This window comes from Nothobranchius furzeri, chromosome 6 (genome assembly GCF_043380555.1).
Source record: "Nothobranchius furzeri strain GRZ-AD chromosome 6, NfurGRZ-RIMD1, whole genome shotgun sequence".
In the NCBI taxonomy this organism is placed as follows: domain Eukaryota; kingdom Metazoa; phylum Chordata; class Actinopteri; order Cyprinodontiformes; family Nothobranchiidae; genus Nothobranchius; species Nothobranchius furzeri.
This window is the reverse complement of record NC_091746.1, coordinates 43,276,750-43,563,073: the sequence shown is the minus strand read 5'-3', so window position 1 is coordinate 43,563,073 and position 286,324 is coordinate 43,276,750. Positions and strand designations below refer to the sequence as shown.

Here is a 286,324-nt window from a genome sequence, read left to right as displayed (position 1 = left end):
AAGATAACAAAAAATAAATATAACATGCATGAGCTGCACACAGCTCTTAACCACACAGTAAAACCCCATTATGTTTCAACCACAAAGAACATCCATGTCATACGGTTAAAAGTCAAAACACTCTCTTTAGCTCTAAACCACAGGACAGTGCACTTTAGGCTGAAGCTTTACTGTTAACCACAGTTATTAAAGCACTTTACCCACTTACCGCAGTTTGTTTATGTTTGTGTCTGGCCTGTAGTGTGTCATGGTGGTTCTCTGTATGTGCATTTTAACATTTACTAAGTATGTGGGTGTGATCTGCTTCCTGGATGTGTGTCTTTGTGTTTGTGCGTGCGTGAATGTACATGTAACGTGAAACTAATAAAAGGAAGAGAGACAAGGATGAAAGAGCTAGAAGCACAAAAAGGGAGAGAGGAATGTTGAACAAAGTAAAAAAAAAAAACTGTACTATGAAGAGATGGCATCTAGATATTCTCAAACCACAGTCAAATGTATGGAAACCCATTCCTGCCACTATGATTAAGAAAATTTGAATTAAACTTTAAGAAATGTCTCAACTATCTCATAATGATAAGATATAATTATGAGAGCTCATCATTATGAGATACTGTAGCTAAGTCATAATAATGAGAAACAACATTTTTTGTCAGAGTGGCAGGAATGGGCTTCCACACACATGAGCTGGACAAGGCAAAAATCAGAGGAAAACTACTACCAGGCGGCAGCAGTACATCTTGATCAACAGATGACTGATCATATCAGTGCCGGCCATCTTTCACCAGCCGCCGCTTGACGACACCACATGACCCCCTCATACACACACACACACAAACACACACATTCATTTACCCCGACATACCCTGAGGCAGGAGCATCAATAACGAATGGCCTGGCCAGGGGCCTCCACTCACGTGCTCACTCTCTCTCTCTCACACACACACATGCACACACACATAAATACACATGTGTGGGCACAAAAAGCACCCCCATATGTGACACGTTCACATATTCATGCATGCATTCAAACACAAGCACAGACACACACAAGATGGGAAGGTTAGTGGTGAATAAAAGAAGACAATGGACACACACACACATACACACACACACACACAGATACAATGTGGCTCTGTGCCCTCGGGCCTGAGGTCTTACCCCCTACTCCGTAGCTCGCTCTCTGCTGCCCTGCTACAGCTCCTCTGTGTTTACTCACGGCAAAAAGAAAAAATGAGAAAAAATATAAATAAAGCTAAATAAAATAATTGGAAATAAAAAAAGTTTGGAGAAAAAAGTATTTTATAAAAAGTTAAAATATGAAATAAAGGGCAAATAAAGCATTTTTTTTTTTTGTTTAAAAATTGTCTATAAGTCTGTTGGCTCTAATAAACGTCGAGGAGCTAATACACAGTTCTGGAATTTCTAAATCGATATCTATATCTTATCTATAAACAAAAATCTATTTTTAATTAGTGTGAATTCTACTTAACACATAAACAGTAAATAAAATAAAAGCTTCATAAACATCTGTCAGTAAATTTTAGATTCGATTTTATTCAAATGGCCCATCTCAAATATTCCATCCGTGGTTCACGAATAAGTTTTGGTTATAAGGACGGGCTGCAGTGTGTGTGTGTGTGTGTGTGTGTGTGTGTGTGTGTGTGTGTGTGTGTGTGTGTGTGTGTGTGTGTGTGTGTGTGTGTGTGTGTGTGCATATGCATGGTGGTGGGGGGTATTAAAAACAGAACAAAAGAACTTCTTGAAGGAGCATAAAATGAGATGAGAAGAGGAGAGGTCACGCGGTGGAGAGGCGGTGGCATTGTGTTTCCAGTCTTCTGCCTGACAACTCCTGAGTGTAATGGGGGTGTCCTTTAACACCTGAGTCCACCACATGCAGGGACACACACGTCCATGTGAGTCTTTCTGGGTTCTTCAGCTCTCTTTCATCTTTTAGTTGCATCAAAGACTTTGTCGTCTTAGTTTAGTTCTTTTCATTATTTGGACATTATTAAACAAACACACCTGGTGTCTGATTACTAGAGGCTTCACACGGCTCAGGTTCAAACACAGAAGCAATCTTCAGTCCTTCACAGTGTGGTCCAGTTATCTTTTACCTCCGTCCTATTCCATCTGAAGCCCTCTTCACTGCTAGCTACTGACACTGTGATTTAGATTGAGAACAAATGTTAAGAAAAAGGCAGAAAATTCAAAAAAACACTGAAAACTGTGTTCACTCAAAAACGGATTTTCAAAAAAGTACATTTTAGGTTCATGTCTAGTTTTAAGAACTCAAGCAACTTTTGCGTATTGTTTTACTCAAAACAAGACAATTTGATCTTATTTAAGATAATGTACCTTGATTCAAGCCATTTGGTTTGTTGCATAGTTTGAAAATCTTTGACTAAAATAAGACAAGGCTTTTTTACTTTCCTAAAAAATCACTTTTTGCAGTATAAAGGTAACAAATGTATTATTTTCTGCTGATTTTACAGAAAATGTTGGTTATAAAGGTGTTACACCAACAATGAGCTAACCTCTGATATTTAATAGCCACTCATCTTTAAACATATTTACCAAGTTTCTGAATAGATAATATTCACTTTCCTCTTAAATGATGGGCCTGGCGTTGCTTATGTCATAGAAAAAAAGGAACTCGCTGTGCATGAAGTTGTCTCTGCTCCCTGATTGAACTTTTTACTTATTCCTGTAAATGTTAAATAATGTCACAGAGGTTTAAAGCCTCATTAACACACAAAGATACACACACACACACACACACACACACACACACACACACACACACACACACACACACAACGAGGGTAATTATCACAAACGCTCGTAGTGTCTGGTATTTTTTTCAAAGTGTGCTCTTTTTGTTTTTATTAACTAAAATAATAGTCAATACACTTTAAATTAGCTCAGCTTAAAATAATAATTTTGATGTGTGTGCGCGCGAGTGTGTGTGTGTGTGTGTGTGTGTGTGTGTGTGTGTGTGAGAGAGAGAGAGAGAGAGAGAGAGAGAGAGAGAGAGAGAGAGAGAGAGAGAGAGAGAGAGAGAGAACAGAGGGAGAGACAGAGAGGTGGAGAGGTGGAGAAACAGAATGGTGGGAGTAGATGTGTGTTAATAATTAGCAGGCAGTAAAGCAGCTGTGTTAATTGCATTTAGTATCCTGCTTGGGGAGAGGAAGAGAGCAGAAGAGAGAGAGGGAAAGAGAGGAAGAGCAAGAGCAGGAGAGCGAGAGAGCAAAAAAAATTAAGCAACTATTTCCCACCCCTTGTTCCTGAAATAGAGAATTCCCATGTATTACCGGATATAAAATGGAGCATGGAGCCCCAGGAGCAGGAATGTGCTCACACGCAGGCCACTGCTCTTTTCCTCTCTCGCGCGCTCCCTCTCTCACTCACACGCACACACCCTTATTCCACTCTCACACACATGCACAGCGCCTGGGAGGATGGCGCTAACCTTAATTAGCCTAACACTGTGTTGAAATTGATTGAAATGCAGAACATCAATTATTAAGCCTAACTGTTTTCATAACCCCACACACACCCCAGCATGTCGCACATGAAGGGGGAGGGAGGAGAGGCCTCTCAGAGGGGTAGATAGAGGTGTGTGTGATGAGAAGAAAACTCCAAATAGATATGTGTTTTCACATGAAAACACAGCTGTCAAAGTGGAAGCACATAAAAAAAATCTGAGAAGGACAACGAACCTGTGAAGCTTAGAACAAGCAGATAAGTTTATGTCTAAATTAGGAGAAGGGAGAAAAGAACAAACAGATGTACAAAATGAGCTGAGAATGAAAGAACAAAAAAATTTACAAAATTTTTTTTTTCTGAGGAAAAGTTGCTGATAAACGGTATTTTTAAAAGCCGTTATTTACAGCAGCAGATTCCAACATCTGAGACGTAAATGTTAGTAAGCCAAGGTCCAGTAAAACCATCATCCGTTCTCACGGGGCTGAACGGCTTTTACACACATGCCTTTCATATCAAACAAATAATAATTAGTGTCACCAGGTAATGATACAGAGTAGAATCTGTTATGGATTCTAGCATCGATCTGAAGCCGACTCACCGGTGCCTGGGTTTTACATTATAGTGGCTCTGCTCAATAATATGGACCCTTGTTTTCACAGCAGATTTTTGCATTTCATTCTCCAAGCATAATTAATGCCTACGTGTTTAGGCCCGCTGACACTAACAGGGACAACGCGGAGTTTCCACTGTAGAGGGAAAACAAACCTTGACATGGAAATAAATACATGTAACACATAAATGTCTCCCTGTCTGAGCAAACTGGCAAAAAATGAGATTAAATATTTAAAAGATAATAAATATGTCTAATAGAGTCACGTGAACATTGTGGTGGTGCGGTGACCTTTTGAACCCAGTAAGCTTCTAAACCACAAGTGCACTTGTTACAGGTTCAGCCGAATAGTTGAATCCTTGAGGGTTAATGTGGAGCTCACTGGTGGCTTGTAACATTTAAAAATACAAATAAGAATCAGTTTCCTTCAGTGGTTCTTTCAAATAGATATTTTGGTAACACTTTACTACAAGGGCCCCTTTATTAACATTACTTAATGCATTATTAAGCATTAATAACAAAGGGTCACTTTTTGACATTACAGTTATTATTAACTATTGAGTGTCCTTAAGGTTAGGACGAAGGGTTATGGGGTGTCTGCTTAGTAATGCACTAATTAATATGGTTAAGAAGTTGTTGATACTTTATTTAAAAGTTTAATACTGCTTAATAATGCTCTAAGTAATGTTAATAAAGGGACTGTTGTTGTAAAGTGTTACTGTCCTTTTTAGGCTTGATTTTTATTTGAGGGTCAGGGTTCATCTTGTTATTTTCAGTGGTTGGTTGGAAGTTTTTCTCTACTTTAGAAGATAAACACATGAAGTTTCATTCAGGTGATTTGTAATGGCCATTTTTAGGAGGAAAACCAGATCCCTGACCGAAGCTGACAGCATTCATGGGTATACCCTTGTCTTGCTGTGACCATTTCGTGCCCGATCCGACTCGATGACTGCCTAACCTTCAGTCTATCTTTGCCCCAGCGCTGCCACGACCCAGTGAGTCAGTGGAAAACTCATTTAAACCTAATTACATGGGCCAGCCTTCTACTTCTCTCTTACTTTCTTTCACTGAAGAGCTACTTTCTTTCTTACACCCCGTCTCTATTCTCCTTTGCTCTCTAGCCATCCTTTTCTCTTTGCTCTCTCGTTTCTCCTCTCCTTGCGCTCCAGTTACTGGATCAAGGCAGCCCTGCACTACCAGTCAGCTAAAACACACACAAACACACACAGGATATCCAACACTCTAGCGTGGTCAAGAGGCCTCAGTTACAAAAGCTTTTAGATGCTGCATTGTTATATCCCCAGGGTCAGCAATAGGTTAGGAGGCAGTCTTAATTAGCTGACATAACTTATACTCTTCTTCAGTCCTTGAAGCCTTAAAACACACACACACACACACACACACACACACACACAAGCGTCAGGTGTCGTGAGTACGGTTTAAAACTAAAGGGTAAAGCAGGTAAATGCAAGGAGACCTGGGGGGAACCTTACCCCGTCAGAGGGCAAAAACACAGCGTCAGACACACAAGTCATTTTAATGATAGATGACGGTCTAGGGTCAGTGCACAGGCTGGATGTCACGACTCGCATCATCATGTATAAAGATGGTGCACAAAGAGTGCTGCATGTGATGGATTTAATAAAAAATAAACTTTTTAGCAAGTTTTATAAGCTACGAGTTTTTCAGTCATTTACAGATCTAAATTAGAAGTGTTTAGCTCTTCAGGATAAGTCAGGATAAAGCAGCTGTTGCAGTTACACTATTCTATTTGAGAAAAGAAAAAAAGAAACGGAAAGCCTTTTTGCAACCACAACAGCTTAAAAGCGACTCTCACCATTACCAGTCTATATTACTCTTCCAGAAAGTTTAGGTACACTCAGGATACGGTATTAATTTGTTTGGGAAATGCTTACTTCTCTGTGTGGTAATAGGACACAGGGGGCTGGATAAACTCCAAGGCCAAACCATAAGGAAGGAGGGCGAGCATCAACAAATGCCTAATGATGCTCTGGTAATGGAGTGGGTCAGATAGAAGGAACACTCACTCTGGTTCATAAAAAAGAAAAAAATAGGAATTTATGCAGGCATCATATAAAACAGTATGTTTGTTAATGCACAAAGACAATAATAAAAGCAGATAAAAATTGAAAATACATTTTTTGTACCAAGATTACAATAATAAGGTGGTAATTACCACCAGTGTTTCAGATGGATGACTAGGATCGTAGCTGTTTAAAGGTATTACTTATCATTTATAATGAAAAAAATTAAACTGTGAATATATATAGGATTATTTTAATTTTCCCTCATTAAAAAAATATATTTATATATAAATAAATACATTTTTCTTAGGTGAAGGTTCATAAGTATCTGGTTGAGATTCAGAGTCAACCCTGACTGTGATGTAAAACAATTGCAAACCAAGGGTTTAATTGTGTTCATAACATTCCCAAATCGCTCAGACACTAATAAAGATGAATAAAGATGATCTGAGTTAGAATTTTATTGCAGAACATCAACTCAACTTTCATTTGCTTGCCTTTAGCGCCCTCTACCGGCCAAACAATAATTATCATCTAACGCCAAACACGCTCTTCAGCTGTTTTAAAAACTTTTAGATAATTAAATTAGATCAAAACTAAACTTGTAAAAATCTCCTACTATGTTCCATTTTGTTTATTTTGAACATTTGTGTGTAAATGAAGTTTAAGGCAACGTACGAGTATGTTCATGTTAGAAAAGACAAGTTTTACATTTAGAAATAAACTAAATAAAAACACATTTTTAAGACACAATGGAAAAATACTTTAACTTTACAAAAACAAAATAACAAACAAGTTGAAATATACAGGTCTATTGCATCTAGTGTTGATTATATAATTATTTCTATACTTTTTCAAATTTATTCTGATCCAACAGACCAAGTCGGTAACAAGATGGCGCCTGTGCTTGGCTTAGCCGCAGTCACCGGCCACTTTTTCAAACTTTTCTCCATTAACCTCCTCTTTTCCACCTTGCTCCTGTCTGCGATCTTCTTCAGTAGAGTCCCTGCTACCATCTCCTATGATCGCCAGACTCTTTTGTCCTTCCGTTCGTTCACGATCGCCCAAGATGCACCGAGGACGTACCTCCCTTTGTTTATCTGAGTGGCGCACTGGCCCCCAGCGCGCCTCCAGCGATGTTTATCCGATCCCGGGAAAACGTCGGAGGAAAAGAGGTAAACGAGCAGGAATCCAGGTGAGAATAAGACTTCTCTTAAAACATGGTTTATCTAGTAAACATTGGCGTGATCTTCTAGCTTCTTGTCCTTTGTTTGGTGATTTGAGCGCCACTTCCGCATTCCCGCCAGGCCGCGTTGCGGCGTGGTTTCTCCATCCAAGTTTTTTAAGGTCGGTTTATCCTCATTCCTCAGTGGTTTCTCCTCCTGTTCCCTCCATAAGCGGTTTTTATAAACACTGTGGATCTAACCCTGCTATTTTACGTCCACTAACTCCAGCTCTTTCTGTAGTTTCTGATTCCTCCACCTCACTCAGCATGGCTCTATTAAATACCTGCTCTGTTAACAATAAGTCTTTCCTGCTCAATGATTTAATTCTCTCTAAAAACTTGGATTTTCTGTTTCTGACTGAAGTTTGGCAGCAAACATCTGATTATTCTGGTCTGATTGAACTCTGCCCGAGTGGTTATTCTTTTCTTAGCCAGCCCCGGGGTTCTGGTCATGGTGGAGGCCTAGCTGTTGTTTTCAGAGACCATCTTCCATGTAGCTCTACAACCTCTGGTCACTTTGCTTCCTTTGAACTGCAGTTGATTAAAGTCAGGCGTAAGCAAGGGCGGAAATCCCATTTCAATTTGGGGGGGGGGGGGGGGGGGGGGGCAATAAACAGTAAAACTTCAGAGAGTAATTTTTTGGGGGGACATGAAAAAAATGCTCTCTTCATACAACACTGTATATCCTTATAATAGACTGACCTGAGACTCTGTGCCTGTGTCTGACAGGCTTTGGCTGCCTGTGCTCAAGTGACTGGACTTTGCCTAATGAAACCATTTAGAAACAATTTCATAGGCATTTCATTTCTTTCTTATAGATGTCTTTATCAAAATGCAAGTTTCTACTTACTTGACATTCTGGAGCATTAAAAAACGACCTGATGTCTGCCGTTTTTCGTTTCTCTGCCATTTCAACTGACCTGGTCTGCTGACAGTTGGACAGCAACACACACACACAGATGGGATGTTGTCATTAGAACGGAGCTGGAGGATATTGATCAACAATAATATCTTGCCAATTTTATACATCTCCATAAGCATCCTTTCTTTTTGTTTTCATTTCAATAACAAGACTGTGGCCTAAAACGGAATAAGCAATGCAGAATAAAGATTTAAAAGTAGATCGTTAATAGTTGAAGCAACATGTCCTGAGATGACATGGCTATTAGCTGACCAGCAGCTACACGTGTGGACGGATGCAAAGCATTAATTTTAAGTACTAAAACACATCTAACTTTTTCACAACAAAGAGAGAGAACATAAATGTCAAATTAAAATTTTATTAAATCACATAACATGAAAGCTACTAAAATCCAAATAGTTCCATATTGATTTTAATATATTTGAAATTTTCCTTCTAAATATGGCTAGAAAAAATAACAAACTTCAAATCAGCTTTCACAAGTCAAGTATCAAAATGTCTGAAAACTCTTTAATAAATCATAGAAATGTTTGTAGGCTATTAGAGAATAACTCTGTAATATTTAATAACTTTATCTAAGTCCTACTGAACAAAAAGATACACCAAATCTAAAAATATATTCTTGAAATATTTGTTTCATTTTAAAAATAAAAATTAAAAACATTTACTTTACAAATACAGTAAACATATACATACTCTATACTTTATCTTTCAGATTAATCGATCTCTCACTTTTCTCAGTTTTCATAGTGTTTTTGGGTCTGTGGCCAACGGGATCTTTGGCTCTATGTTTTACACTGAGAGCTTTGAGCAACGTGCCTCCACCACACATTTGCTGCAACCAGTTCATCCCTAAGCTGCACGGTGCACATGCACTTTGACATATTGTAAACAACTGCAGAGCCTGGGGAAGACGGGATAAGAGCGGTTAAACGCTGTGGTTTTCCATACATCGGACCAGTTAGTTTTGATTCTACCATATTCATCTGCTAAATAGGATGAAACACGGACATTTTCATCGATCTATAAATGCTCCGCAGGTTCCAGGGGCACACAGTGAAAGCGTACGTGTCCGGAAAAAGGAACTTTTGATCACCTTAGTGAATGGAATAATAGCGGAATAATCCAGGAATGATCAGAGAACATGAAGTGACAACTTTTTATTACTGTGGTGGTGGTGGTCTGTCATAAAGGGATCTCCGACCGGTGATCAAAATGTAAAGATAATCGGTGTCTATGTTCGACATTTATGACCACATTTGACATACATATCTAAGTTTGTAGAACAAGCGTGTGATTATTTTACTTACTGCTGGAAACTGCTGGCTTTTTGATTCCCGCTTCCTGTGAGCCTGCGGGCTGCTGTGAAGCTGTGAGCGAAGCAGAGCCGGCAGCCCCGCCCATTGGAAACAGTGCGTGTGGAGACCGACCGTACCAACTTGAGGAATTGGGGGGCGGGTGGGGGGGGGGGGGGGGAACTATAATTTCTCAACAATTAAAAACACATTGTTTTGTATTTGCAGACTAACTCTTACGTTGTGGTTTTAGAAGACAATATAGGTTTACTGATAGCATTTATGTGTTTATGGGGGGGGGGGACACAACAACATTGTGTGAGGGGGGGACGCGTCCCCCTCGTCCCCCCGGGATCTCCGCCTATGGGCGTAAGGACCCGTTCTACTGTGCTGTGGTCTATCGTCCACCTGGTCCAGACAGTTCTTTCCTTCAGGAGTTTAGTGACTTTCTATCCTCCACTGTGAAGCTGTCCAGACTGGTGATTATTGGTGACTTTAACATCCACGTTGATGATCCCTCTGATCACTTTGCCATGAATTTCTCCAGCCTTATGGACTCCTTCAGCTTCACCCAGCATGTTTCTGGCCCACACACACCAGGGGGCACACTCTAGACCTTGTTTTTACTCTGAGTCTAAATGCTGACAGTGTTTGTCCTGAGGACATTTATGTTTCTGATCACCATTGCATTTTCTTTAACTTGTCAGTTTCTGCGTCCCCACCTCCTGCTCGCCGTGTGGTTAGTTCTTGTTTTCTTGATGAGGGCACAGCTAGCAATGTTTCTGCTGCTTTTGATCCACCCTGTTCTTCTGATAACGACCCAGACTCCTTAACTTCTCAGTTTAACAAGCACTGCCTCTCCATTCTGGACAACATCTGTCCTGTCAGAACCAGATCAGTTCCTGCAGTGAACCCTACTCCCTGGTTTAATGACAGCCTTCGCAGCCTAAAGCGCCAATGCAGAAAAAATTAAGCGCTTGTGGAAGAAAACCCATCTCCACGTCCATCTGCTGCACCTAAAGGATCTTCTGACCTCCTTTAACTCTGCAGTCAGAGATGTTAGGGTTTCCTGTTTTTCCAACCTGGTGCCCCAGAGCAGAGGGAACCCCCAAGGTGCTGTTTAACACCATCAGCAGCATCGTGTCTCCTGCCTCTCCTACAGTCTCCATCCAGTCCGTTGCAGACTGTGAGAACGTTCTGTCTTTCTTTGTGGACAAAGTCAATAAGGTTAGATCTAGCATCTCTCCTTCAGCCTTATCGCCGCCTCTCCCGACTCCAACCAGGCCCATCATCCTAGATAGCTTTGCTCCTGTTTCTTTGCCTGAGTTAACCAAACGAGTTAACTCTATGAAGACCTCTGCATGCCCCCTCGACATCTTACCCTCATCTTTGTTTAAAAGTGCTTTTCAGTCCATCGGCCCCAGCGTGATCTCTATAATTAATGCTTCTCTGGTTTCTGGTCAGGTCCCTGCTTACTTTAAGAATGCTGTAATCCACCCGCTTCTTAAAAAACCGAGTCTTGCCCCCTCTCTCCATAGCAGCTTCAGACCCATCTCTAAACTTCCGTTCATCTCCAAGATCTTGGAAAAGAATGTGGCTAAACAACTCACAGCTGCTCTTGATGAACATAACATCTATGATTGCTTACAGTCAGGTTTTTGTAGGGCTCATTCTACTGAAACAGCTCTTCTTAGGGTCTCTAATGACCTTCTGACTCAGTGATGCAGGGGACTGTTATGTTCTGGTCCTGCTGGACCTGACTGCAGCCTTTGACACTGTTGATCATCACCTGCTACTGGAGAGGTTGAGAGACTGGGTAGGCCTATCAGGATCTGGTCTGGAGTGGTTCTTCTCTTATCTTTCTGAGCGCTCTTTTTCTGTGGCCGTCTCCAAGTTTAGGTACTCCACCACCTCCCTTTCCCATGGTGTCCCACATGGTTCTGTGCTGAGGCCTCTGCTCTTTCTCCTCTATCTGCTTCCTCTTCAGCACATCCTGAGCTACTTCAAAGGAATCTCCTGCCATCTTTATGCAGATGACATCCAACTGTACATCTCCTGCAGAAAAGGCTAAATTTGACAGCCAAATTCTAACTCACACCAATGAGGGTAATAAAAATCTAACCTACTGTGTAAAGACCTAGTTTGGACATCCTACAGAAGTTGTCTGGACCGACAGACTCAATATAGACATGATCTGCACATCCATGCGACGATTGTTTGCAGGGAATTTGAGGTCATTGACCTTTGATAAAACTAAAGATCTGGCTTTAAAAGTCAATGCTTTACCTTAAATAATTGTCAACTAAAAACTATTTTGTTTTTATAATGATAATATTGAGCCAGTCGTCAAAATGAACATCGCTGCATTAACACATCCTATTTTTTAAAACGAGCATGAAAGTGAAAAAAGAGCAATGAACAAACAAAAAAAATAATACACTCCAGCTGAAGTAAAACAGCTTTATTAGTGTACACTGTAAGAGGCCGCAAATGTAGGACATCTCATGAAGATCAGTGTTGGAAGGATACATAGATCCCAACAAGCTGTGTTCTAGTGAAAATGCTCTGTCCACAGCAGAAAGAACATGTATGCAGGAAATAAAAAGTATAACTACATAACATCATCACAAGTGACATGTAAGGAACTTCACTTTCTCCAAAAAGCCTCTTTCATGGTGCTTCATCAGAAAGGGTTTTTTTTTTTCATTTTGGAATGCATAATTGTCATCACAATAAGAAGAAACACAGCATGGTCTGCAGGAATGTGGATTTCAGAAAGCGTCCTTCACAAAAACATCATTTGGAGGGGATATTGGCTTTATTGTACTAGAATCTAAGGAAGCTCTTATTTTGAAGAAAAATAAAACGCAATCCTGGCAATGTGCACAAAATAGTTTAGCAGTGAGCAAAGACTATGTTAATGCAATTTAAATTATTTGATGTCAATGCATAGAACAAACATGATGGCCGTCGACAACCTTACAAAAGACAAACATGCTTCAGCTCAACAAAAACAACGGCTGAACACAAGAAAAGAGGAAAACATCAGTAATGGAATGCTTTCAGGTCAGAAGTCACTTCATCCAGTTTTTAAGAGAAGTACGCTACTGATAATCAACCCGGATCAAACAAAAGTTAATTGTTTTCATCCCAAACAGGAAAATGTCATCAAACCGCACAACCTAGAGATTGTGGACCCTTCTTTTCACAGGAATGGGCTTCCATGTAAACATCACTGCAGCAACAGGTGATGTTTACATCACGTGGGCGTTTGCAGACATATTTAATGTACATTGTCTTTGCAATTAACAAAAGAGTAAAGGTGAATCGGTTTACATGCGCAGAGACAATTAGGTTTAGTTTTAAAAAGTGAAACTACAGTTGAGACACGAAATACTGCGCCAAAAATGTTCTAAAGATCTTTTGTTTGTACTTTCACTGAATGAAATATTTCACAGAAAAGAAAGTGTGCATGTAAACAACTCACAATAAGTTTACAGTGTACAATGATTAAAAACAGCTGTAGTTCCGAACTGGTAACAGCTTTTCTACTGCAAACGAGTATAAAGACATTTGTATGTATGAAGTAAAACTGAACTCAAACCAACCCTCCAGTGTCAGGGTACGCATTGATTACTTTAACCAACTGTTGGAACACAAACATCACAGTATTGCTGAGCTGCTATGTTCTCACCTAAGCATAGATAAAAACAAATCAGTCACCTAAAACTGCGAAGGGAAACTAATACAGTGTGCAGTCCTTCATTTAAGCAAAAAAAATAATAACATGCTTTATCTTTGGTCACATCTCTGTGTTCTCTCTCTCTCTCGCTCTGTTTTCTGTTTTGATTTTCTTTAAACATACCAATGAAAATGTCCTCGTTGCCTCTATAATTTAAGAAGTCAGACTGTGTTTAGAAGTTATTCCAGCTCTTCAGTCATAGCCTGTACAGCTCTAGATGTTTCCAGGGGTGGACTCTAGGAAACAGTTCATGACTACGCTACGTATAAATCATTTCTATCAGATGAACAAGCAATACTGATATCTAAATAAAAGAAAAAAACTTGAAGATTTAAATACATTTATAGTTAAAAAAATACAAAAATGTAACTAAAACTTTTTAGTAAAGAAAATAAATGTAGTAAAACCTGCTTGTTGAGCACTTAAAACTTGAAGTTTTATATTAAAAAAAACCAGCTGGTGTTAGATCGCAAGTCTCAGTAAGACCAAAACAAAACAACTTAATGAGTTGACTGAGATGATAAAGGTTTACAGTGAATTGGGGGGGGGGGGGGGGGGGTCCCTCATTCCCATCTTCATAATTCATATTGTTCTTGAAGGCAACTTTCTTAGAGGTGCATATTCAGGACAGTGCAAGTATTTTATAGGAACTTTTATAATTAAAGTCCCACACTGTAGGACTTCTTCTAGAGAAATTTCAATAATTGGAAAACTGCATCAGTTTGAGGTTCTTGTGCATCTTGGGCAAACGGGAAAAATCTGAGATAAATATTCCATCATCTACCAGACGAGAGGAGGCGAGGCTGAAAGTGGCTGGCTCTGAGGAGGCGCATTTGGCATGCTCCAGCTTAACATTAAAATTTCACAATTTATCCATCAGTTTGTGCTGATGAGTCAGGTTTTAAACAGAGTAAAAGAAATTGGAGTTTTCTTCTATTGTGATGCACAACAGAAACAGGACTGAAGAACCAGCATCGCCAGGGAAAGTATTTGATCAAATGTGTAATTGTGTATCTGTAACCATTACAACAATGACTATTTGGGTTTATTATAGCTGAAGACCGTGGTGGTCTCTAATCAGTAAAACAGAAGAACTTTGTGCCCAGGTGGAACGTAGACTTTGGTTCAACATAAAGCTGGAGTGGCAGTAGTCAGTCGACCTCATGTAAACCAAACCAGAGCTGTGCTGTGTTGGTATGTAGTGAAGAGTCGAGCTGAACTGCTGGATGGACAGTCGGTTTCTATAATTACAAGGTGGATCCCCAAAAGTACTGTGGTGTTCCTGAGGATGCTGCAGGTTCTTGAGAAAAGTCCAGATGTGGCCTGGTCCATTATTACATCATTCTTCTGATATGAATAATCAATTATTCTGCTGATGAGAACTAAAAGTTCAGCCCGATGTTGAACAAACAGAACCGGCGGGTTTTCAACTCCACTGATTCTACTCCCCTCATCTCTGATGAGGTCCGTTTTCTTTCCTCTTGTTTTTAGAATGTAGTAAATATTTTGATTAAGACTGCATGGTGGTCTCCTTTAGAACAAACCATTGGAATGCTGAGAAATGTCAGCCTGACTTTGAGTCCAACTCTAGCCTAGGACATGCTGGTGCAGCGCACTGTAGGAGAACCCATTTGGGTCAGCACTTTATCCAGCCACTGGAGGGGGCCGTTGAGGTGCAGCTCAATCCAGCATGGGGTACTGGTGACAGTCTGGCGTCTGCAGGAATAAAACAACAAAGGTGAAATTAAAAACTCTGCTTTGTAGCAGTGGCGGCTCCAGAAATTATTTTCTGCAGGTGCTATGAAGGAGCTAGTCTTTTTATTGAGGGTGCCATGAAGGAAGTGGTCATGCGTACCTACTGTTCTCTAAAACACCTTCAACACTAGCAGATGCACGTGTGCACAACACCTCAACAACACCTGGAACAATCATTAATACACATCATAAACATATGATCAATCGCTGACCTTTCCATGAAATCATAAACACATACAGCCACACAGAAAACCATCTATAGTGTTGCAAGGTTAGCTAACGTTAGTGTTAGCATTTCCAGCAGCAAAACCCTCGACTGCTGCGGCGGTTGAGGGTTGACTCTTTTCATCCAGATCCGTAGGTTTTTGTGGGTCTGAGATCACTTCCAAAGATTCATTCGTTTCTGACTGAACCCGTGGAAATATGGGCAACAAAAAGCGATCCATTTTACCACTAGCTCTACCTTTCACTCTTTCACAGGTGGAAAATGAGGTCACAGGTTAACATAAATTTCCTGTTTCGGTTTGTTTTTACTATCTATATGATAATTTACTGATTATTTTTGTTTTGTATGTTAAATATTATCACAATCACACGTTAAATTAAAATTAAATTGTAAAAAAAAAAAAAATAATAAAAAAAATTCTAATATTTACTTGGGGGTGCAATGACTAATCCAGGGGTAGCTATAGTGCCCCCCATGGCGCGCCACTGCTTTGTAGATTAAAAAACTGCTAAATATGACATCACAAAAGACTGACTCACAATGTATTTGAAGCTCTATAACAACAACAACAACAATAATAATAATGTTTAAAAGTATTTTTATATAAACAACAAAATAAACAAGTGGAAGTTTGTAAAACTGAGGTTTACCAAAGGATCAAACACAATGCCTGGCTCAGCGGTCTACTCCTGACTGGCCTGGGCTCCGGAGACAAGTAGAAACTGCTAATCTGTCTTGCAACACAGCTGTGTAACCCTGGCCACTGATAACCAGCCAAAACATTCCCACAAACACTTCTTTCTGTCTGGCTGGCAAAGTGTAAAGAAAAGCTGTGAGCACAAAATAAGTGTGTTGGATGAAAAAGTTCCACATGTCTAAATATTACTCGATTCCACCGACAAGCTTCAGACGCATGCCAACTCTGATTCTGTGCTATAAAAATACATTTGAATGAATTAGCAATTCAAAGCTGTGAGGAAATTCCTGATGTTTTGAATGGAATTTGCTTGTTGTTTGTTTACTAAATGAAATGTAAACATAAGGTAGGCTTTGTTTGTGTGTGTTTTATCTTCCAAAGGCATCTCAATGTCAAAAATGACCTTGTAGCCAAATAAGAGTAACCGTCTTTTTCAGAGTTTACAGCAATTGTTTACTTTCACAGGAACACACACCGGTGGATTTCAGGACAAGAAGTAAAAGCCTATTTGTTTTGGATAACAGAACAAGAACATGATGTGTAACACACCGGTACTCTGCTCCCCAGCCCTTGACGAAGCTCATTCTGATTGTGCACATTCTGGTGAGCTGATACACCGCCTCGAACCCCTGATTCACCGACTGGGCCAGCAAAGCAGCAAACTCCTGGTTGTTAAAAATCTTCAGATTACAGCCTAAAAAACAAAAAACAAATAAATCAACCCACCGAAGACGACGAGTAAGCAAATGCAAGCTTTTGTCTATGAAGCACCGCCTCCTTTTGAATTGTTGTGTTCACTTTAAACAAACATACTTAAAGCAGCTGCTTTGTGATGAGTGGGTGTGCCATCATCAGTCATCCTGCAGAAGGCTTACGAGGACTAACCATTACCTTCATCAAGAGCCTCGTGTTTAGTTTCTGTGCAGCTCTGAAGCTCAGTAATGATCATCTGCACACGGCCCATTTGGTCGGGCGTCCAATGTTCAAACGAACATGGGTACAGATGAGTCAGTGTGTGGGTGAATGTGTGATAAACACTGTCACAACGTGGAGGCTCGCTGTGGCTTTCAACAAGCTTTTACTTCATTTGCAGCTGCAGGAGCAAACCTATTTGGATGGTGAGAAAATATGTGGAGTTTTGCTTATTAGTGGTGATTTTGAATTCATTTACGGATGAAAGCTTTAAATCCAGACCCCAAAAATTAAGTGACTTTTATCAACTGTAAAGAACACTGTGCATCATTAAAAGAACTGGCATGTTTGTGTATAAACCTGGTGGTATCTTGCAGACGGTGGCTGGGTGCCAGCCGTATCGCTGGTTGCAGTTGGGGCTCTGAACAAAGATGGCACTGTCGCTGAGGCACTCGGCGAAGACTTCCCCTCCGATGTAATACAACCTGACGCCACGACCTACACAGTTACAAACAAACAAGGTCAATGACGCTGAAATCCAATTGAAAAAAAAAATCACTATTCACATAATTTTACCTATATGTCTTCTTGTCATTTCGACAGTTGCGTTTCTGTTGACGTTGCTGAGCAGCCCTAAACAGAAGCGTTCTGAGTTGGACGGGTCGGTGAAGCCGTCAACGGTCAGAGACGGCTGGGAGGCATGAAACGTCTCTCCCACCCGCTGGTTCAGCTCATAATAGGCTATGGAACACCAGAAAGCCGGTTCGCTGTAGGTGACGGGCTGCAGGTCTGAAAAGGAATCAAAGCGGACTTATTCATGTCTATAATGCAGAACCGTACCGGTCTCCTGATTTTACTCATGCAAATCTCTGACATGAATGATCACAATTATAATCATCCAGTTCTAATTTTCTTAAAGCTAACAACTATTTAAATTGTACTCTGTTTTAGTCAGGCCTGTAGAGCAAAATGAACGAATGACGTAAACGTAGAAAAAACAACTAAGTCCTACCAAGGCCATGGCTGGTGGGTGACAGGGCGCTCGGGGACATCTCAGCAGGAGAACCTTACAGGTGTAAACATTTCAGATATTATGGCCTTTAGAAAATGGTTAAAATATTTTGTCTGAAGAAATTACGTTTGAGATTAGTTTACAGATAGTAAACAACATTTTGAGCTGAAGGAATTAAATGTCTTTATCCTTAGATTTTACTTCCAAACAAACAAGAATAACTCAAAAAGTTGCATTTAAGGTCTCAAAGCTGATCTGACGACATTTGCTTTGAGAAATGAGACCTAGAGCTGCTCCTACCTACAAGAGTGAGCTAAACTACCTGATTCCATACTTTGATTCATTTGTGGGTCGCTGGTCTCCCCATCTTCACTCATGTAGCCGGGAGGAGGAGTGTCTGGAAACAAATAAGTGATTAAGAATGTTTTTAAGACAAGCCACCGATCCTATAAAAAGGAAAAACTAAATAAAAGAGGTGTGTTTATTATGATAATCACCACGAAAAGCAGTTTTCTTTCTTGTTACAAAGTGCTAATAAAGTTACAGGGTGTAACAATTAGGGCAATTTTATTTTTAGGGTGAAAAGAACATTTGTGGGTTTCTTTTTTTATTGTAAAAGGTTTAAATGTTTATACAAACCTGGTATATAGTTATTAGGTGGATCTATGCCTGCAGGGAAGTTGGTGTTTTCAGGGATAGAGTTTGTAAAGTCATCTAGAGGTGGAAGCTCTGCCAGAACCTCTGTGTGGCGTGGCACCAACACTGGAGGCAGCACTGAGGAGAGAAGTAACAACCAACAAGGCTAACGTTTTAATGACAATTAAAACTGTATAATCAGAGAAAATAAGGAATGGAAATACTGTAAACCACTGAGCCTAATTTCTATTTCTATTAATCTAGACCAGCAGCCAGGTCACAGTAATCGTAACTTATTTCCACTCGGTTGATAGACTTGCCAAAGGAATAATCAACAACTCAAAAGCAAAATTAGGTTCCATCAAAGAAACTAAATATGAAAACATGATTGTTTTAACGATTATTACCAGGCGTCTCAACTCTCTGGTAGTGGTAGGGGTTGACACACACTTCATCCTTCTTGAGGTTGAATGCAAACTGGCATGCATCAATGGCCCTGAGCTCATGGTGGCTGTGAAGATCCGGCCATCGCCACAATCGGCAGTAAATGACATGAGGAAGCCCCTTTCGGTGGGACACCTGAAGACGTCCATCGAGTGACCTGAGACGATTAGGAAAGAGATGATAGCGATAGGAAGAAGTCTAAAAAGAGGCGATGAAAACTTATTTTAGCTGTTTGTGCCTCTATCTAATGTGATGGTGTAAAGCAAGCTGGGTGAAAGGTGCTACTCTGCTGAGAAAACCCACTTCCTGACACTTCAAAGAAAGCTGTACTAGTCCTTTTAAGTACAACTCAGTATTAGTAATGGTATTATGTTTTCAGATTAATGTAGTGCATATACACGACACACTGCTGCCAATAACTCATTATCAGTTTCTGCGAGAGTTGTAGGATGGTGCATTTGAGTGTATTCACCTGCTGTGGTCAGGGTATCCGTACATGCCAGCAGAGTCCCACTGCTCTATCGTATGGCCTGAGCCTAGACCCCAAAGGTCTGAGCAATTGCTACACACACAAACACACACATGTACACACACACACACACGCGCACACACGCACGCACAAGACAAATGCAAAAGTAGAATGATCAAAATAAAAGGAAACAGATGGTAAACACGAGATGCTTTCACTTATGATGATGTCACAGATGTGTACAGTTGGTCTCACAATGACATGAAATGCAGAAATGAAAAAAAAAAAAACATTATCTGCTTTAAAGTAAGAGATCAAAAAATGACATGAAAAAGTGACAAACGCAAACCAGACAGTGATTTGATGCAATCTGGTGAAACGTAAGACTAATTACTTTGAGCCCTTTACAGGGCCAATGTCTATATTTAGACACTTCGACTCACATCATAAATGATGTTGTGTGCCTTTTCACGAACTCTGAGAATTAAAACATTTTACCCAAACAATCATCAGGAATCAAGCTAGTCATAGTTTGTGCCATTCCACCAATCAGTGCGGGGTTATGACGCGCCAAATATTCTTGTGTCTGCAGAGCCAGAAAACTGCTCGGTCTCCTCTCGTTTACGGTCAGATCTCTAAAACTAACAGTGCTAGGATTATGAAACTCATATCACAAGGTTGACTAGTTGTGCCAAATAAGGATATATGTGTTGTAAATGTTAAACCCAATAAAGTTGGTGAAATTACAGCATGAAAATTAAATCTGCCAAATTTGAACATACGCCCTGAAAAAATAAAATTATGAATATTTTTAGGTAAAATTTGTTGTTTTTTAGACATAATCTTCATAAACATGGTAACAGTAATATAACCATAACAATATTGAACATATTTGCAGGTATAAACTAAGATCTATAAAGAAAATGGAGGACAGTTACTGTGCCAGCCAAACTCACCATCAGTGATGATGATGAAGAGGAGGAAGATTATAAGTGTCTTATAATTATATATACTTTAAAAATTAATGGGTTTTTTTTTACTTGTTCGTGTATTTTATTTAGGGATTTATTTTACCAGAACAGGGCCACCTTCCATATTTGATCACTTTGTTTTCTCATAATTCTTGCATGGTAATAACTATTTTAGAAAATTGTAACAAAAGAATACTTTTGTTATATTCTATAAAAACATTCTGGGGTTGACATTTTTAATTTTAAGCTACTTCAATGAGTGACCTGTAAAGGGTTCAACATGTTGAATGATTTATTGTACAAATATGTATCTTCTTAAATCTCTGTTAGTACCGTTGGTGCCAACTATCCTAGTGGGTCCCCGACATAGACAACATGTTCCGGAACTGTGCTGCTCTGGGTGGCTGCATGTTGGAGTAGCTCTGTTGACTATATGTAAGTTTTGCCTTTTCTTGGACATATTTTCTTCTAGTTTTTCTCAAGAAAAACTGTATTTTTTTGAACATTTTACTTTTCTGTTTCTGGTGCTGTGAAGCTTGGAGGATTTTTACTGCTATTTTTTTCACTTTTTGAGCATTTGTTATGATGCGTAACCATGGCAACAAGCTGGTTTACAATCGGGGCAGCTGATTAACATTGGGAAGGCTGACATAATACCTCAACTGAAGCCACAAATCCCAAATGAGCTAAAACGCAAGAAGCGTGGATGCAGAGCGGGAGCAAAACGGAGACAGAGAAAGAGGACATTCAAACCAGTCTTCAGTCAGAGGCTTCTTCAGTTTCGCTGCAACATTGACCGCTACTGGAGATCCTTCCTGCCAACAGCCATTGTAATATACAATAACTCTTTGATGACTTGATTATTATTATTATTCTGAGCTACTACAGCAATCAATTTCCCTCTGGGATTAATAAAGTATTTTTGAATTGAATTGAACTGAATGTCTACAGTATTGGTCACATGACTCAAGGAGTGAGTTTCGGTTTAATTTCCTGAGGAGACAAGTTAAGGCTGTACTGTAGGTGTTGAAAGGATGAAACCTGAGTTTACCTCCTCTGTTCAAAGTTGGTTTTCCATGTTTCACATGTATGTGAAACCAGAAGGCCTGAGACTTATATGACCTTGATGGCCTCGTTAGTCATTAGTAACAAAAATGGCCTTATTAGTGGCTTCTATTGTGTTTGTTTCTAACTTATAAGCCTCTTAAATAGTAATGGCTTGTATCTGATATAGCACCTTCTGGTCCTGGAGCCTCCGCTTTACAACATTATCAGTCATTCACCCATTCACACACAGCCATCTGGTGGGGATGAGCTACATCATAGCCACAGCTGCCCTGGAGCGCACTGACAGAGGCGAGTCTGCCATACACAGGCGCTACCGGTCCCTCCGACCACCACCAGCAGGTAAGGGGGGTTAAGTGTCTTGCCCAAGGACACAACGACAGCAACAGACTGAGTGGGGCTTGAATCTGCAACCTAGGGCAGGGGGTAAACGATTATTTTTAAAACGATTATTCTGACGATTATTTTATCGAACAGTCGACTATTCTAATGACTATTTATACAATTAATCTAATGATTATTTTTCTATTGCACAGTTAATAAAAACCAAAAAATCTCTAATAAATTCCTCCAAAAAATTGATTAATTGTTACTGTAAGAGAATAAACACTACAGGCCTCCCATTTTGTATAACACTGCTTTTATTGTGTTGGTTGGTTATGTTCTGGTGACGTGTAGAACTTGGGAGTGCAGGCTGCTGCCTGAGAGGTGGTTGGAGACGGAGTGTCTCCATGCTGCTTTGTTTTGGTCACTTATGTGCGTGAGGTGAGTGGTGTTACGACTCTTCCTGGGGAGTTTGACTCGTGTGCAAAAAGGAAGGGACAGTAATGTGGGATTTAAAAGTTAAAATGATGATCAGGTTTATTTACAACTACAAAAAAAAAAAATCTTTCCATCCACAGGTTGGGAGTAATAAAACTAATTCTGCCTGTGGGGAATTAAAACAAAAGTACAAATAAGTAGGGGTGTCCCGCTGGGCAAAGATTACAGGGTTTTGGACCAAAATAAGAATCTCCAAAGTTCCAGACTCTAAACTGGGCGGTTAAACCAAACTCAGGTGATATTTTAAACTAAACCGAAAACCCACAACACTCTAAATGTAATAAAAGGGAGATCTGCACCACAAAAAAGATGAACTCTAAACCAAAACGTAACAGCTTATCCCAACGCAAGAAGCTGTTTTCGAAGATGCTAACAGTATCTTTACCAACGTTAAGTTCAAGTTACCAAGTTTAAATAAACCAAAAACACCCAGCAGCAAACAGACCAGCACGGAGGAGAGACTGCTACCACCAAAACAGCTCTCCTAATGTCTGAAAGAAGCTCCTTAATGAAGGGAGAAACGCTCCCGGTGATTTTCTACATCTGCGATAGAGACAGAGCAGCGCATTTGACCCCGGAAGTTGTTGTTCGTTGCCGGGAGACGAAGACGGGCAAAACACGAAAGGAACCTAGTAGCGGACGGACGTTGTTCCGGGTCTTTGGTATTTGGCGGAGATGTTAGTGAAGGCGGAGAAGAGGGCGAACTAGAGGAAAAACAGGCAGATTCCACCTCTATTTACAAACTCCTGGGGATGCAACAAGTGGGCGCGGTGCGTCGACTACCGGATCTGACGTCGACGAATTTTTAGAATCGAGCCCTCGACGTCATCGAGGCTTCGCTACAGCCCTACTGCAACCTTCCAATTACGCTGCGAGCACTTAGCTCCTGTGCCACCGTCGCCTCTTACTCCCAATCTAAGTTTTAGAACTGAAGACGTTTCTCGGATGAGAGCCAAAACATCTTTTGAGCTCACCAGAAACGTCCACCTGTTTTTAATTAAACTCTCAATTTCACATTTATGGGCGTTAGTAGGAAAAGAGAAGTGTGACAGGAAAATGCTCACACACAGATCAGACTAAACAATGATGGGTCCATGAGGATGAAAAGAAATTGACACAAATGAACTTTTTCTAAATTGAATCCCTATGTTAGAACAAAGAAAGGGATTCTGTTGCCTGATCTAAGTATTGTTCATGCCTGCCTGTACAACAGTCTCTAATCTCAACACCCATCAACTTACTCGTTGATCTTTGCTGTTACAAGCAGCAAGCATAGTTCCAATAAATAGGAATGATGGTTTGCCAACTATAGCATTTTTTATGGTGCCTTCTAGGGTTCTACAACTCCCCAAGGTGCTATACAACACAATCTTATTCACCCCTGCACACACACATTCAAACACTGGTGGCGAAGAGCTACAATGTAGCTACAGCTGCCCTGGAGTAGTGACAAACATAAGGCTGCTGAGGAGTGGCACCGGTCCCACCGACCACCACCAGCTGGCAAGGTGGGTTAAATACTACCATTGCAGGGGAGTTAAGTGGACTTGAATGGCAGCTCTCATGGCCTGCCTGCATCTGTTTTGTTCTACATGTTTTATGTGTGTAACCTTGGTCAGGCTGTACTGCAGAGACAAATTTCTATGCTTCAGGACGCTAGGGCACTAACAGTAAAGTTGATTCTGAATAGCCCTTCTGTAAAGAGCCTTTAATGTGAGCTGCTTGTTTGTGATTAAAGCTAAAAAAAGTGAACTCCACATATTTATCTAAGTAAAACTGGATTTTTTGCACAGCAAAACAATGAAAATTACAATTTTTGAAGACATTCAACATTGAAGCTTAAACTTACTCTTGTGAAGTTCTGCACCATTTCAGTCTCAATTGACACATTTCCTACCTCTGCTCAAACAGAAATCTATACACCTGCTATCACCTCACAATTCTTCAGATACCCTGTACATTCTCCACCCAACCTCCACCCACCAAAGAAGACAACTACAAAACCAGAGCCAGGTTATTTATCTTGGTCTTTATCAGGCAAACTTCCTTGAGTTCAAAGGGAAGTCAACTATGCATCAAGAGCCCAGAGGGCAGAAAACGGCTGTGCCTTTTTAAACACTTGCACCTCAGTCTCTACCAGGTTTGTAGAGTCAACATCTAGCCAGAAACCATGTCTGCAGTTAGAACCAAGTTTAGAATTCAAATGTGGACAGGAAAACCAAATACAGATAAGAACAAACTCAAAAACAAGCCACATGACTAGTATGGACGAATAGCACCAGTAATAACTGGCCCTGAAAACACTTTCACTTGCGATCAGATACCCAAGTAATAAAACTACAGGAAATAAAACTAATATTTCTCAACAATTCTACTTTCCATTGACCTTCAATTACTTTTTAACCATTTATGTTAAAGTTTGCAATAGCTTCCTTCACAGTAGATATCAATGTACTACAATGATGTACTGAAAAGTTAAATCAACAAAGATATGAATGATCCGCCGTTTTCCCAATCAAAATTGTGATTTCAAACAAAGCGATCACCTGACCATTGAAGCTGTAGTTTTTTATAACACTCCTGACTGATCCAGGATCTTCTTAGTAAGGCATTACATAACATGGTTAAGCAGATGTTAATACTCTAATAGTTTATTCATGCTTAATGATGCATTAACTGACATTAATAAAGAGACCCTTATTGTAAAGTGTTACCATAAAACTTTACATTATTTAAAAAAAAAGTCTTCCTGTTGACAAGATAAAGATCAGTAGAAACATGGTATCACATTGGGTAAGCACAGATATGCAAATTCACTTAACAAAGGTGTCATTTTCCCCTAAAACCAAACTCCAAAGTAATAAGTGATCTGAAGAGTCATTGTTAGAATAAAGTTTATATTCCTTATTTTGAAGGTCACTGCCGCTCACGTTTTAACAGCCAAGAGTTCATCCACTCACATTTATTATGAGAGAGATGCGTTTGCATGATTTCTTGTTGGATCCCCACTATAACAGAGGCCAAATAGCGCTGATTTTAACAACAAAATGGGACACTGAATTAGTGTCAGCATTGGGGTGGTTTGCCAACTACAGAGCTTGAGCTTAACACAATGTAATAATTCAAATGATGCACGTGTTGTTGTGATGAGGCAATCAAATGAATGTCTCAACAGCTCAGTGTTGATAACTTTTTTCCCTTAAAACAACAGATGTTGGTGACACAGAAGGCTTAGAAGGTGATTACTCTAAAAATTGTCATTGGATTAAATTATTCAGATGTTAGTAAAACCAAAGTAAACAACACCTCTCCAGCCAAGTCTGATACACTTCTCTGATTAACATAGTTTGAGGTTGGCCTAGATGTTGCTAAATTAATTCCTGATTTGAGACCCAAAAGCCAGCTGATTTCTGTAGACATTGTTTAAGGAGCATCTGTTTCCTCAAATCAGGTTTCACTTCTGTTGCTTTAAGTTGCAAACCTATGGCACAGAACGACGGGGAAATGGATCTGCTGTTGCACAACAGCGACTTCACTTCCTGCGACCATTCGTGTGCACATGACTGGTTATTTGAAACTTTCCTTTGTTTGTGAACTCCACACTCTTTTTCAAAATATGTTCCATCTTAGCAGACCAGTGCATGCAAACTGCAAATGGGATTTTGTATCAGCTGTACACCATGCTTGGGATTCTCAGTTGTTGGAAGTCTACACGACTATATATCAAAGAAAAGTGATCAAAAGCAGACCTATCACCCTAAATATTTTCAGACGTGGTGTTGTGACAGTCACCATTGTGACGTGTTTGCCAGCATTAATGTATAAAAATCAACAGTATTAACATTTTATTTAAACAGGTGAAAACTCACTGAAATATCAGATCTTATTTACAATAGTTACCTGGTCCAGAGCCATGCAGAGAATACATAAACAATGTGCATTTCCTGTTCTCACCTGGGTATCGTCACACACTTGGTGTTGCTGTTCTGTGTGCTGATGGCTTTCTCCAGCTCATCCAGCTGACCGGTCTTCTTAAGCTTCTTCACCAGACTTTTCACTGCCTTTTCACACCATTTCTCTTCTTGCCCTCCTCCATTCTGCTCCCCGACACCTCCTATGCCTCCTCCTGCTCCTGCACTCCCTGTTGGAGTCTTCTTCCATCCCAGGAGGCGTTTCACAACAGGAGGAGTGAATGGAAGGATCGAGGACATGATGGCTTGTGTATGGTTTGTTGACTTAGCCTACGAAGAAAAGAACAAGCTCATTCTCAACCTGAAGTAAAAGAAAAGTGCAACAGAAGCTTTATTTGATAAAAACTCTTAAGAAAGCAGGCCTGAGCCACAGCACCCTCACACGGGCCTACAGAGGACTGGTAAAGAGCGTTCTCTCCACAAGCATCTCAGTGTGGCACAAAGCAATGCTTTACCAAATATGGTTATATATTGAGAAAATAATATCTATATTTAATTTAAAAAGTGATTTACATAATTATTGAACAGTCAAAAGTATAGAAAATCGTTATCGATTCGTAGGTACCGGGAATTGGTACTGTATCGTTTCAAATGTCAAAGGTACCCATCCCTAGTGTATCTGCTCTTTTCTACTCAATTCTGATCATTTGAAAATCATGTGATTGAAGCATCCCTAGTCTAATTTCTACTAGAGCTGCAAAATATATCGAAAAATTATCGTCATCGCGATAAAAGGATGTGCGATAGGCCCATCGCAAAACACGGCAAAAACAGCGATAAATGTTTGGTTCAAACATTTCCATCCGTGTCATACATCAGCTTTTTGTAAACCAGCTCTGTTTTTTACGCGGAAGTATTATTTGACCAATGAAATGTAGTCCTTCTGATATGCGGCCAATCAGATGGTTCCATTCACGTAATACGCCCGCCCCCTACATAGACCCTTTTGGAAAGCAACACCCGAACAGAGTTTGCGACGCTGTTCCCTTGTTCGTCATGCTGGCTCAGAGCAACAAAACGCACTTTGTGCTGATGTTTCTGGATTCAGCGCTGCTTTCAAACATGAACGTGACTCCGCTCAGTGTCGTTAATCATTTTTACCGCGCTGACTCCGACATGTGCCAGTGAACTAACCCACCTTCATGTCGCTAGTGTTAGCCCCAGGCTCCAGTTAGCTTCCAGCTAAAAGGCTACAGCACTCTCCTCCCAGTCCCACCCTGCTAAAGAGGGCCTGGAAAAGTTCCCCCACACATCAAAGTGATTTTTCATTCATGAGCTTTTATAACCTTGTTAATCAGGATAGTTGATTTGCTGCTGCACATAAACTGTCAGTCAGAACCTCTGCTAGCCGGTTATCTTAGTTCAATTCAGGGATGTGTATTTTTTAAATTCTGGCGATACGATACATATCACGGTACAGAGGAGACCATACGATATATCACGATATCTTGCAATACATTCAGTCAGATGTTACAAGCATTTTTTTTTACTGAATTTATTGTAAGAATGTTCAATAAAGTTCAAACTGATATGTAACATGTTTAACATGAGGTATCTGAACCATGATGGAGGGATTTACAGTTCATTGGTGGAAATAAAACCTGTTTCACAATGCTGCCAACTAGCGGGTGGCGATTGAATTGCACAAAACGAAAAGAAAATACACAAAAGTTTGCATGTAAATTCTGTCAAGAATTAGATACACGGCTTTTGAATATCGATGTAATAATCACAGGAAAAAATAGCACGATATATTGCCATATCGATATTTCTGATACACAGTTTTTGAATATCGATATAATATTGCTGGGGAAAAATATCACGATATATTGCCATATCGATATTTTCTTACATCCCTAGTTCAATTTGTTAGCTTGTTATCACATTCATAGTTGCAGTTTCATCATCTGAGCTGCTTTTTAAGATCTAGCTAAACTTGTTCAATTTGGGGTTAAAAACAAACGTTTTCACATATTTTCCATGTAGTTTTTTACCAGTTCCTCTTCTGAAAGGTAGACAGTTGTTTTTCTCTTTCCCTCAAAAAATCTTAATTTTCTCCTAGTTTGGCCCAGCACAGTTCACTTCCCAATTACAGCAACAGCCTTCTATCATAACCACATAAGTGGAGAAAATGTTCAGTAGCAATGAGAGAATTTGCTGTTGCATTTAAGTGATGTTAACTATTATTTAACATTTAAAGTAATTTTCTGATTTTTTTTTTTTATTTATTCAAAAAACCCTGGTAAGGGATGTTTTTCTGTATTTGGAGCATCAGAAAAAGTTTTACGGTGGAGGGGATGTTTTAAAGTCACTGAGAAACTGCATGCATGCAGTTTGTTGTTTTGCTGCTAATACAGTAGCAGGTGCAGCTGCATATTTTTGCAATAAAAATGTTATGTTGTAATGGAATTCATGTATTAGTTTTTGTTTGCTTTAAACCCAGAGCAGCCATCACACGCCAGATGACATCAACACTGCATACTTAAGTATTTGTTCATTTATCGCGAGTAATATCGATATCGCAATATTAAGCACGGTTATCGAATATCGCAGGTTCTCCTAATATCGTGCAGCCCTAATTTGATCTATTAATTTAACTTGGACAAACTCAATTTGATTTCTTATAACCTATTAACGCAATTAATTGAAGTTGGATCACCGATTCCCTTTTACAATGTGAGGCAAGTGAATGGAAACCACAGACTGACCTTTGTACTCGACCTTTAGCCGATCGACAGGTGCACCCCTAGTTGTTTAAAAACTGAGCTTTCTACCTTTGAGAGCTGGTAAATTTTTACTTAGAGGTGGAATAGCCCTTTAACCAGAATTATAACCAAAGCACAACATAATCAGCATTTTACCGGTCACTTGATGGTCATATCAGACAACCATGTGACATTTACAAAACACTTCAAAGTTATTATATTATAAGCAAACTTTCCATGTCGCTGTTTCACACTCAAGTCAGAGAAATTTTATTTTTGACGCATAAAACTTCTTCGTGTTGTCATGTTCTTATGTCTAATTTTTTTGTTTGCTCTGACATTTGGATTTACTAACAGGCATTGTTGGTCTTCCATCAGGCAGTCATCTCAACAGCAGCAGCAAGAGGCCACAGAAACCACCACCAGACGGAGAACGGCCTTGGGAGAGGACAAGAAGCAGAGGCTGTGGGAGAAGATCTGCAACACCATCCTGACTCACACCAGAGAGAGGTTCTCCTTCACCAACCACCTGGTCAGTGCCACACTGCTACAAGCAAAAATGTTTGAGCAGCACTGCCACACATTTCCCACGGGTGCTCTGAATGCCACGGTGGAGGCATACCCCATGCTCAACAAGAACAAACTGAAGACAGAACTATCTCTGGTCTATGAGAACCCTGAGTTCAGGAGCTGCTGCGGTGCGCTGGCGCTGTTTCAGCTTCTCATGAGATACAACCTCCAGGACACGTTTTCTGAGACTGTCGCTTTGATGAGCATCCTCATCACAACCCCAATGACGACAGCTGAGGCTGAGAGGTGCTTCTCAACTCTCAAAAGAATTAAGACATTTCTGAGAAATTCAATGGGCCAGGAACGCCTTGATGCGCTGGCCATGCTGTCCATAGAGAGGGAGCTAGTCTGGTCCATGCCTGACTTCAATGAGAAGGTCATCGATCACTTTGCTGCTTTGAAAGACAGACGAGCAAAGTTTCATTACAAATGAACACGTTCCATAATCTTTGCTTGTGGCATAAACTACTCGCTGTGAAACTTTTATTTCTTTTACTCAAAATGCAACAAACCAGATTGTGAAAACTTAATAGATTGATGAAACAATTCACAGAACCCTATTTTCTTTTGTAAAAATGTACAGATATCTGATTTATTGCTGATTGTTTTTTAAATATACTTTCTCTATTCTGTTTGTTGTGTTCAACTTGTTCATTGATCATACATTTTATACTTACAGGCCTGTATTCATGATAAATTGTAGATTAGTTTTCACATTTAATCTAAATATGACTATTGCATCACAGCATTAAACAAATATATATATATATATATATATATATATATATATATATATATATATATATATATTTTTTTTTTTTACCTTGAATTTGGTTGCTGTTTTGGGTATCACCTGCCCCACCAGAGGTGAAAGGACACTGGACCACTGCTACACTACGGTCAAGGACGGCTACAAGGCACAAACTCGCCCTCCGTTTGGCAAATCCGATCATGCTGCCATCTTTCTCATGCCAAAATACAAACAACGGCTGAAATAGGAAGTTCCGGTTCAGAGGAAAGTCACGCATTGGACGGACCAATCAGTGGCTGCATTACAGAACGCACTTGACGACGCAGACTGGGACATGTTCAGAAACAGCTCCAATAATGACGTCAACGTGTTTACGGAAGCGGTTGTGGGATTCATCGGGAAACTAGCGGATGATACCGTGGAGACAAGGACTATCACTACGTATCCCAACCAGAAGCCGTGGGTGGATAAACCATCCGCAAAGCTCTGAGATCCCGCACCGCTGCCTACAACATGGGACTCGCAACGGGGAACATGAACCCGTACAAAGCCGCGTCATATGACGTGCGGAAGGCGGTGAAAGAGGCGAAGCAGTGCTACGGAGGGAAACTAGAGTCACAACTCCAACAGAGTGACTCTAGGAGCCTGTGGCGGGGACTGAGGACAATAACGGATTATAAAGCACCAACAACCGGTATGACGAACGCGGACGCGACTCTGGCAGACGAGCTGAACACTTTCTATGCTCGCTGGACTCCAACTATGCTAGCGCCGCTAACGGCTGCTGACAGGAAGATACTGCCTGCACCGGAAACGTGCTCGTCATCGAGCATGACGTGAGGAGAGCCTTCAAGAGAGTGAACACCAGGAAAGCAGCAGGACCAGACGACATCCCAGGTCGTCTCCTCAGAGAATGCGCATACCAGCTAGCTCCTGTGTTCACTGAGATATTCAACATCTCTTTATCTCAGTCGGTGATCCCCACATGCTTCAAGGAGTCCATCATTGTTCCTGTCCCGAAGAAACCCCACCCTGCTTCTCTCAATGACTTTTGCCCCGTAGCCCTCACCTCAGTAGTGATGAAGTGTTTTGAACGCCTGGTCAGAGACTTCATCATTTCTTCACCACCAGACACACTACAATTCGCTTACCGTCCAAATCGTTCTACAGACGATGCCATCTGTCATCTCCTCCACACATCACTCACTCACTTGGACACTAGAAGGGGGAATTATGTTCAAATGCTCTTCATCGACTACAGTTCTGCATTTAATACCATAATTCCCTCCACACTCACCACCAAACTGGAGAACCTGGGACTGAGCTCATCTATGTGTCAGTGGATCTCCAACTTCCTAACTGGCAGACCACAGGCAGTAAGGATGTGCGGACATGTCTCAGCCTCCACCACTCTCAGCACTGGAGCCCCCCAGGGGTGTGTTCTAAGCCCCCTGCTGTACTCTTTGTACACATATGACTGTGTGGCCAGTACCAGCTCCACCACCATCATTAAGTTTGCCGACGATGCCGTCGTGGTGGGCCTGATCTCTGACAACAACGAGGCGGCCTACTTGAAGGAGGTTAGGAATCTGGAGACCTGGTGCCAGAGGAACAACCTCCTTCTAAACGTCAGTAAAACGAAGGAGTTGATGGTGGACTTCAGTACTAAGCAGGAGAGGAACTACCAGATCCCTGTCATCAACGAGTGCCCAGTGGAGAGAGTGGGCAGCTTCAAATAACTCGGTGTTCACATCACACAGGACCTGTCATGGTCCTTTCACATCAACACTGTGATGAAAAAGGCCAGACAGCATCTCTACTACCTCAGATGCTTGAGAGACTTCAGACTGCCCCCCAGGGTGCTCAGGAATAGGGCTGCACGATATTAGGAAAACCTGCGATATTCGATAACAGTGCTTAATATTGCGATATCGATATTACTCACGATAAATGAACAAATACTAAAGTATGCAGTGTTGATGTCGTCTGGCGTGTGACGTCTGCTCTGGGTTCAAAGCAAACAAAAACTAATGCATGAATTCCATTACAACATACCATTTTTATTGAAAAAATATGCAGCTGCACCTGCTACTGTATTAGTAGCAAAACAACAAACTGCATGCATGCAGTTTCTCAGTGACTTTAAAACATCACTGCCACCATAAAACTTTTTCTGATGCTCCAAATACAGAAAAACATCCCTTACCAGGGTTTTTTGAAGAAATAAAAAAAATCTGAAAGTAAGTTTAAATGTTAAATAATAGTTAACATCACTTAAATGCAACAACAATTTCTCTCATTGCTACTGAACATTTTCTCCACTTATGTGGTTATGATATAAGGCTATTGCTGTAATTGGGAAGTGAACTGTGCTAGGCCAAACTAGGAGAAAATAAAGATTTTTTGAGGGAAAGAGAAAAACAATTGTCTACCTTTCAGAAGAGGAACTGGCAAAAAAAAACTACATGGAAAATATTTGAAAACGTTTGTTTTTAACACCAAATTGAACAAGTTTAGCTAGATCTTAAAAAGCAGCTCAGATGATGAAACTGCAACTATGATTGTGATAACAAGCTAACAAATTGAACTAGCTCCTCTAAGACAACCGGCTAGCAGAGCTTCTGACTGACAGTTTATGTGCAGCAGCAAATCAACTATCCTGAATGACAAGGTTATAAAAGCTCATAAATGAAAAATCACTTTGATGTGTGGGGGAACTTTTTCAGGCCCTCTTTAGCAGGGTGGGACTGGGAGGAGAGTGCTGTAGCCTTTTAGCTGGAAGCTAACCGGAGCCTGGGGCTAACGTCACCACCCGGTGGAACACTAGCGACATGGAGGTAGGTGGGTTGGTTCACCGGCACGTATCGGAGTCAGCCCGGTTATTATCAGCTGCTTAACGACACCGAGCGGACTCACGTTCACGTTTGAAAGCAGCGCTGATTCCAGAAACCTCAGCACAAAGTGTGTTCGTTGCTCTGAGCCAGCATGACGAACAAGGGAAGCGAGCAGCAGTGGAAAGCGGGGGCGGAGAGGAGATAGTGGAATTTTGGGGTAAGGGTCTACGTAGGGGCGGGCGTATTACGTGAATGGAACCATCTGATTGGCCGCATATCAGAAGGACTACATTTGATTGGTCAAATAATACTTCCGCGTAAAAAACAGAGCTGGTTTACAAAAAGCTGATATATGACACGGATGGAAATGTTTGAACCAAACATTTATCGCCGTTTTTTACGTGCTTTGCGATGGGCCTATCGCACGTCCTGTTATCGCGATGACGATAATTTTTCGATATACTGTGCAGCCCTACTCAGGAACTTTTACTCGTGCACCATAGAGAGCATCCTGACGGGGAACATCGTAACCTGGTTCGGGAACAGCACCATTTAGGACAGACGAGCTCTGCAGAGGGTTGTACAATCAGCTGAGCGCACCATCCGCTCCGAGCTCCCTGACCTGCACTCAGTCTACAGCAGGCGGTGCTGGACCAAGGCCAGGAAGATCGTGAAGGACCTCAGCCATCCCAACAACAGACGGTTCTCTCTGTTGAGGTCAGGAAACAATTCCGCTCCCTGAAGACCAACACAGAGAGGCTGAGGAGGAGTTTCTTCCCGCAGGCGATACGGTCTTTAAATCACAACACCAAATAGTAAGTGGCCTCACATATGGTTCTCACACACTCTGGACAGTCTGGACTTTGCTTAAGCATAGTTGCACTGCAGAAGTCACTTACAATGTGGTTTGCACAACTCTGGACATTATATTTTTTCATTTCCATTTAATACTTGTTCAGCTGCTGTTATTGTATAGGTATTTTTTTTTCTTCATACATTCTTATACATTTCCATACTGTGTTTTTTGTTGTACAGTTACTTTATTCTCAACTTCAACTTATATATATTTTATCTTATTCTTTCCCAGCTAAATTTACCTTTTATTCTAATTTGTATTGTATTGTGTATTTTGTTGTACAGCTATTCTATTATTCAACTTTAATTCAGATATATTTTACCTTACTCTTTCCCAGTTAAATTTACCCTTCATTCTAATTCGTGGTGTACAGTTATTTTATTTTCAACTCTTAGGTCACGAGCAGTTGTGTAAGGCATTTCACTACATTTCGTACTGTGTATGACTGTGTGTGACAAATAAAATTTGAATTTGTTTTACACTTAAGGTAATAGTTTCTGATTTACTTACTTTACTGTAATATTTGAGTATTAACTTGCTGAAGGGCCAAAAGAATCACATTGCTTAGAAAAACTATCGGCTGACTTAGATAATAGGTTTGTAGAGCCATATGAGGAAATTAAAATTTAGTTAAACAGGTAGACTTTAGGGGAAAAAAGGGTAGACTTTGTCGTCATGCATTGCCCCCTCTGCATTAGACTGATTTGTGATTTTTTTTCCACTGTAAAATTCTTCCTTATTGGACTTTTAAGTTAATTTAGTCTCAACCGAACTAAGATGGTAAACACGTTTTTTCCTTTATGAGACATTAGACTGTTGCCAAAGCATATGTTGGACTTTTTGCTAGGTTGAAGCAGTGTTGATGTGATGAAGAATCTTTCAGTTCAACAGGAAGACATGAAAGATTTGATGGGTTGTGTGTATTACATACAAGCTGTTTCTTAGAAAAAAAATAATCTTTTTATACTATTATTATTCCAACTGATATATCTTACTAGCCTGGCAAGCCAGACTAAATAAATGTATTATTTTAACTTTGCAAAGCAAGAATTTGGTCTAGTTCACTAGGCTAGTATCTTACAGGTTTACAACAATTTCTAAACAGCTAATCTAGCTTAGCCCTTGGAATGGTTAGAAATACAAACAAACAAATAGAAGTGTCTGGATCTACTAGATGAAAAACACCATAGATCAAGATAGAGTGCATTAGCTTCTCCATTGCTTTCATACAAGAAAGTTAACCACTTCAGCTAATGACTGATTGTTGAAAAGGCAGCTGGAAATAACAGGGGAAAACGTTAAAAGCGGAAAGCTTCAGTAAACAAAGTCACGATGCAAGTCAGAGAAACATGAGGAAAAGAAACGTGATGCGTCTACAACACATCTCCACATTCTGGTGCAGCTATCAGAGTATTGTGGATAACCCGAGCACCGTTATTTTGTAAGCAGCGTCTGGTTTTAGTGTGAGAAACTGTGTGTTTGGGTTACGTCCTCCACAAAAACACACACGAAGGGAAGAATAAGCTAACGCTATTACCGGGGGTTCAAAACAAGCCGTCAGTGTTGACTGATTTAATTCACATATAATCGAAGCCACGTCTTTGTTGAATGTTCTTTGAGTATGTGTACGGTTAAATCACCAAAGTTTATTTTGTCTAAAACGACTGAAACCCCACAGCTCCTTCTCCCCTTCGCCACCAAAAGAGTATGAAAAAAATATGCTAGCAAGCTTGCTACTTAGTGCCCAGAGACCAATAAACAGGTTTGTTTCATGTTATGTTGCTAAAAAAAATCTAATCACTTTCAAGGTTAGAAAGAGTACTTACCCAACAGCAATGTGAAATAAGGTTGAACGGTCATTCAGGTACCTGTTAGGAAAACGTCGTTCAATTTAAAAACGTGCGTAGGGACAATTTCCACCTATGATTCGCCGGAACGATAGCCCCTCACTCATTCCTCACTCAACCAAACGTGTTTCTCCTCTCGCAAGACATGAACGTTAAGCGGTACCACTACATCCCGCCCATTTTCTATTTCTATTGGCTAAAAGCAGGAAACTAACAAATCGTCAATACCGTTCTGGATTTCTATTAGCTTAATGGTACGTCTGTCATATATTGTTCTACACAAAGGCATTTTTGTAACGTTTTTTAGTAATCAGATAGATAGATAGATAGATAGATAGATAGATAGATAGATAGATAGATAGATAGATAGATAGATAGATAGATAGATAGATAGATAGATAGATAGATAGATAGAAAATTATATGTAAAATAACATTTATAATAATGACATGTGGTTGGGTCGACTCTGGCAATATCATGCAAATTTCACCTGCCGAACGTGGATGCAAATCATAATCTATGTCGGAGGATTTACAGAGTTAAATGTGGTCAAGCCCGCCATCCCTGTATTTTTCCCCTCAATTAAGATCCAAAGAGCGCATGCGCACAGGTTTCTTAACCTGGCACTTGTTACACAGCTTCTGCTGATACAGAGCATCGTGAAACGCCGTCTGTTATGGATAGAAATTATGGTGGACAGAAGTGCTTTCGGGTATCCAGTTAAAAACGGATGAAAACAATACCAGAATGAATACTATCGATTAATGCATATCATCTTTCCTGATCGTGAGTAAGTTTGAGGCTTACCTTCTATTATTTTCCTGAATATTAGTTTTGTAAACACTAACGAGTGGCAAAAAATAGACTATGTTACGAGTATGTGGGAATAAGTTGGGATGTTGAATTAGCCTGCTAGTTTATTTGAGTGAGAGAAAAAACATCATGGAGGAGGGAATTGTTTGATATCACATTTTCTGTAGAATGGTCTGTGTTTCTACAAACAAGCATCCAGCTTCACAGGTTGATGCTGTGGCTGTGTGAACAAGTACAGCTAATAACCCCCACTGGATCATCACCAAGGAGACATAAACTCCTGAGTGTTTGCTGGGGTTTATCACATTGCTGTTGCAACTGATGTGAGAACAGAGCCTAATAAAATCCAGTTTTGATCACTGAAAAACATTAATACTGTATTTTTCTTTGCATAGGTGTGTCTGACTTGTTTATGTCTAGAAATGGGAAGATGCTGCAAGTGCAACGGGAGACTGTTGTGCATGTGTCTGCTGCCCTGTATGATGACTGGTCACCTTGTGATTTATATCATGGTGTCCATATTTGTTACCATCTCTCACTTTCCTCCAAAAATAACTATTCACTACATTGCTCCTGGGATTTCAACAAACTCTGCTGCTTTAGCCCCTCATCCAGTAAGCCCTTTCTGGAGCCTTCGCTTGGAGGACAGTGCAATATGGAACCAGTTGCAGCATGCTTGGGACCGTCAATACAATCCCATTTTGAGAGGAAACACATCTGGAATGATGAGCAAATCAAAGGCTCGGCTTTCAACAGAAATCGAGGATGAATGTCTTTCCAACTGCATGTCACGCAAGTGTACAGTTCCTCGTGTGCATGATGAAGACAATCTACCTGAGCAAATCAGGGAATTTATTGGGTCAATGCACTGCAGAGAGTACCCACTCCTTATCAATCAGCCCAATCTCTGCAGGAACAACTTCAGAATAGAGTCCCCGATGCTTTTCATGGCAATCAAATCTCAAGTCGGAAACTTTGAAAACCGACAAGCTATACGTGAAACTTGGGGTCATAGCGGTCTGGTAAAAGGGGAATCAAGTAAAAAGTGGGGACTAGTGCGCACAGTTTTTCTGCTTGGAAGACAGGACTCGAGCACAGGTCCTCACCCAGATCTTCAAAACCTCCTGGATCTTGAAAACCAGAAGTATGGAGATATTCTTCAATGGGATTTCAGAGACACGTTCTTCAATTTAACCCTGAAGGACTTGTTGCTTTGGCGATGGCTCCAGCAGTACTGCCCAACACCATTCTTTATCTTCAAAGGCGATGATGATGTCTTTGTTCGAACAGATGCTCTTCTGGATTACCTGCACAAGGTGAGGGAGGAACATGTTCTGTGGAGAGCCTACACTAATGAAACAGACTTGAATTTGTTTGTAGGGGATTTGATCAGTAATGCAATGCCAAACCGTGAGCCATCTGCTAAATATTACATACCAGAAAGTTTCTACAAAGGTGCCTATCCACCTTATACTGGAGGGGGAGGGGTGGTGTATTCTGGCTCACTAGCATTACGTTTGACAGAGGTGTCTGAGAGGGTCCGTCTTTTCCCAATTGATGACGTGTATCTTGGCATGTGCCTGCACAGACTAGGGATCACTCCGAGCCATCACCCGGGGTTTTTAACTTTTGATCTCTCTTTTACAGACAAGGACAATCCCTGTGCATATAAATCAGTTCTGCTTGTTCACAGACGAAGTCCGAAAGAGATGTTATTACTGTGGAAGCAGCTTCAGAATCTGCACAGTCAATGCTGAAAGTTATTTGCTAACCAAATAGGATTCACTATAAATGACTTATCTCACCACACTCATTTGAAAAAAGGTGACACTGTCAAAACACCATCAAGGATGATGCAAGATGGCAGTACCATGTTAAGGTCACAGTTAATGAGCCTTTTTTCCCCTGAATAGTCATTTAACTTGAAGGAAACTGCTCTACCTCAAAGGGTACTTTGTAAGACCTTTACAGAACACATGGTACTTTTTGTTCGTTCTGGTATGAATCTTTCTACTAGTGACTGTCTTGTGCAGACATTAAAATGTTCATTTTACCGTGTTTTTGTAAAAACAAATGTTGATTGTTTGCCGGTGCATGCTTTTCTTTAATTTGCCATTCACTATAGATTATTTAGACTATTTATTTTAAAAAAAAATTATTTAATAATTTATTTGTATATGTACTGTAGTGAAAGCTATTGTTTTTTCCAGTGTCCAACTTTAAAATGGAAATAGAACAGAAAGAATCAGAAAATACATTGTCACTAAGGTTTGACAAGTAATTGTAATATGTACAGTAAACTCATGCAACTCAAGATGATGGTTTCATCCTAATTCCAAAGTGAGTTTACTTGTGTTTGAACATCGAAAGCGTTCCTTTCTTCTTCAGATGCTACATACATGTACAATATAATCCTAAGTAAATAATATCTTTATATAATTTAAATAAATTTATCAATTACAAAACCGTGGTTATAAAGTCTTGTTTCTTTGAATAATGTTAATTAATAATCTGTGCAATTAAAACATTTTCCATAATTTTTCTATTCTATTCTATTCTGAAGAAACTACCCCATGTCATCTTTCTAAGAGGGCTGCAAGGCTGAAAACCACCAGAGAAGCGCTCCACTCTCCTCAATATTACATTGCATACATGTCTAGCCTTAATTATTGATCTTGCAACAGACACTGGCTTTGAAGTAATGCATGTGTAGCAGATACGTCCATCTGACAACCACTGGAGGACCATTAAACAGTCAGCAGGAAACTGAGAAGAAGAAGCCAGGAACTCTGAAATGGTCTACTATTACACTGGTGTTATGGTTTGACTCCTTCCTGTTGAGCTACTTCACGATTCACATGTAAACGAAATAAAGAAGAATGAACAACATTAAGGTTGTAAGACATTAAAAGAGTAAGCAGCTAAATCATTTCTGTGTCTCATATTAGGTTTGAGCATGTTAAAGTCATGCAAATGCAAGAGTTCCAGAAGGATCCGGTATAATCTGGAAAAGTCAATTGTTGGGACCACAACGCCACAAAGTGGACATTTGGGATAACACAAATTTACCATCTGCTTGTGTGGCATTTAACTGCTAGGATTTATCATTCTTGACTTCGGATGTAATACTGCATTGAAGTTTTAAAAATAAAATGAAGAAATTGATCTGGTGTCCAGTCCAAGTCCTTGAAGGCCACAGAGAAGTTGCTTCCCTGATTCAAGACACCTGATTCAGTGGTTGCCTTACCTGTACAAAAGATTACAGAAGGCTGTTAATGTTTAATCAGTTAAAATCAGGTGTGTTTGAACAGAGGCACATTTTTTATAAAAACTTTTAGATGGTGGCCTTTTATGAGGATCGATTTGTTGTTCCAGACTTACTTTCTGTTTGTCTTGAGATAAAAGAAATGTAATTTTGTAACTAACTGCATTTACTTAAGTAAGCTGACCTGATTCTGGAGCTGGTTTGATTTGGGGCATTGCATATTGTTTTGAAATAGCACGCAGCAGAAAACATCTGGAAGAAAAACAAACGTTTGTAAATAGAATGGTTAGAAACGTCATGAACTATTGTGAAACAGCGCCACTTGCTGGACATGTCTAGTAATGGCCAGAACCTTCCTGAAGACTCTGGACCTCCCCCTGTTAGAATATAAAGCTGACACAATCCCACTGCTGAGACAGAAAGTTAAACAGAAGAGAACCAAGAGCTGAACAAGGATTATTCTCACCAGAAGACTAAGCAACCATGATGGTTTCTAATGCATTGAGATCTGCACTCAGGCCAATGATGGACTTCTACTGGCCTGTTCGCAGTCTGTGGCCAGAGGTCAGACCTTTGTTCAACCAGCAGGATGTCCTCCAGAGAACCCTACAGGAGATGCGCAACAGCCTGGAGCTGATGGACAGATTTCAACACCAGATCCTGGAGGACACAAAGCCTTTCAGGAGCACACTGGTCCACAAACCAGTCTCCTACCAGCTGGACAAAGAGGGACAAGACTTTGGCCTGACACTGGACACTCAAGGCTTTTCTCCAGAGGAGCTTTCAGTTCAGCAGGTGGGCAGGAAGCTGAGAGTCCGTGGAAGGACAGAGAAGAAGCAAGAGGACGGGAAAGGCTCCTACTCTTACAGACTCCAGGAGTTCAGACAGGAGTTTGATCTGCCTGAAGGGGTGAACCATGAAGCTGTCAGCTGCTCCCTTTCTCCAGATGGAAAGCTCCACATCCAGGCAGCCAAAGTTCCAAGTGTTGAACAGGCTGAGCGAGAGCTGCCTATCAAGAGGAGCTCGGAGGAGGAAACACAGCAGAGTGTGGGTTCACAGGCAGAAGACAGCCAACCAGAGACATCCAGCAGGTCCTAGAGCTCCAGCCTGGATCATGGACCAATGGACGTGTTGGTGAACCAATGACACGTGGTTCTATTTGTTAATTATTAATGTTTCTATCACATCTTAATGACTTTGTCTTTTCTTATTGTACCTGGTGAATATTGATGAATAAATAATCTGAACAATATATGTGCTAGTTTTTGTCTTTATGTAAAGCTCACTTCTGAACAGGAAATCAAACATTTTAAACAAATCTGACATTCTTGTGTGGAAAGCTTTAAAAGATGAAAATTATTTCATCTAAGAAATAGGTGAAAATATAGAACATTAGTTCCACCCAAAGGCTTGCACTCACTTTAGACCCAGTTGTGTTTATTATTTTTTTCTGAGGTCAAATTAGACATCATCATCATATTCATCAGAATAAATGTAATCAGAACGTATTTGTGCTTTCATTTGAGAGATACCTGATTTCACACGTAACGACTCCACACACACACACAGCAAAGGTGTCAAGTAACAAAAAGAAAGCTGTCATGTAACAAAAAATACTTAGTTACTTTACTTTAGAAATGTGGAATATCTTTACTTCCCTGGAGTAATTATCTAATGGTTGACTTTGTCCTTCTATTCAGGACATTTTAAAAACAACTGCATGACTATCATTTCATTTCAGCTTGTTACTGATAGAGAAATCACAAAGACAGACAATCAGATAAAGAAATCCATCCAGATAGAGTCAGTCTGATTGAGTTTGGTTAATACGATACTGAGATTGCCATTCCAGAATGTTCTACTTGTACCTCTGCATGAATACCTTAGTAAGTGTTGAGCATTGTTTAGGGTTGTTGACCTGTTGAAAGATCCAGCCCCAGAGCAGCTTCAGCTTTGTCACTGATTCCTCCTGGACATTGGTCTCAAAAATCTGCTGATACTGAGTAGAATCCATGGGTCCCTCAACTTTAACAAGATTCCCAGCCCCTGCACTGGCAACACAGCTCCACAGCATGATGGAACCACCACCATGTTTTCTGTAGGCAGCAGGTGTTTATCTTGGAATGCTGTGATCTTTTTCCTCCATGCATAACACCCTTGTTATGCACAAATAACTCAGTTTTAGTTTCATCAGTCCACCTTATTCCAGAATGAAGCTTGCTTGTCCAAATGTGCTTTAGCATACCTCAAGTGGCTCTGGTTGTACAACATCTCCTTGTGTAAAGTGCACTATACAGTTGAACGATGCACAGTGACTCCAAAAGGAACAAGGCTGCCCAAACTTTTGCATCCCACTGTAATTTCACACATCCACCATTCTGAAGCCCAATTGGTTTATGTGTGATCTATCACACACTACACCTGATATAAACCACATCACATTTCAGTCAGGACATTCATTCCTTTTTGGCATCACTAATGTATACTGTACAATGAAAACAACACAAGTCCAATAGAATAGAACAGACTTTATTAATCTCACAGTGGGGAAATTCACTTCATACAGCAGCATATCCACTTAGAGAAAAGGAAGATGAAAAATAATAGCAAGATTACAGGTAAACACACAAAGGCAATAAGATATTATTGTAAACTTCAACCACCAAAACAACAAATAAAAAAGCAAACTTGGGTTTCCAGAACTATGCCACATAAAGGACACAGATATACTATTGTATGTAAATCTGGTATTGCACAAGTATTGAACACATACTTAATATTGCATTGATGTTATTGTGTACCAGGATAATGCCAGTACCAGCTAAAATGAGGAGTTATACACTCACACTGCAGAGGAGATGAATGACTTACGGCAGCATTCTGTTTTACATCTGGGATGTCTCAGACTGCCTCTGAAGGTGCTGTCCATGGTCTCCACACTGCAATGCAGTGGGTGGGTAGGATTTCTCTGGAAGTCAATCACAATTTGCTTTGTCTTACTGGTGTTCAAACAACGGTGATTACGCTCACACCAGTCAGCAAAGTTCATGTACTCCAGGTCATTCCCTTCAGACACAAAACGGACAAAGGCTGAGTCATCAGTAAATTCTGGAGGTGACAGCTGCTGGTGATGTTATAGGTGTAGTCTGCTCATTGTCAGCTGTGTGTCTGAGGGGAATGACCTGGAGTATAGATCTGTCATCATGGATTTTGTGAGCGTAACCACCTTCGCTTAAACTAATTGAACTAAGGTGCTTTATCGCCTGTTGCCTTCACAGATTCTTGCAACTGCTGGATCTACATATTTACATTCCAATAAAGATTATTGAAAGTGTAACTGCTAGTACTGTGGAATGGCTAAAGCTTTTGTTTCTATTGGCCTTTTTGATTTTTTTAATGTTACTTTTACTTTTGTACTTTAAATAGTTTTGAAACCAATACATCTTTACTTTTACTCGAGGCTGGAAATAATACTTCAACTTCTGCAATGGTGACAGAAGAGCGAAGTGCACATCCAGTAACTGGAGGATTGCAGGTTCAAGCCCCACCTGTTGAAGTCGTTGTGTCCTTGGGCAAGACACTTAACCTGCCTTGCCTGCTGATGGTGGGCGGAGAGACTGGTGGCACTTGTGTTCAGCGGCCTTGCCCCTCTCGGTGATCTCCAGGGCAGCAGTGGCTACATCGTACTTTATCACCACCAATGTGTGAATGTGTGTGTGTGTGGGTGAATACCTATGGGTTGTAAGGTGCCTTGGGGGGTTGTAAAAGCTTTGAAGGTGCTATATTAAAAACAGGCCACTTGCCATTTCTACAGAAGTCTTCTACTAAACAACTTCTGTTGAAATGTATTTTCAATTTTCAAACAAACCATCATTAGCTATTCTACACTACACAAGAATGTCAGTTTTGTTTAAAATGTTTTATTTCCTGTACAGAAGTGAGTTCCAGCTTTACATAAAGACAAAAACTAGCACAGATGTTGTTCAGATTATTTATTCATCAATATTCACCAGGTACAATAAGAAAAGACAAAGTCATTATGATGTGATAGAAACATTAATAATTAACAAAGAATAGAACCACTTGTCATCGGTTCACCAACACGTTCATGGGTCCATGATCCAGGCTGGAGCTCTAGGACCTAATGGATGTCTCTGGGCGGCTGCCTTCTGCCTGTGAACACACACTCTGCTGTGTTTCCTCATCCGAGCTCCTCTTGATAGGCAGCTCTCGCTCAGCCTGTTCAACACTTGGAACTTTGGCTGCCTGGATGTGGAGCTTTCCATCTGGAGAAAGGGAGCAGCTGACAGCTTCATGGTTCACCCCTTCAGGCAGATCAAACTCCTGTCTGAACTCCTGGAGTCTGTAAGAGTAGGAGCCTTTCCCGTCCTCTTGCTTCTTCTCTGTCCTTCCACAGACTCTCAGCTTCCTGCCCACCTGCTTGACTGAAAGCTCCTCTGGAGAAAAGCCTTGAGTGTCCAGTGTCAGGCCAAAGTCTTGTCCCTCTTTGTCCAGCTGGTAGGAGACTGGTTTGTGGACCAGTGTGCTCCTCCTGAAAGGCTCTGTGTCCTCCAGGATCTGGTGTTGAAATCTGTCCATCAGCTCCAGGCTGCTGCACAGCTCCTGTAGGGTTCTCTGGAGGACATCCTGCTGGAAGAACAAAGGTTTGACCTCTGGCCACAGACTGCGAACAGGCCAGTAGAGGTCCATCATCGGCCTGAGAGCAGATCTCTCTGCATGAGAAGACATCGTGGTGTTGAGTTTAGTCTTCTGATGCGAATAACCCTTGATCAGCTCTAGATTCTCTTCTGTTTAGCTTTCTGTTCCAGCAGTGGGAGTGTCTCAGCTTTATATTCTAACAGGAGGAGGTCCACAGTCTTCAGGAAGGTTCTGGTCATTACTAGACATGTCCAGCAGGTGGTGCTGTTTCATAATAAGGTTCAATGAGTCTGTTAATCACAATTACGTCCAACGAAACTGCTTTAAAATATTTTACTTTTAATTCGTACTTTAAGTATAATACAACACAATGATAACTTTTGTTTCTAGTTTTCACAGGTGTCTGAGCTTGGTCTGCATTGCTGGCAGAAAGTTGAGATCATTTCTGGTGAGGGTTGGACTCCATCAAGGCTGCCCTGTGTCACCGATTCTGTTCATAACTTTTATGTACAGGATTTCTAGGTGCAGCCAAGGAGTTGAGGAGATCTGTTTTGGTGGCCTAAGGATTGAGTCTCTCTGCTTTTTGCAGATGATGGGTCCTGTTAGCTTCATCAGAACGTGTTCTACAGCTTTTGCTGGAGCTATTCACAGTGAGTGTGAAGCAGCTGGGATGAGAATCAGCTCCTCTAAATCCGAGGCCACGGTTTTGAGTCTGAATACTGTAGAATGCCTTCTCCAGGACAGAGATGAGGTCCTGCCCAAGTGGAGGAGTTTATATAATATGGGGTCTTGCTCATGAGTGAGGGAAAGATGGAGCGTGAGCTCAACAGGCAGATTGGTGCTGCATCTGCAGTGATGCAGGCGCTTTACCGCTCTCAATTTACTGGGTGATCTACATTACACACCCTGCAATACACTCATTTGGGTAGTGACTGAAAGAATGAGATCACGGATACAAGCGGACGAAATTAGTTCTCTCTGTAGGGTGGCTGAGCTCTCCCTTAGAGATAGGTTGATAAGCTCGATCATCTGGGAGGGACTCGGAGTATACCACTGCTCCTCCACATCGAGAGGAGCCAGTTAAAGAGGTGTATTAGATTTTTTCCCCCCTCACAAATCCTTTAATGCAGGCCATCCCCACATACTCTTTTAAACAAGGATTAGGATTGCTGTTGAAGAATTCTCCTCAGTAGTTTTGGTTAGTATGAAAATGTTTTATCGAACGCTTGTTGTTTTCTCTGAAATTATCACTCTTTGGATTGATGTTTGGTTTTCATAGTTACATGTTTTTGGGAGTTTTATTTATATATTTGCTTAATTGTGATGAACATTTAGAACATTATTCTGGTCAGTATCACAGAAAGTCCAATCAAATTTTGGTTATTTGACTTTTCATTTTTTCATCTTTGTAAAAACTAAAGAAAAAGTCTGTAGTTCTTTATTTTGAAGGACATTTATGATAAAATATATTTGCTCCCTAATTTATTGTTCATTCATGTATTTTATCTAAGACATCAGATTTGATTCATTCTAAATGAATCAACACAAATTCTTGTGTGTGGAGTAAAGGTGTTAAAAGTATTGACAGTTATTACTCAAGTAGAAGTATAGATACTAGGGTTTAAAAACACCTCTGTTACAGTTGAAGTATTCATTCCAGTCTTCAGTAAAAATAAAAACAAAAAACAAAAATAAGGTAAAGAAATTATCATTTTTGCTGCACCACAGTACTACCACACCTGTTCCTAAGGCTATGATTGCTATAATGTTGTGTAAAACTTTTAATGTTGAAATATGTGTGATAGGCCTCATTTTTCAGGTGCTAATATGACATTTAAAATGAGATTTGTTTTTGTCTGTGCAATGCAAACACATTAAAGAACAACACATGGACTACGTGTGTCATAATGGAAGATATGATGTTGTATCGGTCCTAAACAAGGTGTGAGTTTAGCAACTTCATCACACAACTCTATTAATGGGCTATGTTTGTCAAAGTGAAGTTAGCGTGGTTTTGAATGCATCATAAACTATGATGAAGTACAGAAAATTTACCAAACAAATCTGACTACAACTCCCACAATGCACCAGCCAAAGAAGCACACAGGGGTAGCTTCTCAGGGCAATTTACCTGTGTGCACAGTAACATGGAGGCAGTTTACAGATGAGCAGAGTACTTTGCAGACAAAATGAAAATGTATCACAAGATTGTTCTAATTTCTGTATTATGGAAAATAAAACATCTTATATTCTGTTAAAACAAATTAGTAAATGCACATTTCCTGATTCTTCGATTCTTCTTCTTTTCATTTCTAAAATGTTTGTATAGACCAATAAAATGAACAAACACACACCAACCAGAACAATTGTGATGTTTTTTTAACTGAAAAATTTAGACCAACTTTATGAATGACCGTTGGATATATTTTCTTGCCTGTTAATTGTTTCTAAATTAAACTGCTCTGCGTGCAAAATACATTTTGAATCTGACATGAAAAACTGGAGACATGTTTTAAAATGTTGCATTAATTTAAAAGTAAAATATTTTCAACTGTTATCCACGGAAATAATGATAATTAACAGAATGGTTGAACGTTATTGTGAAACAGCACCATCTGCTGGACATGTCTAGTATCGACCAGAACCTTCCTGAAGACTGTGGACCTCCTCCTGTTCGAATATAAAGCTGAGACACTCCCACTGCTGGGACAGAAAGCTGTATAGAAGAGAATTAAGAGCTGAACAAGGATTATTATCACCAGAAGACTAAACTCAACAACCATGATGTCTTCTCATGCAGAGAGATCTGCTTTCAGACCGATGATGGACTTACTGGCCCGTTCGCAGTCTGTGGCCAGAGGTCAGACCTTTGTTCTACCCACAAGATGTTCTCCAGAGAACCCTACAGGAGCTGCACAGCAGCCTGGAACTGATGGACAGATTTCAACACCAGATCCTGGAGGACACAGAGCCTTTCAGGAGCACACTGGTCCACAAACCAGTCTCCTACCAGCTGGACAAAGAGGGACAAGACTTTGGCCTGACACTGGACACTCAAGGCTTTTCTCCAGAGGAGCTTTCAGTCAAGCAGGTGGGCAGGAAGCTGAGAGTCTGTGGAAGGACAGAGAAGAAGCAAGAGGACGGGAAAGGCTCCTACTCTTACAGACTCCAGGAGTTCAGACAGGAGTTTGATCTGCCTGAAGGGGTGAACCATGAAGCTGTCAGCTGCTCCCTTTCTCCAGATGGAAAGCTCCACATCCAGGCAGCCAAAGTTCCAAGTGTTGAACAGGCTGAGAGAGAGCTGCCTATCAAGAGGAGCTCGGAGGAGGAAACACAGCAGAGTGTGTGTTCACAGGCAGAAGACAGCCGCCCAGAGACATCCAGCAGGTCTTAGAGCTCCAGCCTGGGTCATGGACCCATGAACGTGTTGGTGAACCGATGACAAGTGGTTCTATTCTTTGTTAATTATTAATGTTTCTATCACATCATAATGACTTTGTCTTTTCTTATTGTACCTGGTGAATATTGATGAATAAATAATCTGAACAACATCTGTGCTAGTTTTTGTCTTTATGTAAAGCTGGAGCTCACTTCTGTACAGGAAATAAAACATTTTAAACAAATCTGACATTCTTGTGTGGAAAGCTTTAAAAGATGAAAATTTATTTCATCAAAGCCCTTAATTAAATAGGTGAAAATATAGAACTACACTAGTTCCACACAGCAATCACTTTAGACCTGTTTATTATTTTTTTCTGAGGTCATTGGTTTCCAAGTGGCTCCTCAGATTTTCTGTTGCGTAAAGTATATTTATTACCAAAAATAATGCAAAACTATATGTAAAATGATTTACTAATGTAAAAAATGCAATAAATCAAATATGTATCATTTATATGGATTTATTTACCGAACACTTTAAGAAATCTCAACTTTCCGACTGCTGTCGCTCATTTTCTCACCTTCTTCGTCGCACTTTCTCTCTCTCGCTTGCCTTTTTCCTCCTCCTCATTCCCCCTCCGCCCGCATGTGCTCTGTGCGTGGGACACGCAGTTACACATGTTGACCAATCACCTGTGGCTTTCACCAAAGCAAGAGGGGGAGGGTGATGGCTCCCAATGACGAGCCAGCTCCCATCATTCACTCTTAGAGCCAGTTCGTTCGTGACCGACCCATCACTATTGTACCTCTGCATAATACCTTAGTAAGTGTTGAGCATTGTTTAGGGTTGTTGACCTGTTGAAAGATCCAGCCCCAGAGCAGCTTCAGCTTTGTCACTGATTCCTGGACATTGGTCTTGAGAATCTGCTGATACTGAGTAGAATCCATGGGTCCTTCAACTTTAACAAGATTCCCAGTCCCTGCACTGGCCACGCAGCCCCACAGCATGATGGAACCACCACCATGTTTTATTGTAGGCAGCAGGTGTTTTTCATGGAATGCTGTGTTCTTTTTCCTCCATGCATAACACCCCTTGTTATGCACAAATAACTCAGTTTTAGTTTCATCAGTCCACCTTATTCCAGAATGAAGCTTGCTTGTCCAAATGTGCTTTAGCATACCTCAAGTGGCTCTGGTTGAGCTGTGGGTCAAGGAAAGGCTTCCTCTGCATCACTCTCACATGCAACATCTCCTTGTGTAAAGTGCACTAAACAGTTGAACGATGCACAGTGACTCCATCTGTAGCAAGAAGATGTTGTAGTTCTTTGGTGCTAGTCTGTGGGTTGACTCTGACTGTTCCCACCATCCGTGTCTTCTGTTTATCTTAGATTGTGAACTGTGCCTAAACTTTCTGAGACAGCTTTCTGCATCCTTCCGCTTAGGGGCAACGGTGGCACAGAAGTTAAGTGCTTGCAGACGCAGGTTCGAGCAACGCTCAGTCTGTCGCTGTCATTATGTCTTTGGGCAAGACACTTAACCAACCTTGCCTGCTGGTAGTGTTCGGAGGGAACAGTGGTGCCTGCGTACAGCAGACTCGCCTCTGTCAGTGTGCCCTAGGGCAGCTGTGGCTACAGTGTAGCTCATCACCACCAGGGTGTGAATGGGTGAATGACTGATTGTGTTGTAAAGTACCTTGGGTAGTTCCAGAACTCTAGAAGATGTTATATCAAATACAGGCCATTTACCATTTAACCATTTAAACCATGATGGTGATCCATCTTTGTTTTCAGGTCATGTGAGAGTTGTTTTGAAGACCCCCATGTTGCTACTCTTCAGAGAATATTCAGAGAGGAGGGAAACTTATACAATATACCTCATTAAATACCCTTTCTCATAATTGAAATCACCTGTGTACGAGGTCACCATACCAATTTTGAGTCCAAATAATTAGTTCTAAAGGTTTTGGAATCAAGAAAATGACAAATGTATACACCTGCCTTATATTGTTTGAACAATTATTGCACACTTTCTATAAATCCTATAAAATGTGTTTCACCCCTCGTGTGTGTGTGTGTGTGTGTGTGTGTGTGTGTGTGTGTGTGTGTGTGTGTGTGTGTGTGTGTTCTCAAAACCCCAGTGAGCAGCAGCCATCTGATTCAAGTTCTGTTGGGTTTCTTCCTGTTAGAAGATTTTCCTCTCCACTGTCGCTACATGCTTGCTTAATATGGGGATTGCTGTAGTCTCTGCTGGGCTCCTTATATAGGAAACGTTTAACTAATTGGCATAGTGAACTAAACTCAATTGGAATGTTTACTTAGGGAAGTGCCTTGAGATGATGCTTCTCATGATTTTGCACTATATAAATAAACTGAACTCAATAAAATTAATCATGTCAATCTACAGAAAATCAAAAGTAAAGTAAAATTTTAAACTGCTGAATAGAAAAGCTAATTTTTAATCAGGGAAGTTTGCGAGCTCATCTTTTCCAATATTCCCTCCGCTGAGGATGCACACAACATTCTTCCCCTCCAGGTCCTATATCATATATTTAACTGAAATCTTTTATCATAACTACCAGTGATTTATATAGGAAAATTAGGAAAATTAACAAGGCTGCCCAAATGTTGGCATTCCACTGTAATTTCACACATCCACCATTCTGAAGCCCTATTGGTTTATGTGTGATCTATCACACACTACACCTGATATAAACCACATCACATTTCAGTCAGGACGTTCATTCCTTTTTGGCATCACTAATGTATACTGTACAATGAAAACAACACAAGTCCAATAGAATAGAACAGACTTTATTAATCTCACAGTGGGGAAATTCACTTCATACAGCAGCATATCCACTTAGAGAAAAGGAAGATGAAAAATAATAGCAAGATTACAGGTAAACACACAAAGGCAATAAGATATTATTGTAAACTTCAACCACCAAAACAACAAATAAAAAAGCAAACTTGGGTTTCCAGAACTATGCCGCATAAAGGAAACAGATATACTATTGTATGTAAATCTGGTATTGCACAAGTATTGAACACATACTTAATATTGCATTGATGTTATTGTGTACCAGGATAATGCCAGTACCAGTTAAACTGAGGAGTTATACACTCACACTGCAGAGGAGATGAATGACTTACGGCAGCATTCTGTTTTACATCTGGGATGTCTCAGACTGCCTCTGAAGGTGCTGTCCATGGTCTCCACACTGCAATGCAGTGGGTGGGTAGGATTTCTCTGGAAGTCAATCACAATTTGCTTTGTCTTACTGGTGTTAAAACAACGGTGATTATGCTCACACCAGTCAGCAAAGTCCACGTACTCCAGGTCATTCCCTTCAGACACAAAACGGACAAAGGCTGAGTCATCAGTAAATTCTGGAGGTGACAGCTGCTGGTGATGTTATAGGTGTAGTCTGGCCATTGTCAGCTGTGTGTCTGAGGGGAATGACCTGGAGTATAGATCTGTCATCATGGATTTTGTGAGCGTAACCACCTTCGCTTAAACTAATTGAACTAAGGTGCTTTATCGCCTGTTGCCTTCACAGATTCTTGCAACTGCTGGATCTACATATTTACATTCCAATAAAGATTATTGAAAGTGTAACTGCTAGTGCTGTGGAATGGCTAAAGCTTTTGTTTCTATTGGCCTCTTGCAACTGCTGGATCTACATATTTACATTCCAATAAAGATTATTGAAAGTGTAACTGCTAGTACTGTGGAATGGCTAAAGCTTTTGTTTCTATTGGCCTATTTGATTTTTTTTATGTTACTTTTACTTTTGTACTTTAAATAGTTTTGAAACCAGTACTTTTTTACTTTTACTCGAGGCTGGAAATAATACTTCAACTTTTGCTATGGTGACAGAAGAGCTAAGTGCACATCCAGTAACTGGAGGATTGCTGGTTCAAGCCCCATCTGTTGAAGTTGTTGTGTCCTTGGGCAAGGCACTTAACCTGCCTTGCCTGCTGATGGTGGGCGGAGAGACTGGTGGCACTTGTGTTCAGCAGCCTTGCCCCTCTCAGTGATCCCCAGGGCAGCTGTGGCTACATCGTACTTTATCACCACCATTGTCTGAATGTGTATGTGTGTGTGGGTAAATACCTATGGGGTAAATGACTGTTTGTGTTGTAAGGTGCCTTGGGGGGTTGTAAAAGCCTTGAAGGTGCTATTTCAAAAACAGGCCACTTACCATTTCTACAGAAGTCTTTTACTAAACAACTTCTGTTGAAATGGATTTTCATTTTTTAAACCATCATTAGCTATTCTACACTACAGAAGAATGTCAGTTTTGTTTAAAATGTTTTATTTCCTGTACAGAAGTGAGTTCCAGCTTTACATAAAGACAAAAACTGGCAAAGATGTCGTTCAGATTATTTATTCATCAATATTCACCAGGTATGTGATAGAAACATTAATAATTAACAAAGAATAGAACCACGTGTCATCGGTTCACCAACATGTTCATGGGTCCATGATCCAGGCTGGAGCTTTAGGACCTGCTGGATGTCTCTGGGCAGTTGTCTTCTGCCTGTGAACACACACACTGCTGTGTTTCCTCCTCCGAGCTCCTCTTGATAGGCAGCTCTCGCTCAGCCTGTCCAGCACTTGGAACTTTGGCTGCCTGGATGTGGAGCTTTCCATCTGGAGAAAGGGAGCAGCTGACAGCTTCATGGTTCACCCCTTCAGGCAGATCAAACTCCTGTCTGAACTCCTGGAGTCTGTAAGAGTAGGAGCCTTTCCCGTCCTCTTGCTTCTTCTCTGTCCTTCCACAGACTCTCAGCTTCCTGCCCACCTGCTTGACTGAAAGCTCCTCTGGAGAAAAGCCTTGAGTGTCCAGTGTCAGGCCAAAGTCTTGTCCCTCTTTGTCCAGCTGGTAGGAGACTGGTTTGTGGACCAGTGTGCTCCTGAAAGGTTCTGTGTCCTCCAGGATCTGGTGTTGAAATCTGTCCATCAGCTCCAGGCTGCTGCGCAGCTCCTGTAGGGTTCTCTGGAGGACATCTTGCGGGTAGAACAAAGGTCTGACCTCTGGCCACAGACTGCGAACGGGCCAGTAGAGGTCCATCATCGGCCTGAGAGCAGATCTCTCTGCATGAGAAGACATGTGGTTGTTGAGTTTAGTCTTCTGGTGAGAATAATCCTCGTTCAGCTCTTGGTTCTCTTCTGTTTAGCTTTCTATCCCAGCAGTGGGAGTGTCTCAGCTTTATATTCTAACAGGAGGAGGTCCACAGTCTTCAGGAAGGTTCTGGTCAATACTAGACATGTCCAGCAGGTGGTGCTGTTTCATAACAAGGTTCAATGAGTTTGTTAATCACAATTACGTCCAGCGAAACTGCTTTAAAATATTATACTTTTAATTGGTACTTTAAGTATAATACATGTGTGATGGATGGATGGATGGATGGATGGATGGATGGAAGGAAGGTGAGCTCATATTTATGTATTAGATTTTTTCCCCCCTCACAAATCCTTTAATGCAGGCCATGCCCACATACTCTTTTAAACAAGGATTATGATTGCTGTTGAAGAATTCTCCTCAGTAGTTTTGGTTAGTATGAAAATGTTTTATCGAACGCTTGTTGTTTTCTCTGAAATTATGACTCTTTGGATTAATGTTTGGTTTTCATAGTTACATGTTTTTGGGAGTTTTATTTATTTGCTTAATTGTGATGAACATTTAGAACATTATTCTGGTCAGAATCACAGAAAGTCCGATCAAATTTTGTTTATTTGACTTTTCATTTTTCATCTTTATAAAAACTAAAGAGAAAATCTGTAGTTCTTTATTTTGAAGGACATTTATGATAAAATATATTTGCTCCTTATTTTTGTTCATTCATGTATGTTATCAAGTAAGACATCAGATGTGATTCATTCTAAATGAATCCGAAAACAAATTCTTGTGTGTGTAGCAAAGGTGTTAAAAGTATTAATTTAAAAGTAAAATATTTTCAATTGTTATCCATGGAAATAATTATGATTAACAGACTAATTGAACCTTATTGTGAAACAGCACCACCTGGTGGACATGTATAGTAATTACCAGAACCTTCCTGAAGACTGTGGACCTCCTCCTGTTAGAATATAAAGCTGAGACACTCCCAGTGCTGGGACAGAAAGCTAAACAGAAGAGAACCAACAGCTGAGCAAGGGTTATTCTCACCAGAAGACTAAACAACCATGATGTCTTCTCATGCTGAGAGATCTGCTCTCAAGCCAATGATGGACCTCTACTGGCCTGTTCGCAGTCTGTGGCCAGAGGTCAGACCTTTGTTCTACCCGCAAGATGTCCTCCAGAGAACCCTACAGGAGCTGCGCAGCAGCCTGGAGCTGATGGACAGATTTCAACACCAGATCCTGGAGGACACAGATCCTTTCAGGAGCACACTGGTCCACAAACCAGTCTCCTACCAGCTGGACAAAGAGGGACAAGACTTTGGCCTGACACTGGACACTCAAGGCTTTTCTCCAGAGGAGCTTTCAGTCAAGCAGGTGGGCAGGAAGCTGAGAGTCCGTGGAAGGACAGAGAAGAAGCAAGAGGACGGGAAAGGCTCCTACTCTTACAGACTCCAGGAGTTCAGACAGGAGTTTGATCTGCCTGAAGGGGTGAACCATGAAGCTGTCAGCTGCTCCCTTTCTCCAGATGGAAAGCTCCACATCCAGGCAGCCAAAGTTCCAAGTGTTGAACAGGCTGAGCGAGAGCTGCCTATCAAGAGGAGCTCGGAGGAGGAAACACAGCAGAGTGTGTGTTCTTAGGTCGACCAGCCGACCAGAGACTTCCAGCAGGTCCTAAAGCTCCAGCCTGGATCATGGACCCATGAACTGTTGGTGAACCACGTGGTTTATTCTTTGTTAATTATTAATGTTTCTATCACATCAATGACTTTGTCATTTCTTATTGTACCTGGTGAATATTGATGAATAAATAATCTACTTTCCTGGAGTAATTATCTAATGGTTGACTTTGCCCTATTCAGGACATTTTAAAAACATCTGCATGATTATCATTTCATTTCAGCTTGTTACTGATAGAGAAAACACAAAGACAGACAATCAAATAAATCCATCCACATAGAGTCAGTCTGATTGCTCTGTGGTCACGTGGGTCTGAGGCGGCGGTCACGTGGGTCTGATGCTCATTAATTATACAGAATTGAAGGCATTTAATACACTTAAACAGAAGAGTGAGAAAAAAATTCGCCCCCCTCAGAGTTGTCATGAGTGTAAACTATATAATTTAAACCAAAAACATGTTTTGGTACCAGGCTGTAAACATGTTTATTTCTGCTGTGAAATTGGTATTTTTAACATGCGAGTCAATGAGGATTTGCTCGTTTCTGACACCAGCCCCCAGCGGATGAGGGTGGAACTGCAATTTATTTCACTTCCGTGTTTGCCTCATTTTTGACTGCATTGCGGGGGCTTGGTCGTGTCACAGTGGTTATGATGCAGAGGGACAAAATTGTTTAATTTCAGGGTTTGTCATTTTTAAGATTTGAAAATATGACAATCTTTAAATGTACAATTGGCATACAGATAAAAAATGAATGCATGCAGTAAAATATTTGACTCAAGCTCATCAAGCTCCAGGCCTTTATTGGAAGGAGGACCAGAATTAGAGGCAGGCCTCAATTTCTATTTGAGCAAAATGAACTAATGGCTCGCTGGAGTTTTTGACAATTAAAATTGCGCCCACATTTTCAAAGTTAAAAACATTTCTTTTAACAACGGTAGTTTCTGCTTCAGCCCTCCCCCCTCCCCCTGCGCAGCGGCCGCAAACTCACTGATGCGCCTGCAGCCTCTCGGAGTTCCTGCTGCTCTAAACATTAAAATAATTATTTCATTTTCTGTTCCTCACTTCTGATTACCTTCAATGGTGTCTGTTTGTTGCAACCACCAGGTACAAAAACTAACTTGTTTTTCTTTAACTATTTTTCTGTCCTGCCTGTTTATTATCTTCCTGCATCTCAATCGTAAAGAAAAACTGCTACCTGGGTTCATATATATTCACCTTATGAGTTACCTTTGAACTGCAGTTCTAAAAGATCTACCGACTGCAAAATCAGCGGAGTGCTTGCCGGCCACATCAGTTAGGTGCGTCACCGAGGACAAAACAGGTGATGCGCCCCGATCCACAGCAGCGAATCGCATCAGGCACAGATAAAAGAATAAAAGACAGAAAATATAAAAGGAAATGAGCCAACATGAACGATCGCGTGTTAAATTTGTTTTGATGTGGCAACACCTGATTTAAAAATGTTACTGTGGCCGTGCTCAGGACACAGATGTCTGGAGGGCGTCAACAATCAGAGCTTTGCATGCGCAAGCTGGTTAAGGTTAGGATGGGGGTGAGGAGAAGGTTAAATTGCAAGAGGGTAAACGTCACAATTTGGTTAAATTGTCTAGGGTGTCAGTACTGACGCTCTGGCACAGTGCGTTGCCTCCCGACGCGCAGGAGCTTGTCACCTGCTGACAGCAGGCTGCTGTCTTTTCCGTGGACTGCATCTTGCCGGTCATTATCACGTGACAGCGACTAGTCGATGACAGGCATAAAATGTCACTACAGAGCGGTGAAGTCGACTAGTGACTAGTTCATACAACCCCTACTGCTCCCCAGAGTGTTCTGCAGCATAATCAGCACGTTCTCTTTGAACTTGATTTCAAATTTTCGCCTCCTCATCGTCTCCACACGGTTAAAGTTACCCTCGCGGTCTATCACTGGCAAATCAAAAGTGAGACGGATGACACAACCGCCCCCGTACTTGCTTGTTACCACATTCCACCCGGCCATAATAATAAAAAACGGCCATTATTCACCTCCGCCGACTCTAGCCAAAATATGATACCGGGCAGTTAATTAAATACAGGCTAATATTGGATTACGGTAAAATACATTTTTATTAAATAGTCATTGTACAAGCACTGAGCCACACTGAGATGGATGAAAGAGCTTTTAAAGTGTTTCCAAATTTTGTTTTCAAAGTTTTGATGCTCCTTTTGTTCCATGACTTCCATCTCGTTGCCTTTTGCATATATAAAAAAAAATCCACTTAGTTCTTTGTTATAATTTATGTTGTCCTAATAAGCAGACTCAAAAACATGAACTGTTCCACCACTATTTTAAAAAGAAAAAAATGTCAGTGTATAAAATAGATAGTTTTCCTTTAAAATCACATGAGTGGTAGTTACATGGACAGAGCAGCAAACTAGGTTTGAGGGATTGTTTTGCACTGTGGGCAACCGACTTTGACTCAAGTGAATTAAAAAGTTTTTGGTGAGTCAATTCAGTAAAAAGACTCAAGTCAACATCAAGGTATTAGTCAAGTTCACAGAAGTGGAAAATCATTGTGATTAGGTACATGAAATGAGTGATGCACTAAAGTACAAGAGACCCAAATTATAAACAAAAAATTACAAAAAATACAATTAAAAATCATGAAAAAGACAGTTACACCAGTGTTTTCAGTCCACTTTAACAATAAATTGCACTGACATAGGTACTAGTTGGTTTTAAAACACAGCTTCAGGATTTTCAGCTACAATCAATTAATAACCACTTGACAAAGTACTGAAAGGACACTACTTTAATTCCAGTCAAACTTGAATTTACAGGGTTAGGGTTGGCGTTTGAATGCGATACCAGGATTATTTCTCTTTAGAAAATGTGGGTGGCTCTTAAAAGAGCCTTTGAGTTTGAGACGTTAACCAGGAATTTACTTGGAGCTGGTATACTTGGTAACAGCCTTGGTGCCCTCAGAAACGGCGTGTTTAGCCAGCTCACCGGGCAGCAGGAGGCGGACAGCGGTCTGAATCTCCCTGGAGGTGATGGTGGAGCGCTTGTTGTAGTGTGCCAGACGAGAAGCCTCAGAAGCGATGCGTTCAAAGATGTCGTTAACGAACGAGTTCATGATGCTCATGGCCTTGGACGAGATGCCAGTGTCGGGGTGGACCTGCTTCAGCACCTTGTACACGTAGATGGCATAGCTCTCCTTCCTGGTCCTCTTCCTCTTCTTTCCTCCCTTGCCAGCGGTTTTGGTCACCGCTTTCTTGGAGCCCTTCTTGGGCGCAGACTTGGCAGGTTCAGGCATTTCGTTTACGAATGCAGAATAGACGACAGTACCGCTGAACGCTAGGGAGACTTCTTTATACAAATTTCAGGCTAATTTGCCTGCTCCATCTCCCGCCTCTGATTGGTTGAATACATCAGCTGGGCAAAGGAGGCGGGATTTGTTTAATCTAAACAGCGGTTCCTGATGACATGGTCATTTTTTGTAGAAAGGTTCAGAAATATAACATTTTAAACACACATAAATCGCTAATATGTTTCTGTTCAGTCCCAGACCCTACCTGAAATCTATGCAGCAATGCCAGTTTTTCCGTAGTGTTCAGAAATTAGATCATAAATGAAAAAATACTTCCAAAAACTATTGACATTTAAGGAGCATTTCCTTTAAACAGCATTATATATTATATATACTTTAAAGTAATTGTTCTGTTCTGTTATGATTAATTTCCCAAACAATGAAACAAAAATTCTCATAAAATGAATAAAGCTGAAGATAGTTTAAATGAAATACAAATTATTTTTGATGACAAAATAAAAAATTTAAACAGGTCGAACTGAAGTAAAAATTTTTACAAACAGAATACAATCTGCATTTAATTTTTGAAACCCTGCCACGTGTCTCAGCCAGCGCGGACCTCCCTGTCCCGGTATCGACCGAAGTGGGCTAAAGAAGTCTCGTCTTTTCAGCTGCACAAAACACCCTCAAGCATGAAGATAGAGGCATTATTTCTCTTATTTGGAAACCCGTGGACTCGATGTACAGACAGGCTGGAGTTTGTACAGCCTTCAAAAACAATGGTTTATCAAAATGAACACGATCCAAAACTAGTACACACACACTGACTCGGTAACACAAACTCTCTACCCTAAAACTACACACTCTCTACAATGAGCTGAGGCAGCTGCCTAGCTTCTTTGGTTACGTCAGTGGTTAAGATTTAGTAAAACAGAGCATTTTTAGAAGCTTTGCTGAGAAAGGACACTTTTTACTTGAAAAACTGTAATGTTATGCATTTTAAAATGAAATATGAATTAGAAAAAAAAATTGACCTGCAATTTGCTCTTTGACATCTGTCCCACCCATGATGAATTTTTAATGAATATTTTCATATAATGAATTGACAAAACTTCTTTATTGTGACTTTAATGAATTAATGTACAGTTAAATTGTTTGACTGCATGTATAGTCAAGAAGCTTTAATAAACAAAAATTCTACAATTTGTGATAAGAGTGTAACGTAATAAAGCACTTTAAAATTACAATATTAAGGTTCTAAGTGTGGTCCATTAAAAACCCTGCACCACAAGTGCACCTTAAAGTAATTGGTCAGAGGCAAACATTTTTTGAATGTCATGTGTAAAACAGTAATAAAATCTCAGCTGAAAAAGGTTTTGGGATTTTCTAGAAAATCCAATGTCTTTAAATAGCGCTCTCAAAACAAGGGATAGTTTCCACTGGAGCTTTTGATAAGTGATTAAAAATTGTGCCCATATTTTTAAAGCCAATACAAGTTTCTTTTAACAATGGTAGTTTTTGTGTCTTTTCTGTTCCCCTGCTTTAGCCTTCTCCCCCTCCCCCTGTGCAGCAGCCTCAAACTCAATGGTGCGCCTGTAGGCTCTCAGAGTTCCCCGCTGCTCTAAACATTGAAAGAATAATTTAATTTGAATGCTGAAAAGCATTCAAACTATTGTTTTCCTGTTTCTCTTTATTCTTCCATATTCTGCTTCCGTACACTTTTTGAACCTCTTCTTCTCCTTCAAATTTGGAGCTATTTCAACCATTTTATATCAAAACGTTCAGCTCGTTAAGCTCTTTCCGGCTATTACTTTTGGCATTGATATTGTTCAAATTTTTCGAGTTATTAAGCTTTTTCTGCGAAAAATTTCCCATTGAAATGAATGGGATTGGTCAATTTTCAGCAAATTCCTATCACTTTTTTGACCTCAAACTCTATAGGGTTCCTTTTAATTTAGAGACTTCATTCAAAGTTTATCAAACTCACAAGACTTTCCTGTTTAACATATTAAAGAGGCTTTTTGATATCTTTTACGTTTTTTCTAAAATCGCAGGTAGAAGTTGAGGTACGACTTGAAATTTTCAGAAAAATTCACACAAGTTATAATGGAGAAAGATAGGAGCAGTGACCCTCCCTTGCTCCATTTCCGGCGTTGTCCCGAGAGAACCGTAGGTCCGATTGAAATGAGACACACGCTGGCTTACAGCTAACGAATATACCTTCGTTTTGAGCTTTAATTCATGACTGTACTCCAAACATTGTGGTCGTACGGTTCATTTGTTTGAGAAAATTCAAATTTAAAAAAAGGTTTCTGCTCACTCACTTGAAAATTCACCCCCTCTATGTTTTGAACTTCACATCTTCTGTGAACAACTGTTCACTACGCCCAGACCGTTTGGACTACCGTAACAAATTATACCTCAAAACGTAGGAATTTTTGTCAGCTTTTCAGAATGGATTTCAATTTATCTGTAAGTGTTACCGTTCTTTTGCTACAAGCCTCAGAAGGAGGAGAGACCCAGCTTTTCTCTCATTGAAACCCATGTTAAAGGATCAGAGATTTTCTCCTCAAAACGGCTTCAGACAGCTAAAAGTTTATCGTCATAGCTTCTAGACAATTCATGGTAGGCACATACAAATCGGAACAGATGATCATCAAAGTCTTCTGCCACTCACGCTTTTTGAATTTTTCAAATCGGTGCAGTACTTTTCGAATGGTGATGAAAAGTTTGACAGGTCCAATTTCACTTCTGATGGACAGATTTCAAGGGTTCTCTGTTAACAGGAGCATAGGCGGAGATCCCAGGGGGGACGGGGGGGAAGCGTCCCCCCCCCCCTCACACAAAGTTGTCCCCCCCACAAAAGTTATTGTAAATGTATAAATGCTATCAGTAAACCTGTATTGTCTTCTAAAACCACAACGTAAAAGTTAGTCTGCAAATACAAAACAATGTGTTTTTAATTGTTGAGAAATTATAGTCCACCCCCCCACCCCCCCAATTCCTCAAGTTGGTACGGTCGGTCCAAACACGCTGTTTCCAATGGGCGGGGCTGCCGGCTTTGCCTTGCTCACAGCTTCACAGCAGCCCGCAGGCTCACAGGAAGCGGGAATCAAAAAGCCAGCAGTTTCCAGCAGTAAGTCAATTATCTCACGCTTGTTCTACAAACTTAAATATGTATGTCAGATGTGGTCATAAATGATGCAGGAAGATGACAGACACAGGACAGGAAAATAGTTCAATAAAAACAAGAAAACAAAACAAAGTGTTGAAAAGTAAAATGTAGGTAGATTTATCTCCACTACACACATGTAATATTTATACATTTGATACAATTCAGATCACCTTCAAAACTCAGTCACACACCCAGGGCCGTTTCAAGACATTTTGGGGGCCAAGGCAAAATGACCCCCCCCCCCCCACACACACACACACACACACCCACACCCACCCACAAAATAACATACAAGAGAATTAAAGAGAATTTAAGGTGAAGCGCTTGCACATACTGTGTTATTGTGTGGTTTGTTCTGTGTGTAGAAACACGTTCAATTTGATTGACCGTCAGAAGGTGGGAAAGTGCCCCGCTCCCACCCAGCCCCCTGATTGGTTGAGAGAGGCCAATCATCTTCTGGCTAAATGGAATTACACACCCACACATGTGAGACATCAAATCGATCGGCTAGGCCTAAGGAATCCATCCATCCATCCATCCAACCAACCAACACACCAAACAACCATCCATCCATCCATCCATCCAACCAACCAACCAACCAACACACCAACCAACCAACCAAACAACCAGCTCTATACACTTAAAACTCTGTACACTTAAAACTAGCAGCATAGCTGACATTTTAACACTAATCAGAAGGCAGGAACAACCCCCTCCTCCTTCATTGCTCTCTCATTGGCTGAGAGTTTTCAATCGTCTTCTGCCTAAAAGGAAAAGTGCACCCACACGTATGGTACATCAATTCAACCTGCTTGGTCCCAGGAGTCTTGTATTAACTTGATATTGTGCTCTGCGTTACCATGGCAACGTGCTTAGCAACAACATTTAACAACATTTTAGACACAACTGTATCAACATACTTTAATATAGAAATTTTATTCAAAGTTTAAATGAGTCATGTGTTATTGTACATAGCTTTATTAATGCAGACTTCTGTCATCTGTTACCATGGCAACACAAGGAACTACAAATCACTTTGACCAAGTCTCATAGGAATGAATATAAAAAGCAGAATATTGAGCCATTAACAGACTCCTGTTTTTGAATTGTTTGTACTTAAAACTAAAAATAGATTCATTTTGATTGACCGTCAGAAGGTGGGAAAGTGCCCCGCTCCCTCCCAGCTCCCTTATTGGTTGAGAGAGGTCAATCATCTTCTGGCTAGATGGAATTACACACCCACGCATGTGAGACATCAAATTGATCGGCTTGGCCTAAGGAATCCATCCGTCTACATATAAATCCATACATGCTTCTATCTATCCATCCATCCAATAAACCATCTAACATCCATCCAAAAATCCATCCGTTATTTCATTCGTCCTACTCTTCATCAATCCCATATCAAATCTGAACATATGTTCAGATATCAGCAAATATTTCTAAATTCACAGTCCAGCCAACTGTAAAAATGTACCAGTTATAGTATTCTCATACAAATGCCAGCTGTTTAACGTTTCAAATTTCCAGTTTTTGATAAATGTTCAAAAATTACATTTGTCTGCTGTTTAGCATTTTGATCCATTCTTCGCCTATATTCTGAACTACATTACGCTTGTTGGTGATTTTTGCTTCTACATCTTTAAATACATTCAGCTCATTTTGACAGTTCTGCTTTGTTTCAGCTTCAGCTCAGCTGTTCGGCGGCTTCAGCTTACAGTTTCGGCTGTACAGCATTCAAACAGCATTTGTGCAACAAATGCAATTTTTCTAGTTTAATTTTCTGTTCATCACTTCTGTGGCAATGATTACCTTCAATGGTGTCTGTTGCAACCACCAGGTACAAAAAAACTTTTTTTATTTGACTATTTTTCTGTCCTGTCTCTGTCTATTATCCTGCATCTCCTCTCAATCCTAAAGAAAAACTGCTACCTGTGCCCTTTGACTTTCAAATAAATCAGCAAGAGAGTTTTGACGGCTGCAGACCTTTTATTAATTTCTCTTTGCTACGTTGTCTCATCATGAACATCATGGGAACAATGAGCACCGGCATCGTTTCTTCACCAATAATCGCAGTATGTCTCGTTTAATCTGCATGACTCTAATATGCATGGGGTTGTCAGAGGAGTTCCTCAGGGTTCCCCTCTGGGGCCATTGCTATTTTCTATTTTTATTAAGCTGCACCCCCTGTTCTGTTCATTTGTATGCCAATGATGCAGTTTCATTTTCCACTAAGCCAAATAATTTAGAATTGCACGAGATCCTGCAAACAAATATTTTAATAATGTGCAGTACTAATTAACTCCAAGTACACTCATCCATAATAAATCTAAAACATAATCAATATTGTTTAGAAGATATTTTTCTACAGTTGGGGCAAGTGGGAATCTGTAACTGCATATTTTGGACCGCTCTGAAGTACTTTCCACTGACAAATTAAAATACTTAGAAGTCTGGATTGAGCCAGATGTATCATTCAAAAATCATGTCCAGGCAGTTTCTCATAAAATTACTAGTTGTTTACGAACACTGTACTGTTCTATCAATTGTTTTGACCTTGCAGTACAACGTATTGCAAATCAGCTTCTGCTTCCTAGTTTTGATTATGCAGATATAATCTATCAGAACTCTTCCTCTACATGCCTTCATTCCTGGATGTTATCTACAACGGTGTTTGTCGTTTTGTTTTACGTTCTGAACCCATCACTGTCAAACGTATGAATGCCTTTCATGATACTCACTGAAAGCTAGACATAAACAACATTGGTTGTTTTCTACTTTTAAATGTACTCAGATTTTCCTTATTTGAAAGTCTTGTTAGTTCCTGTGATTCCTGAGCATCAAACTTGATCTAATAATCATGTCATTTTTTATTACCCAGTTTAGAAAATAAGTGGGGAGACATGCCATTTGTGTTAAGCTCGCTCTGACTGGAAAAAGTCCGAGGTCCATTTCTTCATTTGTCTGTTTAGAAATCATCTTTACCAGCATTTATTAGTGATGTGACGTTGATGAACGAATCAAATGTTTTGAAAGGATTTTCAAAGTGAATGGTGAGATTCGAGTTCCTGCAGAGCCGTTCATCTTAACAAACCTCCCTGGAAGTCGGTCGATGTCACCCCCCGAAACTCCACCCACTGCTGTGACCACAGATGGATTTTTAGAGCTACAATTGTAATTTCCACTTTGTCAACATTAATATTTAATATTAGTATTAAGTCAGACTTGTGAATATTTCTTTAATCTTTATAATACATTGTTTACACCAAAGGCAATTTAATTTTATAAGGGAAATAGACAATTCCTCATTATTCATAAGTTAGTGGCCCTGAAAAGGGCCTTTTTGGGTATGACTCAAAGTTACGTTTTAACCTCCGAAACCGTAAAGAGTGCGTCCCTGCCTCTTCAAAGCGTAAACTACATCCATGGCGGTTACAGTCTTCCTCTTGGCATGCTCGGTGTAGGTGACTGCATCACGGATGACGTTTTCCAGAAACACCTTGAGCACCCCGCGGGTTTCTTCGTAGATGAGACCAGAGATACGTTTGACTCCACCACGGCGAGCCAGACGGCGGATGGCAGGCTTGGTGATACCCTGGATGTTATCACGGAGAACCTTACGATGACGCTTGGCGCCTCCTTTTCCGAGTCCCTTGCCTCCCTTGCCTCTTCCAGACATGACTATGAGAGTTGTGGTTTATCGAATGGTAATGAAGTTGAGGCTCAAGAGCGTTTATGTCACACTACAGGACGTGTTAGAGAACAGAAGCATCTGCTGACTTTTTTCCTGTTTTGTTGTAGCGCCATCAAGTGGTCTTAATAGGATTCATTAACACATTTATGTATGTTGAAACTTTTTTTTCTGTAGATTGGCTAACAACGCAGGGTTTTTGTAGACTATGTTAAACCGTCTATATAACTAACGTAGATCAATGTTTAATTAGTTAGAACAATATTTTTGTAATCTGTAGTTAAGGGATTTCAGAATACTTCCAAAACTGTGCATGTGTCTAGTTTCATTTACAATGTTACTTTGTACTAATAATCATGTAACATATTAATGACTTCCTGTACATTGAAACTTTGTATCTGCTGAACACTACCATGTATTCAGGATTTCAGATCTTCTGTAGTAATCATTCTTCTATCTAAGAATTTATATGTAAGATTTCCTGAAATTTAGGGTATATGCACATTTCTGACCTTCAATCTTCTTATTGGTTTCCAAAAATAGATGAACAATTGACATTATGAATGAATAAATGAGATTGTTTAAACTTGTGTGTTTGTGACTTCAAAAGTTAAACAAAGATCAATGAATCAGGTAATTATACAGAAAAGTCATATTTAGAGCAGAACAAAATAACAATAAAGCTGTTCTGTTCTGTTCCACTCTAATTGTGCTCAAAGCTACTTTACTTTTTTTTAACTGTCAAAAATCAAATACAAGATTCACAAACTCTGTTTTACAGATTCCATTAGTCAAATACTCTGGTCTAGCTTTAGTTAGAGCAGAAATGCTCTAAAAATGCTCAGGGACTGGAAAAAGTGGTTGGAGTAGCCCTTTCAGAATGGGAAACAAAAATGCAACAAACTTCAGCTTTTGTCATGCAAGCTGATGATGTGGAATGACCTTTTTACATTTGTATTGACTGAGAAAATTAACGAATGTAGCTTTAATGGTACTGAGGTGTATTAATAAACATACACAAGTCATGTTTTAGATTAAGTAGAAACATTTAATTGCTGGAATGTTACTAGTGCAACAATGTTTATTTTGTTAGTCAATGTTTGAAACGAACCTACTGAGTTATAATATATTAGCCTGGCAAGCCCTTTGCATAGCAATAATTTGGTCCAGTTCACTAGGCTAATAATATATTACACGTTTTTAATTCTTTTTTACAGAAGTTTCACCTTAAAATGTGAGGTCTGTGTGATCACAGGTATGTTCAATGTTTTAACGACTCTTCTTAATTGTTTGAAAAGTTAGCATTAGGAAATGTATATAATCTGACCTACTTGAGATTGATGGGTAATAATTATTTGTGCCCATGTTTAATTTATTTTTAATTTAAGAATTGTTTCCTTGTAATGAATTAAAATGTGCAAATCATCCATGAATTGAATGTTCAACGTAAGCAGCTAAAGACCAGTTTCCAAGTGTAAAATAATTTTGACAGTTGATAGTTGGCCTTGATGGCTAAGAGTAAATCAGTTAAAGAGCAAGTCACCCCCAAATCGACTTTTTTTTGCCGATAAACTAAATAAACGAGTACCGTAAATCCTCTAATACAGGCCCGGGCCTGTATTTGACTCAAGCTGATCAAGCTCCAGGCCTTTATTGGAAGGAGGGCCAGTATTAGAGGCAGGCCTCTATTTCTATTTGAGCAAAATGAACTAATGGTTCATTGGAGTTTTTGACAATTAAAATTGCGCCCACATTTTCAAAGTTAAACACATTTCTTTTAACAACGGTAGTTTCTGCTTCAGCCATCTCCCCCCTCCCCCTGCTTTAGCCCTCTCCCCCCTCCCCCTGCGCAGCGGCCGCAAACTCACTGATGCGCCTCTCGGAGTTCCTGCTGCTCTAAACATTAAAATAATTATTTCATTTTCTGTTCCTCACTTCTGATGACCTTCAGTGGTGTCTGTTTGTTGCAACAGCAGGTACAAAAACTAACTTGTTTTTATTTGACTATTTTTCTGTCCTGCCTGTTTATTATCTTCCTGCATCTCCTCTTAATCCTAAAGAAAAACTGCTACCTGGGTTCATATATATTCACCTCATGAGTTACCTTTGAACTGCAGTTCTAAAAGATCTACCGACCGCAAAAACAGCGGAGTGCTCGCTGTTTGGCGGCCGTATCAGTGATCAGTGCGTCGGAGGACAAGGTGATGCGCGCAGCGCCCCGCTCCACAGCATGCAGCAAACGCATCAGGCGCCAATAAAAGACAGAAAACATTAAAGGAAATGAACTGACATGAACGATCGCGTGTTAAATTAGTTTTTGAGGTGGCTACACCTGATTGTTACTGTGGCCGTGCTCAGGAGGCAGATCTACCGACCGCGAAAACAGCGAAGCGCTCCCTGCTTGCCGGCCGCATCAGTGATCTGTGCGTCGGAGGACAAGTTGATGCGCCTCGTTCCACAGCAGCGATACACATCAGGCGCAAATAAAAGACAGAAAACATTAAAGGAAATGAACCGACATGAACAATCGCGTGTCAGTACCTACGGTCTGGCACAGAGCGTTTCCCCCCACCCCCACAGCGCAGGAGCTTGTCACCTGCTGACAGAAGGCTGCTGTCTTTTCCGAGGGCTGCATCTTGCCGGTCATTATCACGTGACAGCGACTAGTCGACGACAGGCATAAAAAGTCACTATAGTGAAGTTGACTAGTTCATACACCCCCTACTGCTGCTCTCCAGAGTGTTCTGCAGCATAATCAGCATGTTCTCTTTGAACTTGATAGTGTAATGACCTGGCTGGGGTTGTAAGCCAGGTGCATTCTGGGTATTGTGTTATATGTGTTTCCTATCGTTCTGCTAGTTCCTATGTGCTGATTTGCGTGTTGTGTGAGTGTTATGTAAGCCACAGGGAAGGTGATGTGTGTTCTGTGGAGCGGGTTGAATTAGCATGGTTAACTGACACCGTGACTCTGTGTGGTAGGAGCGTGATAGAGGATCGTGTCTGTAGTGTTACAAAACGTTGAAGAGAAAGCCTAATAAAGGTCTGCGTGAACCTCTACTGCCTCCTGCTGGTTGATTTGGGGGCTATAACCCTGCCGCTGGGACGCTCATACTTGCTTGTTACTACATTCCACCCGGCCGGCTGACTCCGACACCGGCCACAATTGGAGACCCAGCCTTTAATTGAATACCGGCCTGTATAGAGCTCCGGGAGTTGACGTCACTTCTCCCGGCATGCAACAGTTCAAATCGAAACGGCGCCATATGCCATATTGGCATGCAGAAGCCGGCAGCTGGACTATTTACTATTGTCAGAAAACTCAATCAAACGGGAAATATGGTAGATTCCTGTTGTGCCCCAGGATGCAGAACAGACGCGGACGACATAAGGAATGAGCCATCTACAGGATTCCCCAAGATCCGGAGCGCCGCAAACGTTGGATCATTGTAATAAAACACGCTAGTGACCGGGCGAAAATGAAGCTGTGGGATCCCGAGAGTAAAGGTTTTCGCTTATGCAGCGACCACTTCATATCAGGTACTTAAACCAACGTTTCCTAAACTGTGTATGGTATTTATTTTAAATGCTTTTATTATGATTCTTAGTGGGCTTCCTAAACTTATTTTGGCGTGGCTTTTTCTGTCTTATTACTCATAGCAGCAAGTAAACATCACGTAAAACGTTGCCTCGTGAGTTCTGCGTGCTGCCGTTTACGTGTTTTATGATGACAGCAATTAACCGGCTAAGCCATATTTAATTTTTAAGCAATGGTTGATCAGATCACACATAAAAAGCACTTTGGATTGCTATTATCTGTGTCACCGAGACTACTTACATGTAAATCTGTTATTTGTCCGTCCATCCATCCATTTTCATCCGCGTATCCGGAGTCGGGTTGCTGGGGCAGTAGCGTGACTTCCCTCTCCCCAGCCGCCGGAGCCAGCTCCTCCGGGTAAATCCCAAGGGGTTCCCCGGTCAGGTCCGGTGCTGTGCCGGTCCGCTCCGACAGCTTCTGGCGTCGGAGCGGGCAGTAGAGTCGAGAGTTCCAGACCTTCTCCCCAGCTCCTCCGGCCGGGGGAATCCCAAGGGGTTTCCCCGGCCAGGTCCGGTGTTGTGCCGGTAAGAAGTCCGCTACGACTTCTGGCGTTTTAAAAAAGTATCCCAGGGGCACGGTAAGGGTCGGAGATGTTTAGTCTATTTAATTTCTGACTATATAAAACGATTTCGTCTGTTTTAAAGTGTGAAGTAAACTCCGACTAAGTAAAATCCAAGCGGATCCCGTTCATGTTCATGGTTACATCCGTGTTTGTTTACCTTTTTTGCATGCCAAAATGGCATCCACTAACTGAGAGTCACGTGGGGTCCGGAGCTCTATTAGAGGATTTATGGTATCTAATCGTGCTGCAGACACATGTAGTCAATAATTTGGCATTTCAGTGCAATCTTAGTTAAAATTTAAATATTCTACCTAAAACTGTCAGTGTTGTGCCATTGTCAGGTAAAAACTCTGCACTGTATTTTAATTTAAATCTGCCACTGCTACTGGCTAAGAGGTATGCTATGATGTAAACTGGTACATTATAATGTCACAATGCTGTCGTGAGCCTGTGTGTATTTGTTAGCAGCTCCGCCTTCTCGGTCTGCCAGGCAACAGCATTTGTTGCATTTTTCAAACAGGAAGTGAGAGTGGAGTTAGACTCTGGTAGGGCTAGACTTGCTCTTTAAATCCGAAGACAATATTGCAAAAAATGTAAATACATATTCAAAATGTAAAAAACAAAAACCTGTTAATACAGAAAAAGCTCTTTAGATGATATGGTGGCTCTTAAAAGAGCCTTTGTGGAGCTGTGATATTAAGTGAGGAGTTCACTTCTTCTTGGGAGCTGCCTTCTTGGCTTTGGGTTTGGCTGCCTTCTTAGCTGGAGCCTTCTTGGCTGCAGGAGCCTTTTTCACCACCTTCTTGGGGCTCTTGGTGACTTTCCTGGGGCTCTTGGCTGGCTTCTTAGCCGCTGCGGGCTTCTTCACCTTCTTGGGGGACTTCTTAGCAGCTGCGGGCTTCTTGGCTGCTACTGCAGCTTTCTTGGGCTTCTTGGCCGCTGCGGGTTTCTTGGCTGCGGGCTTCTTGGCTTTGGGAGCTACGGCTTTCTTTGCGGGCTTCTTGGCTTTAGTCTCCACCTTTTTGCTCATCTTGAACGACCCGGAGGCACCGACTCCCTTAGTCTGGACCAGCGTGCCTTTAGACACCAGGCTCTTGATGGCGGTCTTGACGCGGGCTTTGTTCTTGTCCACATCGTATCCTCCAGCAGCCAGAGCCTTCTTGAGGGCAGCAGCAGACACACCGCTGCGCTCCTTGGACGCGGCCACAGTTTTCACGATCAGCTCACCGACGCTGGGGCCAGCCTTCTTCGGCTTGGCGCTCTTCTTCTTGGCTGCTTTGGCCGGAGCGGCGGCGGGAGCTGGAGCAATTTCTGCCATTTTCTTCTTTCTCTGTGTTCGTGTAGCAACCAAACTCAAACGAGACTCAGACTAACTGAAACTCCGTGAGCTACAGGCTGTACTTAACCACTCCATGAGAACCGTGAAGACTCAACTCTTGCTGCGGCTCCTGTTGACAACATGGACGTGTTCTGTTTGTGTTTTCTCTTCACCATAAAACTGGATAAATACGAGCGCGTGAGCAGTGCAGCATGCTGTCAGAGTACGAGTCTACAGCGGACTTGTGTCTCTTCATGTTCAGTTCATGCTGGGCTCTGATGCTTTCTGCATTTTGTTGCTGGAGCTTAAAAACTCCACCGATTCGCCTCCGGACTCGGCGCTGATGAGCTACTTTTCCATCTCTTATTTATTCTACAATCACGGTACGCGCAGTAAAACGCGTCATAAAGCAAGTTTACATGTTATTTTATAGACACAGACATAAAACAACCACCTACTGAGAGTACATTTACTAGAAGAGGAAAATTTTGTTGCAACATCAAACACACTTGCTGAGTCAGTCAGAAGCTGTCTGCTGCAGATGATCTCTCTGCTCCAAGTCCCCGATGAAGGCTAAATAAAAAGAAGATTCTTATTTTAAGTCACTGCAACTGTTTTTCTTTCACATATGGAAATTTAGCAATTATTTAGCTAAAACCCTGGCAAAGGCAGAGTTTCATCAGCAGGACTGAATAAATTGAAGCACTGATCAGAACAAGAGATGGATGCTCTCAGAGTTTCTAACAGTTACCTAAACTTTATACTCAATCAACTTTGAATGAATTAAAGCATGTAAAGCTAAACTTTGTTTATTCCAGTGTTTTTGGCTTTTGATTTATTTTTTTCCCTATTACTTAAAAGTAATCTTTATTTGTTTTACTACACAATGAGACTTCAAATCACAATGACATGTTTTATGTATTCTGGAAAGAAAATAAATAATTGTGCAATGCTGCACATGAAAATAGAAACAAATTGGTTGATGAGTAGAATCAGATCATGGTAAATGGCCTGATTTTGTATAGCGGGTTCTACAACGCCCCAAGGCACTTCAAAGCACAGTCAATCACCCATTCACATATAACAATCAGAAAGTGTCGTTCATTTTGTTTTTCCTTCTAAAACAAAATTTCAAATACCAAGAAGCACACTGACTTAAAATGAAGGAACATTTCTGCTAATGCTTAATAACTTGGATTATGACACATGTTTGAATCCACAGTCATGTGTCGGTGTTATATCATACAACCAGATTCTCAGTCTTTAAGGCCCCCTCCCCCCATTTTTTTCATAACTTGATTCAACTTATTTTCCACCTTGAACTGCCATTACATTTTAATTTTAATGTATTTTTTATTTAAAAACAATGAGAGGCGGGCATGTAGATCCTCTGACAGAAAGTGGAAAAAGGATGGCCTACAGGTCTCGCGTGAGTTGTTCAGAGCATCTCTGGTTGCTTATCAGGATGCAGTGAGGGCCGCCAGAATGGCCTATTTTGCAGACATCACTGAGACAAACTCCAATAATCCTAAGATTCTCTTCAAAACGCTAAACTCAGTTCTGGTGTATCAGGAGCCTAGCACCATGTCTCCTACAGCTGCTGGAAACTCTGAAGCTTTTCACAAATTCTTTGTTGATAAAGTATCAGGCATTAGAGCAGTCATTTCTGGTAACTCTGTTGACCCTGTTCCAGTTCATCCATTACCACCCACCCTGAGCTCCCTCAATACAGTTTCATACTCTGAGCTGAGTAAGCTAGTTGCGAGGCAGAAGCCATCTGGCTCTCCACTTGATGTTCTACTGCCTCGTCTCTGGAAGGCTGCCTTTCCGTGTCTTGGCCCATCACTTGGTCAGATTATCAATGGGAGCCTCAGCACAGGTGTGGTCCCAGCTGCTTTGAAAGCAGCAGTTATTCGGCCGACCCTGAAGGGGTCCCGCAGGGGTCGATCCTTGGTCCACTTTTGTTTGCCATTTATCTGCTACCTCTGGGGTCAATCTTTCGTAAACATGGCCTATCATTCCATCTGTATGCTGACGATTGCCAGATTTACTCTCCATTGTGTCAGGAGAAAGGTCACTCTATTCAGTCCTTTGTCTCCTGTGTTAATGAGGTGAAGTCTTGGCTAATGTCCAACTATCTACATCTGAATGAGGGAAAGACAGAGCTGATTGTTTTTCACCCCAACAGCAGGAATGTGGATCGTTATGCTGATCTTGGCCCTCTTTCTCCATACTCAAAACCAGTTGTTACCAGTTTGGGGGTGAAACTTGATGTAGGACTTAAATTTGATGCTCACATCAATTCTGTGATCCGGTCCAGTTTCTTTCACCTGAGACGCCTTGCTAAAATCAAGCATATGCTGTCGAGAGCCCACCTGGAGCGGGTACTGCATGCCTTTGTAATTTCTCGGCTTGACTACTGCAACTCGCTCTACGCAGGGTTGTGTCAGTCATCACTGCGTCGCCTACAGGTTGTGCAGAACAGCGCTGCCAGGTTCCTGATTGGGACCAGGAAACGGGACCACATCAGTCCAGTTCTGGCCTCCCTGCACTGGCTTCCGATTTCCTATCGCTCACAATTCAAAATACTCGTCTTTGTTTATCATTTCTTCCAGGGTGGTGCTCCCCCCTATCTGGCCACACTCCTGAACAGACATTCCCCATCACGCGCTCTGCGCTCCTCTGACCAAGGCCTGCTCGCTGTCCCTCGGTCTAGGTGTCATACCCGTGGGGACCGGGCTTTCTCAGTCCTAGCACCGTTACTCTGGAACCAGTTGCCACCCTCAGTTAGGCTGCCCCCATCTCTGCCAGTCTTTAAGAATCACCTAAAAACACACCTCCTCCGCTTGGCGTTTCCAGAACATGTTTGATTATGGCCCTCTATTATGTTGAATCCATTCCACAGTTTTCATTGGTACACTCAATCCATCCACTCAATCCAATTGTGTTTCACACATTTGTATTTTACCGGACTGTTTCATCTATCTTGTAATTTCCATTTTGTAATTTGTATTTTGTAATTTGAATTTCTTTTATTGTTGATTTATTCAGTATAATTACTTACAACTGTACCATGTTCAGCACTTTGGGCTTCCTGACAGGGTTGTGGAAGGCGCTTTATAAATAAAGCTTTGATTGATTGAGATTTATATCACATTGCAGTCAGAAGAGGCTGATGAAATGTAACTTTGAGTACATCTTATTTAAGTACTGTTACTCAAGTAACGACCTTTTAAAGCACTTATGTTTTTACTTTTATAAACATCTATATTTAAATAATCTGGTACAATTATAAACAGCAATAAAACTCAGCATCAATAAAGATTACCCCACCAATGTGTCTTAAATACTTACTTAAATACTTCAGGGTTCTTACATTTTTACATTTTTCACACTGACAAATGCAAGCCCTTTTCAAGCATTTTCAAGGTAAAATGTCACAATTTTCAAGCACCATTAGCAAAGACAAAACAATACATAAGAACTCAAGAGGATAGTTTCACCTCACATTTATAGGGATGATTGGTGATTGGTTATTGGGAGCGTTGGTGTACTGTAATGCTTATCACTCAACACAGCCACACACTGTTAAAGCAATTTGAAATAAGAGCAATGAGGTTATCAGAAATATTTTTAAATTTAACACGTTTCTTATCAATGTTCTTCCTGAATGATGGTGAGCTGAGCCAAAAGGACCGACTCTCTGAGAAGAGCCGTAATTCCCATAACTACCATACTCCACAGAGCAGGAACGAAATAAATTTAAACTATAAAAGTTGATCTTTTATACAAAGCTTTTTAAGTATTTCCAAGGGCTCAAATCACCCGTAGGACGCCCGCTGCGACATAACCATTGGTCATTTTCAAGTGATAATTGAATACTAGCGCGACTTGTACAAATTTTAACAAGACAATAACAAGCCCTCTGATGAAGCAGTAAGTGGCTCTTAAAAGAGCCGTTGCGGTGATGTTGGAGCTGGAAGACTTTAAGCTCGCTCTCCACGGATGCGGCGGGCCAGCTGGATGTCTTTAGGCATGATGGTGACCCGCTTAGCGTGGATGGCGCACAGGTTGGTGTCCTCGAACAGACCCACCAGGTAAGCCTCGCTGGCCTCCTGCAGAGCCATGACGGCGGAGCTCTGGAAGCGCAGGTCGGTCTTGAAGTCTTGAGCGATTTCTCGGACCAGGCGCTGGAAGGGCAATTTGCGGATGAGCAGCTCGGTGGATTTCTGATAACGACGGATCTCTCGGAGAGCCACGGTACCGGGCCTGTAACGGTGAGGCTTCTTCACACCGCCGGTAGCCGGAGCGCTCTTCCTGGCTGCCTTGGTGGCCAGCTGCTTCCTGGGGGCTTTGCCACCGGTAGATTTGCGAGCGGTCTGCTTGGTTCTAGCCATTATTAATGGTTTATCAGTTTGGGACTGAAGAAAATATAATCTGAACGAGCCGAGAGTCGCTGCTCTTAAAGAGTGAGGGCAGCTGCGGGACGGTGACGTCGCTTCACGGCATCAGCTCGTGATTGGTGGCCGTCTCCTCCTGGAGCTCAGCCCCACCCAGAGCAGCGGTTCCCCGCCTGAATGCTGGCCGCTTATTGGAGATACGCTGTGTTCAAAAAGCTTCTCTCCTCCTCAGCTCTTCTGGTTGGCTGCCACCAGTTTCTCTCCGCTCTGTGCAGAAATATAAGGAGATTTGGGGCTACCTCTCGCCACTATTTCTCGAGTATCTCCATTAGGCAGTAATTTGAACAATGAGTGGCCGTGGTAAAACCGGAGGCAAGGCCAGAGCTAAGGCCAAGACTCGCTCCTCCCGTGCCGGGCTCCAGTTCCCAGTGGGCCGTGTTCACAGGCTGCTGCGTAAAGGTAACTATGCAGAACGTGTCGGTGCAGGCGCCCCTGTCTACCTGGCTGCTGTGCTGGAGTATCTAACGGCCGAGATCCTGGAGCTGGCTGGAAACGCCGCCCGCGACAACAAGAAGACAAGGATCATCCCCCGTCACCTGCAGCTGGCTGTCCGCAACGACGAGGAGCTCAACAAGCTGCTGGGTGGAGTCACCATCGCTCAGGGTGGTGTGCTACCTAACATCCAGGCTGTGCTGCTGCCCAAGAAGACTGAGAAGCCCGCCAAGACTAAGTAAAGCTACTGCTTCTCATCGCTACCAGCCCCAAAACGGCTCTTTTAAGAGCCACACAATCCTCACAAAGAGCTCCATTTCTTGGAGTGGATGGATTGTATTAATGTAATAGTTGGGTTTCAGTCACGTGGTTAAAATGACGCGCGAATTTTGGTTGGAGGGCAGGAAGTAAACAGCAGAGTACAGCTATGGAGGAAACCGCAGAAGATAGTCCTTGTCTTTAGACTCAGTTTCGAAACAAAGGTACACGGATTTAACAAAGGTACACGGATTTAACAATCTAATATGTTGGACGTGATCCGTATTTAATGAAAATTAGTGAGTTTACCCCAGAATTAACGGCTTTGCCGAGAATAGAGTCTGTTATTTCAGACATCGTTATACACTAAACAACAAATGAAAGCATATGAAAGTCTGGAAGCATATAATTTTTTTGTTAGCGGGTGGGTCCACAATCTCGGTACTGAACGGCTCTGTGATGATTATCGTCTGGTATTCGCCAGGGTGAGTTTTTGTCTTTAGATTGATTTATACTAGTGGTGGGCATAGATTAATTTTTTTAATCTAGATTAATCTCACTGTAATCTTGGAATTAAAATAGATTAAAATGTCTCATTCAAATTCTGCCAAAGGCATATGTGTGTGTGCTACCTAGATCATGAATAAAAGCAAGTCTTTGAGAATGGAGGCATATTTCTTGTTTCAATAATGCATCAGACTGATAAAGCTGATAACTGATGATGAAAATAAATAATGATCAATAAGTATTTGTGTTTAATAGCTGTTTATTCAGTTCAACAAATTCTGCCCTGTAGGTCTACAGAATAGGTCATGATTAACTATTTACAGTCAGTAGCATTTGGTCAATCAGTCCAAGCTCTATTTCTCCTTCTTCCACCAGTCACTCAAGCAGACCAGCTTGTTCACATTGTCTGGTGACAAACTAGATCTTCTCTTCTGCACAATATGGCCTGCTAAAGAAAAAAGTCTCACATGGGACAGTTGTGGCAGGAGTCCCCAAATATTTACGGGCAATGTGGGCCATCTTACCATACACAGCAGTGTGTTCCGACCACCACTTCAGTGGACACTGATCTAAATTGGCACTGGGCTCTACCTTGTACCTCTCCACAGTGTTGTCTACTGGTGTCTCCTCATCTGAATCTGAGTCTGATCCCAATAGTAGAAGGGCTCTTTTCTTCTTGGGTGGCTCAGGGTTCTCCTCCCTGAGTGGCTTCAGAGTAGGTTCTTGTCCCTTCACCAACTCACGTAGCTTTACCCACACCGGCTCCCTCTCTGCTCTGGGCAAGCACTTGAGGTCCTTAAATCGTGGATCTAAGGCAGTCGCCACCTTTAATAAATAAAACAAAATAATTATTATTGATGAAAATTTCACTTTCCAAATCTAACCTCCATATTTGTTCATGACTCCTTCATCTATTCATTTGACCAACCTACTAGATGGCTTTCATTTCCACTGCGCAGACCGCAAGAGCGATCACTCTGGCAAAACCAAAAGGTGTAGGTGTCTGTTATACTAACAACAGTTGGTTTGGTGTTCTGATGTGACCATAATCTCCCAGCACTGTTCTCCTGATTTAGAATGCCTACTCTTAAACTGTAACCCTTTGTACTCTCCCCGTGATTTCTCCTCATTTATTCTGGCCACGTCTACATCCTGCCGAGCGCAGACATGCACGCAACGCAGCGTGCACTTGTGGATAAAATTTTGTGCGTGGAGTAACAATATTGTGATTCCAGCATTGTTCCAACACTCATTGTTCCAACACTCACCAGACTCACCAAAACAAACTCCTTCAGGTTACCTTTTTACTGTTTACTTACAGATGACTTAGTGCATCTGACACCTGCATTCTAGAAGTAAAAATGAAAATCACTGCAAAAGTAAATCAAAAATATAAATTTCAAACCCTATCCTGCAGTGAAAAAAAAGTCAATATAAAACAAAGCAATGTCATTTCAATAAAAATGTTCCTCTAAAAAAATCTCAGTTATTGTAGTTTCTTGACGCTCTCCTGCAGGTCTTCCAGTGTTTTCGCTAGGGCTAGTAGCTCTTTTGCGATAAGCATTGGATTTGGACAGTAATATGAAGTCCTGGTTTTTTTTTCTATTTTCATTGCCATTTTGTCTGCCTCTTTCTTCATCATCTCACTGCTTTTCATTATTCTTCTCTGTTTTGCTTTGACATTTTCTATGTCTTGGTGGAGCTTTCTTTTCTTTTCCTCTCATTTGCAGTTTGTTCTTTATTCTTTTTTTCATCCTTGAGGTATTGCACATACCTCATTCTGGCTCCTTTGCAGTGTTGGAGTAGGTCTTTTGGCAGGGCTTCATTAACTGCACGCTCAGCCATTGCATCCTGGACCAGCCACAATGCTATCAGACTCCTCTCTTTCTAGTTTTCCACTAGCATGTCCTTGTTTACGGAGTATCCTCGCTCCACTGCTGCTTGTCCATGAGACAGCGTTAGGAGACATTTCATCATGTCCCACAGTGCTGCATACTCTGCTCTACCACTGATAAATCTCCCAAAAAATTCTTCAAGCCTGCATCTGTATGAAAAATCTTGGAATTCTGCCTTGAGGTTTACACTTGCATGCACTCAGAAAGTTATATACTGAGCAAGGATTTTGTCGCACTCTGAGGCAGTGCACCATCCTGCATTGAGGAGAACCTGTAGGAGTTTCTCAAACATTGCTATTGCACGCTCAGTCTCTGTTACCATGATCACAGGGTCGAGGGAGCTCATGTGCCACACTGCTGGATACACAAGTGGACTTCTCTCCATAATCTTTTTGCATGTCACAGCAAGGAAAGTGACACATTCGTTCATGAACACCTGTATGTTCACTGGATTTTCCTGGAGCTTTTCAGATGCTTTCTGTAAAGCTTGTTTTGTGGCAAATCCAGTGTCCAGTTGTTTGAGTGGCACATGGATTGATTTGTTTTGCACATCAAGTTTCAGCAGCTGGACAGGTGTTTTCATCTTCTCCAATTATTCTCTTTTAATAAAGCATGAGGGCAGGCATCTCAGGATAGACTCAAGCTCTTTTGCAAGGAAAGGCATCATTGGTGCATTTGTCTGGAATTTCAACAACAAATGCAAAAAACTGTAGCTTTGCCTGAAAGAGAGGATCAGCTGTGGCCTCTTTTACTGTACAGTAGGAAGCAGATGATGGTACTTTGCTTTTTGGGAGTTTCTGGTGGCTGCTGATGTACTGTTGCACAGCTGGCCACACTCCCATTGCCCGCTCTGCAACTGCCAAGTCTTCAACCCATCGATGGTGTAGCGTGATGAAGGTTCTCTGATTTGTGCCAAAGGTCACATTTGCCCAGCTGGGTCAAGCTGGGTCAAACAGTACTTTGAATCCACAGATTAAACCCAAGGAGCCACAATGTCTGCTCAAGACCATAACATCATATCTGTTGTTCCGTCCCGGAAGAAGGACACTTCAAGCCACGATGATAATAATTAGATACTAATTAATAAACTCATTGTTTTTTTACTGTTTAATATAATCATTACAACATGATCACTTGGAGGGCTGTGCAGTGGCGTAGTGGTTAGAGCTGTTACCTTGCAGCAAGAAGGTCCTGGGTTCGCTTCCCGGCCTGGGGTCTTTCTGCATGGAGTTTGCATGTTCTCCCTGTGCATGCGTGGGTTCTCTCCCGGTACTCCGGCTTCCTCCCACAGTCCAAAAACATGACTGTTAGGTTGATTGGTCTGTCCAAATTGTCCTTAGGTGTGAGTTTGTGTGTGCATGATTGTTTGTCCTGTGTGTCTCTGTGTTGCCCTGTGATGGACTGGCTCTCTGTCCAGGGGGTACCCCGCCTGATTGCCCGTTGACCGCTGGAGATAGGCACCAGCGCCCCCCCCCCCCGCGACCCTGCGTGGACAAAGCGGGTTCAGAAAATGGATGGATGGATGGATGATCACTTGGTTCAATACAAAGGTATTTTAATTACATGAAATGGATTATTATGCTTTGGGTATAATAATGATTAATTATAATGATTATAAAGATGTGTTCAGCAAAGAAGACCTACACCCTATCCAGCTAACACAGAGTTCAGATAAACAATAACTGCATAACATGTTTTTGACGCATGTTCAAGCTTTCTTCCGGAGAGAGAGGGAGTGGTTCTGAGAGAGTTTGGTAAAACTAACCATAACAGATTTCACGTCCAGTTCTGAACAAGACATCATCCTGAGGAGTCAACAAGAATGGCTAAAGAATGAACAAAACTAACGAACTAATGAAAGACTCTCCCAGAGTCATTGATTTCTGAAGTTAAGTTAAACGAGAACGTTCATCTGCCAAACGCTTCATACACCGAGTGACCCAAGAAGATATCCCAGAACCGATCTGGTCGTGCTAGAGGTTTTTCTACCAACCTCGTGCCTGGAGGAAACCCATCTCCACCTGGACACTTCGGATCCGAACGGGGGTCTTCTGATTGGGTGAGGTAGACCTCGACAGAATGTGTTTGATGCTGTTTCTCTCAAAATAACTCAGTTATCTGCAAAACATCATTTCACCCAGAACGCTTTCAAGCTCTCTGAAAGAAACCTTCTGAGAAATTCATTCACACATCCAAAAACTCATCATTCTCATTTTTAGCTCCATTCAGTCACAGGTTTGCTTTTAAACAAGTTTAATATCAAAGCTGTTGAGGATTGTTATTAAAATTGCCATCCATGAATTGTCATTTTTATAATTGTCATTTCAAATTTTCAGTTTAAAAATTGTTAGTAATAAATTTCTTCATTTTTAAACTTGCCTCATTATTGAAACGAAACACAGAAAAGGGTTGCATTTCCTTTTATCGAATGAAAAGAATCTTACTGAATCTTCTGTTTAATAAATAAAGTTTTGCTATTAATTTAAGTAATTAATTTTCACCCCATTACAATGGGCACAGAACTTGAGAGGAAATGTTGTTTTGGTCACCTCATTGAAGTCAGCACGTCTTGCTGGTGAGTCATGGAACATCTGCCAAAGTGCTCTAAGCACATGTCCCACCTTCCAACCAGTTTCTCTTTCTCCATCTTGAAAACTTCTATGAAGAACATGCAAACCACAGCTTCCCAAATTTATCATCTTTGGTGCATCTGGGTCCTCTCGGCTTTTGTCCTCTTGGAATATCCTCAGGAGCATCCAGTTGACAGCAGGACCATCCATTGAAATCTGCAACAGCTTATTCGGATTTAATGGTGACAGGGCTATCTTGATCCTTTCCAGAAGCTTCTCTGCTTGCGTGCGTCCCATTAACTCTGAATCAAAATAATGCACCACAACCTTCCCTTTGTGTTCGCTCCAGTGTCTCACTACAATATCCAACTGTTCTGTCTGTGTCACTTTCACAGCTTGGCTTGAAAAACATGCTGAGATGACCTGTGTTTCTGAGCCACTTCTCTCTCCACTTGTACTAGGCACTGGTAATGCTGTACTTTCATTACTGGAACATTCATCATGTACACTGGCTGCCAGTAGCCCTCTGTTTGTTGGACAGCTACTTCCCTCTCCTGCATCTGTTGAAGTTTTCCTCATGAAATCTGACATTCTTCTCTCACTGCTTAACTGTCCCGAAATTTTGACATGGCCTTGTCCCTGTGCATGACTCCTGAGTGCTGAGATGCCCATGTTACTGATATCAAAAGACTTTCTACACAGCTTGCAATATGCCCTCCAGATACTTCTCCTAGCCAGTCCCTGAACTGGGTTTTTTCTTTCCACTCAGTTTTGAATTAGCACTGTCTTCCTGACATCACTCACTCCTGCCTACAAAGGACACAAACATATTTTGAAAGATTATTACTGTTTATATTGACTGTTTATTCAATAAATTAGGCCTGCTTTTCAAACCTTAGCTCTTTTATATCTTTCATATTCTATGTATTATACTTACTGTACACACCACATTACACTTTACTGCTTATTTCACGTAGTTGGATGTTAAACTGCATTTTGTTGTTCCAGTATTGGTCATTTTAGGTTAGTCCAGTCATCTGGAAACAAGATTCAGGGTAGATGACTAGGCGAATATCTCTCGCTAACATCACAGACATGTTGAACCTGGAAATTATTTTCTACCTCAGAGATAAGTACTTGTAGTTGTTCGCTACCTTTTTAGTCTGGACTGTACATAGCATTACTATGATAAATATATAGTTGCCACTTAAAATCATTCTAGTTATTAATTTAGAATTCAGTTTAATTACGTTAACAACTTTGTTCAACTTACCATGCCAGTCTTCAGTTCTCACTGCCTCCTGGCTGCGGTCTGTGTAGCTAGCTAAAAACAGGATTAACAGCTGAGGCTCTGCCCTCTGAGCACATACTTAGTATTTTGATTGAACTGAATTCATGACATTTTTCTCATTCACATATTTTTGCTTCTGCTGTCGGACGATAGAACAAGTTTGAATTACTGAGTGGAGCGCGGGTCCAGTAGACTATCTGTTATCCCAACACATTCTCACACCCTAAGCGTCGGAAACAAACGCTTGGTCAGCCACCCTCCACGTCAGACCCCAGATGCCAAAAGTGCCCTTTTTCGTTACTTATGTGCGAAAAGGGGTTTTCCCCTTTTGTAACTGCAGATCCCAATGAAGCGTAAAACCGACGTGATTAGATATCCGCTGATGCGGCACCGAACCAGCTCATTTAACCGCACCTAAACCTTAACGTTTCACTATTTATAACCTTCCCCTCTCCCTTGTCCTAACCTTAACCCTCATTTCACCGATGCAGCACCGAACCAGCTCGTTTAACCGCACCTAAACCTTAAATGCGGCACCAAACCAGCTCATTTAACCGATGCGGCACCGAACCACCTCGTTTAACCGCACCTAAACCTTAACGTTTCGCTATTTATAACCTTCCCCTCTCCCTCATCCTAACCTTAACCCTCTTGCTACCTAAAACGTTACTCTCACTGTGATCAAGTGTTTGTTTCCCCTGCATTCTGACTCTGACAGTCAGAGTCTGACTGTGAATTTTCGTATTTGCCGCCCAAGGGGAACGTTAGAACATACCATCTGGCGAGGGGGAGGTTACACATACCCTCTACTTTTAACCTCCACCTTGGTAGTTGAAACCTCCCCCTCGCGTTGGCTCGGTCCAAACTCGACCAATCACGAGGCGGCTCCCGCCGTTCACTTCATAGAGCCGGCTTTTAGAGTGATCGACGCATCACTAACGTGTTCGCTGGCAAGATTGTTAAGGTTAGGATAGGGGTGAGGGGAAGGTTAAATAAGAGGATAAGGTTAAATAAGAGGATAAGGTTAAGGTGAGGTACAATGAGCTTGTTTGGTGCCAGTGTAACGCTGCATTGGGATGCAACGGTAGCGGACATCCCATCGCTTCGGTTTTACGCTGCATTGGGATCTACAGTCAAATAAGGGAAAACCCCTTTTCGCACATAAATAACGAAAAAGGGCACTTTTGGCGTCAGGGGTCTGACGTGGAGGGTGGCTGACCAAGCATTTGTTTTTGACGCGCTGGGAGTGAGAACGTGTTGGTTATCCGTCGCTATCCTGAAGCTCTCGTCATGTTCGCTCGTTACGTAATCACGTTACGTTGTTAACACGTTGCGTTGCTCCAGGACAAGCTCTCCATGCTCAACGTACCCAACTCCACCTGCAGGTGGATCACTGGCTGTGTCTCAATTCAGGGTCTGCATCCTACCTCGGCCGGATTCGTCGGCCGGTTACGTCACAGCGCCGCGACTCGGCCTGTCCCAATTCGAAGACTCCTTCAAATGCGGTCGACGAATGCGGCCTTCTTTTCGCCTGAATGAAGGATGGGTCCGGTGTATCCTTCAATGGGTAGCATTTCCCAAGATGCCTTGCGGGCCGGCCGGCAGAAAAACTTAAAAACAATGGCGGACAGTGAAGCGGGAGCTGTCGGAGAGGATTGCGCTTATAAATGTAAGTATAAACTTGAAAACTGTCAGTTTAAGGACTTTTTGTGATACATGAACGTTATTTTAGTTAAAAATGTTACAGTAAAAGTGCTTGTATTGCGGTCTCGGCTCGTATGTTCGGCCGCTCGGTGTCGTACTTCTCCCGCTACGTTTCCCCCTGATTTTAATAGAAGTTTGTATTTTAGGACCAAAAGAGAAAACCAGGGAATTTATTAAGCTTAGGGCAGAGATGGACCACTTTTGATCACTGGAGCAAAGTATTCGGCGGCTGTGGCATGGAGGTACAATAACATCTCATATTTTAAAAACTCGTTTGAGTTTATTTTTTTCTGCGAAAACATGAAAGGAATAACCCGTTGTCCTCTTTTCTCTTCCTGTTTCTTTTCTTACATGTTTGTTAAGACTATTCTGGAGAAAATGGGCATCCAGGGGAAGGTGCCAGCGATGACCAGCTTCTGGAGCTGATCAGGGAGGACATGAGGCTGCAGAGGGAGGCAGAGCAGCAGAGGGCCCAGGAGAGAAGGAAGAACTTTGACAGCTTTTTACTTTGCTAGAAAAAAAATGGTTAATAAAGATTAAACATGTACATATAAAAGAAATATCTAAATAAAATCAGTTCTGCATTAAACTCTTGAATTTTATTTTTGTTTACAAATGAGAATTGTTTACTAGAGGGTATCCGCTGGGTCTTAAAGTCTTAAAAGGTGATAAATCGGTTTTGGTCAAATTAAGACCCTTAGAAAGTATTAAAAACTATTATCACATCTTTGCTCAGGCTCAGCTTGTCTAAAGTATTTTCTCTGAATTAGCTCTCCAACAGTCAAGGAAATGATTAACCCCCAGAGACCCACGGTTGTAACATTACAACATCAGATTTAAGTCCACAAAAATAAACCTTCCCCATTTTTTTTCTTTTTAAAACCACATTTACATTGCTAATAGGTCCTATTGTTCAGTTCTGCAACACTATTGGTTGTTAAAATGTGTAAATAGGCCCGTTTATCTGGCCTAGAACAACATGTGAAAGGTTAAAAAAAGATTTTGCAGTTGTTTTCTAAATTTGGGTTTCTGGGGGTTAAAAAGCTAAATAAAACGTCAAGCTCCATCGTTTAAAGTTCCTTCTCCCTTCTGCCCAGCGGTTCCACGGTTGCTAGGCGACGGAACGTTCGCCGAGGGAGTTCATGAAGGCTAGGCCTGTCCAAATTCACAGCCGTTAACATCCGGTCTACCCGGCCGACGGAGGACGCAGCCCACGTCGGCCGGGTGGGCTGGGTCCTTCGAAGGATGCAGACCCTGAATTGAGACACAGCCACTGACTTCCTGACGGACCGAAGGCAGTGCGTGCGGCTGGGGAAGAATGTTTCCACCATTCAGACAATTAGCACAGGATCTCCACAGGGCTGTGTACTTTCTCCTCTGCTCTTCTCCCTGTACACAAACTGCTGCACCTCGAGCTATGACTCCGTTAAACTAATCAAGTTCGCGGACGACACCACCCTCATCGGGCTCATCTCTGACGGTGATGAGTCCGCCTACAGGAGGGAGGTGGAACGGCTGGTGTACTGGTGCAGCAGCAACAACCTGGAGCTCAATGCTCAGAAGACAGTGGAGATGATTGTGGACTTCAGGAAAGTAACAGCCCCATCTCTCCCCCTCGTCCTGACTGACTCCCCCGTCACCACTGTGGACTCCCTCCGCTTCCTCGGAACCACCATCACACATGACCTTAGGTGGGAGCCATCCATCAGCTCCCTGCTCAAAAAGGCCCAGCAGAGGATGTACTTTCTGCGGCAGTTGAAAAAGGCCAAGCTGCCGACCCAGATGATGGTGCAGTTTTACACGGCCATCATTGAGTCCATCCTCACTTCCTCCATCGCTGTGTGGTACGCTGGAGCCACAGTGAGGGACAAACACAGACTGCAGCGCATTGTGCGCTCTGCTGAGAAGGTGATTGGCTGCAGCCTTCCATCTCTCCAGGACCTGTACGTCTCCAGAACTCGTGGGCGTGCAGGTCGGTTAGCAGCTGACCCTTCTCACCCGGGTCACAGACTTTTTGAGCCGCTTCCCTCGGGCAGGAGGTTACGGTCCATCCGGACCAGAACCTCTCGCCATAAGAACAGCTTCTTTCCATCTGCCGTTAGACTTGTGAACAGCTTATAAACACACAACCATGCTCGTCTTCGGTACTTGACATAACGTTACGTTATCGGCCATATTACCTTTACCTGCCATTTTTTATAGCAAAGTTTTATGCTAGTTATTATATTTTATTCTACTTTATTCTACTCTATTCTATTTTTTAATTATATTATTCATGTCATATGTAGCACGTTAGTACCGAAGCAAGTTCCTAGTTTGTGAATCGTTTGTTCACTAACAATGGCAATAAACATTTTCTGATTCTGATTCTGATTCTGGTCCACTGGTGTTATGGCTTGACTTCTTCCTGTTGAGCTACTTCACGATTCACATGTAAACGAAATAAAGAGGAATGAACAACATTAAGGTTGTAAGACATTAAAAGAGTAAGAAGCTAAATAATTTCTGAGTCTCATATTAGGTTTGAGCATGTTAAAGTCATGCAAATGCAAGAGTTCCAGAAGGATCCGGTATAATCTGGAAAAGTCAATTGTTGGGACCACAACACCACAAAGTGGACATTTGTGATAACACAAATTTACCATCTGCTTGTGTGACATTTAACTGCTAGGATTTATCATTCTTGACTTCGGATGTAATACTGCATTGAAGTTTTAAAAATAAAATGGAGAAATTGATCTGGTGTCCAGTCCAAGTCCTTGAAGGCCACAGAGAAGTTGCTTCCCTGATTCAAGACACCTGATTCAGTGGTTGCCTTACCTGTACAAAAGATTTCAGAAGGCTGTTAATGTTTAATCAGTTAAAATCAGGTGTGTTTGAACAGAGGCACATTTTTTACAAAAACTTTTACATGGTGGCCTTTTATGAGGATCGGTTTGTTGTTCCAGACTAAGTATTTATTTACTTTCTGTTTGTCTTGAGATAAAAGAAATGTAATTTTGTAACTAACTGTATTTACTTCAGTAAGCTGACCTGATTCTGGAGCTGGTTTGATTTGGGGCGTTGTATATTGTTTTGAAATAGCACGCAGCAGAAAACATCTGGAAGAAAAAAAACGTTTGTAAATAGAATGGTTAGAAACGTCATGAACTATTGTGAAACAGCGCCACTTGCTGGACATGTCTAGTAATGGCCAGAACCTTCCTGAAGACTGTGGACCTCCTCCTGTTAGAATATAAAGCTGAGACACTCCCACTGCTGGGACAGAAAGCTAAACAAGAGAACCAAGAGCTGAACAAGGATTATTCTCACCAGAAGACTAAGCAACCATGATGGTTTCTAATGCATTGAGATCTGCTCTCAGGCCAATGATGGACTTCTACTGGCCTGTTCGCAGTCTGTGGCCAGAGGTCAGACCTTTGTTCAACCAGCAGGATGTCCTCCAGAGAACCCTACAGGAGCTGCGCAGCAGCCTGGAACTGATGGACAGATTTCAACACCAGATCCTGGAGGACACAAAGCCTTTCAGGAGCACACTGGTCCACAAACCAGTCTCCTACCAGCTGGACAAAGAGGGACAAGACTTTGGCCTGACACTGGACACTCAAGGCTTTTCTCCAGAGGAGCTTTCAGTTCAGCAGGTGGGCAGGAAGCTGAGAGTCCGTGGGAGGACAGAGAAGAAGCAAGAGGACGGGAAAGGCTCCTACTCTTACAGACTCCAGGAGTTCAGACAGGAGTTTGATCTGCCTGAAGGGGTGAACCATGAAGCTGTCAGCTGCTCCCTTTCTCCAGATGGAAAGCTCCACATCCAGGCAGCCAAAGTTCCAAGTGTTGAACAGGCTGAGCGAGAGCTGCCTATCAAGAGGAGCTCGGAGGAGGAAACACAGCAGAGTGTGTGCTCACAGGCAGAAGACAGCCAACCAGAGACATCCAGCAGGTCCTAGAGCTCCAGCCTGGATCATGGACCAATGAACGTGTTGAACACGTGGTTCTATTCTTTGTTCATTATTAATGTGTCTATCACATCATAATGACTTTGTCTTTTCTTATTGTACCTGGTGAATATTGTTGAATAAATAATCTGAACAACAGCTGTGCTAGTTTTTGTCTTTATGTAAAGGTCACCTGTACAGGAAAACATTTTAAACAAAACTGACATTCTTGTGTGGAAATCTTTAAAAGATTAAAATTAATTCATCCAAGAAATAGGTGAAAATATAGAACATTAGTTCCACCCAAAGGCTTGCACTCACTTTAGACCAGGGGTGTCAAACATGCGGCCCGCGGGCCGCATCCGGCCCGCAAACGGGTTAAATCCGGCCCACGAGATGGTTGTGTAAACTTTATTTTCATACTTTACAATGTAGAGTGAAAAATAAACGTATCTTTGTGAGCAAGTTTCCTCTGTAATGAGTATAAATGCAACAAAGCTGCGCTCAAGGCTCACACAAGAACTTGAATCACATCCTGACGTTGGCTGCCACTCAGGATGTGACTTCTAATGTTGATGTGCTGGTAAAAGCTAAAAGATGAAAAGTAAAGTGAGTCAAATATACTTAAGTGCTGATCTAGCCATGTGATCTGCAAGCTCTTTGAATCACTAAGGAATGTTTATTTATTTATTTTATTATTTTTTTTATTTTTATTTTTCAAATTTTCAAGTACACTTCAGGTGTTGTACTTGTACTATTTTGGATACACTGTCCTCAGGCTCCAGCCTTGTTTTATATTGATTGTAATAAAACAAAGAAAACAATCTGAAGTTGTTTTTAATTTACCGGTCCGGCCCACTTGGGACTAGATTTCCCTCAATGTGGCCCCTGAGCTAAAATGAGTTTGACACCCCTGCTTTAGACCCAATTGTGTTTATTATTTTTTTCTGAGGTCAAATTAGACATCATCATCATATTCATCAGAATAAATGTAATCAGAATGTATTTGTGCTTTCAGTTGAGAGATACCTGATTACACACGTAACTACTCCACACACACAGCAAAGGTGTCAAGTAACAAAAAATAAAGCTGTCATGTAACAAAAAATACTTAGTTACTTTACTTTAGAAATGTGGAATATCTTTACTTCCCTGGAGTAATTATCTAATGGTTGACTTTGTCCTTCTATTCAGGACATTTTAAAAACAACCGCATGACTATCATTTCATTTCAGCTTGTTACTGATAGAGAAAACACAAAGACAGACAATCAGATAAAGAAATCCATCCAGATAGAGTCAGTCTGATTGAGTTTGGTTAATACGATACTGAGATTGCCATTCCAGAATGTTCTACTTGTACCTCTGCATGAATACCTTAGTAAGTGTTGAGCATTGTTTAGGGTTGTTGACCTGTTGAAAGATCCAGCCCCAGAGCAGCTTCAGCTTTGTCACTGATTCCTCCTGGACATTGGTCTCAAAAATCTGCTGATACTGAGTAGAATCCATGGGTCCCTCAACTTTAACAAGATTCCCAGCCCCTGCACTGGCCACACAGCCCCACAGCATGATTGAACCATCACCATGTTTTACTGTAGGCAGCAGGTGTTTATCTTGGAATGCTGTGTTCTTTTTCCTCCATACACCTGTTGACACCACAGGGGCGGGACTGTCTTCTACACCTGTTGAGTCTCACTGTGATGATGAAGGATTTATTTTTACCGTTTTTTGGATAATGATTGCAGCCTTTTTATGAACTTCGATTAAAGTTTTAAGTACGCATACAATATGAATTGAATATTTTCATATCATAAGAACGTTAGGTGTGGGTGTAGCAAAATTTCAACTTTGTCCGACACATCGGGCGGGCGGCACCGCCGCGGCCGTGGCGGGGAGTGAGAACTGCCTAAACACAGCATGACATCTTATGGCGTCTCTTTCTTGTTTACGCTGCAGCGTCTTCTATCCAGGCATCACGCAGCAGCAGCACATTTACTGAGCTACAATCTCAACATCTAGAACCAGGTGAGTAAGTTACTTGTTAGGCTATTTGTAATCAGCAGTAGAAACGGACTTTTTCAAATTTAACGGCTTATCACATATATTGATATGCAAAATTAATTTATTTGAATCCACACCAGACACTTGTTTTTGGCACAATCAGTGCAGCAATGATTTAGCATTGAGAATATAAATAATGAGAACATACACGTCTGAAATTGTCTCCTTAAGATGTTATTGTCAATTAGGCTGTAAATTTGTTAAAAAAAAAAAGATGGACATTAGTTTTGTGACATAGTGAGTCATCTTCAAGGCATAAAGGTTCATGCCCTGAAGAAGGTCGTACCGAAACACGTCAGCGTTTCCTTGTTAAATAAATGAAATCCTCAGAGTGCCTCAGATCACCGGATCTTCTTCCTCATATTCTACAATTTATTTGATGCTGAAGAGTACCTGAGAGTGAGACATACGTTTTTTCAAATATTCCCCATGGATGCGCTCACTTCCACCTGTTTTTGATCATTTTATTCGTGTTTTCATAGAACAGATTAAAAAAAGATCAATAAAATAAAAAGTCCAGTAACATTAAAAATAATGAAAAGCATCACTGCACATGACTGAGGAATATTGAATGTGAAAGTGGCACTGTTCTTAAGTAATTCATGCATCAGAAGGTTAAGTTGGTGTGTGTGTGTGTGTGTGTGTGTGTGTGTGTGTGTGTGTGTGTGTGTGTGTGTGTGTGTGTGTGTGTGTGTGTGTGTGTGTGTGTGTGTGTGTGTGTGTGTGTGTGTGTGTGTGTGTGTGTGTGTGTGTGTGTGTGTGTGTGTGTGTGTGTGTGTGTGTAAGTATTTTCTCACAGAAGAACCCAACACCAGCAGACTCAGTGCTCCAATCCAACAGCCTGAAGAGACACCATCATCTGCTTCAACAGATGTCTGTGAACATGTATGAGCTGCTGGCCCCATGGATCCTGCTGACTGGCCACAGCAGTTGAACAAAATGGAAAGTAGAACTTTCTTTATGATGACACTGATATTTGAGTTTTGCGTTTGATTGCACAGTTTAATGCTGCTTTTGTTTTTGCATCCCCCCCAATGACATTTGCACAACATTTTGAGTTGTTGGCTATTGTAATATTCTCAGGACACTTATCTTTCAAGTTTACATTTATTCTTCAGGCTGTTGACTTTAAAGAGTTGCTGTGTGAATATTTAAAATAAAGAAATAATAACTAAGGAATAACTGTGGAGTTGCTTTTTCCAATGTGTGGTGGGTGGGTGGACTTGGGTTTGGGAGAGAGGCGTGCAGGCGGGGTGGGGGGGGGGGCAAATGGGCAGTCTCGCCTTGGGCACCAAATTACCTAGAGCCGGCCCTGCCAGTACCAGTTAAACTGAGGAGTTATACACTCACACTGCAGAGGAGATGAATGACTTACGGCAGCATTCTGTTTTACATCTGGGATATCTCAGACTGCCTCTGAAGGTGCTGTCCATGGTCTCCACACTGCAATGCAGTGGGTGGGTAGGATTTCTCTGGAAGTCAATCACAATTTGCTTTGTCTTACTGGTGTTCAAACAACGGTGATTACGCTCACACCAGTCAGCAAAGTTCATGTACTCCAGGTCATTCCCTTCAGACACAAAACGGACAATGGCTGAGTCATCAGTAAATTCTGGAGGTCACAGCTGCCGGTGATGTTATAGGTGTAGTCTGGCCATTGTCGGCTGTGTGTCTGAGGGGAATGACCTGGAGTATAGATCTGTCATCATGGATTTTGTGAGCGTAACCACCTTCGCTTAAACTAATTGAACTAAGGTGCTTTATCGCCTGTTGCCTTCACAGATTCTTGCAACTGTTGGATCTACATATTTACATTCCAATAAAGATTATTGAAAGTGTAACTGCTAGTGCTGTGGAATGGCTAAAGCTTTTGTTTCTATTGGCCTTTTTGATTTTTTATGTTACTTTTACTTTTTTTACTTTAAATAGTTTTGAAACCAATACATCTTTACTTTTACTCGAGGCTGGAAATAATTCTTGAACTTCTGCAATGGTGACAGAAGAGCTAAGTGCACATCCAGTAACTGGAGGATTGCAGGTTCAAGCCCCACCTGTTGAAGTCGATGTGTCCTTGGGCAAGACACTTAACCTGCCTTGCCTGCTGATGGTGGGCAGAGAGACTGGTGGCACTTGTGTTCAGCAGCCTTGCCCCTCTCGGTGATCTCCAGGGCAGCTGTGGCTACATCGTACTTTATCACCACCATTGTGTGTGTGTGTGTGTGTGTGTGTGTGTGTGTGCGTGCGTGCGTGCGTGCGTGGGTGAATGCCTATGGGGTAAATGACTGTTTGTGTTGTAAGGTGTCTTGGGGGGTTGTAAAAGCTTTGAAGGTGCTATATTAAAAACAGGCCACTAACCATTTCTATTGAAGTCTTCTACTAAACAACTTCTGTTGAAATGGATTTTCAATTTTCAAACAAACCATCATTAGCTATTCCACACAAGAATGTCAGTTTTGTTTAAAATGTTTTATTTCCTGTACAGAAGTGAGCTTTACATAAAGACAAAAACTAGCACAGATGTTGTTCAGATTATTTATTCATCAATATTCACTAGGTACACTAAGAAAAGACAAAGTCATTATGATGTGATAGAAACATTAATAATTAACAAAAAATAGAACCATGTGTCATCGGTTCACCAACACGTTCATTGGTCCATGATCCAGGCTGGAGCTCTAGGACCTGCTGGATGTCTCTGGGCGGCTGTCTTCTGCCTGTGAACACACACTCTGCTGTGTTTCCTCCTCCGAGCTCCTCTTGATAGGCAGCTCTCGCTCAGCCTGTTCAACACTTGGAACTTTGGCTGCCTGGATGTGGAGCTTTCCATCTGGTGAAAGGGAGCAGCTGACAGCTTCATGGTTCACCCCTTCAGGCAGATCAAACTCCTGTCTGAACTCCTGGAGTCTGTAAGAGTAGGAGCCTTTCCCGTCCTCTTGCTTCTTCTCTGTCCTTCCACGGACTCTCAGCTTCCTGCCCACATGCTTGACTGAAAGCTCCTCTGGAGAAAAGCCTTGAGTGTCCAGTGTCAGGCCAAAGTCTTGTCCATCTTTGTCCAGCTGGTAGGAGACTGGTTTGTGGACCAGTGTGTTCCTGAAAGGCTCTGTGTCCTCCAGGATCTGGTGTTGAAATCTGTCCATCAGCTCCAGGCTTCTGCGCAGCTCCTGTAGTGTTCTCTGGAGGACATCCTGCTGGTAGAACAAAGGTCTGACCTCTGGCCACAGACTGCGAACAGGCCAGTAGACGTCCATCATTGGCCTGAGAGCAGATCTCTCTGCATAAGACATCGTGGTTGTAGAGTTTAGTCTTCTGGTGAGAATAATCCTTGTTCAGCTCTTAATTCTCTTCTGTTTAGCTTTCTGTTTCAGCAGTGGGAGTGTCTCAGCTTTATATTCTAACAGGAGGAGGTCCACAGTCTTCAGGAAGGTTCTGGTCAATACTAGACATATCCAGCAGGTGGTGTTGTTTCATAATAAGGTTCAATGAGTCTGTTAATCACAATTACATCCAACGAAACTGCTTTTAAATATTTTACTTTTAATTCGTACTTTAAGTATAATACAACACAATGACAACTTTTGTTTCTAGTTTTCACAGGTGTCTGAGCTTGGTCTGCATTGCTGGCAGAAAGTTGAGCTCATTTCTGGTGAGGGTTGGACTCCATCAAGGCTGCCCTGTGTCACCGATTCTGTTCATAACTTTTATGTACAGGATTTCTAGGTGCAGCCAAGGTGTTGAGGAGATCTGTTTTGGTGGCCTAAGGATTGAGTCTCTCTGCTTTTTGCAGATGATGGGTCCTGTTAGCTTCATCAGAACGTGTTCTACAGCTTTTGCTGGAGCTATTCACAGTGAGTGTGAAGCAGCTGGGATGAGAATCAGCTCCTCTAAATCCGAGGCCACGGTTTTGAGTCTGAATACTGTAGAATGCCTTCTCCGGGACAGAGATGAGGTTCTGCCCAAGTGGAGGAGTTTATATATTATGGGATCTTGCTCATGAGTGAGGGAAAGATGGAGCGTGAGCTCAACAGGCAGATTGGTGCTGCATCTGCAGTGATGCAGGCGCTTCACTGCTCTCAATTTACTGGGTGATCTACATTACACACCCTGCAATACACTCATTTGGGTAGTGACTGAAAGAGTGAGATCGCGGATACAAGCGGACGAAATAAGTTCTCTCCGCAGGGTGGCTGAGCTCTCCCTTAGAGATAGGTTGATAAGCTCGACCATCTGGGAGGGACTCGGAGTATACCACTGCTCCTCCACATCGAGAGGAGCCAGTTGAGGTGGCTCAGGCATCTATGCCTCCTGGACGTCTCCCTGGGGAGGTTTACCGGGCACGTCCAAACGGGAAGAGAACTAAAGGAAGACCCAGGACACACTGGACGGACTATGTCTCTCGGCTGGCCAGGAAACGCCTTGGGATTCCGCCAGAGGAGCTGGTCGAAGTGGCTAGGAAGAGGACATTCTCGGCCTATCAGCTTAGGCTGGTGCCCATGTAACCCAACTCCGGATAAGCAGCGGAAAATGAATGAATGAATGAATGGATGAATGGATGGATGGATGGATGGAGAGATCATATTTATGTATTAGATTTTTTTCCCCCTCACAAATCCTTTAATGCAGGCCATGCCCACATGCTCTTTTAAACAAGGATTATGATTGCTCTTGAAGAATTCTCCTCAGTAGTTTTGGTTAGTATGAAAATGTTTTATCGAACGCTTGTTGTTTTCTCTGAAATTATCACTCTTTGGATTGATGTTTGGTTTTCATAGTTACATGTTTTTGGGAGTTTTATTTATTTATTTGCTTAATTGTGATGAACATTTAGAACATTACTCTGGTCAGAATCACAGAAAGTCCAATCAAATTTTGTTTATTTGACTTTTCATTTTTCAACTTTGTAAAATCTAAAGAGAAAGTCTGTAGTTCTTTATTTTGAAGGACATTTATGATAAAATATATTTGCTCCCTAATTTTTTGTTCATTCATGTATTTTATCTAGTAAGACATCAGATGTGATTCATTCTAAATGAATCTGAACACAAATTTTTGTGTGTAGCAAAGGTGTTAAAAGTATTAATTTAAAAGTAAAATATTTTCAATTGTTATCCATGGAAATAATTATGATTAACAGACTCATTGAACCTTATTGTGAAACAGCACCACCTGGTGGACATGTCTAGTAATTACCAGAACCTTCCTGAAGACTGTGGACCTCCTCCTGTTAGAATATAAAGTTGAGACACTCCCAGTGCTGGGACAGAAAGCTAAACAGAAGAGAACTAAGAGCTGAACAAGGATTATTCTCATCTGAAGACTAACTCAACAACCACGATGTCTTATGCAGAGAGATCTGCTCTCAGGCCGATGATGGACCTCTACTGCCCTGTTCGCAGTCTGTGGCCAGAGGTCAAACCTTTGTTCTACCCGCAAGATGTCCTCCAGAGAACCCTACAGGAGCTGCGCAGCAGCCTGGAGCTGATGGACAGATTTCAACACCAGATCCTGGAGGACACAGATCCTTTCAGGAGCACACTGGTCCACAAACCAGTCTCCTACCAGCTGGACAAAGATGGACAAGACTTTGGCCTGACACTGGACACTCAAGGCTTTTCTCCAGAGGAGCTTTCAGTCAAGCAGGTGGGCAGGAAGCTGAGAGTCCGTGGGAGGACAGAGAAGAAGCAAGAGGACGGGAAAGGCTCCTACTCTTACAGACTCCAGGAGTTCAGACAGGAGTTTGATCTGCCTGAAGGGGTGAACCATGAAGCTGTCAGCTGCTCCCTTTCTCCAGATGGAAAGCTCCACATCCAGGCAGCCAAAGTTCCAAGTGTTGAACAGGCTGAGCGAGAGCTGACTATCAAGAGGAGCTCGGAGGAGGAAACACAGCAGAGTGTGTGTTCATAGGCAGAAGACAGCCAACCAGAGACATCCAGCAGGTCCTAGAGCTCCAGCCTGGATCATGGACCCATGAACGTGTTGGTTAACCGATGACAAGTGGTTCTATTCTTTGTTAATTATTAATGTTTCTATCACATCATATTGACTTTGTCATTTCTTATTGTACCTGGTGGATATTGATGAATAAATAATCTACTTCCCTGGAGTAATTATCTAATGGTTGACTTTGTCCTTCTATTCATGACATTTTAAAAACAACTGCATGACTATCATTTTATTTCAGCTTGTTACTGATAGAGAAAACACAAAGACAGACAATCAGATAAATAAATCCATCCACATAGAGTCAGTCTGATTGCTTTGTGGTCACGTGGGTCTGAGGCGGCGGTCGTGTGGGTCTGATGCTCTTTAATTATACAGAATTGTAGGCATTTAATACACTTAAACAGAAGAATGAGAAAAAAATTCACCCCCCTCAGAGTTGTCATGAGTGTAAACTATATAATTTAAACCAAAAACATGTTTTTGTACCAGCCAGGCTGTAAACATGTTTATTTCTGCTGTGAAATTGGTATTTTTAACATGAGAATCAATGAGAATTTGCTCGTTTCTGACACCAGCCCCCAGCGGATGAGGGTGGAACTGCAATTTATTTCACTTCCGTGTTTGCCTCATTTTTGACCGCATTGCGGGGGCTTGGTCGTGTCACAGTGGTTATGATGCAGAGGGACAAAATTGTTTAATTTCAGGTTTATCATTTTTAAGATTTGAAAATATGACAATCTTTAAATGTACAATTGGCATACAGATAAAAAAAAATGAATGCATGCAGTAAAATACCGTAAATCCTCTAATACAGGCCCGGGCCTGTATTTGACTAAAGCTCATCAAGCTCCAGGCCTTTATTGGAAGGAGGACCAGAATTAGAGGCAGGCCTCAATTTCTATTTGAGCAAAATGAACTAATGGTTCGCTGGAGTTTTTTACAATTAAAATTGCGCCCACATTTTCAAAGTTAAACACATTTCTTTTAACAACGGTAGTTTCTGCTTCAGCCCTCCCCCTGCGCAGCGGCTGCAAACTCACTGATGCGCCTGCAGCCTCTCAGAGTTCCTGCTGCTCTAAACATTAAAATGATTATTTCATTTTCTGTTCCTCACTTCTGATTACCTTCAATGGTGTCTGTTGCAACCACCAGGTACAAAAACTAACTTGTTTTTATTTGACTATTTTTCTGTCCTGCCTGTTTATTATCTTCCTGCATCTCCTCTCAATCCTAAAGAGAAACTGCTACCTGGGTTCATATATATTCACCTTATGAGTTACCTTTGAACTGCAGTTCTAGATGTGCGGAGTGCGAGCCGGCCACATCAGTTAGGTGTGTCACCGAGGACAAAACAGGTGATGCGCCCCGATCCACAGCAGCATCAGGCACAAATAAAAGAATAAAAGACAGAAAACATAAAAGGAAATGAGCCGACATGAACGATTGCGTGTTAAATTATTTTTTGAGGTGGCGAAACCTGATTTGAAAATGTTACTGTGGCCGTGCTCAGGACGCAGATGTCTGGAGCGCGTCAACAATCAGAGCTTTGCATGCGCAAGCTGGTTAAGGTTAGGATGGGGGTGAGGGGAATGTTAAATTGCAAGAGGGTGAACGTCACAATTTGGTTAAATGTCCGTTTTACGGCAGGTGTCAGTACCGACGCTCTGGCACAGCGCGTTGCCTCCCGACGCGCAGGAGCTTGTCACCTGCTGACAGCAGGCTGCTGTCTTTTCCGTGGACTGCATCTTGCCGGTCATTATCACGTGACGGCGACTAGCCGATGACAGGCATAAAGTCACTATAGAGGGGTGATGTTGACTAGTGACTAGTTCATACAACCCCTGCTACTGCTCCCCAGTGTTCTGCGGCATAATCAGCACATTCTCTTTGAACTTGATATCAAATTTTTACCTCCTTTTTGTCTCCGCACGGTTAAAGTTACCCTCGCGGTCTATCACTGGCAAATCAAAAGTGAGACAGATGACACAACCGCCCCCGTACTTGCTTGTTACCACATTCCACCAGACCACAATAAAAAAAACGGCCATTATTCACCTCCGCCGACACCGGCCAAAATATGATACCGGGCAGTTAATTAAATACTGGCCAATATTAGAGGATTACGGTAAAATACATTTTTATTAAATAGTCATTGTACAAGCACTAAGCCGCACTGAGATGGATGAAAGAGCTTTGAACGTGTTTCCAAATTTTGATGCTCCTTTTGTTCCATGACTTCCATCTCGTTGCCTTTTGCATATATTAAAAAAAATCCACTTAGTTCTTTGTTATAATTTATGTTGTCCTAATAAGCAGACTCAAAAACATGAACTGTTCCACCACTATTTTAAAAAGAAAAAAATGTCAGTGTATAAAATGGAGTTTTCCTTTTTTAAAATCACATGAGTGGTAGTTACATGGACAGAGCAGCAAACTAGGTTTGAGGGATACTGTAGATTTTGTTTTGCACTGTGGGCAACCGACTTTGACTCAAATGAATTAAAAAAATGTATTTGGTGAGTCAATTCAGTAAAAAGAATCAAGTCAACATCAAGGATTTAGTCCAATTCACAGAAGTGGAAAATCTTTGTGATTAGGTACATGAAATAGTGATGCACTTAAGTACAAGAGACCCAAATTATAAACAAATACAAAAAATGCAATTAAAAATAATGAAAAAGACAGTTACACCAGTGTTTTCAGTCCACTTCTTTAACATCATATTGCACTGACATAGGTACTAGTTGGTTCTGAAACACAGCTTCAGGATTTTCAGCCACAATCAATAACCACCTGATGGAAGTACGAAAGGACACTTTAACTTTCATTTCACGTCAAACTTGAATCAACAGGGTTAGGGTTGGCGTTTCTATGTGATACTAGGATTATTTCTCTTTAGAAAATGTGGATGGCTCTTAAAAGAGCCTTTGGGTTTGTGACGTTAAGTAAGAGTTTACTTGGAGCTGGTGTACTTGGTAACAGCCTTGGTGCCCTCAGAAACGGCGTGTTTAGCCAGCTCACCGGGCAGCAGGAGGCGGACAGCGGTCTGAATCTCCCTGGAGGTGATGGTGGAGCGCTTGTTGTAGTGCGCCAGACGAGAAGCCTCAGAAGCGATGCGTTCAAAGATGTCGTTAACGAACGAGTTCATGATGCTCATGGCCTTGGACGAGATGCCAGTGTCGGGGTGGACCTGCTTCAGCACCTTGTACACGTAGATGGCATAGCTCTCCTTCCTGGTCCTCTTCCTCTTCTTTCCTCCCTTGCCAGCGGTTTTGGTCACCGCTTTCTTGGAGCCCTTCTTGGGCGCAGACTTGGCAGGTTCAGGCATTTCGTTTACGATTGCAGAACAGACGACAGTACCGCTGAACGCTAGGGAGACTTCTTTATACAAATTTCAGGCTAATTTTCCTGCTCCATCTCCCGTCTCTGATTGGTTGAATACATCAGCTGGGCAAAGGAGGCGGGATTTGTTTAATCTAAACAGCGGTTCCTGGTGACATTGGCATTTTTTGTAGAAATGTTCAGTAATATGACATTTTAAACACACAGAAATCGCTAATATGTTTCTGTTCAGTCCCAGACCCTACCTGAAATCTATGCAGCAATGCCAGATTTTCGTAGCGTACAGAAATTAGATCATAAATGAAAAAATACTTAAAAAATCTATTGACATTTAAGGAGCATTTCCTTTAAACAGCATTATATATTATATATACTTTAAAGTAATTGTTCTGTTCTGTTATGATTAATTTCCCAAACAATGAAACAAAAATTCTCATAAAATGAAAAAAGCTGAAGATAGTTTAAATGAAATACAAATTATTTTTGATGACAAAATAAAAAATTTAAACAGGTCGAACTAAAGTAAAAAAATTTACAAACAGAATCCAATCTGCATTTAATTTTTGAAACCCCGCCACGGGTCTCAGCCAGCGCGGACCTCCCTGTCCCGGTATCGACCGAAGTGGGCTAAAGAAGTCTCGTCTTTTCAGCTGCACAAAACACCCTCAGGCATGAAGATAGAGGCATTGTTTCTCTTATTTGGAAACCCGTGGACTCGATGTACAGACAGGCTGGAGTTTGTACAGCCTTCACAAACAATGGTTTATCAAAATGAACATGATCCAAAACTAGTACACACACACACTGACTCGGTAACACAAACTCTCTACCCTAAAACTACACACTCTCTACAATGTGCTGAGGCAGTGCCTAGCTTCTTTGGTTACGTCAGTGGTTAAGATTTAGAAAAACAGAGCATTTTTAGAAGCTTTGCTGAAAAAGGACACTTTTTACTTGAAAAACTGCAATGCTATGTATTTTAAAATGAAACATGAATTAGAAAAAAAATTGACCTGCAATTTGCTCGTTGACATCTGTCCCACCCATGATGAATTTTTAATGAATATTTTCATATAATGAATTGACAAAACTTCTTTATTGTGACTGTAATGAATTAATGTACAGTTAAATTGTTTGACTGCATGTATAGTCAAGAAGCTTTAATAAACAAAAATTCTACAATTTGTGATAAGAGTGTAACGCAATAAAGCACTTTAAAATTACAATAGCAAGGTTCTAAGTGTGGTCCATTAACAACCCTGCACCATAGGACAAGTGCACCTTAAAGTAATTGGTTAAAGGCAAACATTTTTTGAATGTTATGTGTAAAACAGTAATAAAATCTCAGCTGAAAAAGGTTTTGGGATTTTCTAGAAAATCCAATGTCTTTAAATAGCGCTCTCAAACAAGGGATAGTTTCCACTGGAGCTTTTGACAAGTGATTAAAAATTGTGCCCACATTTTTAAAGCTAATACAAGTTTCTTTTAACAATGGTAGTTTTTGCATCTTTACTGTTCCCCTGCTTCAGCCCTCTCCCCCTCCCCCGTGCAGCAGCCTCAAACTCAGTGGTGCGCCAGTAGGCTCTCAGAGTTCCCCGCTGTTCTAAACATTGAAAGAATAATTTAATTTTCTGTTCATCACTTCTGTGGCAATGATTACCTTCAATGGTGTCTGTTTCAACCACCAGGTACAAAAACAAACAGTTTTTTTATTTGACTATTTTTCTGTCCTATCTCTGTCTATTATCCTGCATCTCCTCTCAATCCTAAAGAAAAACTGCTACCTGTGCCCTTTGACTTTCAAATAAATCAGCAAGAGAGTTTTGACAGGTGCAGACCTTTTATTAATATCTCTTCTTTGCTACTTTGTCTCATCATGAACATCATGGGAACAATGAGCACCGGCATCGTTTCTTCACCAATGATCGCAGTATGTCTCGTTTAATCTGCATGAATCTAATATGCATGGGGTTGTCAGAGGAGTTCCTCAGGGTTCCCCTCTGGGGCCATTGCTATTTTCTATTTTTATTAAGCTGCAACCCCTGTTCTGTTCATTTGTATGCCTATGGTGCAGTTTCATATTCCACTAAGCCAAATAATTTAGAATTGCACGAGATCCTGCAATCAAATATTTTAATAATGTGCAGTACTAATTAACTCAAAGTAAACTCATCCCTAATACATCTAAAACATAATCAATATTGTTTAGAAGATATTTTTCTACAATTGGGGCAATTGGGAATCTGTAACTGCATATTTTGGACCGCTCTGAAGTACTTTCCACTGAGAAATTAAAATACTTAGAAGTTTGGATTGAGCCAGATGTATCATTCAAAAATCATGTCCAGGCAGTTTCTCATAAAATTACTGGTTGTTTACGAACACTGTACTGTTCTATCATTTGTTTTGACCTTTCAGTACAACATATTGCAAATCAGCTTCTGCTTCCTAGTTTTGATTATGCAGATATAATCTATCAGAACTCTTCCTCTACATGCCTTCATTCCTGGATGTTATCTACAACGGTGTTTGTCGTTTTGTTTTACGTTTTCCGTTCAGAACCCATCATTATCAAACGTAAGAACGCCTTTCATGATACTCACTGAAAGCTAGACATAAACAACATTGGTTGTTTTCTACTTTTAAATGTACTCAGATTTTCCTTATTTGAAAGTCTTGTTAGTTCCTGTGATCCATGAGCATCAAACTTGATCTAATAATCATGTCATTTTTTATTACCCAGTTTAGAAAATAAGTGGGGAGACATGCCATTTGTGTTAAGCTCCCTCTGACTGGAATAAGTCCGAGGTCCATTTCTTCAATTTGTCTGTTTAGAAATCATCTTTACCAGCATTTATTAGTGATGTGATGTTGACGAACGAATCAAATGTTTTGAAAGGATTTTCAAAATGAATGATGACATTCGAGTCCCTGCAGAGCCGTTCATCTTAACAAACCTCCCTGGAAGTCGGTCGATGTCACCCCCCTAAACTCCACCCACTGCTGTGACCACAGATGGATTTTTAGAGCTACAATTGTAATTTCCACACTTTGTCAACATTAATATTTAATATTAGTATTAAGTCAGACTTTTGTATATTTTGCTTTAATTTTTATAATACAGTGTTTACGCCAAAAGCAATTTAATTTTTAAAGGGAAATAGACAATTCCTCATCATTCAAAAGGTAGTGGCCCTGAAAAGGGCCTTTTTGGGTATGACTCAAAGTTACGATTTAACCTCCGAAACCGTAAAGAGTGCGTCCTTGCCTCTTCAGAGCGTAAACTACATCCATGGCGGTTACAGTCTTCCTCTTGGCATGCTCGGTGTAGGTGACTGCATCACGGATGACGTTCTCCAGAAACACCTTGAGCACCCCGCGGGTCTCTTCATAGATGAGGCCAGAGATACGTTTGACTCCACCACGGCGAGCCAGACGGCGGATGGCAGGCTTGGTGATACCCTGGATGTTATCACGGAGAACCTTACGATGACGCTTGGCGCCTCCTTTTCCGAGTCCCTTGCCTCCCTTGCCTCTTCCAGACATGACTATGAGAGTTGTGGTTTATTGAATGGTAATGAAGTTGAGGCTCAAGAGCGTTTATGTCACACTACAGGACGTGTTAGAGAACAGAAGCATCTGCTGACTTTTTTCCTGTTTTGTTGTAGCGCCATCAAGTGGTCTTAATAGGATTCATTAACACATTTATGTATGTTGAAACTTTTTTTTCTGTAGATTGGCTAACAACGCAGGGTTTTTGTAGACTGTGTTATACCGTCTATATAAATAACGTAGATCAATGTTTAATTAGTTAGAACAATATTTTTGTAAACTGTAGTTAGGGGATTTCAGAATACTTCCAAAACTGTGCATGTGTCTAGTTTCATTTACAATGTTACTTTGTACTAATAATTATGTAACATATTAATGACTTCCTGTACATTGAAACTTTGTATCTGCTGAACACTACCATGTATTCAGGATTTCAGATCTTCTGTAGTAATCATTCTTCTAAGAATTTATGTGTAAGATTTCCTGAAATTTAGGGTGTATGCACATTTCTGACCTCCACTCTTCTTTATTGGTTTCCAAAAATAGATGAACAATTGACATTATGAATGAATAAATGAGATTGTTTAAACTTGTGTGTTTGTGACTTCAAAAGTTAAACAAAGATCAATGAACCAGGTAATTATACAGAAAAGTCATATTTAGAGCAGAACAAAATAACAATAAAGCTGTTCTGTTCTGTTCCACTCTAATTGTGCTCAGAGCTACTTTATTTTTTTTTTAACTTTCAGAAATCAAATACAAGATTCACAAACTCTATTTTACAGATTCCGTTAGTCGAATACTCTGGTCTAGCTTTAGTTAGAGCAGAAATGCTCTAAAAATGCTCAGGGACTGGAAAAAGTGTTTGGAGTAGCCCTTTCAGAATGGGAAACAAAAATGCAACAAACTTCAGCTTTTGTCATGCAAGCTGATGATGTGGAATGACCTTTTTACATTTTTATTGACTGAGAAAATTAACGAATGTAGCTTTAAAGGTACTGAGGTGTATTAATAAACATACACAAGTCATGTTTTAGATTAAGTAGAAACATAATTGCTGGAATGTTACTAGTGCAACAATGTTTATTTTGTTAAAGTCAATGTTTGAAACGAACCTACTGAGTTATAATATATTAGCCTGGCAAGCCCTTTGCATAACAAGAATTTGGGCTAGTTCACTAGGCTAGTAATATATTATATACGTTTTTAATTCTTTTTTACAGAAGTTTCACCTTAAAATTTGAGGTCTGCGTCATGGACGTCACTAGGATTGAGATATAGGGGGCGCGTAGCCCCAGGAGCTTGACCTTGAATATTTTTTGTCACGCCCTGCAAAAAGTTTGTCAATTAATTCATTATATGAAGAACATTTAACAAAACCTATTATTTTATCACTTTCTTTTCCTTTCCTACCTTTATGCATTTTCTCTCTTATTTTTATAAAATAACACTTAATCATTTCATTAGTGGGGTCTATGTTGAAGAAAGATTTTATGTAAGTCCATTAAAAAATTAGACATGTTATATTTCCAAATAAAGCTATTCATTTCAGTTTACTGCACTTAACAGGGGGAAATGCTGTAGTCATTTATTTAATTTGTTTAATTACAACTTGTTTAATTATAAATGTTACTGAAATGTGACAATAAAGAACAAATGAATAATTGTCAAACTTTTATTCTGCCAAATGAGTGTGCAGTTGACAGTTTTAATATATGAATAACACTGCTATGATATGGAATAAAGGAGTATGTAATTAACAATTACAAGACAAAATAACAGTATATATAAAAATATCCAGCAAGTAGTAGAACTTATAATACAGAAAATCAGCTATACAGATACAACTTGACATAAGGTTGCAGGTCAGATGATAATTATAGTTATTTTTTTTTCTCAAGGTCTCTTACCTGTTCACTCCTAAATAGAAAACTGTTCAATTTTGCTTGGGAACTTTGTGCTCTGGTAAATGCTCATAACAGTGCGCTCGCCCCTGTTTTCTCTGTAGATCACTGACCTTGACCATGCAGATCTCCTCAGCATCAACCACCTGGTCTCTCTCCTGTTCCTCACTCACACTCTTAAAAAAATCTCCGTATATCCATCTAGACAACACGTTGAAAAACATTTTCAATTTCTAATGCCAAAACAAATGCTACTATGCCATTTAGTTTTCACTCACAATAATTGAAACAGCCATTGGTGGATAAATGGTACAGAATATGGACAACTGTTAGCCTAATATAGCCTATGTTTGGTTGCTCATGATGATGGCATTTTCCATAACGTCACATTAAGCTGCCAAAATTTATAACTGGAGCATGCAGTGATCAATCTGCAAGAGCACAACCTGCTCTGCAGTCGTATGCAGCCCTCTCTCTGCATGCTCAACTCTGTCTCTGCCTGCACAAATCTCCCTGTTGTTGCTCAATTTGCAATTAACAAAGCAATGTAGCCTCTCCGTCAGCCAATCAGACAGCTCTCCATTAAACAATCAAAGCATGTCCAGGAAATACTGCTAGAAAAATAGCACTTTTTTTCAGATAAAGAGGACTTTATATAATTATATTTAATTAGGTTGATTAACTCTCCTCTTTTCCTGGGACATTGCCACTGTTCAATTCCTTTTACACATCAAGGGATCATTTATGTCTAACCAAACAGAGAAGAAACACTTTATATGTTGAAATTAAAAGTCCTCTTTAACTGAAAAGAGTGCAATTTAACAGTTTTAGGAATGGGCAATGTGTCTTTTCTGGAAGTCAAATATGGTCACCCTAATCATGACACATGAATTACAACAAAGTATTTTGCAGGCAGTGGATGGTGACTGGTAGCTAACGAGCAGCAGAAAGCAGTTCAATAAGCTGTTAAATGGGTGTTTTTCTGTAAAGCAGTATTTCCTGGACATGCTTTGATTGGATAAAACAGAGCTGTCTGTGATTGACTGTTGGAGAGGCTAATTGTTGAGGAGAGCAGGGAGACATTTGCATGCGCAGAGACAGAGTTGAGCCCACAGAGAGGGCTGCAGCTCCTGCACACAAGCGCAGAGCAGGTTCTGTTTGTGCAGACTCATTACTGTACGCTCAAGTTGGTGGCACTAAGTCACTCAATGAACTGGTTGGCTCGTTAATCATGTCACTTCAGGGGAGTTTTCCGACCATTTTACTTGACATCAAATCTTTTCATTATGGTTTGCGGCATGTAAACATGCTAGCGGAGTTAGCATTAGCATGTCGGTGCGGTAGCATTTTCCTCTCTCTGAAGTCTGAACTATAACCTTGACGGTGTGCTGCTGTTACTGTCTAACCCTAATGTGATGTTGCGTGACCTACATGAGCGCTGAGCAGGGTTTGCTCATCGACATGTAGGTTTTGCTGTATCGCCCCTGCCCCCTGACTTGTCAACATAGCTGTCAGGGGTTAAGGAAGTGGAGGAAGTCCTTTCTTGATGGTTCCTATGTGCGACGGTGTAGTTCTATATTCATTAATTATTATTTCTGTTTCAGGCTAAAAAAAACTCCTGTACCAACTACACGTGTCGTGATTGTGTTGAGCATGTAGATGTGAACAAATAAAAAAAAGTTAACTGAAAAAAATAAAATAACCAAAATGATAGGGGGGCTTGTGATTAATGACGTCAGCGGTCTGCGTGATCACAAGTATGTTTAATGTTTTAACGACTCTTCTTAACTATTTGAAAAGTTAGCATTAGGAAATGTATATAATCTGACCTACTTGAGACTGATGGGTAATAATTATTTGTGCCCATGTTTAATTTATTTTTAATTTAAGCATTTTTTCCTTGTAATGAATTAAAATGTGCAAATCATCCACGAATTGAATTGTATGTTCAACGTAAGCAGCTTAAGACCAGCTTCCAAGTGTAAAACTATTTAGATAGTTGACAGTTGGCCTTGATGGCTAAGAGTAAATCTGTTAAATCCGAAGACAATATTGCAAAAAATTTAAATACATATTCAAAATGTAAAAAAAAAATCTGTTAATACAGAAAAAGCTCTTTAGATGATATGGTGGCTCTTAAAAGAGCCTTTGTGGAGCTGTGATATTAAGTGAGGAGTTCACTTCTTCTTGGGAGCTGCCTTCTTGGTTTTGGGTTTGGCTGCCTTCTTAGCTGGAGCCTTCTTGGCTGCAGGAGCCTTTTTCACCACCTTCTTGGGGCTCTTGGTGGCTTTCTTGGGGCTCTTGGCTGGCTTCTTGGCCGCTGCAGGCTTCTTGACCTTCTTGGGGGACTTCTTAGAAGCTGCGGGCTTCTTGGCTGCTGCTGCAGCTTTCTTGGGCTTCTTGGCCGCTGCGGGTTTCTTGGCTGCGGGCTTCTTGGCTTTGGGAGCCACGGCTTTCTTTGCGGGCTTCTTGGCTTAAGTGTCCACCTTTTTGCTCATCTTGAACGACCCGGAGGCACCGACTCCCTTAGTCTGCACCAGCGTGCTTTTAGACACCAGGCTCTTGATGGCGGTCTTGACGCAGGCTTAGTTCTATATCGTCTAGTTTTAGCCCTTAAGCTAGCTGCTATTGGAAGGATGATCTCAGCATCAGCCAATCATGAAGAGCTTAAATGTGCGCCCACCAATGGTGGGCACCCCTTGCGGGTATATAAGTGGAGCGACTCCACTGTTCGCCTCCGTTATCACTTCAAGCCAAGCTTAAGAGCTTTCTTTAAAGAGCAAATTATCGAAGAAACAACGTTCAACTCACCAGCCATGTCCAGCAATGCCAGGACCTGCCCGGCCTGCCAGACGGGCTCCATCTCCAGCGGCAACCTGCACGCCAAGTGTGAGGTCTGTCTCGGGGCTCATCACGCTGGTCTGCCCTTGACCCCCCAGGCCTCGTGCCCATTTTGTGCCGCTCTGCCCGTGGCTGAAAACAGGCCCGGAGTGGCTAATCGGGAGGGTCTGGAGAATTCCCGGTGGGCCGCGCGATGTTTGGGCCGCATGGGCCGGTGCTCTCATTTTTGTTTTTTATCATTTTATTTTTATTTTTTGGTGCCGGTGTTCAGTCATGGCACTGAGGCCGCCGGGCTGATCTCATACGCTCCCCCCGGCTGTCTCTACCTGCAGGCTGCAGCTCGGTTTTTTTTCTTTTTCCCCTGTATGGAGTAGCCCCTGGCTGCATCCCGGAGATCGGGGCGGGGCTAAATGTGGGCGGGGTTAAACGTTTAGAGGTGGGTAGAGACAACTATTTGACTCCTGCCCCTCTCTCAATGGAACCAGGAAACTGCGAGTAGCCCCTTTCTAAGGGTTAGAAAGCCCTAAAAACCCACAAAACCCATGTAAAGCATAACATTGGTAATCAAATGACTTGTTTGCTGGATGGCATGATAATTTTAAAGAGCAGATAATTACAGGCGCCATTTTTGATCCAATCTGTTCTGATATTTTTATTCTTTTTTCTACTTTTGTATGGTATGTGTATTTATAGCACATAGGTATTTGTGTCTTTTAGCTATACTTTTGGTACCTATATAAAAGGTTCAAGCATTTACAAGACTATTCTTTAAACCTGTCAAAACCATTTTAATAGTTGATTTTATCAATGATGCCTTTATTTTAATAGTCATTTCCCAAGTGAGTGTAAACAGTACAGACAGACACGGGTAAATTTGTTGTACACTCAGTTATATCAGCTACATTAAGAGGAACAGAGACTTAAATTGTGCTGATACTTCTTAAAACATGCCAGGGTTTGAGGCGGGGTGGTGAGACATTGTGTGAGACACCCAAGAATGCAGACTAAATTTTTCAAAAAAGGTAAATTTAATAGAGCAAACAACAGCCAACACAGGAATAAAAAAAATGTACAAACAAATGAACCAAAAAGCACACAAAAACAAGAGAACCTCCAAAAAAACAATGTGAGGAGGAAAAAGAATGCAAAAACTGTGACACCGCTGTACTATGGCATTTCAAAACCAGAAAACACCTTCATTTCCTTTTTTCCTCAATTTCTCTGCAGAACTCCTCATAGTCTGACTGAAAACTAAACATGAACAGGAACGGTTCCCTGCAATCGTTCATCTCCTCTTCATCCAGGCCATCACAGAAGCATAACCTCTCCACTGCCCTCCGGCAAGCTTCCCTGTCCATGGTGATGACCTGGGGAAGGGAAAGGCTTCCTTTGAAGGACCTTGTGGTACACCAACTTGCTGCCTCAAAGGTGTCCTCAAGCAGAGAATTCTCCTAATCAAAAATAAAGACAATATTAAAATTACTGCTGTCAAGAGATTAAAAACATATTTTACATTAATTATGTATGATCTGAAAGTAATCTAATCTTTCAATTTAATCTAATAACTGTACATAATATAAGCCTTATTTTCAATGCTAACAGCTAGCCAAACAGCTGATGCTGTGGTCTTTCCAAACTGCAGCACGGAGGTGCGTCTGATACAGGAGAGAAGCTGTCAGCAGCCTTGATGCTCAGTGACACACCCATTACATCAAAATGGTAACAATAACTTTGGAAAAAGTTGCAAGAAGGGTGAAAAAAACAGTAAAGATAACAAGGTCGCTGAAATAAACACTGCTGCAGCTAATCTCTCACCGGTCTTGTCACTGTAATGTCAACCCTTCAACTTATGAGTTTACATCAACCCTTCAAGAACAAGAAAAGAAAATGGTTTATTTAAAAGTCCCATAAAGAAGCAGTAGATTAAAAATGATAAACATAATTAAAATATAGAGCACGTTAATCATGGCTGTAAAAAATTAATTGCAAGTAATGGAATTATTTGACACCTCTAATTAAAATAGAGGTTGGAGAAGAAACAATGACACAAGAAAAGCCGACAATATAAAACATACTCTGTTCCCTGTGTCCAGTTCCAGCAAGTTCTCAGCCTCTGCTAGAAAGGAAAAAGACTGTGGTTCATAAAAAGCATATTAACAGTGCAAGTTGTAAAAAAGATCAGTTCCTTAGTATTCTGGTTTAATGAAAATAGAGAAATGACTGAAAAACTTGCTTTGAAAAAAAAGTGCTCTGTCTGGAACGGTCTTAATTTTCTAATCTTGGCAAAGTAAGAATTTCATTGTGCAGAAAGCGTGTTTTTCTAGCTGTGCATATGACAAAAGGTTGAATCTTGAATCTTCCCACATCCCATTTCGACAACCTAGGGGGTTGTGTACAATAATACTTGTTTGAACAATACCTGATGCTGCACAGACTCATTCAGTATGGCAGGACTTCTTAGGAGGGACCACTTCCAGGCCCTGAAATAAGTGAAGGAATTATGCTTCAGTCTGCAAGCAACGGTTAAACTACAAGAATTAATCAAATTGTCTCTCACCTGTTTTACTCTTTCCTCTCTCCGTCTTTTTCGTGCCTGTACTCTGTCTTCCTCAGACCTTGGTGATACAATGACAACATTCATTCACTATGAAAACATTCATTTTATTCTGTTGACACTTGACTGAGCAAAACGTTTATATAATTACACATATCAGATTAGCACTCTAACCATAATAATAAAGCCCATCAGGTGTAGAACTCAGATACGAACATAAAAAGCTTAAAAAACTAACATATTTCCCCCTGTAAAATATATTTTCCACCAAAAAGTAATCATGACTACACAACATATCTCCCCAAAGCTATAAGAGTGTTCCTACAGGTTTCTTCAACTTAAATTTAAGTCTGTTTAAGATCTTTCTAAAGCCATATGGAAAATTAATACCTATTTCACGGCACTATCAGCAAAAAAGTAAATAAATAAAATAAAATTATTGAACTAGTTTTCATTTATTTATCTATACAACTTTACCAATATATTTTGACAAAACACTGGGTGGGCACTTGGTAGAAGATCGGTTATATTTTTAAACAAATGGTTAAAAATATAACCGATCTGGTTTGACATTAGAGCCATAACAATAATTTTTGTTGCCTATATTTTAGTTTAATTTTAAGACATTTTTTTTATTATTGCTCATTTTATTACCCTAATTTCTTGCAGTATTTCTATTGTATAAAAGCAACAGTGCAAACAGTAAAGACACAAAATTGAAATAAATGTCTAAAAATAGTGCTTCTCTTGGTGTCATCACTTGTTTGGAATATTTTGATGAACTTCAGAAGAAAAATGCAGTACAGAAAACTTACATCCAACACAAATTTTAAGACCCAGATGCCAAAATTGAAGGGTTTCTCCAGTCTTTTAAAGGTATTACTTTCAAATTCATAAAGTCAATGCTTTTAAGACTCCGTGGGAACCCTGTAAACATTTCTCCTCAAAAGTAAGTCGCCCCGCATGTGTAAAATAGGCTATATGTATCATCTAAAACTCATAATGGGAAAAAAAAACCTTTAATTTCCAAGTTAATAAAACGTTCGCCCAACAATGGTCCTCGATATTGTTAAAACAGAGAAAGAAAAATCCTAGCTTACCTCCATTTTGGCAGCTACTTCCCTCTGTCCCGACACCTGTCACAGCATTGCACACACACATAGCATAGCGGTTTCCTGGTTCCATTGAGAGAGGGGCAGGACGCAGGAGTCAAATAGTTGTCTCCGCCCACCTCTAAACGTTTGACCCCGCCCACATTTAGCCCCGCCCCGATCTCCGGGATGCAGTCAGGGGTAGTTGCCTGTATGCGCCTGTGCGCACCACGTGACCACACAGTTGACCGAAAGATGGAAAGTAGAAAGAGCAAGGGTGGCGCGGAGAAGGCAAGAATTAAAAAGAGGAAAGCGCTGGAAACAGATGCAGCTAAATGTGCAAAAATGAGCACCTTTTTTCTCAAACAAGCTTGCGGTCTTTAACTTCAAATGAAGATAAAACGGGTAAGGCAAGTCAAGATGTTAAACTTTACCGGCTGCAAATCACCATTCAAGTTAATTAAGCATCAATAACGAATTATATGGCGTCATGACATAACGTTATGTAATATAGTTAACAGTATGATGTGACTGATGCCACCAAACTGTCTTGTAGCCCACAAGATCCATAGGCCTAATAAGCACCAGGCAGAAACCCACCATTCCAGAGCGGACATGTACAGGTAGGATTACTTATTGAGTCAGTGAACTGAATATTATTAAAATTTATATGATGAAAACTATCCTGGCTCTATATGAAAGTGTTCTAAAATGCTAGATGATTCAGCATTGATCAGAAAGCATGTAAAAAAGGAAAATGAATGCTGAATTGTGACAATATTCACACAATGTAGTGTCAGAAGAAGAGCCAGGAGCCAGCAGTGAGGGTATTGCTCCTGTTGGGATAGAAGGTGAGCCAACTCATGTGCAAACAAGCAAACATTAGTTTCATTATAATAATTTTAATGTCCATATAATAGTAGTGACCTGTTGTATTTTTATTAGTAAATGCCTAAAGCCTACAACAGATCGCTATTAGAATGAAAGTAAAATGAAATAAGCCTGCATATTTTGCCATAGAAAATATTTTAATTGGTTACAAAAAATGTGTTTTCCATATCAAATGTGCTAAAGCTTTACAGATGATTATTTTAATTGTGTGCAGGTGAGTATAGGGAAACTGGAAAAAGTGTGAAAGGGAGTGCTGAGTCATTTCATTTTAAAGGTTTGAAAATCTCAGAAGAGCTGTTTGAACAGAAGGTAGATTGTTATATTGTTAGAGAATGTGTTGTAAAGAACAATGTTGGAGATGTGCACTGATGTTCAAATAAACCTACATTGTAAAGCAACTCTTTCTTGCACTGAATAACAAGGCTTTACCGAGTAGTGTGCTTTTGTAGACTATACATATAAAGTTCTAACATGATTTTAATAATAATTCGTTAAGTGGGCCGGTCTAGGGTCTGAAACTCCAGGGCTGAAAATGTGTCCCACTCCGGCCCTGGCTGAAAAGGTCCGCCGGGTCGAGTGCTTCACCCCCACCACCGACGAGGAAATTCCAGTGGCTGGCACGTACTCGCTGGACAAGGCCTTACAGTTCTTCAACGTCGGTCAGGAGCCGGCTGGCTCCTCCCGACTGGACGATGTCATCGACAGTGAGGAGTACAATGAGGCTGGCTGCCATAGCCCTTTTTCCCTCCTGTACAACACGGAGGTCGACGAGCCTCGTGAGGAGTACGACGAGGCTGGCTGCCATAGCCCTTTTTCCCTCCTGTACAACACGGAGGTCGACGAGCCTCGCTCAGCGGGTCCTCCTGCCCCAGTGGCTTCTAGCTCCTCCCTGCCAGCAGTTAGAGGACTGCTCCAGGCGCTGCAGGCCATCATCTCCGCGGCCGCGGTCCGCAAGGGGCTAGCCGTTCCAGAACCGGCTCCGCCTGAGGCAGATGATTTGGCAGGAATTTTCGGGTCAACACAGACGCGCTGCTCAGACCCCGTCTGGCTGCGTTTCCCCGCTGCCATGAGCTGCTGGTCCGCCGCCTTCTCCGAGCCTGCTAAGCTTAAGGTGCCAATTTCCACATATGCGCCCATTACCAAGGTTGAGGGCTTCTCCGACCTGGGCTGGCCATCCGTTCCTCCACTGGAGCCGGACTTGGCCTCGCTGTGTGCCGCCAAGAACCACCTCGCTGGCCCGTGAGCAGTTCCCGCTTCTAAGCATGACCAGCTGCTGACCGATCATGCACACCAGTGCGCCTTCCAGACCGGCGCTGCAGGAAATAACATCGCCCTTCTTGCCTTTGGCGTTTCCAAAATGGTGGAAGAGCTTGATGTTCCTGACGAGTCAAAAATCATCATTACCAAAACTGCTGGTGCCATTCTCAATCCGTGCGCTAATGTACTCACCGGTTCTGCTCGCATTGCTGCCTGTCAGACCCTTATCCAGCGGGCCTTGTGGCTCAAGGCCCTGCCCTCCATTCCTGATCACCTGCACAGGGAGATGCTGGAAGGCCCCATCACCTCTGACGTTCTGTTTGGTCCCCATCTTACGAGCGTCATCGAGAGGGCTCAGAAGGCGGCTGAACTGTCAGCCACGGTGCGAGACCTGGTCCACCCTCGGTCAGCCTTGCACTCTGGCCGTTCCTCCAGAGGATGGGACGAATGGCGCGGAAACTTCAGGCGCCCAGCTGCACCACCCGCCCCGCGGAGCCGGCCTCCCGCTTTGGCTCCACCTCAGCGGGACCAGGGAGTTGGCGGCCAACAGTTCCGAAAGAGCCAGCAGACGCCGTCTTGGCAGTCAAAGGTGCAGGAACCTCACCGAAAACAACCACAAAAACGACTCGTTGGGAGGAATGTGTGTGCTTATGACTGTAATGTTAACTCTGTGAATGATTTTGGTTTTGAAATAAAACCCAAAAAAATGTCACATTGAGAGCACATTCCTACAGTCCTCTGAAGAACCCTCTGCCGAATCCTCACACATGTTCCCCACTACAAGCACTGTGACACATCTGCATGTTCCCGCAGTCCGTCATATTACACAGCCAGCTGTAAGGGTGCACTCCATTTGCGCACCGGCCCCAGCCTCCGGCCAGGCCCAACTCATCCTGCTTCCACAATGTTGGGTGGGACGGGATGTCATGGCGCTGTCGCGACCACGCACGGCGACACGGTGCGCAGCTCCATCCGCTGGCACTTTGTCGTCCCCGTGCACGGGCCCGGCTCCCACTTGTCCTTCATTCTTGGACTCCACGCTCCGCGGTGCGGATCAGCCTCTTCCAGCTGTTTCACACTCGCCCTTTCGAGCACAGCCCTCCATGGGTCGCTCCCAGTTCTCTGGTGCGAGCGACGGCAGTAAGGGTGCGAACCCAGTCCTCAGACATCGTTCACGTGACCTTGAACAGTTGTCCGCTGTCGGAACGCGTGCAAGAATGGCGCCGCCTTTGCCTCATGAGCAAATGGATATCGGACACCATTCATGACGGGCACACACTCCATTTTCAGTCCGCTCCTCCTCCCTTCAACGGGATCGTGGAGACGATGTTCACGTCACAGGTACAATCTCAGGCCCTGGAGCTGGAGCTGTGGGAACTTCTGTCCAAGGACCCAATTTCCCAAGTCCCTCGCGGACGGGAGCTCTCAGGCTTCTACTCCCGCTACTTCGTAGTACCGAAGAAGTCGGGAGGAATGAGACCAATTCTCGACCTTTCCCTGTTCAACTGCTCCATAGCAGTGATGCATTTCCGCATGTTAACAATGAGGTTTTAATTTTACCTGGACGATCTGCTCATATGCGCCCGGTCCAAGGACAAGGTGTCAGAGCAAACCAGGAAGTTAATAGAGCATCTGTCAACCCTGGGGTTTTCCATAAACTGGGACAAGATCGTGAGAGCCCTGTTAGTCATGAAATTTCCGGGCATGATGGCTGCAGCCCACGCTGTGGTGCCGCTAGGTTTACTGCACACGAGGCGCCTGCAGCGTTGGTTCATCCGCCTTCGGGTACACCCGATATGTCAGAAGAGACGTATGTTGAGGGTTCCCCCTTCAGTGGGCTGGGACCTCGCTCACTGGGGGAATCCCTGCGTCCTCTCACACAGGGTCCCCATCGGACATCCTACATCACATGTATCTGTCAATCAATCAATCAAAGCTTTATTTATAAAGCGCCTTCCGCAACCCTGTCAGGAAGCCCAAAGCGCTGAACATGGTTCAGTTGAAGGTAAATATATTGAATAAATCAAAAATAAAAGCAATTCAAATTACAAAATACAAATTACAAAATAGGTGAAACATTCTGGTACAGGACAAATGTGTAAAACAATGGATAGAGTGAACCAATGAAAACTGTGAAATAAATTCAACATAAAAGAGCGCCAAAACCAAACATGTTCTGGAAACGCCAAGCGGAGGAGGTGTGTTTTTAGATGACTCTTAAAGACTGGCAGAGATGGTGACAGCCTAACTGAGGGTGGCAACTGGTTCCAGAGTGACGGTGCTAGGACTGAGAAAGCCCAGTCCCCGCGAGTACGACACCTAGAACGAGGGACAGCGAGCAGGCCTGGTCAGAGGAGCGCAGAGCGCGTGATGGGGAGTGTCTGTTCAGGAGTGTGGCTAGATAGGGGGGACCACCACCCTGGAAGAAATGATAAACAAAGATGAGGATTTTGAATTGTGAGTGATAGCAAACCGGAAGCCAGTGCAGGGAGGCCAGAACCGGACTGATGTGGTCCCATTTCCTGGTCCCAGTCAGGAACCTGGCTGCGCTGTTCTGCACAACCTGTAGGCGACGCAGTGATGACTGACACAACCCTGCATAGAGAGAGTTGCAGTAGTCAAGCCTAGAAATTACAAAGGCATGCAGTACCCGCTCCAGGTGGGCTCTCGACAGCATATGCTTGATTTTTACAAGGCGTCTCAGGTGAAAGAAACTAGACCGGATCACAGAATTGATGTGAGCATCAAATTTAAGTCCAGCATCAAGTTTCACCCCCAAACTGGTAACAACTGGTTTTGAGTAGGGAGAAAGATGGCCAAGATCAACATAACGATCCACATTCCTGCTGTTGGGGTGAAAAACAATTAGCTCTGTCTTTCCCTCATTCAGATGTAGATAGTTGGCCATTAGCCAAGACTTCACCTCATTAATACAGGACACAAAGGACTGGATAGAGTGACCTTTCTCCTCACACAATGGAGAGTAAATCTGGCAATCGTCAGCATAGAGATGGAATGATAGGCCATGTTTACGAAAGATTGACCCCAGAGGTAGCAGATAAAGCCCCATTCCCACCTGTACCGGGTCGGCCCGGGCCGGGCAGCGTAGGTTGTTTACATATCTGGGTGGCCTGGAATTTTCCCAGGCCAACCAAGGCTCATTCTCGGCCCTCTTCCCGAGGGGTACTGCTTCAGGCTGACCTGGCCCAACATGCCCACTGTCCACCGATTGGTCAAGTCATGTGTTACCCTCCCCTTCAATAACATCTTCTGATTGGCCCTGCGTTGTTATTGGTAGTGATGTCACAGAATCGCGCCCAAACTCAAACCTCCAAACTCACCAGCGTTGACATGATGGCTTCTCCCTGCTCCCAGACCTCATCTCCTAACCCCTGGAGCAATGAAGAGGTTAAAACCTTCCTCTCTTTGCTCAGCGACGAGAGAATCCAGCGCGAACTGGACGGCACGGTGCGTAATGAAAAGATCTTTCAGGGGCTTGCACTGGCGATGATCACCCACGGCTTTGAACGCACCTCGAAGCAGTGCCGAGAAAAAAATAAAAAAGCTCAAAGCTGAGTACAGGTCCGTCAAGGACCACAACAGCAGGAGTGGAGCAGACAGGCGGCAGTGGAAGTGGTTTGCTGAAATGGACGCCATTTATGGTGAGAGGCCTGTGAGTAATGGCCGCGAGAGTGGCGTGGACACAGCCACTCCAGCTAACACTGGACCTCAGGACAACGGTGAGTGAGCACTTATCATAATAAGTTATAATATGACCTCCGTTTGTGCTACACCGTACTATAGTGCGGACGAAATGCTGTGCTAGCTTTGGGTAGCGCTGATGTGCAACATAACAACAACAGGCTAGGCGACAAAAGGCTAGGCTAACTCCAGGCTAGTTGTGGCATGCCTACTAGCCTAGCTTGCCCATTAACTTCTTCGGTCAGTACTTGTGTTTGTGCATATTAAGTAACTGTTTTCTCATTATAAAAGATACAACTCTGGAAATGTGCACCGATGGGAGCCAGGACGTGCCCGACACCGGGGACATGGACGCTGGGCCCTCATCTGCCGACAGCGGGCGTAGCTGCAGCCCGAGCATCTCAGCGCCGTCGGTGGGCAGCAGACCACGCTATGGTGAGTTCATTTGCAACAACAACATCAAAATATGACAAGCACGTGTGATTACATATACATCTTCTTGGCGTTTATTCAGGAAAAAGGAAGCGGGGGAGCACCAGTGTGTCACCATTGTTGGAGATGCTGGTGGAGAGTGACGCGGGGTTCCTGGAGACTGCGAGGAGGATGAACACGTTAATGGAGCAGCAAATGGAGGCAGATGCGCAGGACAGACGCCTGGACAGGGAGGAGAGACGAGAGGAGAGGATGGCACAGCAGCAATTCAACGGCTCCTTTTTGGATGTGCTGCGCAGTTTGGTGTCTGCTGTTGAGAAATCAACCAAATTACCTGATTTTCTCTTATTTTGTTAGATGTGCAATAAAGTGTTTGACAATGCAACGTGTAATCCATCATTGTTCTGTTCACAGAATGTGAAGTGGAAAGGTCCAATCATGGTTCCAATATAAAACTGTGTGCTAAAATAGCATACACCAGCCTTGGGTATTTGCTTTAATCAGCTCAGATTTATATAGGAATAAATACCAGGTAGGTGTCAGTGTAGACAGGATTCTGTTATGTCAGCAGGAGTGTAGAGCAGGATCAGAAGCTCAAATGTGCCCCCCACACTTGGCTATTAAGAACTTTTGTCAGGCAATGTAAACAAGAGTCCAAATATTTACCTGCACTTGCCATAACGACTTGAGTCATATGGCTAAGCCTTGGATGTGCATAAAACAATTGCTTAAGTCAAATTTATCTAGCTGATCTGCATTCATTTGGACATGATGTCCATATAATTTATTTGGATTTAAGAGTATTTCCTTTATTTGTCAGCAGGCGTGTTTAGAAGTCCCAGAAGCTCAAATGTGTACAGTCCACACTTGACTTAATACAAACTCATGACATATATTTGCTCATGTTTACAATGTTTAGGTGGTGGTGCATTAAAAAGTTCAAGGGTCAAACATTAGCTGCGTGGAGAAAACTTTATTTGGGCAAAACATTCAGTCAGATGAAATTAAATCACTGCTGCCCCACAAAGTTCATCATCAGAGCATCACGCTTTGCTCTCCCTCCCACATCTCCTGTGTTTTGTGGCGGTGGGGGTGCTGCCACAGGTTCAGGGTGCTCTGTTTCAGTCGTCCACACATTGTCATAATGCTCCCCGTGGCTCTCACACTGATTATGCAGGGCACAGCAGGTCAGAATCATGGAACGCACCAGACTGACATCACAGTCATTCCTCTTCAGCAGGCAACGCCACCTTCCCTTCAGCCTACCAAAGGCATTTTCAACCACCACATGTGCCCGGCTGAACTTCTTGTTATAAAGAAGTTGCTGCTCTGTCAGTCGTCCAGTGTCTGTGAAGGGTTTCAGCAGCCAGTCTTGCAGCAGGTAAGCAGAGTCACCCAGGATGCATTATCCAAAGTCAACGCCAGCAATTTGGATGGAATGGTCAGGGAAGAGATTTCCACGGCTTGCCAAATCCCAGATGGAGGAAAGTCTCAGGACCCTCGCGTCGTGCATGCTCCCTGGAAGCCCTGCAAAAACGTTCCAAAACAGTCCCTTTCCATCAACCACAGCTTGCAAGATGAGTCAGTGCCACCCTTTCCGGTTGAAATAGTCTGTGTGAAAGTTTCTGGGTGCTATGATGGGGATGTGTGAGCCATCAATAGCACCCACACACTGTGGCAACCCCCACCTGCTCTCAAAATAGGATGCTATCTCCCGAAATTTACCCTCATCGGGTAAATGAATCAGTTCTGGCAACAGCAATGCTTCTGCAGCAGCACAAAAGTCCTTGACACACTTGGCAACAGTTGAGATGCCAACACCAAACAGAACACTGATGGGTCTGTAATCTGAACCTGTAGCAAATTTCCACAAAGCAATAGCCACAATCTTCCTCAGAGGCACACACTCACAGAAGAAAGTGTCTTTTCGCTGCAATGCTGGCCGCAGTTTGTTGCACAGGAACATGAACGTCTCCTCAGACATTCTGAAGTGCTGCAACCACTGCGCTTCAGTGTAATGAGCACGTAATTATCCCACCAGTCAGAGGATCGGTTGAGTGACCAGATCGCGCGTCTGCGGCTGGAGCCTTCCAAAATAGCCATCTAAAAAGATTAAACGTATTTTATTAACTTGAAGTGTATTAAACACGCACGTCAGCATTGGACTTTTAGAAATTACCAGGATGCGTTGTCTGCATTGTCGTAATCGCAGCAATGTGTTGTAATGCTTCAGCATGGCTTCCTGCATGTCTCGGAGACGCTTTGCAGATTTCATTCTCCTCTCATCCCTCCTCAGCTGGCGAAGCCGACGCCTTTCGGCCTGTCTGGCGCGGAGTCTGGCCCCCAAAACGAGCCACAAGCGCAGAACCATGAAAACTATCACCACAAAGTTCTCCATTGTTTACAAGGTGTCAACAACACAGGGCGGCTTGAATAGTCGCTGATATATGACATCACTGACATCTTAGCGTCAATTTCTCCCGCCGATTTCTGGGGACTGCCCCCATGTCCGCATTCCGGAGCAGGGACGTGAGGAGGGTGAGGAAGCACTCGGGCCGACCCGGCACAGGTGGGAATGGGGCTTTAGAGGCTTCTGGGTTGCTGCATGATGTGGTCGCCACGATTCAGAGTGCGCGGGCGCCCTCTACCGTTGCATCTTATGCTGCTAAATGGGTTGCTTTCCAGAAATGGTGCACAGAGCGAAATGTTCAAGTACTCTCCTGCCAGCTGGCGGATGACCTATCGTTTCTGCAGATACTGATGGACAGGGGCCTCGCATTCAGCACTATTAAAACGCATGCTGCAGCTATCTCATCCTGTCACCAGGGTTTTGGAGATAGATCTGTTTTCAATCATCCCCTCACAAAACGTTTCCTAAAAGGTGTCAGGAGGAACAGACCTGTGTCCCGTCCACTATTTCCCCAGTGGGACCTAACGATGGTTCTGCGCGGCTTATCTGAAGCCCCATTTGAACCCTTGGACCAGGTCTCACTCAAGTTCCTGTCACTCAAAACTGCCTTGCTGCTGACGCTGGCATCAGTCAAGAGGTTGAGCGACCTAACCGCCCTCTCAGTGGCTCCCGCATGCCTCAGGATCTGGGAAGATGGCGGGTCTGCTGTTTTATGCCCCAACCCAGCCTTTGTGCCCCAAAACATTAATGCTTCCTTCAAATCCAGGTAAATTTCATTGGCTGGACTTTTTCCTCCTCCCCATAATTCTGATGAGGAGGCGGCTTCCCACCTTCTCTGCCCGGTGCGTGCGCTCACGTGATATGTGTCACACACTTCAGGGATTCGGCGCTCACAAAGCCTGTTTGTGCACTACAGAGATTCTTCCCTTGGGCAAGCGCTGTCGACCCAGCGTCTTTCACACTGGCTGTGTGAAGCCATTTCACTCGCTTACACATCATCAGGGCGGGATCCTCCTGAGACACTCAGGGCTCACTCAGCCAGAGGGATTTCCTCTTCTACGGCGCTCCACAGTGGTGTGTCGATGGAAGACATTTGTCAGGCTGCTTCATGGGCTTCAACCTGTTCCTTTACTCGTTATTATTTACGAGATGTGTCTACAGGATCCATCACTCGTTCAGTGCTTGGACCTCAGCAGGCTGAGTGAAAGCATTATGGCACCACATCAGCCCGACCTGAATGAATTTCATCCTCTTGTGGATGATATTTTTTGTGGGGGCCCCACTCTTCTCTCTGGCTGCTTCAGCCTTTTAAGCCCTGGGTTATGGCTGAGCGACCCTCGCTAAAAGGAGACATGATGGGTGTGTCCATTGGTTGAGCTAAGCAGTGTGGCATAAACCCATCCAGCTGCGCATTATTCCAATAGCAGCTAGCTTAAGGGCTAAGACTAGACGAAATATAACGTTGGTTACGTATTGTAACCCCAGATTCTATTGTAGGAGCTAAAAGCAGTGTTCTGTGTACGTGCAATTTGACATCCTGTTTATCAGTCCAGCTTCTGCGTACGTGCAGTTCAACATCTTGTTTATCAGTCCAGCTTCTGCGTACGTGCAGTTCAACATCATGTTTTTCAGTCCAGCTTATGTAAGTCTTAAGTTCTAGGACCATATTGGGAAGTGAAAACAGCAACCCATCCTTTCCCGAAGTCAAAGGAATGTGGGAGTAAGCGCCAGGAACACGAGTATAACTGATGCTGCGTGTTGAAGGAGAGAGGGCTTTTGCAGAAGGATTCCAGCCGAGGCTAGCTGAGTTCCAGGCTGGGCGCTGCCCCTATGAGTTGCTGGTGATGTATTGCTGAGTTGTACAAATAAATGCCCCACGCAGTGTTTGGACAAAGCTGTCTATAGTATAGATAGTATAGGTGGTGGTGCATTAAAAAGTATAGATACTAGGGTTTAAAAACACCTCTGTTACAGTTGATGTATTAATTCCAGCCTTCAGTAAAAATAAAAACAAAAAACAAAAATAACGTAAAGAAATTATCATTTTTGCTGCACCACAGTACTACCACACCTGTTCCTAAGGCTATGATTACTACAATGCTGTGTAAAACTTTTAATGTTGAAATATGTGTGATAGGCTTCATTTTTCAGGTGCTAATATGACCTTTAAAATGAGATTTGTTTTTGTCTGTGCAATGCAAACACATTAAAGAACAACACATGGACTACGTGTGTCATAATGGAAGATATGATGTTGTATCGGTCCTAAACAAGGTGTGAGTTTAGCAACTTCATCACACAACTCTATTAATGGGCTATGTTTGTCAAAGTGAAGTTAGCGTGGTTTTGAATGTATCATAAACTATGATGAAGTACAGAAAATTTACCAAACAAGTCTGACTTCAACTCCCACAATGCACCAGCCAAAGAAGCACACAGGAGTAGCTTCTCAGGGCAATTTACCTGTGTGCACAATAACATGGAGGCAGTTTACAGATGAGCAGAGTACTTTGCAGACAAAATAAAATTGTATCACGAGACTGTTCTAATTTCTGTATTATGGAAAATAAAAACATCTTATATTCTGTTAAAAAAAATTAGTAATTGCACATTTCCTGACTATTCTTCTTTTCATTTCTAATATTTTTGTATTGACCAGTAAAATGAACAAACACACACCAACCAGAACAATTGTGATGTTTTTCAATTGAAAACTTTAGACCTACTTTATGAATGACCGTTGGATATATTTTCTTGCCTGTAAATTGTTCCTAAATTAAACTGCTTTGAGTGCAAAATACATTTTGAATCTGACATGAAAAACTGGAAAAATCTTGCATTAATTTAAAAGTAAAATATTTTCAACAGTTATCCATGGAAATAATTATGATTAACAGAATCATTGAACCTTATTGTGAAACATCACCACCTGGTGGACATATCTAGTAATTAACAGAACCTTCCTGAAGACTGTGGACCTCATCCTGTTAGAATATAAAGCTGAGACAATCCCACTGCTGGGACAGAAAGCTAAACAGAAGAGAACCAAGAGCTGAACAAGGATTATTCTCACCAGAAGACTAAACAACCATGATGTCTTCTCATGCAGAGAGATCTGCTCTCAGACCAATGATGGACCTCTACTGGCCCGTTCGCAGTCTGTGGCCAGAGGTCAGACCTTTGTTCTACCCGCAAGATGACCTCCAGAGAACCCTACAGGAGCTGCACAGCAGCCTGGAGCTGATGGACAGATTTCAACACCAGATCCTGGAGGACACAGAGCCTTTCAGGAGCACACTGGTCCACAAACCAGTCTCCTACCAGCTGGACAAAGAGGGACAAGACTTTGGCCTGACACTGGACACTCAAGGCTTTTCTCCAGAGGAGCTTTCAGTCAAGCAGGTGGGCAGGAAGCTGAGAGTCCGTGGAAGGACAGAGAAGAAGCAAGAGGACGGGAAAGGCTCCTACTCTTACAGACTCCAGGAGTTCAGACAGGAGTTTGATCTGCCTGAAGGGGTGAACCATGAAGCTGTCAGCTGCTCCCTTTCTCCAGATGGAAAGCTCCACATCCAGGCAGCCAAAGTTCCAAGTGTTGAACAGGCTGAGAGAGAGCTGCCTATCAAGAGGAGCTCGGAGGAGGAAACACAGCAGAGTGTGTGTTCACAGGCAGAAGACAGCCGACCAGAGACATCCAGCAGGTCCTAGAGCTCCAGCCTGGGTCATGGACCCATGCTGTTGTGACAAGAAATCTATCTATCTATCTATCTATCTATCTATCTATCTATCTATCTATCTATCTATCTATCTATCTATCTATCTATCTATCTATCATCTATCATCTATCCATCTATCTATCCATCTATCCATCTATCTATCCATCCATCCCTCCATCCATCCATCCATCCATCCATCCATCCATCCATCCATCCATGCATCCATCCATCCATCCGCATTTTGTAAATTAATTTATGTACAAACAAACCAGAGAAAACAAATTCATTGCATATTTAAAAATCTTTAATGTTTATCCCTCTTTTTCATTTCTAGTTTTATAAAGAGAAATGACCAGTTTGAATATTTAAGACATTTTTATTGTAAACTCAACACATTCACAGTGATGTTATCAACTCTATAACAAATCCAGTTTAAGAATACTGCAAGTAAACACCAGAGATTAACCTGAGCCTTTTTCCACAGTAATAAAAACCAATATCCTTTTGGAGCTGTGTTTTAGCGACTTTAACCATCCTCCCGCTCCTCTGTTATGGTACGATAGTGCTGCGGCAGCGTTTCAACAACAGGAGTGTCTGTTTTGGGAAACAGCGCTGGTCGACTTTTAATGCGCAGAAATTTTCCAGAAGTAACCAGTTCACCATAGCCTTGGGCATGTGAGAAGGCATAGCCCGACCGACGAGTGCTGATGCGCCTGGTGTAGGGACGGCGAGGAGCAGGCTCTGGCAGACCTTTTCGAGCCTTACATCTCACCTGGGGAAGACAACGGGACACAAAACAGGTTAAAGGCTGAACTTGCATAAAATGATCTCAGAAAATGTAAAATGACAAAACCATCTTCCTGTCAAGAACACATTCCATGTTTTAAACCCATCAATCTCTCATTTGGGTTGAAACCAAACTAACCATAGCAATAACATTAATAGCATCGTATCTCCAGGAATTATTGTTGTGTTGTTGAAATAAACTTCTCAATCCAAACCAGATGCTTATTTTTCTGTTATTTAAGGTTTAATTTTTTTACTTTTTACTTTTCGTACTTAAGTACTTTTTGGAGCCTATATTTTTATTTTTTTTTACTTAAAGAGGTATTATGGAAGTTTGACATCCAAAACATGTATAGAAATAATAAATTTCTTCTTCATACATTCTGCAATGCCATGGTCCTGTAGAATGAGCCCTGGCATTTTTACTCTGATTGCCTGTTTTTCTGTAAAATCACAGAAAAAGAGAGCTGCTCGGGTCGAGCAGGCTGCTTTATGCACGTTCACAATCAGGCATAGCCCGTAGCATTTGCTATCCGTAGCTTTAGCAGCAGAGAGTGAGGTAGTGCCAACTCAGCGACTTTGTCGTTGTTCCTAACGCCTAGTGACAAAGCTAGCTACATTTCTGAGGACCCTTAGCTACTTTTTGTAGAACGTTCTTCTAGATACTTCCTCCACATTAGCAACAAAATAGCCATTTTCGCTCCGAACCGTTCTTTGAACGTTGTTTCAGCTGTCATCAAGGATATAAATGTTACAGATACAAAGGATGTCACTGGTGCTTTAGCTCACCTAGTAAGATGTTGGACTCTCGTGCAGAAGACCTGGGTTTTATTCTGGATGTGAACATTGTTTATTTAGAGCTTCTTTGTTACATTAATGGAGGGTTACCGGGGTCCCACCCTGGAGCAGGCCTGGGGTTGGGGCCCGTGAGCGAGCGCCTGGTGGCTGGGCTTTCGCCCATGGGGCCCAGCCAGGCCCAGCCCGAACCGGATACATGGGCTCATCCAACTGTGGACCCACCACCCACAGGAGGAACATGAAGCCTCCGGTGCAGTGTGGATCGGGTGGCAGACCGAGGCGGGAGCCTTGGTGGTCCGATCCCCCGACAACGAAACTGGTTTTTGGGACATGGAACGTCACCTCGCTGGCGGGGAAGGAGCAGGAGCTTGTGGCAGAGGTTGAGCGTTACCGGCTAGATGTAGTCGGACTCACCTCGACACATAGCATTGGCTCCGGAACCCAAGTCCTTGAGAGGGGGTGGACACTCTCCTTTGCTGGAGTTTCTTCGGGTGAGAGGTGGAAGGCTGGGGTTGGCTTTTTGTTATCTCCAAGACACTCTGCCTTTGTGTTGGGGTTTACCCTGGGGGATGAGAGGGTAGCTTCCCTGCGCCTTCGGGTCAGGGAACGGGTCCTGACTGTTGTTTGTGCTTATGGGCCAAATATCAGTTCAGAGTACCCACCCGTTTTGGAGTCCCTGGGATGAGTGCTAGATAGTGCTCCATCAGGGGACTCCATTGTCCTGCTGGGGGACTTCAATGCTCACGTGGGCAATGACAGCTTGACCTGGAGGGGTGTGATTGGGAGTAATGGCCCGCCTGATCTGAACTCGAGTGGTGTTTTCTTATTGGACTTCTGTGCAAGCTGCAGTTTGGCCATAACGAACACCATGTTCGAACATAAGGATGCCCATTGGGACACTTGGCACCATGGCAGCCTAGGTCGCAGGTCGATTATAGACTTTGTAGTCATATCATCTGACCTGCGGCCTCATGTTTTGGACACCCGAATAAAGAGAGGAGCGGAGCTGTCAACTGATCACCACCTGGTGGTGAGTTGGAGCAGATGGCAGGGGGAAGATGCCGCATAGACCTGGCAGACCCAAACGCATAGTGAGGGTCTGCTGGGAACGCCTGGCAGAAGAACCTGTCAAGATGGTCTTCGACTCCCACCTCCGGCAGAGCTTTGACTGTGTCCCAAGAGCAGTGGGGGACATTGACTCCGAGTGGGCCTTGTTCCACTCTGTGATTGTTGAGGCGGCTGTCGCTAGTTGTGGTCGCAAGGTGGCCGGTGCCAGTCGTGGTGGCAACCCCCGTATCCGCTGGTGGACACCAGAGGTTCGGGGAGCTGTCAGGCTGAAGAAGGAGGCCTACAGGGCGTGGCTGGTCTGTGGGTCTCCGGAGGCAGCAGACAGGTACCAGATAGCCAAGAGGGATGCAGCAGTCGCAGTTGCCAAGGCAAAATCTTGGGCGTGGGAGGAGTTTGGTGAGGCCATGGAGAAAGACTATCGATCGGCTCCAAAGAGGTTCTGGCAAACTGTCCGGTGCCTCAGGAGAGGAAGGCAGCAACTTGCTCACACTGTTTACAGTGGGGATGGGGAGCTGCTGACGTCAACTGGGACTATAGTTGGACGGTGGAAGGAATACTTTGAGGAGCTCCTCAATCCCACCTACGCACATTCCGAGGAGGAACCAGAGCCGGGAGACCTGGGGATGGACTGTCCGATCTCGGGGGTAGAAGTTGCTGATGTAGTCAAACAACTACACAGCGGCGGAGCCCCGGGGGTGGATGAGATTCGTCCTGGGTATCTCAAGGCTATGGATGTTGTAGGGCTATTGTGGCTGACACGTCTCTGCAACATTAAGTGGTCATCGGGGGCAGTTCCTGTGGAGTGGCAGGCCGGGGTGGTGGTCCCCATCTTTAAGAGGGTTGACCTGAGGGTGTGTTCCAATTATAGAGGGATCACACTCCTCATCCTCCCTGGAAAGGTCTACTCCAAGGTACTGGAGAGGAGGGTCCAATCAATAGTTGAATCTCAGATTGAGGAGGAGCAATGTGGTTTTCTTCCTGGCCGTGGAACTGTGGACCAGCTCTATACCCTTGCAAGGGTGATGGAGAGGGCATGGGAGTTTACCCAATCAATCCACGTGTGTTTTGTGGATTTAGAGAAGGCTTATGACTGTGTCCCCAGGGGCACCCTGTGGGGGACGCTCCAGGAGTATGGGATGGGTGGCTTTCTGTTAAGGGCCATCCAGTCCCTTTACCAGAGGAGCGTGAATTTGGTCCGCATAGCCGATAGTAAGTCGGACCTGTTCCCGGTGAGGGTTGGACTCCGCCAGGGGTGCCTTTTGTCACCGGTTCTGTTCATTAGCTTTATGGACATAATTTCTAGGTGCAGCCGTGGTGTGGAGTATGTCAAGTTTGGTGGCAGGAGAATCTCATCTCTGCTTTTTGCGGATGATGTGGTCCTCCTAGCTTCATCCAGCTCTGACCTTCAGCTCTTGCTGGGTAGGTTCGCTGCCGAGTGTGAAGCGGCTGGGATGAGGATCAGCACCTTCAAATCTGAGACCATGGTTCTCGACCGGAAAAGGGTGGCTTGCCACCTCCGGTTCGGGGGAGAGGTCCTACCTCAAGTGGAGGAGTTTAAGTATCTCGGGGTCTTTTTCATGAGTGAGGGTAGGAGGGATCAGGAGATCGACAGGCAGATTGGTTCACCGTCTGCAGTGATGCAGATGCTGAGCCGATCTGTCGTGTTGAAGAGGGAGCTGAGCCAGAAAGCCAGGCTCTCGATTTACCGGTCGATCTACGTCCCAATCCTCACCTATGGTCATGAGCTTTGGGTAATGACTGAAAGAACGAGACCACAGATGCAAGCAGCCGAAATGAGTTTCCTCTGTAGGGTTGCCAGGCTCAGCCTTAGAGATAGGGTGAGGAGCTCGGACATTCGGTAGGGACTCGGAGTAGAACCGCTGCTCCTCCGGATCGAAAGGAGTCAGTTGAGGTGGTTTGGGCATCTGGTCAGGATGCCTCCTGGACGCCCCCCTGGGGAGGTGTTTCGGGCATGTCCTGCCAGCAGGAGGCTCCCGGGTCGACCCAGACAGGTTGGAGAGGTTACATCTCCAATCTGGTCCAGGAACGCCTTGGGGTCCTGCCGGAGGAGCTGGTGGAGGTGGCTGGGGAGAGGACGGTCTGGAGCTCCGTAGTTGGGATACTGCCCCCACGACCCGGACCTGGATAGGTGGAGGAAGACGACGACAACAACAGCTAAAAATCTTAAAGCCCTCACCCGGGAGCCACGGACACTCAGGCAGACCAAGGCACCACTCTCCACACCAGGTGTGGCAGGGGGAGGCGAAGATGTATAGCATCAAAAGAAGTCCCAGGAGAGGGGGGGAGTCAAAGGCCCCACCTGACATATACAGTCATACACAGACACAGTCACACACTCCTTCCCTCATGCTCACACATACACATACAACCCAAGATTCACAAAAATGCACGCCAGACACCCACTCATACTCCCCATACACACCGTATTCACTCTGGTCCCGGTACTGCTGCACATGGGGTACAACCATCAGAGTTCCCAGAGTTCAACACTTTCTGCTGGGGTGCTGATGAGCAGGCTCCCCTGCCCAACGCTGAGCACAGCAACCCACCACCCCAGACCCCAACCGGACGGCCGGATCTCCCTCCTAGCCTCCAGTCCCAGGAAGCCAAGTGACAACAGAGGTGTGCTAAGACCCCTAGCCTCCCTCCGCCTGCTCCAATATGGTGTTAGTGAGTGTTGATGAGGTGTATTCCATGGCTGTGGTGAGCGGGCAGTGCAGGCATCGTCTGGCCTACGTTAGCTGATGCCACCACACCACCCCACTTGCACCCACAGCCCTCTGTGTCTAAGAGCAGTTTAAAATTGGAAGTGGGCACCAGCACCTGGGATGAGGCAGAAAGATCCCCTTGCCAAATGCCGTTGAATGTACTCACTCCCAAGGCCCTAAGTGTGTGTTTGCGTGGAATGTCGTTGGTGGAGTGCAATCATTATTCTAGACTTAAATTTTCACACTCAAATCAGCTAATGAATCCAGAACACCTGCAAAGGGTTCCTGAGCCTTTAGATGGTCTCTCAGTTTAAGTTGAGTTACTGAAATAAATCAACCTTTGCACCACTTAAATTTTTTTGTTCTACCCATATATCTCTAATTATGTCAAATTTCTAATCATTTGTTGCTCTTCTGGGAGCAGATTTACAGAGACATTCAACACACAAACCAAAGTTGGTGTAAATAACAGTCTGTTAAAGAAGCATTATGGAAACTGGGACGTATCTGCTCTGCACTCTGTGTGAATGGGTGGTCAAGCTGTGCCACACAGCTGGAAAATTTACAGCTTTATTTCATCAACAGGCAAAAATAAAGTGGTGGCTTATCATTATAGTGTGTGTTCTCACCTTGTCTGTGATAGCTGGACGGATCTGTATGAGGACAAAGCGATAAGCCAACACTGGCAGAGTGCAAAGGAGGGAAGACAAGAAGATGGTCAGCCACACATTTGGCTGATTCAAAGAATTTCTTGCTGCACCTGAAATCAAAGCGTAAAACAAGTGCCAGGTTTATTTTTACATTGTTCTGCAGTAATGCAAACAGAATGCGAATTCTAATTTAATATACAAACACTTAAAAAATATGGAAGATAAAACGTCAACAAAGAAGCCTGTTGGAGAGTATAAATGTTGGTAACAAAAATGTAATGTTTAGTTAGTTCAGACAGTCTGGTATCCCCTTTAAAACAGGAATATCCCTTTATATTTTATATTTCGTCGTCTGATGACGATACCACCATCATCTGGCTCATCTCGGATGGGGATGCGTCTGCCTACAGAATGGAGGTCGAATGGCTTGTGTCCTGGTGCAGCCACAGAAAAGACTGCAGAGGTTGTTGTGGACTTTAGGATGCACACAGCGCCACTGTTCCCCATAACCCTGTCAGACACTCCCATCACGATGGTGGGCTCATGGGGGCGACGGTGGCACAGGAGTTAAGAGCTCGCCGCGTAATCGGAAGGTTGCAGGTTCGAGCCCCGCTCAGTCTGTCGCTGTCGTTGTGTCCTTGGGCAAGACACTTAACCCACGTTGCCTGCTGGTGGTAGTCAGAGGGACTGGTGGCGCCAGTGCTCGGCAGCCTCACCTCTGTCAGTGCGCCCCAGGGCAGCTGTGGCTACTTTGTGGCTCATACCCACCAGTGTGTGAATGTGTGTGTGAATGAGTGAATGACTGATTGTGTTGTAAAGCGCCTTGAGGGGTTCCATGACTCTAGAAGGCTTTATATCAAATACAGGCCATTTACCATTTACCATTTCATGTCGCTTCCTGGCCGCCACCATCACACAAGACATCAAGTGGGAATTCATCATAAAATGGCCCAGCAGAGGATGTACTTCCTGAGGCAGCTGAAGAAATTCAACCTACCGGCACAGTCGATGAGGCAGTTCTACACCAGAGTATGGAGTCCATCCTCACCTTTTCGATCACCGTGTCGTATGCTGGAGCTACCATCAGGAACAAGAAGAGACTGCAGCATGTTGTGCACTCTAAGAAGGTCATTGGCAGCAAATTCCCCTCCATACAGGACATTGGTCGGATCACAGCTGACCCGTGTCACCCTGGACACAGTCTTTAGGAATCGCTCTCATCTGGCAGGAGACTCATATTCATTCGGACCAGAACCTTTCGCCACAAGAACAGTTTCTTCGCCTCTGCTGTTAGACTCATGAATGACAAGGTCCACTCCAGTCGCTTTCAGTCACATGACCCTGTGTTGTGTTTATACCTGAACTGATCCACTCTGATCAGTACACACTGTCTTGTATACAGTAGTCGTTTCTCTAATTATCGCCACTTCATATTAATTATTTTATCATGATTATGTTCTTATTTCCTATATTAGCTTATCTCTTATTTTTTCTTTCTTTTTGCACCAAGTACCGCAGCAATTTCCTGATATTGTGATTTCTTGCGCAAATTGCAATAAACCCTTCTGATTCTAAATTGCTGTTGATTTTTTCAAATTAAAAATGTGATCTACTCACCAATTAGGGGAAAAATAGAGGTGAAGATGAAAAACATCCCATTGCTGTACATGGTGAATGTCACAGCAAAATATATAGCCAGGCTGCCCCAGACAAAGAGCTGGTTTACTGCTGTCCAGTAATAGGTGTCTAAACATATCTGAAAGAAAGAAATGCATAGGTTTGTTTTTGTCACCCTCTTTTATGATTTTGGCCCGACTCTATATTTTGATACAACGCTGTCAAATGTGTAATTTAATCATTTTATTTAGCCTTAGAAATTCTTAACATTTTCAACATTTTTTGCAGCAAAATCATAAAAATTCAAGTTCACACCTTCAGAGAGGTTTATGTCTGTATGATCGGGTTAGTTACAATGTCAGTTTTTCTGTATAATAATTTCTGTGGTCAGAAGAGCAGTTTTATTGAATTCACCCCCTCACCTGCACGCTCACCACTACAAGCAGACATGTCTGTGCCAGTAAAGCAAAGGACTGATAATCTGCTATGTCTCTGCCGTCATCCCTGACTGTGTCGTGCATGGCAGCCCACGGGATAAAGAAGAGGATTAGGGAGCTGTAACAGCTGTGCATTATACAGCCGACAAAGGCTTTTTTACTGAAATACATGTTCAGCTGGCCGGGAGAGTAGAGCTGAGGGTAGCGGATGCTCCAGCGGTCGTTTACATCCTGTCAATGAAAGCATTAAGGTAATAATTATGGTGGGAAATAGGAATGTAATTTAACACAGAAAACAATTAAAAACAAAAGTGATGATTTCCTGCTGATCCATACCTGGTCAAAGAGGCCCAAGCTGAGAACAGGGGCAGCTGTGTACACCGTGTTATACAAAGTGATGAACCAATCATCAAACACAGTCTATGGAAAGCAACAAGAAAGAACAATTAAACACTCCGTTTGTGATTGTTCATGGTGTAAGATATGTGATGTAGGTTGCCTTTCCTCCTCTATTGGGGGGACCCAGCATATATTAGTATCAGTTCATATCGGTATCAGAAATTAAGAATTAGACTATATCAGTGTATTGAATATTTTTTAAAAGCCAGTACTGAACAAGTGACCCATGTCAGATAACATGTTATTCCATTGTGACATGTGACTTACTTGTGCAGAGAAGCCGCAAAAAAAGGCGTACCAGAAGTGAACAAGGGTGTAGGTGAAGTTTTTGAAGAAAAAGTATTGCAGAAATTTGCACATGCGAAGGTAGGACCAGCGACCGTGCACCAGCAGGAGACGCTGGAGATAACGGAACTGAGCAAAGGAGAAGTCGCTGGAGAGAACCGCCTGCATCCCCTCCTGACCACTGATTCCTACACCAATATGAGCAGCTAAAAGACACAGCATATGCCCTTTAAACTTTACTTTAAAGGATGAACAGAGATGTGTGTTGGTCTCTGATATGAATGATCTCACCCTTAATCATGCTGACATCATTGGCTCCATCTCCAATGGCGAGAGTGACAGCCCGTTTGTATTTTTTGACCAGCTCTACCACCTGGGCCTTCTGCAGAGGGGTGACCCTGCAGCAGATCACAGTTTTACACATACATACTGTCCTCAGCAGCTCCAGCTCCAGGTCCTTCTCCAGGGCAAAGGCCTGGAAGTATGTAAAAGAAAACAAGTTTTAAAAATAAAAAAAAGATCTCATGGAATTAAAGCAGGAGTACATACTTTGAAATTTAACTTTAATACTTAAATTGGAGTATCTCACCCTGTTCAATTAAATAGTTTCAAAATTTATATTTCCTCTAAGTCCCTCCCCTTGTGTCTATAACAAAATAAATAATTAACGTGAGCCTATAGTGCAATAGATTTGCGAACCCACAAGAGGGAGGAGCTATCATCAACGAGAAGGCGGCCCATTCCCAAGCATGCATTTCACAGTAACGTTGGAAGTTTGCAATGGAGCAACCAAAGTGATTCCCCTATTGTCTTCTACTTTTCAAAGAAAATTTAAACAGTTTAAAAGTCCTTCTGAAACCTCGCTATGAGATGCTTACAATAGAGGAACAGAATGTATATTGAAGAAGCTTTACCATGGAGGGAGCTCTGTTTCGTCATCTATACAAGCTCAAAACTAATGAAGAGTTGGTAAAGTTTCTTTTCGATGGGTTGATACTAACTAATTCATTGTATTTTAGAGAACTGTAACCAAAACTCAATTTAGGCTAAATAAAAGAATTAATAGATAGATGTTGCATGCTGCGTTTACTATAGGCTATTAATTCCTGGGCCTCGAGGGCCGGTATCCAGCTCATTTTGGTTTTAACCAACTGGACTTTTGACTCTACTTTGTCTACACGTGTGCAGTATGAAGCGCAGTTTTCAGCTCCTTTCAGAGGGGGAGAAGGAGCAGCGGCAAGAGCGATCGCTGCTCAAATGTCAAAATCTTCTCTCTCCTTGATGACATCATGAAGTTCTAGGACTTGGTTAAATACAAAACAGCACAAATAATGTATAAAGTAAGAAATAAATTAATGCCTGATAAAATACAGAAACTGTTCACAGAGAGAGAAGGAGGATATAACCTGAGAGGGACACTAAACAAAGATACATAAGTTTAGAACAACATTAAAACAGATGTGTATCACAATAATAGGGGTTAAATTATGGAATAATTTAGAAGAAGAAATCAAAGTAAGTACAAATATAAATGTGTTTAAAATGAATTATAAAAAACATATTCTGAACAAGTATATAGTGGAAAATAGATGATTTATGTGGTTGTCCTTCATTCTAAGGAAAAGTAAATATGAGCATCAATTGTAAAAATATGTTTTTTTTTGTGTTTTTTTTCCAAATGGTTTGGTGGTTTTTTTGGTGACTTGTTCCATTTTGTTTGTTTTAATGTAGGTTTTTACATTTAGTAAACAAGTAAAAATTACTTGTATAAAGGGGTAGGGACATATAAGTTTCAACTTCAGCCTACTTTTCAGACAGAGAAGAAGAAAAAGGGATGACATCACGTTAGGGAGTATAGCTTTACGAGTGCTTTAAGAGAGTTTGTACTGGATGCCACTGGGAATCTACTCAGTACTAAATTGTTGCATGACAACAACTTCAGACTGAACCAGTTTCAGTCCTTTCATGTCATCTTAGAATAATTTGCTGGTTGAGATGCTTAATTTCCTGCAGCTCAAATGATAACATGACTGATTCGCTGACCGTCCACAGTTGTAGATGTGAACAGCAGAAAGTGTCTCTTGACTAAAAAAAACCCACACGAGTCAAAACTGTGTCTTACCAGACTTTGCCCATTTATGACCAGGCCATATTCTTCATCCACCTTCTCATCTTCCACAGTCTCTGTCTTCTTGAGCCAAAACAAACCGCCACGAGCTTTAATCACTAACGCCTTCTCTGCTGCTTCTGGACACATTGTTTTTCTTGCATTCCTCATAAGAAGAATGAAACAATAAAGATTAAAACAATTAAAAAGGCAAATCATCAAGGAATCACAACCACTGACTTACTGCAGCTCCTCTTTGACTCCTTCTGCTGTGTTTGCAGCAACAATAAAAACCTCCTTCATCTCTTCTCTTAACATGTTGCAGGAGTAGCCGATGTTTTCTGCCGTTTCTGTTTCAGAACAAAAACACTTTGGTATCAAAAGTAGGTCGGCTTCATCAAATCTGGCCTTAAAGTCACAAAAGACATCATTCTCTGACCCATTTAAGCCTCATCACCAGAACTTACTGACACATTAACACTATTTAAATCCGAGCATCACTGTTTGATGTTATTGGGACACCAGCCTTGTTTATCTCCAGTCAGGACCCAGATTTTGATGTCGGCTTTAGCCAGTTGCTCGATGGTTTGTGGGACACCGTCTTGCAACTTGTCCTCCACAGCCGTCGCTCCCAGCAGCTGGAAACCAGAGAATTCAGGGGGATTAAAGCGATTAGGCGTTCAGACAGGATTTCTTTATTTTTCTTTAGATGAAACTAGGAAACAAATGTTTTCAGAAGATAAACCAACAATCATGTCTTTCTCGATCTCTTCATAAAGTTCATCCAGTCTCTCCTCTCGTCCCTCCAAAGCCGTGCTGGCCTCATGGTGGCGCTGTCTCCACCCTTCCATGTAGCTCTCCTCCAAGTCCTTGTAGGCCAGAACAAGAGTCCTGAGGCCGTCGCCAGCATACTCCTGTTTGGGTTGGACGATTCAAAGCAGTCACAAACAAAGTCCAGACCAAATTCTCCAGCAATGGTCATAAAAGTCCCAGCTGCATGTCTTACATTCAGGTGTCCAGTGGTGACCTCCATCAGTTTGCTACAGGAGGGGTGTAATCTCTCATAGATGATGGTGTCGGCTCCTTTACAGTACAGGCTCATCTTGCCTTCAGGGCTTCGCACTGGAAATCACAGTTTTTATAGTTTTACCCTGAATCTGGGCGATGTTCTGGCTTCTGTTTCCAGCATTCTACATTGTTGTCTCAAATAAAGATGATAAAAACACAAACGTGCATTACAACATGAGTACAAACACCTGAGTGTTTCCTCTCACCTATTACTGACATCCTTTTACGCACATTGTTGAAGTCCAGAACAGCCAGAAGCTCATACGTGACCTTCATGCCCATCTCCATGATGCTGATGCTCTCTGGTGTTCGAGAGCGGAACACAAATCCAAAGTTTCTGGCTGCGGTCACCAGAGCGCCCTCATCAGGTGACTGGGCCTGATAGTTGAGCTCCCCTACCAGGTGGAATCAGGACAACAGGCGGGGTCAGTGAGGGCTTTTACATTTATGAAGCCACAACTGGGCAGAAATCTAAAGCATCACCCTCTTTCTTCTCCTCAGGCATGACGGTGTGACACAGAGCCAGAAGGCGGAAGAAGGCCTGAGCCTCTGGGTTTCCCTCCTTTACCGTTTCAACCAGACTGTAATCATGGAAGACGAACTTTGGATCTGCCAACTGGTTCCAGGAGAAGTCCACTCGCTCGGTTTTCTAATTTAAAAAAATGGTGAGAAAGAGGATTTAGACAAATTAAACAATAAACAGTGATGCTGGTTTTGCATCTCACCTCTGTTATCTCAACTCTTTGTCCAGAAAAGTCAAAGAGCTCACCTAAACAAAAGGAATAACAATTATTGGAGTGTCTAACTATACATTTTTATTATTTAAGTACATATTCCTACCGTAGTTCTTTCCATGAATGGAGCACTTGTTGAAGGTCATGATGTTTTGCGTCAGGGTCCCAGTTTTATCACTGAAGATGTATTTAATCTGACCCAGCTCCTCATTGAGGGTGGTGGTCCTCGCCTGTGCAGGGGTGTCACTCTTTGGGTGATACATCTTCCTGTCCCAGTCTATGTAGAAGCTGTTCCCAAGGCGGATCATCTCCACACTGATTTTTAAGTAAAACAAAATTGTTTTAAAGAAGATCAGATATCCAGGAGCTGCTCCCCAACTTATCTTCTACATTGTACCTGACATAAAGAGAGATGGGCACCACTGTGTTGAGGACAATGATGTATGACCAGAAGGAGAGGAAGGACGACAGAGGAATGTCAACACCTGGTTGACGAGGAAGGAAAACGGAGAAGGCAGAGCCCTCTTTCTCCTCCCAAAGGGCGTGGCTGATGGTCATGATGGAGCAAAGAGTCGCCAGAAAACCAAAGATCTGATTAAAATAGACAATCACATTAAAACTAAAAAGACCTGACAGCACAAGTTGAGGTTACGTGTGAATAAACTCACACACAACACCAGGATGTTCATCAGGTGATCAATGCTGGTCCGTTTGAACGTTGTTCTCCCACTGTTCTGCATCAGCTTGGTGTCGGGACCTGAAAACGTCAACTTCAAGGTTCACACATTTGTGGATAATTTACAAAGAAATAAAATCTTTTATTAAATGAAAGTTTACTGAATAAGTGTACTGTTATGTCATCTATAAATATCTTTGTTTTCACTAACATTCACAAGTAAAATTCTACTGCATCTATAGCTGAGCAAGCAAATGTCAAAATTAGCATTTTATTAATGTACCACTTTACGGACTTCATTACAAATTTGAAATTTCAGGCAAAAAGAAAAAAATAAGATTCAGTTGTGATACTCAAGGAGCTCCTTAGATTGTATTTGTCTGTTTAATAAAATGTGGATTTCATCAAACATATTACTTAGTCAATAATATTTTGGTAACACTTTACAATAAGGGTCCCTTTTTTAACGTTACCGAGTACATTACTAAGCATTAACTGCTTAACCATATCATGTAATCACCTTTGGTATGTTCTTACTGTGTCTAGTTTCTAATTCAATTTTTAGTTCTTTTTTATAACACAGAAAAGGTTTTTTTTACCTTGCTGACAGTTTCGTTTCCCGACTGCAAAACTTCCTCAGAGACGCTGATGGTGGCGTCACTTCCTACTCCGTTTATCCGCGAGCAGCAGAGGACGTTGTCGCCCTCTGCTGCCCGCTCTCCCCTCTCCGATGATGCGGTCCCATGCATGATCCAATGTGTAAACCCCATTGTCACTGTCCATGGTTCCACATCCACGTCTCCTTATCTCTATGGCTTCCTTTATCCATCTTTTGTATTTCTGTTGTTCAGTGTTTATGATCCTTGTGTTGTATTACACATTGGATCGTGCATGGGACTGCATCATCCGAGAGGGGAGAGCGGGCAGCAGAGGGCGACAATGTCCTCTGCTGCCACGGATAAACGGAGTAGGAAGTGACGCCACCATCAGCGTCAGCTTGGAGGAAGTCTTGCAGTTGGCAAACAAAACTGTCAGCAAGGTAAAAAAAACATTTTCTGAGTTATAAAAAAAAGCATATTTTGTAATGCATTACTAAGCAGACTTCCCTCCTGGCCCTTTGCCCTAACCTTAAGGACACTTAAGAGCTAACAATACCAGTAATGTTAATAAAGGGATTGTTTGATTAGTAATGCTAAATGCACTAAGTAACGTTAATAAAGGAACCTTTATTGTAAAGTGGTGCCAGTATGTTTTTTATTTTAAATATCCATCCATTAATTTTCAACAGCTTATCTGGGGTCAGGTCGCGAGGCAGCAGCCTAAGCTGAGAGGCCCAGACTTCCCTTTCCCCAACCACTTGGGCCAGCTCCTCCGGGGGAATCCTATGGTGTTCCCTGGCCAGCCGTGAGACATAGTCTCTCCAGCGTGCCCTAGGTCTTCCTGTAGGTCAGGGGTGAGGAACCTTGGTCCATCGAGGGCCGCTATCCAGCATATTTTAGTTTCAACCCTGCTTCAATACACCTGATTTTAATCAGCAGGTGATTAACGGGCTTCTGCAGAGCTTGATGAGCTGCTGAACAGGTGAATCAACCACTGAATCTGAAGTGTTGGAGCAAACACATGCAGGATAATGGCCCTCGAGGACCAGGGTTCCCCATGGCTGCTTTAGGTCTTCTACTGGTTGGACAAGCCCAGAAAACCTCACCAGAAAGGCATCCAGGAAGCATCCTAACCAGATGCCACCTCAACTGGTTCCTTTCGATGTGGAGGAGCAGCGGGTCTACTCTGAAACTCTCCCGGACGGCCAAGCTTCTCGCCCTATCTCTAGAGCACAGCCACTCAATGGAGAAAACATATTTGGGCTGCTTGTACACATGATCTCATTCTTTAGGTCATTGCCAAAAGTTCGTGACCATAGGTGAGAGTAGGAACGTAGATCGACGGGTAAATCGAGAGCTTTGCTTTCTGGTTCGGCTCTCTCTTCACCACAACAGATCGGTACATCACTGCAGACGCAGCACCAATCCGTCTATCGATCTCGCGTTCCAGCTTTCCCTCACTCATGAACAAACACCCCCACTTGGGGCAGCACCTTATCCCTGATAGAAGGCATTCTCCCCTTTTCCGGCTCAAGAATATGGTCTTGGATTTAGAGGAGCAGGTTGTCATCCCAGCTGCTTCACACTCAGCCGCAAACTGCTCCAATGAGAGCTGGAGATCATGTTCTGATGAAACCAACAAGACCACATCATCTGCAAAAAGCAGAGACCTGATCCTCAGGCCACCAAAACGGATCCCCTCAACATGGATGAGAGGGGTGGGGGGACTGTGATTGGCTTGGTGTTGTGTGTGCTGCTCGTAGACTAACCCAAGCTGGGCAAGCGGCCCACTTGGTTAAGCGGCCCACCTAGACAGTGCCAGATTGACAGATAGGCCAGTCCACCCCTGGGTATCGCATTGCTTTCTCCCCCCGAGGCACCGGATGGTGGACCAGAATCTCCTTGAAGCCGTGCGGAAGTCTTGCTCTATGGTCTTACATAACTCCTCCCACCTCTGTGACCACCTGGGTTGCATTCCGATTGGCCCATCAGCTGCTGCTGGAGTCCCACAGGCCAAACAGACCCGATAGGACTCTTTCTTCACCTTGACATCCACCACAACAAACACCGACGACCCTGCGGCCGCAGCTCCGGTCGGCCGCCTCGAGAACAGAAGCACGGATGTTCTGGAACATGGCCCACTCGGACTCGTCCCTAACCTCCCCCGGAACATTTTGTAAGTTCTGTCGGAGGTGGGCATTGAAACTTCTTCTGACTTCTTATTTTAAAAAGAAAAAAACTAAATATTCTTTAAATTATATATATATATATATATATTATATATATATATATATATATATATATATATATATATATATATATATATATATATATATAATGGAGTCATTTAATACATTTTTTGATCATTCAGATTTTTTTTTTTTACAGAATTTTTGTCCATCAAGGATTTCTATCAAATTGGTGGGGAAGGAACCTGAGTTGGTGTGTGAGGTTGAGCGGTTCCGACTAGATATAGTCGGACTCACCTCAACGCATGGCTCTGGAACCAGTTTCCTTGAGAGGGGTTGGACTTTCGACCACTCTGGAGTTGCTCCCACTGAAAGGCGCCGAGCAGGGGTAGGCATACTAGTTGCCCCCCATCTTGGTGCCTGTATGTTGGGGTTTACCCCCGTGAATGAGAGGGTAGCCTCTCTCTGCCTACGTGTGGGCGGACAGGTTCTGACTGTGGTCTGTGCTTATGCATCAAACTACAGTTCAGACTACCCACCTTTTTCAGAGACCTTGGAGGTGGTGCTGGAAAGCGCTCCTTCCAGTGACTCCCTCGTACTGCTGGGGGACTTTAATGCTCACGTGGGCAACGACAGTGAGACCTGGAGAGGTGTGGTTGGGAGGAACAGCAGTGTGCTAACAACACTATCTATAGTGGGGACAGTGTGCTGCTGACCTCTACTTAGGATGTTGTGGCTCGGTGGGCAGAATACTTCGAAGACCTCCTCAATCCCACCGAAACATCTTCCAGGGAGGAAGCAGAGTCTGGTGACTTTGGGTTGGCCTCTCAAATCTCTGGTGCTGAGGTCACTGAGGTGGTTAAAAAGCTCCTCTGTGGCAAGGCTCCAGGGGTGGATGAGATCCGCCCGGAGTTCCTTAAGGCTCTGGATGTTGTGGGGCTGTGTTGGCTGACGCGGCTCTGCAATATCGCGTGGACATCGGGGGCAGTCCCACTGGACTGGCAGACTGGGGTGGTGATCCCCTTATTTAAAAAGGGGGATAGCAGGGTGTTTTCCAACTACAGGGGGATCACACTCCTGAGCCTTCCTGGTAAAGTTTATTCAGGGGTTCTGGAGAGGAGGGTCCATCGGATTGTCGAACCTCAGATTCAGGAGGAGCAATGTGGTTATCGTCCTGGCCGTGGAACACTGGACCAGCTCTATACCCTTAGGGGGATCCTGGAGGGTGCGTGGGAATTTGCCCAACCAGTCTACATGTGTTTTGTGGATTTGGAGAAGGTGTTTGACCGCGTCCCTCGGGGGCTCTGTGGGGGGTACTCCAAGAGTATGGGGTACCAGGCCCTATGATATGGGCTGTTAGGTCCCTGTACGACCGTGTCAGAGCTTGGTCCGCATTGCCGGCAGTAAGTTGGGCTCGTTCCCAGTGAGAGTTGGACTCCACCAAGGCTGCCCTTTGTCACTGATTCTGTTCATAACCTTTATGGACAGGATTTCTAGGTGCAGCCAAGGTGTGGAGGGCATCCGTTCTGGTGGCCTGAGGATCAGGTCTCTGCTTTTTGCAGATGATGTGGTCCTGTTGGCTTCATCAGAACGTGATCTTCAGCTTTCGCTGGAGCAGTTTGCAGTCGAGTGTGAAGCAGCTGGGATGAGAATCAGCTCCTCTAAATCTGAGACCATGGTCTTGATTCGGAAAAGGGTAGAATGCCTTCTCCGGGTCAGGAATGAGGTCCTGCCCCAAGTGGAGGAGTTTAAGTATCTCGAGGTCTTGTTCATGAGTGAGGGAAAACTGGAGAGTGAGATCGATAGGCGGATTGGTGCTGCATCTGCAGTGATGCAGGCGTTGTACCGGTCTGTCGTGGTGAAGAGAGAGCTGAGTCAGAAGGCGAAGCTCTCAATTTACTGGTCGATCTACGTTCCAACCCTCACCTATTGCCATGAGCTTTGGGTAGTGACCGAAAGAACGAGATCACGGATACAAGCGGCCAAAATGAGTTTTCTCCGAAGAGTGGCTGGGCTCTCCCTTAGAGATAGGGTGAGAAGCTCGGTCATTCGGGAGGGGCTCGGTGTAGACCCGCTACTCCTCCACATCAAGAGGAGCCAGTTGAGCTGGCTCGGGCATCTGGTCAGGATGCCTCCTGGACGCCTCCCTGGTGAGGTTTTCCGTGCACGTCCAACCGGGAGGAGACCTAAAGGTAGACCCAGGACATGGTGGAGGGACTATGTCTCTCACCTGGCCAGGGAACGCCTTGGGATTCCCCTGGAGGAGCTGGCCCAAGTGGCTGGGGAGAGGGAAGTCTGGGCCTCTCGCCTTAGGCTACTGTCCCCGCGACCTGACTCCGAATAAGCGGATGAAAATGGATGGATGGATGGATGGATGGATATATATATATATATATATATATATATATATATATATATATATATATATATATATATATAATTATTTTTTAATGTATATATTTCTGAAGCCTCAGTTAAAACTAATATTCAAAATAGTTTTGTTGGCCTGAAAAATTAAAAGAGATCACCTCCAAAGAGGACCAGGCCGAAGCACCACTCTGTGTTCCTCAGAGTGCACCCTCTGAGCAGCACTTTGTTGTTGTCCAGGCCGTAGTTTTGTCCATTCATAGTCAGGGTTCCTTTGAACTTGTCTAAACGGTTGTTGGGCGGCTCACACCGAACTTCACCTGAGCACAACAGGAAAGAGTCAAAAGTAAGTTAACAGTTAACAGGTTTGGGAGTTAAAAATAGAAAGCTGTAAAGATTATTGAAACGCTAACTATACAGGCTGCTGTTTATTTTTGTACTCTGCTGTAATCTGGATTTGCATGGCCATAACTTAAGTTTATCAAAGAAATCCCAGTTTCCAGGGTTGAACTGAATGATTATCTCACCTCTGAACATGGAAAGTGCTTCCATGTTGTCTCCCATCTCTCCCGTTACAGTCAGGGCCTGCTTCACTTTCAGATTGGTTTCACTGGGACACACCAAGAGACCATAAGAAAGATATAAGTGAAGGGACTCATACAAGGCTCCACACACTCACCCATCTAACTCAGCTGTTTCCATGTAGACCAGATTGAGAGGCTCACTGCTGGACAACAGCAGGAGGTCTGCCTGAGAGAAGCATCCTCTGTTAACAGTTTTAAAGTTAAAAACATTGTTCAACGACCTCAAAAAGCTCTGACTTACTGTGACAAAGTGATTACTCTCTAGTTTCACTATGTCTCCAACCTCAACATTCATCCATTTCTCTTTTTTCAGTCTGTAGTGGAGAAAAAAGGAAAAACTTTGATTATGTTGTCACCTGGTGATCCTCCACTCAACACGTTCAAGACACCATATGGAGTGGTAATTTTTTGATGAAAACATTCATTTTGATTCTTCATTTGAAGAGTTTGACATTAAACAACTCACTCTCCATTGATGAGGACGTCGACTTTGCGGTTATTCACTTGCTTGTCACATTTATGTCTGTTCTACTCCAAAACAAACAAACAATAAAACCTTTAAACACAAGATTGATTTCAGTTACTCTGCTATAAATGTTAATGTTTTAGTGTTTTGCTTAAATCTCACAATGTCATCATTGGCATCTTTGACTGCAGTGATACTCAGCACTGCAACCAATGGCACGGCCGTGGTGAACCAAGGCACCGAGGAGATCTGTGGGATCAGCTGCCAAACACCAATTAAAAAGAAAGTTTTAAGAACAACACTTCTCAGTGAAAATGCTTTACTTAAATGTAAAATCATAGGAAGGAATGTTGAAAACAAGATCCACGTGCTTACCTGAAGAATAAGAAGGAAGAGGAAGTAGGCATTAGCAAGCCTCGTGAACTGCTCAAAGAGGTTAAGAGGCAGGAAGGTGAGAACGTTGTACTTGGACGTCTTGATGGAGTTTTTCTGAGGAAAGATGACAGCTCTGAGGGTGCACTGAGCACTCAGTATGACTAGATGTTAAAGATCTTTCAGTTTTCTTTTTTAAATCAGACTCTTCTAGCAAACTGTAAATACCTACAGGTATTTACAGTTTGCTAGAAGTCATTTATATTACACATTTATAAATGTTTCAGAATTATGATGAATGTACTTACAGCATAGTTATAAGACTGGTTGAACGTTCTGTCGTTGGCACGCAAGTGTCTCTCCTCCTCTGCAAAAAATGTTTGAGAGCAACAGTTGGATCTTTTTTGCAGCACCAGGCAATAAATGGCCTCTTTCCTTTGGGTTATATTTAATATTATTGGAGCTTTTCTGAAGCTTGCAAGCATATTTTTGTGCAAGGATATGACCTAATAAACAGTTACATCAGAAATCACCTTGTTTCTTCTGCGTCCCACACAAGCTGCTGCAGCACGCCACCACCGACCCCATGTTTAGCTCAGTGTCCTCATTTTAACAGCTGTAACAACAACATATAATTATTATGCTTTTATATTCATGTTATCATAGGAAAATGATATAATCAGCCATAAACGGACTCATGTAGGAAAATATAAATGTAATACTTATCCTATTAGGAAAAGGAAATATAATAAGAAGTTTATACTAATTCAAACAAAAGTAACTAAAAAAGTTTTTCAGAAAATCAGTAAAATTACAGTTATTATATTATATTATATATTTAGGAGTGGGACTTGATTAAAAAATTATATAATTAATTCCAGAAAGTTGAGTTAAACAGGATCTTACAAAAAATACCTCTCCTAATTTTTCATTTAGATCCTCAGAAGATTTTGCTTTGGTGTACTTAAAATGCAGGAAGTGGCCTGTTTGCTGTATTATATATATCAGGAACTTTTCACAAAGTCCTCCTGATGTTATCATTGCTTTAATGCAGTAAAAAACATTTAGCCACTCCCTTTGCACTTGCCACTTATCTCAGCAGATACCTCAGAAATCAGAAAGAACTGATTTGAAGATAGCGATATCTGTTCCTCTCACATCACTAGGCCTATTCAGTTATCAGTATCCAGAACAATCAACAACTAAAACCAATGAACTAGTTCATTTTAACGATAATTCATCAATTCCTTTTGGAGTGAAGAGTATCTATACAAAGTGGGTGTGAATAGTGATAAGTTGGATACAATCCAGAACAGATCATTTCTATGTTGGTCACAAAACAAGAAGAGGAAACACACAAAGTTTGTTGTGTTTCACTTCATTTTTTAAAAGTTCAAACCATAAAATCAGTTTGATGCTGATCTGAAGCGATTTCCGTTGGTACCAAAGTGTTCAAACAAGGACACAAGCCGGGATGTTGCTTCAAATCAAAATATCACACATCAAACTATTATATATATCTATATCAAAAAAGATTAATAAAGGCACTACTGAAAATAAAAGCGTGCTTGTCCTTCAGGTTCTAAACTCATAGGATTAAATAAAGTAGAAAGTACTACAGCTTACCTTTGCTTCCGTCTTAGATAGTGTCTCCCAGCCCTTGTTTACACACTATAAAGATGGGACGTTCACTTCCAGTTGGGGCCTCTGATTGGATGAACGACAATGCAGCTGGTGAAAAATGCTGCAAGGGTCAGAGAATCACCTGTAGACGAGGTCTCACCTTCATCAACAAAGATCTGATCTGAAGATCGGCTCTGGTCGTTATGCTGCTTGAGCAAACGATCTTTGGATCTGAGCTGTGAGCCCGTGCAGGAGTGGGTAGAAAGGTTGTAAAACAACAATAAATGTCTCCAGCCAATCAGATGATATATTACAGTCACTCCTGGGTTGGCCAGGTATGCAACACACCCTGAGATGGGTGGGTGCACATGCTCAAATGGTTAAATTATGCTAGATTAGTTCATTCCTTACACAAATCCACCAAAAGCGATGAACTCACATGGACACGTGGCAGCTTTGTAATGCTGAGATGACTTTTGTTGGAGCTTTAAACAAAAACTGAATTACAGATATGAACACATTACACTGAAAAAGGCTACAAGGAAAAATAACCTATAATGTGCATGAATAAAACATTTATCCCCATATTTATTTAACCCTCTCAGGCTCAAAATAAGTTTTGATAAAAGGATGAACAACTAAGTACTTCAGGGGTACTTTTGAGTTAAATATGTATGTGGAGTAACCAGGTAGGTAGGTTTTAACAATGCAAATCTGCAACGCCTGCCTCCAGAGGGTTAAAAGGTCCCAAAGAGTACTGCCTAAATAAATCTATGTGCTGCCAAAAAGAGTAATGGTGGCAAAAAGTTCAATCTCTTAACTAAGTCAATAATTAAACATAAATTAATACATATCATTGAATCACTTTTCAAGCATTTTCATGGTGAATTTTTAGGATTTATCAGAGCCTTCCATTTGTTAATAATCACACAACAGTCTAAAATGTGTCCTCAAAATAAAGAGAAGACTCTTTCAGGTGCTTAAGGTTTCTTTTTATATAAAACTGGTTACTTGGAATGTTTACATGGTGATGCAGACATTAAAGGTGGTGACATTACAAAGAAAAAAAGCACAAAAATGCATTTACTGTGACAAATATAGTGTACATAAGAACTATTGCAGTGGTTTAGTATTTAACACGATGTGAAAATATGAAATAATAAAAAAACAATAGCAAAACACTTAGGGTGTGTATGTTTAAGTTGGCACAAGGAACAAGTGTGTTACAGTGGTTTTAAACATAGGCTCTCACTAATGCTCACATAGAAATGAAAGGACTTGTGGTTTTCATGCTGAAAATAAAAATGAACATTTATGACTCGTTAGGATAAACACTGAGTACAGGAGGAATACAAACGAATGAATGTTTAAAAAAATCCACCTAAAAACAAAACAACTACAAGAAAAAACATCCCATAATAATCTAGATAATTTAGAGGGGACAAATTGACTACAAAGGGATGTTTAAGTTAAAAACAGCCTACTTCTTTCATCACTGAGAAGTAAAAAGTAGAAAATATTTGGGAAAGTTCCACATAAAAGTCATTAGACATCATTAAGAGCATTAAAGATGCCAACAGGGGTAAAAACACATAAAATACACTTTTCCTAATTCCAGGCCATACTAAGAGTCAAACAGAGAAAGGAGAATGTAAACTGAGGTCACCTCGGTGAAATATCTAGAGGTTTGTGATACCTGAAAGACCCAACCTGGAATAAAAATCTCCATTTATAAATATCTCCACACGCTCCTGTTTGTTGCTTCAATTCAGCGTGCATGTATTTATTCTTGTAACAAAACCTTAGCAGCTCATTCACACTAGTCACTGTGCAAAAATTTACCCAAAAACTCAACAACATACTATCTGATCTTTAAAGAGCACAGAGAAAATGAATATGTATAAAAGTAAATAAAATGGCAAAAACCTCCAGGTTACATCAGGCCATGCGGGTTAAAATCTGTTAATAGAGCAGATAAATAAAAATAAAGAAGTGGACAAATAAAAACAACATATTTCGAGTTGCACTACATCTGGTTTTGTCTCATGGCAAGGCACATGATTAATCTGAAAATGAAGAAAACATTTGAAGTTTCATTGAGCTTCTCCTCGTAAACGTTTTGTTTTTAACTAATCAGATAAAACCTAAAAGTATTTTCACATTTCCTCAAAACACGTCACAGTGGAGCCACAAAATAAAATAAAAAATACAGGCACGCTAAAGACAAAATGAGTTCACACATTCACAGTTTCCACAGTGTAAGGCTTGAGACACTTGGTCACGAGTGGGAGCAGGGGGGGGCATTTATTTCACAAGAACACTTGAGAGGTGCGGTTAGTTATTGGGCGTCTGGTCTGGTGCCCTTGAGGCGGATGCTTTAACCCTCACGCAGACAAAGAGAGGACTTAAAGATAAAATGGCAGTGGCCTGGGCCTGAGTGTGTGTTTATCTGCTGTGCAGTAGCTTCAGTTTTAGGAATGTGTTGGTTCTATGAAGTTGCCAACGAGAAGTCCCGGCCCATTTAAATGTCCTCAGCTGCCCTCCTCTGCTGACCGGGTCTCTGACTTCAGTCGGACGAACTCCTTGGCCACATCGTCGTTGGAGCGCTGAGAGAGGATTCTCATGGCGGTGAGGCCCGTGTCGTCCATGTAAATGCGTTGTCCCAGCGGACACCAGCAGGCACAATTGCCTCTCTCCATGATGTCTCTCAACTGCACCACAGCCAAACCCACCACTCGATCAGCACGGCCGAAACAGTAGTCTTTGACGCAGGCTTGCACCTCGTAGCACTCAAAGCCATCCTGGTTACCCAGAACGCTGTCGAGAGGGAAATCATTTTTTATTATCCTTTCATTTGTGAAACATACCAGACTTTGAATGACCTTTGACCAAAACCATATGAGGTCTAGATTTGTCTAGATGCTTTCCTGGTTTGTTTTGTTCTTGAATTTCTTCTAAACGAGGCATGATGTGTTGCTTTTTCCAATCTTTTAGCCCACATCAGTGATTTTATAAGTCTTCAGGTCTGGCAGTAATCAATTTGATGGCTTTTTTCCTCAGACCTTTTTGACTGACACTATTTAGTCAGAAGTCTTATGGGTTTTTGAATTAAACCTGAGGCTTTTTTCCCCTCTATGGTCTGATGTCTAACATCTGGGACCTGAGGATGTCCTAAAATGTACACCATATTATGGAGCTGTTAGCATGAAAATAAAAATGAAAAGCCTCAGTTAGAAATGTAATCATAAAATTAAAATCTTACAAATGGAAGGTTTCGTTGAACTTGGGAGACCAGCTGTTGTTCTTGGATTTGGTCTGGAATTTGCGTTTCTTGTCGCTGAGGCGAGGTCCGATCATGGTGATCTCCACAAAGGGTCTGAACATCCCAGATGTCTGCCATTTTAAATCACTGGCTCCTATAACTGTCATATGACAACCCAAAAAACAATGTTTCACAAGGCAATTTAAACTTTTATATATCATTTTATAAAACCTCCTAACTGACCTTTCACTGTTACCTTCCTCTCTCCACTCTTTGGGTGAGTGTACAACTCAATCTGAAGAGACACCTCACCAATGGGCTTGTCCACACCAGAACCTGGTTTAACACACACTCATTAACAACCAGGGAAAATGAATTTGGTTTCAAATAGAAAGAAAAACTAAGTCAGGCTCATGATGGGATAAAAGGTGGAAAGATGGGATCAAGACAGTTAAATCTACAAATGAACAAATGTAGAGGAACAGGAGGAGCTGGAGGGTGATGTTTAGGAGACCTACCCCTGCTGGGTTGAGTTTTTTCATTGAGAGTTAACCTAATACCCTTTCCATTGTGCACTGGCACAGAGGCAGCACAGGAGATAAAAAAGACAGCATGAATGCATCTCAGAAGTGATCACAAAGCTTCATCTCCTGGTTTACTTTGTGGAAGTCTTCCACATTTGTAGTTCTCCTGAGTGAAGCAGAGTTTAAAGTACCTTGCGTGTGCTGTGTGGTCACAAACGTCTGGATGAGTGTGTCTGTAGTCTGAGTGTAAAGGGAGAGGGCATGGCGAAGAGAGGAAAGCTCAGGACTCTTTTCCAGGAATGCCTTTTTCAACCCGTTGCCTCCTGCATGGAAGTATTGCTGCAAAGAAAATCCGATTTATATGTTTAGAGACACTAATAGAGGGTTTGTGACCGTATCATCCAAAGCCAGTGTCTGGGGACTTAATGTGAGTGACGCTTGTACGGGACTTTTTCAAATGTTTCATAATGTTTAGAAGGTTCTTATTTACCTCACAGGGCTGCAGTCGCGTGCTGTTAGAATTTGAACAAGTCTGTCTAAGCACAAGTCTAAGTACCTTAGGCATATCAATAAATTGCAGTTATTTGGGGGGGGGGGGGGGGGTGCTATTTATTTAGCTTATGAACATGCAAAAGTGTCAACAGTATGAATTCTGTGTGATTCTAGTCAAAAACTTGCATTTATTTTTTCACAATTTTGTGAAGCTAACATTTGCAGCCCAGTGAGATAAGGTTTCAGAAGAATAACCTTGGCATCAACATGGAGGATTTTCAGCCTGGATCCTTTTATTTCACACTTTTCTTTCAGATTTCCATTTACAGTTTACAATTATTTTTAAAGCATTATTCTGAAACAGTAAAATATGTTTTTTAACTTCTTGCATTAGTCAGTTTTTTTGGAAATGAAAGAAAAGGAAATATGTCTTTAATTTTTCTTCTAGAAAATAAAATTTGGTTTTACTTAGATATTATTCCATTAATACCAATAATACTAGTTAAACTAAATTATTTACCTTCCTTTTGTTGCCCCTTTCAACACATTAGCTAATAAATTAAATACCCAAAGCCATTTACTATTTAATACATGTTCAACCACTATTTTCACCATCTATGTAAAAGTAATTCATAAGTAAGTTAGTTGAGTAGTTACTTTAGCCTATTTACGTACTTAATCTGCATTCTAATGAAATAAGAACGTACAGAATTAACTCACCTTGGTGGTATCCAACGCCACATCCATGACAGCACACTGCCTGGGAGTCAGGCTTTTAGCTTCCCCCACCATGTGATCCTGAACAATCATAGGAAATATTGTGTTTAGAGACTAAAATTTGTTTGGTTTGTCAAAAACTAAATGTAATACATTTTATTTCATACAATACAACATAAAGAAATAATAATACCTTGAGTTTGGTGAGATGTCCGAGCTCTTTGGCAGCCGACAGAATTTGAGCTCCCTGAAATAAAAACAGAGCGTCTTGGTTGTAACTCTCCTGGGGCCTCATTTATAAAACTTTGAGTAGGATTAAGTTTACTCAAAAAACATTGAAGGAATGAGAATGTCACGTGATCAAATACATTTAATGAAATATGAAGCGGTTAAGAAAGAAAACAGGTGGGAACATTTTATTCTTGGTATTGAACACAAAAATGAGCCCCTCATTGAAGCAAAAATAAGATAAAGAAATATCAGCGTTAAAATTTAGTTCAATGTAAGGAAACTCAAGTGAAGCCTCCAGAGTGCGTTAATAAGCGGCCCGCGGCACAACTGGTCCTTACCAACATTTCAGCTCTCACCCAACTAACGGTTCTGAGTTCATGAATGTTGTAATGAGTGTGAGATTCTGGTTGCGCGTCAGAGTTATGTTAAACAAAGACAACATTTTTTTGTAATATTTAGAGAGTGGGGGCCAAGGTTTGCTCATATGTGTTGGTTAAGGGGAGTTTACAGTTAACTGAGTATGAACGGTTAAGGCTAAGGCAGGGGTCGGCAACCTTTTCCCATCAAAGAGCCAGCAGTAAAGAAAACACTGGGAGCCACAGCAGCAGAGAGCTGCTTTAACCAATCACAGGTGACAGCAGCCAATACCGGTCGCTCGTGTATGTCAAAGTTCTCTTTCAACAGAAGACAATCAATTAAACAATTTGTATAAAATGGATCCAGAAATTGTAGCCCGTCTCTGCCTACTATATGTTGATTTTTTCACCATGTGAGTGGTTTTACTACATGAGCAGGTACCAAATTTGACAAACGTTGATTTTTAAAGCATGTTTAAACTGTTCAGAATACAAATCCAGGCTCTGTCACGCTTGAATGTTGTAATTAAACTTTGCAGGTGGGGAAGGTTAGAAAAGGATCAGATCAATTTGTTTTTCCCTCGTTAACAGTGACGGAGACAACGGTGTAGTGTGCCTGGCTCTGGTGTTAATCAAGTTTAATTTGATCTGTTTGCAACAATTTTCAAAAGAAAGCAAAACAGTTAAATGGCAGGGTTTGTATAGACCATATTGTTCCCGTATTTGACCCGTTTATTTTGATTGAGAAAGACTAGAAATTACCCAGACGCATGCAGACGAACTAACATTTGATTTGTTACGCACATCGCAGATGTAGCTAAATCACTCAAGAAAAGAATCCCATCAGAACATCTGAGCTGGACACTGCTCAGCACAGCTCGCTGTCAGTGTGCACGTAAGGTGGACAGCGAGTTGAAGATGTGGAGAGGGGCTTGGAGTGCGTCGCAGAACCAGGGCACATACGGGAAGATTCCTTCCACTGAAGAAAGTGTTTTCCAAACCCTGTCTCTCAGAGAGACTAGTCACTTAGAAAATGTTCCCTGATGATGACACTTTGGCTGAATAGCGCTTGTTCCTGTCTCCAATGTGGCGACGCATCCGTGAGCCTGTTTGAGGCAAATTCCAGCATCTCATATCCTCTTCAGCTCAGAAAGCCTCAGTGTTGGGAACGTTACTTAAAAAAGTTATTAGTTATAGTTACTGATTACTTTGTCAAAAAAGTAACTCAGTTACTAACTGAGTTACAAGATTATAAAAGTAACTAATTACCAAGAAAAATAACTACGTAGTTACTTTTTTCATTAAAGCATGCAAGAATAACTACAATAGTGAAATATAAATGAATAATGACTGGAACATAATAAAATGTATGTCCAAATGTTTTTTATAAACCTGAATAATTTAAATAAATAAGCACTTATCAGGTGGAACTACTAACAGGAACATTACATTTATCTAGACTATTAAAAGGTCACTGTGTTATATTTAACAAGACCCCAATCAGCTATAATTTAAAATTGCAAATAGAAACACCTGTAAAGGTTCCCGAGCCTTTAAATGGTCTCTCAGTCTAGTTAAATTACAGAAATGAATGTAAGTTTGCACAGCAATTAAATTTTTCCAGCTTCACATAATTGTGTGTTTTAGTAGCATTTCTGTAGCTGGTAATCTACTAATGGTTAAATAAATAAATAAAATCCTTTAAAATGACACTAGAAGAGGCACAAGCCTGATGGAGGACTTACATTTACTAACATGGGTCAGACCCAACCACAGAAGAGCTGATGCTGGGTGGTAAACACACACAGGTAGTTCTAATAACACCTGAGCTCCATGACGTCTGAGACTGATGCATCAGTGTTACAGCGGGACTAAAGACATGATCAGAAACTGGTTACAGCTGGATGATCTAGGAAGGTAGAAGATCAGGATGTCTGAGCGGTGAACAGGTGAGCGGACCTTCGGGACGTCCTGCTGTCACGCCAAGAAGGGCACGGCTGCAGACCAGCAGATTCTTCATGTCTTCCTCGTTCTTCACGGGCCGTGATGCGCTTGGATGAAAACATCTACCTCTTTAGCTCCTGATCAGCTGATGACAGCTTCAACACACCGCGCTGCTTAACGCACACATTTCCTTACCAGTAACAGAAACAATCGTTTTGTTAACAGAAGACGGTAATTAATTAGTTTGCTCGTTACAGAAATAATTTTTTTTTTATTAACGTGGTTATTTTAAACGGCGTTATTCCCATCACTGCTCTGTTGGGTCTACAGCAGGCAGCGACTGAGACAGTGAGAATACTGAGGGTCTCCGCCCACCCGGCCAATCATCATTGTGTTTGTAAGTGCGTTACCGACACCTCTCTCTCCCTGGCTGCAGCTGAAGTGTGGCGGTCAGAAAGCCTCACACTGTTGCTCAACGTTCGACAAGCACATAGTAACGCACAACCTTCCGTCCCTAGTAACGGTAACGGCGTTGCAACTGTGGGAAAAGTAATTAATTAGATTATTCAGTTACCTAAAAAAGAACACCGTTATATTTAAACGGCGTTACTCCCAACACTGGAAAGCGTCTATAGAGACATTTGATTACACACAAGCAGGTGACCTGTCAACCGTTGGACCTGTTCAGGTTTACGCAAACCGTCATTACATTTAGAATTGGCATACAGATATAAAATTAATGCAGTAAAATATAATGCATTTTATTTAAATATCCATTCATTATTTTACAAGCACAGAGAGCCGCATCAGATGGATGGAAGAGCCGCAGGTTGTCGACCCCTGGGTTAAGGGCTTCAATAACCGGTAACACATTTTGGAAAACATGGACCTCTACAGGATTTGGAGAATTACTCTGTATTATTTCCTGATATTTGGACTTCTCACCTCTGATTGGTTAACAGCAAAGCGCTTCTTCTGCTGACTCTGTTTGCTCTGCAACATTGATGTTTAATGTCCACAAATACCACAATCCTAAAAGGGTACTGCCATGCTGTGGAGTTGTTAATGCTAAAGCTTAGCTTCTACTAGTCGAGACGTTCTTTGCTGTTTCCTGGACGTTAAATCACAACAGCCTTCTCTGTCGCGAGCCAAGATGGGCGAGTCCGTGAGTTTCAGTATGATGTAGATCTGATCGGCTTTTCTAATCCAAGTGTTTCCCCGTATATTTTATATTGGTGGCTAACACAGGAAATAGGAGTAGAAGATTATTTCCATGTTCAGTCTGAATGGTAAACTCAGAGTGACCGATCATAAAAAAAAAACAAGTTAAAATCAAAGCAGCAGGAGACAGGAGGACCCCCCCCCCCCGCCCCTCCAACCCCTAAATTACCCTCTGAAATTTTACCGTTAATGCCCCCCCTCAGGTTCAGCACCTGTTGTGTGCACAAGCAAGCTTTATAAATGAAGCACTTGGTCTTTTATTCATGTATTGAAAAAGTCAAATCTGCAAACTGAGGACTTACAAAGGTGTCGTGTCCTTGTGGCAGAACAATCGTTTTCTCCAGGCTGCTCATGACGATCCTCCACAACTCTTTGAGGACGCGTTTTAACACGGTTTTCTCACACACAGTGGCAAACAGAGTAAGTCTGCAAATTACAACACGGTTACTGAAAAGCACTGACAAAAGAAATACGGTGGAATAAAACCACTCACTTTCCATCCAAGAAGTCCATGAGAGGCCGCAGCATGTTGTCAGAGTCAGCCTCCACCTGGTTTTTGGTGTTCTCGTTGAGTGGCCCTTTGATCTGATACAACAAGGACGCCATCTGTCGCATGCAGTCATTGATGTGGCTCTGGAAGCTGGAATCAAAGATCAGCCAGCTCAAACAGAAATGCAGTTACAGATGCGTCTGGATGTGGAAGGGTAAAGATATCGTACCTGTTTCCAAATGTGCTGCTGAGATCATCCAGCACATTGTTCAGCCTCACCTGCAGATCATTCAGCAAGTCACTGGCTTCTGTGTCCATCTGTCCCAAAAAATATTAAAACATAAATATAGAAACATACAGGTTATGGTACAATGGCTGCAACCCGAGAAAAAGGACATTGGAAAACCGTTGAAGCTACAAAGATTATACGATTGGTTTTGAATGGGATCCTAAAACATATTTGAAGATTTGGGCAAAAATAACCTCATGAAAACCACCATCTACAGCAAAAAGTGAAGGATATCAAAGATAAACAAGATTTCCCAAGTCACATTGGGTTCTCATGAACTACAACGACACCTAAAAGAAAGGAATGCTGTAGGAGCACAAGGTGAGCAGGAATAATTCACGATATATCTCCACAAACTAAATCATCAAACAATCACAGCCTGGAGGGGGACAATTAAGACATATGGGTGAAGTCTGGGTGAGACTCATTAAGTCAATGATCCAATGAGCTTCTGATTCATGTTCTGTCAGAACAACAGAGCATCACTATTGGGCTGGGGGTGAGGAAGGGACACATTTCTGCTCCATAGCACAAAGGGAAGGGCTTCAGGGGAGAAAAGTAACAGATGCGGCCATCAGGTAAGGAGTGTGCTTTGCATGTTCTTGTCCTAATCCGTGTGCATTGACATCAGTGCACCTACACTCACCTTTTGATCTTCAAATGCATTTTCTCTCTACGGCAGCACAGAAGAGTAGAAGGTGACACAGGAAAACCTTCATTAACTCCTCAATAAGACTTAAAATGTGTGTACATTAATCAGGAAATAGTCTATTTAGGAAGTGATGTGCCTTTTACACACAGTAGTATTTGTGTAATGAAAATTTATTTATTTAACAATATAAATATGTTTGTAAAAATAGTAACGCCCATACTGTTGCTAAAAGATTGGGAAAAATTAATCATTGAATAAATACATCCTAGAAAATTCCTTCTAAATTCTTAAAATGAGAACATTCCATTTTCTAAAATTAGGAAACGTTAAACCTACCTTTAGTTTTTTTCAAACAAATATTTACAAAGAAAATAGACAATATAGAAGAGACAAAAGTGCAAGTTTGGTGATGGCTGTTAAGGGGGAGCCCTTTTGAGAAAGGAGTGTTAAGCCGGGCGTAAACTGTGCAACCTTTTCACTTTTTTGAGTCAATTTTCCCCTGGTACGAGAATCTACTGAGCATCGTGTACTATACAGGGGGTTACGAGAGGCTATTAACACCAAGTGACCAGCTACCAATCAGCAGTCAGAAGCTCAAACTCACTAATTTATGGCGTGTTTGATATTTTTCTCGTCCCTCGTCGTGACGTCGCACTGTTGAAGCGGTGCTGTGAGTGGCTGTGACCCAAAAAGTACCAGAACCGCTAATGGCACATGCACAAACATGCCTCTACAGGGCTTGTCAGCCATTTCCCTTTTAACACATATTGTTCAGTTTTATTTATACACCTTTTTTTTGCACACATTGACAAGGATGGTCAATAAAGTGCATTTGCCATGTTTATGTCAAATTAAAGTAGCTTTCCGAAGTTTTCTACTTTCAAAAATTATGTATATTTTTTCAGAAATCCATAAAAGTGATTATCTTATCACGTACTGTGATATAATCTAAGCATTACGTCTTTTTAAACTTTTTGCTAAGCACGACCCCTGTCCCGCAGAGCTCTGTGCAATAGGAAACTGAGCGCCGACCAGAACCAACCAATAGCATTACACTACCGCTTAGATGCTTCGAATTTAAGGAATACCTCAGTTGATGCAGAGTTGATGAACTTTTCACGGACAAGTAAGCCTCTAAAATATAAATATATGACAACACAGCATAACATGAGAATGATACTCGTAAAACAACGTGTTTTAGCTCTGTTTGTCAGCTACAGAAGCACATTTATAAATAAGAAACGTGAAGTCGCCATCTTAAAATAACAGAGCGACAGACTTTTGGTGTGATGTGCTTGACAGCCACTAGATGGTGCCATCGGATAAGAGAAATACTCCGGAAAGAGACTTTAAACTGACAAAACATTGATTCACTTTCTTTCTTTCATCTTCCAACCCCCAAAAATCCCTGTGTCCTCTTACAGCACTCCCGAAGGACAACAGACATCAATAACAACACAATAAGAAGTCTGACGTGTTGTGTTAAAACTGCTATTTTGAAGCATACTTTTAGGTCCGGTGTGTTGCTACCAGATGCACAGTATGAGCAGTCAAGTCACATTCGAGAACAGCGTAGTACAGTGTGAGAAACTGACTTGTGAGGTTTGCTCTACAAGGAAGTCATACAATTTAACATCGAACTGAATGCTACGAGTAAAAATTATAAACGACAAATGACCCGCACTTGTATAGCGCCTCTCAGAGTAAGGACTCCAAAGCGCCTTACACTACAGGGTATAAAATGTTGCACAGTGTCTGCCCAGCTTAACGGGAAAAGCTGGAAAAATCCATTAAATAGTAAACAACACACTCCATCGGGTAGAGAATGCTTCACATGAAAACAAAATAGTAGAATGTGCTGTTTTAGGTATGATGATGCTGGTGGGAGCAGGTTGAATAAGGAAAATGTTGTACAGGAATGACTCTGAAGTGAGTGAAGATCAAATCCTCTTCAAATTTCAACAAACCTCAGCCTCTATTTCCTCTCCTCCCACATCTACTTCCTCTTCATCCTCACTTTCATCAAACTAGGAGTTACAGTGAAGAGATAACAGAGTCTTATTGCTGCCATTTGGTGTGTTTTAGTGTGAAGAGCATTAGAGCATATGCAGTCATGTTATATAAAAACATGTTTGCATATACGGAGAACTTGCCTGCCATGCTAGTCTACTGTTGTTGAGCTAGAAAGGAGAAAAGAAAATAGCTCTTTATTCTGCGCAAAGTTATGCTTGTTGATGGTTACCACAACAGGGAAAATGTGGTTACTACATAATTGTTCAGAGCTTTGCAACAACCTGAGCACCTCTAGCCTCTCCTAAAATGAGCTAATAAAAATGGTATTCGGTTTTAAGCGATAAACATCCTTTGCAGAACAAATGGCCTTCTAGAGTCCTAGAAGCCCCCAAGACACAATTGGTCATTCACCCATGCACACACCAACATATTCTCACAGTGAAGCATCGAAAAATGACGCTAGGTGGCCAAGTCTTTCTTTCCTACTCGTTGGGAGTCCCAACGCATCGGGAGGCGACGCACTGTGCCAGAGTGTCGTTTTCCGACTGACGCGGTAAAATGGACAATTCACCAAATTCTGACCTCTTGCTATTTAACCTTCCCTTCACCCCCATCCAACCATAACCCTCTTGCGCATGCAAAACTTTGTTTAGTTGTACCGTTGCTCTCCAACATGATTAACAGGAACTTTAGAATGAGCAACAGGGTTAAGGTTAGGATGGGGTGAGGGAAAGGTTAAATAACAGTCAGTGAAATGTGTGTTTTACTGCAGGCATCGGAAACCGATGCTCTGGCACAGCGTGTCGACTCCCAACATGTCGGAAACAAATGCTTGGTCACCCAGCGTCATTTTTTGATGCTTGGGTGTGAGAATGTGTTGCACACACATTCACACCCTGGTGATGATGAGATACAATGTAGCCACAGCTACCCTGGGGCGCACTGACAGAGGTGAGGCTGCCAAGCCTGGTGCCACTGATCCCCACCACCAGCAGGCAAGGAGGGTTAAGTCTACCTTCAATTACCGGACAACCCACTCTACCCCCCTGAGCTACTGCTGTCAGGCTCAGCCTTAGAGACGGGGCTCAGACATCTATTATGGACTCAGAGTAGAGTGGCTTCTCCTCCATGTTAGGAGGAGTCCTCTGACTACCACCAATAGTTAAGGCCAGTGAAGTGTTTTGCCATAGGACACAATGACAAAGCTGGGGTTTGAACTGACATTCCATCAATTACAAGCCAAACCTCAGACCCCTGAACCAATAGTCAGATGTCCACACAAGCTTGCATTTAGCCACAAACACCTAAGTACTTAATCCATTCACTGCCAATAATGACTAACGTCGTCATTTGCATTTTTTTACTGTGTGGGCGTTGGAACGAGCTCCGCACCATGAGAACAAACATCCCAGCTCTAAAGCCGATCTTCATCCACGTACATCACACGTTACGTGATCAGGAAGCAGAAAATCCGTGTGTTAGGAGATTGAGAAAGTGAGGCGCGAACCAGAAAAGCTTCTGCCGATCACAATTCTACAACAGATTATGAAAGAAGGGATAACGCTCAAAACACACGGATTCTTCCTGATGTAAGAGGTGAGTCTACTCTTTGTTTTGGTAGTTTTGGCGCTGACATCATCATAGAGCGTAATGTTCTGTGACTCTTAAAAAAACTGTAAAGATGAGGAAAAACACTGGCAGCAAAGGGCTTTTCTTATCAGGAAACGTCCAGCAGTGAATGAGTTAAGAAAAGCATAAAAGTACTTAAGACCATCATTTTTCCCCATATAACACTATTATCTCCCAAAAAATGGTACACAAACCAAATAATCTGGGCATAGGCAGGTCATTATGCTTCATGCTACTCGCTAAGCAACAGGCCACACATAATTATTATTGTTGTGTTAATATTCTATTCTATTAATAAGTGAAATACTGAGCTTTTTCTCTACCATTCAAGCTAAACGTTTTAAGGATCTGTGTGCACACCAAAAATACCACAGCGCCTTTTGGTACTAGTTACCTAGACCAGGAGTAGGCATCCCTGGTCCTAGAGAGCCACTATCCAGCATGTTTTAATCGTTTCCCTGCTTCAACACAGTTGATTCACAAGTTCAGTGGCAGATCAAGCTCTGCAGAAGCTGTTAATCACCTGCTGGATAAAATCGGGTGTGATGAAGCTGAGAAAGCTGTAAAACATGGTGAACAGCAGCTTTCCAAGAACAGTTATCTTCCCCTGACCTAGACTAATTCTAATAACTACCACTACCACTGACAGCACCCACCGCAGCTTTGGGTTTCTCATCCTCCTTTATAACCTGCTGTTCATGTGAGGCCTGGAATAAATCATCTTCCTCCTCCTCCTCCTCTATGATTTCATTTAGCTTTAAATGTAAAATGAAAACACTAGTTACAGCACAAGATATATTCCAGTCATCAAACATGTCAAAACCAACATACATACATAACATAGTAGCAGACTCACCCTAACCCTATGGTCATAGATTGTGTCATATGCATCAGTATTCCCTACTTTCACACAGAAGCTGCATCTATATTTACGTCACTGAAGAAATCTATTGTAGCCTTCAGAGCAAAAACCAGCCTACTTCAAATCAACTAAAGCAGCACTACGATACATACCTGTTCTTCTTCTGTTGCAATCTAATTCAAAGAAACTTTACGATTTAAAAAGTACAATTCACTCAAACCTTCTCACATGCACACCCCATTTTCTTTCTGCACTCACCTGTTTGGCACCCATCGACTCAAACATTTTCTCCAACTGGATCCTCAACTGCTGCACATTATTCATCAGGACACAGGGCTACGAGAAGACATGGGTAAAAGTAATGAAGGTTCAGACTCGGTAAAGCAAACTGCAGGTTCTAAAATATTAAACATTTTTGATTTAAAGAAAATATAAATCCAGGTCAGTGATTCTAAACAGAGTCCCACCCTCTCTTCTGGCAGAAGCTAAAACGTTGCACCACAAAGCTGAGATCCAAAACCTTTCATCATCATCCTTTCATTTTTGAATCTGATTTAAGAGGTTAAATTCAAATAAAATACTACGTGGCATCTGTGGCTGAAATGTTAAAGGCAACAAGCAAAATGTCAGGAAGATTAATCGTCTCCTAATGTGTACAGCATAGCTGTAAACACAGAGCCTCTGAATTGTTTCATCTCACCAGAGCTTTCTTAAAATATCTACTCCAGTTTGCAGATTGTATTTGATTAGGGATTTTCTTGTTGCTCTCATTATGAAGACGGATGTCTGCAGGATATAGTGTTTTTAATTCAAAAGTAAAAGTAATCAGTCTAATTTAAATACAAACATTTAAAAAATATTTGATTATTTAAAATGCATCAACAGAATTACTTTGATCAGCTCTGTGAGCAAGGACAGAATTTCATGTAATGCCTATTGGGGCCAGTGGGGGAGCTGGCTCCCTCGGAGGGCTTAAGCCAACCAGCCATTCCTCCCCATTCCCACACATTTTTCTCCTCCTGCTCCCTCACATCATCACACAAACATGCACATAGGACTTTGGGGGTGGACAAGTCAGGGGGTGCGAGTATGGACCCCATTTCCACATTCCTGTGGCAACCAACGACATTCCACGAAAACACACACTTAGGGCCTTGGGAGTAAGCACATTCAACGGCATTTGGCAAGGGGATCTTTCAGCCTCATCTCAGGTGCCGGTGCCCACTTCTAATTTTAAACTGCACTTAGACACTGAGGGCTGTGGGGGGGAAGAGGGGTGGTGTGATGGCATCAGCTGGCATAGGCCAGACGAGGCCTGCACTGCCCGCTCACCACAGCCACGAATACATCTCATCAACACGCACCAACACTATTGGAGCAGGTGGATGGAGACTAGGGGGTCTTAGCAAACCTTTGTTGTCGCTTGGCTTCCCAGGGCTGGAGGGGGAGCTGGCCGTCTGGCTGGGGTCTGGGTGGTGGGTCGCTTTGCTCGGCGTTGGACGGGGGAGCCTGCTCATCAACACCCCAGCACAAAGGGTCGAACTCTGGGAACCGGTAATGGTTGTACCTTTTGTGCAGCAGTACCAGGACCAGAGTGAATAGGGTGTGTATGGGGAGTATGGGTGGGTGTCTGGCGTGCATTTTTGTACGTCTTAGCTTGTATGTGTATGTGTGAGCATGAGGGAGGGAGTGTCTGACTGTGTCTGTAAATGACTGTATATGTCAGGTGGGGCCTTTGACTCCTCCCCTCTCCTGGGACTTCTTTTGCTGCTATACATCTTCGCCTCCCCTCCCCCGCCACACCCGGTGTGGAGTGTGGTGCCTTGGTCTGCCTGAGTGTTCGCGGCTCCGGGGTCAGGAGGTTTAAGATTTTTAGAGTCTGTCTGATTAATCCCGGTGGCTGCCTTGTGGGATCTGGGTCCCTGGGCTCTGTTGGGTCCCCGGCGGGGCTGGTCGCCCCTGGGTCGCTGGGTTCCGGGCTCGGCCGGCTTGGGGGTGGGAGGCTGCGGGCGGGCCTGTAGGATTGCCGCTGATATCCCCCGGGACTCTGCCGGCTGCTGGTTGTGGCTCCCTGGGGCAATCCTCTGTGCCTCTCGAGGGGGGCAGGGGCTTTTCTGGTTGCAGTCTCCCTGGGGTCCCTGCGTTCTGGGGCAGCTCCTGAATCTCGGAGACTTGGAGCTCCTTCCATCTCCTACGCATCTTTGGGGGGCAGATTTGTGGCCCCTCACACTCTCTATTGGACCCCCTATAGAGAAACCTTACATATACAAGTGTGGGTACGCACACAGGTGCTCACATGGTGCTCTCATAAGTATGGACTTGGGCACGTTCAACACATGTCGGCTGTGGTTGGCACTTAATGCACTGTGATTTATTATCGTGATTGTTCAGTAAAACAATGTTGATTTTATATTTCCTCATCAGGTTGATGCAGTGATAGTTGGATTGCTGTGTGTCCCTTTTCTTTTTTTCTCTCCTTCTGCAGGTCTAAAAGCAGACTCTTGTTCATCATTGATTTGTTTGTTTATTATTTTGTGCATGTGAAGAATTTAAACAGCCTCATTGCAAGCATGTTTTAATGCTTTATTGATAAAAATCTTAATTCCAAGATTCCAATGATTTATTAAATTGGCACTTTTGGACCTCCATAGGAAACCACTAATAGAGACATTTTCTGACGGATACAACAACACAGATGAGAAAACAAATATATATATATATATATATAACTTACAATTTTCTCTTTTTCAATATAGGATGGAAAACCCTTAGTCAGAATGGCGCTGTACTGCAGAAGGACTTTGGCAATTGTCTGCAAAAGTTAAAAGGAACAAAGGCTTTGAAAGTAGTATATCATCTAACTTTATAGAAATTGCTGATGTTTAGATTTATTACACTTGACAGAATGTTGTCAATCATTTTACTCAATCAACATATATTTTCAATTAAAATTGAGCAAAAACAACATTCAATATTTTGCTGAATCTTGAATATTTTTAGATGCACATCTACTAGCTCCAAGAGCTTTGGTTTAGAGTTAAAATAGTTCATGCATTTAGAGGTGATTTTACGCTCGGGTGATTCAGTGCGGCTGGTTACCTTGGAGAAGCGGCGGCTGTACTGAGCCATAACATTAGGATCAGGGCATTCCAGTTTCTTGATAATCTCAAAGCTCTGGTTGAGCTGGGTGAAGATGTCCACCACAGAGCAGGAGAACAGAGCATGCTCAGAAGTCTGCTGGAACTGACAGAAGATAAAAAACAACATCAGTAAGACATTAAAAACCAGCACAGGTGCGTTATGAAATATTAACATGCTGAAACAGAACTTCCACCTGATAAAAGAGCTCACAGGCAGACATAGAGATGAATTCTAATGGACTTACTCCATCTTTCTTGTCTCTCTCCAGGGCTCCATGCATAAACTCCATTGACACGTCCTCATTTTCATCCAACCACTGCAGAACAAACTGCACAAACCATCTAAAAAGGAACACATAAATGAACAGGACGTTTCCTCCCTTGAATGATCTCAACTTTCATCTGTTACTTACGAGGGGTAGTCAGGAACAACACCCTTGAAGTTTGGCAACTCTTTGACATATTCATTGCAGAGCCACTTGACTTTGAAGTGGAGGTTCATGTAGTCTGTGCTCTTACACAGTCTGTGTTTTTCGTGTTCTGCAGAGAAAACATAGAAACTGTGAACAAAACTGTAAAATAGTAACAACAGTGAAGAAAACTAGATCATCGTCATTATGTTTCTCCATTTAAAGTAGGCATTCACCTTTGACTGGCAAACAAAAACACAACTATTCCACTGCCTCTGTTCACTTTTCTTTCTTGGGTTGGAGTTGCTAATAGTTAGCTTCTACTAGCCGTAATGCACTTTGCTCTCGCCTGACTGCTAAATCAACACAGCCTTCTGCAGTCACAAGTGAGACCACGACAAAACTTAAAGTGTGACTTAGTTTTTTTTTTTTCCTGATCGGATCATTTGGAGGTCCATTTTCCATTGAAAATGTCCAAATGTTCAAAGGGGTGGGGTAATTCTCCAATGGGGAGTCTACGACCTGGGGGTGGGGGGTGGGGGGGACGACGACTGGGAGTATGATGAGGGAGATGACCGTGTCTTTTATCTGAAATCTGTTTTGTACTTTTGGAGGGGGGGTCCATCTCACCATTTTCTGGTTAAGAATGAGTCTTTCTAGTCAAATAATCTCTTTCAAGGAAGGAAGAAATGTGGTTGGGGGACTTTCAACCCCAAATTTCTGGGACTCTACCTAATGTGGTCCACAAGTGAAAAAAACTGCTATGGTACTTCTAAAAATGTGACCTTATCCCTCTGATACTAATCCCATTTTTCTATTTTCACTTGCTGAATGGTGATGTTCAACAGTCTTAGTAAATATTAAATCTGCCATTAAATTAATTATCACCAAGAACAGCTTAGCAAATACATAAATTCCCAGAACACCCAGATAGTAATGTGATTTTATGACTACCTTCCAAAGCGTACTTCATGTCCTGAGCAAACAACATCCACATGACCTCCGCTGACACCTTTCCTACATTCAGTTCCTGAGGAAACCTGTGTGAGAAGAGACGAACGAGCCATGCACGATAGTCTAATCAAATATAACAAAAATCTGAACAGAAGTTTAATAAAAAATGTGTTGCTGATGAGAAAACTATTTTTAAAAATGAAGTTACTTACTGATTGAGCACAGGTGTATAGCAGTTCCTGTCTTCCTCTATGATGGAGACGATGAGCATGATGAGTTTGGGCCAGAAGTCCAGGTTCTTGATGCTTGGACCCTGCTCCTCCAAAGGCAACTCCTCTTTGTTCTGGAATAAAACATAAAACCACAGCATGGAGGGAAATGGTGTCAACAGCAATGGACAGGTTTCACACACACATGATGCAGTTTGAAATAACTCACTGCATCTGCAGGTTGGTACTGTCTGCTGTAGAGCTCATGGCAGTTATTGAAGATGTAGTCATATGTAGAGTTGAGACAGGCTTTGACACAATCCCTCACAACTTGGCTGGCTCTGGGTGGGGACTGTAACTCCTGGACCTGAACACCAGATGGAGACGACAACACTGTGACTAGTTCTGTTCAGCTGATCTCAGTTCTGCACAATCAATCACTGACGGAACAACTTATAAGCTTTAACAGTAAACCCATCACATGCAATCATCACTAAAAAAATACATAACATAAAAAAAAAGAAAATAAAATAAAGTCAAATACAGAACATGAAGCTTTTTTTCACCTTCATTCTGAAAAAGGTGATACTGGTTAGAAGGTCCACCGTAGATTTTAGATCCTGTAATCGATCTTTGTTGCTGGCAGGAAAATGATTCTACAAGAGATAAAAACATTTTATTTACCAGTAAATTTATTTATCTTGATGTAGAAGTCAGTTTAAGACTTGCAGCTTTTTTAGACAATAGAAGAAGAAGAAAAAAACAAGTTTTATATAGCGCCTCTCGAGATAAAAATCACGAGGCGCTAGGGCTGGGTAATATGGCCTAAAATTAGTATCACAATATATTGAGGAGTTCACCTTGATAATGATAAATGGACGTGAACTACATGTAAGCGCAAAACAAAAGTTGTCCACTAGATGGGGCCATCACATGTATTACATTGAGTCACATTGTCATGTGACTACAGGTGGTACAGCTTCATAAAGTGGTGAACATCGCCAACCTAGGCACATCTTTTCTTTTTTTAATTATTGAATTTATTGATGAGGCATCGGTTAGAGTGAAATATTTTGATAACAATTCTTGATATATAGCTTAGCCATCTCGAGGCGCTTTGCAAGAACAAACATTTAGAATAATTAAAATAAATTTTAAACATTTTTAAAGGGGCATTATGGAAGTTTGACAGCCAAAACATGCATAGAAATAATACAATTCTTCTTCATACATTCTCCTGCAATGCCCTGGTCCTGTAGAATGAGCCCTGGCATTTTTACTGTGATTGCCTGTTTTTCTGTAAGATCACAGAAAAAGAGAGCTGCTCGGGTCGAGCAGGCTGCTTCACGCTCAGACATTTCCTCCGAACCGTTCTTTGAACGTTGCTTCAGCTGTCATCAAAGATATAAATGTTACAGATACTAAGGACATCACTGGTGCTTTAGCTCGCCTAATAAGATGTTGGGCTTTTGTGCAGCAGACCCAGGTTCGATTCTGGATGTGAACATAGTTATTTTAGTTTCTTTTTTACATTAATGGTATATTTTTTTACAGTAAGATGCCCAAATTTTTATTTGAGACTTGCCGAACGGCATTGAATTCACAGATAGAAAAGATGTGGGTTCAACTTTCATTTTGGAACAATTTTTCAAGCAAGGGAAGGGAATGATCCGAGCATGCAGGAGGACTGACCCATCTTAAACCTTTGTCAGCTGTGGTGAATAGAAAGGTACGGAACCAAATTATTTAATTAATTAGCTGCGCGTTCTCCTGTCCTCCGGGCCACACACACACACACACACACACACACACACACACACACACACACACACACACACACACACACACACACAAGGGACTGTCTCAGCTGTTATTTTTGTTAAGGAGTGTGCACGTACAGCATGCGCGCCTCGTGCACGAGCCTACTATTGAAGCTGTCGTTACGCTTTTGGCCTGAGGGGGCAATCGCGAGCATAAAAATTCAAAACTCCATAAAGTCCCTTTAAGAAAAATATTCAAAGTATAATAAAGATGGAAAAAATAAAAGTTGTGATTATAAATATTACATTTTATGAATAAAAGTGTAAACTATTTTATGGAGTATTTTTGATATAACAAGAAAATTACACAAAATAGTGAACTGGGTAACTGATCCCCAGCTGATTAAAAGTAGATGTTATACCATTTAAGCACAGCATTTGTTTAGGAGTAAGAATCTTCTTACCCTGTAGGTAGAAAGGTCAATGCGTAGGGAGTTGTGTAGCTGGTCCAACAACTTTACAAAGCGTTCTTTCTGTATGAGGAAGAAAATAAAAACATATCAAAGATTGAGCACATTTTGGACAAAGACAGTGTGTTCTCTCTCTCTCTCTCTCTCTCTCTCTCTCTCTCTCTCTCTCTCTCTCTCTCTCTCTCTCTCTCTCTCTCTCTCTCTCTCTCTCTCTCTCTCTCTCTCTCTCTCTCTCTCTCTCTCTCTCTCTCTCTCTCTCTCTCTCTCTCTCTCTCTCTCTCTCTCTCTCTCTCTCTCTCTCTCTCTCTCTCTCTCTCTCTCTCTCTCTCTCTCTCTCTCTCTCTCTCTCTCTCTCTCTCTCTCTCTCTCTCTCTCTCTCTCTCTCTCCTCTCTCTCCTCTCTCTATGTGTGTGTGTTAGTACAAACCCCAAAGTTGGAAGCAGCGAAGCGATCAGAGGCGGACACATTGGTGGATGCGGTTGTGTGGGCGTAGAAGGCATTAATGTTAGCCAGCAGGCTGCTCATCACTGCAGGAACTCCAGGACACATGTATTTGGTTGACAAGCATGCAAAGTGTCTGAAAAGAAAGGCACAATCAAAAAAAAAAAACATCTCCTGTCTTATGTTCTACGTGAACAGAGGCAAAAGCGGTTGACTCCTTATGGATATCTTCTGTTGAGGTAAAATTAAATGGTAGAGATCAGCAAACTAATTTTAATATCAGACAAGAATAAATTGAGTAAAATCACAGTTTTAAAACGATGACTGAATTTCATTGCAAACACTACTCTTTCTGCAAACCTAGCTTAAATGCATTGAATAAAAAGTCAGTCTGTAAACTTCCAAGCTAACTGTGGAAGAGGAGGTAGAGAAGGGAGTGATTTATCTTTTGTGTATTGGAGCCAAGTGATTAGTGTCGTGTTCAGCCTAACGCTACATCGGTCTATCGGTATATCAGGTTGCAGCGTTACCAGGGGTGTGCTAGCATCGCGAGTGCCAGATTCCTGCCGGCTTTAGACGTTTCCCTGCTTGAACGCCGCAGATTTGATTAAACAAGTGATTAGCAGCTCCTGCAAAACCTGATGAAGGCTAGGGAAATAATTCAGCTTTTGGAATCAGTGTCTGAGCAGGAAAATACTGAAAGCATTACCTGACCATTAGCATTACAAGACTATTTGTGCGCATGTGCAGTATGAGGTATGGCTCATGGCTCCTTCTAGAAGGCGAGGGGGAGCAGGCGCAGGAGCTATAGCTGTTTAAATTTCAAAATCTCCTCCTCCTCTCATTAATGACATAATTCTATGGACCCCAGCTTTAAAGGGTAAAAACTATCCAAACCAACTAGGCCCTTGTTTAAGAATTATCTCTGATTAACCAAATCATTTGGAAAGCGGAGTTCATTTTTACCAAACATACTCAAGTCTGATTTAATCAGAAAAGGTCAAACGTTTGAACCAAACCACACGGTTTATGCTTAAAACCCTCCAAAGCGGCTAATTTATAAAAATTGTGCAAAAAGGAGCAGCAAGTAAATCCTCCAAAGTGATGCAGCACTTTGGTCAGCTGTCACGCTGTTTTTAAATGCTCTCTATAACTAAATTTGGTATGGAATTGTATGTAAAATACTTGTTAACAGTTACTACTTCCAACAAAGATGTTGCAATCCATTATCAAGATTAGGGGCCAATTACTATTTCACACAGAGCCAGTTTGGTTTGGATAGTTCCCCCCCCCCCCCCCCCCCTTAATAGATGAAATCATCATTTAAAAACTGTACTTCATATTTACTCTGTTACTTTTTAGCCAATATTAAAATGGGTTCGACTATCTGAAAATTTTAAGTGGGACTGAGCAGCAAAAACAAAGCGAGCAAATACATTTTTCACAGCAGTGCCTGAGTCTTCTGGGTACAGCTATAAAACCATTTAACGATCCCTACCAGAAATGTTCATTTAATTTAACTTCCTGGTAGGTTTGGGCTAAATAATAGCCCACTGAAGTATTCTTGCCATTAAAGATGCTTCAAATAAATGAACACTGGTATGAATCTGGGCTACTTATAGATGCAAATCCATCAGAGCACTTTTACAACTGACTTTTCTACCTTTAAAAGCTTGCAGATGAAGATAAAGCAGATGATGTACCTATTAAACATACAGTAACATGCGTGACTTACGTCATGGCCTGGTAGATCGACTCAATCCCATAACGCATTGCAAACTCATCAACTATTTCCTGTGCCACTTCATCATAGTAGACCTTCCATGAATCATCTCCGCGAGCCTCTGGGATTTTCACAACACCTTGACCCAGAACATCGGTTGAATGGTGGAAGAGATTCTGTGAGGGACGGAATTGTTGCAATTGAAATGGACCTTCTGAAAAAAAGATGTGGAGAAGTTTGGATTTCACAATCACTCTACCTCATGCAAACAGGTGTACTGCACGTGATATGGAGCCACTTTCTCCTCTCCTTTGATCTCCACATTGATTTGGAGGCGAATGGCACCTGACACAGCTGACTTATCTGTCCGCTTCTCTGTAAAAAAATAAAATTACAAACCCAAACTCTGTCATTCAGACACCTTTGCACCTCGATTCACAACCTCGATCCAAATCCGTGCACACACACACTGAACCAGATCTGTTAGCACAACATTAATTACAAGTTGTTAACGTGGCAGTTCTATTGTTGGGGGTTTTGTTTCTACAGCCCGATGGCAGCACGGAGCCGGCTGTGCTAATAGAAGTGCTCCAGCTGATAGTGAGTAAGACAATGGGAGTGGGCTGTGTGGATCTGAACTGGAGCTTCCCAAGAGGTGGAGCGCTCAGAGACTCATCCTGCTATTAAGTGTAATTTGTACATGTCGGCTGAACAGTCAATTTCCAACTGAAGAGCTGCCATTTGGTAATCTTTTGTCAAAAGGTAAAAAAAGAAAGTAAGGAAAAGAGGCAAAGAAGAGAGAATGTTTAAAATGAACTAAGCATTTTACACGACAGTTTTACTACAAACTGTACCTCGAATCCCTCCTAACCATTCTATAAACAGTTGCATAATTAAAATGAAAGCCAACTGCACAGATATTCCTAAATTTTCATGCAGACAAGTAAAGCAACTCCACTGTGACAAAAAGGATTTGTTACAGGCAAAAGATTGTTATTTATGAGGATCCACAATAACCCACTGTGTGGAATCTGCTGCAAAAACTCCTATTACCAAACAAAAGGACAACCAGAGGTGTGAGATAAATGTAGCATTCATATGATATCCAGGTGGTTGTCATGATTTGCTAGAAAGCTGAGGAAACAAGGCATGTAAGAGAAACTAGAGTAAAATGTGCAGACAAACATTTTGTGTGCAATGTAATTTGCAGAAAAAAAGTCAAGCAGCCTTTGAGTTACACTCAGAAATACTTTTATAATGCCGTTTTTAAGGGAAAAACTAAATATCTTTATTGTTCTAGAACATGTCTTCATAATCATATTAAAGGACGGCTACTACACTGAATTCAACATGACATATTTGCATTTTCTTTTCACATTAGAAGATGTTATACGGACCCAGGTTGTACCAGACGTCCATTTCTCCGCTCAGCGTTCTGACTTCAATGATGCTCTGACCCAAGAAATCATCAGACTCTCTCTTCAGACGTTGTTTCACCCTGGACTTGATGTCATCATCTTCGTCCCAAACACGAACTTTGATTCGGTCTGAAGAATTATGGCACTCACTGGCATAGATGAAAAGGATTGTAAAAACTGGAAATGTGTACAATGTCCATTTTTTTATAGTTTGCTAATTAAATCTAAAAATATGTTTTATTGAAAATAGCACAAAGATAATATATCAAAAGTATAATTAGACAATGCTACACCATTTTTTATGTAACAGAAAAAAAGGTTTTACATAGTTTATATTAACCTCCATAAAGTGCAGTACCAACAAACTTTTTTTTTGTGGCTCCAATGGATTGGGTTTAGTTTTCTTTTTTAACATTTTACACTAAGAAATATTTAAGTTTTTGTCTTAAATAGAATTTTTTTGTTGTGGATGTTTTTGATTTTCATTAAACCAAAGACCTAAGTGAAGATTAAGTGTCAAACAAAAGGAAGGTCATTTGTGTTAAAATAAAAAAAAACATTATAGTAATTAATAGGGGTGGGAAACTTCAGGCTCCTCATGACGCGATTATAAAACAAACAGTGATGCATCTTTTAACCCTCTCACCTACCCTCCATACAACCTGAGACACATGTTATACTCACAAATGAAACTTTTCTTCCCAGACTGGATTGAGGTTCCCATAAATCGTCTTCGTCCTCTTCTTTGTTTTGCCCACCTGGACTGTGACATATGGATCACTGGAACCAGTTTTGTCTTTTGCTTGGAGTCCTTGTGCACAAACAACTGGAGGAGTGACACATGCATAAGAAACTTGGCTACTTGACCAACATGACAAGAAGTGATGCTCTACTACTTAAATATTAGGATTTGGGGTGCGCTTTGACCAGTGGGATACCTGTAATAGTGACCTTGGCTGACCACTTTGAGGTTCCATCTAAAACACTTTGTTTGATAGTCTTCATCTGCTGCGCGTGAAGGGCTTTACTGACCACAAACACTTCCCTGATCAGCTCAAAGATCTCAGGTTTGTTCCTTTCCCTGATCTTCATCCTGTCCTTCATGGCCATAATGATATTCTGAGTACGGTCTTCAGCGCCATGCTTGGAGCTTTTTTCAGCCGCGCCTTTGTCAAAGATATAAACAGGTTGCACAAATATTAATATGAAGAAAATAATACTTCTGGTGAAATGTTTGAATACTACTCACGTTGTAAACAGTCAGCATTCAGTAGCTCTTGGCACTTCTCATGACATTTGACTCCACATTCAGAGCAACGCATGCCTTGGCGAGCAATCCCCCATAGCAGCCCTTCACACTCGTAGCAGTATGTAGGTGTGGTGGCTGTCCAAACCTCAAAGCTATGTGGCGTTGTGCAGGATATGGGGTAGACAAGAGCCTGTAGAGTCTTCTTGTAAACATGGTTTTTCTACCCCCCCACCCCAAAAAAAAAAGGAAATGGTTGCATCAATTGCAAAGCACTACTGATTCAGAACACTTAAATTGGTAACTCCTTACCAGCTCCTCATCCTTAACTGAGGACCGAGCAGCCATGGCAGAGGTGATCCCTGCCTTCCTGGCTTGAACAAGTGACTGAACAGGAAACAAAAATGACAATTTGCCTAAATTTGCATTCTGCAAGCAAAACACACCGAAACCCAAGAACACCACCATGATACTGCTAGAGCATTAAGGGAGGTGAGGATGGTTAAAGTGATGATCAGTAGTGTTAGTTTAGTTTGTTTTTCCTGTTTGTGAACGCTTTCATTTCAAAACCCATCTGAGTATAGTTAGCTTAAAGCAGCTAGTAAAAAGCAAAGCAATTAAAATTTAGTTTAAAATAGAACAAGACTTTGGTTGTACTTTACTATTAATTTACTATTTTATAAGATTAAAAAGGCTCAGCAATTTAGGAAAAACATTAAAAAAATAAAGGAATGATTGGTATACTATATACTTCAGGGGTAATATCAAGTAGAAAGAAAAGCTACCCATAACCAAAGGGAGGCATGCATGTTTTCAATTAGCAATAGATAAAGAGCAATCATAGAAATTCCCATGCTGCAGACATACATGTTTGAGGCAACTACTGTTTTAGTTACCCTACTTGATATTGTTTTGCTTCAGAAAGAAAAGGGAGTGGCAACTGTGCTCTATAACTTACCATAGCCTGACCAAGAAGAGTGAATGCATTCAAGAGAGTTGTAGGGGAATAGTTTCAGGTTTTAGGAGAGGAGGGAGAGACAAATTAGCATTCTGATTCAAAATGTGTCTGATGACAACCCATTTTAAAGATAAAAATAATAACTGTAACTTCTCTGGTGGTTTCACAAAGAGAGAGACATGCACTCACAAAGACATAACAAAACATGCAAGATAACAAACAATATGTAATATGTGGCATAAGTATTGGTACTTACCACATCGCTGACCAATGGGATGGGCTTCTTTTTACGCAGGTCTGGCATGCTGTCAATTCCATACAGACCAGATCCACTACTGAGTAAAAACATACAATGTGTAGAAAATATTTTAATGTTTGACACAAAAATGTAAGTGATTCCAACAAATAAAAAAGTCATCAGTAGCTACAAAACAAACACGATAAACAGTAGCTGTAAAACGGTCATCTTACCCCGGTTTGACCCACGCCTGTTTAGTATTAGGTTCCACATCTCGGACCTAAAAGATTTAAATCATTACAGTTTAGAATGCCGCACACTACAAACTGTGGAATGCAGAAAACTGGTTGAGTTTCACCTCTCTGTCACAGAACATGCAATCAAATAAAAATAAAAATGGCATGTTTAAAACAACAAATGAACATGTTTTATTTGTACAATATGGTATGAAATTAAATGGTGAGTATGTGGCTAAAATACACAACTTTAGAAAAAGTTTAAATATGACGGCTCAAGAGACTTTCTAAAATAATCAGATCGAAGCAAATCTGTACAATAATTTCTCATAAACCTCTATATTTTGACTGATAGAACTCATAAGACTTTCATCACTGTGCATCAACTTAATTATTTGGTGTTTAATTTAGTATAAGCTTTAATCCAATGAGTTTGACATTGTTTGCATAAAAATCACACCCAAAAACCAAATTAAAACCACTATGAGGCTACAACAAATTTGTGTAAAAACTAAACCAAATTTGAATTAATGCCTTTAGATGAAATGGACCTTTGGGCAAAACAATGTTTTGTTTTCTCAAAAAATAAACACAGGCAATGAGCAAAAGGTATGACACTATGCCAAAATCACCTTGACAATAAGAACTCAAAACCATAGAAAGACATGGCTAATATTAGATGAGTAACCTGATTCTCTTCTTTTCCAAACTCTGAAAAGAAACAGGAAAAAATAAGAACTTGAAACCACAGAGTATCAAGAAGAATCTATTTAATATACATATTGTTCCAAGCAAGTGTGTGCAATACAGCAATGTCTTCATGAGGATCAATTGCTCATCTTCCCAGTGTGAATTTGGTAATCATGCACATTTAACAATATTTGCTCCATTCTCAATAAAATAAAAATTTATACATCTATATCTATATCTATATATATATATCTATCTATATATATATATATATATATATATATATATATATATATATATATATCTATCTATATATATATATATATATATATATATATATATATATATATATATGTATATATGATTTGACAATAGAGATTAGAAAGAAAAGTTGTTGCAAAATACCTGAAACAAGTTCATCTAAGGATTGGGATCCCTGAGAGACTTGAGAGCCATGAGATCCATGGGAACCTTGAGCAGATCTGGAAAGTCTGTAACGGGTTTGCCTCTTTTCCTTCAGAATGCGCTGAAAATTAGCTATCCGTTCTCGGTGACTTGCATCAGTCAGCTTGTCTTGATTTCCCTCACCTTGTAGATCATTTTCACTGATGGGACTCAACCATGTCTCATCTGTGCTGAGCATTCGGCCAGGAGAAGCTTCAGTCTGAATTGCAGGATGGTGTTCTGGTACTGAGAGAAGGTTGGATTGTCCTGCAGCAGTTGCATGAGTTGCATGTTCTTCAAGTTTTTGAGAATCCTCTGATATTTGATTCTCTGTTGGAGTGCTGGGAGGCAGGCTTTTTTTAAGTAGGGATGGCTTTAGGAAGAATGATATATTTTCACTAGTCTCACTGTCCTCTTTGGGTAAGTCTAACCGAACAAGATTACCTCTTGAACTAAAGTCCTCTTCTGTAAAGGAAGCACTGGTCTGCTTCTCTTTTATGTCATTGGATTGTCTGACTGGAGATGAACAGACTTCAGTCTCAGCATCATCATTCACTCCTTTAGAGCTGGATACATCCAGTTTTTGCAATGCCCCCTTCAAAGCAAACCCAAAAGTAAGTACAGTCTTGCTAAGTGTTGCTATATCCAGCACTTCATCAGAGGTTTGGGATATGCTGTCAAAATCTATTTCGGAAGACCCTGGTGACAAGGTTTCCTCTATATCTTCCCTGGAAATACTGTGATCTGTCCACTCCCTGTCCAAACTCTTAGCAGACCCTAGATCAAGAGTGTCCCTAGATGATGGGCAGTCATCGCACAGTGAATGTGGCTCTAGATAGCCATCATCACCTTCTGTCATTGGAACAGTAGAGCAGCTCAAGCTTAAAGAAGGTGCACTGCCAAGGTCATTTGCACAGGCATCCATGGTGTGGTAACCAGAGCTACGTGAAAATGGACAGTTTGCAGCACAGTCACACTCCAAATGTTCTTCTTCAACTTCATGTGCACGATGCCTCCAGTTCACCATACTGGAAGAATTTGAAGAACAAGTGTACTGGTGTCCAAACAATAATGAGAGGTGCTCAGAACTGGTGTGAGAGGAATGATCGGCATGACTAGGAAGTGCTTCCTCTGTGGCACACTGTTTCCAAATATTTCTACCTTTCTCCAGCTCTTCACTATTTGCATAAGAAGTGTCCTCCTCACTCCAACCTCCATCTCTGCTTATACTGCACTGCATACCCACAGAAGGCCATGTGTCACCAGAAAGAAAGCATTCTTCAGGACATTTGGAGCTATGGCAGGAGGACAAAGAGCTAGTGCTTTGGTAATTCTGACCACAGTGAAGATCAAGATAGCAAATATCTGGTTTTGTATGACTTAAAAGACCTGTGTTGGAAGCTTCCTCTGAGTTTTTGTCTACTTGACAGATTGATCTAAAAGTGGTGTTATCACTTTGCCAGTGTTTGGTTAATTTGTTTGTTGTTACAAATCCTGAATCTTTTCTGTATTCTTTGTGATCCAGCAATGGGCTGAGGTCGCTTCCACGAAGACACGTAATGGCATTCTGCCTATCCAGGCTTCCCCGTCTGGTGCGTGGTGCTTGAGAAACTGGGCAAGATTCTGGTGCAGCTGAAGCTCCACTGTACAGCTCACCAATTTCACTGAGGACTGCATCAACACAGCACGATACTTCATCCACTGAACCTCGCACAGATGTTAGATAATGCCTCAGGTCAGAGATTTCCTCCTGGATCTTATTGATACCTTTTAACTCTTTTAGGATATGTTCCACTATGTTATTAGAACCTTGCTCTGTTACGGAACCTCCCATCTTCTCTTCTGAATCCTTTTTGGAGAAGAACATTGCATTCTCCTGAGAAACAAGCTGATCCTGACACTGAGGGCTTCTATCCTCCTCAGCTGAGGCTTTGCTACAAGTTGAGTTGACTGATGATAAATCATGGGTGGTATTATCTTCTACTCTATGTGGGAAGTTCTGCAGCTTTTTGGGCACACTTTGTCCTATGTTTGGGCTCTGTAATCTCTTATTCTGTAGCTCACATCTCTTGGGTGAGATTTGATGCCGCTCTGGGATGTAGGGATCATTTTGTCTACTGATATGTCCTCCGGGGAACATTACGAAAAAGCGGCACTTGTGATGAGCTGTTTGACATACGGACAGACCACTGCCTCTGTTACCCCGCCTTGAGTGGATTAAGAGCAAGTCAGAATCTTAAAACTGCAAGGGAGTACAAAAAATGACAAATTTTGTTTCAACAGAACTGATTATCGTTAAAGAAAAAAAATGTAGCTTTCAGTCCATTGAGCACAAAGAATATTCATCATTTGAGTACAAAAAAAAATCTTCTTAGTATAGGAGTCAAACAGACAATGCTGTTTCAACTGACCTCTCAGTTACAGTGACAACTTGTAGAACCAAGCAGATACCAGCTGCTGAGATGTCTGTAATTAGAATGTTCAGGAAAGACAGAGCAGCAATTAGATGACGAGTTGATTTTCGCCTTTGAGGTCATGCCAATCAAATCCAAACCAGCTGTACAGCATGAAAGTTCTGTCCCATTTCTCATAGTTATTTCACCAGTTTTATATAAAATAAACTATTATCAAACCACAACAAAAATTGGAGTGGTATTTATTTAGGCATGCTTGATTTACTTACAACAACACAATTTTTCTGTGCAATAATTGTAATGCTGGCATTTACCCCACATATTTACAAGAATTTGGGGCAACAAATAAAGATCAATAACCAGTGCTGTTTTTCTAAGAAAATAAGTCGGCTAAACAAATTTGAAACCCCACTATTATATAATGCTATGATATTTTTGTGTATAGCATAATTACCTACCAATCCCTGCCCTTGCTAATGGGCAGGAATTGCCCAACTAGTAAACTAGACAGGTAAAAATAAACAGAAAAACAAAACAATAAATAAATAAATTAATTAAATAACATTTGCCATTTTATTAATATACTGTCCTGAAAATTTAAATAATCTCACATTTACAGTACATGGTCGTTAAATATGCTAACAATCAGGAGTAATAACCACATTCACTATATTTTGTCAATTTTAATTAGCATGTAATAATAGCTGTAAAATTAGGATACCTGCAATGAACCATGAGATTTATATAAGATGAGCACTTTTTAATTTATTGACCTAACTTAAGCACCTGGCACTAGGTCTACAATAAGCACTTGTATAAAGTATAACTATTGGGCTTATAAACATTTGATGGTTTGAAATTTGCACATCAGTCAAAATATCCAAGCCTTATTTTCAACATTTTACATAATGTTTTGTTTTACAAAATGCATATCAACATAAACAACTTTCTTAAATAAATTCAGTTTCTAACACAGAAGCACTCCAAAGACAACAGGCTAACAGATTACATTAATCAATAGAAGCCAAACATGTCCCATTGTACCAATATTTTATAACTGTATAGCATGCATTAGTAAATATCTAAAGTATCCACAAATATAAAAATGACAAAGAAAAGGCCCTTACCTTATTGAGTGAAGAAAAAAAAATCTGTGCATATCATGCAAGTGTGATTAAATCCACACAGTGGATGAAACTCAGCAGCAGATTTCACTGTCTTATCTAAAATAAAATCCAATGCCTTACTAGTCAACAGTCCTAATAACAAGAAACTAACTAAATATAAACTGGTGAATTCTTCATTTTCACAACTAGAAGGTCAAACATGATGAGCTAAACACATCGGAAAGCAGTTCACCCTCTGTTAAGAAGCCTTTTTCCTCCCACCCTTTTGAATTCTTCCTTTTCTCCTTCTCCTGCTGTCCTCAGGCAGCGTATTACAGCACAATGCTCATCTGAAGCTGCAATGCTGCCAGCTCTTTTGTCATTCACTTTTACTGTCTCCACATTCACCAAGACTCCTATACAAAGTGCTACAGATGACTTTTATGTAATCAAACATTAATAAAAATAAAGGTATAAAATATATACATCTTTGAAAATAAAGATAGGCAAAAATTAAGGCTGCACAATATATCGAAATATTATTGTCATCGGGATAACAGGACGTGTGATAGGCCCATCGCAAAGCACGCCAAAAACGGTGATAAATGTTTGGTTCAAACATTTTCATCCGTGTCATACATCAGCTTTTTGTAAACCAGCTCTGTTTTTTACGCGGAAGTATTATTTGACCAATCAAATGTAGTCCTACTGATCTGCGGGCAATCAGATGGGTCCGTTCGTGCTGAGGTTTCTGGAATCAGCGCTGCTTTCAAACGTGAATGTGAGTCCGCTTGGTGTCGTTAATCATTTTACCGGGCTGACTCCGACCCGTGCCGGTGAACCAACCCACCTTCATGTCGCTAGTGTTAGCCCCAGGCTCCGGTTAGCTTCCAGCTAAAAGGCTACAGCATTCTCCTCCCAGTCCCACCCTGCTAAAGTGGGCCTGGAAAAGTTCCCCCACACATCAAAGTGATTTTTCATTTATGAGCTTTTATAACCTTGTTATTCAGGATAGTTGATTTGCTGCTGCACATAAACTGTCAGTCAGAAGCTCTGCTAGCCGGTTATCTTAGAGGAGCTAGTTCAATTTGTTAGCTTGTTATCAGAATCATAGTTGCAGTTTCATCATCTGAGCTGCTTTTTAAGATCAAGGTAAACTTGTTCAATTTGGGGTTAAAACCAAATGTTTTCACATATTTTCCATGTAGTTTTTTTTTTGCCAGTTCCTCTTCTGAAAGGTAGACAATTATTTTTCTCTTTCCCTCAAAAAATCATATTTTTCAATAAAAATGTTCTGTTGTAATGGAATTCATGCATTAGTTTTTGTTTGCTTTGAACCCAGAGCAGGCGTCACACACCAGACGACATCAACACTGCATACTTCAGTGTTTGTTCATTTATCGCAAGTAATATCGATATCGCAATATTAAGCACCGTTATCGAATATCGCAGGTTTTCCTAATATCGTGCAGCCCTAGCAAAAATACTTAACATTACATATTGTGTTCACTGTGACACCACCTGACAGCAAACACTGGACATATATCCTTGTATCCCAAGTAATTTTCTATATAATACAATTTATGGCACTTTTACAGATTTCAGCTTCGATTCAGTCATGTACTTAGCCAGCAATTTACAGTTGATGTAAGCCAATCATTAAAATGACTTCAGGAAAAGGCTGTAAGTGTTATTTTTTTCTGTGCCATGTTGTTAAAATGTTTATTCAATTGAATGGATCCCCATTAAGACAGAAAGGTTTGATTTAGGGATGCACAATATATCGGCATCAATATCCGTATCGGCTGATGTTAGTCATTTTTTAACACATCGTTATCGGTCCAATAAATAAAACTGGGCCGATGTTACCAACCGATATTTTTTTCATATTCTTTCCATTTGTGTATCTATTTCAGAGGGTAAGGAGGGGTGATGATGTGTAACTGTTTAGTCCTGCGACAGTGATGGTAATCATCTCGCAAGCGTAAAGGTATGTGTGTATATAAAACATATTGCAAATTCCACTTTATAGAAATAAAGTAAAACATTCAAAAACTCACCTTGCATCATTTCAGTCTATACAACATTTGCTGATTTCAGAAGCGTAAATCGGTATCGGCAAATATCGGTAATCGGCCATAACGGTGATATTAATATCGGTATCTACCAAAAAAATTCATGTCGGTGTATCACTAGTTTGATTTCTTGATTGGGTTTGAGCTTCAGATCATTATCTGATTTATAAGTCATAAATTAAAATCAGTAACAGAAATTGAGCTGTTGGTAGCAGCTCTTCCAAGCCATCTTTGTTTGATAGATTCTTCACATAAGGCAACAGAAAGTTGATCAAAATTCACTGGGACTGATTTTGATTCAGTGTTTCATTTGCAGATTCATCTCTACTGACAAAACAGGGACCTTCCAAGGTACTAAATTGCTATAATGTACGTCTTTTTGGGCTAATATCAGAAACAGTAAATTGCACCCTCTTACATGCCTCAAAATCTTCACAATGTTCCTCGTGTTCCTTATCAAAATTAGAAATTCCAGTTGCAATAAAATTGCACTATAATGTGAAATCACTAAACATATAATGAGACATAATTAAGACAATTTGTGACAAAATGAAAGAATGTAAATTTGCACTGTATTTGCATGTTTGTGCACAACTTATTTAAGTGTTATATTTAATATCACAATGGAAAATATTCACACTTCCACATACTGTACATTTACAGCTCACTAAAACAGGCTTAAACGTTTCATTTGCTACAGTGTTAGTTTTATTTCAAACCTTAAAAACATAACCAAAAAAATCCCAAAATTACCAAGAAATTTTTTTTATCCATTATTGAGTATAATGAACTAATTTTTGTTCACGTGTACCCAAAGAGGCTGAACTCAACCAGTTTTAAACAGGTCACAGTACTTTAAATGTTTGCAAAGTGATGATTTAGAGCATTATGTTTTTATTTATTTTTATAAATAAAACATTTGATCAGGAAAAGAATAAGAAATATGGAAAAGTGGATTAATGAACACTACAGACCTCTCGGAGCTGGACCCGAACTTTATTGATAGCCTTCAACCAACGAACTCTAGATGCGGTAAAGGGTAATGGTGGTCCTCCATCATGGAACCTAGGTCACAAAGATTTACAGAAACAGAAAAAGTATTATTCTTCCACACCTACATGACAGGACATATTGAGCCATCATCCACGCATATGCAGTACCTCTGGAGTTTTGATGTTTCCGTTTCTGGTGTGACATTTCTTAAATCTGTTTTCACATCTGGGGACTGTATACATATCTCCATTTCACTACCAGCTGGGTGGCCACTGGTGGAAAAATGTCCATGTGTGCGTGGCGTGGAGGGATGTCGGCCAGTACTATGATAAGAATGAAAAGACTCCTCCAGTTCAGACCCTCCAGTGCTCTCATGGCCAGTCTCACTAAGTTGAGAACTGGTCTGGCTCAGGTTCCCCGATGACCCAAAGCGACTACTTTCCACTGGACTATAATGGTGAGAGAAGAACAAAAAAAAAAAAAAAAAAAAAACAGGATCAGAAAAGGCATGGATGACTCTTTATTCCCAATATTTTGTAGTTCATATTTTTTCTTAAAATTTTCAGATGGGTGGGGGTGAATTAAAACATGAACTTTAATCAATTCTAAACCCTAAAAATTTAATGGTTTTAAGGAAAAACCAGAATGGATTTTTAATAAACCTCACTTAAACGCAAAGAACAGTTTACACACACTATTAAGTGTACACTTATCTTATTGAACCGGTTTGGTATAGACAACCCACATTAAAATTCTAGATACCCAACCTTGCAAGGAGGCTGCAGCATGTTGGAAATAATGAAGAATTTGACAACTGCATCAATTCATGTACAGCATCAATAAGATAGAATTTCTATAACAGAGCTGCAGTTTAAAAAAATTTTTTTACAAATGCTTGCTATGCTATTCAAATAAAAACACACAATGAATGTACATCTGCATATGATACTGGTGTACAGGGAGTGCAGAATTATTAGGCAAATGAGTATTTTGTCCACATCATCCTCTTCATGCATGTTGTCTTACTCCAAGCTGTATAGGCTCGAAAACCTACTACCAATTAAGCATATTAGGTGATGTGCATCTCTGTAAAGAGAAGGGGTGTGGTCTAATGACATCAACACCCTATATCAGGTGTGCATAATTATTAGGCAACTTCCTGTCCTTTGGCAAAATGGGTCAAAAGAAGGACTTGACAGGCTCAGAAAGGTCAAAAATAGTGAGATATCTTGCAGAGGGATGCAGCAGTCTTAAAATTGCAAAGCTTCTGAAGCGTGATCATCGAACAATCAAGCGTTTCATTCAAAATAGTCAACAGAAGTGTGTGGAAAAACCAAGGCGCAAAATAACTGCCCATGAACTGAGAAAAGTCAAGCGTGCAGCTGCCAAGATGCCACTTGCCACCAGTTTGGCCATATTTCAGAGCTGCAACATCACTGGATTGCCCAAAAGCACAAGGTGCCAAGGTAAGAAAGGCTGAAAGACGACCACCACTGAACAAGACACACACGCTGAAACGTCAAGACTGGGCTAAGAAATATCTCAAGACTGATTTTTCTAAGGTTTTATGGACTGATGAAATGAGGGTGAGTCTTGATAGGCCAGATGGATGGGCCCGTGGCTGGATTGGTAAAGGGCAGAGAGCTCCAGTCTGACTCAGATGCCAGCAAGGTGGAGGTGGAGTACTGGTTTGGGCTGGTATAATCAAAGATGAGCTTGTGAGGCATTTTCGGGTTGAGGATGGAGTCAAGCTCAACTCCCAGTCCTACTGCCAGTTTCTGGAAGACACCTTCTTCAAGCAGTGGTACAGGAAGAAGTCTGCATCCTTCAAGAAAAACATGATTTTCATGCAGGACAATGCTCCATCACACGCGTCCAAGTACTCCACAGCGTGGCTGGCAAGAAAGGGTATAAAAGAAGAAAAACTAATGACATGGCCTCCTTGTTCACCTGATCTGAACCCCATTGAGAACCTGTGGTCCATCATCAAATGTGAGATTTACAAGGAGGGAAAACAGTACACCTCTCTGAACAGTGTCTGGGAGGCTGTGGTTGCTGCTGCACACAATGTTGATGGTGAACAGATCAAAACACTGACAGAATCCATGGATGGCAGGCTTTTGAGTGTCCTTGCAAAGAAAGGTGGCTATATTGGTCGCTGATTTGTTTTTGTATTGTTGTTGAATGTCAGAAATGTATATTTGGGAATGTGGAGATGTTATATTGGTTTCATTGGTAAAAAAATAAATAATTGAAATGGGTATATATTTGTTTTTTGTTAAGTTACCTAATAATTAGGCACAGTAATAGTCACCTGCACACACACAGATATCCCCCTAAAATAGCTAAAACTAAAAACAAACTAAAAACTACTTCCAAAAACATTCAGCTTTGATATTAATGAGTTGTTTGGGTTCATTGAGAACATGGTTGTTGTTCAATAATAAAATTATTCCTCAAAAATACAACTTGCCTAATAATTCTGCACTCCCTGTATATCGGCAGGCCAACGTATTCAGACCAAAGCATTAATTGGTAAAACTGTAAAATATGCAGATTCAATTGAGTGTGTTTGACATTCAAACCTTGAAATGTTTTAACAGATTTCATTAGTTTGGTTGAAATATAGATTAACACAGGATGGCACAGGAATGCAAACTTATGGGTTGTCTGAATGTCCAATCAAATCAGAACTCCAAGAAAAAAGTTTAATCTTAATTAATTTAATGTGACTGATTGGTATGCTGTTGTTTTGTTCATTTGTCAATTCATTGAAAAGTACATGACCTAAATTGCATTAAATGTTAAGTTAAAACATGTCCACGAAAATGTGATGTTAGGTCAATTTTAAGTTTAAAATACAATATTAGCAGTGAGAATTCTTTTTTTTTAGGAAAGTAATTTTAAATTTCTGAGGACGATTTTAAAATAACTTCAGAATTTGTTTTGGAATTCTGTTTTCAGATGACATTCCCAGCTGTAGAGACAAACACACAAACAAATTCACAAAGACTAAAGTAAATTAAATGGACTGCAGAGCTGGACAGGAAAAACACATTTTCCCCCAATCTGCCAATGAAGCATACATGGTGGAGGGGGTCCCATTTATTATGTTTTTACTAGCCTTTTTTCATTCAATAGATCCTTCTTGAACTGGTTGTCCAGCTGCATTCCAGTCGCAGAACCTGCAGAGGGATCTGTTTCTACAAGCCATTCCTTCTCCTTTAGGGTCAGGGATACTGAAGGATCTACTTCAGGAGCAGAGATGCAAATCTGAGGGTTCTCTAGATCATCTGTGCAACCTACCAGTTCATTCTTAAGGGTATCAGATGTTGAAGAGTTATCTATAGCTTGTATTTGACCACTAGTTGCTTTATTAGTTTGGAGCTGAGTTGTAACTGGCGATGCTTGGGGTTTGGGTGGCTCTGCCTGCCATGGAAAACTTAGTTTTGTCCCAAATAATGAGGTGGTTGGCTCTCGTTTCCCAGTAGTAAGACTTTCCTCTTGGAATAAGCTTCCAGAGAGGGATTTTAAACCTGACAACAGAGCATTCCCTCCTTCTGTTTGGGGTGATACAACTGATGGCACTGCAGGTGAAAAAATTGATCCAAGAGAAATTCCAGTTTCAGTCTGTGTGGATATAAAACCAAACAGAGACTTGGCTTGAGGCTGTTCAGTACTACTAGATAACTGAACGGCTGGAGAAGTTTTGTTTGTATCTGGATCTTTTGAAAAAGCCGACTCTAAATGTACATTTTCTTGACTCTCAGGACCTTCTTTAATTATCATTGGCATCTCCTGTTTAACCTCTCTATCTGGGCCTGTATTTATTTTTTCAGTGCCATCTACCTGATTGGTGATATAATTTGTAGTACTCATATACTCATTTGGGACCCCACTAATTTGGGGGCAAGCTGCTACATTTAACGGTGTTAAGTCACCAAGCTTTGTTTGTTTGTGATCATTTTTATTTGTCTCACAACCTGATAGACCTTCGTTTGGCAACATATTTTCATTTTTAATATGGGGCTGTGCACTAGTACCACTTGGTGGCTTTGACTCAACTGGAGTGGATTCAGGCTTGGATGGCTGGCCCATTCCACCAAAAAGAGATCCACCAATGCCTCCAAGAATTGATGCTCCGGTCTGTGATCCTGCAGCCTGCCCTGTGGCACCACCAAACATTCCTCCAAGAAGAGAACTACCCGGCTGTGATGTTGCTCCAGTTCCTCCAAACATCCCACTAAGAAACGATCCACCACTTGGAGTAGCTGTAGATTTGGTAGTGGATCCTCCTCCAAAAACACCACCTAATATTGACCCCCCAGTAGCTGTGGTTGTGGTTTGAGGACCAGATTGTGGAGCAGACCCTTTAAATAAACCTCCCAGTAATGAACCAGTTTGAGGAGATGCTAACCGAGTATTCTGCCCTCCAAAAATACCCCCTAATAGTGCTGTTCCAGTCAGACTAGAAGAAGCTTCAGATGATACTCCTCCCAGTCCAAACAAAATCTTTTGTTGGTTTTGCTGGGGACCTTCAGTGGGGGCAGCTGATGGTTTAAACAGGGAAGGCATGAAGCCTGTAATTGCATCTGCAGATGAGTCACCGGACTCAGGAGGGTTCTTCTGTAATTGAATGTCAGGACTCACAGATGGAGGAACTATTACCATCTCTTCTACTTTGGGTGGTGCACTTTCTTGACTCTGGGTATTTATATTCCCTGATTGCATTTGTATACATCTTTCAGAATCTTTAACATGTATATCTTCAGCTAAAGCTGTTGACTTGTCCTTACTTTGACAAATTATCTCTTTGGTGATATTGACATCTGCTCTGGACTCACTTGCCTCAAATGTATTATCAGGTTGCTGTACTGTTTCCACTTGTTCTTTTCTGTGGAAAGCAGTATCAGTTACACCTGCTTCTGCTTCAGCACTAGCTAGGGTGGTGTTGTCATCATTGGGGGTTTTCAGCAAAATAGACTGCCCAGATGAGGTGTCTGTAGGGGGTGTAGTTAATATTGTTTGGCCATTATAAGTTTTTTTATTTGTTACAGAGGGTTTTACAGCTGGAGCAGATCCTACAGGCACAGGGACTAAGTGTGGTTGTGTTTCATTTGTACTAGTATGCATTGTAGCACTTTGACCAGATGATCCTTCCAAAATTACTCCCAAAAAAGAGCTCTTATTTTGGATAGTTGAAGTGGACCCAACTGTTTGAGGAACTGTTGTTGAGGTTGATGAGCCCCCAAAAAGTCCACCTAAAATAGAGGATGCAGTTTGAGATTCGACTCCATGGGGAGTTGCTCCACCAAATAAGCCTCCAAGTAAAGATGGCCCTGTCTGAGATCCAGCAGTTTGAGGAACAGGCCGTCCAGTTTTGGTGGGGCCAACCTGAGAACCATTTTGAGGTGCAGAGCCACCAAATAAACCACCAAGAAATGACGATCCAGGCTGAGAAGCCTGTGTCTGGGGTAACGACCCTCCAAACAATGTCCCTAACAGAGAACTTCCAGACTGTGAAGAGGGTTGAGAAACAGCATCTCCAAAAGTGGTGAATAGCCCTTTGGCTGGGGAGTCCTTTGGGGCTGACAATGCTGGTAAAGATCCTTGAGGTGAAGCCTCAGACTGACTTGTGGAAGGCTCAGTGCTGGGAGAGGAAAATAAAGAATGCAAACCTTTTCCTGGAACTTCTGATGAAAATCCACTTGAATGATGTAGACCTGATCCACTGAGCATAGATAACAAACTGGAAGAAATTGATTCTTTAGGGGGGGCAGAAACCTGCGGTGCACTTGTGCATGCGTCCTTTTGCATAGTGCTTTCTGAGTTAGGTTCTTTAGATGTTCCTTTAACTGTGGCGTCCTCTTTATAAGAATCAGTACTAGGCTCAGGAATCTCACTTGATGGGCTAGCATGCAGTTTGTTTGGGGAACAATTGGCTTTGACCCCTGACAGTTCATTTGATAATTCACTGGTATAACCTGGCTTTGGTGAATTGTTGCTTAAATCAGATGACAGCTGGGGTGATCTTTTTTGTGGTGGTTCTTTGGTAGAAGATAGTTTGGGAGTTTGCAGGGGTGATGACATATCTTCATTAAATTTTGAGTCTACATTAGTAGATATTTTGTGTGCTGCAGTCCCAGGGGCTAAAGAAAGGTTTGAATTTGCATTAAACTCTCTAGTTTGAGGAGTTGTGGGACCACCAAACATGGAAAACAAACTTGTCTTCTGACTTTCACTTGAGCCAGATAAGCTGCCCATTATACCCTCAAGAACAGACGTTGCTGCGTGTCCTTGAGTTTTAGGCTGTTCTTGTGGTTTAGTTTGTGCCTGAGACTCAAACTGTTGCTGAGTTTGAGACTGATTAACTGTTTTTTGAGATTGCTTAGTTGTTGGTTGTGCTTGTGGTGGGGTGGAATCACTGAACGCTGAAAAAAGTCCCTTAAGAGTGTGTTCAGAAGAATTTGATGACCCAGATCCAACTCCCCCAAGAAAAGATCCAGTTTGGGCTTGAGATTGCTGGGGGCTTGACCCACCAAACATTGAAAGAAATCCTAAAGATGGAGAGTCTTTTGGAGGAATAGCTCCCAGTGGTGTTGTTTCAGCACCAGGCTTAGATTGTTTAGGCGGCTGAGGGGGGCTCGATCCACCAAACAGAGATAACAAACTTTTGCCAAATGTTTCTGGTTGAGGTGGTTGGGGAGCTGCACTTGGTGGATTTGCATGAGACATGGTTTCAGTTTTAGGGACAATCTGTTGATTACTTGGCCCAGTAAACATTGAAAAAATACTTTTACTAAGTGACTCTTCTTGTGGAGCTGTAGCTGGTTTACCTGCCTGAGGTGTGGCACTAGATTGGGCAGATGGTGTCGACCCTACAAGCATACCTCCAATAGAAAGTCCAAAAGGTCCAGCAGATGTTTTATCTCCTACTTCCTGGTTAGTTTGATTGATAAGTGGTTTAATTTCTGACTTGCCTACTGCACGGCCAGTGGAAAAGTTGGGAGGAGGAACTTCTGTTCTATTTTTGGTTTGGATCTGGCTTTGTATATGCGGAGATGTGCTATACTGGTCCACTGTTTGTTGTCTTGGTATGCCCTTAGATCTAGAAGTTGATGAAATAGAACTTTCTGTAACACTAGGTTTAATTTGTGTTTTTTGTGGTGGAGAGGCTTCATTACCAAATAAGGTGCCAATTGATCCAAAGAAATTTGACAAACCTGAAGTGTCTTTGTTTGGAGTAGTATTATCTGGTAAAGAGGTAGTGGTTCCATTTTTACTTTGCAAATTAGGAGATGTCTGAGAAAGTGTCTGGGAATCTGATTTGGTTTCTTCCATTCCTACTGCAGACTTGAGAAAATTCATGAAGCCTGCCTGTGGCTGTTCAGATGATATCTCCACTGGTTTAGCCACTGGCTTATCAGCTGCAAGGGCAGGCTGTGTAGGTTTATAAAAGGAATCTGTTGATGATAAAGATGCTGCCACAGATGGCTCTGTTGGTGGAGCTGCTTGCTGTGCCATTGTAGTCTGTCGTGAAAGTTTTGGTTTCTGCGAAGAGGTATGCAAAAGTGTTGAAGACTGGGTTACTTGAGCAGATGTAGGTATTGTGGGTAAAATTCTTCCCTGTGTGGTGGCTGGCCTCTGCACTGGTTTAGAATATTCTGGTTGGGTCACATCAGTAGGAGAGTTTTCTTTGATAATCTTAGACTTAAGGTTTTGGAAGCTTGCAGACAGAATGTTCTTAGTATATTTTCCAGAGGCTTGATCACACTGAGTTGTATTAGTTTTGTTCAATTCTCCCTGTGATGCCACAAAAGAAGACAGTAGTGAAGAAACCTTTTTGACTTGACAATTGGGCAATTCTTTAACTGGAGACACCCTTTGCCTCCATTCTTCCTCAGAAGTATCATCTACATGTTTTACAATCACACCAGTAGATGAACGCCGCCGCTGGCTGGGTTGATAGCAGTTGTAGAGTTTTTGATGGTTTGAATTTTCCGTCAAAGTAGAGTTTAATGAAACAGAAACCTTTTGGGCAAGAAGCCTCTTGACTTCATTGTTATTCCAACAGGGGCCCATGTGATCTCTGTTATGACATGAAAGGTCAATGACATCTTGGTAATAATCTTGATAGCCATAGCTGGACTGCCTTGGGTCCATCCTGACTTTGTTTAATCTGTAAGATGAAAAGTCTACACTTCGCTGCCCTTGTGACAGAAATGAATTTTCAAACATCTCAGAGAACTGCTCAAGGTTTAAATTCATGATCTGATTTCCTTTTCTATAGGCAGCTGACAAATCTAGAGGTGCATTAAGAAGCTGAGGATCATTGTGATCTTGACCAGGAAGCCAAAGAAGCTCATCTTCATTGTAAAGTGGTATTTTAAAACCACAGACTAAGACCATTTCATTGTGCAGAAAAGCATTGGGTAAATTATCCAAAGTCTGTGTATCCTCGCGTGGCTCACTTTCTGGAGTACACACATACACATATTCACCCATCTCATCTGTAAGCAAGGCATAAATATACTCGTGATCTGTGTAAACAAAATAGCCACAGTCACCATCTTCTGCTGGCCACCACATGCCTTGCTCCAACAGAGCAAGCCACTGCTGATACCATTCAGTGTCTTGAAGGTACAATGAGTCTTCTGTCTCAGTGTTGACACCTGCAAGACAACTTGAATCTACATGTCTGCTAGAATTTAAAGGACCATAATGGTTCATGCAATTAGTGTGAACACTTTGTAGGTTGTCATTATTCATTGCATTATGCCAGTTAGCTGAATAAGATAAGCTTGGTGCATTTTCCTCATAATAGCCCTCATAATATGATACACCATTCAAACTGTAAGAGCTACCATCATTAAATGAATGCCATTTCCCAAATTTTGTATTACTCTGTTTAGTGGTTAAGTTTAGTACACCTTCCATATTAGAAGGATATGCAATGTTTTCCAAGTCCTCATAACTGCTCCATAATTTTCTTTTGGGATGTAAATCTTCATTTCTACATCCTTCAAATGGATGGGATTCCATTTGTTCTTGGTGACATGCACCACTTTGCCATGAAGTCTGGTTAACTGGTTGATTGATATCTAAAAAGCTGCCATGAAGTGTAGATGCTGGTAAAGGATTACATTCGCAGCTTTGTACACACACTTGGTTTTCTACCTGAACATCATAATTCAATGACTCATTTTGAAACTGCTGCCAGAGAACACTTTCACGGATCCACTGGTTTTCATCATAGGTGGGACTTATCCCATAGTCAGACAACTGACTTTGATAAAGATTCTGATTTGTTGACCCAAACAAAGTAGGGCTACTTCCACCTATATACTGTAGGTTCATGACTGGAGAAATAGTTTGGCTTTGCAAATAAGAATTAATGTTTCCTGTACTACAGGTCATTGAAGGCGGAATTGACTGGGAGTAGAATAAGTGAGACAAGTTGCCGGTGCTAAATGAGGAATGAGCTCCTTGACACTGGAGAGATCTTGTAAAAGCAGTTGAAGTTCGCAAGTCTAAACTCTCAGAATGATCAGACACAGGTGTTCTCATTAAAGTATGTAAGCTAGGTCCTGGATTAACAGATTCTGAAAAAGACCTTGGCAACTTATCCTGTGAAAATTCTGAGGAATTGCCTTTTAAGACATCTGAAGTAAAACTTGAGATGTTGGATGAGGGTTGAAGTTGTTCAGTGTGTTGATCAGACTTTCTTTCTTGGTTAGTACATGGTGAATCAGTTTGGTTTTTGCCAAATAATCCAGACAAAAAACTTTTCCTTGCAGTGCCTGGACTCTTATCATTGATAACATACTTTTGTGACTGTTGTCCTAAATCACTGACCGAGTGAAGTGACTGTTCTGGCAGTAAAGTTTGATATGTGTTTGTAGGAATAGTGCTCTTTTTGTTTGATGTTCGTTCTACTGGTTTCTGAAAGGTCACATGGGTGCTTTCAGCTTTTGCTAACTTGTTCAACAACCCTGATAACACTCCTGATTGATTAGAAGTCTCTACCTGTTCTGAACAAGTCTGGGTATGTGGCACTTTGACTAGATTTGCTTGAGTTTCATATGTGCTTTCATTTTGTTGTCGAGTCATATTTTCAGATGATGACTTGAATAGTCCATTTAGCAGTTCACTTCCTTGAGCTGCTTGTGTTGTGCTACTTTGTAGTTGATTATGTTTTGAAATTGGAAAGTTAGTTTGTCTCGATTGCTCATGACTGGATTTATTTTGGAGAATCTCATGCTGATGCACTATTTTATTTTCTGTGTTTATATTGTCAGCCGAAGCGAATTTGAAAAGACTAGAATGTCCAGCTTGTTGGGACCGATGTTGCTGAAGGGGAACAGTTTGTTGTCGAGTGAAACCAGGTTTACAAGTTTCCAGTTCTGCATGCTGCTGGTTAAATGCCCCGTTTCTCGGATGAGGGCCTCGATTTGGATCATGAGTATCGAGTACACTGTTAGTTTGTTGATCATTTTGAGCACTACTAGATTTGTGAATAGTTTGGCTGCTTGAATGACTTTCAAAGGATGCAAATTTAAGCAAACCAGACAGCAGTCCCTTTGGTTGGTGTTGATTTTGCGGAGTTTCATCTGCGATCTGCTGCTGAAATCTGCTATGGAAGGTTTTTTGCTTGTTAGTTTCAGAAGACTGTACATTGTCTTGTATTGTTTCTGTTGATGGAAACTTTAATAGTCCAGAGAGAATACCACCTTTCTGTGGTGCTGTGGAATGTTGTTGTTCACTTGAATGATGAGGCAGTTGAGAGAGATTACTGCTTTGAATGCACTGATTGCTTTCATGCTGTGGCATAACACCAGATAAGTTGCTGGTGGAACCAAATCTAAGCAGTCCAGATAGCAGTCCTTGCTTATGTTGATTGGAGCCTATCAGTTCTTCAGCTGAACTACCTTTAAGTGGGCATGAAGTAAAATTTTGTGATCCATGCTGATAGGGACTTTGATGATGTGTATCATGAGGGACTCCTGTTTTCTGATTTGAGGTATATTGTGGGCCAAATGGCACTTTGCTATCCTGAGACTGATGAGTATAGACACACTTTTGGGTTGAAACAGAGGAGGCAGAGGAAGGGTTAAATATGCTGGAACACCAACCTTTCTCACTATTTTCATGGTGCACGGCTGAACTGAGTGGAATAGTTGTAGAACCTGATGAGGATGCATTGCAATATTCTTGTGGATGTTTTTGTACTTTCATAGCAGAACTAATATCTTCAGTAGATGAAAACTTCAAAAAACCAAACAGCGTGCCTCCCTCTGTTTTGCTATTTTGTTGGGTGGAAATATTTTCAGAGGGGAGGAAAGGTAGTTTAGGCTTGCTCCCCAGTGATGGGTCTTCCGCTGGATTCTCTTGTGCAGGATGATCCTCTTGGTTTCTAAACACTGGATACACTGCCAAAGGGGGAGCTCTCTGCGTTGGAAAGACACCAACAGGAGTAAACAGTGAGCTTAATGAATTCTTAAATGGGCTAAAGAATCCACTGTTTGCAGCTTTATTAGTAGATTGTTGTGGCTCTGGAATAGGAACATTTTCTTGCTTGTAAATAACTGGTTTTTGCTTCCCATATAAGTTGTCATTGTAATTTTGGTCAAAAGGTTTATCATGTGATTGACTTCTTTTTGTCTCTGATTTTGTGTCAGTTCTCGCTGATATTTCACTTTGATGATCACTTTTATCAGTTCCCTTTAAATCTAACCTTGTACATTTTTCAGAATTGCTGGACCTTGGCACTTGTTTGTTTTCAGAAAAAATCTTACCATCTGCTGCTGAAAACAGATTTACATTATTAATATTTTCCAAAACCGAGTTTCCTGGAGCACTCTGAGGTATACTGACAAAGTCAGGACTATGATCCCTTGCAATTGTTTGGGTTTGACATCTTGTAGCAGATTTTCTGTCCTGGAGTGTTTTGGTTTGTGTTGGCTGAGGGGATAAACAACTAAATGATTTTTCAGGATAACTTTCTACCGGAGACACAACTGCTACAGGAGCTGTGTTATTTGATTTAGGAATAAAGGAAAAGAGTCTTGTAAGTCCAGACTGTGAAGGTTGTGCCAATGGTGATGGAGTTGGGGGTGGCTGTTTGAGGCCTCCCCCAACCTTGTCAGTGAGAGAACTAAATAATGAGCTCATAGCATGTTTTACACCTGAAATACCCTGATCAGGAGGAGCAAGTGCTTCTCCTTGAGAGTCTTTTGAACTATTTGCATCATCTCCAAAAGAATCAGTTCTATTGCTACCCTGAGAAGACAGCCTTGATTTGTTTGACTTAGGAAGGGAACCATATTTGCTAATTTCCTCCTCTTTTTCAGCAAGATATTCAGAAACCGTTTCAACTAGGCACTGAAGCTCATCCATTGTGTCTACATATTCATCACTTGGCTCTTCTACAGGCGAGAGAAGAGCGTCTGGAACCCATCCCCCAGTTTTTGACTTGCTACACTTTCTCTCGTAAAGACCCTGAGAGTATTCTATTTGGTCCTCATAAGAGGAAGAATGTGTGTGTCTGTAATGTAATGAACTCTCCGAGTAAAAGTCTTCAGTCATAAAAGCAATGCCATCAATAGCTGTATCTGCCCCTGAACAGTAGTTTGTATCCTGATAGTTATCCAATTTAAAATCCAAGTGTGATCTCAAACTATCTTGCTCCTTTTTGTATGCCACATAATTCTCTAAAGTGTTGTCAAGATCATTTTTGGCCCACATCCTTGTTTTATAGATTAGTCCATTCTTGTGTGGCCCAAGGCATGAGGTTATACGCTCCTCTTCTTCCTGCATTTCTGTTACATGATGCATAAACATCTCTCCCCTTTTCTTATGGAGTAAAGCTGTTTCAGACAGAGATGTTTGTCCACCTTGAATGTTTGTTTCTTTTCTGAGAAGCCCTCCCGGGTCCATTATTCTTTTCTTTCGTCGTCTGTCAATAGTCTCATAGCTTTCAGGGTAGGCGGCAGGCAGAAAACCACCATGCTTTACATTTTGACTTATTGGTGGACTTGATGGCGCAGGGTAAGGTCTTCTCATTTGAATGGTTGCACTGTCTTCCTCGTTATCTAAAAAGTCACTCAGCTGAGGCTTTTCTCGACCTTTGTATTTGCTTTCCCAATCATCAACCCCCATGCCAGAATCTACAGGTATTATTCTAACTCTTCCTTTCTGGTTTATAGATCTTATTAAGAAAAAGTTTGACAAAGGAATGTGGAAAATGGAAATAGGGATAGCAAAGATAAAGAAAAAAACAAACAAAGTTAAGCACAGTAAAATAAAAGACAGAAATTAAGACAGGTTTCATGCAAGTGTAAATAAATAATACCTTATTTACAAAACAGAGAGGAAAGTGTGAGTGGACCTCCCCCAAAGGAGGTGTTGAAAAGGGGTTTTCTATGTAAAATAGCTAGACCAAGCAGAAAGCCATTCCAACTTTCACTGAGGTGAGCACACCAAAGGAACCAAGCGGGGAAAATGAAACAGATATTGAGCTTATTCTGGCTGTAATCCCTTTTTCCCCCCCTTTCTCATGTAGAAACATTCAGTTCAGCTTGCTATCAGTAAACACAGACAGATTTTTGTGGTCTCTTTGGTGCAAATGCATTCTGTTAACAAGATTACATTGGATGCACCAAAACTGTCTCTGAGTAAAGACAACATCAAATTATCAGCTGTGTGGCAATTCTAACAGAAATGCTACTTAAAAAAACATTAGTAGAAAAAATGCACAGTGATTTCCAGCTACAGTTATTTTTTATCATTTCACTTGTGTATTAAGATTGTGAGGGAACCATTCAACAAACGTGGGTTGTGTATTATATTCAATTATACTTTGCAATAACAATCTAAATGAACCTCTCTTAAGCAACAAAGTTAAATTGTTTTACTGGGAAAATGTAATGTTTTATAAAACTCATGAGTCACTGGGTTAAAGTGGTGTGCCACTGTCTATACCATCTACCTGCTTCTTCTCTGTTCCCTGTAATCCAGGTCAAAACTGTGGACTGAATCTGTGCAGCAGTCTGGAAGGTGATGTGGCCGAGGCCCAATAGGGTACTGATGCATGGACGAGTTGGGTTGGGCTGTTGTGTGGTAACGAGGAGGCAAACTGTTACTGGTTTCACTACGGTAGTCACTGTCCCGGTCATCAACAGCACTGTCCTGGTCATCCAAAGCTAGAACAGGGAGAAATATTAATTATTTAATGATAAGATACAATTAAAATATATATTTTCTCATCTCTTTAAATGCTAAGCCCTGCAGAAATAAATTAAGGCCAATCAAGTCTATGTTAAAAGGGAAGCTGTAAACAAATTTGAGCAGGTAACCAAGCTAATATTCAAGTGAGTAACTGAATAACTTGCTCTTACAATTCAATGGTACTGAGAGAATTATTAACACCACAATTTATGGATACAATTAATCCAAAGCCAAATTTGTTTGAATTGTACTTATTTAAACCATACTGGATTGCAAACTGTGACATGATGGAGCTCCATCTCCATCACTCCTAGAGTGATTAAATATTCAAACAACAAAAAAAAAAAAAGCAGAATAAATAACCAACTGGACCACTTTAGAAGTGTACAGGTTTAGGATGTAGCAGCCAATTTGTCTTTGCTAATAAGGACAAATTGAGCAACAGTAAATAAACAAAAAAATAAATAACATCTGATTTTAGTCCAGTTTTCTTCTATGGAAAGAATCGACCAAATTGTATCACTGAATACTAGACACATATAGTTGCAACACAAAGTCCAAGATCCATTCCATAAATAAAACCTACATTTTTATCTCTTTTATCTCTTGACATAAACCTATTAACTGTGCAATGTTTTAAATTTAAACTTTACAAAAAAAGTCACATGCATTGACTATTAAACAGCAACTCATCTGGTTAAATAAAGATTAAATAACTAACTAACTAAAATAAATAAATAAATAAATAAGTACATAAATAAACAAACAAACAAACAAACTGGATCTGTCACACCTAAACGTGAAGGATTTGTGATATTTAATTAACTTTGACCTAAATACAGTCCTTCAAAATTCTAAAAACCCAGATGCCACATATATACAGTACTGTGCAAAAGTTTTAGTCCGGTGTAAAACAAAAAAAAAAAAACTTCTGTAAACAGTGTTAATCATTTATTTTCATCAATCAAAAGCAGTGATTGAACAAAAGCAAAATCTAAATCACCCTTTGCCTTCAAAACAGCATCAGTTCTCCTAGGTACACGTGCACACAGTTTTTGAAGAAACTGGACTGGTAGATTGTTCCAAACAACTGGGAGAACCACCCACAGATCTGTGGATGTAGGCTTCCTCACATCCTTCTGTCTTGTCACGTAATCCCAGACACATGCCATGATGTTGAGTTCAGGGCCCTCATTTAGCAATTGTACATAGGCACAGAGGCACAGATCTGTGTGTATTTTGTGTGTGCAAACTATTTTGTGCATTGTGTTGGTTTTACCATTTTTGGCCCTAAATATAAGAACAGCTCTGACTAACAACATCTAGTGGTAGAATGGGGGAACTGCAGTACTAATGGTCTCTCATCCAAGCGTGTTCCTCGTCCACAAATTACCCAATGAGTAATTATGTCAGCGGTGAAACAGTGTTATTGCACAATTGCTGTTGGAACCTATAAAAGACACCAATGACTGACGAGTATTTGACATAGCATGGCTGATCTTGGGTTATTAGAGGATTTGGCATAGCAACCTCGGGAGGTAATATGTCTTCTGTGTGCATACTGATCTGCTTGTTGAGAAAACAGGAGGATTCCTGAGCAGATACACCTTCCTGAAGGAGACCCTGGAGCTATGCCATGTTCTGGGACCTTTTTGGAGCGACAAACAAACCACATGAATCCAATTCAAGTCCATATTCAATTATTGACAACTTCAGGATTAATTGCCACCTTCCAGCATGTGATAGCAGACAGATTGGGCATCTCAGTCATCACTAAGCCACATTATGCCATTATGAAAACTGCGGCATTTTAAGCCAAAAGAGGAGGCTGCACTCCATAAACCAACAAGTCCAAATGACAACAGAATGGAACACTGAGTCCGTTACCCTTAGTATTTTCCGTATTCAGTTTTACGTGAAATCATGTTTTTATTTCTGACAGGGACCTCTCTTCTGTCCCGATTATATTTGCAACCTCTGACATTTCCTTTCAGGAGGCATTCTTTAGTTTGCATTTTGTAAATTGATAAAATAAGCAATCATTTTTATTTCTGAAGCATTCTTTGTTAACATTTCTTTTACACCTGCCTAAAACATTTGCACACTACTGTGGCACTGTAGCGGGTGGCGCATATGGTGCTTAAGCCCGTGCTGCTTTTTCATAAGCCCTTGGGTCTTTTGTGATGTGTGGGCATCTTGTTTTGATTCTGGTCCAGTCCTGAAGCTCCGATTTTGAACCGCAAACATTTCAGTCCTTGTGTTTGAAATGTCTTGTTTACATTAATGATAGTTTGCCTTATTGCATTCATATTGTTGTTGAATAAATCTTGAATTGCACAGCACATTATTGCTGTCCTTTCTTCCCCCCATGACCCCTAACCCCCACCCCCGCTACCTGCCTCCTCCTCTCCCACCTTCAGGGCTAAGCCCCGGGTGAATGGAATCTTACGATCTCTGATTATTACTATCTGGTAGGACATGGTTATCCAGTGATATTGCAGAATGTAGATTTTTGTGTTTATCTATTTATCTGTAAAACAAACAGATGATGGAAGAACCATTTTATCTTGACCCATCTCATCAGGAACTGTACTAAGCAATTTATGTCTGATAAAAATGACACAATGATAATAGGGCAAAAAGTGAAAGTCAGGAAATAAAAGGTCAAAGGTCATCAAGGAAAGCAGCATGGAATATCATGTGTTACAATGAAGAAGTGAAAATAAAATGCATGGGAACCTTTTATGTTACATTTTACTGGGGAATATTACAGCATGCAAATAGGAACAAGGGTTGGCTAGGGAGGGAGGGCCATAAAAGTACTTTACATACTCATGGGGTCAGCCCATCCGAAATAGTTGCCTGGTGAAAGTGCAAATATTACAAATAAGAAGTGAGTGACGAGGAGACAAATACATAGTGTCTCTATTGTGAAAAGGTAGCAAAATAAGGAATGCCTCATGTGGCTCTCATTAAACAGTGTTCCAGCATAGGGCTCTCAGTTGTATTAGTCAGAAATAACAGTCTGTACACGATATACAGCAGAACATATGCAATTAAAAGGTGAAGGAAATAAAGAGTCCTTAATACCAATGATTTGCTTCCACCTAGGGGCTGAGGGATTAAATGAACATGGGGACACTTACAGCACTGGGATGCTGCGAATGGGAGCGGCCCTCTCTGGTCATCATCCTGAAGAGGAAACTGTCATAGACAGGAAAATGGAAACAGGTCACAGATTACAGTGTCAGCAGTACTTGTATTGGTTGCAATTTATATCACAATTGTGTTTAAAAAGAGGACAACTCTTGTCCAATTTGCAAATAAAACAGACTAAATAATCTGACCTTTACCTCATCATGGATTCCCATGTTGATGCGTTCAAGCTTGCCCGTCCAATACTGTGCCTCATCTTCTGGAATGTCTGGAGGTTGAGAACAAAAACATGTCAGGCACAAACTATAACCTATGCTCGCTTCATTTTTCTGTAGCTGGATAAAAATTAATTAAAAAGTAAGAGTGAATGTACAAGCAGAACAAACCTAAAATTTTCAATGCTATAAAAATATATATTTGACCCCTTATAGATTAATCTAGTTTTAACTTTCTTGTCAAGCTCATCAACAAAAGGGTTTTAAGATCAGGTAAAATAGCTGGAGTGAATACAAAATGGAGTTGTCATTTATTAAGAGAGAAAAAGCATTCTAAACCAAATTGTACAAAAGCATTTGACTCCAACACATCAGAATCAGAAAATCAGAATCAGAAAAGGTTTACTGCCATTGTCAGTGAACAAGCAGTTCACAAACTAGGAACGTGTTTCGGTAATAATGTGCTACATATAACATGAATAATAAATTTCAAAAATAGAATAAGTAGAATAAAATATAATAAAACTAGCATAAAACATTCAGCTATAAAAAAGGCAGGTAATGGTAATATGGCCGGTAACGTGGCGTTATGTCAAGTACAGCAGACGAACATGGTTGTGTATTTATAAGCTGTTCACAGGTCTAACGGCAGATGGAAATAAGCTGTTCTTATGGCGGGAGGTTCTGGTCTGGATGGACCGTAACCTCCTGCCTGAGGGAAGCGGCTCGAAAAGTCTGTGTCCCGGGTGAGAAGGGTCAGCTGCTATCCGGCCTGCACGCCCACGAGTTCTGGAGACGTACAGGTCCTGGAGAGATGGAAGGCTGCAGCCAATCACCTTCTCAGCAGAGCGCACAATGCGCTGCAGTCTATTTTTGTCCCTCACCGTGGCTCCAGCGTACCACACAGTGATGGAGGAGGTGAGGATGGACTCAATGATGGCCGGTAAAACTGCACCATCATCTGGGCCGGCAGCTTGGCCTTTTTCAACTGCCGCAGAAAGTACATCCTCTGCTGGGCCTTTTTGAGCAGGGAGCTGATGGATGGCTCCCACCCAAGCCCCCACAATGCCGCTCTAAAAATGGTCCCATCCCAGAAGTAAGAAAAATTGTAGCTTCTTCTGGGGAGAAAAACACTTACAGAGAAAATAAAATTAACAGCTGAAATTGCAGAAAATAGTACAGTTAAAGAGCAGACTGTGGAAGAAAGCAGTAATGTGAGAAAAGTGGTCAGTGTATCCTCCAGCAGTCTAAGCCTATAGCAGCATAACTACAGAGATAACTCTGGATAATCTTACCTATTTAGATGGAGGCATGTTGGAGTCAGGGCAAGGGAGAGCCGTCTTTACCGACTGTACACTCCACCTCCCTCTACTCCCCCACTTGTCCAGATTTAGGCTAACATCAGATTTTAACCATAGGCCCTATCAAATTAAAATGTTTTAAGCCTATTCTTAAAAGTAGACAAAGTGTCTGCCTCATGGACTAAAGCTGGGAGCTGGTTCCACAGGAGAGAAGCCTGATAACTAAAATATCTGCCTCCCATCCTAATTTTAGATATTCTGGGAACCACCAGTAGACCTGCAGTCTGAGAGCGAAGTGCTCGGTTAGGAACGTATGGAACAATCAGATCACTGATGTATGATGGAGCTTGATTATTAAGAGCTTTATATGTGAGAAGCTTAAAATCTATTCTGAATTTAACAGGTAGCCAATGTAGGGAAGCCAAGACAGGAGAGATATGATCTCTCTTTTTAATTCTCATCAGAACTCTAGCTGCAGCATTTTGGATAAGCTGAAGACTTTTAACTACATTCTGTGGACTTCCTGAGAGTAATGAATTACAGTAATCCAGTCTTGATGTAATAAATGCATGAACTAGTTTTTCAGCATCACTCCTGGAAAGTATGCTTCTAATCTTAGCAATATTCTGAAGGTGGAAAAAGGAAATCCTACAAACTTGTGAAACCTGGGATTTGAATGACATGTCCTGGTCAAAGATAACACCAAGGTTCCTTACTTTGTTCTCGGAGATTAATTTAATGCCATTCATGTCAGGCGATTGGCTAAGCAATGTATGTGTTAAATACCAAAAACACACCCGTAACTGAAGCTGCGCCCTATAACACGGTGCACCTTATGGTCGTGAAAATACGGTATATGAAGACCTCTGCATGACCCCTCGACATCTTACCCTCATCTTTGTTTAAAAGTGCTTTTCAGTCCATCTGTCCCAGCGTGCTCTCTATAATTAATGCTTCTCTGGTTTCTGGTCAGGTCCCTGCTTACTTTAAATCGCTGTAATCCACCCGCTTCTTAAAAAACTAAGTCTTGACCGCTCTCTCCATAGCAGCTTCAGACCCATCTCTAAACTTCCGTTCATCTCCAAGATCTTGGAAAAGGTTGTGGCTAAACAACTCACAGCTGCTCTTGAGGTCCAGTGACCAAAGCCTACAGGTTGTGCAGTGCACCAGGCTAAAGACCAACGGTGACAGATCATTTGCTGCTGCGGTCCTTAGCAGGGTTTCCCTTACATAGGCGTAGCCGTGGCGGGCCGCCACGGTTGGAATCCCACCGCCACGCCTACAAGATCCCAAGTTGTTTTTTTTTTTTGCGCAGTTTCCCAAAGAAGCAGCGGGAATTACTAAGTTGTCGCTTGTGATCACAGCCGGCAGGCAGCAAGGAGGAGCAGGCAGGGCAAGGTGAAGTTATAGCATAAGTTACTGAGTTTAAAATTAGAAAGGTAGCAGTGTATATAATGCTTTTACGTTTACATGTTTCAATAGCATTAAGATTAACGAGTGTTGACGATCTTGACAGGGTTTCCTCCAGTGCTTACTAGGCCAGGTTTTCCTCCCCCACCAGGCTAATCATCACTTATTCATGTAAAATGTATTTATTTTTTCATGTCTGACTTTAACCGCATCTTATACTGTATTACGGCGTAAGCGCAACAGCGACAACTTAAGATCGATGTGTGAGCAGCCTGAGAGGTCGGGTGTTTCATCTGAACCCTTAAAACCTCCAGCAGGCTACGCTGCACTATTGACGTGTTAGCGCCGTGACGTGACATGTCTCGGAGAAAGCGTAAAAACACGCTGGACTCTTCTTCTGAAGTGGGAAAATAACACCTCTTCTTAAGCAGAGCACGACGTCGCCTCGGCTCGTTCACCCTCTGCCGAGCCGGACTGAGCTCGATAACAACACTGACCCAGCACAGCCACTGGGTCATTGGAGCTGCCCCGTGACTGCCTGATGGAAAACCAGCGGGTTTCATCAGACTCGTAAAGTTTCTTGTTTTTGCTGGGGACCCCCTGTATTTTACCGCTCCCTCCTGCAGTCTTCCCCTATTAAAATTTAAAATGATTCTGTTAATTCCCTGTATCAATAGAAACAATCTCTGCCTCTGCCAGCTGCAGTAAATTTAGTCTCCAAATAATAAATAAGAGGTGCATTTATCTGTGTATCTACTTCGATCCGCATTCGTGATATTTTCAGCACCAAAACAATGAAGCAAGTTTGTTAGTCATTTTATTTATTAGGTGCATCTAACCTGTTCTATTTTTCTCTGAAATGAGATCAAATCAGTGCTTCTATGGGTTGGCTCCTCTCTGCACTAGAAACTTTTACTTTATTTAGAGACATGTCATAATTTCTCCCCAAGCCCCCCCCCCGGCCCCACCGCCACAGCTGGAAAAATTCCTAGGGGAAACACTGCTTAGACTTTGGAACTATCTCCCCCTGAGCCTGAGATCAGTGGACTCAGTGGTCTCCTTTAAAAAGCAGCTGACAACTCATCTGTTCAAGCTGGCTTTTGCGTGACCTTCATATCCTTATTTCTACATATTCTGTCTTTCCCGAGATCCACTGATTTCCCTCTGTCATATTCATTTTATTTCTTCCTTCCTCAATCACTTTTCCAATCAATATTTTTTTCTCATTTTGAAAATATTTCTTAATTATTTTTTTAAGTATTTTTATATTTTAATTTTTTTGATTTGTGAAACACCTCGTGACTTTCATCTATATGAAAGATTGATTTCTTTCTTTTTTCATCGTTCAGCCTACTTCAGGTTGTCAGAATGGTTCTATTGAAGTTATTTCCTAATTCTACAGAGCTGGCACTAATCAGGTCTGGGTATAGCTACTGAACCTGAACTCAAAGCAATCAGAATGACTTTTACCACAAACGACTAGGTTGGCTAGAATAGCTTTCTTCCATTAATTAATTAGATCATCTTTTAAAAACTGCATTTTGTATTAGCTCAGGTTATTTCTACAAATCTAGACTAATCGTAAAAGTAGCAAAAAATGTTGCCCTGAAGGTTGGTCTAACCACGCTCCATCATAGCCTCAGAAGGTCTACCATTGGCCTTTAGTGTCATGCCAATCACAGCACTCTACATTTGTTACAATTCAAAGGACAAAATGCATTTTTATTATGGTTATTTAATCCCAACAATGTCTACTACCTCTGATATGGCTGCTCTCCAGGTACCCTTATCACTCCCATTTTTGCAGAGGATTTAAGCTTCTTGGTGGACATAGGCACATTAAAGGACACCGACACAAAGGCCAGGACTTCAAAGACACTAAAGCTTTAATGAATGGCTTTGGTGGCACAGAACACACGTGAACACGTTCAAAGGCCCCTTCTAAAAACCAGAGAGAATCTATCCATCACTTAGTAGACAGATATCCTGCTTTAACTTTGATGTCCTTTGCTTGAGCTGGTGACACAGTGGCAAAAATAAAAATAGACCAGACAGAGCAATGGTAAACGAAACGGAAAATGCATCAATCGTTGTAGACATGTGATCCTCTGTGTTTGCTGAACACTTAAACTGTTCCGACCTGGTGCATTATAGATGATCCAACCACAAGAGGTCAGGCGTAAATATGCATTTTTGTAACTGCAATAAAATGCGTCACTGAACAGGTTTTTTTTTTCATATGATTGGATCTTAGTGACACATTCAGAATGCAAATAGCAGTTGCCTACGTCACTCAATAAGCTGGATAACAAACAGGACGTCAACAGGTTTGCTAATGTTTCAATAAAGTTCAAAATATATTTACTTTTCAAGCAAATTTATGATTTAGCTTCCCATAACTAATTCCCCCTCCAATGGAAGAAGATGCTTCAACACCATTTTATATTCATGCAGTTCTTCCTTGAATGCAGCTTTGTCCTCCTTGTAGAACAACTTTGTCTTCAACATGCCTTCCTCTTCATTTGAACACCTTAAATTCTGGGGCACACTGGAGGCATACGCTGTCATTTTAAATAAAAGCCATTATAGTTAATGAGAGTGGGCACACGGGGAGCGCTGCGCCAAGCTTAGCCGCTGAAGATAGGTGCCAGTTCTATCACAAGCGCAGCAGCGCCATTATTACGATGTGGAACGGCTTTACAGTACAAACTCAACCGCCGGCACAAACCTACCTGCAGTTTTGAAAACTTTAAAGTACTGTTGATTTTAAAATATTAAAATAAAATAAATATCGTACTCACCCATTGTTAATGAATTTGAGTCTCGCAAAACACGACAGCAAGTCTGATCACATATAAACAATAGAGTCACTTTCCCCTTTCTGTTCTCAAATCCCACGTGATGTTTTGACTATCGCGCGACTTTCCAAGAAGCGCTCAGCGGCACTGCGCAGCGTCACGCCTGCCTCCAGTGTGCTCCAGGCTTAACTTACCACAATTAACTTGCCACCCTAGTATTGTTTCCCTGGTTAGTACAGAAATACAACTTGTCAGTTCTGATAAGCATTTGGGTATCTGACTTGACAGCACACTTTCATTCACATTCATTCATTACTTTCTAAAGTCAAGTGAAGAATTGGGTTTCTATACCGCAACAGGTCATCCTTTACTCATTCTGCAAAGCGAACCTTGGTCAAAATAACAACTCTTCTCATCTTGGATTGCGATGCGTAATGTCCAGAAATGGTTAGTTTTCACCTACAGATTGACCGACTTGCCATCGGTCAGCTGCAGACATGAATCTGCCGCTGTGCGTCTGTTAATCTTCCAAGTTGCAGGAAAAGATTCTACACTGCGTGTTTACACTCATATTGTCAAGACTTCAACATCATGTTCCCTTCTCAAGGTCCTTCTGTGCCAAACCTGTCTGCTTATCTAGGCCGGACCGGACTGTTATAAGAGTGACTGTTTTCAACTTCATTTGAGTTATTCATTTGTGAAATGGAATAATAATAATGTCATCATTAATCTGTGCTTAAATCAATACGGTTAATTGGTCTGTGCTTGAGGCTCTGGATGTTGTGGGGCTGTGTTGGCTCTGCAATATCGCGTGGACATCGGGGGCAGTCACACTGGACTGGCAGACCGGGGTGGTGGTCCCCTTATTTAAAAAGGAGCGCAAGGTGTGTTCTAACTACAGGGAGATCACACTCCTGAGCCTTCCTGGTAAGGACTATTCAGGGGGTTCTGGAGAGGAGGGTCCATCGGATTGTTGAACCTCAGATTCAGGAGGAGCAATGTGGTTTTCGTCCTGGCCGTGGAACACTGGACCAGCTCTATACCCTTAGGGGAATCCTGGAGGGTGCATGAGAAGTTGCCCAACCAGTCTACATGTGTTTTGTGGATTTGGAGAAGGCGTTTGACCTCGTCCCTCGGGGGGCCCTGTGGGGGATACTCCGGGAGTATGGGGTACCAGGCCCTCTGACACGGGCTGTTAGGTCCCTGTATGACCGGTGTCAGAGCTTGGTCCGCATTGCCGGCACGAAGTCGGGCTCGTTCCCAGTGAGAGTTGGACTCCGCCAAGGCTGCCCTTTGTCACTGATTCTGTTCATAACTTTTATGGACAGGATTTCTAGGTGCAGCCACGGTGTGGAGGGCATCAGTTTTGGTGCCCTGAGGATCAGGTCTCTGCTTTTTGCAGATGATGTGGTCCTGCTGGCTTCATCAGATCGTAATCTTCAGCTTTTGCTGGAGCGGTTCGCAGTCGAGTGTGAAGCAGCTGGGATGAGAATCAGCTCCTCTAAATCTGAGACCATGGTCTTGATTCGGAAAAGGGTAGAATGCCTTCTCCGGGTCAGGGATGAGGTCCTGCCCCAAGTGGAGGAGTTTAAGTATCTCGGGGTCTTGTTCACAAGTGAGGGAAAAGTGGAGCGTGAGATCGATAGGCGGATTGGTGCCGCATCTGCAGTGATGCGGGCAGGGTCCGAAATTAACACTCGCCAAATGCGAGCAAATTGCTCCATTTGGCGAGTAAAATTTTGAGCTCTACCTGCCACCTGGCGAGTAAATGTTTGCACCAAATTAGTTATGTTTTTCAGTCATCTTCCATGGATTTCTGTGATACTTCTCCCGCCTGCATGCCTGCATGCAATGTACACAAACGTGAGCGCCGCATCCAACGTCATTTCCGAATATCCCATTCAATCAGTTTATCAAGTTAGCTTCGTGTTAAAACTAGCGGTGAAATGTGGCGGTTTTTAACTGGAGTCAGCCAGCCTTCCAAAAGAAAACTTGTCGAACTGGAAGAAAAACCACCAGGACCAGTGACAACCAGAAGATTTTGTGAGAAGTGGCGAACTGGAGATGGCGGAGTCGTAAGACAATGGCTACATTATGACCCAGAATCTGCGCAAATGAGCTGCACCGTTTGCCGCCAGCACGCTCGAGAGAAGAACTGCAACAACTCGTTTGTCATAGGAAATAAGACAATGAAGCTTGAGACTATTCGAGAACATGAAAACAGCAAATGCCATATTGCCTGCACATCCATGTCCCGGGCTCAATCTGAGTCTCTACTGGTGACACCCACAGTCTCTGCGCTAATAGCTATGTCAAAGAAAACAAGCACAAAAATGAAAACGCTGTTTCGCACCGTGCATGCTATTGGGAAGAAGGCAAGGCCATTTTCCGATTTTGAGTGGATGTGCGAGTAAGTAAACTTTGTTTGTTTGAAATGTCCATGCTCTTAAGTTCAGATGTGAAATATGGCTAATTAATTATAATAATACAAAATGTTATTACCAGGAAGGCAAGTTGTGTTGATTAAAATTATTGTATATTTACAATATGCAAATATACAAATATATTTTTATTTTTAACATTCAATTTTCATTCTTTGCAGTCTGGATGAACAAAAGGGAATAACTGTGGGATCAACATACAGGAATGAAAAGCAGGCCAAAGTGTTTATGCACTATATTGCTGAGGTAGAAAGAAACAACATTAGAGAGAATCTTAAAAACACAAAATTTCTCTATCTAACCACTGATGGCTCCACAGACAGTTCTGTGAAAGAGGAGGAGTTGGTATATGTAAGATTTAGTCACGAAGGCAAAATCAAGTCAATGTTTGTTGGCATCAAGTCAGTGAAGAAGGCAGACGCATCACACATTAGCAAAGCCATTAGTGACATCATGGATGAAGTGAGTGATGACTGGGGAAGCAAACTAGTCGCTATGGGAACAGATGGGGCAGCAGTAATGACTGGAGCAAAAAATGGAGTCGTCAGCAAGTTGAAGGGTGGCCGAACCTACATCATCGGCATCCACTGCATGGCACACCGCAGCGAATTGAGCTTTTCTGATGCTATGCGCTCAAATGCGATGTTTCAGAAAGTGGAAGATCTGCTTTCTGGGCTATACAACTTCTATCACACCAGTCCACTCAACAGGGTAAACCTAATTAACAGCTTTCAGGTTCTTGGCCAAAAGCCATTGGTACCCACCAGAATAGGTGGGACCCATTGGGTAGGACACCTGCTATGTGCCCTGGACCACTTCCTGCGAGGATACCGGGGTCTTGTACAACACCTTGAGCAGGTATTGGCTAAGTAATAATAATGTGTAATGACCTATAAAATTAGTTAGAATTATTAACATTTACCTTAATCTATAGAGAACAGTTGTTTATGTGTAATTCTTCTTTAAATTAAATTTAGATTCAGTCTCCTGATGCTCAAAATATCCGGGGTGTCCAGCAGGCCAAGGCCAGAACATACTACTCCACCATTAGGGAAGCTGTTATTGTCCAGTTTTGTGGCTTCCTGCATGACACCCTCACCCATCTGAACAACTTGTCCACCTGTCTGCAGAGATCTGTCATCACTGTAGCAGAGGCCCATGGCACCTTGAGTTCAACACAAGCAGTACTGGAAAAATACAAAACCAGGTATGTTTATTTAAGTACTTTTATAGTTATTTTCTTTTTAAAGTTTCCACCAGAAAAGGGGAAGAAAGTGTTTTGCTGTTATTTATCAGACAGGGACCCATGATGAAAGCCACAGTTGCAGACTGCTATGAGGGAATAACACTAACAAGAGCAGGTGATAACAAGGCCCTCATCAGCTCACAGACAGAAGTGATCGACAGGCTAGTTGAGAAAATGAATCACAGGTTCCAGGATGCCAGTGTAGGGATTCTGCATGCCACCAAGCTAGTCAGCTTCACCAACTGGCCACAGTCAGGAGATGAAGAAGCAGGTTGGTTCATCAGAGCTGTCCAGTCAGGTTGTGAATAAAAACGGCATGCTTAATTATTTTAATGCTTTCTTTTTACACCACTGTTCTAGATTTTGATGATGCAGAACTGGAAACACTTGGACCACTTCAGGCCTGTCCTGGAGACCGCAGGTGTCCACGCTGAAAGCATTCCTGGCCAGTAGACTGCCCTCAAGTCGCTCATGTATCAAGAGCCTGGGTCGCTGCCGAAGATGTCATGGATCGCAGTAAACAGACGCTTTCAGCATTCCTGCCCTGATTTGCTGGCATTGATCGACCAGATGCTGTCCCTCCCTCCCTCAACTGCTGAGTGTGAAAGAGGCTTTAGCACCATGAAGCAAGTTAAAAATGACTAGAGGTCAGATGAGCCCTGACACACTGTCAGATATTCTCATGGTGCAGCTGTGTTCTTCAGAGATCAAGGGCTATGAACCAAATGAGGCTGTAATGCTTTGGCACAAAGACGATGACAGAAGCAGGAGGCCAGACTTCATGGACAGAGAAAACAAGGAGTCTGACTAGATTTCAATGAAAGAGTTCATAAAAAGATCGCTAAAAAATAAATAAATAGTAAAAATTACAAAAGAGTTGTTTTTCTTATTAATTGATGTTTTGATTATTTTGTCACTCTGTTTGGAATCAACATAATATAGAATAACATGCTTTAGGTAGATCTAAATCAATTAGAATTTTGACCGGTAAAAAATATGCTTGGCCGGTAGATTTTCATCATCTACCAGCCAACTTGGCCGGTGAGTCAAAAATTTAATTTCGGACCCTGGATGCGCGTGTTGTACCAGTCTATCGTGGTGAAGAGAGAGCTGAGTCAGAAGGAGAAGCTCTCGATTTACCGGTCGATCTACGTTCCTACCCTCACCTATAGTCATGAGCTTTGGGTAGTGACCGAAAGAACAAGATTGCGGATACAGGCGGCCGAAATGAGTTTTCTCCCAAGAGTGGCTGGGCTCTCCCTTAGATAGGGTGAGAAGCTTGGTCATTCGGGAGGGGCTTGGAGTAGACCTGCTGCTCCTCCACATCGAGAGGAGCCAGTTGAGGTGGCTCGGGCATCTGGTCAGGATGCTTCCTGGACGCCTCCCTGGTGAGGTTTTCCGGGCACATCCAACCGGGAGGAGACCTAAAGGTAGACCCAGGACTCGGTGGAGGGACTATGTCTCTCACCTGGCCAGGGAACGCCTTGGGATTCCCCCGGAGGAGCTGGCCCAAGTGGCTGGGGAGAGGGAAGTCTGGGGCTCTCGCCTTAGGCTACTGCCCCCGCGACCCGACTCCGGATTAGTGGATGAAAATGGATGGATGTATGGAGTCTGTGCTTGAATTACTGAAGTTTGAAATGAATGCTATTATATTACATTGAAAGATTTATATATATAATAATCAGTAATGTTTGATATGACAAGGCAATCATCATCTACACTCAGACACAAGGTTCATTAGGGATAAATTAAAGTTAAGTTAAAAGTCGTGACACATAGATATTTCCTTACCCCAAATCAGCGCATCCTGTATCTGAAAGAAGGCGTGATGTTCTGAGGTTTTCTTGTTAACACCCCTTAAGATGGCATGTTCCAATTGGACAAGAAATCATACTATGATGTAGCGTCACGAAGGGCCTCTAATGTGTGACAAAGGTCACATTTTCTCAGCTGGGTCAAGCTGGGTCGACTGTAACTTTGCCCCACAGATTAAACAAGCGAGGAGCCATGATGTCTGCTGAATATCATCTTTGTCTGCTGCTGTTCCATCCCAGATTGAAGGACACTTCAAGATCCCAATAATAATTTTAAATAATAATTTTAATAAACTCTTTGACTTTATTACTGTTTATTATAATCATAAATAATCTCTTGGTTCAGTATAAATGTATTTTAATTACTGAAATGAATTATTATGCTTTGGGTATAATAATGATTATTGTGATAATTGGTTATGTGTGTTCAGTAAACCAGAAAGTCATCTTCCACTTTATCCATCCAACGCAGAGGGTATCCAGAGTAAAAGTAAACTGCCATCACATGTCTTTGACTCAAGAGCAAAGCTTTTTTGCTCTGAGAGGGCGTGTTCTGTGGGTTTGTTAAAACTAAATCTTCTGCAGCTGTAACTTCAGTTCGTGAACCAACCACCATCCTGAGGATAAGGGACGGACACCCTGAACCTCCACCTGCTGTTCTGTCACGCCGTTAGAATAGCTTCGAATAAACGCACCTGTAACCAGCTGACACAAAACTCCTTCAGAGTTATTGATTTTTTAAATAAGATGCAAAACTCCTTCAGAGTTAATGATTTTGAGATGCAAATAGTTTCATTAGTCGTGTGACCCACGGAGACATCCCAGGACTGATTTGGTCGCATTGAGGTCCTTCTACCAGCCTCGTGCCCGGAGGAAATCATCTCCACCTGACATCTCGGATCCAGAAGGGGGTCTCCTGAAACTGGGTGAAGTAGACACTTTCGACAGATGACGTCTGATGCCGTTTCTCTAAGTAACAACCGAGTTAGCTGCAAAACAAGCATTCACCCAGAACGAGTTCCTCTCTCTGACAGAAACCTTCTGAGAATCCATTCACGCATCCAAGCTCTCATTTCATTTTAGCTTTCCATCCAGACACAGGTAAAGCTTTTGATACAAAGTTTAATATCAAAGCTGGTCAATTGTCATCCATGAAATGTCCTTTTTAATTGTCATTTCTGAATTGTCATTTCAAATTGTCAAGTTTAAAATTGTTAGTAATAAATTCTTAACTTTTAAGCTCCGCCTCACCATTAAAATGAAACACAGAATGGTGTGTATTTCTGGTTACTGAAAAAGCAAAGATTCCCAACTTCTGATAAAAAAAAAAAAAGCTTTTGCTATTAAATTTAAGTATCTTAAATTAAACAATAATCTTTGGATTAAATATAGACCAAGCAGGTTGGTGTATGAACTTCTATCAATTATATACGTATCCTTGATATTTATACATGATATAAGCTTCATATGCTAATTTGCTTGATCATTCTCAGAACCTAACAACTGATAGCAAACAGTGTTGATTCTAGTATGTAGTAATACGCTACATAATTGGTCGAGCCACCCAGTCTTTCAATAATTGGCGTAGCCAGCCCATTCTTTTTCAGGTCAAAACACGCTATTTCTGTGTTTTATTTTCAATATTTCACTAAAAACTGGAGTTGTGTCACCTTAATTTTCTTCCTCCAGAAACTTCCGGGAGGGAAGCTTTTTACGATAACACCGACTCCGGCATAAACATCCGGGAGTTTGTGACACAGCGTTTATACAGAGATTAATCCACGAGCCTGTGGGACTGTTTAGACATCCTAATTGCTAAAGTAAGTGACATAAAGTAAATAAGTACTAAACCAAGTGGCCACTGAACTTTCTAAATATTGATACTAGATTTTTGACAACAGTGTCACAGTGAAAATCCATGAGATAATTTACAGCCAACTGACCAAAAGGCAGCTCAAATCGAGTATCCAGCAGCACTTGGTGTGGCGTTGGGTTCTTGGTGCCGTATATCTCATCTGCTTTCATCAGGACTTCTGCATCCAGGAAAATCCACTCGCCAGAGCCCTCCTGGAGTCACATTACAACAAAAGCACTATCAATCACAAAATCAATATGGGCAAAATTGCACATGCAGGAACGAATTTACGGAACAAACTAGGTTTTGAATGCAAACACGGTGATGGAACAATCACCTCTCCCCTCAGGTATCTTCCCTGAAACCCTTCTGCCAGAACCAGAAACCTGTGATACCGGAGAAATTGAGAAAGTGTCCAATGGTAAATGGTCTGTATTTGTATAGCGCCGTCTTAGGTTTCTACAACCCCCCAAGGCACTTCACAACACGATCAAGATGAACTACAATGTAGCCACAGTTGGCCTGGTGTGCACTGACAGAAGCAAGACTGCAGACCACTGGTGCCGCCGGTTCCTCCGATCACCACCAGCAGGCAGGGTGAGTTAAGTGTCTTGCACAAGGACACAACAGCAGCATTTTCTGGCGGGAGCCGAGATAGAACCTGCAACCTTCTGATTACAGGACAACCCGCTCTACCTCCTAAGCTACTGCTGCTACTATTGCATTTGGTCTGAACCGTGTAATTAGCGGTAGTTTTAAACAAAATGCAAGAGACCCACTTTAATAACTTTTTAAAATGTTCTCAATATGTTTTTTAAAGTCAATGTTTTCTAAATTTGCTATAGCAGCTTAACCAAATATTATTTGGGAGGGAAACACTGCAAAAAAAATAAAAATAAATAAACCCAAAACGACAACCACAACACACACACACACACACACACACACACACACACACACACACACACACACACACACAACTTCATGAAAATGAATTACATAATTTTGTGAAAATCTACACTCTAACCTCATCTGATTGTCGGATATTTTTAAGAGGAATCCAGGATGTCCCCACCATGGTGTCCCAAATAAGACCTTTGTTCCAAACCTCAACGATGAGGCCGAGGTCCAGCCGATTGATCTCGCTGATGAAGACAAAAATAACGTAAGTATTGAGTGAAACCAATTCTAAATATCATAAACAAAATGAAAAAGTTCTGGAATTAAAAAAGGTCCAAACTGTTATCAGCTAACATGAAAAATACAAAACGCTCAGGATTATTAATTCAAATTTAATGTAGAAATTGCAGCATACAAACTTGTCAGGTCCTACAACTGCCTGAAAACAAAGGCAACTTGTTATGTTTTAGCTGTTATGGTCCACCCCTGCCTTGTTTCATTCAACAAGCTATTGAAAAGGCTCAAAAACAGCTTGATGACAGCAGCAGAATGGGATGTTCAATTTGAAAAGAGCCGCACAACCAGGACATTTGCATGTTCTCATCTGTGGCAGTTTAGAACCAGCGAGAACACAAACAAAAGGAAGATGTGAGAAAAGAGAATCAAAGACAGAAGCTAATTGAGGCAAGCATGGGGGGAGGGCGGTGAGTGTCCAGGTGCAGAGAATAAAAGCCTCCTAAATGATTTGATCAAACAAAAAGGGACAGAATGAATAAACGAAACAAGGTATCAGAATCAAACAGAGTTTAATTTTAACAGAAAGGCTTCTGTTTCTGTTGCTATTCAGTTGCGAAGATGTGGATATTTTTCCCCCATACTTTAGAAACAAATACTGTTGAATAAGAAGCTTTATTGTAGCACATAGCAACAAAGGTGTTCCAACACCTATAGATGCACATCGCTGTGCAGGAGTAAAACCACTTTTCAAATAATTATTTAACATTTGTTTGTTCTAGGATGCCTTTATCAGCAACTTAGAGGAACTTTCCAAACACAGATCTCTAATCTTGCTAATGTGAACAAGACAGCATTTTATTTGAGTGAAGAGCAGACAGAAGTACTTATGTATAAAAAAGGATGCATTTGCATCTTCTTCGATGGTGTATGGCTAACTGCTCCATTGACTGACATCCTTAGCGGTGAGTAAGTCATTTTGCTTGTTGCTCTAACCGGCCCTAGCGCTGCGGAGACAGTTTGAAAGACAACTGCATATTCCACCCCACGACTGAGCTCTGTTTATGGGTTGTGGCCAGACTATAGGATGGCTTGCCAGGCTAACAGAAATATACATTTTCTTGCAATTATGTCTCCAGTTAGTCACCAACAGTCACAGACTGTTTTACCTTTTGAATGTTTTGGAACTTCCTATTTTTTATTTTTATGTTTTTCTTCCCTTTTTCACATTTTTGCTCTATTTTTTAATACACTGTTTGATTTTATTCAGGATTTTTGATAAAGTTTCTGGTTTTGGCTGCAAATATTAACTTAATGGTGAAGTTAACTGATTATTTTTTTCTTGTTATCTTTAAAATATGATTGGCCACTCTGAGTATAACTAGCAGGCTAAATGTGAAAATAGTCTTCTATGCCGATTTCCTGCATTAACCGCTGATAGAATATTGACAGGGAAAAGCTCAGATTAGAAAAGCCAGTGACATTTGCATGTCAAGTTAGCATTCATGGAATCACCCATCTTGGCTCACAACAGGAAAGGCTGTGTTGATTTAACAATTACAATAGACAGCTACAGCTTATAAGTTTGACTCCCCCACATTCCAGTTAGAATTGACAAAGCTTCTCGGATGAGAAGCAAAACGTCTTCAAGAAACCAGAGAAGTCCAGTTGCCTTCATCTGAAACCTTTGGATCAGGAAATAAGATTCCAAGTCAGGAAATAAGTCTCCACATCCTGCCGTCTGAAGGTTACCTCTGCTGTGGCTCACTTCTAGTTTCTGAAACAAGAGCACGAGAGCTTTTCCCCCTTAGAGATAGACTGACAAGGCATTCATTTTTACTAGACACCACTGCAAATAAATCGAAAAATGAGTGAACTTGGTCTTAAAAGGACACACAAAGTGGTCCTATATGGTAACTTGATGCACAAAGGGTGAATAATTCACTTTTCATTTCCCCTCCAATTCAACACTATTTAAGTCCATTGAGACAAAACCGGTCATACAGGGACCTAACAATTTTAAAACACTACATCATTACTTCAAGAATTAGTTACATTATCCTGGAAAGTATTGGAAAATGTTTTTGCAGTAAAAAATCAATCAAATGAATTAGCAAAATGATGGACTGTCAGATATGACTAATGCTGCTGCAACAGATGGCCTCAAACACTTGCTGGAAACTCTAATGAATGTTAAATGTTGAATCATGGTGGGCTGACACATCAGGAATGGACAGAAGGAAAGATGAAGGTCTGGAAAAACAAACACTGTTGCATTGATAAGAGTTTACAAAAGACAACCAATGACACATCCAAAAACATGTTGACTTTGTTGTCACCATGGACACCTTTGACTAGGAACAAAAATAATGTGGAGATTAAAACAATTTATTAAAACAAAAGGCAAAGAAGACAGAGAAATTAACTAGATCCAGATCTGACACACCCAGCTTGAGCCATGACATCTTTAAAAACTTTTTTTTAAAGTCACATAATAACAAAAATACCTACCCTGGGCTTGAATTAAATTCAGGCTTTGTTTACGCGGTCGCTATCTCTTCCGAACTGGGAAACATGTTGTTTTCACCGATACCGGAACAAGAAGAACCGGAAATGACGCATGTTGCCTCTGGACGTAGTCCATACGTCCTGACGCTACCCCAACGTCCGCATTTAAATCGGGTTATGCAAGTTAGGGGTAACTCTTTCTATTTATGCTTGTAAACGGATTATTCTGATCCACTCAGAAACCCGAATACCGACCTTAACCCGATCATAACCCGGATATTGGCTGCATGTAAACGTAGTCAGTAAGAGCGGGGAGGGAGGTCGTTCGTCAAATCGACTCAGTAGTAGCTAGTTTGCTCCTCTAAGAAGTGGGGGCTGGACAATTTTTTGGCCTCCTTGTGGGTTTGTCAGTTATGGGCTTGTAGGGGAGCCCATTACCATTTCGGGGGAGCCAGATTCTCCTAGCTCCCCCTTACTCGAACCCTGCCGATATCCCTCCAATTGATTAATAATTGAGAGTGGGTTGGCTCTTTGGATAGTGTATTGTGTGTGTTTATTTTGGTGTGTGTGTTTAATAACTTACAACATGAAATCTTGTTCCCAGCCGGGTTGATCCCCACGCACTGTGATCGTTGTGCTTTTAACATTCTGCACCTTCAGTGTCACATAGGTGTTGAACTTATCTGAAACAAAACAAAACAAATGTCAAAGAACCAACAGAGGGTCAAAAATTAACACAAAACAAAATCAGGGTAAATTTTATGTTTGGTCCACAGATCGGTGTCACTGTCCAAACAGCTCAGTCACTTAAATTTGAAACCACTATTTTTTCTCCTCTTAATTGTATTAAATGTTTATTACAGCTTAAGATAGGAAATGGGATGAAAGAGCCCTTAAATGTGTTATCGTTGTCAGTGTCAGACTGGTCAAAGAATCTTTACAATCCTCTAGATTTTAAAGAGAATGATCCAAAATAAAGAGAAGTTATACAGAATGGCAGTTGAGGGATGAACATCTCTTGTTGACATTAGCTGTGAATGAGCAGCCTTGGTCTAGATCGAGGTAGCTGCCTTCCCCGAGGACCTGTATCCAGCATGTTTTAGTTGTTTCCCTGCTTCAACACACCTGCTTTTGTTCAGCAGGCATCTGCAGAGCTTGATGAGCTGTGGAGTAGGTGATTCAAGTGTGTTGGAGCAGGGAAACAATGAAAACATGCTGGATACCAGCCCTCAGGAAAGGGAATTGACTACCTCTGTTCTAGATCAATGACAGGCAGCAGTGGATCAAAACCTCAGAGAAATATTTCCAATTATTTTTTAAATCAATGATACAAATAATGAAATTGTTTTAAGACTGAAAAATGGCATCCACCTAGCCAAGTGTATCTAATGGAGCTGCTGGTCAGTGTATATCAAGACCTCACCAAGAGGTAAAAAAATGCAGTGATTTAAAATGGTGTGGTGGCAATCTAAATTAACTGTTCTGGAAATTCGGTCTCAAACAAAAGAATTTTGGGTCCTGAAATGGTGCAAAATATATGAAGCTTAATTTATTCAAGCAATTCTAGCTGGGATTTTAAAAGAGGCTTGAGCTTTGTGCGGTTGGAAAAGATCAAGTGTGCCAGTGAGAGTAAAAGCAGATAAATCTCCTCCCCCTGACATCAAGCCAAGACAGACCATAGGCCAGGCCAGGCCAGCACACTGACCGTTAATCTCCAGTGAGCCACCTTCATTCGTCAAAAACAGGCTCCACATTTACAGCATGACCTTTCTGAGCAGTAAATTACAGTTTCTCTTTCACAAACTCCTAATTCTTGCATCTATAGTACAAAACAAAGAAAGGATGTTTGCTTCGGCCTACTAATAAAGTAAAGTCACGTTTGACCTGATACTGTTGGAATAAAAGGTCTTCGTCAGTCCCAATACCATCAAGACTGGAAGAATAAAATTCATTTGAGTCAAAGGTGATGGAGTCAGCTAGATTAAATGTTCCTGCTTGAAAAAAATAAAAGCACTGTGAGATTGTAATCCAGAGGCTGAATGTGACTAGTCTTTTCTTGTGACAGTACAGTAAATGATCTCTGCTGAGACTATGGGTGCTACAACTCACAAGCAAGACACTGATTTGAGTGCCTATCTTTCGGTCTGTACTTTCACACCCAGTGATGCTCGTCAGCCTCCTGTCAGCATGCGGTATGGACAGAAGAGCCAAAGCAGCTGTTAGTGCCAGCTGTCGTCACTGAATGAGGGTGAGTGGCACCGAGTGCAGGGGGATTAGACGGCTCGTGTCACACCAGCTTTTCATTTCCTGCAGCAGGGTGAGGGAAACAACACGTGCCGGTTGTTGTGCTCAGCTCTGCTTGCGTAGTTTCTGTTTTGGTGAAGTAGTGACTCGTAATTTACAAACCACTACTTTCTTACTTAAACTTGTGCGATCAAAAAATAGAAAAGTAACTGCATTGATTTCCTTTTTGGCATCAAATATAGAGATATGTTGCTATAGATTCAGTTTGATTAACACATTTTCCAACTTAGGGTCTTTGGGAAACAAAACCAAGTCATCAGCTGTTACTTTGCAGACTGGTCCCATGACCACACTGAACAAAGATTTTCCTGGTTACCCTAGCGACATATCTAAACATTTACCGTGAAGCAGCCGTTGACACAGGAGGCAAACAAGTAAACTCAGCTCCTGACAGCAAACCGTTGAAACAGGAGGATTCTTCTTGAACGTACTTTATGATCCATAACAAAAGAGTTGAACTGAAACCACACCAGCCAGGCCTCTACAACCCACACGAGTAGCAGAAGACCAACTTAATTAGTGTTTCAAGAGGAAAGCAGCAACAAAACATTATTATGAAGGAGCCTGGGGGATGCTCAAGCCTTTCCCTAATTAGATAGCCAAAGCCTTGTGCTACACTTGGGCCAGCTCCCATGAATACCAGATAAGGGAAGATGATGTATGGATTAGATAAGAGCCACTTAGTGGTTGTGGGCCTTTTACAGCAGGTGGCTTCCACTATCCAGCTGATACAAGCAGTAATGACTGATGGGCAACACACAAATGTGCATCTGCACATTGGTAGTACCTCAACAACTTGTAAATGTATTTTCCTGTGTCCTACACCAAAATGATTTGCTTACTGTGGCATACCCAAAGATCAAGTAATTCATCAAAATGTACAGGGATTCATTTTTAATTTGCAGACACAAACACCCCATCTGTCTGGCCTCCAAACAAGAAAACACTGACAAGGCCTTGTGCAGAACCCCAAGAACCAGCCAAGATAAGGTGGCTAGGAATTATCACGTCTATCCGGTGACAAGGCCATGTGCAGTGCTTTCTTGTATGGAGACCAGACAGTTGAGACATTGAAACATTTAGCTTTAAATTGAAGTGTATCAGGGATTTGATTGTGTGTGTAAAGCAGAGGTCACAGATCTATCACAGTCCTAGAAAAGGCCAGAGAAAAACATCTGTTTTAGTCGTGGCTAAAACATATATGTAACAGCTCATCACCACAAATGAAAATAAGGTGGAAATGTCTACATATCGGCCATGAAAATAGTCAGTACAAACAGACCATAGGCTGACTATGCCCCCTACATATCGGCATCAGTATTGGCAATAGAAAAAACAATATTGGTCTACTTCTTGACAGAAGTTATACAGCAACGTTAACTGGTCTCTCTGAAGGTGAAACCATCTATTTCTTGTCACTAAACTTAAACTGAACATGTGTTTTTTTAATTTGTTGAAGGTACATCCAAATGATTTTGCTTCAGACCTAGAGTTTCACCTCTGATTGTTTTTAACTTCTTTCATTAGTTTTTGTTCGACAAACAAATACCTAACATAACAAAAAAAGTTTGATCATCATTTGGGTTGTATTTGGCAGGCATAAACACGTGTGTGTGCACACAGACCTGTCATTTTTCTAAAGATTAGATTAATTGAAGGACGATGCTCAGAGACAGAAGTCACCACTCCTGTCTATAACCGCCCACTCCCCCCACCGCCCTGTCAAATGTCTTCATTTATTATTGATCGATGATGACTTTTTTCAATAAATTTGTACAGAAAATGCAGGCAGTTGGAAGACTGACATTTACAATTCAGAACACTCAAATGTGGCATGCAATGGAAAACAGGCAAAATGACTTTTCTGGGAGCAGCTCACAGAGACATATTCCTTTAATCTAGAGTTCTAGACTGAATTCAGTCAGAAAATCTACATTTGCAAGTCTGCTTTACATCCAAGAGGGACAACAACAACTACACTTACAGACAGGCTCACGTTAAGACAAAAGACAGTCTGTCAAGCTGCAGTTTCCTGTGGTAGTCAGTGGAAAGTGAGACAGCTGGGCACCAACCCAGTCAAGGTCACACTCTTTTCATGTGCAGTATTTTCATGTGTAAGACCAAAAAGCCACCAAACTGTGGGTGTGGTGAAAGCACAACGCAAACACTGAGCTCCAACCAACCTTATGCACACGTTAAGGCCTCTTCCGAAAGTCACACATCTCTTTAATATGAGCAAATAAAGATTATCATGAGGAAATGGGGAACAATGAGTAGGAAGGAATAGCTGGAAAGGGGCCAAAAATAAAAACAAAAACATTCAGAGCTTATTTCTTATAAAAACGCACTTCTCTTATAACATCCTTCCTGGATTCTACATTAATATGAACAGCTGCACCAAATGAAAAACTGGTAATCTGTCACCTCAAACATTCATCCTTCTGTTTGTTTTGTAAGCTAAGGCTGTCTCAGGAGTTATATGGCTGACTGATTTACATGTGGAATGGGAGGGCTGACATTTATCTTTTGTGATGTACTACTTTGGGTGAAATTTTAAATTGCTGTTGCCTTGGTGTTAGAGGTTTAAGTTGGAAAAACAAGTAATTTGTACACATCAAGAAGTGCAATGATCCAATTCTTTCCCATAACAGTTACTTGTTTGAACAGCAGATGTTAAAGGTGTGGTTAACTCATTCAATCATTCATTTGCAGTGGCCTCTAATAGGAATGAATGCCTTGTAAGTCGTACTTGGGGATGCACCTGTTTCAGATAGTGCAAGTCAGCTGGAGGAGAAAGCAGCTTTAGACTACATGATTTGAACTCTTCTTTCCTGATGTTTGGTTCTCCCTCTCCCTCCCTGAACCGTTTATAGGTGGTTCAGAATGTGCTCGGCTTCTGTCAAGTACTATCATGATTAGTCAATTCGTCACAATGACGTCAACAAACAAAATAGTAAACAATAAATGTAATAGTTGACATTGTTTATTTTATGAAGCATTGTTCACTTTCTCATATTGCCTGCTGCAGCACTTTCTGCTTTCTGCTTGAGGAACATGCACAGTGGTTGCCATTCAGGTCAGCCACTGCTTTTTGCTCGAGGCACAAGTGCAGTAGTGGCCATCTGAGTCGGCCGCTGCAACACCGGAAATACATGATGGCGAGCCGGTAACATAGCTCAAGAGTTTGGGAGCATTTTACAAAGATAAAAGAGAAGCTCATACAGTGAAGAACCTCTCGTTAGCTGCCAACAGCAACAGTGAGTTATTTTTATTCATAGCTCTAGCAACCACAGTGGCAATGGTGATTTCATTACCTTTAGCCCATGCTTGTCACATGTTTGCTCCAACATTAAAAATGCTAATGATTTATAATATATATCAAAAAACACTCCTCTTCAAAGGACGAGTTTGTTTAGATGGCACATAACTGATCACACTTCAAACTAGAAGCCAATGATGGGTATATTGGAGCAGCTGCATTCTGGTGTAAAAAGCTATACTTAATGCACGACACAATTAGTCGATTAATCGACAATAAAAACTTGATCAATTGACTATTAAAATAATCATTTGTGACAGCCCTACTTCTGATCAAATCACCAAAGTACACTCACATCACTCCGCTTCTCCTCCATCTTCACTGGCTGCCAGTCAACTTCAGGGTTCATTTCAAGATCCCGGTTCTGGTCTATAGGGCCTTACATGGACAAGCACCATCTTACATTGGTGATCCTCTCAGTCCCTACACCCCCAGCAGGTCCCTGAGGTCCAGTGATCAAAGCCTACTGGTTGCGCAATGCACCAGGCTAAAGACCAAAGGTGACAGATAATTTGCTGCTGTGGCCCCCAGAGTCTGGAACTCTCTCCCCCTGAGCCTGAGATCAGTGGACTCAGTTGTCTCCTTTAAAAGGCAGCTGAAAACTCACTTGTTCAGGCTGGATTTGGTATGGCCTTCAGTTGATGATGCCTTTCCCAGGATCCACTGACTGCCTCACTCTCATTCATTTTTTTCCCTTCCCTCACATATTTTTAAAAACAATTTTTTACTTCTCCCAATTTAATGACATTTCTCATCTTTTTTTAATCTTTTATTTGTTTTTTTGTTCTTGTGAAGCACCTCATGATTTTTATCTTGAGAGGTGCTATATAAAAGATAGTTTCCTCTCAGAGTTTTTGTAAGAAGAATGGTTCAAAGTTAGCTTCCTCAATTGGTTTTCCAATTTGTTTCTATTTCTGGAAATCATCACAAGTGAGAATCTATCTGATCAACATGCAAACAGTTATCACTTGAAAATGACTGTTTATGATTCACTGAAATAAAATGTGCTCTTTGTGAAACTGATATTGCAGTAATTACTTTATTTCACCATTTAACAAGCTCAATTTGAACATGTAAATAAAAGTGACCTATAACAGTATTTCACCTCAACCTTAGAGAGACGACTAGCTTTACTGGATTACAGTGTTTGCTTTGGAACAGGTGTTACATGTTGTGTGGCCCATAGCAGGGGGAGGAAGTCCTAAAGAGGACCAGCACACATTGAGAAGTCGTGTAAAGTGGTATATTTAAGCCAAAACAAAGGAGCCAAAGCACAAAGACCTTTAAATATTTACATTTAGAAAAAAAGGAGGGTCACAGATGGCTGTTTATGGCTGAGGTGAGCTTCCATCAGCCCTTGCCAGAAACGTCTCAGGGTTTAAAAGTAGGTGTGAGCTTCACACTTGAAGGATTTGCTTAGGTGGAGAGCATTGAGGATTTGGACTTAGAAGCCACCAATCTAAACTCACCTGGCCACAGTCTGCCCGGGACACAGGATTACATAATGCAAAATCAACTCTGCTTCAAGCGACTTATCACAATTTAACCCATGAGCCATACGTGAGTAAATAACACTTGGTTAATATCCAAGAATGGCATCATGAAGTTATTTAGAATTTATAAAAGATTTTCAACAAGCTCTCAATTTACTGGGCCATCTACGTTCTCACCCTTACCGATGGCCATGAGCTTTGGGTAGTGATTGAAAGAATGAGATCGCGGATACAAGCGGCCGAAATGGGTTTTCTCCGGAGGGTGGCTGGGTTCTCCCGTAGAGATAGAGTGAGCATCTCTGTCATCCGGAAAGAGCTCTGAGTAGACCTGCTGCTCCTCCACATCAAGAGGAGGCAGTTGAGGTGGCTCTGGCATCTGATTAGGATGCATCCTGGACACCTCCCTTGTGAGGTTTTACAGACACATCCAACCAGAAGGAGATCTAAAGGAAGACCCAGGACACGCTGGAGGGACTATGGGTGTGTCCGAATCCACAGGAAGGATGCTTGTAAGAGCGCATTTTGAGGTCAATGACGTCACAGCGCAGCGACGAGTACTGTCCGAATTTCAAGAATACTCATTCTCACGTCCTTGCTCCACCCACATTTCGAGGACGAGTCTGTTGTATCCCCACAGAACAAGGCTAGCCCAGCATGATTTGCGCACCGGCTGTGGATTTTCAACAGGAAGAGAAAATGGGGAGAGCTACGAAGTTTTAAATGCAAGTTTGTTAAAAACTAGCTGTAGAAACCTAAAAAGCTTAATGCGGTTCTGTTTATAGACATTTTTCGTTTGTATATTTGTTTTTTTTAAATTACATTTTAGGCAGAAATCAGCCAGAACGAGTTTGTATCACGAGTCCCGTTTGTGTGTGTGTGTGTAGCAAATTAAACTTGTCATTTGTTTAAAGGACAACAGAGCAAAGAAGCATTTTATTAAGCTTATAGGTGAAGAGGGAAGCTGTTTATACAAACAACCACAGAGGTTCTTCTGTGTTCTGCTGTGAAAAGTAGTTTTACATTCAGGGATTTACACAGCTGACATGTTTTAATGAAGTAAAAATAGTTTGTGTGAAGAATATAATTTTTATCTTCTCATGTGGATAAATGTAAAAATGTTTGTATTGCCTTTTTGTCACCTGCAATCTGATTTTCTCTGTAGGATTGCAGGTGTCCAGGGTCAGGAGAGGCTTTACCTTGGTGGTCCTCCTGGGAGAGAGGCCCTTTACTGTTATCATGTTAATGTTATTTAGCTGTTTGATATTTGAACACATTTAAAACAAATACTAACTGATAACTCTTTCTGGTCATTGATTTTATCACCAGTTTTATTATTACAGATGTTTTGAACATGTTACATGAACAGAAAATGAAAGGATGGTAAGGAAACAAGATTATTTACAGATCAAAATCAGTATGGACCAGTTATGTACGATTAAAGCAGGATAAAACTGAGTGACACTTCCTGGATCATTTATTTAAACTGAGTGAGCAGGAAGTCTTTGGCAGTGCAGCTGGATCTGCTGCAGGAGGATCCAGACGTGGATGGAGGGCTGGAACAGACCTGTGGCTCAAAGTTTCTGGTCAGAGGAACATCATACAGGATGGTCTGCAGAGAGAGCTTTGGGACGCTTCTGTCACGGCGTGTGGGCGAGGTGAGTTAAGGTGAGGCGAGGATCCACACGCGGGGAGGAAGACAGGCAGAACGTTTAACATAAACTTTAATGAAAAACACGCAGGACACTGAAACAATGGACTGACACAAGACACAGAACAGAAGGGGCTTAAATACACGAGGGCCGGGAGCTAAGGTGATTGGGAAACGAGAGGCAGGTGGGAAACGAGAGGCAGGTGGGAAACGAGAGGCAGGTGGGAGCAATTAACGAGACACAAGGCTGAACCAAAACGGGGAGACAGGACAGGGTGTGTCAGCTTCCTCTCACTGTCCACTCCATCGCCCATCTACAGGGACTGCTGGGCTGCCTCAGATGACGACTCTTACATCTCTAAGATGTATTCAGAAATATGAACTTCAGATGGTTTATGGATCCACTGGTATAACAATTGTGACTCTTCAGCAAATAAAACCACAGTGTTGTTTTTAATAGAGCGTCCTAACAAAATGACTTGCCTGTTAACAGTAGTGGTGGTCTGCTGGTACCTCCTTCAGGACAGAGCACTGCTGACCTCTTCCACACACATCTTCCTCAGGCTCATCCTCCAGACCCACAACTTCACCAGCAATGAGGCAGATGTGCAGGACAGTGCATGCTGACCTGTAATAGATTAAAAAAGTTTTTTTTAATAGAAAAATGTAAAACAAACATTTAACCTGAAGTACACTGGTTCTGTTCAGTTTAAAGAAAAGCAGCAGGGAATAGTTAAATAAAAACTACAGAGACTTTACATTTTTAAGACAGATCTAATCATTATTAAGCTTAAGTTGAATACACAAATGCACATTGAAAACACTTCAATGCTATTTTATTTAAAAGCCTGTTTTTTAAAACGTTTTACCCCATTTGATGCAAAATAAGAGGTTCTACGGTCCAATTTACATTAGAAAACATCCTACTACATTCAACATTTATAATGCATTTGGTTTATATTAATTACCTATACGATATTACTCTGTAGAAATGTGTTGTGTACGTTTAACAAGTTCATTATGTAGCTTAAAACATACATGAAACGATCTAAAGTTAACATGTAAGTCCTGAAAGCTTCAAGAATAAACAAAATTACTTTACCTGAAAACGGTTGTGAACAAATGCTGCTGATGGACGTGAAGCTGTTGTAGCTCCTTAATTTTCCTGCTCGATTTTCGCTAGCTTTAGCATTTTTCCTTTGTGTGTAGCTGCCGCCACGGCTGTGACGGGACCTACGGGTCACCGTAGAGGTGAAGACTAGACTGTCCGAATTCAGAGCCACTGGGTTCCGGTCTTAGCGGTCTAGCAAGGACCCGGGCCTTGCTAGACCGGCGAGGACCCGTACTCATAAGCATCCTGCCCGTGGATTTGGACACACCCTATGTCTCTTGGCTAGCCAGGGAATGCTTTGGGATTTTCCAGGAGGAGCTGGCCCAAGTAGCTGGGGAGGGGGAAGCCTGGGCCTTCCTGCTGAGGCTGCTGCCCCAGCGACCCTACTCTGGAGAAGCGGTCAAAAATGGATGAATGGATTTTCGGTAATGAGGCCTTAGATGTTTAAATTCTAGATTGTGTTAATTCACCAACAACTCAACACAGAGACCGTAGTCGTCTTGAGGGTTACACTAAGAAACAGGAGACCATTGATGCCCAGGCAGTTGGATTTCTCTATAGTTAAAGTAGCTTCTTCTAAATCTGTGTGTTAAAATGTGAAACATTTTTAGGGTGTGAGATTAAAAAACAAATCTAAGAAATGTCTACCAAAATACTAGAAATATTTACCTGGTGGCCCCTGGAGTTTGGCTTTCTTCACTGCAAAAAAAATAAGAAAGTGTGAGTTAGTTAGTTTTAAAGTTTTACTTAATTAGATGCTATAGAACAACTTGTTAGCATAGAGCTACAAATGACTTATCTGGTTTTAGTTGCAGAAAGCATTAATAGAATAGATGTGATTCATCTTTTAGGTTAAATTAAATGTAATAAAACAAAAATGCTTGATGTGGGCTGCAAAACTTTATAACATCTTATGTTGCTCTGAAGCCTTTTCAGTACAAATACAGTCCAAGAGCAAAATAACTTGGTTCTCCAACATTTTTCTTTTATTACAATGAATATACTCAGAGAAGTGAAGGAAAATGAGGAATACAAATCTAAATACCTCATTAGGTTGTTCATTAAAAAATAAAAAAAAATAAACTATTTAAGAGATCTAAATATTTTCTCTGGAAGAAGATGTTACCTCCATCTTAGAAAACCACATGAGGTCTGAGTTCTTCAAACTTGAACTTTCAACAACAATAATCTCGTTCAGGTTTTGACTCAAGATTATTGCAAGGAAAGGTCAGGTAATGCAAATTCAAAACTATAAATACAAGGACTCATCAAACCTTGAGGAAATTACTACAAATCTTGAGTAAGAACCATGCAGCCTTCCATGCAGATATTTGACATTTAAAACAATCAAATGGTCAGCGATGTGGAAAAAAAAAACAAATGATAAAACATCCTACAACTGCTTTCATGAACACAAGTTCAAAGGAAGTTCTGTTAAATCAACAATTATCCCAGAGTAGAAGTACTTATTGCAGCAAGGATGGGGGGTAAAATCTAGTTCTATAAACATCATAATGCAGGTACAGTTGCGAAGGCTAATTTGGAAAACAAATTAGCTTAAATATTTTTTTCATGCCTCATAATGTAAAATAGTAAAGCTAGAAGTGAAGATTAAAAAAATGATTAAAGTGATTGATTGAATTTGTCTAAACCTCTGCCAATAACACGTTTCAGACTGAAAGCAGCCACTGGACCATTCAGTTATCAGTCTAGCCAAACCACCACACTTCTCTGGGTCCTCCATTCTTTACACACTCATGCATTTATCAGCAGAACACCACTGGTGTGAGAGGTTCTCCGCTCAATAATATCAGAGGAAAAACAGCTGGCTGCTACCACTTCAACTTGAGCTTGTATTTGATTTAAAATAACTTAATTTCTATTCATTTAATGATCATTTTTGTTGCATTGATTGGAAAAAGAACCAACATAAAAACTATTTGAGATATTTTGTATTTATTTCAATAAGTTTAGAAAATTAAATGTAATTTGTAATAATTATTTATACTGAAATGTATTCTATACTTTTAAGTAGGGTCGTCACGGTGTGAAAATTTAACCTCATGGCTATTGTGACCAAAATTATCACGGTGTTCGGTATTATCGCTGTTGGGTAATTCCTATATTACTTCCAAATTACCTCAAAAGAGTCAGAGCATACACAGAGGGATTAGATCATTTTGGAAATTGTAATCATCAAACAACAATCAATAAACGAACTTTGCAAAGGGTGAAACATACACACCAGAGTCAGAGGCGGTTTGTTCTCACACAGAAACAAACCTGCGGAGCGCTTTTATTAGGACCAAGTCAAAGATAACCACACCTACATGAGAAGATAACAGGAAGTCTTCAAGGGGGTCTTCACAGCTGGATGCTACAGACAGACCAAAGAGTCACCAAGTCTAGCCTTGATGTGCCTGACAATTTGCATTCAGGCAGGAAGCATTTCTACAACACTTTAAAATGTGAAAAATCTGTTTGATTATGAATTTTTACCTGACAATCGCGGTATTCTTTTAAACGTGTTACATTTTCAGACAGCTAAATAAACCCTTTATATCAGGAAAATATTAATAAACTCTTATCTGCCCCTGGGAGCCCCGTAATGCATAGCGTCATTTCAATATGGGGGTGTCCACGACACGGTTTATAAGCAGGTAGCGGGCGCTGTGGCTGCTTTATATAGCGACTCCTTGCATTCTCCCTCAACCCAAATGCTCGGATCACGCATTTTAGCTAAAACGGTCACGTTAACTTGCCTTGCGTTCACTGTAGAGTTGTGGGTGATGGTCACGCAGATGTGTCATGAGATTTGAAGCGTTGCTGCCTTTCACAGACACTTTTTTCTGCACGTGCTGCAAACAGGATAGCCGTCTTCTACAAACTGTCCCTCGGTATTCTTCAAATATCAAAAAAATGCCCATACTTCCGACTTTCTCTTCTTTGAGGGATAATAAATGTTCAGAGCACTACCATCTCCTCCTTTGGCCATTATTACAGCTTTAACTTCAAGAAAGTTTTGGTTGTAAACAACAAAGTGCGCATGTGCCGCCGGCAACTTCAGCAGATAATACGGTGGCTGGTAAGGGTCACCGCACCTACTCCGCAGCCACGATAATCGACCGAGATAATATATTTTTTTAAAACAAGACGGTTATTATTATTGTCAACTTTTTTACTGGGGTTTACCTACACTGGTTACCATGACAACCCTACTTTTAAGGATTAATTTTTTCTGCAATTCATTTGGTAAGTGAGATTGTTCAAAAACATTTTTACATGTATAACCAAGCCCCCATCATTCTGCAGCAAATATGGAGCCAAAAAAGAAGTGGCAAAAATTGCAGTTCCACCCTCATCCGCTAGGGTCTGGCAGCAGAAGTGAGCGACTCTCTGACTCTCTGAACTTTAGTTTTGTCTGTGTGTTTGTTTTCATGTTTGGATGTTAATCACGGAATTAGTTGGACAAAAGAGCAAGCTGTGGTAACTAATAGACCATCCAAGCAGTTTCTGCTTATTTTTATCAGTAAGTAAATTTATATGTTTGTATTATTTTGTTGGTTGAATGGGGGGCAATGCTCTGTCACTCAACTGCTTGGTCAAACATGTTAGTGGGGCTGCATAAGAACCTTGAGCGAGTGCCCAGGTTCCAAGGTCACGGCGCCCATCTACGATCGCAGCGGTCTGAGGCTCCGCTTGTAATTAAACAGTCCCAGCCCATATTATATCTCCACAAGTGATCAGCATGACTACAGCCTCGGGCAGGAGCCAGTCTGCAGTGTGGGTGGGATACTGCGGTCCAAGGAGCCCTTCTTAGCTTCTTGTGTTAGCTAAGTTAGCTAGTAGCAACACTGGTTCATTTGTTCCAACCCTGTTCTAAACGTAACAGCCCCACCCTTAGTTCCACCGCTTTTCCCATTTTTGGATTGTCTGGGCGTGATGGGACATGTGACACAGTCAAAACGGTGGTGGTGGGAACCTCCCATTTGGGCACAAAAACTTATCATTCGAGCCTATGGACGCGAACTGTCCAGTATATATGGTGATGATATAAACAGAAGAAAAGAATATATCGTGATAAATATCAGTACAGCATGTGCTTCAGAATTTACCGCGATATACAGGTGCTGGCCAGTAAATTAGAATATCATCAAAAGGTTGAAAATATTTCAGTAATTCCATTCAAAATGTGAAACTTGTACATTATATTCATGCAATGCACACAGACCAATGTATTTCCAATGTTCATTACATTTAAATTTGATATTCATAAGTGACAACTAATGAAAACTCCAAATTTGGTATCTCAAAAAATTAGAATATTCTGAAAAGGCTGAATATAGAAGACACCTGCTGCCACTCTAATCAGCTGATTTACTCAAAACACCTGCAAAGGCCTTTAAAAGGTCCCTCAGTCTTGTTTTGAAGGCACCACAATCATGGGGAAGACTTCTGACTTAACAGCTGTCCAAAAGACAATCATTGACACCTTGCACAAGGAGGGCAAGACACAAAAGGTGATTGCTAAAGAAGCTGGCTGTTCGCAGAGCTCTGTGTCCAAGCACATTAACAGACAGGCGAAGGGACGGAAAAAATGTGGTAGAAAAAAGTGTACAAGCTCTAGGGATAACCGCACCCTGCAGAGAATTGTGACGACAAACCCATTCAAAAATGTGGGGGAGATCCACAAAGAGTGGACTGCAGCTGGAGTCAGCGCTTCAAGAACCACCACGAGGAGACTCATGAAAGACATGGGATTCAGGTGTCGCATTCCGTGTGTCAAGCCACTCTTGAACATGAAACAGCGCAAGAAGCGTCTCGCCTGGGCCAAGGACAAAAAGGACTGGACTGATGCTGAGTGGTCCAAAGTTATGTTTTCTGATGAAAGCAAGTTCTGCATTTCCTTTGGAAATCAAGGACCCAGAGTCTGGAGGAAGAGCGGAGAAGCACAGAATCCACGTTGCATGAGGTCCAGTGTAAAGTTTCCACCGTCAGTGATGGTGTGGGGTGCCATGTCATCTGCCGGTGTTGGCCCACTCTGTTTCCTGAGGTCCAGGGTCAATGCAGCCGTCTACCAGGAAGTTTTAGAGCACTTCATGCTTCCTGCTGCTGACCAACTTTATGGGGATGCAGACTTCACCTTTCAACAGGACTTGGCACCTGCACACAGTGCCAAAACCACCAGCACCTGGTTCAAGGACCATGGTATCCCTGTCCTTGATTGGCCAGCAAACTCGCCTGACCTTAACCCCATAGAAAATCTATGGGGTATTGTGAAGCGGAGGATGCAATACGCTAGACCCAACAATGCAGAGGAGCTGAAGACGACTATCAGAGCAACCTGGGCTCTCATAACACCTGAGCAGTGCCACAGACTGATCGAGTCCATGCCACGCCGCATTACTGCAGTTATTGAGGCAAAAGGAGCCCCGACTAAGTATTGAGTGCTATACATGCACATTCTTTTCATGTTCATTCTTTTCAGTTGGCCAACATTAGAGAAACAAACATTTTTTCATTGGCCTTTAGAATATTCTAATTTTCTGAGATACCAGATTTGATGTTTTCATTGGTTGTCACCTATTAATATCAAAATTAATCGTAATAAACATCGGAAATACATTGGTCTGTGTGCATTGCATGAATATAATGTACAAGTTTCACGTTTTGAATGGAATTACTGAAATATTTTCAACCTTTTGATGATATTCTAATTTACTGGCCAGCACCTGTAGATTTTAGGCCATATTACCCATTCCTAGTTGAGATTGTTATTTTTTTGTTCATGTTGCCACTGCATGTGCCTTCAAAGGACACATAAAGGATGAATGCTCAAACAGAAGATCAAATTCTTCAAACAGATTTCAGAAAAACCCACTTTTTTACTTCTGGGAATCCATGCTATTCCATCATTCCACTTGCAATGTCAATATAATAATGAAGCCTAAGCCTTGACAGCTGTGCCACAAAACATAACAGCTGGCAAACAAAAGCTAAAATGGGAGAAAGTAAAGCCAATGGTGAAGGATGAAAGACATGAATCACAAAAACACTAAAATGTTGTCACCTGCAGCTATTTCCTAAAACCTTTGTAAAAACCGTCAAATAGAAAAGACACTTGCTGCTGCATTTTGATTTACTTATGACTTTATCTTCCTGCTACATCCATGCAATACAGTTCATGGGATTATGGGATGATTTGGAAGGGATTAGTTGTGATTGCTGTGGCAGGGTTATGTGTTCAGGCATATACTAAACCTTCGAAGCCTGAGATGACAGATGGCACAACAGGATCACAAAGGCAAAAATGGAACTGTTATTTCTTGTCTTTCAACATTCTTTTCCAACAAGTTGTGAGAAACTGCTCACTGGCCATTTATTCCGTTAAATAAGAGTCTACACTGTAAACAATTTACTTTTCTCAACAGAAATAAGATTGTGAAGATAAATTTCTTTGGTGACTTTCTTTAGAAGAAAGAAAGTCGCTTATCAGTTCTAATATTCACAGTCTATTCTGTAGCTCAGTGCAAGACAATTCTGCAGCGTGTTGCTTTCCACTAAAATAAAATAGCAGGCACATAGACCTTATGTTCTCATTTACATGGCATTGTTCAAGACTGATTTTTACTGACTGACCATGAGTGGAATAATCCAGGAGGTCATCGTGATGGAAACTGATGCTTATCGTCTTCTGTTTGGGACTTAAAAGACCATAGAGCTTAGAGTCCTGAAGAAGGTAACCCTAAATAATAAACTCCTTTCATTTTCTGTGTACTTATTTATGAACTCTTTCTACACCATTAAAATTAAGTGCTTGAAAAAGTTAGGGTTTCACTAAAGTGTTTTTCTCCACTAACTCTTCACTAAGTTACAGGTAGTGAAGAATGCAACCCGAGAAGTGAAATGATTCTTGTTTTCAATCTAAAAAAATCTTTTTCAAATAGGTATTTACAAGAGGTAAGAAACAAAGTGTTTTGACCACAAAAATAAAAAGGTTCAAAGAAATGCTTTGGCTATAGAAAGGGAAATGCTACTGATATTTTATCCAAATAATTAGTTCACCCTGCTCTTTCAGAAACAAATAATTCTTGTATTTTCCTGCATTTTCTTTTTAACTCTCCCACTGTCTTTATGGGTGACCCTGCGAGGAAAGTTGACCATTGAGCAGGACTGATGGTTTATCCCTTGAGGTGCTCACTCCTCACCCCAGCCATGTGGACCCAAGGGATAAACCATCAACCCTGCTCAATGGTCAACTTTCCTCGCGGGGTCACAGCCATTAGGACAGTGGGAGGGTTAAAGCCATTTCCAGTGTAAAGATCATGGGTCTGTACAAGCCAACATAAAATGTTAGTGCAGTGCTTTTTCCAACAATTGTGCTTTTATGCCAAAATGAATAAGTCAAAATCAAATGCATATCAATATTTGTAAAACATATGTAGTGCAATATTTGCAATATTAAAACCAAAACATAAAAGTTTCCATATACGATGGGATCTGTGGAAGGTGAGGTGGGAACCGGAAGTTACAGCAGGATCTACTGCTGCTGTGTTATACTTCTACTTTGCGTTTGCTGTTGGATCGAGTAGAAAGAGAGCAACAGATGGCTTGGGGATTACTCCTGCAATCTCTAAACACTCTGTCTGACTCTGCCTCTTTTTACAATTCCACCCTTCTATTGCTGGTTACATTAAACCACTGTCAGCAGCACCACCTCGTTTAGTACCACTGGATCTATTTTTAAAATGATCTCTTTTGTAAAATACTCTCCGGCCACTGATTCTGCCAAGCAGCAAAAGTAAACCAAGCAAACTACGGCAAAGAGAGCAGTAGGATGATGGCTAGTCATCCGGAGTTTTGGTCTGGTGTTCCTTAGCCTGGACCATAATGTGTGTTTTTCAGCCACCCTAGACAATTCCCTTGTGATTAACGGAATCATGACAAAAAACAGTCAACGTTGGGGTGATTTGCAAGTCTGTAGCCATCCAGTGTGACCGGCTCTGCGACAGCGCACCCTCATGATCAAAGTCAGCCTCCAACAGTCTTCAAGCACTGTCCGTCTGCAATCAACCACATGTTTTGGTTTGCTATCTGTGACGTATGCTTTTCGGGGGAGTGCCCTCATGGTAGGGCTGGGCAATAAATCAAAAATGCATCGTTATTGAAATTTCTGACTCTTAGCAAGATAATCTTTCCCATGACAATAAATTTTATAATAAAAAAAATGAAAAAATGTGTGTAGGTTGGCAATGTTCATGTCCCTTTAAGAAGCTGTACCACCTTGAGTCACGTAAAAACGTGGACCAGGGTTTACCTCATAGGCGGGCGTACATTAAAGCTCTTCAGTCATTGGTCGTTGTTGGGGACTAACTCCCAATAAGCGAGGCTTAAAGGGCAGAGCCATACGACATAGAACTGCCAAAGCAAAGAGATTGTGGAATCATCAAAGATTCAATTGAGGTCAAAGGACTGTTTCTACCCGGACCATTTTATGGGCCATTCCCATCTGTACCGGGTCGGCCCAGGCCGGGTAGCCCCAGTCGGCCCCAGCCTGGCCCGGTTTATTCCACACATCCTTGCCTTAAGCCCATGTGGGCTGATTCTACCCACCAATCAGAGGCCTGCTCTAATGAAAGGTGTGAATTTGCTGTCAGCAGTGGGTGTGTTGGTCCTGGTCGGCCTGAAGCAGACCCCCTCGAGAAGAGGGCTGAGAATGAGCCTTGGTTGGCCCGGAAAAATACCAGGCCACCCAGATATGTAAACAACCTACGCTACCCAGCCCGGGCCGACCCGGTAAAGATGGGAATGGCCCATTAGATGTGACACACTCCAGGCCTGACACCTTTTGTGTGTTCTCATAAAAAGAAGGTTAGTATAAGTATAATAAATGGGTCTTAGATGTGGAGATGTTTATCAGGGCATGATAAGTAACCAGAGAGCTGAAATTGTAGCAGTCCTCTAGAACAGAAAGATCCTTTTGTCAGTGCAGATCTCAATCGTTTCTGCCCTACTTATTTATCTTATATTGTGACCCCTCCCTGTTCCTCAGGAATGGTTTTAAATGAAATCTGAAACAAAGAGCTCATTTTACAGCTATCATGATTCATGTCTCTGAACTAGTCTTTTTGAGTTGGTAAATTGAGTTTTTAAAACAACAATGACAAACTTAGGACCCACATTGCCAGATCTTTGAGTCGATAACTCAAGAAGTTGTGAATGAGGCAAACTACACCTATGTTCACTAGGGATGCAACGGTATGCGGTAAAATACCGGACCGTTCGGTACGCCCTGCACGGGACAATCCGCCCTCCTGTCCCGCGGGACTTCGGTACTCCCATTGATTTTGCGCTGCTCTTTTATTTCATGCTTGGCACCATGCGCGTTTGCCGGTCCAGGTAGATGAAAGGCCCACCCCCAAGTTAATGTCCAATCACCGTTGTGCATTCGCGTCCTCACTCACAAACTCTTACTACAGTTAAGGCGGCTGGCTGAGAACGAAGAGACACGAGGAAATGGCGAGCTGCAGTGGAGTTGAAAGGAAAGAGTTTGAAGAGGCACCAGGCTCTTTTAAATCTTTAAATTTGGTTTTCAACATTTAATGAAGACGCTCAACCGACGTTATTCTGTGCCCAGTCGCACACATTTTAGTCAGGTCGTCATCCCTGGTCTTTACGACAAAACGCGCAACGCCATCGAGAGTGATTTGGCTAAGGCAGAAAGCCTCGCACTGACAACTGATAGTTGGACTTCTCAGGCAACGCAGAGCTACATGACTGTGACAGCTCACTACATGCTGGACTGGGAGATGAAAAGCGCCGTGCTGCAGACTCGCCCCCTCTATGAAAGCCACACAAATGCGCATTTAGCAGAAGAGATAAAAATGCAGTCACCGAGTGGAAGCTGGAGCGGCCAAACAAAACTATACCCGTCGCCACAGATAATGTTCCAAACATTGTTAATGCAGTTAATGAAACTGTTGAGCTGGGACCCCAGATTAGCTGTTTTGCTCACACTGTGAATATCGCTGCAAAGAGGGCTGTGTCAATCAACGGTTTGTCCCGCCTCCTTGGGAAAGTGAGGAAAGTTGTCACCTTTTTTCACCACAGCACCACAGCCAACCAAGCACTTGGTTCATGTATTCCATACTGTGATGTTACAGCACAAGCTAACTCCTGTTTGTTAAAACGCAAAATGCACTTTTACTTTTGCATTGCTTACCTCATGTATCACGTATCATGGTTGGGAACCATTAGAATATTTTCAAGTGTCTTTGTTTACATTTTGTAATTTTTTTAATATATTTTGTATTGCATACAAGTGATAATTGAAAGAGGGTATTAGTGTTCAATGCAGAGAATGTTAACTTATTTCATATACTGATATTCTTACAATTGTGACATTCTGTTTTCGCTCTGAAGAAAAATAAAATGCATGTTTTGGAATAAACGCTGTCTCCTTCTGCACAAACGTACCGAACCGTCCCGTGGACCGTGGCCTAAGTACCGAGGTACGGACCGTACCGTGGGCTACCTGTACCGTTGCACCCCTAATGTTCACACAGTAAATGTGTCTCCAACTAAAATCAACCAATGATTGTGATATTGCCAGATGCTAGGTGGTTAAAGAAAAACATGTGTCTCCAACACTACAGCATCATGGGGTCTATGTGATACGGGCCATGTGTTCATTCATCCCTATACTGATTCACAGCTAGTCACCCCACACATGTCCAAACGTAAGAGCAATCACTTATCTGTTGTGTAAAGACATCACCATGGAGATGATGCGTCTCAACTAGCAATAAATAGGTAACACTTAGGCTGCTGTGCAATGAAGGTCTGAGTCATGACATCAGCTATTCACACACAACTACACTTTACCAGACATGAATCAGTTGCATAAATTAAGCAAACTTTATTTTACTTATCAAATAATACAAGGGATTTAAGTGATTTGGTGAAAGGCAACAATTAAATAAAAGACTGCTGGAGCCTCTGAATTAGAATACGCATCAAACGGACATCACTCAACCAATTTTTTTTCTAGAATAATTTTTCTATCACTAAAGGAAATATTAAAGCTAGAACTGTTATCAGCAGTTAGTTCACATGTTTTCACTATGAACATGTTTAAGTCATTTCATTCATGTCTAAGACAAAAGCCGTTTTTACAAAACAATAGCGTCAATTTGCCACAACGCCATGGCGGCATCAGGGAGCCTTAGGTCGATTATAAGTGGTCAGACTGTGATGTGGCATAATCGTGTCCTTTAATTAAAAGATTAGGCGATGGCGACATAAAGGGGGTATGAGAAGAAGAAGAAAATATCATTTCTATAGCGCCTCTCAAGATAAAAATCACGAGGCGCTTCACAAAAACAAACAAAATAAACCAAACAAAAAAAAAACGTATGAGGGTGGTCTCTGCGATGACTAGTCTCTGCGGACTTCCATTTATCTTGGACATAACTTGCTTTTTATTGTGATTGAAGCTGCGATTGTTACATTTTTTTAACAAGCCGCTCCTAAAGGTGGCTGTCCCCATCAGTCCCTGTGCAATCTCTGATGATCTGAGCTTCAGCTCTAACAGATGCTCATGGAGCGCTGCGGCACTCCAGTTTGCCATCTCAGCTGATTTTGTTCAGTAAGCAAAACTTATTGCCCCCGTTTACTTTTATTTTCATTATATTTGCCGGCCGGAGCTCAGCATTAAAGTGACAGTGTGTAGTTTCCCTGGCAATAGAGGGCAATACATAGCTAAATCACAACAAGCAAGCATTATTTTTGTGTTCAAGTAAGACCTTTCGAACGGATGCCCATTAGGGTAAAAAATCCCTGGGAGTGCAACCTCCAGCAAAATAACAAGAACATCAGATTCCCTTTCATCACTGGCAATCAGTGAACAGGTAAATGTGTAAAGCATCAATATTCATTAACAGTAAAGTTTTTGTAACCATTTGTTACAAATCAGTAAATGTATTTTGTCCTCACAGACTTCCGTAGAAGGAAATATGGCATCCAATATGGCATCGCCCAGAGACCCGCTTCATGTATTTTAGAACAAAATTTTATGGTTATATGTTATGAAACTGCCATTATTTTTCAACAACTGGGCATCTTTTATTCATTGACTACAACATTTTGATGGATATTTCCACAGATTAAAGGTAAAAACTACACACTGTCACTTTAACTCACCACGTCATCATGACACCTCCCTCTGTTGTGCCATGGCGCAATAGCTGTTTATAAGACAGACCATTACTGCAATATTACTACCAAGCAAAGCTGAACGAATGCCACAAAATTTTTGCAACGCTATGCCGGCATGGTGCGTTTATAAAACACATCGTTGAGGCAATATGACGCCAATATGCCAGCATGGTGTATCATCTAAGAAGGGCTAAAGTAAAAAAAAAAAAAAAAAAAAAAAGGATTCAAGGAATTGAAACCAGACCTCTGATTAACCTAAAAAAAATTATCAGAAATCCCAAAAAGATGATGGCCTATTTGAATCTTCTTTCCCAGGCCAACAGCAGCTAAATCTTGCCTTTAGTGACAACAGAGACCTTAACACTTTTGCATAAGTTTTGAAGAAACAGAAGATGACAGGAAATATTTCATTGATTGAACCCTTTGACCTTTAAACCCTCAGAAATGTGACCTTAAAGGGGCATTATGGAAGTCTGACAGCCAAAACATTTATAGAAATAATACATTTCTTCTTCATACATTCTCCTGCAATGCCCTGGTCCTGTAGAATGAGCCCTGGCATTATTACTGTGATTGCCTGTTTTTCTGTAAAATCACAGAAAAAAAGAGCTGCTCGGGTCGAGCAGGCTGCTTCATGCACGTTCACGCTCAGGCATAGCCCGTAGGATTTGCTATCCGTAGCTTTAGTCGTTGTCGCTGTTCCTAACGCCTAGTGACAAAGCTAGCTACATTTCTGAGGACCCTTAGCAACTTTCTGTAGATCTGTCTTCTAGATATTTCCTGCAAATTAGCAACAAAATAGCCATTTTCGCTCCGAACCGTTCTTTGAACGTTGTTTCAGCTGTCATTAAGGATATAAATGTTACAGATACAAAGGTCATCACTGGCGCTTTAGCTCACCAAGTAAGATGTCGGACTCTCGTGCAGAAGACCCGGGTTTGATTCTGGATGTCAACATAGTTTATTTTGAGTTTCTTTTTTACATTAATGATATATTTTTTTACAGTAAGATGCCTACATTTTTATTTGGGACTCGCCGAACGGCATTGAATTCACAGATAAATAAAGATGTGGGTTCAACTTTCATTTTGGAACAATTTTTCAAGAAAGGGAAGGGAATGGTCCGAGCATGCAGGAGGACTGACCCATTTTAAACCTTTGTCGGCTGTGCTGAAGAGAAAGGTACAGAACCAAATTATTTAGTTAATTAGCTACACGTTCTCCTGTCCTCTGTCCTCCGGACCACACACACACACACACACACACACACACACACACACACACACACACACACACACACACACACGGGACTGTCTCAGCTGTTATTTTCATTAAGGAGTGTGCACGTACAGCATGCGCACCTCGTGCACGAGCCTCCTATTGAAGCTGCCGTTACGCTTTTGGCCTGAGGGGGCAATCGCGAACATAAAAATTCAAATCTCTGTAAAGTCCCTTTAACTGGTTTAAGTACGCAAATGATAACTGGTCATTTAATTACTGCTTTAAGCCGGGCGTACACTGTGCGACTTTTTCACTCGCAGCGTTCAGCTTCAGCTCAAACTGTACGACTTCCTCGCAGAGCAGATCTCACGAGTCGTGTGCTCACACTGCACAACCCAGTTCTCGCATGCGACCTGACTGCTCACACTGTACGTCTGGTAGCAACACGTCGGCCCTAAAAATGTGCTAAAAATAGCAGTTTTTACTCAGCACGTCAGACTTTTTTGTCTTGCCTGTTGTCCTTCGGGAGTGCTGCAGGAGGACACACAGGGATTTATGGGGGTTGGATGAGGAAAATGAAATAAAGAGAGTAAATCTGTGTTTTGTGATCAGTTTAATTTGACATGAACACGACAAACACGCTTTCTTGACAATCTTTGTGAGTAAAAAAAACGTGTAGAAACAAAAACGAACAGCGTGTGTTATTAGGGAAATAGCGAGCGACCGGCCGGCGTTGATGCAGGATTGCGCGCGCATGCGCCGTGAGCGGTTCTGATGCTTTTTGGATCGTAGCTGCTCGCAGCTGCTCGCAGCGCCGCTTCAACAGTGCGATACCCTCACGAGGGACGAGCAAAATATTAAACACACCAGAAGTCCCTGCGACCTCACGACTGCTGATCGGCGGCTGGTCACGTGGTGTTAATCGCCTCTCGTAACCCCCTGTACACTACACGACCGCTCGGCGCAAAACTCGCCCCGATGTCGTGGCTTCTCGCACGACTGGAAAATCGGCTCAAAAAAGTGAAAAAGTCGCACAGTGTACGCCCGGCTTTAAAGTGGAATTACATACTTGCCACTAAGTGATGGCTGAGCCAATGTTTACTCTGGTTTTAGCTCTTTTTTTATTTGACTCTTTTTCCTCCAAAGACATGTCTCTCTTCCCTTTCCTTCCTGGCGTCACCATGATGAAAACAAAAAAGCAAATTTCTTTTTCTTGCATTTCTTATTGACAGCCACGAACTGAAAAACCTAACTTCTAGCCTTTAGATTAGCTACTGACATAGGGATGTAAGAAAATATTGATATGGCAATATATATGATTTATTTTCCAGCAATATTACATTGATATTCAAAAGTTGTGTATCTAATTTTTGGATATTCAAAAGTTGTGTATATAATTTTTGGAAGAATTTACATGCACACATTTGTGTATTTTCTATCTTTTGGTGCAATTCAAACGCCAACCGCTAGTTAGCAGCAGTGTGCAATGAGATTTGTTTTCACCAATGTTTGAAATGTAAATCCCTCTATGATGGTTCAGATACCTCATGTTAAACATGTTAAGTATTATGTTTATTGCATATTCCTACAATAGATTCTTTCAATAATAAATCACTAATAACGTCTGACTGAATGTATCGCAATATATGGTGATACACTGTATCGTCTCCCTTGCATTGTGATACATATCGTATCGCCAGAATTTCACCAATACACATCCCTATGGCACAGTAAAGTCATAAAGCAGGTAGAAACCTCTGTTAGTGCCTACCACAACCACCAAAGTTTCTGGCCAGCAGAAGGCTGTCCAGTTTGAAGATGCTCATGTTTCTAACTAAAGAATCACTGAAACCAGTTTGAAAGAAACAGTTGAAAGTGTTAAAAACTATTAAGTGTTGACTCACAGCAAAAATACTATTGGAAATCAAAATTCTTTTTGGAGATATTCTCATGTCCCCACAACACAGTGTTTTACGAGCCACAATCATGTCCCGAAACTTCAGAAACCATTGATGTTAGAGGAATATAAACATTGTCAGCTGTATCTTGAAGTCCTGGCAGTTGTATTTTTGTCAACTTTAATTCACTTTACAGGCTGAAAGCGCATAATGAGGATTTCTAGCTGCTATTGTTTTGATCTTCTTTCATTTAAACAATGACTCATTGACGAAATATGATCACTCTCACTGAAATGGTGAAACCTGTTTTCCAACAAAAACTGAATTACAGGCAGGAAGTCTAATAAGATCTTGTTTCTTGTTTCCTACACCTGCAGAAATACCATTTGCTTGCATTAGAAATTAGGTAAACTAACAAGAGGCAGTTTACAAAGAATTTCCATAGTGGATCTATCAGTCAGCTTTGACCAGAACTTCTGGTCCCAAACTTGTTTAAAGACTTTTAAAATGATCAGACACTCCTATTTACAATTAATTCAGTACAACATTCTACACAGAGTACACTATACAGGTCATCGGATGTTCAAGATGGGTATTGTGTCGTCTGACACCTGTACACTCTGCACAAACAACGTTCCTGACAATTACATTCACGCACTGTGGTCCTGTCCACCTGTCCAGGAATTTTGGGGTAGAGTATGTGAAGACCTGTCAAAGTGTCTAAAATGTCATATCCCAACCTCCTCCTCTCTTTGTTTACTGGGAAACCTGGACGATGTCTCGATTGAAACATCTGCGGCTCACGTGGTTCTGACTGCCATATGCATCGCTAAGAAAACTATCCTCTTGAATTGGAAAAATAGAGATACTCTTTGTATCAACCAGTATAGAAATCTTTTGTTAGATCATAATACACTTGATATTGCCTCTGCTTCCACTTCAAATCAATCTCTCTGGGCTCCTTTGATCGGTTCCATCACATAGCGATGAGGGGGACCATTGATATTGTCCTGCAGGATGATGTGGGTGAGGGGGTGGAGGGTCTGAGTTTGGAGTATCTGGACATTCCCTGGAGGTGGGTTCACTGGGGGTGTCTGGGACTGGGTGGCCTCTGGAGGTGCTTGGGTTGCCTCGGGTGGTGGACTACTGGCTGTTGTGAGTGGGGCCCCTTGGAGGTCTTGGCGGTGGCCATGGGTCCCTGCCCGGCAGCTGCATTGCCCCCAGGGCGGGTCTGGGTGGGGGCCTGGGGGCTCGGGGTGTGGGGGTGGCCGGCCCCAAGTGGGGATCTGGGCGGGGCCTTGGAGGTCAGGTCCTGACATGTATGCTGCCGGGGAGAAGGCAGGAACATGCAGCAGTGCCTGGCTTAGGATCAGGGGCCTCAGGTAGACCTTGGCTCCTCTGCTGTCCCATCACAGGGGAGGGGGAAGTCCAGGAGGGGGAGGACTCAACCTTACCTGGATGTCCTATGTCTTATATAATCTGGAAGTTGTGCAAATGCAGAGATGGGTGTAGATATTCTGCTGGGGTGGGGCTAGGTTGGTGCCCTTGGACACCATGAGGCTCTGTGATGCTGCTGCTTTGGGCCCTGGTAGGATGGGCTGGGGTCTCCATGCCCTGGGTGGCAGTTTGACAACAGAGGTGCCTATTGGGGCCAGTGGGGGAGCTGGCTCCCTGGAGGGCTAAGCCCAGCCAGCCATTCCTCCCCATCACCACACATTTCTCTCCTCCTGCTCACTCACATCATCACACAAACATGCACATAGGACCTTGGGGGTGGACAAGTCAGGGAGTGCAGGTATGTACCCCATTTCCACATTCCTGTGGCAACCTGCCCCCTAATTTTATTTGCACCTTAAACACTTCCACCAACGACATTCCATGCAAACATACATTTAGGGCCTTGGGAGTGAGCACATTCAACGGCAGTTGGCAGGGGGATATCTCAACCTCATCCCAAGTGCTGGTGCCCACTTCCAATTTTAAACTACACTTAGACACCGAGGGCTGTGGGTGCAAGTGGGGTGGTGTGGTGGCATCAGCTGGCATAGGCCAGACGATACCCGCACTGCCCGCTCACCATAGCCATGGAATACACCTCATCAACACTCACCAACCCCATATTGGAGCAGGTGGAGGGAGACTAGGGGTCTTAGCACACATCTGTTGTCGCTTGGCTTCCTGGGGCTGGAGGCTAGGAGGGAGATCCGGCCGTCCGGTTGGGGTCTGGGGTGGTGGGTTGCTGTGCTCAGCATTGGGCGGGGGAGCCTGCTCATCAGCACCCCAGCAGAAAGGGTCGAACTCTGGGAACCGGTAATGGTTGTACCCCATGTGCAGCAGTACCGGGACCAGAGTGAATAGGGTGTGTATGGGGAGCGTGAGTGGGTGTCCGGCGTGCCTTTTTGTAAGTCTTTGGTTGTATGTGTATGTGTGAGCATGAGGGAGGGAGTGTGTGACTGTGTTTGTGTATGACTATATGTCAGGTGGGGCCTTTGACTCCTCCCTTCTCCTGGAACTTCTTTAGATGATATATATCTTCGTCTCCCCTCTCCCTGCCACATCTGGTGTGGAGTGCGGTGCCTTGGTCTGCCTGGGTCGTGGCTCCCAGGTCAGGGAGTGTAAGATTTTTTATGTCTGCCTGACCAATCCTGGTGGCTACCTGGTGGGGTCTGGCTCCCTGGGATCTGCTGGGTCCCTGGCGGGGGTGGTCACCCCTGGGTCCCGGGTCGCTGGGTCCCGGGCTGGGCCGGCTAGGGGGTGGGAGGCTGCGGGCGGGCCTGTGGGCTTGCTGCCGATATCTCCTGGGAGTCTGCCGGCTGCTGGTTGTGGCCCACCGGGGCAATCCTCTGCACCTCTCGAGGGGGGCAGGGGCTTTTCTGGTTGCAGTCTCCCTGGGGTTCCTGTGCTCTGGTGCAGCTCCTGGATCTCTGGGACTTGGAACTCCTTCCGTCTCCTGCACATCTTTAGGGGGCAGATCGGAGGCCCCTCACACTCTCTATTGGACGCTCCTATAGAGAAACCTTACATAAACAAGCGAGTGTACACACACAGGTGCTCACATGGTGCTCTCATAAGTATGGACTTGGGCACATTCAACACATGTTTTAAGGCTACGGTTGGCACTAAATGCACTGTGATTTATTATCGTGTGATTGTTCAGTTAAACAATGTTGATTATATATTTCTTCATCAAGTTGACGCAGTGATAGCTTGATCTTGTTGTATTGTTGTTGTGTCCCATTTTTGTTTGTTTTTTGTTATTTCTTTTCTCTTTCTGCAGGTCTAGAAGTAGACTCTTGTTCATTATTGTTTATTTTTGTGGAATCCCCCCCACACACACACACCTTTTGTCTCTTCCTTTCTCTTTCACCTCTGGCTCTGTGTCTGGAATTAAAAAGCATTCAAAAACAATAACAATAAAGTTTTAAGTATCAGGCATGACATTAAAAGCAGATGCTTTGATGCTCCACCTGAGAATAAATGTGTAAGGCTTGTCACCAGCATTCAGACATCAATTCTGTTTGCTTCACAGCCAGACAGGACACGGAAAAGAAAAAAAAAAGAAGTTCCATAGTGGATTTTCAAAACTGGCCAGTGTGGGGCCATCAAGTTCACAAAATAACACTAGATGATGATCAAATAACAATGAATGGTTTGTCAGATAAGAGAAAATTGGCTGCCATGATTGTTGAGGACAATCAGGGCTACAGCAGTTACAGAAAATAAATGACTGCCAATTGTACTTTGTTGTATTTTTAATTATGTACACATAAAAAGCCTAAAGTCCTCTAATCGTAAGCCAAATTTCACTGAATTAATTAAAAATATGAAGCATTACTGGGCCTGTCACAATTTTAAGTTGTCATGCTGGACTGATGTAGTATTATTGCGTCTTTTTAGGTGGAAAGGGTGAGACATGAGGAAAACAAACATGCAAAAGGAAATTATTGTGCTCACTTTTGTTTACTGCACTCATCCATTTATCATACGATACACTGATTTTTTGCAACAGGCAGAAACATTACCTAATATTGCAGTGTCCACTTAAATAAAACAAATGAAAAGCCTAAAAATGTATAGTTGTTAAAACACTTTATATTTCTGTGTGAGTAAAATTCTTTTAAAACCCCAAGCACTTTGCATTTATGGTGTATACCCAAGTGGTATTTATTTGGTCCCTTGTGTTGGCTACTTGCTTTTATACCAACTTGACATTTGTCAGGTTCTGGTTTATAGTACTCACTGGAATAAAAACAGAAACTATTTTTTTATAGTATATCACATTGGTGCTTTCATTCTACCAAAAAGACAAAGCAACAATAGCAACAAGGTCAGTTATTAATTATTGAATTCCTACTGATAATGTGATGTTGAAACAAAAGTAAATGTCAAAAAATTAACATTTAAAATTTGTTTTGGGCTTGCAGCATATGTACACCACCCACATCTTGTAGAAGTGCTGAACAAAACTGTCAAGTGTTGTTCAGACACCTGAATATTACATAACGTGTTTTGCAGCTGTAATGGATGCTGAGGCATGATTTCTCCAACCCCCACCATACCCCCTCCCTATCTGTTTACCTCTAAGGACCATAAACCTTGATTTTATAGAGCATTATTTTGATATTTTAAAGTTGTATTTTTCAATGTTATATCATTATAAATTTAAATAAGGAAACTCGTTTTCATAAACACCACTGTTTGGTTTCTGGCAGCTGTAATAATGCTGTGTGCTTTGTTCCAGTAATTTAGTTAAAATCACTTAGAGAAAGGTAACCCCTGTCTATTTTTCACTGCTTTAAAACCAGTTTCTCTCTTTAAATTGTACAATTACATCACATAAAATACTTTTTTTCCCCCACTGGATCCTGCTCGATACGTGTGGTTGAACAAAAATCAAACAAGATCATTTATTTAGGAAACATGTTTCTAAACGTAAAAGTAAAAAACAATAAAGTAGAAAAACGTACCTCTGACACAGAGTAACGACATGACAATTCGTCTTCAGCGACAAAACCAGAAGTTTCACAGTTTCTAGCTTGGGACGGCTCTCAGCGGAGATTTACTGAGCCAGGCAACATGATAAAATCCGTTTAAAAGATCTTCAGAACTTGAATAAAATCCTTCTAGGGTGCTTAAAAAGTCTCTCCTTCATACCGGATGTGAGCAGTAGGCAGAAACAGTCCCCCTCCACATCCACGCCATTATTAAAACTCTCATCACAGCTTTCAGGACTGACTGGAAGCGCGAGACGGCAGAAACCAACAGACGGCACCTGTTACTGTCGTCTGAGCTGACCAATCAGAGAAACGGAACCATTCAGAGGGGCGAAGTCATTACAGATTTTAAACCAATCATGTAGAGGGACACACTGACAAGCGGAACAGGTGACGCACTCGTTTTATACACATAAACCAATTAAGACGCTACTAATTTAGCCTTGTATGGTCATATTTGTTGTTTGGCCATTGTTGTTGCATTTTAACTTATGTAAAATTACCATTTTAATGGCAACACCATAAAGACAAGTGTGTTAGAATCTTTTTTTAATGAGTAATGTAATGCAAAGTAATGTAGCAATTGTATTATAAAGATTTTCATAAATACGTAACATTGGACAACCTCTTTTATTTTCTTTCATTTTATTGCCATTCCTTTAAACTTCCAAAAGTTGTAATTCATTCAAATGAATTTTCCAGCAAGCACTCTTTTGGAACTTCCATTTCCAGTTTTCAGCTCAAAACTTAGCCTTTTTTATTTATTTATTTTTTTGTTTTGTTTTTTAATTATTTCTTCTTTTTTTTTTAGCAAACCTTAAAAACAAGCCAAAAAATAATTCACTTTACAGTAAGCAAACATAGTTTGTTTTGGCTTGTTTGTTTGTGGGAACACGGATAACTGTCTTAAGAAATTATCTTTCAGACAGGTAATTATTTTCCTGTGGAAAAGGTAAACGTTGTAGTTCCTTTCAAACAAATAAATACTAAACAAATAGCGCCACCCCGTTGCTCTGTTTGGTCACTATCTGACCCAGACGCATTTCTAAAAAATCGGAACATCCGAAGTTCAACATCGGAAATATGATTTGACCCTGCCGTATTCATGAATACAATAACATAGCAACATTTAGAAGTCCAAACATTAATTTGATTTCTCCAAGTAATTTTATTATTAACTGTGAAATAATAGTTAACACAATAATTTAAAATAAAGTCCCATTTATTTGTATTTATTTTAAGGTAAAATAAATATATGTATGAGTATTTTTTACAAACATAGAAAATTATGTTTTAGCTTTAATATAATGTATTTTTAAAATATTTTATTTAATATATTAATAATTTTTTTTTTTTTTTTTTTACAATCACACCGACATCTAAGCGGAACCACTGATTTTCATTATATCCTCGTAGGCGGAACCTTTTCAGCGTTGCACCTCTGATGTAACTTCTCATCGTCAGAGAGGGTCATTCACATGAGTGTAGAGTTCGTTTTATCTGTGTCCTGTTTATAAAAGTGTTTTTTTTTTTTTTTTTTTTTTTACCGTAGCCTGAGTCTGTTTACCAAATCCAAACCATGTTACGAACGATTTGTCGGAGAGGCGGATCCATTTTGTTGGTAAGTTCGCGTGTTCTGCCCGGCTTGTTATTGTTAGCATGTGCAAACCATCCGCTGTCACCCAACGTATGTCCGCCCTGTTAAATTAATACAATATCACGATACTTGATTGGTGTCTGGGTCTTTCTTCGAAACTGATTAAATCAATGTTATTTCCAGCTTGAAAAATAATTTTTTTGTAGTCAGACACGTGTTTCCCCTTTCATCTGAGGACTGATAAGTAACAAACACAAAACCCATATTTCAACGCCAAGTAGCTGGTTCCCTTAGCCTGGCAAGCCAGACTAAATAAATGTATTATTTACTTTTGCAAAGCAAGAATTTGGTCTAGTTCACCAGGCTATGGTTCCCTAAAAGCTGTAGGCTGAAAACGTGTCATACAAAAGATTATAAACCTAAGGATGATGCTTCTGGTTTAGTTTTTTTTTTCTTCACACAGCACAAAATTCTGTTTCGATCTAAAAGCCTGTCAAACTTAAGATCACTTACAACGTGTTTACTATTTTTAAATAAATTTGGTTATTTTGCTTATATTAAAACAATGGTTCAATTTTTTGTATTTTAAAAGATTTTTTACAAATGTGAATCTTAACATTACAGATTCATCTAAATTTCCCCGAGTATGACTAACGAGGCATTCATTCCTACTATAGATCACTGCAAAGGTGTTAAAAAATATAAGTGAAGGGCCACTTTAAAGCTTATTAGACCACAAGCCCTCAACAGTTTTTTTTTAATTATTATTTATTTTGTACTAATTAGCAGGTTTGTGATCACTATTCCTAAAACATCAGAGGAAAAAATGACCCATAAATTGTTCTTATTGCTGAAAATTGATTGAATTTAAATAGGAAAATTACAAAACAAGTGGCCAGTGAAATCTGAGGATTTTGATGATTTTGTTTCAGGGCAAATATAAAGGGAGTCTTTGGTGGAGGTGTGTGTGTGTGTGTGTGTGTGTGTGTGTGTGTGTGTGTGTGTGTGTGTGTGTGTGTGTGTGTTTACTTTTTTTAGTCATACATTTGTAGCCCACAAGTAATTTCTTATTTGCAACTTTGGTCCACGTCTTAAAACATTTAGACACTACTGACTTAAGAAATCAGTCCACTTATTCAATAATTTCTTTTGTTGTGAATGTTGCTACAACTTTGGCATGTTGTGAATAAAGTAATTTGTTTTTATAAATTTACTGCTATATCATTAAAAAATGAATATTTCAGATTGTCTCATCATTTGCTGATAGCTGTGTTTTATTCCTGCAGCAAACACAGAGCGCTACACCGAGGCTGTGGATCACACCGGTCCAGCAGCGATGGGCCTCCAGCTTGCCCATGAACACCGTCATCCTGTTTGTGCCCCAACAGGAAGCCTGGGTGGTGGAGAGGATGGGTCGCTTCCACCGCATCTTAGAACCGGTATTTAACTCAAAGTGGAAAGATTAGGGATGCTCAGATCTGATCACTTGATTTTCAAAATTCTGAAATGTGAGGAAATGGTCAGATGTAACTGCATAAAACAACTTGATCTTTTAAATTCATCCTGAGATAGAGATTTTCAAACATAATGACAATGGCATCAATGTTCATGGTTACTTGGAGGACCACAACACCGTAACGCCACTCAGTTTAGGGCAGGCGGGGGATTCAGACACCATAATATGCAGCTGTTATCTAGCCGGCTAATGCAGAGCTTGTATGTCGCCTCAGGAGAGTAAGGCCTAATCCCAAAACTCACACTGTGCGCTTTCGTCTTTTGTGAAGTGCACTTGGAGGAAGTGCACAGTAAGGCTTTTGAGTGTGTAGTTCGCAAATGTGCAAATAATTGCCGAATTGTAATGAGGAGTATTGTATCATCTACCGCAACACATGCCAGGATGCTGGCCGCTGTGCAACTTTTTTCTAAAAACCTTTCAGCAATTATTTGATATAAATTACATTAATTACTGCTTTGTCTAAAACATTCAGAGGATCAATTAATTGTCCTTAAATGAACTACTTTCATTTGAAATGACATATTTTCAGAAAAGGCACTTGAAGCTTTTCTCCCACAGCAATGGATTGTGGGTAATACCTTTAGCCCAAGTTCGCATCGATGCAGACATGGGCTAAAGGTATTACCCACAACCCACTGCTGCGGATCAAGGGTGCAAAAGGGGCGGGATCAACTTCCACACTTTAGAATCGGGACACCCTGCGCACTTGCACCCCTGGCTGGGATTGCGCATTTGATGGGCGCAAATCCCTCGATTCCTCACAAGGGGATGAGGATGAAGGTTGTTTATCTTTGAAAAGCATAAATCATCGTTCCAGTAAATGTATTGCTCAGTCTGAGCAGAGCAATTAGACTATGATTGCGCATTTGATGGGCATGAATGTGGAAGTGCGAGTTTTTGGCTTGGGCCTAAAATGTCTGCAGTTAGGACGTGTTTTACGCCAGTGCAACAGAAACTAGTCATGTATTTCACATGGAAGAAGAGACCGAGCTGCATTCATTGCTATAAATCTTATTTGCCACCTTAAAAACAAACTGCTTTCTTTTTTGGCTTTTCCCTTCAAGTGTCACCACAACGAATCACCCGTCTCCACTTCGTTCTAGTTTGACACTGACACTCGGTTCACTTCTGCAACTCGAACAAAAATACAGAACCAGCTGACACTTGAAGATGCATTAAAAACAGAGAAAATGCCTACAGACAGCGAAAAGGTCACAGCTAAAGAGAGCAGTATCGAGTGTTGACGAGAGAGAAAAAAATGATGATCCGAGGCACTTAAAAAATTATTTATTGGACAGGAAAAAGCTGACGCGTTTCAGTCGCGTGCCACCTTCTTCAGTGGATAAACAGGAAGATAGCAGTGTGTGTGTGTGTGTATATATATATATCACACTGGATGACTGTGGTTGCAAGCATCAGGCTTTGCATCCTCATGTACTCACACACAGCTCTCAAGTGTTGTGCAGAAGAAAGTGAGTTGGCTGACCATAACATGCGTGCGTCAATCATTACAGCCACATACTGTTTAAACAACTTTAAATAAGTGCTATGAGGGTACTTTTAAATATATGTGTAATATTAACACATCAATGTACTTTCTGAGTAGGCGCTGTTTGTGGACAGATAATCTAAGGAAATTACATAAATAGCAAACAAAATACACCAATAATAAAATCTTAAAGGACCTCTCGGATGTGTTTTTCTTATTTAAATGCGTTGCTGAAGTATCGGTTAGTATGCTCCAAATCAAATGACCTTTGGGGGCCATTGTTTAATTTCTTTTTGGTCAGATAAAAATAAACGGCCACTTTAATGTATCAGTTTTTTCACCTTGGCATTGTTTTTGGGTCAGTTACATTTATAAATTCAGCAACGCCTTCGGGAGACTGACACCAGATGTTTCTCCCTTGTTTTCTTCCATCTAGGGTTTGAACTTCCTCATTCCCATTCTTGACAGAATTCGCTATGTGCAAAGTCTTAAAGAAATCGTGATCGATGTTCCAGAACAGTCTGCAGTGTCTCTAGGTGAGTAATCACCTCCCTCGACTCCTCACAAGGGGATGAGGATGAAGGCTGTTTGTCTTTGAAAAGCATAAATCATCGTTCCAGTGAATGTATCGCTCAGTCTGAGCAAAGCAATTGGATTATCAAAACTTCTTATCCAGTTACTGCAGCTGCACTCTTTTACAGACAACGTAACACTACAGATTGATGGAGTGCTTTACCTCAGGATCCTAGACCCGTTTAAGGTATGCTGCAACACCAGCAATGATTTATTTAATTATACATTTTCAAACTGGGGCTTTTAACGTCTCCTCTCTGCCTTCTCCCAGGCCAGCTATGGCGTTGAGGATCCGGAGTATGCAGTCACACAGCTGGCACAGACCACCATGCGTTCAGAGCTGGGCAAACTGACCTTAGACAAAGTGTTCCGGGTAACGACGGATGACTGCGTTATGTTACATCGATTTTTTGTAATAGTTGTGTAAAATGTTGTAACTGGCTTTGAAATTCTGTTTTAGGAAAGAGAATCCCTCAATTCCAACATTGTCCACTCCATCAACCAAGCTTCAGACGAGTGGGGCATCCGCTGCCTCCGTTATGAAATCAAAGATATTCACGTCCCACCTCGCGTCAAAGAATCCATGCAGATGCAGGTAAGGAATTTGATTGGTGACTTTGTAAATTAGTACATTTCAGTCACTTTAGCAGCTTTGATTGGGATGTGTTCACTCCTTAAGTGTTTGGTCCGTGTTTCTCCTTGTTGGGGTTTTCTTACACGGGCGTGACCAGTAGTCGCTCTAGGGTGCAGACTGAACTGTACACCGGCTCTTGAGGTGTATCCACTCCAGTGCCGTTTGCTTTTGGTGTGAATGTGATCTAACGAAGATCTGACACAACTAACAGTCCTGCTCTGGACACTAGGCAGGTTTAGCATGCTTTGACACCACCCCCAGTCTTCATTTTAAACAACTCTCATGAAAACAAACTGAGATTTGAACCCCCATCTCCCAGTCCCAGGGCGGACACTCCACCAACTCAGGACACTCAACTATCTTCCTGCATCTACTTCTGGTAGCCCCGCCCCCAGACATATGTGAGCAATCAGAAGGCTGAATGTGACTCATTATGTTATGTTTGTTGTTTTCCCTGTGTGAAAAAACAAAACCACAAGAAAAAGCTACATTTAGGAACAGAATGGGACCAGAGGAGCTGGACTGGTGTGGAAACATCTCGCCTAAATTATTTTTTACATGCTAAAACAAAATTAAATCTACTCTTATAAAACACAAGGGTGGTATCAATCATTTCCTGACTGTGTGCAGGTTGAGGCGGAGCGTAAAAAGAGAGCCACGGTGCTGGAGTCTGAAGGGACAAGAGAGGCAGCCATTAATGTCGCCGAGGGTCGTAAGCAGGCCCAGATCCTGGCCTCCGAGGGAGAAAAAGCAGAACAGATCAATAAAGCAGCTGGTACTTAGAGTCCTCTTGGTCAGCTAAATTATTTAAACTATCCACACATTTCCACCGGGGCTCTATATGTAATGGATAATTGTGTTCCATCCAGGTGAGGCCCAAGCTGTTTTAGCTAAAGCTGAGGCAAAAGCAAAGGCCATCCGCATGCTGTCCGACGCTCTGGCTGAGCAAGTGAGTTTCTCCTTTTCTTTAATGTGACAGTGACTCCAGCTAAAGGCATTTTGTGGTGAATTTTGTTTTATTTTCTGTTGCACAGAATGGAAATGCAGCTGCGTCTCTGAGTGTGGCTGAACAGTACGTGTCTGCGTTCTCCAATCTGGCCAAAAGCTCAAACACCATCCTGCTGCCGTCGAACACGGGGGACATTAGTGGAATGGTCTCACAGGTGTGTGTGTGTGTGTGTGTGTGTGTGTGTGTGTGTGTGTGTGTGTGTGTGTGTGTGTGTGTGTGTGTGTGTGTGTGTGTGTGTGTGTTTTTTCAAAGCTCTGTGCATGAAGTACAAGCCACTGTGACTTCAATGTGTTCTCAACTTGTTCCCTTTCAGGCCATGACTATTTACAGCACGCTGGCCAAGACGAACCCAACAACATCTCCAGAAGTGGTGGAGAAGAAAATGCCGGATGTTCTAGACCAGCTGATTCCACCTGAAGAGGAGAGGACTCAGCAAATGAACTCAGAACATTAAATAACAAAGAACGGAGCCAGATGAAGCAGCTGAAGTCAAACGTTCTGATGGAATATTCAGGAAAAGCTTCAACCTTTACAAAGTCTGTGTGGTGGTGGTGTCCTGGACTAATCACGTTTTCATAGAGGATCCTCCCTGATCCTCCTCCTTCAGTTATGATTGGATTCTAAAGTTAAGAGCAGCCTTCAGAAAACTGATGGAAGTGTCGTCTCAGTTATGAATGCAACTTTTCCATGCTTTATTTTAGTACTGCAAACATTTCTCTTCCAAAAGATTTACATGAAATATAACACTGTCTACCTGTTTCTCCAGTTATTGTGTTTTAAAAAGCTGTTCTAGTTTCTATGGGATTTTAGTTGGAATGGTAGCTCAGATGAGCTGTTTGATTAAGAAAAAATAAATAAATATATATATAAATACATCTTTATTCTTTTTTTGCACTGAAATGTGTTTTACCTTTCAGCCTCTGTGGGACCAGGCTTTGAGCTCAACGCCACGTAGAAAGCTTATAAAGTCTGAATATTTATTATTTGGTCCATATTATGTTAAATCCAAACAGTTACAATGTATTTGTTCTGAGATAAGCTGATGCTAAAGTTTTTTTTTTTTACAATGAAATCAGTCAAATACCTCAGCTTGGAAGAGAAGAAGCAGATACAGCGATAACTGAATACTTTATAATCAGTGTATTTACTGAGTATAAAACACTTGGCAATTTGTGTAATTTACCCTCTAATGCACATGTGCCAGACACAAGGCCCGTGAGATAAATATCAAAAATATATTAAAGCTGGCCGGTTTTACAGCAAAGATTACAACTCCCATGATGCTTTGCTGTGTTAGCGTGGAGCTGAAGCGCCCCCTACTGTATGATTTTTCCGGTGTCTGCAGCTCCGCTGTCTCCGACAAACTAAACACTCCTCTCACTCAGTGCCGAGTTAACTCCGCTATTTGCCGATGTTGAAGCCCAGAGACGGAGATTTTAACCGCTCAGTAATGTGTTCACAACTGAAAGAAAAAGTTTTTCCAACTTGACAGAGCTGATATAACTCCAGCGAGCTGCGACAAGCTCAAATCAGCATGACTCTGTGACTGCTGTAGTTTTTATTTTTCCTCCCCGACACACATCAACGTGGTAAAGCTGCTGAGATGTTCTCCATGTTCACCAGCACAAACCTTTGTGAGCGCCTGTTGTCATCTAATGTTGTCATTACTATGATGAAAATGAACAAAACAACAGGAGTCTCCTCAGCTCAGATCAACCCCATGATGCAGGTAACTGGCTGGAACAGGTGAGCATCACAGTAAAACAGTGGAGCAAACTGAGCTCTAAATATTTTGGTTTTATGCTCTATTTCTGCTCCTAAACATGAAAGTTAACAGTTGAGATATTTCATTTTGATTTAAGATAAAATTATATTTTTATTTTGTTGTTGGCCAATCACAGGCGTAGATTTGGCATGGACGGAAGTGACATGTCCCTACCAATATCCAGTGATGACTAAATAGTCCGCACCAATAATATGACTGCCTCCGCTAAAAAAAACTGTCAAATGTCTCACGGGCCGCCCGTGAGAAAATATTTAACCTACAGTAAAACAGGAGTGGGAAAGTAGATGAACAGAATAGAAAATCCCTTTATTGTTCCTCAGTGGTAGATGTCACAGCAGCGATGGCACTTATTACAGGAGAAAAAAGGAGAATAAAAAAATAAGAAAAATGAATAAACAACAAGAAAACATAAATCCTGAATAGATTTAAAAAATGCTGAATGTACCACAAGTAATGAATACCACTGATGTGTTTTATTTAAAATTGACTTGCTCGTGTTTAATTTGGTTATTCCACATTCAGTGTTATTGCAAAATATGTTTGTTTCCAAATTAAAAGGTTCAAAATTGCATATATGTTGATAAAGAAAATGTGCAAAATTGACGTCACTTTTTCAAAAAATATTAACTTCGGCCCGTGACTTCGTCCCAGATTTTCATTTCGGCCCAGTGTGAATTTGAGTTTGACATCAAATGGATAAAATACGGAATAAAAATATGAAGTGATTTAAACTTTTTTTTAATAAAATGCCATTTAGAATCACAACCAACTTCACATCAATGCACGAGTTTAAAAAAATATTTAACAAATACATGGAGAAATACGTTTTATCATTCGTTTGATGTCTGCTTGGGTTCAAACCGCAGGAGGTTATAGCCCCAGCAAAGATGCCCTAACAATTTGCTCCCTAGTAACCTCCACCGGTGGTAGCCAAGGTGGTCCCTGACCAGCCTGGACATGTGTCCTCATTAGACAAGTATTTCTGTCAAATTGTTAAGACAAGATTGATGTCTAGAATTCCACTGCTCTCTGTATATTTGTAGTTATGTTGAACAACTGTTGCAATGTATATGGTCAATGACAATTTATAGCACATTGAAAACCCAAGATGACCGAAGCGCTTAAAAAATTATATATATATATATATATATATATATATATATAATTTTTATTGTGTGTGTAAAAACTGCCATGTCGTTTGTTTTATTGATTCTTTTTGGTTTATTTTCCACTTTAGGCTATTTTAACCCTTTCATGTATGAATTATGAAATCTTCAACCATGATTTTTTAACTATTTTTTTCCATTCATCTTTAGGTGTGAATGAAACAAATTTCAACAAATATTTTTGGAACATTTAATAATTTACACATAATTTATTACATGTCCACCTCAGTGGACAGCGTCCATTCTGAACATGAAATATGTTGACTTGACTTACTGAAGTCCAACTGGAGGGGCTCAATCCAAAAAGTCTTCAACAGCTGTGCTTAATAGCAAAAATAACAATTTTGAGTACCTGTCCGCTGAAGTGACCATTATGCATCAACGGGTTAAAATGTTTAACCCGAGTCCTCAAAAGAAGACACCCTCGGGTGTTACTGAAAAAGCAGTCCTCCGTGAATTTCCGCCGGGTTCCCTGCACGCTAGAGTTCCTACCTGTAATCTCGCTGTACCAGAAACAGTGAAGGACAATGTGTCTCTCCGTTCGCCGTCTACCTGAGATACCCGTACCACCTTGTTGTTGTTGTTAACACACACATTCACCTCCGGCCGAGAGAGGACGGAACCTCATCCGCTACAAGGTCAGTCCAAAGCGAGGCGAGCTAGCCTTGCTAACGTTAGCCACCTGATTATCGACAGTTTATTTTGCGTTACATTCACATTTCTCAGAACCTGGTTTGTAGTTGTTGCTAAAGTGCATTTACTTTTTTCACGTGAAGCAAAGCTAACTTCCGCTCTAACTTCTATCACCTGCCGGTTTAGGATGAAGGGAACGCGAGTGCTGTCCCTGCTCCTTTGGCTGTGTCTGATGTACTTCGTGGGCATCTACCTGTTCGTGGGCGGCTTCTTGCTGGTGAGGATGGAGGTGAACAGGACCAGCACCTGCGGGGACATACTCGAGCCTGGGGATGGGTCTGGGGACTTCTGCGGCTCCCAGCCGCGTTTCCGCAGGGCTGTCCTCATCATCATCGACGCCCTAAAGATCGACTTCGCCCGGTTTGACCCCAGTAACACGGCGCCGCGACCTTATGAGAACAAGATACCTGTGCTGGAGGAGACCCTCTCTTCTAGGCCTCTCCAAAGCCGTTTGTACACCTTCCGAGCAGACCCACCCACCACCACAATGCAGAGAATCAAGGGCTTCACCACCGGATCCTTGCCGACCTTTGTGGATGTGGGAAATAACTTTGCATCCAGCGCAATCTTGGAGGACAATCTTATCCAACAGTTTGGGAAAACTGGTGAGATTCGTTTTTTTTTTCCTTGCTTTTTACCAAACATCACAACACTATATTTACTGTGTCTTTGTGAAACGTGTCGGACCTCTCACAGGCAAACGAGTGGTGTTCATGGGCGATGACACTTGGGAGAGTCTGTTTCCCAAGAAGTTCCACCGCTCCCTGCCTTTTCCTTCTTTCAATGTCAAGGATCTGCACACAGTGGACAACGGGATACTGCAGCACCTCTACACAACTAGTATGTATTTACCACCAGAGCTTCACTTTCCACAGGTATTCAATGCCTCTATCATGCTTAATTTCTGTTCGCGCACTTGTTTATGTTGGTTTGAAACAGTGATGGGTGACGACTGGGATGTCCTGGTTGCCCATTTTCTCGGGGTAGATCACTGTGGTCACAGGTTTGGCCCTGACCACCCAGCCATGGCTGATAAGCTCACCCAGATGGACAGTGTCATCAGGTCAGATGATTAGTACAACAGGCTTTGATTTAGACAAAGACATGTTTATTCAGACAGTCCTACTAAGGGATAGACTCAGAAAATTCGCTGCTGCTTAAAATGAAGTATTTGGCTGGAATGTTTTTTTTTTTTTGTTAATAAAAATTGCTTTTAGAATAAATTAATGATGAAATTGCAGCAACTTCTGCTGATGCAGTTCCCCTAAAACTTAAACAATAACAACATGAGTAGAAATGAGAAATATAAACAAATACGTCTCGCAAAGTTATAAAAACAAGCTTAAGATGTAAACTAGCTGCTATGTGAGTGAGGATCTATTCATTTAACATGTCATCCATACATCTTCTCTCCTTTGTTTGCTTGGTGCTCATTCGTGCCCTCTGTCCAGGTCTGTGATCGACCGCCTGCAGAATGACACCCTCTTGGTGTTGATGGGAGATCACGGGATGACCGACACTGGAGATCACGGAGGGGAAAGTCAGAAGGAGACTGATGCTACCCTCTTTCTTTACAGTCCTTCCCCTATCTTCCCAGCACCACTGTCTCAGGTAGGTGTAGAAATTATGCTTTTTTTGGGTCAGTTTTAACCCAAAACTATCAAAGCAGGTCAAAAGGTCAAAAAAGGGTTAATCTTGACAACATATTAGAGACTATTATATAAATTATGACTGTGTTATGCAGGTTTATAAAAAAAATAAATCCGTTTAACTGCTTTGATGTATAAGTGCAGACAAGCATACTGAGAGTTCGCTGTAGAATATGTGAAGGCATGGCAGCTTTATTTGTATAGCACATGTCAGACACAGAGGCGATTCAATGTGCTTTTCAAGAACAGCATGAACATGAAAATCAACGTGACCGTGAGCAGGTCCAGTGCAGAAGGTGCAGCATAAACATTAATTTAACGACTGATGAAAATATGAATGTTTTCAATTTTGATTTAAAAGTTTTTAGAGTTTGGTCACATATGAGGTCACTAGGAAGCTGATTCCTTCTTTTTATAGCATAGCAGCTAAAAGCAGCTTCACCCTGTTTGGTTCTGACCCGAGGTTCTACCAGCTGATCGCTTCCTAAGGATCTCAGAGCCCTGCTGGGCGTTCATACATGAAGGATATCCATCATGCCCTTTTCTTTAGTTCTTTGTTGTACACAGAGTGATAAGAGTTTGTTACCTTTGCTGACATGTTTCTATGTTCACTGTCGCCTTTGTCAGAACAACTGCTGGATTTTGATGGCGTCACTTCCTTTTAGTTGTGGGATGAAGTGACGCCATCAACATCCGGTGGTTGCTCTGATGAAGGCGTTGGTAAAACACTGAAACATGTCAGCAAAGGTAACAACAAACCCTGAAAGTACTTTGAAATAGATTGTGTAGTTTACTGGTAACCAGTGTAGAGATTTAAGAACAGGAGTGATGTGCTCGGTTCTCTTGGTTCTTGTTAAGACTCTAGCAGCAGCGTTCTGAATAAGCTGCAGTTGCTTCACAGCTTTTTTGGGAAGACCAGAACAAAAGACCATGAAGATTTAACTTAAAACTCAGTCAGGACTTAATGGGATGTTTTTGGCCTTTTAAAGGTTATTTTTATGAGAAAGTTCATTTCTACCCAGTTAGTTCATAGCTTTTCTTTGTTTCATGTATTTAGATATTTGTCTAGTATTTTTAAACTTTTATTTACATTCATTTTTTTTTCTACAAGTTTCCCTGATATTTTCTTAAAGTGTAAAACTAATTAGATTTTCCGCTAACTGTAAGAAAAAAAATTCTATTTTTATTAATTTCTTGTTTGGAACCTCCCTTTTCTCTCGGCTGCACATTGATATGAGACATTGTTCAGATATAACCATGCTTTGTTGTGATTTGACAGACGGAACCAGATGTGGTTCCACAGACTGACCTGGTGCCCACCCTGGCTCTGCTGCTGGGGGTTCCCATCCCCTACAGCAGTGTGGGGCAGGTCCTCCTCCCATTATTCTCTCCACATGGGCAGACAGGAAGTGCAGTTGGGGGTCTCAGCCAGCTGGAGGCGCTGTGGATCAATGCAAAACAGGTAGTTTAGGTAGAAAAAAGCTTACTTTATAAATCTTGAAGTCCCCAAACAGAGAAGATCCCTTTTGTTCTCCTCACTTAAAGACAAATTAACTGTTGTGTTTTGTTTGTTTTTCCTCTTTCTCTTCTGTTTCTAAAGGTTAACCGTTTCCTGGAGACATACTCCAGCATGGCCAAAGATATCCCACCAGAAAGCCTCTCCCAGCTGCAGCAGGAATTTTCCCGCCTGTCCTCTGAGTACCTCCTCACAGCTAGAGAGAGCCGATTGCCCTCCTCTCACCTGGTCTCTGCTCTGCAGGCCTACCTCACCTCCGTCAGAGACATCTGCCGAGCCACCTGGGCTCGATTCAATCCGGTCAAGATGGCGGCAGGTTTAGTCCTCCTGGCGTCTGTCTGCCTCGTGTGTTTCTTGATGTCAGAACTCTCCCCGGCACTGATGAGGGAAAAAACTGCTGGACTGCTGGCTCCGCTTGTTGTTGCGCTCGCTGTGGGGGCTTGTGCTGCAGCTGCCCAGCTGCTCACACGGGGCTACGTGGAGACAGCATGGTGCCTAGCGGCTGGTGCCTTCAGCTCTGAAATTCTCTTCTTCTGGAGAGTGTGTAGACTCAGCCCCCCCGCCGTGACAAAGAACGGAGCTAAAGCCTCTAAGCTCTCCAGGTGGCTGGTCCTGCGTCGCCTCCTCACTCCTCCTCTCATGGTGCCGCTCCTCCGATGTGCCTCCCTGCTCTCAGACAGTTACGTGATTGCTGAAGGCCGTGTCATAACCTTTCTAGTGCTCTCTCTGGTCATCTACATTCCTATTCATCTCAACTGGAATGGCTTACTTCTGCCCCCAAGTCCCGATCCTCTGAAGTCTGCTGGGCTGCTGCCGTCCCCAGCCTTGTCACCATCAATAGTGAGGAAAGAGAGTGGGATCCTCTTAGCTTGCCTTGGAGTTCTCATTGGCAGCATGTACCTCTCCCTCTCCTTCCATGGGTGCAGAGAAGAGCAGGGCTTTTGCCAGCCGTCGCCGTTCCTGTCTCCTCTGTCACGGTTGCAGGACAGCCAGCTGAAGAATCTGTACTACATCCTCTCTGTCATCTCTCTCGGTGTGTTTGCGTATCTGCTGAGACACTGCCTGTGCCACTATGGTAATCTGAACTCCTCGGGTGGCGCGGTGTTCACGGCTCGCTGGATCCTTCCCCTGCTCTCGGTTTGCCTGGCACTCCACTGGGCGGTTAGCGCCACTCCAGAGGACAGCTTTAGGAAGCTGTCCGAGCTGATCCGGCTGGCCCAGCTGGCCCTGCCGAGGGCGGCCTTCTGTCTCCTGGGACTCGGGCTGTGTCTCATCTGGCTTGACCCTCTTACTGTGTTTGTGAAGGCCCGGGCTACTTCTTCATCCAGAAGTTCAGCCCCTGCTCTGCCTCGCTACAGAGCGAGCACTGGCATCAGCCCCCAAGCTGAGCTGCGCCACCTGATCCCTCAGATTTACCATCGCATGCGACGTTCCCTGGAAGATGGAGAGCTCAGCGGAGGCATTGAGGCAGACAACAGGCCCACTGTGGAGGCCTACGGACTGGGAACCGTCTACTCTGCCCCTGTGCTGCTGTTCTGGGGAATGCTGGGAGTTGGACTATTGCTGTTGCACCCAGAGGGCATGGCTCTGTCTTTCCTCCTGCTTCTGCTAGAAATGGGCGCTCTGCTGCACATTCACGCCTCCTCCGTAAATCTTAGTGGTGCACACGGAGCTTCTACGGGTACAGTCTCACCTAAACACTTAGTTTTTAATTCACAGCACTGCCCATTGGTAAAAAAAAAAAAAATCTGCTCTCCTCTGTCTGACTGTGTCCCCTAGGTGGTTTTACCGTGCCCTGGGCTCCAATAGTGGTCTGGTCTCTCGCTGCTACCCAGTTCTTCCATGCCACCGGTCACCTACCCACCTTTCCCTCCATCCAGTGGGGTGCTGCCTTTGTGGGGTTTCCTGACGGACACACAGGCACCTTTTTACCTGCATTGCTGGTTTCCCTCAACACCTTTGCTTCACACATCCTATTTGCAGGTAATCCTATAAAAAGTCATGTAAAATTGTAAGAAAATTGACCAAAGTATTCCAGCAAGCATTATTTTTGTCCTCAGTGGGGTGTCCATTGCTGCTGCTGTGGCCCTTGGTGCGTGAGGTGCGTGGGAGCAGAGGTGGGAGAGCTTGTGGGGAAGAAGGTGAGGATGCCGTCATGGAGATGAGACTGAGAGAAAACCCAGAGCAGTTCAGCTCCGCTCTTCTGCAGCTGTCGGCACGCTACCTCTTCATCCATGGAGTGCAGGTTTGTTCCCAGGCAGCGAAGACAAATTTAAAGGTGCAATTTGTAAGAAGTCTACTGGGGCGGGGGGTTGTAGCCGTGGCGCTGGAGTTTCAGCCGTGGCACAGCCTATATTTCTCTATATGTGTATATTTTTTAGTAAATATCCAGCATGACATCACACCTTTAAGTGTCTCAACTCTCTTCACAGGTCTTTTCTTCAGTCTGTGCTGCTGCTATTCTCCGGAGACACCTAATGGTGTGGAAGGTTTTTGCACCCAAGTAAGTGCCTGAATTGCTTTTCCATCTCATATAAACTCATCAGCAGCACTTGGCTCCTCAGAGTTGGAGTATAGCGTGACTTATTATGTGTACATCTCAGCTCTGGGATCTTGTTGAGATCATTCAAACATCCCAGTGTCCCCTTCTGTCCTTCCAGGTTGATGTTTGAAGCGTTGGGGTTCCTGGTAAGCAGCACCGTCCTGCTGATTGGAGTCACGTTAGTGCTGAGAGTGGACATGGCGGTGAGCCGCTGGTTTAAAAGACTCATCCCAGATGCAGCCAGGTAGCGACGGTGCTACCGCTGGAATCCACCAGAGCTCACTGTGCCAGGCAAACAAAAAAACAGACGTGTGTGACTGGGGCCCTTTTTACAAAAGGAGAAACGATAAAACAGGATTGCCATGGATCATGAGGATCCTCAAGCTTCTTGAGGGACTCTGAAGGGCTTCAGAACAAGTGCTGAGGCCTTTGATTAAGAGTTTTGGATTAAACTGTCTCATAAAAAGTGAGCCAAGCCTTTTCAAGGCCAGCGTTGCATGAGTTATGTGTGGTTGAGTAAACGGCTTTTAACGAATATCTTCTGTTCTTTTCTAACTTATGAAATTCTTACCCAAGCCAATTGGTTTTGCATGTAGCTAACTGTGCAAAAGTCAGAACACTTCTAGGGTAAGCTGTGCCAGTCTTGGAAATGCCCGATACAGACGTACTTGTTACAATTTAAAAATTTCCTTTAAAGTCAAATTGGTCACATTTTCCATGTTTAAGCAGTTTTCCCATTTTACAATTGAGGCATATGATCAACACACCAATGGAGAACGCGTTTATAATTGATTTAGCCCATTTCCTCATTAATGAGGAGGTGGAAAAGCTTCCCGATCAGTTTTCCAGCAGGTTTTCTCCCTTTGATGAAACTCATCCAAGTGCTTTACAGCCTGACTGATGCACGTCTGCAGGGTGAGCGACGATTCGGGGTACTGCCAATTCTTGTAACCTCATGAATGAACTGACATTGTTGCTGGTTTCAATTTGTTTATTTTTGTAGGGTTTGATTTTTAACTTAAATATGTGTTAATTATGTATTCTAATCGCTGCTGGGTTTTTCCTTTTATTTAAAATCATCAGACTGTTGCAAACAACTTTTCTCTGGAACATGTGCCTGACTTGGACTTTTTTTGGGGGGATAGTGGGGGGAGGGTGTTTGCGGAAGCGTTGGCAAGCTGATGGTGGAATTACGTCCAGGATCTGATTAAATGCATTCACCTGATTTATTAATGCAGGGCGTTCCAGTCAGTCTGGTGAAATAATATTTCTGCACTGCAGCTGTGGTCAGCAGCCTAGGCTCATTAGCTAATGCACAATACTGACGGGTGGCTGTTGTAAAGCCCGGGTTAAGATTCCCCAGGCTGCTGTGTCCAGGTGATGATGAGGATGCTTTGACCTGGTGGTGTGATGATGGAACCTATTTGTTTTTAAAATGTTTTACACATAACTGAATAATAAATTAAGGTTTGTACATCCTGAAAAAACTAATAAATCTTTTCTATATTTGGTCTCAGCCTATTAATCGTTGCTGCCATTACCCCTGCAATAAAAACTCCCTCTGCAGCCTTAAAGTAGGATAATGTTTAACCATTGTGTGCATTTTGTTGACAAAGATACAAAATCCACATTACATGTTGCATAGATGGATGCAACTATTGTCTATACCTGCTTATGCATGCGGGGGGCTGGTGCCTATTTCTAGCAGTCTGGGCAAACAGGCGGGGTGAAGCCTGGACAGGTTCAGTCCATCGCAGGGCAACATAGAGACACTCAGGACAAACAAACAAGCACACACACACACACACCTAAGGACAACTTAGTCAACCTGACAGTCATATGTATGGACTGGGAGGAAGCTGGAGAACATGCAGAGACCCCAGGTTGGGATTTAAACCCAAGATGCAGCCTTGCACATTGAATAATGCATCCAAATCAAACTGGCTGAAACTATCATTTTAAAGTTACTGTTAGTTATTTTCATCACATAGGCTTATTTTTTTATTTATTTAGTCATTTTAAACATATTAAAAAATATTTTATATTTAAAATGTTTAGTTCTTGCGAAGAGTCTTGTGATTTTTGTCTTGAGAGGCACTACATAAAAGATTGTTTTCTTTCTTTAAAAAAAAGGAAAATATATATATCCAGGTTTTTTTGTTCAAGGTTCAAGCACATGTTGGTGCAGAGGAAAGTAAATATGCATTTATTTAATGTGTTTTGAGTTTAAACAAACTGGCAGCATTTAAGACCTGTTGGGTCCAATTAGGCAAAAGAAGATGGAGAATTTGTATTTTAACAGAAAAAAAACATCAGAATTTGACTCCTATCTGGATAATCCACAAAGTTCACTAAAATGACAATTTGCAATTATGACTGTTAGTCATTTTTGTGAACTGTTTATAGTAAAATATAATATATTGAGAAAAACAAATGTTGATAACCATGTTAAATTATCACATTAAATGTGCTTTCGTTGAATCGTCCATCCTGTTGCATTGTGACAACCAGATGACACAATATTACAAATGTGCTGTATAAATGCAAATTACATAGTGTAAATGTCAATCTACTGCATACACATAATAAATTAAGCCTGCACATATTCCTGCTGAAGGGTCAGTCGCCTTCACATAAACAGAATTACAGAATGATTTTTAGAATGAGTGAGTTTTATGCCTGAAGGGATGTACAGATTAAGGGTAGGACCTTTGGAATAAGATGAATTACAAAATCTGCACACAGAAAAAACAAATCCACACACAGACTATTTTTCCAGAGAGCTGCATCAATGTGTATCTGATATTAAAGAGAACAACGTTTACCTGAATAATTTGAGCTAACTGAGCTTTTATGGATCAATGTAGTTGGCAAAATGTGACCTGTGTTGGGGCAGTTTGGTTCACGTTCACAAAGCATCCTTTTACAAAATTGATGAAGGTTATGTTTACTCCCAAATGTTACATTGCCACAATCTATTCTTGTGCAAAACAACACCTTGCACGTGATCTGGTTTTATAAATGAAGTAACGTCTTATACAACCGTTTATGGGAAAAGGTTGGATTAAATTTTGAACATAAGATATCACAAAAGTCTGCTCACACCTGCTGAAATTTCTCTGACAATTCAGCATGTTGCTTAGCAACATTATTGCTTTTCTGTGCAAAAAAATTGTCTAAAGACTGAAGTTAGCCAGCTGATCCTGTATGAGTTTAGGATTATAGATGTCAGACAAACACAGACACAGATACACTATATTAGGCATGCTATTGACTGTGACACAAAACATCTGACTGCAGATGTGCTTGAGCACAGAGATCTTGGAATTCAGACAAAACAAGCATACCATACCATACCATACCATACCCTACCAACTTTATTTATAAAGCACATTTAAAAACGGCATGGCAGCCGACCAAAGTACTGTACAGAATAAAAAGTAAAAACACAATATAAAACAATACACGGTCATCAATAAAATGCACAACAAGGCAGATAATCACAGTCAATAAAAAAACACTTAAAGGAGACATAACATGCTTTTAAGTTATTCCTTTTTACATCTAAATCCTTCAGTTGGGGGTCTAAAAACAGTGGAACTGCAGTTCTTTGGTCTGATTTCCTCATTATTGTTGCTCTACAGACCCTCATCTACCCCTGTTCTGAGGAGAGTCTTGAGAACGAGCCGTTTTGGGTTACTGTCTCTTTAAACTGGAGGAGGAGCTGTAAACTCCGCCCCCCTCCATAGTGCAGTCCTGTACTCTCCTCCCCCAGTCGGACTTTGTAGTTCTATAGAGAAATCATTATTTAGCATAGCAGATTTAGCATAGCATATTAGCATTTTTAAAACACGTGGGGAGAGTAGTTCATCAAGCTGTTTCATGGCTGCTAACTCTCTCATGCATTTGTCTGTAGTCACTCACACACACCCGTCACGGCCGACGGAGGGACAAGCGAGCAGGCACACGCGCGCGCGCGCACACACACACACACACACACACACAAGGAATGCTGCTTGCTTATTTCTGTAAAAAATGTTTAAAAAAATGATACAGCTCATTAAAACACCATTCAAAGAATATATTTTATTAAGATCTCTATCTATATACATACATATAATTATAAATAATTTTATAAGTAGTCTTATTTTATATTGGGTGTCTTAATGGCTGAAAATGGATAAAAAGCAGTTACATTTTAATTTAAAGATTTGAGATTCTAGTCAAAAATAAAGAACATTCCTCCAAGTGTTCTTTAATGTGATCATTATAATTCTAATGCTTACAACTTTGTTTTTATTGTCTGCAATGTGTAGCCTATATCTTTATTAAATGTGTGTTTTGCTGTAAAGTGGTAATTCTCTCTAATGTGTACAGAGAGGTGGACATCAGTGCTGCAGTGAAATTCCCAAGATCAGTCTGCTTTGCTAACAAATATAGTTAAATCTTACCTGCATTCTAAATAAATACCGTTAGGTGAAAACATCAGTAGGCATTGAGTTATTGATACAATCCCTAACAGCCAGAATGGAAGAAGAGCATGCTGGGTCATCCTGGACCTGAGCCTGTTCTGTGTATTTACCTACAGGATGCAATAAATGTCTACAAGGCTGAGTTTGGACCATTACATCTAAAAGAAAGCATACAATCAGTGATTTTTTTTATTGTTTACATTAATATACAAATTTTCTAAGTATTAACCTCACAGCAAATAAGTAGAACAATATAATAAACAGGCTTTAGTAGTTAAAACAGGCGTTGTGCACACAGGTGCTTTGTGTCTCGGTGCTGGTGGTGTCTAGGTCTCAGAGTTCCTGTCCTCCTGCCGTCTTCTGTTGTCCTCAGGATACGGATTGATGTTTCCTGATGATGAGGGAGGGGCAGTATGTGGGCTTCAAACTGGTCCTGGATAACAGTGGGAAACCTCCGTTGTCTGAATACTGAGACCAGAGAGTTGGTGAGATGCAGATCTTCTCTACCTCATCTAGAAACGGAGTTGGTTCAGGGAAAACTTTTCCAAAGACCAGTTCCATGATGTCATCGCCATATTCTGCAATGATAGACAATAACTTTAATGACATATTTTGTTTACAAGCAGCTTTAGGAAAGTTGTTTCTTTAGCTTTCATGTTTATAGTCACGTTTGTGTTTGTTCACAAGTTCACTTTGCTGCAGTGACTTCATATTTTCCTACAAATGTAATAAAATAGTGACACTAAAATTATACAAATGATTCCTTATGAAAGGAAGCTCATTAGAGAGCAGTGCAGACAGACTTACTACATGCTGCAGCTGTTTTTGTAGGCCAGCTGCTGCTGAATTTGGGGAAAGTTATTCTGCACACATCCAGATCAGATGGTCGATTACAGAAAATAATGTAATTCAATAATTTCTAAACAGACTAAACAAGTAAAACATCAAATAAATCACTCTGCTGTCATCAGACGGAGTGATTCAGGGGGTGAGGTGTTCTTAATGATGAGGGTGGCTGAGGTGTGTCATCACTCACTTTGGTCTGGTCCAGACCGTCTCTTTACTGGTGGGTCTCCTTCCTCAGTAGGTGACGTGAAACGCCAACATCTGAACGTTCTGTGTTCCTTAGAGGAGAAGAAAAGTAACATTAGCAAGCTGGCTAAATTATTTTTTACTAGCATCTCAAGGACTTGGAGAAGCAGATCTTCACTTACCTAAACATCAGACCAGTTTGTCCCAGCTGAGCTCATCAGGGCGTTAGTCTGACAGCCTGTCAGTGAAACACGGCTCCAGTCTTCTGGATGTGGACTCTAAAAAGCAAAGGAACATTTTTACTTTGTTTTAATTATTTTACAGCCAATTTTATCAGCTTTCCGACGCTCACGCTCATACAGACGGTGAGCTTTGCTGCGTCTGACTGATGCAGAGTTAGTTTTTATATCTGCAGTGAGACAAAAAACTAACCTCACTCCACTCAGAGATCGTTCTTTAAAACTCTATTAAATCCACTGTGTTGACGCACTTTAATGACTTTGTCACGCTGCATTTTAGCTGATATGGGACTTTATTTACTGGATGCTAAGATTACATCACACTCATGTAGAATAACACACAGGCTCTCTACTGTTACAATCAGTGGGAGGTTATCATCTAGTGTAAAAGAAGGCGTTGATCAGAAATCACGTTTTATTCCACGAAAATCAGCCAAATCCACATTAATCTGGGTGCTAACTTTACTAGCATACTGTGCTAGCGATAGCAAGCCGGATGCTAACGCTTTAGTGCTGCTAATGCCCGTAAATCTAAAGTAAAGTTTGTCGACATTTTAGAGTGATATGAAGCTTACCGCTCTGCTGCTGTGTCCCGGTGCTGCCAAATTCAGATGGAAATAACTCCTTTTAGATAGATGAAGCCCTCAGTACTTAGCCACTAGCCTGGAGACAGAACGAACCACGCGCGCGCGCGCGCACGCACACACACACACACACAAACAAACAAACAAACGCAAACACACTACTTTTTCTTCTGTGTTTTTTAGCAGTAGTGTCATCAGCTCCTGGGTTTAAATACTGCCACACCACCCTTCCTTAAAACGAGGAACAGTTTTGAGCTGTGTGTGGCTAAAATAACCAGACATTCTGCATTTTTCCAATAGGACTACAAAAAATCTTAGCGAGAAGAAAAAATGGCGGATTGGCTCTGTGTTTAGCCAGGGCCATTACCATATTTGGTAGTTATCCTCACTAAATTAATTACTGATGTAATAGATAATGTAAAAACTGAACGGGTGGGCAAATATGCCCAAAACTTAATTATTAAATATCTAAATAGCAACTCCAGTGAATAATATAAGCCTTTTTGCTCACTTAGACACTTAAAATGTGAAACACACCGTGTTAATGGATAAAAAAAGTGGGTTTTTCATGTTATGTCTCCTTTAATAAAATAATAAAAGTCAGGGATTTAAAAATGCCTGGTCGTAAAAGTGAGCCTTCAGCAGCGATTTGAACCGGAGGAGGGATGGTGCCAGCCTCACTGAAAGAGGAAGAGCATTCCAGAGTGTCGAAGCAGCATAGACAAAAGCACGCTGCCCCCGCGTTTTGTATTTCATCGATGGAACACGAAGCAGCAGGCAATCAGCAGACCTCAACGCCCGGCACAGCACAGGTGGAGTTAGTCCCACCATTCTGTAAACACAGCTTGACATGCTGCCACCTCTGCACCAGAGTTTGACTTTTTTCTCTCTAAAATATGTTTTTCTGTCTTTGTAAACACGAAAAACACAGAAGAGTGTGTATAGCATCAATCTCAGCAATGTGACCGCATGAGGAGTATAGCAGCAACTCAAACAGAGGAAAGAATAGTGTGAAAATATGTGCTTTTCTGTCCTTTCTTTGAGGCGACTAAGCAGTGGTGACTGATCAAAATAAGTAGGGCTTTGTGGCAAAAGATTTCCCTTTTTAATCCATTTCAAGTATTCAAATGAAGTGCTGGAAAAATCCTACAATTCCACAACAATCTCTAATCTTCCTTCTCCAGAAATTCTGTTTTGCAGATAGTCAATTATCAAACTTACAGATAAATTAGACAATAATAATGATACTCAAATACACAAATCTACCATGTGAACCACCACAGTCAACAATGTCCATGTTTTTCTTTATTTGCATTTTATTTTTACATAAAATCTTTTTCCAGTTTGAGTTTTCAGTCTGTCTATTGATCAAAGCATTTGCAACTCAAAGTGCAATACACGATTGAACCATTAGGTGGCACAAACACAGCATAGAAATTGAATTAGTTAATTATTAAATATACCGTTTTGACAGTTAAAATCCCATAAATAAAGGCATTTTACTGTAGCAGCTACAGGATAATTTAAGCTCTATCTATATAAATCACCAGAGTGTGTGTGAAAGAAGAAGTGAGATACTTAGGGGAAAAGAGAGCCAGCATCTAGCATGTTAGGTAGTTGTTTCCCAAAGACATGAGTATCTAGACACCCCATTGGGCACTGGAAAGCGTAACAGCATCGCCGCCATATTGGGTGGGTTCATCACTCTCCAAACCACAACGGACTTTGTGCAGGGTGGGAAACTATGTGTAATGTCGATATGAGCTTCCCCATTGAGATCTGTTTGTTTTCCACCCAGCTGTGAGTTTGAACCATCCAGTCGCACAAAATGTGTGTCCTAACCCTAACCCTTACCCTTACCATAACCCTAAAACAAGCATGTTACACAGGTTAAATTCATTAATTATATTTATGCAAAACATACATTTTGGTTAGGGTGAGGGTTATTTTTTTGTGAGGGGATCGTTTCAACTCAAAACTGGGACAGATCTGGACAGGGGAACTCATATCGACATAACATTATGCCCATTTTTTGAGCAGCCTATGGTTGCAACAACCGGCGTACTATTGAAAACAGATCAGGTGGGACTTTTCTGGTGGTGGTCCGAGGGACTGGTGGCACCAGTGTTTGGCAGGCCTCGCCTCTCTCAGTGCGCTCCAGGGCAGCTGTAGCTACATTGCAGCTCATCCCCATCAGTGTGTGAATGTGTGTGTGAATGGGTGAATGACTGATTGTGTTGTGAAGCGCCTTGGGGGGGGGTTGTAGAACTCTAATCAGGCACTATACAAATACAGGCCATTTACTAGCCTATCTGTTGGGATTGAAAATTTTAATTTGTTTTAATTAATTTGATCATATTTATATTTGAATTATTGTGGCAGTATGATCATTTCCACCTGCTTTCAATTAGTGGTAATCAATGGGGGTGGGGTGTGTGTGTGTGTGGGGGGGGGGGGGGGGGGCTGCATATATAAAGAGCTTGATGTTCCTCAGCTTTCACTTACTGATGAGGCCGCATCCTAGGATCAGTCAGCCATTTTGGCCAAACAAGGAACTCGTCAGCATGATGGGTGTGTTTCCCATGTCTTATCCTCGTCATTAATCCGCCTAATTGAGAGACGCACCATGAGGCGCTGCTGTTCTGTCTCTGTTTTATTTCCGTTCAGTTTGGGTTTTGTGTTGGTTGTCCTGCTCCACCCTGCCCACTTCTGTGCTGTCAGCCCACAATTGGGTGTGTCCCAGTTATCGCCCTGAAAAGCCATGACGGTCTCCAACCTGTGGGCTGTTTACCAGTCCTCCTGTTACATGGTTGATAGTGTTCACCCTTTGTTCACTCCTGATCATCCAGGTCTGTTATGATGACTACGGCTCCAGTGCTGAATCATGTTTGGGGCTGCTGTCAATGGGTCCGCTAGGACGCTCCAGCGGTACCAGGAATGGGGCACCTGTGTGCATACGAGGCAGCTTTTCAAAGCTCTCATTCGAGAACTCAGTTTGTGTTTATTTATTTAGCAAACCTTTACCCAGAGGTACTTCCACTTCTGGATATAACAATGTAGTTAAATTAGCCCAACCTGCAGGTTTTTGGTCTGTGAGAGGAGACCAGTGTACCTGGCACACATGTAGAGAACACGCTAACTCGATCAGCAGCCAGTTTTTAAATCTTTGACCTTTTTGCTGCGAGGCAAAAGTGTTTCCAACGGCCCCACCATGCATGTCCTGTTAAAGGTCAAAGAATTCCAGAGCAGATGGAGAGACGGAAGGCAGGCTTTAGCTGTGTCACGTTTCTATTTATCCTCTAGAGAAAAACAATCTGAAGCTTTCGCTCAAGCATCTACTACAGGTGATGCTTTCATTATCACACAATACCGTTGTAATCCACACGAGGTCACCGTAGGAGGGAAAGTTGCAGTAAAATGTGTTTAGAGTGAGTAAACACATTTATTTATAGAAGTTGCCTTTTAAAATTACACTTTATCCAGTTTATATCCAGTATCCCAACTCCTCATGGTGTGCACCACTGGATTTATTTTTAGACTGTAAATATTGTAAATTAGCATCAAAACACCACACACACACACACACACACACACACACACACACACACACACACACACACACACACACACAGAGAGAGAGAGAGAGAGAGAGACCACAAATGGAGTTATATTAGAGAGCTTTTGACTCATCTTGCCTTGGATGGAAGTGTTGAGCTGCTTGTTATATTTCCTTCAGGGGTTTTCAGAATGAGTCCAAGTGTTGAGCTAGCATTACAGGGGAGCTGGCTGCACTTTGGAGATAAACTGTGAATTATGTGAATCAGAGCTGATCCCCCAATCTGTTCTCACAGTAAACTCAACATTTATCACAACCAACGATGCAATTATTACAAAGAATTGTAAAATTTTGGGGCAAAAATAGAATTTGGTTTAAAAAAATAATTGTGTGTTACAGATAGCGGGTCATGTTCAGACCAGAAGTCTAAAATGGTTGGATGAAACTGTGAATTTTAAAACCTAAATGAACGTTTTGATGAAATTGAAAACTTTCCTGCAGAAAAGAAGAGAGACAGATCAAACAACCAAGTCCAAACGAGAGCAAATGCAACAACAAACCTTGCCTAAAAACAGCAGAGGGAAAAACAAGCCAGGCAGGCAAACAAGTCCATCCATCCATCCATCTTCTGAACCAGCTTAGTCCACGTAGGGTTGCGGGGGGGGGGCTATCTCCAGCGGTCAATGGGCAATCAGGTGGGGTACACCCTGGACAGAGAGCCAGTCCATCGCAGGGCAACACAGAGACACACAGGACAAACAACCACGCACACACACAAACTCACACCTAAGGACAATTTAGACAGACCAATCAACCTAACAGTCATGTTTTTGGACTGTGGGAGGAAGCCGGAGCACCCGGAGAGAACCCACGCATGCACAGGGAGAACATGCAAACTCCACGCAGAAAGATCCCAGGCCGGGAAGCGAACCCAGGACCTTCTCGCTGCAAGGCAGCAGCTCTAACCACAAGTGGCAAAATGTCAAAACGTGTGCAAGCCAATTTGAAGCTCAGGTAATGATGACGACAGATGGAACTGGAAGAAAACGAGGAACTGACAGGAGCTCAAATTGATATTTTGACCGAAGACATCTTGCCAAGCACATATGACAATGCTCACGTCCACGAGCTGCTTCTGTTTCACCAGCTTGGCATTCAGGACGCTGGCTCACATGTCACACTGCCATGGTTTCCTGGGACAGAGAAGTGATCCATTGTTAATGTTATTTGTCACACCTGTGCTTCTCCTGTTGAGACAAATCTAAATACCTGCTGTGAAAAAGGCCGCTGAGAGAGGAGCTCAGAGACAAGACGCTGTGCCTGAAATGACCGTCTACAGCATTTTGTAAAAATCCTTGAAATGTGACATTCATTTATTAAATTCTGCCTTAAAAATCTTACCTGTTGTTGAAAATATAATGAGGTACGGATTCAGTTTTTATATTATTTTGTGTCAAATGAAAAGTTTTCAAGCATTTTCATTGGCTTTGCATGCATTTTTGTGACACAGCTGAGTAAATTCTTTTTAAATCAAAACACTTTCTGCTGTACCTCCTAAAACAATTTTGTGCCTTTGAAATTTTCCTGCTGACAGTTTAACCGTCGACGCTACATTTACTGTCAATCAGCAAAGTCCAACAGCTCATTACAGCCAGAAGCTGGATCCAGCCGATGACTCATTTGCACACAAACACTTGTGTAAAAACCTATGAATTGCTACAACTTTATGGACATTTTGCAAAACAAATTCACAACATTAAAGGGATAGTTCTGTTTTTTTTCTTTTAAGTAGCTTCCTAGCTCCTTTAACAACCTCAGTTTGGAGAAACAGGGATTTGAACAGGCTACTCTGAATGAAGCAGGTCAAAGGTTTCTACTGTCTCAAAACCTCAAGTATTATTTCATAAACCTTTACACCACAGTGCATTTTAAAAAATGCTTGTGTTTTTATTAAATATTATGATATTTTCTCCATCCATCCATCCATCCATCCATCCATCCATCCATCCATCCGATTTCCCTCTCTCCAGCCACTTGGGCCAGCTCCTCCGGGGCAATCCCAAGGCGTTGCCTGGCCATGTGAGAGACATAGTCCCTCCAACGTGTCCTGGGTCTACCTTTAGGCCTCTTCCCGGTTGGACGTGCCCAGAAAACCTCACCAGGGAGGCGTCCAGGAGGTATCCTGACCAGATGCCCGAGCCACCTCACCTGGCTCCTCTCGATGTGGAGGAGCAGCGATTCTATTCCGAGCCCCTCCCGGATGACTGAACTCCTCACCCTATCTCTAAGGGAGAGCCCAGCCACTTTGCGGAGAAAACTCATTTTGGCCGCTTGTATCCGAAATCTCGTTCTTTTGGTCACTACCCAAAGCTCATGACCATAGGTGAGGGTAGGAACGTAGATCAACCGGTAAATTGAGAGCTTTGCCTTCGGACTCAGCTCTCTCTTCACCACGACAGACCGGTACAACGCCCGCATCACTGCAGATGCAGCACCAATCTGCCAATCGATCTCGCGCTCCAGTTTTCCCTCACTCGTGAACAAGACCCCGAGATACTTAAACTTCTCCACTTGGGGCAGGACCTCATTCCTGACCCGGAGCAGGCATTCTACCCTTTTCCGACTCAAGACCATGGTCTCAGATTTAGACAAGCTGATTCTCATCCCAGCTGCTTCACACTCAGCTGCAAACCGCTCCAGCGAAAGCTGAAGATCATGTTCTGATGAAGCCAACAGGACCACATCATCTGCAAAAAGCAGAGACCTGATCCTCAGGCCACCAAAATGGATGCACTCCACACCTAAAGGTTATGAACAGAATCAGTGACAAAGGGCAGCCTTGGCAGAGTCCAACTCTCACTGGGAACGAGCCCGACGTACTCCTGGCAATGCGGACCAAGCTCTGACAATGGTCATACGGGGACCTAACAGCCTGTATCAGAGGGCCTGGTACCCCATACCCTCAGAGTACCCTCCACAGAATCCCTCGAGGGACGCGGTTGAATGCCTTCTCCAAATCCACAAAACACATGTAGACTGGTTGGGCAAATTCCCACGCACCCTCCAGGATCCCCCTAAGAGTATAGAGCTGGTCCAGTGTTCCACGGCCAGGACGAAAACCACATTGCTCCTCCTGAATCTGAGGTTCGACAATCCGACGGATCCTCCTCTCCAGAACCCCGAAACAGACCTTACAAGGAAGGCTCAGGAGTGTGATCCCCCTGTAGTTAGAACACACCCTGCGTTCCCCCTTTTTAAATAGGAGAACCACCACCCCGGTCTGCCAGTCCAGTGGGACTGCCCCCATTGTCCACGCGATATTGCAGAGCCGCGTCGGCCAACACAGCTCCGCAACATCCAGAGCCTTAAGGAACTCCGGGTAGATCTCATCCACCCCTGGAGCCTTGCCACAGAGGAGCTTTTTAACCATCGACATATAAATATTGGACAATGGGTTTCCATAGACTCCAATAACACATTTTTGAAGATAAATGGGAGGTGGCCACCACCACCATTTTGACCGTGTCACAGGTTCCGTCAAGCCCAGACAACTCCACAAAAGGGAAGAGAGGTGGAGCTGAGGGTGGGGCTGTAAGGCTGGGATCAACTGACGACACCCGGTCGAACTAGCTACAAGCTAACCTGAAGCTAACCCAAAGCTAACGCGGAGGTGGGAGCTAAGCTAACGGAGGTAGCAACCTAGCTACAACCGGAGTTAACTGTGCACAACACCAGAGCTTCTGAGTCAGTGATACGCCCGGCTGACCGCTGGGTAAAACCGGGTGGAACATAGAGGTCTCCCAAGAGCTCCACAAGCCGGCAGCCGCACAGCAGACAAGTGCCGCTGCGATCTGAGATGTGCAGATCTGCTGCTGGGGAGAACCGGGTGGAAAGGTTTCCATCCCAGAGCTCCACAAGCCAGCAGCCCGCACAGCAGACAGGAGCCGCGATCAGACAGAGATGTGCCGAGCTGCGGGGAGGGGAAAACGGGTGGAAAACATCGGTCTCCCGAGAGCTCCACAAGCCGATAGCCGGAACCCAGCTCCACCAACATGTTATATTTCAACCCATTTTCTAAAGTGCAGCATTATGTTAAATGCACTGGGTTTTACCCTATTACATTTAAATTTCATGGTTTAACAGTACATGTTAAAATCTAAGCTCAGCTCGGCAGTGACATAAAATACATAAATATAATTTTACTTACCGAAAAAAATGAAGTGGAGACTCCTTGGATGCTCTGTTAGTGCAATTAATACCACAGCAAGTGATTTTGTCCAACAATTGCACAAATAATATCCAAACAAGAATACACAAACACAGAGACTCAAAATCCCGGAACAGTTTCCAGGCCAGACCGAGGCTCTACTGAGGCCTTTCCACGGGGCTAGCTCTGTGGTCACGTGGGTTTGATGCTCATTAATTATACAGAATTTTAGGCTTTTAATACACTTAAACAGAAGAGTGAGAAAAAAATTCACCCCCCCTCAGAGTTGTCATGAGTGTAAACTAGATAATTTAAACCAAAAACATGTTTTGGTACCAGGCTGTAAACATGTTTATTTCTGCTGTGAAATTGGTATTTTTAACATGAGAGTCAATGAGGATTTGCTCGCTTCTGACACCAGCCCCCAGCGGATGAGGGTGGAACTGCAATTTTTGGTACTTCCAGGTTGGTCTCAATTTTTGAGCCGCATTGTGGGGGCCTGTTTTTAACCACCTCAGTGACCTCAGCGCCAGAGATTTGAGAGCCCAACTCAAAGTACCCAAACTCTGCTCCCTCACTGGAAGACAAATCGGTGGGATTGAGGAGGTCTTCTAAGTGTTCTGACCACCAATCCACAACATCCTGAGTAGAGGTCAGCAGCACACCGTCCCCACTATAAATAGTGATATTTTCTGCAGCAGCATTTAGCTGCAGTACTGGAATAATTAGGAAAGTTCCTTTTAAAATAATGAAAGAGTTATAAATATTATTTGCACGACATAGTTGATTATAAAATAATTTTTAGAAACTCAGGGACTGACCTCTTTTGTTACCAGATGTTAGCTAATTTGTTCAATCAGAACTCATCCCTATTTCTCCAAACTGAGGCCATTTAAAACCATCTAAAACAAGTGTTGAGTGTTCATAAACTTCCCACGGATCCCAATTTAGAAAAATTTGAACGGTCTTTTAAAGGTGGGGTTCACTGAAAACCCCTTTTTAAAGATTTTTTTTTTTCTGATCAGAATCGGTCACTCTGAGTTTATCCTGCAGGCTGAACGTGAAAATAGTTTTCTAACTCTACTTCCTGCATTAGCTTCTGATGGTGAAACGCTAGGATTTAAAAAGCCTGACATATCTACGTCACACTATTACTTAACATTCACGGACTCATCCATCTTGCCTCACAACGGGGAAGGCTGTTTTTGGTTTAGTGTCCAGGAAACAGCAGAAAACATCTCAGCTAGTAGAAGCTAATTATTAGCATTAACAACTCCACCACATGGCAGAACTTCTCCAGGCTTGAGTTATTTGAGGAGATAAAACATCAGCTTTGCAGAACAACATTTTAAGAATTGTTTTAAGAATTATAAAATAGCCATCCTTACCTGCTTGCTGGTAGCCTGTTAGCTATAGATGAATTATCTCTGATTTAATAGTAAACCCTAACCTCAACTACTAAAATAACATAATATTGAGATTTTTTTAATACACTTACAGAAGCACTCAGATTTAATTTAGATCAACTCTGTCTGTTTTTATTCAGTGTATGCAGTCACCACGTCAATCCTTTTTATTAATCCTTTAAGAGTATCACAACATGCCCTATAGGTTATACATTGTAAGTCGCTTTGGATAAAAGCGTCTGCTAAATAAATTGTTGTTTTGATAAGCTTCTGCAATGTCACCAGATTTACTTCCATCCAGTGTTACAATAATGTGTCACCAAGATCTTGCATTGATGATGGTAGAGTCTGACCGCTGCACAAAGCCTTCTCCAGCACATCCCAAAGATTCTCAGTGGGGTTAAGGTCTGGACTCTGGTGGTCAATCCATGTGTGAAAATGATGTCACATGCTCCCTGAACCACTCTTTCACTATCTGAGCCTGATGAATCCTGGAGTCACTGGTGGTGATGAAGGGTGCGAGTCGGTCTCAGAAGGATCCCCTGTGCCTCCAAATATTCCAATACGAACTTCCGTAGAGCATCTTTTGTCAGCTGTTTCGGGACAATCAGGTCGAAGTGGGCGGTTACTCCCTGCAGGTTGGCTTTTCTGCAACTCTCCAGCAGCCGGTGCAAAGGAGCCTCCACAAAAACCTGCAAATCAAAGGTTTCCATGGTGACGTCTGCTCCACCTCCAAGAGAGGAAAACAAGGTTAGTCCTGAAAACAACACAAACTAGAATGTAAAACCGGGTTACAAGTGTAAAAAATCCCGGACGAGCCCCCACTCTTTTACGGCCCCCAGCTCGTCTAAGAGATGATGTGGTTAGGGAGCGTAAAGAAATGTGGTTGTGAACAGGAACAAACCAAAATTCACTCTCTTAAAGGAGTTTATTTAACTAAAAGTCACTGCTTTATGCAGGTAAAAGGATAAAATGATACAAAACAAGAGACATCCAAAACTGGGGATTTAACAACTATAATACTATGAAACACAAAGCACCGGGGATTAAAACCAGGTAAAGAATGAGCAGGATTAACACAAAAAGCTCCACCAGAAGGGTGAGCTAGATCTCTTTAACGAGGATGCTACAAAAAACACAAAACAAGCTCTAGAAACTAGGAAGGGATTGCCGATACCACTCAGGTAAGCAAAGCGTGACTTTAACGTCAGTATGAGGAGGGAAAGAGGAGAGCAAACACTTCTGCTTGTTCTCTTCTGACCACCCCCCTGTATCATCTGACGCACCCTTTTAACAGGGAGCCTCACTGATTGAAATCAATTCCACCTGGCTCAGCTAGAGCCAGGAGAGCAGGTAGGGACGCTGAGGGCACCTAGTGGCCACAAAACAGACAGTGTCTGCTACAGTGACCCTGGAACATTTCAGCGGCTTTCCCGCAGTCCCGCCTGGGCTGGGAAAGGAGATAGAGTTGAGTTGCCATAGCGACGGCACATTCCACAAATATTCTGATGGGGGAGGTTTCGTTGGAGGCTTGCAGGCTCAAGGGCGTCAGATTCCGATTAGATATTGTTTTGGGGCCAGACAGAGATAATTTCCTCTCTGTCTTACAGTTTGTTGGTCCTCAACCTCTCAAAATCCCAATAATGGACATTAATCTATCCCAATCCGTGCTGATTTGTCCACTCTCTCCTTGATGGCATCCATCTTTTGTGCCAATGAATGAATCTCGGCCAAATTCCCAAGCTTACGATTCATCTCGACAATTCAGTGAGTCTGTGAATTCACAGCGCGGTGCAAACCATCTCTGAGCTCCGGGATCAAGCCAATATTCCTCGACAGCTCGTTAATTTTCCGGTAAGCCAGGTAACTTCCAAGGCCAATGAGCAGGAAACCTGACACCAACACCACGGATATCTACACGTCTTCAGAGTCCTCCACAGACAGCTGAGATAAACAAATCCAGTTCCACTGTTTCCAGGAGTCCATGATGTGTCCAACTGGGTCTGTCCCGGCGGGACATCCGGGAGCCCCTTCTCCCGTTCACATCGTTGAAAAAATTGTATCAGTCGCATTGAGAGACCAACTGACGAGATCCATTTAAGTGAATTTCAGTTTCCAGAAAAATGCAGAAGCAGCCGTGCACCCAGCACAAACAGACAGACAAAGGCCTTGAGGATAAGATATGGAGGAGAGGAGGAAAAAAGCGTCTGCACCCTTCAAACGCCGGAAGAAGGTCCTTAGTCAACTTAAAGTTGCACACATTTTTCCGCTAAGTTTTCTTTCATAAATCCCAAAGTTTGCATGGAAAGTTGCTTACGCAGTTTTCCGACCCCATTTTGTGCATAAGCAAGCTTGATAAATGAGGCCCCTGGTTACTCCACATACGTATTGCATGAGCATTTTTTAAACTCGGAAGTACCTCTGAAGGACTTGTTCGTCCTTTTATTAACTTATTTTGAGCCTGAGAGGGTTAATAAGCAATGTCTCCACTGAGAATTACCGGTAGTAGTGGAGAAGCAGCAGAGATCAGGCTTTAGACATCCAGTTGAGAATGCAGAGAGATAACAAGCTCTTCTCCAGAGGTAAAGAAACAGATGGTTAAAATGCAGCGACAGAATTTTCTGACTGTGAGGCTAAATGATGTCCTGTTGTTTACCACACACAGGAATTGGAGAAACTGGAGATGAGAGGAACGCAAAATGGGAATCAGAAACATCTGTGAAGGAGTGGAAGGTGTGGAAGCTGTCATCAGGGCACAGCTGGTCACACCTGCAAACACAGACATGGAAATAAATTAGATCAACACGAAAGAGGATAAAAGATAGGTGTTTATCTGTGAACTTGGAGTAAATTCATTTTTTGGCTCCACGACAACTGATTTCAGTTAATTTAATCAACTCTGAGAATCTCCACACAAATGGCATTGCCAAAGAAACTCTGGTAACCATGGCAATCACAGGATTGTAAAAAGTTCTTTATCAATGGAGCAAGACACCCTTATGCTTATGAAGGATCTGGTTTTAAACATGTAACATAGTGGTGCCCAATTGTGGCCTTCCAGGGCCACCATTGGGAATATTTTAGAGGGTTTTCTGCTCCAACACATCTGATTATGAACAGTGGGTGATTAATAGGCTTCTGAAGAGCTTGATGACATGCTGAACTGTTGATTCAACCACTGAATCAAGTGTGTGGGAGCAGGGAAGCAACTCAAACAAGCTAGCAACTGCATCTAATATGGGGAGAAAGAGCTTGTCTGATAGACGATGACTGTGCAAGTTCAAAGTCTATTGATTTAATATGCATCTAGTTACTTGTTGGATTCTAAGGATGAGGTCTCTGCCCTTTGCAGATAATGTGGTCCTTTTGGCTTCATAAGACCGTGATCTACAAAATTCACTGGAACAGTTTGCAGCTGATTGTGAAGCAGCTGGCGTGAGAATAAGCTCCTCCTAATCCAAGACCGTGGGGTTGAGCTGAAAACAGAAGGATGTACTCTCTGAGTCAGGGACGTGGTCTTGATTTACCGGTCAACAGTGTTGGGCAAGTTACTTCAAAACTGTAATGCATTATTTATTACTTGTTACCCTCATTTTAAAGTAATTCATTACATTACAATATTACTGATTTTAAAATGTAAGGCATTACACTACTTTTGCATTACTTTAAGTTACTTTCACCAAAACAACTTCAATATGAATCTGGTAATCTGACGCTCAGTGAGCTCATGACATAGATGTGGAAAGTGATGTGGTGTCTGAGCTAGGATTGCTGTTAAAAACAGTCAGATATAATAACAGTGCTTTAAAATGATTGTTTATTAAATAAAAGCAACAACAACCTGTACTCTCAGCACGCTGCCATCTTATAGGGCCATCTGAGCAGGGAGTGAGGTGGTGGGGGCTCCAAGTCTATATTTGCCTTGGTCTCCAAATGCCTTGATACGGCCCTGGATGTGGGACTGACTTCTGGGGTGATCTGATTCTATCACATGTATAAATATTAAATGCTTATATATTATTGCTTTTCACTGGTAAAAATGTGTATTGGGGATAAATCTACCTACTTTTTTCTTTTTTTCTTGATTTTATTTGAATAATTTCCTGCCCTTTCTCTCTCTAACCTTCCTACATGCTGCATGTTTTCTCCGTCTTCCAGAAAAAACTGTTTCCTATACTTCCTACTTTCTATCAGCCAAAGGGATCTTCACATGCGCGGCGCTCCAGCAGTAATGAGTTGAAATCACCGGGGCACAGATTATGAACTCAGCTAAGGCAAAGCACGTCAGAAAAGTACAAAATACCAGAGAATATGCGCTGATATGAACGATCGCAAGTGAATTATTTTGTTTTAGTGGAGCGATTTTGTGAATGTTTCAGAGGCCGCGTGCAGGACGCAGCTGGAGTAGTTGAGCCGTTACCGCGGCGTCCTCTCTGCCCGCAAAGCTGAGTCCATAAATGATGTAATAAATGCAGATACTGGATCTTTTTTCGGGTTTCCCGCAATTTGAATTTTTAAGGAACACGTCTTTATTCTGGGTTTAAAAATGCATTGTAATTACCGCGTTACTGACAATTGTACCGAGTAAATATTACCATTTTCTTTCCCTGTAATGCCTTACATTACCACATTACAGCAAAAAACAATGCATTACAGTAATTAATTACTTTTGTACCGCATTACTCCCAACACTGCCGGTCAATCTACGTTCCAAACCTCAATTTTGATCATGAGCTCTTCAACATCGAGAGGAGCTAGTTGACATCTGGTTAGAATATCTCCTGGACACCTCCCTGGTGAGGTTTTATAGGCACATCCAACCAGGAGGAGACCTAAAGGACGACTTGTGGAAGGGACAATGTCTGGCCCAAGTGGATAGGGAGAGGGAAGTCTGGGCCTCTCTGTCTAGGCTGCTGTCCCCGCGACCCGACCCTGGGTAGGTGGAGGAATATTAATTCATGGTGGATGGAAGGTGGATGGAATCAAGGAAAAAAAATGTAAATTAGGTGTAATCTATCATACAGAACAATGGCTCATGTGAGGAACAAAAGGATGGATTTCTTGGGCACATAAGATTTCTTTTTTTTTTAAACACACAATAACCACACATAAGGAGTCCACTGCCTCAAACCTAAATGAACATACAACAATAAATTAGGGTTTATAGAAATCTACACGAAGGAAGAAGGAATACAAGCTGGTGCTCTCTGGAAAGTATCTCATGCATGTCAGAAAGTTTCTTGTACACCAGATATCACCTGTGCACAAGAATCTCATTTAGTGTTTTATTTTTTTATTTATTTTTCCATATCCCCTTAGGGGAGCTGTTGTTTCTTTAGAGCACCAGATAATATCTCCTGCTCTCAATTCACCCGGTACACACGAGAAACCTTATTTTCTTTGCACGCCCACTTCGTGATAAGTACAAAGTAGACTTGGACCCAGCTAACAATGTAAAGGTATAAAAGTTAAATTCAAGGTATGATCACCCCTCCTAATTATAATCTATTCCAGTAAATGTTATTTCTGTGGCATTTAAACAGAATTCCTCCCACCCAGTATCACTAGCCTGGCCTGCCAGACACGTCCTCTGTTTAATTCTGCACAGAGAAAGAGTCTGGTATCTCTCGGCAAAGAGCACCATGAGAGGCAGGACTAGCCAGTTCAAAAATAATCAATCAGAAAAAAGACGGAAATCTTGACTGTACCACATGACACTGTAGTTTTCTACTTGTAGTAAAAAAAAAAAAGGCATCTGGCAATGGTGAAAATATCTTTTATTTTTTTAAGAAGAAATCCTTTTAGCGCTTCTACTTGTTGTTTTAAAGACATTTGTGTCATTTAGAACAGACGAAAGAGCCGCAGCGAACTCTGCCGCTGTCTTTGTTGTTTATGAGAAACTGAGCATCGCTGTTTGTGATGTCAGCGACGCTGTAGTTTTTTAGCTGTAGTAAAAGTGGAGTCTGACAACAGCGCAAATATCTTTCTTTAGAAGAAAGGCTTTTAGCTCTTCTGTTTGTTTTTGTTTTAAAGACACGTTCAAGTCATTTAGATCAGAGGAAAGAGCCGCAGGGAACTCCACTTCAGTCGTCATGTTCGACAAACTCGGCGTTGTGGTGTGTGACGTACGCTACTCAGCGCTGATTGGCTCGGTTAGAATTCTCGCGGGGTGGGGTTATTTGAGTAGGAGAGTTACCAGACTCTTTCTCTGTGCAGAATTAAACAGAGGAGGAGTCTGGCAAGCCAGGCTACAGTATCACATCATTATCAGGAACACAATTCTATTTATTGAATTGATCTCAGTTGGTCATTTGTCGATTACAGTACCTATAAGCACATTTAAAATTCTAATCGACAATGAGATAAACTCAATCAGCTCAAAGAGGTACCACATTTCCTCTGTTGTGAGTGTGTGGTGTGTAAAACTAGAGAATGTTGCAGACATTTCAGAAAAACTGATTTTGTTCCAGCAAAAAATATGTTGTAATTGGATCATATGTCAGCTATTGATTGGAAAATCCTTCTTTAATGTAAAGCTTTACATTCAAGGCTTTACATCGATGGTGCAGAGGAGTTAAGTGTCCATCCTGTAACACAGGTTACAGGTTCGTATCCCACTCAGTCTGTTGTAGTCGTTGGGCAAGACGTGTCACCCTCGTAGCCTGCTGGTGGTGGTCAGAGGGAGTGGTGGTGCCTATGCTCGGAAGCACGGATGCCTCCCTGGTGAGGTTTTCTATGGGCACGTCCAACTGGGAGGGAGACGAAGACCCAGGATACGCTGGAGGGACTATGTTTCTCAGCTGGCCTGGAGGAGCTGGCCCAAGTGGGACCGCTCTGTGGAGCTTGCTGCCCCTGCGACCTGACTCCAAGAAGTGGAAGAAGATGGATGAAGAATTAAAAATCAAATGTATGTTTGTTTTTTTTACTTTCCCCTGAAAAATACCACCAGAATAAAATATTATAATGCAGAAAATAAACATCCACATGTCTGAATGCTGGGTCTCAGAAGGCTAAATATGATCATAAATGTGAATAGATGAGTGTGTCTTCCTAATTTACCTCTTATAGACGACAGGCTGACCAGTCAATCAACAAAACAATATTTAACAATAACACGATAAGATCCTTGTGCATTCTGTTAGGTCACAGAAATCAGCAATAGAAACAGAAGAAGAAAAAAAGCATGACTCCCAAAACAGTATTCCCCACATATCCTTTACATATGTATCATTTATGCCAACTAAGACAATAGACACCAGGTTACAGACATGCACTGTTTCAAGTGTTATTAAAACATTTTTGTTAAAACTATCAGCACACAAACACGCAGCACATTTTTGAGTGTAACAACAAATGCAAACTGTTAAAGAGGTGCTCCACTCATCTTTTTAATACATTTGCAGTGGTCTACAGTAAGAATGAGTGCCTTGTAACGTACTCTGGTAGCTCCGCTTCACCTGTTTCAGCATAGATAATTCACCCAGAGGGGAAAGTAGCTAGCCTGGCCAGCCAGACTCTAATTTTGCACAGAGAATTACAGGATTTTGAATTCCAAGGATAATCATTTTCCTGTCTTCAAATGCGTCCTCATTCCACCTGAATTTCGAGGATGGGTCTGGTGTACACTGACCGGGCAAGGGTATCCCATCATGCTTTGCGTGCTAACTGTTGGATTTTCAACAGGAAGAAGAAACGTGAGAGCATCAAATTTTTAAATGTAAGTTTGTTAAAACATTGTGTTAGAAAACTTAAAAGCTTAAATCAGTTATGTTTCTAGATATTTTTCCTTTGTATTTATTTTTAGATGAGCCAGAAAGAGCCTATTTGTCCCGTAGTTTTTCTCACGTATGTGTGTTTCTTTAGCAAATTAAGCTTCTTGTCATTTGTTTTAGAGGCAACAGAGCAAAGAACCATTTTTTATTAAGCTTAGAGGTGAAGAGTTACCTTAAACATGACCACAGTAGTTCAGCTTGAGTTCTTGGTAAACAAGCCAATAGGATGAAAGAAACTACTGTTGGAAGGTTGTCAGAAAAAAAAGGTCAGCTTTTATGTTAGTGGACAGACAAAACAAATGTGAGCTCAATTCAGCTGCAAAAGTTCCCATTTCGTAAAATCCATAACTCATTTTTATATTTATGTTTAGAAAGAAATGTGTGAATTGCACAGGAAGTCACTTTTCCTTTAGGTGAAGGTTTCTTGCCTGCAGGCGTGTCATCAAAACTAACCCCACATCACTTCTGTCTCTTGGTTTACAGAATCTCGTAAGGTGTCTGCTGTCTGTTCTATCATAAAGCGATGTCCCTCGATGCCCTCGCTGAGATAAAGGACTCTCTATATTCTATGACAAGAACGTTTTCTTTTTTTCTCCTGAGACGCTTTTTACTGTGAACTTAAAATGTGGTTTTGATGCTCTGTCACTGTGAAGAAGTGCAGCTGGGTGATTTCACAGGTCACTGTGGATTACAAATATACAAAAGAATACAGGTGCTGGCCAGTAAATTAGAATATCATCAAAAGGTTGAAAATATTTCAGTAATTCCATTCAAAACGTGAAACTTGTACATTATATTCATGCAATGCACACAGACCAATGTATTTCCGATGTTTATTACGTTTAATTTTGATATTTATAGGTGACAACCAATGAAAACATCAAATCTGGTATCTCAGAAAATTAGAATATTCTAAAGGCCAATGAAAAAATGTTTGTTTCTCTAATGTTGGCCAACTGAAAAGAATGAACATGAAAAGAATGTGCATGTATAGCACTCAATACTTAGTCGGGGCTCCTTTTGCCTCAATAACTGCAGTAATGCGGCGTGGCATGGACTCAATCAGTCTGTGGCACTGCTCAGGTGTTATGAGAGCCCAGGTTGCTCTGATAGTCGTCTTCAGCTCCTCTGCATTGTTGGGTCTAGCGTATTGCATCCTCCGCTTCACAATACCCCATAGATTTTCTATGGGGTTAAGGTCAGGCGAGTTTGCTGGCCAATCAAGGACAGGGATACCATGGTCCTTGAACCAGGTGCTGGTGGTTTTGGCACTGTGTGCAGGTGCCAAGTCCTGTTGAAAGGTGAAGTCTGCATCCCCATAAAGTTGGTCAGCAGCAGGAAGCATGAAGTGCTCTAAAACTTCCTGGTAGACGGCTGCATTGACCCTGGACCTCAGGAAACAGAGTGGGCCAACACCGGCAGATGACATGGCACCCCACACCATCACTGACGGTGGAAACTTTACACTGGACCTCATGCAACGTGGATTCTGTGCTTCTCCGCTCTTCCTCCAGACTCTGGGTCCTTGATTTCCAAAGGAAATGCAGAACTTGCTTTCATCAGAAAACATAACTTTGGACCACTCAGCATCAGTCCAGTCCTTTTTGTCCTTGGCCCAGGCGAGACGCTTCTTGCGCTGTTTCATGTTCAAGAGTGGCTTGACACACGGAATGCGACACCTGAATCCCATGTCTTTCATGAGTCTCCTCGTGGTGGTTCTTGAAGCGCTGACTCCAGCTGCAGTCCACTCTTTGTGGATCTCCCCCACATTTTTGAATGGGTTTGTCGTCACAATTCTCTGCAGGGTGCGGTTATCCCTAGAGCTTGTACACTTTTTTCTACCACATTTTTTCCGTCCCTTCGCCTGTCTGTTAATGTGCTTGGACACAGAGCTCTGCCAACAGCCAGCTTCTTTAGCAATCACCTTTTGTGTCTTGCCCTCCTTGTGCAAGGTGTCAATGATTGTCTTTTGGACAGCTGTTAAGTCAGAAGTCTTCCCCATGATTGTGGTGCCTTCAAAACAAGACTGAGGGACCTTTTAAAGGCCTTTGCAGGTGTTTTGAGTAAATCAGCTGATTAGAGTGGCAGCAGGTGTCTTCTATATTCAGCCTTTTCAGAATATTCTAATTTTTTGAGATACCAAATTTGGAGTTTTCATTAGTTGTCACTTATGAATATCAAATTTAAATGTAATGAACATTGGAAATACATTGGTCTGTGTGCATTGCATGAATATAATGTACAAGTTTCACGTTTTGAAT

The 286,324-nt window shown here is 41.7% G+C and overlaps 21 protein-coding genes, 1 long non-coding RNA gene and 2 pseudogenes across 36 annotated transcripts; 10 read left to right on the top strand and 14 right to left on the bottom strand.

Annotated features, from left to right (window-relative positions):
- Positions 1-14,724: 14,724 nt before the first annotated feature.
- Positions 14,725-35,987, bottom strand: smad2 (SMAD family member 2). 4 transcript variants are annotated; one of them, XM_015976342.3, is made up of 11 exons: positions 35,848-35,987; positions 26,289-26,575; positions 19,480-19,569; positions 18,971-19,164; positions 18,567-18,701; positions 18,250-18,324; positions 17,928-17,981; positions 17,492-17,704; positions 17,276-17,413; positions 16,553-16,697; positions 14,725-15,041 (listed from the first exon to the last, which is right to left on the bottom strand). In XM_015976342.3, the coding sequence occupies exons 2-11, from the start codon at positions 26,543-26,545 to the stop codon at positions 14,918-14,920; spliced, it is 1,425 nt and encodes a 474-aa protein (XP_015831828.1). In that variant the 5' UTR covers positions 26,546-26,575; positions 35,848-35,987; the 3' UTR covers positions 14,725-14,917. The 4 variants fall into 4 exon arrangements, with proteins under 4 accessions (XP_015831828.1, XP_070408338.1, XP_015831818.1 ...); XM_070552237.1 differs by lacking the exon at positions 35,848-35,987 and adding an exon at positions 29,366-29,422; XM_015976332.3 differs by lacking the exon at positions 35,848-35,987 and adding an exon at positions 29,366-29,422 and having other exon boundaries at positions 18,262-18,324.
- A 466-nt stretch (positions 35,988-36,453) lies between these two features.
- On the top strand, positions 36,454-38,995 carry LOC107396549 (N-acetyllactosaminide beta-1,3-N-acetylglucosaminyltransferase 2). 2 transcript variants are annotated; one of them, XM_054744185.2, is made up of 2 exons: positions 36,454-36,654; positions 37,077-38,995. In XM_054744185.2, the coding sequence occupies exon 2, from the start codon at positions 37,104-37,106 to the stop codon at positions 38,436-38,438; it is 1,335 nt and encodes a 444-aa protein (XP_054600160.2). In that variant the 5' UTR covers positions 36,454-36,654; positions 37,077-37,103; the 3' UTR covers positions 38,439-38,995. The 2 variants fall into 2 exon arrangements, with proteins under 2 accessions (XP_054600160.2, XP_015831802.3); XM_015976316.3 differs by having other exon boundaries at positions 36,455-36,658.
- Positions 38,996-40,228: 1,233 nt separating this feature from the next.
- On the top strand, positions 40,229-41,198 carry LOC129164378 (heat shock protein 30-like). Its single transcript, XM_054744186.2, has one exon. It carries the CDS (start codon positions 40,430-40,432, stop codon positions 41,042-41,044), a length of 615 nt encoding a protein of 204 aa, XP_054600161.2. The 5' UTR covers positions 40,229-40,429; the 3' UTR covers positions 41,045-41,198.
- A 2,725-nt stretch (positions 41,199-43,923) lies between these two features.
- On the bottom strand, positions 43,924-44,771 carry LOC107395379 (heat shock protein 30-like). The gene has a single exon (XM_015974756.3). It carries the CDS (start codon positions 44,693-44,695, stop codon positions 44,081-44,083), a length of 615 nt encoding a protein of 204 aa, XP_015830242.3. The 5' UTR covers positions 44,696-44,771; the 3' UTR covers positions 43,924-44,080.
- A 2,600-nt stretch (positions 44,772-47,371) lies between these two features.
- LOC107374878 (heat shock protein 30-like) lies at positions 47,372-48,156 on the top strand (annotated as a pseudogene).
- A 4,135-nt stretch (positions 48,157-52,291) lies between these two features.
- LOC107396541 (heat shock protein 30-like) lies at positions 52,292-54,043 on the bottom strand. Its single transcript, XM_070552745.1, has one exon. The coding sequence runs from the start codon at positions 53,097-53,099 to the stop codon at positions 52,488-52,490; it is 612 nt and encodes a 203-aa protein (XP_070408846.1). The 5' UTR covers positions 53,100-54,043; the 3' UTR covers positions 52,292-52,487.
- A 66-nt stretch (positions 54,044-54,109) lies between these two features.
- On the top strand, positions 54,110-54,938 carry LOC129164377 (heat shock protein 30-like). Its single transcript, XM_054744183.2, has one exon. It carries the CDS (start codon positions 54,176-54,178, stop codon positions 54,749-54,751), a length of 576 nt encoding a protein of 191 aa, XP_054600158.2. The 5' UTR covers positions 54,110-54,175; the 3' UTR covers positions 54,752-54,938.
- Positions 54,939-57,564: 2,626 nt separating this feature from the next.
- LOC107374877 (histone H2B 1/2) lies at positions 57,565-58,273 on the bottom strand. The gene has a single exon (XM_015943174.3). It carries the CDS (start codon positions 58,081-58,083, stop codon positions 57,709-57,711), a length of 375 nt encoding a protein of 124 aa, XP_015798660.1. The 5' UTR covers positions 58,084-58,273; the 3' UTR covers positions 57,565-57,708.
- A 5,611-nt stretch (positions 58,274-63,884) lies between these two features.
- On the bottom strand, positions 63,885-64,973 carry LOC107396523 (histone H4). The gene has a single exon (XM_015976286.3). It carries the CDS (start codon positions 64,929-64,931, stop codon positions 64,620-64,622), a length of 312 nt encoding a protein of 103 aa, XP_015831772.1. The 5' UTR covers positions 64,932-64,973; the 3' UTR covers positions 63,885-64,619.
- Positions 64,974-69,469: 4,496 nt separating this feature from the next.
- LOC129164376 (histone H1-like) lies at positions 69,470-70,487 on the bottom strand. The gene has a single exon (XM_054744179.2). It carries the CDS (start codon positions 70,416-70,418, stop codon positions 69,810-69,812), a length of 609 nt encoding a protein of 202 aa, XP_054600154.1. The 5' UTR covers positions 70,419-70,487; the 3' UTR covers positions 69,470-69,809.
- Positions 70,488-74,046: 3,559 nt separating this feature from the next.
- Positions 74,047-74,903, bottom strand: LOC107373349 (histone H3). Its single transcript, XM_015941499.3, has one exon. It carries the CDS (start codon positions 74,813-74,815, stop codon positions 74,405-74,407), a length of 411 nt encoding a protein of 136 aa, XP_015796985.1. The 5' UTR covers positions 74,816-74,903; the 3' UTR covers positions 74,047-74,404.
- A 133-nt stretch (positions 74,904-75,036) lies between these two features.
- LOC107373348 (histone H2A-like) lies at positions 75,037-78,090 on the top strand. Its single transcript, XM_054744181.2, has one exon. The coding sequence runs from the start codon at positions 75,166-75,168 to the stop codon at positions 75,550-75,552; it is 387 nt and encodes a 128-aa protein (XP_054600156.1). The 5' UTR covers positions 75,037-75,165; the 3' UTR covers positions 75,553-78,090.
- Positions 78,091-86,784: 8,694 nt separating this feature from the next.
- Positions 86,785-87,626, top strand: LOC107395369 (heat shock protein 30). The gene has a single exon (XM_015974747.3). It carries the CDS (start codon positions 86,865-86,867, stop codon positions 87,477-87,479), a length of 615 nt encoding a protein of 204 aa, XP_015830233.2. The 5' UTR covers positions 86,785-86,864; the 3' UTR covers positions 87,480-87,626.
- A 4,351-nt stretch (positions 87,627-91,977) lies between these two features.
- Positions 91,978-92,894, bottom strand: LOC107373012 (heat shock protein 30-like). The gene has a single exon (XM_015941205.3). It carries the CDS (start codon positions 92,809-92,811, stop codon positions 92,203-92,205), a length of 609 nt encoding a protein of 202 aa, XP_015796691.3. The 5' UTR covers positions 92,812-92,894; the 3' UTR covers positions 91,978-92,202.
- A 2-nt stretch (positions 92,895-92,896) lies between these two features.
- Positions 92,897-95,625, top strand: LOC107373011 (heat shock protein 30-like; annotated as a pseudogene).
- Positions 95,626-98,011: 2,386 nt separating this feature from the next.
- Positions 98,012-98,849, bottom strand: LOC107373013 (histone H2B 1/2). The gene has a single exon (XM_015941206.3). It carries the CDS (start codon positions 98,793-98,795, stop codon positions 98,421-98,423), a length of 375 nt encoding a protein of 124 aa, XP_015796692.1. The 5' UTR covers positions 98,796-98,849; the 3' UTR covers positions 98,012-98,420.
- Positions 98,850-101,921: 3,072 nt separating this feature from the next.
- LOC107373014 (histone H4) lies at positions 101,922-102,395 on the bottom strand. Its single transcript, XM_015941207.3, has one exon. It carries the CDS (start codon positions 102,353-102,355, stop codon positions 102,044-102,046), a length of 312 nt encoding a protein of 103 aa, XP_015796693.1. The 5' UTR covers positions 102,356-102,395; the 3' UTR covers positions 101,922-102,043.
- Positions 102,396-122,497: 20,102 nt separating this feature from the next.
- On the top strand, positions 122,498-123,148 carry LOC107374875 (heat shock protein 30). The gene has a single exon (XM_015943173.3). It carries the CDS (start codon positions 122,534-122,536, stop codon positions 123,146-123,148), a length of 615 nt encoding a protein of 204 aa, XP_015798659.3. The 5' UTR covers positions 122,498-122,533.
- A 368-nt stretch (positions 123,149-123,516) lies between these two features.
- On the bottom strand, positions 123,517-144,982 carry LOC107396508 (phospholipid-transporting ATPase ID). The gene is made up of 29 exons (XM_015976276.3): positions 144,871-144,982; positions 144,714-144,794; positions 143,621-143,703; positions 143,396-143,454; positions 143,091-143,204; positions 142,878-142,976; positions 142,716-142,777; positions 142,491-142,563; positions 142,345-142,415; positions 142,193-142,275; positions 141,827-141,985; positions 136,503-136,591; positions 136,232-136,425; positions 135,941-136,149; positions 135,826-135,869; positions 135,584-135,749; positions 135,307-135,495; positions 135,039-135,154; positions 134,782-134,946; positions 134,559-134,670; positions 134,277-134,382; positions 134,048-134,198; positions 132,217-132,400; positions 131,908-132,131; positions 131,578-131,661; positions 131,227-131,472; positions 130,805-130,943; positions 129,167-129,297; positions 123,517-123,928 (listed from the first exon to the last, which is right to left on the bottom strand). The coding sequence occupies exons 3-29, from the start codon at positions 143,673-143,675 to the stop codon at positions 123,683-123,685; spliced, it is 3,570 nt and encodes a 1,189-aa protein (XP_015831762.3). The 5' UTR covers positions 143,676-143,703; positions 144,714-144,794; positions 144,871-144,982; the 3' UTR covers positions 123,517-123,682.
- A 698-nt stretch (positions 144,983-145,680) lies between these two features.
- On the bottom strand, positions 145,681-244,945 carry LOC107396498 (protein unc-13 homolog B). Of its 11 annotated transcripts, none has more exons than XM_070552230.1 (41): positions 244,599-244,905; positions 224,966-224,995; positions 215,005-215,104; positions 211,807-211,924; positions 210,868-210,991; positions 197,891-197,967; positions 197,690-197,747; positions 194,305-194,518; positions 180,485-180,766; positions 180,299-180,389; positions 172,593-172,639; positions 172,378-172,456; positions 171,476-171,550; positions 171,167-171,386; positions 170,856-171,083; positions 170,602-170,743; positions 169,897-170,066; positions 168,759-168,874; positions 168,512-168,675; positions 166,762-166,912; positions 166,330-166,398; positions 164,672-164,761; positions 164,335-164,472; positions 164,109-164,239; positions 163,897-163,982; positions 162,946-163,072; positions 162,778-162,874; positions 162,492-162,635; positions 162,127-162,204; positions 159,651-159,728; positions 159,187-159,285; positions 154,177-154,265; positions 153,951-154,097; positions 153,760-153,883; positions 149,899-149,952; positions 149,709-149,786; positions 148,688-148,835; positions 148,491-148,547; positions 148,216-148,308; positions 147,973-148,132; positions 145,681-147,527 (listed from the first exon to the last, which is right to left on the bottom strand). In XM_070552230.1, exons 1-41 carry the CDS (start codon positions 244,618-244,620, stop codon positions 147,242-147,244), a joined length of 4,881 nt encoding a protein of 1,626 aa, XP_070408331.1. In that variant the 5' UTR covers positions 244,621-244,905; the 3' UTR covers positions 145,681-147,241. The 11 variants fall into 11 exon arrangements, with proteins under 11 accessions (XP_070408331.1, XP_070408332.1, XP_070408333.1 ...); XM_070552231.1 differs by having other exon boundaries at positions 172,378-172,453; XM_070552232.1 differs by having other exon boundaries at positions 197,897-197,967; positions 244,599-244,904.
- LOC139070441 (uncharacterized) lies at positions 173,271-180,288 on the bottom strand. Its single transcript, XM_070552689.1, has 3 exons — positions 176,141-180,288; positions 173,656-175,971; positions 173,271-173,306 (listed from the first exon to the last, which is right to left on the bottom strand). Exons 2-3 carry the CDS (start codon positions 175,867-175,869, stop codon positions 173,271-173,273), a joined length of 2,250 nt encoding a protein of 749 aa, XP_070408790.1. The 5' UTR covers positions 175,870-175,971; positions 176,141-180,288.
- A 1,124-nt stretch (positions 244,946-246,069) lies between the features above and the next one.
- Positions 246,070-252,124, top strand: stoml2 (stomatin (EPB72)-like 2). Its single transcript, XM_015976247.3, has 10 exons — positions 246,070-246,246; positions 247,509-247,661; positions 249,664-249,763; positions 249,929-249,987; positions 250,072-250,173; positions 250,261-250,395; positions 251,065-251,209; positions 251,304-251,383; positions 251,469-251,597; positions 251,757-252,124. Exons 1-10 carry the CDS (start codon positions 246,205-246,207, stop codon positions 251,895-251,897), a joined length of 1,086 nt encoding a protein of 361 aa, XP_015831733.1. The 5' UTR covers positions 246,070-246,204; the 3' UTR covers positions 251,898-252,124.
- Positions 252,125-254,866: 2,742 nt separating this feature from the next.
- Positions 254,867-261,211, top strand: pigo (phosphatidylinositol glycan anchor biosynthesis, class O). The gene is made up of 11 exons (XM_015976236.3): positions 254,867-255,033; positions 255,215-255,693; positions 255,785-255,928; positions 256,028-256,151; positions 256,540-256,699; positions 258,017-258,199; positions 258,338-259,934; positions 260,033-260,236; positions 260,314-260,498; positions 260,686-260,756; positions 260,914-261,211. The coding sequence occupies exons 2-11, from the start codon at positions 255,216-255,218 to the stop codon at positions 261,041-261,043; spliced, it is 3,276 nt and encodes a 1,091-aa protein (XP_015831722.1). The 5' UTR covers positions 254,867-255,033; position 255,215; the 3' UTR covers positions 261,044-261,211.
- A 4,455-nt stretch (positions 261,212-265,666) lies between these two features.
- Positions 265,667-267,241, bottom strand: LOC139070469 (uncharacterized). The gene is made up of 4 exons (XR_011520961.1): positions 267,114-267,241; positions 266,482-266,577; positions 266,304-266,391; positions 265,667-265,845 (listed from the first exon to the last, which is right to left on the bottom strand). It is a non-coding gene; the product is annotated as an uncharacterized lncRNA (long non-coding RNA).
- Between the last annotated feature and the right edge of the window lie 19,083 nt (positions 267,242-286,324).

Coding starts and splice junctions, on each gene's coding strand:
- LOC107373349 (XM_015941499.3), bottom strand. CDS start 74,815: ATGGCTAGAACCAAGCAGACCGCTCGCAAATCTACCGGTGGCAAAGCC.
- stoml2 (XM_015976247.3), top strand. CDS start 246,205: ATGTTACGAACGATTTGTCGGAGAGGCGGATCCATTTTGTTG. Junction 250,396..251,064: donor AAGAATCCATGCAGATGCAG/GTAAGGAATTTG, acceptor GACTGTGTGCAG/GTTGAGGCGGAGCGTAAAAA. Junction 251,210..251,303: donor ACAGATCAATAAAGCAGCTG/GTACTTAGAGTC, acceptor TGTTCCATCCAG/GTGAGGCCCAAGCTGTTTTA.
- LOC107374877 (XM_015943174.3), bottom strand. CDS start 58,083: ATGCCTGAACCTGCCAAGTCTGCGCCCAAGAAGGGCTCCAAGAAAGCG.
- LOC107373014 (XM_015941207.3), bottom strand. CDS start 102,355: ATGTCTGGAAGAGGCAAGGGAGGCAAGGGACTCGGAAAAGGAGGCGCC.
- LOC107396508 (XM_015976276.3), bottom strand. CDS start 143,675: ATGGGGTCGGTGGTGGCGTGCTGCAGCAGCTTGTGTGGGACGCAGAAG. Junction 142,416..142,490: donor AGAGTAATCACTTTGTCACA/GTAAGTCAGAGC, acceptor TGCTTCTCTCAG/GCAGACCTCCTGCTGTTGTC. Junction 129,298..130,804: donor CTCTATTTTTCCCCTAATTG/GTGAGTAGATCA, acceptor CTTTGATTTCAG/GTGCAGCAAGAAATTCTTTG.
- LOC107396523 (XM_015976286.3), bottom strand. CDS start 64,931: ATGTCTGGAAGAGGCAAGGGAGGCAAGGGACTCGGAAAAGGAGGCGCC.
- pigo (XM_015976236.3), top strand. CDS start 255,216: ATGAAGGGAACGCGAGTGCTGTCCCTGCTCCTTTGGCTGTGTCTGATG. Junction 259,935..260,032: donor TGCACACGGAGCTTCTACGG/GTACAGTCTCAC, acceptor TGTGTCCCCTAG/GTGGTTTTACCGTGCCCTGG. Junction 260,237..260,313: donor TTCACACATCCTATTTGCAG/GTAATCCTATAA, acceptor TTTTGTCCTCAG/TGGGGTGTCCATTGCTGCTG.
- LOC129164378 (XM_054744186.2), top strand. CDS start 40,430: ATGATGGTTTCTAATGCATTGAGATCTGCACTCAGGCCAATGATGGAC.
- LOC107396498 (XM_054744168.2), bottom strand. CDS start 244,620: ATGTCGTTACTCTGTGTCAGAG. Junction 197,968..210,867: donor TCGATTTGAGCTGCCTTTTG/GTCAGTTGGCTG, acceptor CTCAACCTCCAG/ACATTCCAGAAGATGAGGCA. Junction 193,525..194,304: donor AGGGAACAGAGAAGAAGCAG/GTAGATGGTATA, acceptor TTTCTTAATAAG/ATCTATAAACCAGAAAGGAA.
- LOC107396541 (XM_070552745.1), bottom strand. CDS start 53,099: ATGTCTTCTCATGCAGAGAGATCTGCTCTCAGGCCGATGATGGACCTC.
- LOC107373348 (XM_054744181.2), top strand. CDS start 75,166: ATGAGTGGCCGTGGTAAAACCGGAGGCAAGGCCAGAGCTAAGGCCAAG.
- LOC107373012 (XM_015941205.3), bottom strand. CDS start 92,811: ATGTCTTATGCAGAGAGATCTGCTCTCAGGCCAATGATGGACGTCTAC.
- smad2 (XM_070552237.1), bottom strand. Junction 19,570..26,288: donor AAGTGTGTGACGATACCCAG/GTGAGAACAGGA, acceptor TTGTGTGTGTAG/CAATTGCTCAGACCTTTGGG. Junction 16,698..17,275: donor CGTCTGCAAGATACCACCAG/GTTTATACACAA, acceptor TTTGTTTTTTAG/GCTGTAATCTGAAGATTTTT.
- LOC139070441 (XM_070552689.1), bottom strand. CDS start 175,869: ATGTTCCCCGGAGGACATATCAGTAGACAAAATGATCCCTACATCCCA. Junction 173,307..173,655: donor TTTTCTTTCTAATCTCTATT/GTCAAATCATAT, acceptor GTTTCTTTTCAG/AGTTTGGAAAAGAAGAGAAT.
- LOC107374875 (XM_015943173.3), top strand. CDS start 122,534: ATGATGTCTTCTCATGCAGAGAGATCTGCTCTCAGACCAATGATGGAC.
- LOC107395369 (XM_015974747.3), top strand. CDS start 86,865: ATGATGGTTTCTAATGCATTGAGATCTGCTCTCAGGCCAATGATGGAC.
- LOC107395379 (XM_015974756.3), bottom strand. CDS start 44,695: ATGTCTTCTCATGCAGAGAGATCTGCTCTCAGGCCGATGATGGACCTC.
- LOC129164376 (XM_054744179.2), bottom strand. CDS start 70,418: ATGGCAGAAATTGCTCCAGCTCCCGCCGCCGCTCCGGCCAAAGCAGCC.
- LOC107373013 (XM_015941206.3), bottom strand. CDS start 98,795: ATGCCTGAACCTGCCAAGTCTGCGCCCAAGAAGGGCTCCAAGAAAGCG.
- LOC107396549 (XM_054744185.2), top strand. CDS start 37,104: ATGGGAAGATGCTGCAAGTGCAACGGGAGACTGTTGTGCATGTGTCTG.
- LOC129164377 (XM_054744183.2), top strand. CDS start 54,176: ATGATGTCTTCTCATGCTGAGAGATCTGCTCTCAAGCCAATGATGGAC.